We start from the raw sequence: 277,530 nt of genomic DNA on the forward strand, positions 1-277,530 counted from the left end.
GAAGGGGGATTACATTAACCCAGCAGTGGTCCAGTATGGAGAGAGTTCAGTCTTGCTTGTTGCTTTCCCCCCACCTGCACTTTACAGATTGTGGCAGGTGCTTTGAGTGTGCTCACCACTTCAAAGCACTGCGAGCAGTTGGAAGTAATTAGACATCAGGGAAAAAGAAAGTCAAGCTGCAAGACAATGGCAAGTGCCAGGAACACAGGGGTTCTCTAGGCACTTTGAAGTTAGACCAAAGTGCTGTTTGGTTTAGAAGAACATGTCAGGCATCAGTGAAAGGACCACACGAGTAGAGGGTGACGGAAGGAGTACATTTCCTAACACCAAGAGTGTCAAACCCTCTTTAAAAAGTGCTTATTATCTAAAGTATATACAAGGGTTCATATTCTGTAGACAAATACAATGACCCTCTTTGTACCAGTTGATTAAAGAGCTCATAGCATATGATTTCAATGTATATTTTTATTAGGAAAAGGATGAAAGTCTAATTTCAACCTTTGAACCTTCTTTACCAAACCTCTTTTCTCCTTTCATTAAGTTCCTTTCTTCCTGTTTTTGTGCAATCATTGACTGAGCGATTGAAGAGACCTTGGCATCTATGGTCAGAGAAACACACACATTCTATACATAACATAGATTATACTCAGACACAGAATGTAATACATGCTTTGTGTATATTACACACAGGCAATTTTAAGAGTGCAATCAAATCTGTAAAGTGATATGACATTTACATGACAATACAGCAAAACGTTCAGTTGATGTCGATTGACCTCTAACTAGTGAAGCTCTGAAAATAAAATCAATCCAAATGGCTTCCTCATACCTTGTGAAATTCAATCACATCACCAGCTTTAAATCAGTCACTACACATGTTTCCGCAATTTCACTTCTCCCGTCATGCCTTCCAGAATTTTCAGAACTATGTCGACTTCGAATACAGATATGATTTAGAAATGGGAAACAAAATTTATTTCAGGATGTGGTTTGATGTTTTTCTTTCTTCACTGCATCCACACAATTCTGAAACCAAGAATCAATCAAGACACAGAAACACTAACACAGTTTTAGACCACAGGGCTACATGTCACAGCAGAAGTAGACCATTCAGCCCATCAAGTCTGCACCACCATTCAATGAGGTCATGGCTGATCTGGTAATTTACAAGTCCACTTGCCTGCTTTTGCCCTGTAATTCGAGGTTCTCTCACTGATTAAAAATCTATCTTGATCTGGAACATACTTAATGACTTGGCAACAACAGCACTCTGCAATAAAGAATTCCATAGATTCTTGACTCTCTGAGAGAAGAAATCCCTCTCTTATATTGGTGACCTGTTATTTGAGAATTTAGATCAGAGTGGTGCTGAAAAAGCACAGCAGGTCAAGTAGCATCTGAGGAGCAGGGAAATCGACGTTTTGGGCAAAAGCCTTTCATTAGGAATAGCTTTTATCCGAAACATCGATTTTCCTGCTCCTCGGCTGCTGCCTGACCTGCTGTGCTTTTCCAGCACCACTCTGATCTAAACTCTGGTTTGCAGCATCTGCAGTCCTCGCTTTTTCCTTGTTATTTGAGAATACCTCCTCTGGTCCTAGACTCTCTCACAAGGGGAAGCCCTGTCAAAACTGAGGAAGTTAGAGAGCCACAAAGGAATCAGTTCCATGTTTTACTTCTCTTGCAAGGCTTACTGGGGACACAAGGGTTAAACATTCCACTACCAAAGAGACTCACTGCAGTATCAATTGCATATCTGCCCCCTTACAGAATAGACAGAATATCTCAGTAGGGAGGACGCTGACTGAATCTTAGAGAAGGAATCCAATGCAGCCACACATGTGGGTTCCTCTGCAGCCTCAGGCAAAGGTATTTGTCCTCCCCAGACAAGCCTGATAGTCTTGGCCACAATCCTATTAAACTGCCTCCTGTTCCCATTATCTTGCTTCCCCTCTGTATTAACATAGGTATGTGAATCCCCCATTGAGAACAGGCAAAACCCTTCTGTTTTAATCTCTTTCCGTCAATACATGCTCATGAAGAATATGATAATCAGTCCCTGTAATCTATTCACTCGTTATTACAGGACATCGACATTCTCCGGGCCTTGTAAGATTATCATTACCCATCTTAAACAATGTAACGACAATCAACCATGTGACTTATAGACCTTTTGTATTATTCCTACAAAAAGTACTGCCTTTCTGTGTAGAGCAGAGATTCATGGAGAAGTGTCACCACGTGTAGACACATGACTACTTTTGGGGACATTGAAAATCTCTCATCGGCTATCTGATAATAAAGCATCTACTGTTGTACTGAAACTTGTGTTGTCCGGATTTGTGGAACAAAATATACATCAACAGAATCACGTTTCAATAAGATTGTCTCTCATTCTTCTAAACTCTCATTAGTACAGGCACATCTACACAATCTCGTCTCAGAAGGAAACCTGTTCATACCCAGGATCAATCCAGTGATCCTTCCCTGGACTTCCTTCAATGCCAGTATATGCTTCTTCAGACAAGGGGACCAGAATTGTTCACAGTATTCTAGAAGGTACAGTTGGGAAAAAGAGCAATCAGGAACAAAGCAAAGTATGAAGTAGGACTGATGAATTATTTTATTTCAATGCAAAGGACCCAACAGAGAAGGCAGATGAACTCAGGGCATGGTTGGGAATATGGGACTGGGTTATCAAAGCAAATACAGAGACATGGCTCAGGGATGGACAGTACTGGCAGCTTAATGTTCCAGGGTGTAGATGCTATAGAAGGATAGAAATGAGGGCAAGAGAGATGGAGTGGCAGCATTTTTGATAACGGATAACATTACAGCTGTACTTAAGGATATTCCTACGAATATGTTCAGGGATGCTATTTGGGTGAAACTAAGAAATAACACCTTATTGGGGTTGTTCAACAGACCCTGACAGTAGTCAGTGGGAAATTAAGAAAAAAATTTGTAAGGAGATTGCAGTTACCTTAATAAAAATAGGGTGGTTATGGTAGGGGATTTTAACTTTCCAAACGTAGACTGGAACTGCTATAGTGGTAAGGCTTGGACGGAGAGGAATTTGTTAAGTGTGTACAAAAAAATTTTCTGATTCAGTATGTGGATGTATCTATTAGAGAAGGTGAAAAACTTGACCTACTCTTGGGAAATAAGGCAGGGCAGGTGACTGAGGTGTCAGTGGGGGAGCACTTTGGGGCCAGCGACCATAATCCTATTAGTTTTAAAATAGTGAAGGAAAATGATAGACCAGATCTAAAAGTTAAAGTATAAATTGGAGGAAGGCTAATTTTGATGGTATTAGGCAAGAACTTTCAAAAGCTGATTGGGGGGTAAATGTTTGCAGGGAAAGGGACAGCTGAAAAATGGGAAGCCTACAAAATTGAAATTACGAGAGTCTAAAGAGTATATTCCTGTCAGGGTGAAAGGCAAGGGTGGTAAGCATGAGAAAGCTAGATGACTAGAGAAGTAGAGGTTTTGGTCAAGGAAAGGAAGGAAGCATATGTCAGGTCTAGACAGCAGAGATTGAGAGAATATAAAGGCAGTAGGGGTATACTTCAGAGGGAAATCAGGAGGGCAAAAAGGAGACATGAGATAGCTTTAGCAAATAGGATTAAGGAAAATCCAAAGAGATTCTACAAATACATTAAGACAAAACGGTAACTAAGGATTGAATACGGCCCCTTTAAAGATCAGCAAGATATATGTGTGGAACCACAGGAAGTGGGGGAGATACTCAACGAGTATTTTGCATCAGTGTTTACTGAAGAAAAGAACATGGAAGATATAGAACATGGGGAAATAAATAGTGATATCTGGAAAATAACTCCAAATTACAAAGGTCTTGGTGCTGGATGGCTTAAAACACAAAGGTGAATAATCCCCAGGAACTGATCGGGGTATCCTAGAACTCTGTAGAAAGCGAGGGAAGTGATTGCTGGGTCCCTTGCTGAGATATCATTGATAGCTACAGGTGAGGTGCTGGAAGATTGGGGGTTCGCTAACATGGTGCCAATATTTAAGAAAGGTGGTGAGGAAAATTCAGGGAACTATAGACTAGTGAGCCTGACATTGTTGGTGGTCAACTTGCTGGAGGGAATCCTGAGGGACAGGATTTACATGTATTTAGAAAGGCAAGGACTAATTAGGGATAGTCAAGATGGCTTTGTCTGTGGGAAATCATGTCTCACAAACTTGAGTTTTCTGAAGAAGTGACTAAGAGGATTGATGAGGGTAGAGTGGTAGATATGATATATATGGACTTCAGTAAGGTGTTTGACAAGGTTCCTCATGGTAGACTGATTAGTAAAGTTATATCATATGGAATACAGGGAGAATTAGCCATTTGGATACAGAACTGGTTTGAAGGTAGAAGACAGAGGATCGTGGAGGAAGGTTGTTTTTCAGACTGGAGGCCTGTGACCAATGGTGTGCCACAAGGATCAGCGCTGGTTCCACTGCTTTTTGTCATTTATATAAATAATTTGGATGTGAACATTGGAGGTATGGTTAGTAAGTCTGTAGATGACACCAAAATAGGTGGTGTAGTGGACAGAAAAGAAGGCTGGCAGATGGAGTTTAATTTAGATTTGGATTTATTTAATATTGTCACTTGTACATGGGTGCAGTGAAAAGTATCTAATGTCGTTACGATCCAGTGCCATCTTGCATTGAAACATAAATTACTGAATAAATTGTACTAATAGTAAAATACGGAATAAACTCCTATTACCAAAACTGAAACAGCTTCAAAAGTTCATCTTTGCCTCTCCATAGCCTTCACCCTCTCTGCTCCTCCAGTTGCCACTGTCCAACATCATCCCCAGGGATCCTGACAACGTGTTCTCTTTCTGTTGCCAGAACTCGAAGGCATTGGTTTAAGGTGAAATATTTAAAAGGGATTGAAGGGGCAACTTTTTCACGCAGAGGGTGGTGCATGCGGAAGTGGGGGAGGCTGGTACAATTACAACATTTATAAAGCATCGGGATGGGTACATGAATAGGAAGGGTTTAGTAGTATCAAATGCTAGCAAATGGGATTGGATTTATTCAAGATATCTGGTCAGCATGGGTGAGTTGGACTGAAGGGTCTCTTTCTGTACTCTACATCTCAGTGACTGTATGTGCCTGGACTAATGCTCTGTGTAATTTTAGCAAGACTTTATGTTTTGAGATAAAGGCCAACATTTCATTTGCCTTTCCTACAGGATCTATTAGCTCAGTTTGCAACGCAGAGAGAAGCAAACAGCGTGGGTTCAATTCCTGCATTGGCTGAACTTACCAGGAAGAACTCTCAACTGCTCTTCTTGCCTGAGGGTGGTGACCTTTAGGTTCAACCAACACCATTCTCCTCTTTTTTTAATGAGAACACAGTCCTATTGTCTAGTTGGACCTGAAATATCAACCCCCCTTCTCCTCTGATATTGCTTGAGTCACTATGCTTTTTCCAGTTCAACTCTTTATCCATTCGAGTAGGATTTTATCAACTTTACTATTTACTACTTGCTGAACTTCAATACTGTTTGTGATTCGTGCACAAGGACTCCTCGTACTACAGCTTTCTGAAGTCTTTCTTCATTTAAAAATATTTAGCTTTCTCCACAGTGTATAAACTCTCATTTTACCATATTAAATTCATCTGCAAAGTTTTAATCCAGTCCCTTAACCAGTCCATTTCCCTCTGCAGACTCTGTGCCATTACTTGCCTTCTCACTTTTTTTTTGTCATGTGCAAACTTGGATATAACCATTCACTTTCCTAATTCAAGTCACTAATAACTATTGTATTCCTATCCTTAACATTGATCCATGTGATATTGCATCAGTTGTAAGTTGCCCATTTGAAAATGCCCCCCTCATCTCAACTTGTTTTCTATTAGTTGGCCAATCTTCTAATCCTCCTAATATACGATTCCTGACACCATGGGTTCGTATTTTACATAGTAGTCTAATGTGCTGTACATTACCAAACACCTTTTGGGAAATTGGAACATCTATTGGTTTCACCTCATCTATTCTGCTTGTTACCTCATCAATGAATTCTAATAAATTTACTCGGCATGATATCAGTTCATGAAGCCATTCTGGCTCTGCTTGATCATATTTTGTATTTCTTCACCCTGCCCTTACGTCCATTAGAATAGATTCTAATATTTCCTAACATTTAATGTCAAATATTAAGCTAACTGGCCTAAGGTTAGCTGTGCTTTTGTCTCTATTCCTTTTAAATGTATTACATTCACACAGTTTTCCAATCCTCTGGGACTTATCCAGAATCTAAGGAGTCTTGCAAGGTTACTACCAGCACATCCACTATCTATGTAACTACTGTCTCCAAAATCCTAGAGTGCAACCCATCACGATGAACAATCAATCAGTCTTTAGTCCCATTAGTTTCCCTAGGACTTATTCAGTAGTGAGTTTAAATTCCTGCCTTTGATTAGTGCCTTTGCCACTTGATTATTTAGAATTTGTGGAAGGCTGTTAGTATCTTCTATTTTGAAAACTGATTAAAATGACTTATTCAACTTCTGTACCATTTCCTAGTTTTCCCTATTTCTCCAGCCTCATCTTCTAAAGGACAAATATTCCATTTGGACTACTCTATTCCTTTCTATAGATTTAAAGAGGCTATTGCTGTCCATCTTGATATTACTTGCTTGTTTACCCTCAAAGCTTATTTTCTCCCCTTTTTTCTCTCATTTATTGATAATATTTTGATGGTTTTTAAAATGTCCTAATCCTCTGGTCTTACCTCTAATCCTCTTCCTAAATTCCCTTTTCCTCACTGGGATACATCTGTGATGAGAGTTGAGAACTATCTTCTTCAACATCCTCCATTGTTCTGCAACCATCTTTTCTTCTGAACTTATTTCTGAGTCCACTCCAGCCAGTTCTATCCCTAATCCTGTGTAATTATCCTATTTAAATAGAGCAGAGTTGTTTCTGATCCATGTTCCTCACTCTCAAGCTGAATGCTAAATTCTACCATGCTATGGTCACTGTTTTCTGGTAAATCATTTACTCTGAAATCATTTATTAAACAAGCCTTACACATTACAATCCCTGGTAGAATCCACAACATATTGTTCGAGGAAGCTATCCCAAATACTCAATGAATTCTTCCTCATGGCTACCTCTGCCACTCTGACTATCCAAATCTAGATGAATATTAAAGATACTCAATTAACATACTGCTTTTTAACAGCTTCCCCCATTATCTCAATTTATGTTCCATCCCTCTGTATAGCTACTGGTAGGGGACTGAAAGATTCTTTTCCTTGTTACCTGTTAACTCCATATAGATTCAATACCTTCCAATCCAAGGTCAATTCTTGCTGTCATACCTATTCTATCTCACATTAACAAAACAACACCTTCGTCCTACCATAGAGTCATACAACATGAAGCAGACACTTTGGTCCAACTCATCCTTTCTGATCTTCCAGCCTCCTACTTGTCAATCTGATATCCTAAACTGATCTAGTCCCATTTGCTACATATCTATCTAAACCTTTCCTATTCATATAGTCACCCAGATGCATTTTAAATGTTGTAATTGTACCTGCCTCCACCACTTCCTCTGTTCCTTTTGAAGTCATATACTCAAATTATTTAGTCCCTGGCTTTGTTCTTCTTGTAAGCATGCCATTGTCATAGATACATGTTCATACCCCGTTACCTCTATTTGTGCTGTTAATTCATTTATTTTCTGCTGGCAATGCAGAATTCTGGAATTTCTCATCACCTTTAGTTTTATTTTTATTCATAATTGCAGGCATTGCACTTATTACCTCTCCCTAACTGCCCTTCAGATGGTGGTGAGCTGCTTTTGGAAAGGCTGTAGCCTACGTGGAGTTAGATGTTTAGGAAGGGTAGTTCCAGGATTCTGATCCCAGGGAATGAGTGGTGAGTGAATTCCAAGACAGGATGAGTCGTAAATCAGAGTGCTGTTTCTATAGATTGGCTGCCCTTGATCTTCTAGGTGGAAGCAGAGCAAGAAACCATCTTCAGAAACTTGGCCAATATTTAATCTTCCATCAATGTCACAAAAACAAAATCAGATCCTCTTGGTATGGGTCTGAGAGAAATTTGGCTGCTCATTTCCAATGTTACAACAGTGATTATACTGCATTGGCTTTGAGGTGTTCTGTGGTTGTGAATGGTGCTAAAGAAATGCAAGGCTTTTGTTTTGTTTTGGTAGTGACAGAGTATGTAGAATTACCCTTCTTGTAACTTGCATTTACACATCACCTTCATAGTAACACATCCAAAGGCATTTCACAGAAACTTTACCAAAAGAAAACTGACACCGAGCCAAAGTTGGAGACATTTGAGAAGGGAAGTGGATATGAGAAATCAGAGTTGAAATAGCTAGTTTGCCCGTTATGCCATTTAACACAATCATGGCTGATTGACCTTCCCACAACATCCCCACATGTCTGTCATTCTCTTAGTACTAAAAGAGTTATCAACCTCTGCCTTCAAAACACTCAACAAGACAGAGTATCCACAGTTTCCTGGGTATAGAATTCCAAAGATTACAGGTTCCATGAAGGAGTCGGGTACGTTTTGGTGCCAATCATTTGGCCCCGCCGTTTTGGCGCTCATTACTTTGGCACTGAGCTGTTTTGGCGCCAATTCAGAATTTAAAAAAAAGTCTTGTTTGGTTAAAGAAAGGATGACTAACAGCCCGATTTAATTTTCACAACTAGCAAGAGTTGATAGTCAAAGCTGTAATGACCCGTTGTAGATTCAAATCTTGTTTTGTAATCATTTTCTCATTTAACAAATGTTAATAGTCATCTACTGCCTTGATGATACTTAAGCCCTTCTGTCTTCACATTGGAAAGCTGTAATACAATTCTCTTTCTATTTTCTTGTACAGCCCATACCAGAAATGGCTGAAAACATTCTAAGAGAGACAAACCAAAATTTTCACACAATGGTTATTGTGTTTGATAAACACACGATGATGTGTTTGATAAATGTAGCAAAATGTAGAAATTCGTTTTTTTAATGAATAGGTTAAAAATAATGAATAAAAAAGCATTAGATTTATTTCTTACAATGCAACAAAAACGAATTTTTTACGGGCTTTGCAAGACTTTTTTAAAATTCTGAATTGGCGCCAAAACAGCTCAGTGCCAAAGTAACGAGTGCCAAAACAGTGGGGCCAAATGATCAGTGCCAAATAGTCCCATTCTGCTGTGAAGAAACGTGTACTCAATGCTGAATGATAGACCTTTTATTCTCAGACTGAGACCCCCACAACGTGAAAAGAAAAAAAAATGTAGAGACAAGTCAAATATCCAACATCAGCAAAGTGGGCTCTATGGTCCCTATTCCACAGGTTTTGATGATCAGAACAGCAAAACTTGGTCAGTGTGGTGACTTTTAAAGGGAGTAGATTTGGAGAAATGTAGGGGTTGGGAATTGTAGGAATTAGACGGCTGAAGGAATAATAGCCAGTGGTAGCACTTAATGAGTAGAGAGGTCAAAAGGGCCAGAGTTGGACGAGTCAGAGTTCTGAGGAGTTGGCACCATGTGGGTTTGGTTTGGGGGTGTCAAGTCCAAATGGTTTAAATGGACAGACTTGATTCATGAAGGAATGTCCATGAGAGAATTTTTTAAAATTGGCATTTGTGAGCCAAATGGACAAGAACAAGGATGTTGACTGAAAGAAACAGTTCAAGAAATGGCAGAGTTTTGAAAGCCAAGTTTATATGAAGTAAAAGACCAGAGACGAAGGCAGCACTGGATTAGTCACTGACTGCTCACTGCACTTTGAATGTTTCGGAGATCAATACTTTGGAGCTTGGCCCTGCATAGTAGCACCTTCATTAACCAAACACTGCTAACAGCGTGTACATCATAGGAAGGAGTCAAAGTTCACATGGAACCAACGGAGGCTCTGCTATTTTCTTTCTCCTCCATATCCACCATAACCAGAGTACAATGTCATGGCCAAGTGGAGGCTTGGACTGAATCCTCCACAATTATAGTAGGTTCAGCAGTAGACAAACAGAAAATTGGTACACATCTGCACATGTTGGAATTATTGCATAAAAATGTTGTGAAATAGTTTTGCACCACGAAATATTATCTGCATTAATCAATGTCAGTGAAGCTCCTAGTCCTGGGAGGAAGAAACATAGGATCAAAGAGCAAGAGAGTTGATTATTATTACACAGTCCCCCTGTCTTCATGTGAAGCAGTAAAAAAAATCAAAGTGAAAAAATATTAGTTTAAGTGGAGAGAATCCGTTTCAATTAGAAAGATAAACAGTATGGGTGTGACAGCATATGTACATACCAAAAAGTGTTAAGAAGCTAACAACAATATTTATCTGGTAAGGAATTTGTGCTTCGAGAAACAGCAGTTGTCTCTTTCCCAGAACCTCTCAACTGTTAGGGTGCAGGAGGCTATTCAGCCCATTATGTTTGCATTGATTTGAGAATTTTGGCTTAATGTCAACCTCCTGTCATTTCACCATAACCTTGCAGATTGTTTATATGTAAGTAATCATCTAATGAACTCTTGAATGCCTCAATTGAAGCAAAAGTGAGGACTGCACATGCTGGAGATTAGAGTCGAGAGGGTGGTGCTGGAAAAACACAGCAGGTCAGGCAGCATCTGAGGAGCAGCAGAATTGATGCTTTGGGCAAAAGCTCTTCATCGGCAATGCCTCAAATGAACTTGCGTCCACCACATTTCCAGGCAGAGTGAAAACATTTTTAGCTTGTATTTGCTTCTTCCGCAAAGCACGAAAATCATGCTCCATGGTTCTCTACCGTCCCATGAATAGGAACAATTTCTCCCCCCTACTCTGTTCAGACTCCTCATAATTTTGAAAACTTCATTCAAGTCTCCTCTCCAACAAAAACACATTCACCCAGATCTCTCTGCACACTTTAGGATATTTCTTTTTATATTTAGTTATATTTTATCTCTAGTTTATACGGTCTTTCCACGTTCTTTCTACCAAAACGTATCACCTCACACTTGTCTGCACTGAACCTAATCTGTCCTCTAATTTCAATTTGTCAATGTCCTTTTGAAGTTATGCACTGTCCTCCTCACAATGCTCCCAAGTATCATCCAGAAACTTTGAAATTGTACCCTGCACACCAAGATTGAGATCCACAAAACTTCCTCCAGCTGGAAAAATGCCCAAAACTATGTCCCAGCTCCCAAATAACTTTAGATCCATATCACCACTATCGCTTTTACTCCATGACCTATAACTTCCCTCACAATTCTGTTGTAGGACTCTGTATCAAATACTTTTGAAAGTCTATGAACGCCACATGAACCATGTTTCCCTCACCAACCATCTGATATCTCTTCAAAAACTGCAGCAAATTAGAGGCACATGCTTTAGGGACTCCACGGTGATTCAATGGATACCACTGCCACCTCAGAGCGCTGGGACCAGAGTTACATTCCAGCCTCAGGCGACTGTCTGTGTGGCGTTTACACATTCTCCCAATGTCTGCGTGGGTTTCCTTCGGGTGCTCTAGTTTCCTCCCACAGTCCAGAGATGTGCAGGCTAGCTAAACTGGACATGCTAAATTGTCCATCGTGTTCAGGAATGTGTAGGTTAGGTGTATTAGTCAGTGGTAAAATGTAGAATAATAGGCTAAGGGAATGGGTCTAGTTGGGGTATTCTTAAGAGGTTCAGTGTGGACTTGCTAGGCCAAAGGGCCTGTTCCCACACTGCAGGGATTCTATGCTTCTTTCTCCTTGAGAAAAAAAACTTGCTGACTCTTCAAAATTAAGCCACATTTTTCCATGCAACCCAAATCTTGTCACAAATAACTGCTTCTTGAACAGTTTTCATTTGGTCATTCAGTTGCTCTGCTGGTCTTTGGCCTTAATTGTTGTACTGAAAATATTGTGACTAAAACCAAGGGCTGTATTGTAACGGATTCAAGAGAAAGAATATGATTTCAGTATTAGAGTAGCAAGTTTTTTCTGTCTTTTTAAATAGAAACATTGAACATTAAATCCATAACCAACAGCCTATCATACATTCATTTCATAGTGTGGATCACCAAGGTATTTCACTCCAATAAGTACAGCTATTCCTGAGAGATAACTGTATACCTCGTTGTTAGGACATCAGCAATTTTGGAACTGGCTCATTTCTTCGCAGTGTTAAATGATCCCTCCAAAAATACAACACAATCAAAGCTTGAGAGAAGATTTGTAGTCCAGGTGCTCGTTGTTGTGGTTCTGTTCGCCGAGCTGAGAATGTGTGTTGCAGATGTTTCGTCCCCTGTCTAGGGGACATCCTCAGTGCTTGGGAGCCTCCTGTGTAGAGCCTCACAGGAGGCTCACAAGCACTGAGGATGTCACCTAGACAGGGGACGAAACGTCTGCAACACAAATTCCCAGCTCGGCGAACAGAACCACATACAACACAACCAATTACCTGTGAGAAAACTGAGCAAGATCATCATGCAAACAGGTGCCAAGTTTACTGCAAACTGAAGTGAGCATAAATTATTTGTAAACCTCGACAGAAAAATACCAAATGTGGTCGAAAGCTGGCAAAATCATACATGATATTACATGAGATTTCTGAGAGATAATTTAACACCAAGGATAGGAAACTAAAGAAGAACAAAATACAGAACAGGGCCTTCATTGAGAGGATTTGAATAGAGCTGCTGGAATGCCTCGTTGTAATTGTACAAGGCCTTGGTGAGACCACCCCTGGAGTACTGCGTGCAGTTTTGGTCTCCTTATCTGAAAAAAGGACATTCTGGTTATGGAGGGAGTGCAACAAAGGTATCCCAGACTGATGTCTGGGATGTCAAGACTGATGCATTAAGTCAGACTGGACTGCTTAGGACTATATTCATCGGTGTTTAGAAGATTTTCACTTCAGGATAGTGTAGGTCAGATTTTAACTGTAAAAAGAATTTCATGCGAAGAGCCAACAATTTTCAGGCAGACAATTTTGCAACAGGTTGTTGATATTTGAATTGTTGTCTTTTGGAATCTGATCACAAAAACATGCATGTTGCAAAGCTTCATTTTCACTCTGGTCCTATAAAATTGGCAGGTGAAGCATAATGCAGGAAAGCAGTTTTATTCTTCAATTTTGTGCAGGATTTCTAATGAATTCATACCACAGTATTTGATGTGCAGCTACCAGACACCACAGCATAACCAGTGACCACTAAGAGACACACAGGCCTTTCATACTTACCAGGGTACCACATATTCTCCACCCCTTACTGTTCTCTCCTTCCTGGAACCAGGCACGGAAACATTCCAAATAATAACTGGAACATATACTTAACAACTTCCAATCCACTTTGAAACAGAATACTTGAAAAGTAAAAACATCAAAAGACTATTTTTCTTAAGGAACATTTTGATTTTGACTAATATTTGACTAAGTATTATTTTCTGGCATTACCTTTTTATTTTCCTTAGGTATGAGACCAAAATAACAGAAGCAAAACTAGACACATCTATGCTGAATCTCCATTTGTTTTATTGTAAAACTCGTACTAATCTGGAACTACTTTTTACACGATTAATAAATTCAGATCATTCAATACAATATTCCAAAACGAAAAGCAAAAAAAACCGCAATTCCGTGGATCAAAAAGTATGATTTTTGCTTCGCATTCTATGAAGTTATTGTGCGGCTTCTGCACTGATTATATCTTCCCATTTCTTAGCGTTTCCCTGTAATAGGAACAAACAAAACGGACAAAATTTGAATGTCATTCCAGCATTATGACCATTTTGTACACCTTGAAAATACTATGGATTTACAGAATTCAAATTTGGTAGTTCTAGTGATATAAAACTTTGACAAAGATAATTTTAAAGAAGGTAAAGATGTAACAGCTTTTTCACTCAAATAAATGTTCACATGCCAAGGGCAATTAGATAAATCCTGAACATCAGTGCTATCCAATTTCTTTTCAATGTCATGAATTTCTTAGAAAAGTCACTCAAATAATATTTTAACCCAGTTTCCTGTTTACTGATGGCTCAGCTGGCAAGGCCTATGAAAGTCCAAGTAAAGAAATGCATAGTAAGGGAACGCCAAGTTCTGCTCTTTACCGCCATTAATTGTACAAACACATAAAACATATTGCACTTGTAACATGAACCAAATTTCCCTGTTTTGAACCTGACGCTATTAAATTATAGCATGTGAATTACATCCAAATCTATCCACAGGAGTAGGACTTACGACAAACTTAGACCTAAAAGACAAAATTCAAATAGAGACGTTTTTGGTCAGTTTCATGGCTATTTCTTCTCTATCACCTTAGTCCACTAAGGTAGTGATTTTTCACTCTCATGCAGCTTATTCTCATGAATATCAGTGCCCGAGTTTTCAGTCAATTGACAATTTTTCAAAAATAAATGTGCAAAATGAGAGGTAGTGGTGTGCTACAACAGGGAAGTTGTCAGAGCACAATGAAGCTGAATTCTGCCCTCAATTGATATCCCCACACTTGCATGTGAAGGTCACTGTGCAGTAAGCAGAGACAAGGATATTGGAAACTGATTCCACTGTCCCCAAACCTACCTGAGCTAAGCAAAAAAAATGCAAAAACTGCAGATGTGGGAAATCAGAAACAAGAACAGAAATTGTTGAAAAGTCTCAGCAGGTCTGGCAGTACTTGTGCAGAGAAATCAGAGTTAACATTTCAGGCCCAGAGACCTTTCTTCAGAACTGAACTAAGGGCAAACTTACCAAAAATGGGATTAAACTACTTCTCTGATGGTTCTCCTGCAGAACTAATCTTTTACTTTTTCAGAAGAATCTAAAATAATCATTATTTTTCAGGAATGTAGCATAAGTGCAAACAGTATATTTTCTGCCATATTATTTTCTAAGCTGTTTAATATTCAAGAATCATATTGAAATGTCTTCCAGTAATGGAGACAATTAGCAAATGGTACATGGAAGTGCGGTCTCCTGTGCTCAGATGTGCAGAAACGAACACAGTTGAGAGCATTTAACCTGATACTCAAATTTGATTAATTCAAGGGTCAGAACCAAGAGAAATTGGGGATATCAAATTGGGTTAAATCATCCCAAGAACAGACGTCTGAGGGGAACAGCTGTTTAAAATGAGATCTGGAGACGTTGCTAAACACAGCTATGATGAATTATTTGACCTTTGCCAAAAACATTGCTCAAAAAACAATACACTGAGTAAGAGGAAGGTGAACACACTGTTCAGAGACTCTGAAGATGGATACTACCAGCAAATTCAAGGAGGGGTCGGACAGTCTTTTGACAAAGAACTGAAGAATGTGTTCTTCTTTCAATCTTTGCGACCAGTCAAATGGATGCACAATGTTTTAACAGTCCTGTCTGTGCCTGTCATGTCTGTTCTTGTGGTGTAATTGTATTTAAAGATAAAGGAAAGGAAACTTCACAGAAATGCATTTACCATTAATAGCCAGCAGTAAGTATGTGACATTTACATACAACCATATAAGTTAGGAGAAGTAGACCATTCAGCTCTGAAAGCCTGCTCTGCTATTCAACAAGCTCATTGCTGATCTGACAATAACTGCAACTCCACATTTTGACCAATCTTTGATAACATTTGACTCCCTTGTTAGTTTAAATTCGCAATAGATAGTTCATTCCCACCAGTACTTCAACAATACTTCAACTAATGTTGCTTACAACCTGCAAATGAACACTTCTGACCACATGATAGGTGAAAGCTGACAGGGTTCTGTATAGACTAGGTGTGGCTAGACTCTGGCAGACCTTACATTTGTGAAAAAGGGTACAGATGTTCAATAGCTGAAAATGTGTTGCTGGAAAAGTGCAGGTCAGGCAGCATCCATAGAGCAGGAGAATCGACGTTTCGGGCATGAGCCCTTCTTCAACAAGGGCTCATGTCCGAAACGTCGATTCTCCTGCTCTTTGGATGCTGTCTGACCTGCTGCGCTTTTCCAGCAACACATTTTCAGCTTTGATCTCCAGCATCTGCAGTCCTCACTTTCTCCTTACAGATCTTCAATACCATATCACTGGCACACAGCCCTTCCAAGCACACAAATGTGGGCTGAGCCAGAAGTGTTCCATCAAACCCAAACAACTAAAACTATTCCAGTTCAGAGACTGATGAATTGCCAAGATTCATTTGGAGCTAATTCCAAACCTCAAACCTTCAGCTATGGCTCCATTTTATCCAACTGTTCAGGTTAATAAGAGACCAGGCCTGGAACCTCTCTGACCCAACATTCATATCCACAATTTCCTTCAAGTATATTATTTTAAAACAAAGATGTTTCCGTGTGGATAAAGAGTGGAGTTGGAAAAAGCACAGCGGGTTAAGCAGCATCAGAGGACAAGGGAGTCGATGTTTCAGGTCGGAGCCTTTCATCAGGACAGCTTCTGACCTGAAATGTCGACTCCCCTTCCCCTGACACTGCTTGACCTGCTGTGTGTTTTCCAGCTCCACCCTTCATCCAGCATCGGCAGTTCTCACTATTTCAAAGATGTTTCCATCCCAACAAGTTGTATTGTGATGAAATGCTATTGGGATTAGGTTGTCAAACAACATTAATTATATCAAAAATTGTGGTAAAGATTATTGGGACTTCCAATAATGTTCAAAAAAAATGAAGAGATGGGCTCTTGTTTATCTAACTTCACTTAGTTGTCCAATACCAAGGGAACAAATAAGTGTAGCTTCAAAAGTCCACTTAATTGTTGCCCCAACTTCTTTTTCAGGTTAACTCACCTGTTAATGTAACCAGGCACCTAAAAATGTCCTTAAAATATATTATTTGACATGGTTTTAAAAGTGTGAACATAATTTTGAAGGGACAAAAAGTGATGTAGGACAGGAACTGTTATCCTGAGTTACGGATGGTAGTTACATATATAAAAAAAAATTAAGATCAATTATATACCAGTGTAAAAAAGATGATGCTACTGGGCTATTGATCCTAGTCTAGTAGTCTAGAGTAACAATCCAGTGAATGGAAATTCAATTCCTACTAACTGAAAATTGGAATTCAGCTTTGTTTTGCTCATTCAAGTTAACATGTCCAGTGAGATTACAGTAATGGACTGCTCATCCATTCTGGTCTGCCCACATGGGTTCACATCCCAAGCTTGTCGCTTTTTCAATAATTGTTAAAACTCTCCATGCCTATTACATGCTTCTCCCCTTCTTGTACGAGCTGGAAGCTGAAATCGGATCTGAAGAAGGGTCAATGGACTTGAAACATTAATTCTGCTTTCTCCTCCAGATGCTGCCAGAGCTGCTGAGATTCTCCAGCAATTTATATTTTTGTTTGATTTCCTTCCTTGCACTTCTCAACCAGCCTTCACCAACTGTTGACTATGTCATTCTCCTACTATATCTCTCCACTGCTGTCCAGCTGAATGAGATCGGTACTCAAACGTTCCCTTATCATCTATGTAGTCACAGGCAGGAAACTATTCCCACATCCCTCAAGGATCAATCCTTGATTCCTTCTTATTTCTCATGCTGCAAGTCAGCAGCATAACCTAAAATCAAAGTGGCAGCTTTCAAATTGTGAACTGATGAAATTCAGTTCAACTGAATGGTCTGTTTTGGTGCCATGTCCTATACAAAAAACTTCTCTCAAACTCACTCACTGCCTCCAAACTGACACTGAGTACTAGTGAACAGCTTTTCTTCCAAGTAAATACTGCGAGGACCGAAGCCATTCTTTTTGTCCCTAGTGCAAACTCAATTGCTCTCCTGTTAACCAACTGGTCTGAAAGACTATTTATAATTATAGTGTCATATTTAACCAACCCTTCTTATCCACAAGATAAACTTCAAATCACATTCATGTTTTATCACTAAGACTACTTATTTCCACTTCTGTAGCGTTGCCAGAATCACTCCATTTCAGCTCATTCACTGCTGACGTCATCATTCATGCCTTTTTTTAAATCTCTAGACCTGATTCTTTCAACACAATCTTTACACCCCACCGTCCCCCTCCCCCAAACTTGGGCAGCAGAGTTTGGATAGCCTCATATTCTACACTGCACCAAGTCCACTTATTCCTTTCTCACTCATCTACACTGGCTGCTGGTTATGTAATAACTCAATTTTAAAAGTCTCTTCTTAGTTTTCACAATCTTCCAACATCCTCTTGCCTCCACATTTCCCACAGCTCCACAATATTCTGACATATCAGTACTCCCCTAATTTTGGCCTCTCTTATTTGTTTTAACGGTTACGGGGACGGGCCACCAGATCTGAAATGTTAACGCTGATTTCTCTTCACAGACACTGCCAAACCTGCTGAGTTTTTCCAACAATTTCTGTTTTTGAACACGTTTCCATATCCAGCCCGGTCCATATGTGATTCCAATACCACACCCCTGATATTTAACTGGCAAACCACTCAATGCTACCAAATTGATATAAAATGTGCTTCAAGAAATGGCTCACCACCACACGCTATTTGACATTACAGGAGATAGTCAGTCATAGGAGCAGGAATAATCCATTCAGCCCTTTGAGCTTGTTCAACCATTCAATGAGATCATGGCCAATCTGTGCCTAACCTCATATACCTGCCTTCAGATTTAAAATTAACAACAGATCTAGCATCCACTGCCATTTGTGGAAGAGAGTACCAAACATCTATCACCCATTGTGTGCAGTCAGTATAAAGGTAAGCTGCTCGCAGTGCTTATTTTGAATATTTCTGTATTGATTTTAACACAATGGAAAATAATGTGTTTAAAACTAAGCACTGTTAGGAAGCCAAAGGCATTCAATTATGAATTGACAAGATATAAAAAAACAAGGAGGAACCAAATTTTACAGGCCATTCCCAACAGGCTAGTTCAGTTTTTAAAAAAAATGTGTATCATTGAGTTATAGGAACCAGGATCTTACATGCTCTGGCTCCTTATCTCAACGAGATGTACACGGGCAAGTGAGACCTGGAAATCAGTCAACTCTCCAGTGACAGAAAAGAAAAATCATAGTGACCGCTGACCATTCTCAAGTACCTCCTAGCAGACTGTAATCAACTAACATCAACAGACAGCTGGATTCAGGACTGCAGCACATTCATTGCTGGGACCACAGCAGTTTACAATATATATTGATGACTTGGAGGACAGAAGCAAATGTATTGTAGCCGAATTTGCAGATGACTCAAAAAGTGGAAAAGCAAGTAGCATTTTGCATCAGTATTTACTGAGGAAAAGGGACATGGATAGGATAAATAGACAAAGTCTTTTCCCTGGGGTCGGGGAGTCCAGAACTAGAGGTTTAGGGTGAGAGGGGAAAGCTATAAGACAGACCTAAAGGACAACTTTTCCACACAGAGGGTGGTACGCATATGGAATGAGCTGCCAGAGGAAATAGTGGAGGCTGGTACAATTGCAACATTCAAAGGCATTTGGATGGGTTTATGAATAGGAAGGGTTTGGAGGGATATGGGCCAGGTGCTGGCAGATGGGACTAGATTGGGTTGGGATATCTGGTCGGCATGGACGAGTTGGGCCAACGGGTCTGTTTCCATGCTGTACATCTCTATGACTCTAGTGAGAGGAATACAAATAGATATGTCAAGTTGGCAAATGGAGTATAATGTGGGGAAATATGAAATTGTTTATTTTAGAAGGGAGAACAAAATAACTGAATATTAAATGGGGAAACCTCCAGAAAGCTACAATATAGAGGGACTTACAAATGATTGTACACAAAACTCAGACAGCTAGTACACAGGTGCAGCAGGTAATCAGGAAGACTAATGGAATGTTGACCCTTATTTCAAGGGGGTTGGAGTGGTAAAGTTTTAGTGCAAATCTACAAGGTGCATGGTGAGACCACAGCTGCAGCACTGTAAGCAGTTTTGGTTGCCTTATTTAAGGAAATGTGTTATTTTATTGGAGGCAGTTCAGAGAAGGTTCACTAAGATGATCCCTGTTTTGGGAGGATGGTCTCACGAGCAAAGATTAAAAAATTGAATTTAGAACAATGAGAGGTGATCGCATTGAAATATTTAGGATGCTTAAGGAGCTTGACAGGATAAATACAGAGAGGTTGTTTCCCTTCAGATAAAGAGATTTTTGATTAGTCTGGGAGTGGAGGGTTAGGAGGAGAGGGCAGGAAAATGGGCGTGAGGAATGTTGGCTCAGCCATGATCCTATTGAATGGCACAGCAGGTTTGAGGGACCAAATGGTCTTATTCCCTCAACTGTGTAAGAAGCACAGATTTAAGAAAGAGGGGCAAGGAAGTAACCATCAGAAAAAAACACAAAACGAACAGATGAATAAGATTAAAGTGGTGCTGGAAAAGCACAGCAGGTCAGGGCAGCATCCAAGGAGCAAGAAATCGACATTTCAGGCAAAAGCCCTTTATCAGGATTGAGGCCTTTGCCCAAAATGTTGGTTTTCCTGCTCCTCGGATGCTGCCTGACCTACTATGCTTTTCCAGCACCACTTTAATCTTGACTCTGATTTCCAGCATCTGCAGTACCCACTCCCACTAACCAGATGAATAAGTCATGTATAATGTATCTGTAACAGAATGAACAAATGCATTACAGTGTTTGAAAGATACAAGTGCATTGCTCCAAATGTTTCCTGTGCTTTTGCATATTTTAATGAAAGAGAGTTTTGTAAGCTAACAATATTCTAATAAAACAAAGTTAAAAATCACACAACACCAGGTTATACTCAGTTTATTTGGAAGTACAAAATTTTGGAGCGCTTCTCCTTCATCAGGTAGGAGCAGCCCTCCAAAAGCTAGTCCTTCCAAATAAACCTGTTGGACTATAACTGGGTGTTGTGTGATTTTTAACTTTGTCCACCCCAGTCCACCTCTGCATCATGGCTAATAAAACAAGCTTACTTACCTGGCAGTTTGAACCATTTGGGCACTTTACTTGCGTCAGTTTGAATTTCCCTAGCACTTGCTGCATTTGTCTTAGGTTGCTTCCTCTCCTCATCCTCTTCTCCACTCTGAGCAGAGGATTGCACTGCTGTTTCACAGCTCAATGAACTAGTTGACGGGGTCACTTGTCTGGGAATACAGCTGAAGAGGAAGAAAAAGGAATCATTAGAAATTACAGAGATGTTGGACACTACTTGCAAGCTTAAAAATCCTTTCAGACCCAGGCAGGGTTCTGTCAGAACCCAACCATCATGAACAAAAGGGATTTTGTGACCCCAGAGGTAATTAGCTAATCAGAGTGTCTCAAAGCTGCAGGGGTTAAATCAAACAGACAAAAGCCAGTATGCTAATGTCAAACTGCTTCCAGCCTGCCTTCATTTCTTCAAGTTGCCCTGGTTTTTCTATCTGATCTGGCATGACATCACATGTTACCTGACTGGTGATGGTACTTGCTTCTCCCCAGCTAAAAGACTTCCTGAAAAATAGAGGCAGGAGATCCTTTTGAGCAGACAAAGAATTGTTCGCATTGCAATTTGTGCTAAAAGTATTTGCTACAGTCTTGTGCTGTGAAGAAGCAGAAATAACCTCTGATGCACTCATATTTCAAAGGTGTTTGATGCAGTTGTTATCCATGGTATATCAAGGAAAAATCTTTGATGTCAAAGGTGTCAGTAACAAAGCAGCAAGAAGCCAATTTCCACAATCTTAAGATGACACTGACTCTCCAACTCATTTGTTGTAAATGTGGATTCTGTTAATTCACAGCTGCCAACTGAAGTGTTCTATTGAGAAAGAAAGGCCAAGAGTGCAGCTCAATTGTCTTTGGTTTCAAGCAGATTAGCCTGCTGCTGCGAAGCAGGGCAGCACTGATATCAAAGAAACCGGAGTGGGGAGGAGAGAAGGAGGCGGCGGGAGAATGTCTTTCATGAAGTCTTCTAAATCCAGCCGAGGGCCACTGGCAACAAAATGGTCAGTGTGGAATTTAAAATAGAACAAGACAATGACACAGGTTCTCTTTCTGAGGGGCAAAACAAATCTTTCCTTGTTTTTCTTCAATTTTTTACCATCTCCAGCTGAGAGAATGAGTGAATAGCTTGTTCCATGCCTCTGGAAAATAGCTCTGAAATCATTTACTGGAAGTCACAGGAGGGGACTCCCTTTAATTTTGGTTGCACGTGGGGAATTGCTCAGCCTTTGCTGAGTGCCTCATGGAGACAGAATAGCTTCAATTGAGGTTTCCAAACTTATTACTCTGTCTCCATTCAATATTATTATCAATCTTAAAACAAACTAGAATTAATAGAAAGCAAAAACAAAGTGCTGGAGAAACTCAATAGTTCTGATTGCATCTGTAGAGAAATAGAGGTAATGCTTCAAGTCCAATATGATTCTTCTTCAGTACTCAGTTTTAGTGAACACTTCATTAAATATTAGGAGAGAGACAGAAAGCAATGAAGGTGAATTGCCCCTAAGATTAAAACAGAAATACTGTTGGACAGAACAGTAGAATTTCTTCAAGGTAGGCATATCTGGAAGAGAAGTGGCAATGAATTAAGCTTAAATAAAAGCAAAATACTGCACATACTGGAAATCAGAATTGAGGTCAGAAATTACTGAAGCAACTCAGCAAATCAGGCAGAATCTGTGGAGAGAGAAACAGAGTTAACGCTTTGAGTCCAATATGACTCTTCTTCAGAATGGAAATAATAGATGTTAACAAGAATATGTTTCTGCATGTATTTCAAAGTTACTCTGTGGACAGCATTACCAATAACTCAATGACAAATGCTGAAAGGTGTATGCCAAAGAAATGCAGATAACCATCCTGAATGTTGAGAACTTATTTCCTATTGTTTGTATCATTTGCATATAACACTTTCTTTCTTTGAGGAAACAGCCAGTTGTTTGCTGTGGTGATCTAGGAGAAGATGCAGTTATAACAGGAGGCACAAATTCAAACAAAGACAATTTTGCATAATTAGAGTTAGACAGGAAATACTCGTACATAAAATAAAGCAAAGAACTGTTGATGCTGGAAATCTGAAGCAGACAAATCTCTGGAGAAACTCGGCAGTGGCAGCAGCAGAGTTAATGTTTTGAGTCCAGGATCCTACTTCTGACCTGGCTCTTCTAGTCAAACCAGCCCTGAAGGATGAAATCATCAGGTGTCAACAAATGTTGAAGATACATAAAGTTTACAGATGCAACAACGATTAATAGGTATTACTAGGGCCAAGTGAGTAGGAATCACAGGAGCTCTTTTAATTCATTAGGTCATGCCAATTCTTTGAAAGTTGTAATCCCACGGCCTTGTTTTTTTTCTTCAACTCTGCAATTTTCTCTCTTTAATTATCCAAATTTATTTTAGAAAGTTGTTGTTGAAACTGTTACCGCTGTACTATCAGGCAAGCATCCCAAAGTTTAATGGTGCCCAATATTTAATAAACTGATCTCGTGGGAGAAGTGTCCATAATCATATTACTCAAATTTAAGGTAATTGGCAAAAGAACTAGTAGAATGCAAAGTGGGAATTTTGTATGTATATAGTATATAAAATACAGCCAGTTATAATGTGAAATTAACTAAAGCAAATTCAATGCTTTTCAGAAAGAACTGGCTTAATATTTCAAAGGAAAAAAATAAGATATCCAAGAGACAATTTATGGCATGCAACTTGCATTCATAAAGTGCATTTAACATAACAACACTCCCCAAATGGCTTATGAAGCACTATAGCAACAAAAACACTGAAGCACAGGAGAAATAAGGACGGAATATTAGAAGATGAATCAGAGAGATAGATTTTTTTTTAAGGAACATTGCAAATGAGACAGGTAGAGAGGTACAGTGGGGATATTTAATGGAATTAGGCTATAGCAAAGGTAGCTGAAAGCACGACTGCCAGTTGTGGAGCAATTAAAATCAGGAAAGCGCAAAAGGTCAGGCTTGGAGGAATATAGAGGTTCGCAAAACACTGCAGAACTGGAGGAGACTACTGAGGTAGGGCGAAGCAATAGCATGTAGTCATTCAGCATGGAAACAGACCCTTTGTCTAACTAGTCCATGCCAACCATGATTCCAAACCAAACTAGACCCACTTGCCTGCATTTAGCCTGTATCCCTCCAAACTTTCCCTATTCATGTATTTATCCAAATGTCTTTTAAATTGTGATTGTACCTTTATCCACCACTTCCTCAGGCAGCCCATTTCACACACAAACCCCTCTGTGTAAAAAAAAAGTTAACTTTTTAAAATCTTTCTCCTTCTCACCTTTAAGATATGCCAACTAGTTTGAACTCACTCATTTTAGGTAAAAGATTCTTACTATTCTACTTATCTCTGCTTCTCATAATTTTATAAACCTCTCAAACTCCTATACTCCAGTAAAACATTGTTCCAGCCTATCTTTATAACTCAAACCTTCCATTCCTGGTAAAATCTTGGTAAATCTTTTCTGTATCCTCTCCAATTTAATAATATCCTTCCTATAGCAGAGCAACCAGAATTCACCAATGTTCTGTACAACCTCAACATGATATCCCAACTCCAACACTCAAAGGTCTCAGCATGTGGAAACAAAGCTATACATTTTAAAAATGTTGTCCTTTGTACAGCTACTTACAGTCTGCAAGCACAGGAATATTAGGTGAATTGCGGTTTAGAACAAATTAAGATACTGACAGTTTTGCTAACACAAGTTTAATAGAATCCCTACAGTGTGGAAACAGACCTTTTGGCCCAACAGTCCACACTGACCCTCCGGAGAGTATCCAACCAAACCCATTCCCCAAGCCTACTGATCCACATTTACATCTGACTAATGCACCTAACCTACACATCCTTGAACACTATGGGCAATTTACCTAACTTGCACATCCTTGGATTGCGAGAGGAAACTGGAGCACCCAGAGGAAACCCAATCAGACATGGGGAGAATACGCAAACTCCACACAGATATTCGCCTGAGGCTGGAATCGAACCCGGGTCCCTGCCAACCACTGAGTCACTAAAGGTAGGAGGATGAAGGTAGAAGATCAGTTCACCCTAAGTCAAATCTAGTGGTAACAAAGACATAAGCAACACCTAATGCAGTTTTCCACAGTTAGTTCCTGAAAGTTAGTCCCAGGGGCGGCACGGTGGCTCAGTGGTTAGCACTGCTGCCTCACAGCGCCAGAAACCCAGGTTCACTTCCAGCCTCAGGCAACTTACTGTGTGGAATTTGCATGGGTTTGCATGGGTTTCCCCGGACGCTCCAGTTTCCTCCCACAGTCCAAAGATGTGCAGGTCAGGTGAATTGGCCATGCTAAATTGCCCGTAGTGTTAGGTGAAGGGGTAAATGTAAGGGAATAGGTCTGGGTAGGTTGCTCTTCAGAGGGTCGGTGTGGACTTGTTGGGCTGAAGGGCCAGTTTCCACACTGTAAGTAATCTAATCTAATTATTGAATTTAAGTTTGAAGATATGCTTGGAATTTCAGAAACAAATGCACGCTTTTTTGTAATAAACGCCTTCTAATATTGCAATTATTCTGCAGAAAATAAATTTCAATCTGTGCAGATGGAAAAGTTTATTCTCCCTAGTCTTTGATTGTAGCGGTGTATCATAGATAACCATATTTAAACAAAGATCTTTGCTTCTTTCACTTAAAAGATTAACTGACAACTGTAGAAAGGAAGATTACTTACAAAATTATCTCTGGTCATGAGTATTTGCTTTTAGAAGTATCACGCAGCTGGAAAGAATTGATTGTGCTTTTACCTTGAAATGATAAAACTGAACACCTAGACACTGCAAACCAACCACCTGCACTGTAATAATATACCTTTAACACCTTGCATGTTTGAGCATTAGCCTTACATCTAATCAACTTCAGTTTGTGCAAATTACAGATGCCAACCAGTGGGTATATCCTCTGCCCCATACGTAATAAGACGAAGAACAAAAATATTTAATGGTAAACAATAAAATTACTGGCATACTGTGGACCCAAATAATGAAATCAAAAGAAGTTACTATATGTATAGTATTAGGAATTTTAGACTTCTGATGATTTAATTATTCCAACAAAGTATTCCCCAATTAATGTCAATGAACATGCAAAGTTCTGGGATGTCACTGATGATCAATTAAATATTTCAGATGACAGATTCTGAGTATTCCTGCTGCAGGTACAATCTGCATGTTGAATATTTTACAAAGTACTTTTGGGATATGACACATAAAAATAGATGGGTTCCTAATGGTAGATCTGGAAATAACTATTATTGTTAAATCCATTTCAATTTACTCCTAAGGAAACATATGATAGTTCATCATTCAGTGTTTGTCAAAGCATCCACTTTGTCATAGGAATAATTCCTCATGTTTTATAACAGAATATTTAAGAAAGCTCTTATTTTATAAAAATAGTGGCTCAGAGAAAATATTTAATAACTTTTAAACCTTCTATTGCCATAATGTTCACCTACTGAGAGTAGTTAATAGTTAAATGATATTCACTTCACAACCAACAAAATCCACAGTTTCTTACAGTCTGATAGATGGTAACTTCTCATTACGTTGCGTTTAATAAATGGCTGATAATGGATGCATGAATTCATCCATTTCTACTATGTAGAAGAAATTAGGATACAGATGGAATATGGAAGATATGAGGAGGAGAGAAAGAGGAAAGAACAAGCAAACATTAGGAACAGTTTGTATTAAAAGTGTGTTAGAATAAGTGAGAAAGGAAAATGTGCATGGGCAAATTTGACTCAGTATATTCTCTAGTTTTATGATTAATTCAAATATTTTAAGAAACAGCAAGTTGACAACGAAGATAACTTGACAAGCATGACCAAAGCATGACCAAAACGTCTGATCAACCAAGTCCATAAAAAAAGGAACATTCAGTGAATTTTACTTTGCAAAGTACACAAATGTAAATATTTTGCGAATTATCCATGGGTTAGGATACAAGTCTAAGTTCAAATTTGGCAGTACAAAAGGTACAAACCTGGTAATGGTGAGGTCTGCCTGGGACATAGAGGTTGGAGACTTCAAGAACTCTTCACATATGTAGCAATCTAAGTGTTTATAAAAAGAAAAGCAAAAAACATGAAACAACTTAAAATTTTTGCAATATTAAAATATTGCTACTAGAACATAAATGGATACAGCTTATATAAATGGAGTCACAAGTACATTTAATTTATAATTATTTATTGGCATTTTAGCCAATAAATGTAGAGAAATGCAGAAATCCAACTTAGACATAACAAGGAACCACATGCAGCAACTGAATTTTTGAGAAGGTACTCAATGCTTGTGGGTATGGTTGAGTGTTAAATATTGAAGATAGTCATTGCCTGGCATTTATCTCTGACAAGAAAGAATGTAACCATCACTCCTTGACATCAATGGCATTACCATCAGTGAATCCCCCACTATCAACATCATGGCATTACTTCTGACCACAAACTGAACTGAACTAGCTATTTAAATATTGTGACTACAAGAACAGGTCAGAGATTAGGAATCCTGCAGTGAATAACTGACCACCTAATTCCTCAAAGCCGGTCTATCATATACAAGGTACAAGTCAAGGGTCTGATGGAATTCTCCCCATTTCCCTGATCTCCAGCAACACTCAAGGAGCTTGATACCATCCAAGACAAAGTGATTGGCAACACATCTGCAAATATTCAGTAACTCCACCACTCAGTAGCAACAGTGCGTACAATCTACAAGATTGCAAAAATACTCCATGGCTTCTTACAGCACCTTCAAAACCCACAGTCACTGCCATTTCAATGACAAAGTTGACAAGATACATGGGAAAACCACAGTTTCCAAGTTCCCTTTCAAGCCACTAACATCTCAACTTAGAAATAAATACATTGCCATTCTTTCAATGTCACCGGGTCAAATTCCTGAAACTCCCGCCTTACTAGCCCTTTGCCCTAAACCCTAGCTACATCAAATGGACTGCAGTGGTTCAAGAAAGCAGCTCACCAATATCTTCTCAAGGGCAACTAGGGACTGGCAATAAATGCTGGACTGTCCAGCAATATTCACATCGCAAGAATGAAGCTTTTAAAATTCCCAGGAGGCTCCCTGAATAATATCACAGAACCTTATGAAATCAATCCCAGTGTGAGCAATCTGAGCCAGTTTACTGTGTCATATTTGTAACATGGTACCTTTATCAATTCAAGTTCAGAACTGTGAGGTGTCAGTTCTACACATTGTGACAATGTTTGGCTCATATTAGGGCCTTCTAATTTGGGGGATTGCAGTCATAAACTCAGATCACAATTAAAGCAAATTACTTGCCACAGAAACCAAACATTGTGGGACAGTTGAGGGGAAGATTCATAATTCACTTAGATTACTTACAGTGTGGAAACAGACCCTTCGGCCCAACAAGTCCACACCAACCCGCTGAAGCGCAACCTATCCAGACCCATTCCCCTACATTTACCCCTTCACCTAACACTACGGACAATTAGCATCACTAACCTGCACATCTTTGGATTGTAGGAGGAAACCAGAGCACCCGGAGGAAACCCATGCAGACACGGGGAGAATGTGCAAACTCCACACAGGCAGTCGCCTGAGGCGGAAATTGAACCCGGGTCTCTGGCGCTGTGAGGCAGCAGTGCTAACCACTGTGCCGCCCAAAATTCACTGAAATAAATAAAATTTCTGTTTATAATGCCAATATTGAGGGGCACCAGAGGAATGAATCGTCTTTACAAGGCAGAATCACAGAAATTTGTAGGATTTAAATGTTATTGGACAGACATTCATTTGGGAATTGTCTTTAATGTGAATTGAACACATTATATCAAAAGCTCCTCCTAACTCTACAAACAAGGTAGTAGGAAACACGTAGGACTGGGTGTAGAAAATGATAGTTTCCACAGCCTGACTATTTTTTTAATGCTGTGCTGGAGGGAACAAAACTGCATTCTAAGGATTCCACAATTCTGTAACAATTCATTGGCTTTCATTGTAATCAGGCTTACACCTGCAATCCCGTAAACTGTATGATCCCAATATGAGCCATTGGTTTTAGAAACATGCAGAGCTGAAACCTGACATTTCACGCAGCAAATCAATGGGAGTAGCTGTGCCTGCAAACATTCTTGTAGCCTGCTTGACAGTTGGCATTAATACATGTCTGCTGGAAGACAAAAGTGTTCCCTCTTAACTGGAAATGGTGTCTAAGGTGAAGGAGAACAGAAAACCAGCAACTATACCCCCTTCTGTTTTGTAGAGGAATCTCAATTCTCCGGCATTTGATGATCCAAATTTCAGATTATCCGAACAAGATCACAAGGTCCCGATGTTTGGCTAAACTATGTTATCCGACATTCGATTTGCTACCAATCAATTAACCAAACGAAATATACCCCACCCATGTCGTTCGGATAATCGAGGGTCCTCTGTATCATCTCCTGGAAATTGATTGCACAGGTGTGATAGCTTTCTAGTACATGGTCATTTCCTATTAAAATTCCAGGGATGGTAATCTGTTTGATGGTGAGCAGAGTGGTGTCCAATCCATTCCAAAACCAGTGCTCCTTTGTCAGGTGGAGGGTCGAAGGAGCAGCGCTCTGAAAGCTTATGATTTCAAATAATCCTGTTGGACTGTAACCTGATGTTGTGTGATTTCTGACTTTGTTCACCCCAGTCCAAACCTGACACCTCGACATTATGTTTCGAATGACACATCAAGATCACTTGTTCATTATTAGTTGAATAAAAATCTAGCAACTTGCAGAGTTGAAGAGCTAGGCCATCAGTTCAGTTTCTCCATAAAGTACTGGATGTTTGTGTCACTCCCATGTTAGCCTTACTGGGGGTAAGAGACCTTTCTTGCTGTGAATTTTCTATTTCAAGATCAGTTATGAAATTGATGGAGTTAGGCCATGAATTCAAATTATTTCTGCTGTAACTACTTAGGTGTAATATTTAATGACGTAGAGGTTCTTGTTAATGATGTAATGATGTTTAACTGATGTTACAGAGCTCAATGAGACACTCAAAATTGGTTGCCTATAAAGAACAGGAGGTACCTGTGGAATCTCGCTCCAATTGGTATTGAATTGTTGATAAAGGTGCCTTTTAATTTTTTTATCTGAAACCATGTTTCCAACATGTGCTTTGAGCATCAAATAGAAACTAACCATTACATCGGAGTTGGTCAAACAGCACTTTAGGCCTATATTCATTAGAACTCAGAAGGATGAGAATGATCTGCTTAAAGTATAAAATTCTAACAGGGCTGGGCAGTCTAAATATAGGGAGGTTGTTTTCCGTGGCTGGGGAGTCCAGATCCAGGTGAGACAGTCTCAGGATACAAAGTCGACAATTTTGGATTGAGATAAGGAAATACTTCTTAAATGGTAATAAATTTGTGGAATTTTCTACCACAGAAGGCCATAGAGGCCAAGTCATTGGATATATTCAAGGAAGAAATAGGTGGAACAGGCTCCAAGGACTGCTGCTCCTAGTTTCTAAGTTTCTATAAAGACTGTTCAAAAGACATTGAAATCAAGAGCAGATTAAAAAGGCCAAGTTCAAAGTTTAGCTGGTAATGACAAACTTTAGTATTGTTAATCTATCGCTAGGAAATCATGAAAAGCAAGTTCACTAGTCCTTATCAAAGCAAAAGGAAACTTAATTATCCTCAAAGAGGATTGTTGAACAAAAATGTACTTACGGTAGTGAAATAAATAATAAGTGAAAATATTAGGGAAACTGGAGAATAAGATCAGAAATTGAAAATTCAAAAGTTGATTCTCCAGCCATAATAATACGAGACAAAGATTTAAACAGCATGATATTTAACCTTTCAAAAAACTCAAAGTGACGTACAAAGTCACCAAAGTCAAAGACTTATCACAAATTGATATTGGTTACCAATATCAACAGGCAAGGAAAAACATCTGTTGCTGTTGGTGATATTAATGCAGGGGATGTGTTACCTTCAAAACAACATGCTTACAGATTCAATCTAGATAAATTAGCTCTTGAGAGAAGAGATTAAATTCTTTATGGGTAATGACTATTGAACAGTCATAGTAGCTGGATTTCACTATCATGTCACTGGAACGGATTGGGCAGTAAAGATTTTGTTTAATTAATGCAGTAACAAAAGCAGACTCAAAACATTCCAAGTTTGCAGGACTGCATTACAAGAATTTGACGTGCATGATTCATCACCAAAACTGACTTGCTAAGAAGATATTGGCAAGTTCCATTGACTGATTGAGCCACAGGTGTATTAGAGCCCTAAACCTATCACAGGTTAGAGTTAGGGTGACTAACCACTATGTTAACTAAAATAACAGAAACATGTGACCAGGTTTCATTCTGTGACCTGATTTGTTCAGCAGTATCATCAGGTAGGATCATAGCAGAAAGAACAGATAAACATAAAAAATACAGTATTCTGTATGTAAACCTTTTGCTGGAACTAAAAATGGTAACAGGTAGAAGAACAATTGGGTTAAATCAAGAAGAAATGTTACATTATATGGAGGGGGCTGTAGAATTTCTGAAATGCTAAATAGAGCAAATAAAATATGTAGGATTATGTTACTCACCCATTCTGACTTCAGAGCCAAAGTGGACAAGGGCTGCAGGAAACAAGTTTGCCTGAAGCAAAAAGAACAAAGAAGAGTGATGAACCTCTACAGATGGCTGTCATTATGTTCTCACTGAAGTTAGCTAAAACCCAACAACTCAATGCATCAGCCATGAAGCAGCAAAATCAAATACTGAACAGACTTTCCCTTTCATGACCAAAGCCTGCCAGTCACACAACTACAGCAAACACAGTAAACAGATGCTGTGATTCCTTTGTTTGTCCATGGAAAGTGGGTGTCACTGGCCAGCATTCATTGCCTATCTGTAATTTCCCAAGAGAAGGTTGTGGCGAGTTGCTGTCTTGAGCTGTTGTAGTTCTTGGGTGTAAGGACACAGAGCTGTTTTAAAAGAGGGAAGTCCAAGATTTTAACATTAGGTAAAGCAACAGCGGTACAATTCCAACTCTGGACGGTGTGCTCCAATGCATCTGCTGTCTTTTCTTTATAGGAGGGCGAGTTTGTGGGTTTGGAAGGAGTCTGAGTGAGTTGCTGCAAAGCAATCTGTAGATGGTACACACTGCTATCGTTGTTTGTCAGTGGTGAGGAGAGCTGATGAGGTGTCAAGCAAGTACTCACCACTTCATCTAAACAAAGCCAAAACCAAACACAGAAACAAATATGTAGTGCAAAGGGAAAATCATTCAAATTTTACCTAAATCAGGAAAACCCAAAGAAACTTGCATCGAAATGGCACCTCATCAGAACATTCTAAATTTTACAATGAACAAAACATGCATCACATTGGCACATATGGGAAGCAAATTTGTACACAAGATCTGTCAAACAACAAATTAATAACTGTTATATTTATAATACTATTCGCCCAAGACATAGTGACAATAAATTGCTGCTCTTACTCAAATGCTGTCAGTAGATGAAGCACATCTACCTTAACAGGCAAGGCAGTGCTTTGGCTTGACATCACATCTGAAAGATAATTTCTCAAACAACGCAACATTCCCTCAACACTACCAATCCAGATTATGTGCCCAAATCACTGAAGTGGTCATAGGTACAATTCCAGCATAAAGACCGACGTTTTCTCAACACGGTACAAGTATAAAAGTGTAGAACCAAATCATTGGTCAATATCGTTATTCATTTCATAATCATTGTGTCAATCTGCTGTTAGAAAGCAGCTGCACAATGTGTTTATTGAAGTCGTTGATATTCTGTGTTTCCTGTAAAATAACCTGGAGGTATTTCAGTATGAAAAGTCAGTATATAAATGTGAGTATTGCTCAGGCTTTTTCAAATAAATGCTACCTACTCAACTAGTCTGATTATTTTAGATTTACAATCTCTATCTATATTACTTTAAAGGTGATATAACCAGGTGAGACTGAACAGACATGACCAAATATTGTGTTGGTTGCTCACATCTGGCCCATGTACCCTACACATAGCATCCAGGCATATGGATTTACTATAATATTTTGCATTTATCTATTAAATGTAAAATAAAGAATCACCAGAATGCCTATTTGCTGGTTCCTCTTCATGTTACTCAGCTCAAAATGTAATTATTTGCTTGGAACATAGGAAAAAGTAAGGAATAATACACAGCTATTAATATATCATTAATATCTCAGACTGTGCAGTGGAAGGAGGAATGGCAACAGCAGAAATTAAAACACAAATCTAGAGGGACCATGGAAAAGCTGTTCATTATAACCAGGTACTGAACATTGAGATTGTTCTACTGCTTTTCAAATCCAGAAACTAAATCCTGTTGCTATAGTCATCAGGGAAAAAAACAATCCCACGGCTTCAACTTTGTTACAGGTTATATCAAACTCACGACATTCTTACAGGCAACATTCCACAGAATTCTCACTACTGAATCACAAATTGTTCATTCGTGTCAGCACAGTTACATTAACTTCCTCCTTAAATATAACAAATTATTTAACTTCCTCTTGCCTTGCATGTTTAGATTATTATATGTTGGTTATTTTCACTACCAGAAGCTTTGGAATCTGAATCATAAGAACACAAGAATTAATGATTGGGGCCAGGGTTGCTCCGGGAGGAGGGAGTGGGGTGGTGATTGGCATTAGGAGAAGGAGAGGCTTTGTTTCTTTGCACGTTTCTTCAATGAGTCAAATACCACAATTAATTATAAATTAAATCATATCCTGCTATTACATTTTTAATAAACGTTTATCTTACACAGTCTGATTTTTGGATTTGGCAACTGTCCAAATCCTTCTCTCGTGCTAGTTTATAGCAATAAAACTTAATATGAAATTACAGTTATTCAGCAATATTTTATTATAAAGTACATTAAATGTCCCAATATAAATTTTGCTAATCAACAGGTAGCAATCAGAATCTTGATTGCTAACCGTCTCATCAAAGAGTATTTCCTGTCAATCCGTTCCCACGCATTTGTTTTCTGCCCATTTGGCACAATAAGCAGTACAGCATGAAACACTAAAAACAGCATAATTCTGGCACATCAGCTACTGTCCCAATCAATAACACAGCATTGTTTAGAGTCAGATGACAGAAGCAACTTGGCATTGCTTCTGTCACTGTAAATTTTAAGAATCACAATGACATGAACTTTATCCAAAAAACATGCTACAGTTTGTATATTAATTCCTCCTTAAACATTGTTTTATTTTGAAACCACATTTCTCAAAAAAAAGTTCACTTTACATCATCTCAACCTATCCCAATGACACTGCTGCTGACCAATCATTTTTATACACAACCAGAACATAAATCTATATTTTAAAGCAACTGTGTGCCTGATAAAAACTTAAACCAGGTCCTAGTAAAATTATGATTCTTGTACTGACCAAGAGCTTTAACAAAGATTTGAACTCCCAGTGATTAACTTCAAGGATCATAGAAGATATCATATTTTAAGATTTTTACTGTAATAACTAAAATTGACAAACATTACATAGTTGACAACAAAATACACTAAAACTAGATAAAAGATATCCCCCATCTCATCTTTCTAACTCAACCTAAAATCACATGGTGCATCCAGACATCACACCATACTTTCCGCAGCATGTAGTATTTACAAAGATGTATTCAGCTTCTAATAGGTTCACCTCTCGCCAATTGACTAGGCCATAACACCTGTTGTCCAGTGAAGGTTATTTCCCTCAGTCTTCAAGCAGCAAGATCCACTCCAATAACACTCTTGATCATGCCATGGTGAATCTTCAGTATTCTTAAATCTCTGTGTTCCATTGTCTTGACCAGAGAATAAGCCCTTCCATCCAACATTCTATCTGGTTCCTAACAGAGAACAGTCTTTGTCCTCTCTATTGCTTTTAGCAGCTGCTGTTTTTTTGTTCCTCCCTTTGGGCTTTTACTTTTGAGTTGGTCTGGCTCCATACACTGAAGTCACCTGCTCATTTCTTTATGTCCAGGTGTGGTACTGGTATTTGTGTTACAACAGGATTTGATGTACACTCTACGGAAACCAGACCAGATAGACTTATTATCAGACAGAATTTGAAATCATATGATCACCTCTATTGGTCCATTTTACCTTGAATTGAGAGATAGTATAAAACAAAACCATGTTATAAAACCTCTGATCAAAACATATATTCTTTACATCTTGACAAAGCTAAAGTAAGGACAACAATATTATTATGATCCAGGTATGAGAATATGAGATAAGCTGGTAATGGGTGCAATCTGATTCTACTAACCATAATTCTCTAAAGATTATAGTATGTAGGAGAACCAAGTGTAAGAAAACAAGTGGCAAGAGGCCAAAATTAACTTGAAACACCAAAAGAATTTTTACCAAAAAACTTGAGCAAAACAAAAATAGGCAATAATGACCAAACAGATAGACTGAACAAGACAGTCAAAACCATAAACACTAATACATGCAATTTAGACTCTAACATGCAGAATTAACATGAGGGAAACATGAGTAGAGACAAAAGAACTGCAGTTGCTGGAATCCAAAATAAACAGGCAAGAGGCTGGAAAAATACAGCAAGCCAGGCTGCATCAGGTGGTGGAGGAGTCGACATTTCAAATGTAACCCTTCTTGAGGATATGAGTAAGCAGACAGAGTACCCCACAGACAGCATTTTATTTTCATTTAATGATAACAAGTCATCAAATCACATGTAAGCCTCATCTCCTTCAGAAGGGATTATGTTTCTTCAATTTTGAAGATATCGCTTTGGAATGTCCTCAAAGCCTCGTTGACTTGGACTGACTCGTTGATTATATATTGGTAGTTCACCTTCTCCCAAGATTCCTTAGATTGCTCATGTCAAATTACCTGCACAGTTTCAGCTTTTGTTATAAGCTAGCTTCACCGAGCTGCTACTGTATGTCACAACTGCAAGAAACAAATATTATTACTTTGTTTCAATCATGCAAATATCAGAGTCACCATTCACTCGGAGTTCACCTGCATTTTAACTGCCTGGAATATGCTAATAGCAGTACTTATGCTACCTTGAGCCACCTCTTCTCTTTCAGCACTCTCTTGCCTCCAAAATGCAACTAATCTTCCCACAAACAAGCAAATACGTTGAAATCAGAGAACTTTAAGTTTCATGACAACATAGACTGCTCTGAGCTATCCTTAATCTGACTATTAGTGTAAGTATCCCTCATTTACAAGCTCTTCTTTGATCTGATGAAATAAACAAGTATTACAGTCTTCCAGAGTTCACTCAGTACTTTTAACTAACTTTAACTCTTAAAGGAATCTCTCTGGACTGTCATTACGGCAAGCAATGTAGACATCACGTCTCCAGTTTCCCTGCTGTTTCTGATCTTAACTTTCTAGCTGTTAACTTCTTCAAGCACCATAACCCAATGCAAGTGCAATAGATTTCCATGTACTGTACTTCAAACACATTTATGCTATTTTCTGTCAAACTTTAATTCATATAATTAAAAATTTTAGATAAAAACACATGAACCATGAACAAGATATTCACAATAGTACGAAGTAATTTTCTACTTTTCAGGTAAAGACATGAAAAATAATTGTTCACATATAAGATCCATTATCACCACAGTTCTAAGAAAGCCACAGATGTGATTTTAACTTATACCGTAACTAGAGTGGAAAACTGGGAGACAAGCCCTAGAGAAGTAAGTGCCCTTGCAGAGTCCTGAATAAATTATAATAACTACCATCGTAATGGTACATGAACGAGATTACATCCATTTCCAATCACAGGATCCTTGAATTTGTCAGTGTGGATAATATACATAGTTGGTATTATTTCAGTTGTGCTGTAATTTCTTGGTGGGTTCAGTGTCAGATATTTTAGAGGCCTCTATGTGGACAATCATTACAGAGTATTAAAGCTAACTCCACTGTCACTCAAATATCCTATATGGTCTAACTAACATCTCTTCATCCTGTTATAATGAAAATTTAACCAACAATCCAAGGCTAATAGAATATTAGCATTAACATATTACAACCATATAGTACCTGCATATAGTACCTAAAAAGTGACATCACCACTGGCAACTTCAAGAAATATGTGACAACGTTTACACAGTCTCTTGTAGAGTACCTCAGACTACGGGTACTTTCTGCATCAGTTCCCTTAGCCACCAGAGTAGATTTATTTACAATTGTGCTATAAAATCAATTGACTAGCCTGAACATCTATTATTCTCACCCAGTATACAATCCCAACTTTGAGAAGTGGATGCTCTCAATACTTCTAAATTCAGATAGTTCAGAATTCACAGTACTCTCTGGAGGTGGGGAAAATGTCTTCACTGTGATGGATAAATACTGCTGCAGGTCTTCAAGAAGAATAATGGGCAACATAATGCATTAAATTAGAAATGATCAACTACCAGATGTCACCTCTACTAGTTCTAGGTGCTCTGGATCCTTCCTTAAATTAGCACAAGAAACAAAGCAGAAAGAGGGTTATATCATGATAAACCCTCTCACCAGTCACTAATTGAAAGTATCATGTTTAGGTCACTTTTTGTCGCTTAACAAACAATGCTGTAATTTGTCCTACAAGACAGGTTTGGAAATTAAAATCATATTTGCACATATGAATTTATAATTATCCAGCTATGGCAAAATATTTAGTCTACTGTTTTTGTTTAAGATGGGGGCTATATTTGTGTGATAGGAAAATACCAAAAACAGAGCAGAATAATTCCAGTGATGTGGCTCACAAATGTTTCAAGTATTGCAATGGCTGGAAGAAGTGCATTATACAGTACAGAGTAGGCCATTACTCCATCTCAGGTCATGCCAATTAGTTTTACAATTGCATATCCAAGTAAGGGATTGAGATACTTTCTGAAGAACAACAATGTATCTACCAGATCTATGTCTAAGTCCAAACAACTGATGTTTTAAGTCATAAACTTTTGTTTTTCCATGCAGAAAGTATGAAAACTCTTAACTGCTGTGCTAAACGACAAGTGTTGCTTTATCTTCAAATCCTGTACAAAAAGGCACACAGAAAATTTTTGAATACAGGTGTATTAAAAACTTTTAATGTTGACTGTTTAGATTGTAATATTCATTTTCTTTTGTGATACTTCAAGAGGCAAAAGAGTGACAAATGAAAGGAGGATTTTACTTCGTGTGATGGTGCACTAAATGCCACAGAAACTCCCAGAGTTGTGGAGGTGCACTAATATACTTTGAACTGTTTTAGGTGTGACTGGTTAAGGTTTTTGTACTATTTGAAAAACTTGCTGTTTTTCAAATAGTACAAATGACTTGAAAACAATATAATAATTAGACAGAATGTTAATTTAACATCTTTTCTAAAAGACAGTACCTTGAACAATCAACAGTATGGCATCTTAGATAAGCAAGTTCAAATTCCCAACAGAGGAGTCAGAAACACTGTTCAAGAGCAGGTAAGGAATGCCCTATCAACTGTGCAAAATCAAACTGCACTGGAAAATTGATCCTAATGAGCAAATGATGAACATAATATGTATATATCACATGAAGCAGCAGTGAAGTCATGCTTCCCATGCTATCAAACCTTGCCAAGAAAATGTCAGAAAAATAACCCACAACTCAAATACAATTCAGAGTTTAGCAACAGCATCCTCCAAGGGCTTTAGAGGTTAATACGAATCAACTACAAATTGAGAATAATTTCATACAATAAACATGTCATTTGAGGAACACAGCATTCAATGTCAACTCAATTATATTCCTTATTAATAAGGATATCCGTTCAATTGACATCATGATCTTTTAAAGGTACAGAATAATGTCAACATATTTGCAAAGCCTGTACAAAAGAGCAACTTCTTATGTTCATGAGCTTATGAACCAAAACAAAGTTTTAGACATTCACCTCGTCATCAACACGCAGACATATTGTGCATTTACCAAAATCTTAAAAAACCTCACTCTTCAAAGACATCTGGAAATACGGGAGACAAATTCAGCAGAGGTAGCAGTGCACAAAGCCAGATTTTCACTGCACAAGATAATTGTTATCTCACTCAGTGAATTGGAATGATATTAATTGGTTTAAATTGAAGGAACAACAATTATTATGGATAATTGCACAGAAAATACATCAAAATACACAGAAACTAACAGCAATCTTCAAAACCAACAAAAATATCAAAATTATAAATTTTGTACAACTGTTAACATTCACTTCATCAACCTTATGCCATTGCCAAAGGATCAGGAGGCACTTGGAAAAGTAGAAACAGCACAAATATAATTGTAGTCACAAAGGAATTCCTGATGAAGAGCTTATGCTCGAAACATCAACTTTTCTGTTCCTCGGATGCTGCCTGACCGGCTGTGCTTTTCCAGTGTCACACTTTTGGACTCTGATCTCCAGCATCTGCAGTCCTCACTTTCTCCACAAATATAACTGCAGTTCGATATATTAAGAAAGTATGACAGAGTTAAAACCAACCCCAAATAACAGAAGGTGGTATTTAGGACAGGTGAATCTTCCAAATGTGCCACATTGTAACTTCTAATTTGCTTTTCCAAACAGCTGTTCCTTGCTCAACAGCTGTGTTTCTACCCAACGATGCTCTTTACAAATTTGAAATACTTAACATTTTACCATCACAAACCGTGAAACTTCTATTCCTGGAAATAGCATACAGTTGAAATAAAGGAAATGACACTGCCAAGGAATCTAATTTTACTTCAGAACGATAATGCTCGTGGTTCTAAAACAGTTAAGTTTGCATATGTCGCTTACCTTGATCGGCGGTTATAATTCATTTAATCAAACCAATTTTCAAATATCTAGTAAATCCTTCACTGCTGAATGAAAGATCTCTTGAAAAGGTAATGCTATGAATGTGGCAAAGGGTTTCTTCCTTTCTTCTGCATTTGATGCTTATAGATTTAGGCTGTTTGTAATTAAAACCAGTTGCATGAGCTATCTTTACTCATACCATGGCTCAAAGATCAAACAAAGCAGCAGTCGCTAGACACCAGGTTTTAAGAAAAAGCATTAAATGGTAAAGAATATTTCTAGCATGAATAAGATCCATTGATTTCATTTTAAATTAGCACACAAATATAATGACACCCATATATTCCATATCACTTACTTTATTCAGCATTATACCTTTGTTGTAAATAACTGCAGGGCCAAGTCATTCACACCTAAAGTATTTGCTTTTCATTGACTTGGTGAGCAGCAGACATCTTTCGCATATTACAAACCATGCATGTGTTTTCCATTAAACAACATCTGCAAAGAAATGTTTTTGTAAAATTTGTAAACTTAAGCAGAGAACCCAGTGCAATTGTCTCACTCAATATTATTTTTTTAAAAAAACTCAAGTATTAAAAAAAAGTCAGAACCCTCGATGGTTTATTTACCAGCCAGGTAGGCCAGTAAAACGAACAGAAAACTTAAACCAACAATAAAAAAAATGTAATTATTCATTCTATCCACTTTTTATCAACTTCTATGCCATTCCAATACAGGTCCTGGGCAGCACGGTGGCTCAGTGGTTATCACTGCTGCCTCACAGCGCCATGGTCCCTGGTTCAATTCCAGCCTCAGGCGACTGTCTGTGTGGAGTTTGCATATTCTCCCTGTGTCTGCGTGGGTTTCCTCAGGGTACTCCGGTTTCCTCCCACAGTCCAAAGATGTGCAGGTCAGGTGAATTGGCCATAGTGTTCAGGGATGTGTAGGTTAGGTGCATTAGTCAGAAGTAAATATAGGGTAGAGGAATGGGTCTGGGTGGGTTACTCTTCAGAGGGTTGGTGTGGACTTACTGGGCTGAAAGGGTCTGTTTCCACACTATAGGGATTCTAAGAACTTGGTATTGTAAAGTAACCCTATACATAAGTAGTGACATTGCTCAACCTTCAATTGATCTTAGTTTATTAACAAATCTGAGAAATTGGTCTAAGATTTTGCTTGAGCTAATAAGGAGGACAGCTCCCAACAACAGAAGAATCAGTAATGAACGAACATAGATTAAAGATCAATGGCAAAGAACCAATGGAAACATGAGAGACAAAAAAAATTACAATTATATTAATTAAGATGCTTTGAAGTGCATTACTTGAAAGTGTGGTGAAGGCTGATTCAATAGTAACGTTCAAAAAGGAACTGAATACATTTTTGAAAGAAAAAAACATCACAGATCTTTTGGGAAATGAGATGAGATAGGAACCCTCTGGATAGATTTTTCCAAGAATTGACATAATAGGCAGAATGGCACTTTCAAACTTCTATCATTCTGTGATTCTACTGGCAACCCTAATCACATCATGTCAAAGCTCAAAATGCCATTTTAAACACACATAGAACACGTCCCTGTAATGCAACTTGGAATCTCAGTTACATATTTAAGTTGAAAAATGTGGTGCTGGAAAAGCGCAGTAGGCCAGGCAGCATCCAAGGAGCAGGAGAATTAACGTTTCAGGCATAAGCCCTTCTTCAGGAATGAGGCTGGTGTGCCAAGCGAGCTGAGATAAAAGGTGGTTGGGGGGGTGGAAGCGCTAGGAATACGATAGGTGGAAGGCGGTGAGGGTGATAGGCTGGAGAGGGGGGGGGAGTGGGTCTCCGGCCTATCACCTTCACCTCCTTCCACCTATCGTATTCCCAGCGCCCCTTCCCCAAACAATCCCCCCCGCCCCCACCACCTTTTATCTCGGCCCGCTTGGCACACCAGCCTCATTCCTGAAGAAGGGCTTATGCCTGAAACGTTAATTCTCCTGCTCCTTGGATGCTGCCTGGCCTATTGCGCTTTTCCAGCACCACATTTTTCAACTCTGATCTCCAGCATCTGCAGTCCTCACTTTCTCCTACACATTTAAGTTGCAGATCACTGGCCGATGGATTATCTCTACCTTTCACCAATCCCAAGATTCATTCTATGATTCTAACATGATGCTTTGTCATATGTAGTTTCTTGTCAAATAGCAAGTTCTTATTGCCATAGTGCATTTAATCTAAGGCATCATATGTTTTTCTACTTTCAGTGAAAGGAATAAGATGAATAGAACACAAGAATATTTAGGAACAGAGATAAATTATTCGGCCCAAGGTATTTATAAAGGTGCTATTTCACTAGTTTAGAGTGAGATTAATAATGAATATGGGCATCCATACAGAAATTCCAGTGCATGGTTATTGTGCTACTGCAATTGTTCTGACATATATTCAGTGTTCAATGATGAGATTTTAGTTTGCAAAAATATACTTTATTCATAATATCGATAAATACATTATAAAACATGTCAAACTGGATATTACAGAAAATACAATAAATTATCACTTTTCTATACTGAGCATGTTGCACTCAATTCAGTTACTCTATATGTGATACTTACTGTATGCATTCAGTGGTAAGCATGCAGCATAAAGGGTTCAATAAATTATCAGTCCATATGTCAGAGTTTTGATGGATCAAGCTTAGACAATTAAGGGAAAAATTTCACAACTCCCTCTTGTTCAGGAAGCTTTACCTGGGACTGTTCACCCTAAAACTAAATGTGTGCAAAATAGATTCAATGGATTTTATTCTAAAATGTAGGTATTTATAAGAAAACAACCAAAAGACTGCATATAGAATTCTACATTCAGTTGGGATTCAGGGATAGAAGATTAATGTCATCATTGGCTATGAAGCATTTTGGAAAGTCCTGAAGATGTATCAGACATAGTTAAATGCAAAATCTTCCTTCTAGAATAAGAGTAGAAGAAATGAAATGGTTGAAGACGTTTCTTAAAGAGAACTAATAAGACAAGCAAAGAAGTATTCCCATTCAAATATTTCTTAGATTGTGGTCTCACAAAAACCACATACTTGAAAACAAAATGGGCACAGAAATAGTCAGCAACCAGCAAAGAAAGAATAGCATTGTACATCACTCACTTGAAAAATTCCAATTATCCATGGCTGGCAATTATACTGCTTGTTATAGGAACTGATGTTCATGTAGAAAATAAAACTAGCACATTCTTGTTTAAATGTATTCTATTTAACTTCAGTAGATTCCACAAAACATATCAAAGAGTTTGAACTTCTTCTGGAGACTCATACCAACATATTTCCAAAAAAAACTGAAATGTTATGAACAGAGTTTTTCACTTCATAGCACTTCTGTTGTTTTGTTATGCATTTATGTTCAACCTTTGTATCAAATAGGACTATAAAACCAAAAGAGTGAAAAACACATTCACAATCCATATTACTTATTCACAGGATGAGTGAGTCGCTGACTAGGGCAGCATTTATTGCTCATCCCTAATTGCCCAGAGGGCAGTTAAGAGTCAATCACATTGCTGTGGGTCTGGAGTCACATGTAAGCTAGACCAGATAAGGATGGCAGTTTCCTTCCCTGAAGGACATTAGCGAGCCATTACTTAATCAAAACAAATTGAGTGTAAATTTATACAAATGAAGGGCAAGGGAAAATGAGGGAATTCAGTATTTCATTTGACAAATTCAGACAAAAATATGTTTTTTTTAATAACTATGTCAAATTTTAAATATTAAAGAATTTGCATTTATATAGTGCTTTTCACAATCTCCATGCATTCCAAAAGGTCTTAAAGGCAATTAACTGCTTTTTAAATTGTTAATCTGACTGTGCTATTGCATTGACCCATAAAACAGCAATGAAATAAATGATCGCAGCATCTGTTTTAATGATAATGACCAAGAGATAAATGTTGACTCTGACAGTGGAAATCTTCGACAAGATAGCTGGAGACTTTTGACTTTGCAAAAGACAGCACTTCCACATTTTCATGACTGGACTGAAATGTCAATATGATATATATACACAACTTTCTGAAATGGGCATTGAAACCAAGATCTTCCGACTCAGAAATGCGAATACTACCACTTAGCCATGATTGACACCTAAATTAAGCAGCAGACACAAACATGGACCACAGGCAATTTTTCTTTAAGCTTCATAGAGTCATAGATGTACCGTACCGCACAGAAACAGACCCTTCGGACCAGCTCGTTCATTCTGACCAGTTATCCTAACCTAATATAGTCCCATTTGCCAGCAATTGGCCCAATATCCCTCTAAACTCTTCCTATTCATATACCCATCCAGATGCCTTTTAAATGCTGTAATTGTACCAGCTTCCACTACTTCCTCCAGCAGCTCATTCCATACATTTTTAAATTAACCACAGAGCACCTAGTACTTTTTTAAAACTATGAAAAACATCACAATAGCTTTAAACTCCACAACAAAATAAACTTGTTTATACAGTTAATTGGCATCTGTTCAGCGTGCATTGGTTCAGATTTAGTCTCCAAATTAGTTGCCTCCCTTGTTTACTAGAAATTTAAACTTAAATCTGAATTTAAGATGAATTGTATGGCCTTCTAACGGTCAGTCAGATCTCATGTGGACCACACTGAATGACTGACAATTGAAACCATGAAACTGGATTTCTTAAAACAGACTACATGCTTCTGGAAGCTACAACTGTTGCTTCACCTGTTTAAAACATTGGAAAACAGAATTGGACTGTCCTGCTAATTTTTTTTATTGCTGAGTTTTTAATTAGGAACAGCCATTAATATCACCAAGAGGAAATTATGACTGACAAGTAAATAGAAAAAATATGCAATACCTTTTCTTTGCATTGTCGCCTTTGCTCTATTTTCTCCACATATTTCAGTAAATCTAGTTCACAGAAGTTACTATGCACAACATGGATAACACATCAACCAAATATTGAAACTTTATCCTTTAGTAGGCTCTGTGAATACTAAAATTCAAACATGGATAGTGTGAAGCAAGTTTATAATTTAAAGATAGCAATCAACTAGACATCCAAATGCTAAATGAGATTTGTTGGTAGATATAATTTATAATATCTAAAACGCTGGATTTGGTAGAACATGCACCTGAATCTAAAAGGTCTAAACCACCCATAAGAAAAACTCAACATATACAACAATTTATTGGAACCAATCTAAGCAACTTCAGGAATTTATCTATACCTTGCTCTTTTTAAAAGAAAAGACAAGACACTTAAAGTGAGGCATCAGGTGAAGTTACAATTCAGCTGTGGGAGAATGAGTGGTGCAAGTAGCATAGCCATAAGTTTTCCAGACAGAAAGGATTTTACATGGAAGTAAAATCACAAGGCCTTCATTTAAGTACAATGAAAATAAATCCTGAAATTACCAGTCTCTTGTTGTAACATTTACTTATATTTATTCCAGAAGTTCCCTTCTAAATACTGGTGTAGCTCAAGGTTGGGCCAGATTACAATCCTTTTCCAGTCTCTATGATGGGTTTTGACTGTGTTCTTTTGCTTTCTGAAACAGAGATTGCAAATAGATCCATTTAAAGATGCTTTCCTAAGGTGAGAACCTTTTTTTTAAATCAATGCTCAACTATGTGGTCAACTGAAAATCTCCAATATTTTGGTGAAGGTTCTACAGAACTAACAATGGGATTTGAAGTCTGTAAGTGTGCGAACCTTCAGCATGACTGTGAGTTTGTTGATGGCGCATGGAAAGGTATCACAGAAGATGGGATCAGCAAAGACACCCACTGACAGGAATTCCATCATTCAAAATCAACTGAGGGTCTTAGTTAAAAGCAGTGTTCAATTACCAGCACACTTCTGAAAAGGGTTCACAAACAGGCAGCACACACCTACTTGCACGTGTGAACGACCTTATATCTGTTTCAGGTCCAGCATACAGACATGTCTAAAAGGAGTCTTTATTAATGCTGTAGACACTGGCAAGTTGCTCAACAGAGACATTAATCTTAATTTCCAGAGATAAGTAGATGTATTGAAGCCTGGAGAATGGGTTTGTAGATGAGAATTGATTCCAGTAATGGTACTCAGAGGCCTCTATCAAGAGCGTTTTCAAATGCAGTAAGAATGTCAATTTTCAACCAGCAGATCAAATAAAATGGCACTCATTGATGTTGCCAACTGCATGTTTCTAACTTTCAATATGCAGCACGATTTACTGAGGCAACATTTTATAGCCTAGACATGGTGTCACAGCAGCTTTCTGGATTTCTCAGAAGGAGAAGAATGAAGGAAAAGGAAATACCAGTTGTTGGGTCTTGATCAGCTTTTTGTGCTTTGAATCTATTTTCTCTGGTATGCATGTTAGCTCACTGCTGTTGGCTGCTGTTACCTTTTTCTTGAGACAGAGCAGATTAAGGCAAAAGGTTTGTTGCTAGAAAGCACTTTCTTCTGATACAGCAAATGTCAACACAAATCCAAACACAAAGTCTAGATGATGACCTACACTGAAGCGATAACCATTGTAAACATATAACAATCACACAAACAACAATGAAATGACAATAAGACCATAAGACCTAGGAAGAGAAGTAGCCCACTCTGTCCAAAGTCTGCTCCACCAATCAATGAAAGGATGATTGACCTGATAACCATCAACTCCACTTTTCTGCTATAACCCAAGATTCCCATACTGATTAAAAATCTGTCTACGTCAGCCTCTAATATATTTAATGACCCAGCCTCTACAACCCTCTGCTGTGTAGAATTTCACAGATTCACTACTTTCAGAGAAGAAGTTCCTCCTCAACTCAATCTTAAACCTTTATTCTGAGAGTGTGCCCTCTGGGACACAAGAGGGAAGGCAAACAAGGCAAGCAGCCTTTCTGCATGTACCCTAACAAGTCCCCTAAAGAGTTTGCACATTTCAATAAGATCTTTGTTCATTCTGCTCAAGTGCAATGTATACAGGCCAATCTCTTCTCATAAGAAAGTCCCTCCATACAAAGGATTAGCCTAGTGAACCTTCTCTGGACTGCCTTCAATACCAGTATATCTTTCCTTAGATAAGGATCTGAAAGCTACACACAGTATTCCACTTGCAGTTTGAATAATGTCTGTCATAGTTTAGCAAGACCTCCCGTATTTTGCACTGATTCGCTTTGAAATTAAGGCTATACATGCCATTTGTCTTCCTTATTACTTGAAGTTGTATGCTGGCATTTTTTGTCATACTTCATTTAAACAATATTTGGTTCTTCTATTTCTCCAGCTAAAGTGCATAACATCATATTATATTCTATTCATCAAGGTTCTCCCCAATCGCATAATCTGGATCCCTCAGTAGATTCTTTAAGCCATCCCCAACATGTCTTCCCACTTGTGACATCCACAAACTCTGTTACAGTACATTCACTTTCCTTAACAAAGTCATTAATATATATTGTAAATAATTGTGACCCTCAATACCAAGCCATGCAGTAATTCACTAATTACAGGTTGTCATTCTAAAATGCCACTCCACCTTATCCCAACTCTGTCTTCTGTTAGTTAACCAATCCTCTACCCATTCTAATACACTATCACCAACTCTATAGTTTGTTATGTTATTAAGTAGCCTAAAGTGTGCTACCTTGACAAATGCCTTTTGAAAATCCAAACAAATTACATCCATTGCTTCCCCTTTATCTGACTTAATTGTTACCTATGCAACAAATTCTAATAAATTTATGATGTCATGCTGACTCTGCTTGATCATATTATGTATTTCTAAACTCTGTTATTACAGCCTTTATAACAGAGTCTAACAATTTCTTAATAACAAAGTGACAATCATCTGTTTCTGACTGAGGAAACAATGTTGGAAATGACAGAGAGGGAGTTTGCAGTTTTAAATTTGCCATAATGGCTTTACCATTTTAAATTACTGGAATAAGCAAGTAAGGCCTCAGGTTAACATCAAAGGATGACACGTCTAACAAAGCAGGATTCTAACACGAATTGGCTTTAACGCAATTGAAGAACTTAGACGGTTATTTGCAGAACGCAAGCTTTCCTTACCTGTCTTGGATATAACGCAATTCCAGCCCTATTAGTTTAAATGGCGCAACTATTGCATGATTTTCTTATAACGCGAGATCACACAAGAACGGAACTATGGCGTTATATCAGAACTGACTGCAAAGCAATGGGAAATGGAGGAAGCAAATAAATACATTTCAAGGCAGTAATGAGCACCTTTTACAAGAACAAAATCAAGCAAAACTATAGTCAGACTGCTTGAAAGATAAAGGGAAAGCTTTAAAATGAGTCATCACAGAAATCCTAGATATTCTCATTTCAAGTAAATACTGTGCAATAGTCAAGGCGATCTTTCATTAAGTCTTATAAGATGCTATTGTGTTAGATTCCTTGTAGTATGGTCACTCGATATGACAATCAAACAAACAAGGATTATATTAAGCTACAGTCCAAAAACACCAGTCAGGGACCAAATGTTTTTCCAACCCAAATGCTGATCCTTCTCGAGCAGAGTAGGCCCACTTCTCAACAAAGCAACTATACAGAACTTTCCTTCTATTTAGCCGATGGACACATTTCATTCTGCAAATCAATTCATGCAGAGACCACATGATAAGGCCAGGCCAACCTTTCTAGTTCTCAGGTAGAAGTTGTTTAACCTTATGTGGTCAATATACTATCTGACCCCTGTTGAGCTTCAAATTGTATCCCAGACTCACCAACTTAAACCAAAGAAAATGACAGTAATAACAACCACCTAAAGAGTCAGGATTGCTAATGTTTATTTCACTTGAATACATGGACCACCCATTTTCTCTTGCACTTTTTGACACTATAATGAGCCTTTCAGCAATTTTAAACAAGCAGCCTGGCTTTAAAAAAACGGTTATTCTGTATAAAACGCAGTTCTTAAATAATTAAACTAATAGTAAAACTAAAGAATCCTCCTGAATGAAATTAAAATTTAACACACTAGAAATACTCAGTAGATCTGACAACATCAGTGACAAGACAGAGTTAACATTTTAGGACTGACTTTTTTTCTTCATTCATGGGAATAGAATCCTTTGCATAACAAGTATATGATCACCTTTTTGAAACTTTAAACCCAAATAGCATCACGAAAGGGTTCAAATCCCCACTCTTCAGTGTATTCCAATCTTGCCTCAAGATCCAGCTAAGCTTTCAGTAAATCACCAAGCAAGCAAACAACAAACTTTGTTCAGTAATTACTTTTGGGCACCAGATTACCTTATACTGTATCTGCATAACATCCCATGTTAAAGTAGTAGTTTCACAACAGGACTTAATTAAAATGTAAAGTATGATACACATTAGATGAACATACAAATAATTTTAACAATTGTACATTTACGAGAACTCAAATCAAAATATTAAAAATGTCACCACTCTAACTAATTAATCCAAGTTTTTGTAGAATTTTTCAAATTAACATTGTTATTGCCCAATATTTCGCAATCATTAACCAATTTAAATAACTGCTTTGAAATCTCAATTTATCCCCAGTAAAATTTACTGGGGTTCAAAGATTTCGAATAATTATTCACTCGTTTCAGTCAAAAAAATACAATGAACTTACGTACAAAGTATTGCGCATTATACTCTACCCTCTCAAGGTGACTGTAAACTGTAGCAGCAGAAGTAGGCCATTTGGCTGATCGAGTCTGGTCCACCAATTCAATGGCTGCTCTGATAATCCTCAACTCCACTTCCTTGCCTTTCCTGGGGGAGGTGGTAGTAGAGCTGTAATATCACTGGACTAGCAACCCAGAGCCCTAAGCTCATATTCTGGTGAACATGGGTTTGAATCCCAATAGAGTGGATGGTGAAATTTGAATTTTATTACCCAGAAAGAGAGATCATAGTTTTAGGATAAAGGGTAACAAAATTAAAACAGAGAGGAAAAATTACTTATGACAAAGTGTTGTGAATCTGTGAATTCAGTGAATGCTGGCATATTGAGTAAGTTTAAGGAGCAGAGAGGCAGATATTTAATTAGTAATGGATTGAAGGGTTATGGGGAGCAGGCAGAAAAGTGATGTTGAGGTGGAGATGATCAGCCATGATTGTATCAAATGGGGGAGCAAGCCCGAGGGGCTGAATTGGATACTTTCGCTCCTAGTTCTTATGTTCCTGTAGTCCTCGACTCCCACACTGATTAAAAATGCATCTATCTCAACCTGGAATACATTGAACGACCCAGCCTCTGCAAGCCTATATACAGTAAAGAATTCTACAGATTGACTACTCGGAGAAGAAATTCCTCCTCACCTCTGATTTAAATAGGCAACCACTTACTCTGCATACTTTTTGGTCCTCTGGGCTAAAGTCTCCTTTAAGGGGAAACAATCTTTATGCACCTACCCTGTCAAGCCCTCTTAGATTTTTTTTATGTTTTAACAGAAAACTTTGCATCAATGTGATCAGAAGTTGCTTGGTACAAATCATTATTGTTCTGGTCAGTACGTGTAAAGAATATTGAAGAGATTGCCCAACCAAACCTGGACAAAGAAGCACAAACGGGGCAAGACTGGTTCTTCTAGAATTTGCTGAAATTAATGCTTTAATAATTAATTCAGCATTTGAACACTTTGAAAGATTCCTGGTGATAGGCTTTCCTTTGTGGAAATCTCTACTCACCAGTACTAGAACATGCTATGGTGGCTTTAGAGAGCAGCAGCTTGATTTCTGCTTTCCTGGATTCATGGATGATCTTCTCCCCTATAGCACTTATCTCAAGACAATTTTTGCTCTGATTTTTGTGGTGATTAGCAGTATGCTTATTATTGTTTAATTGAGGAAGAACCCATGAATAACACAATTGATTAAGAAGATTTAAAAATATTCACTGGACTTGGATGAAAGTGAAACCCGGGTAAAAGTGTCTTTTTAACTTAAATTATATAATTGTTAAAATATGTCTGAATATTTCACTATACTTGGAATAATGTACAACCTTTACAAACTACATTAAATATTTTCAGATACTTAAGAGGCAGAACTATTCTAACTGCTTTATGATCAGTGCACAAAAGGTTCAAGATTAATTTATTTGCCTTTATATGCCAACTACTTAGCCTATTCGCAAGTTATTCTGCAGCACAGCCTCAAATTCCAGAAAATTCTCTCAATGCACAACTGCAGGTGGAATTTGTAAAGAACTTTGTTTGGCTAATAGATGATCAAAAGAAAGTGTGTGACAACTATTTCTGTAAAGCTGCCAGAGTTTTGTTCCAAGCTGACCAGCTTGCCTGGCCTACAGCCATAGTAATAATGTGCCTTCCTGCTTATACTTCCGTTTCCCCAATGTGCCCACTAAGCTGTGAACTCTGGCAGGAATTCATATCATTACTTATCAATGTAACACAGAAAACCAATACAAACCAGTACTGACTTAGCTCTTGCTGGAGAGGAGAAGGTGAGGTCTGCAGATGCTGGAGATCAGAGCTGAAAATGTGTTGCTGGAAAAGCACAGCAGGTCAGGCAGCATCCAAGGAACAGGAGATTCGACATTTCGGGCATAAGCCCTTCTTTTTCTGAAGAAGGGCTTATGCCCGAAACGTCGAATCTCCTGTTCCTTGGATGCTGCCTGACCTGCTGGGCTTTTCCAGTAATACATTTTCAGCTCTTGCTGGAGAGGCCTCACTCAACCAGCTGATACATGTAGCACACTTCAATTTATAGTTCTGAGGAATTAAAACTGAAGTATTTCTTCCACAGAGACATGTGTTCCAAAAATCAACTCCAAGAAGAATCATCATTTTGCACAGCCTTAAAACTCACTAAATGCTACGAAAATTATTTAAAACTTATAATTTTGATTATCTAATTAAAATTTTATTTCAGTGGTAATCGACATATTAAAGATTTAAATTAGACTGCAATGATGGGATTCAAACTCTTGAAAGAATACCGAGGTTTTCTTTGGATTTAGGACTGTGCAACTCCCAGATCTGGCTACGAACATGAGATCCATGCTCAAGCAGCTCAAAGATGTCTTCTGGTATAATTTGTTTAAATAAAACACTTTTAAAAATCCATTTCACTGGAACATCCTTTGTTTCTTGTTAAGTAAAGAAACACCTTTTCAATTCAATGTGTGACAACCTTCAAACCAGAAGCAGTATGTAAGAAAAAAAAAGTACTTTCTTTAAAATGTCAACGAAATCTGTAACTTCGAAACAAAATATCCAAAAGAAACTTTTAAGAGATTGCACCAGTTGCAAATGGACTAATTGCAATTTTCTTGCATAGAAAATACTAGTCTGGTGATCTACTGATCACTTGATCCAGAAGTACCACCAACCAACAAGGAAGAATTTAAGATAAAGAGGAAGAAGGAGGCAGATGTAAAGATAAGACGTGAAGGCTCCGTTAGGGTGCTTGAGTGCTACCCGTTAGCCAGGAAAGACCTAAAGAGAGAGCTAAGAGGAGCCAGGAGGAGATAGGGAGACGTCTTTGGCAGGTAGGATCAAGGAAAACCCTAAAGCTTTCTATAGATATGTCAGGAATAAAAGAATGACTAGAGTTTAGGGTCTATCAAGGACAGTAGTGGGAAGTTGTGTGTGGAATCTGAAGAGATAGGAAAGGTGGTAAATGAATATTTTTCGTGAGTATTCACACAGGAAAAAGACGATGTTGTCAAGGAGAATACTGAGATACAGGCTATTAGACTAGACAGGATTGGGATTCATAAGGTGGCGTTAGCAATTCTGGAAAGCATGAAAACAGATAAGTCCCCTGGGCCGGTACGGATTTATCCTAGGATTCATTGGGAGGCTGGGGAGGAGATTGAAGAGCCTTTGGCTTTGATCTTTATGTCGTCATTGTCTATAGGAATAGCACTAGAAGACTGGAGGATAGCAAATGTTGTCCCCTTGTTCAAAAGGGGGAGTAACCTTGAGACAACTCTGGTAACTATAGACCAATGAGCCTTACTTGAGTTGTGGGTAAAGTGTTGGAAAGGGTTAAAAGAGATAGAGATAAGATTTATAATTATCGAGAAAGGAATAAATTGATTAGGGATAGTCAACACAGTTTTCTGAAGGGGAGGTCCTGCCTCAAGTCTCATTGGATTGGTTGAAAAGGTGACCAAACAGCTGGATGAGGATAAAGCGGTTGATGTGGTGTATATGGATTTCAGTAAGGCGTTTGATAGGTTCCCCATGGGAGGCTATTGCACAAAATACAGAGGCATGGGATTGAGGGCGATTTAATGGTTTGGATCAGAAATTGGCTAGCTGAAAGAACACAGAGGGTGGTGGTTGATGGGAAGTGTTCATCCTGGAGTTCAGTTAGTAGTACCACAAGGATCTGTTCTGGGGCCACTGCTGTTTGCCATTTTTATAAATGACCTGGATGAGGGTGTAGAAGAATGGTTAGTAAATTTGCAGGTGACACTACAGTCAGTGGAGTTGTGGACAGTGTGGAAGGATGTTGCAGAAGTACTCAGATAAACTGCAAAGCTGGGCTGAGAGGTGGCAAATGGAATTTAATGTGGAAAAGTGAGAGGTGATTCACTTTGGAAGGAATAACAAGAATACAGAGTACTGGGCTAATGGTAAGATTCTTGGTGGTGCTGATAAGCAGAAAGATCTGTGTCCACATGCACAGATCACAGAAAGTTGACACCCAGGTTGATAAGGTTGTTAAGGCAGTGGATGGTGTGTTAGCTTTTATTGGTAGAGGGATTGAGTTTCAGAGCCATGAGGTCATGTTGCAACTGTACAAAATTTTGTTGTGGCCGCACTTGGAATACTGCGTACAGTTCTGGTTGCTGCATTATAGGAAGGGCGTGAATGCATTGGAAAGGGTGCACAGGATGTTGCCTGGTATGGAGGGAAGGTCTTAAAAGGAAAGGCTGAGGGACTTGAGGCTATTTTCATTATAGAGAAGAAGGTTAAGAAGTGACTTAATAGAAGCATACAAGATGATCAGAGGATTAGATAGGGTGGACAGTGAGAGCCTTTTTCCTTGGATGGTGATGGCTAGCATGGGGGGGACATAGCTTTAAACCGAGGGGTGATAGATATAGGACAGATGTCAGAGGTAGGTTCTTTACTCATTAGTAAGGGCGTGGAATGCCCTGCATGTTTAATTTGAGTTTGCTCTAATTCATCTTAAAGTGTAAAAGTCATAAATTGAATTTGTAATTTATGAGGCAGTGAGGATCAATTTGATAAATTTTGATCATTTTACAGTTACCACCAGGAATTGTAATATTTGCAACAATAACAGATCACCAAGTCTGTGAGAATCATTATTAATTCACCTGAAATTGGCATATTCCAGGCAAATGATCTGAAACATCGGTTCAGATGTCCACTGCGGTATAATTTTAAATATTTCATGCTCATCCAGAGAATTAAGAAGTCCACAAAGAGTTAGTTTTTGCAGAGTAAGGTCATGCCAAATGAACCAGTTAGAATTCTTTACAGGAGAAATGTTTTTCAATCGACATGGATATAAATTTTCACAAGTAACTTCATAAGAACATAAGAACTAGGAACAGGAGTAGGCCATTCCACACATTATGATTTCAATTTATTAACTCAATTAAAGATCATGTAACTAACTGGAAACTAAACAGCTGGATTTAAAATTGACTTTGTATAGAAAAGAGGATTTGGTTTACTTCAGTTGAGTTATGCATAATTATCGGTGAAACGTTTAGGCTCAGTGGGTCAATTTCTGTTAAGTTTATCTTCTGATTGTACATACATTTATTTTCAGTATACATGAAATGTGCTTCCTCCTTTTGTAAAATGAAGAATTTATACTGAGCTATTAAATTCTTTAAACTTAATCCAAACACAACAAATATAGAATTTTAGTTTTAACAGACACCACAGAAAATAGGAGCAAAAGGTTTAACCCTTTGAGCCTGCCTCTGCCATTCACCATGATCATGGTTTATCATCCAACTCAATGGCGTGTTTCCAATGAAATTTCTCATCTCAATACTAAACAGCTTATCCTGTAGCTTACACTGTGAGCCACTTCTAGACTCCCCCATCATCAGCAATGTCTTTCCTATGTTTACACTGTTTAGTCCTATTGGAATTTTATGTTTCTTCTGAACTCCAGCAAATGTAATTCCAAATGATTCAGCCTCTGCTCGTATTGTCAGTGCGGCCATCCTAGGAATCAGTCTGTAAAACTTCATCACACTCCTTATTCAGATAAGGAGACTAAAACTGCACATAATACTCCAGGCGTGGTCTCACCAAGGCCCTACATAATTATAGAAAGACATCCCAGCTCCTGTACTCAAACCATCTCCACATCATTTATCTTCTTCACCATCTGCTGATCCTGCACTCATGGCTGGTGTACAAGGACATTGAGATCTCGCTGCACAATTCCCTCTCAATTTAAAGCCACATACTAATCCACTTTCCTGCTTTTGCTCTCAAAGTAAATAACTGCACATTAACCCACATTATACTGCATGCCATGCATTTGCCCACTCACTTCACTTGTCCAAATCACAGTGAAGCATCTCTACATCCTCCACAACTCACCCGCCCACCCTATTTTGTGATACCTCCAAGTTGAGATCTATTACATTTATTTTGCTCAGCTAAATTATTCAACATATATTGTGAATAGTTGGAGTTCTAGCGCTCACCCATGTAGGAACCCACTAGTCACTGCCTGCCATTCAGAAAAAGACTCTGTGCTTTGATTCCTGGCTGCTAACTTGTTTTCTATTAATTTCAATACATTCTTCCAATCCCATGTGCTTTAATTTTACATACGAAGTCCCACATAAGAGATTAGTGAGAAGTGTTCTGGAAGTCCAAGTAATCCATTGTCACTCCCTCATCAACCCTGTGAGATACATCTTTGAAAAATTCCAGTAGATCTGTCAAGAATGACTTCCCTTTTGTAAATTTGTGATGGCTTTGCCCGATTTTGCCACTGTTTTCCAAGTGCTCAGCTCTTAAATCTATGGATTCTAGCATTTTCCTTATTATTGATGTCAAGCTGACTGGTCCATAATTGCATTTTCTCTCTGCTTTCCTTTTAAATAGAGGGGTTATATTAGTTATTCTCCAATCTGGGGGAACTGTTCCAGTGTCTCTAGAATCTTGGAAAATAACCAGCAACGCATTCACTAATTTTAGGGTCACTTCCTGAAGTACTCTGGATATTGATTTTCAGGCCCTGGGGACCTATCTTCAATCCCATCAATTTACCCAACACCATTTCCTTTCTAACACTGATTTCTTTCAGGTTCATCCTCTCTAAAATGTGTTCGCCAACATGCCGGTGTGTTATTTGTGTCCTCCTTTATAAACACTGAATCAAATTATGTATTTAGATGGTCAGCCATTTCTTTGTTCCCTTTATAAACTTCCGTTTCTGATTGCAAGGGACGTATACTCATCTTCACAATCACCTTCTCTTCACACACAGACAGAAACTTTTAGTCAGTAAGCTTGCTCTCATACTCTACTTTTCCTTTCTTAATCAATCCTTTGTCCTCCTTAGCTCAATTCCAAACTGCTCCCACTCCTCAAGCCTGTTTTTTTTTTAGTCAATTTGTATGCATCTTCCTTGGATCTAAATACTGTCTCTAATTTTCCTTGTAAGCCATGGTTTGACCACCTTCACCATTTTATTTTTGTGCCAGACAGGAATTAAGGATGGTTGAAGTTCACCCATGCGCTTTTTCTTAATCAATCCATTTGCTGCTGATCTACACTTATTTGCAAACAAAACAAAAAAAAAATCGCTGAAAATACACATTCCTGCAAAGAGATAGATAGGATACCTTAATCAAGAATTCAAATTTTAAAAAGATATTTTCAATAATATTATTTTTTATTAGTACTAAAGTACACCTTTATAAACATACACTTAATGAAGGTTCTATCCAATGAGATGTAGAGGAATTAAGTGGGTGGATTAAGGATTATTCATGAGACTTTAACATGGGCAAATACAAATTTCAGATCTCTAGAACATGAAACATGCGTGCACACAATGAATGGAACTTTCTTTGCAATGGACCACGCAGCTGTAGCGTGTTGACCCAGAAAGAACAATAATATATTTCCAAGAGGGTGAGAGAGACTTGGAAGGGAAAGTTTCAGCAAGCACCTACTGTTCTGGTGTTCTAGTTAACACAAATACCAGGTTTGAAAGGTACTCTCAAAAAGAGCCTTGGTGGATTGTTGTAGTGCATCTTGTAGATGACACATGCTGATGCCATGGTCCACAAGCAGTTGAGGGAGAAATGTTTATCTTAAGAGAGCTACCAGACTTAGCAAATCAGTAAGACATTTAAAAATTCTCTATGTGTGAGGTAAAATAGTTGGAATAAAATACTCAAAATGAGAGATGCTGTTGAAGCTTTTTTGTCTTACACTCATCAGAGCATAAGTCAAGAATACCAAATGTTAAGTGATCAACAATTCAGTCTGCATGACAAAAGGGTATAGAGTCTAGATTAGAGTGGTGCTGGAAAAGCACAACAGGTCAGGCAGCATCCGAGGAGCAGGAAAATTGACGTTTCATGCAAAAGCCCTTCATCAAGTTGACAAATGAACTCTGATTGGTTGAGCTATTACCATTGGGAAATACTGATCACACACTGTTGTTTGATTCTAAAATGGCAAAATGCTGGGAGATACCTGTATTTCATTTTCCCACAGAGGACAGGTCCCTATATATCAATATACATAGTTTCTAGCAAATGTAAATGAGCCATATTGGGAAACTTACTGATCATGTTAAATTGATAAAATTATCATTTGAGATAATTTGTCAATTAATATTTTCACGCCTTTGCACATAGTTATATCTTTGAACACAAGGAAAAGGCATCTATCAGACTGGAATACCCTTCAGGTAAATATCTAAGGTGACAAATCAGCTGTTTTGGTTATAGGTAAACAGGTGTACTTGACCAGCGTTTTCATTTCTGATAAGAACCCAACGTATAATTTAAAATAATGTAGAAATTCTTAAGTCAGAGGGCTTTAATGATGTGATGAGTTAATGTTAAGAGATGAAAAAACACCTTGCACCATTCACCCCAGCCCCATTGTTGAGTATGAAGAGAATTAAACATTATTTCAAACATTATTTGCTTTGCCTTGAACTAACTTCAAAACAATAGTTGTAACAATCAAAACTGATCATTAAAAATATCTTCAAGACCAACAAAATTTTTGTCATCAGGATTTCATCTTATTCAGTTACCAGAAGACTATTTTCAGCAATGCCTGGGAAGAATAATCATAACAGAGGACCTGTAATAACATGGTTGATTTAATAAGATTCAGCTGCATGTTAAAGTTTGAATCATTTATTAATTGGAAGACTGGAGAATGACGCTTCCAACTTTGTGGGAAGATAAATCTCAGTACAATCCTGGTGAGGGTGTCTGAGGCATGCAATCCATGGAGGTGCTGAGTCTACACTACAGTTCAACATTTCTATAGATGTTCATGACCTCAGGAAATCTTAATCAATTTCAGCTGTAAGGTCCGATACACCAAAGTATTGCAACGATTGCCTGAAAAGTGTTAAGTCCACGTGAAAAGCATGCATTTGTTCCAGTTGTTGTACTGGAAAGTCACAACTTACAGAAGTGTGAATGAAAAAATGAAGTGAGTTGAATAAATAGCAAGGAACAAGTAGAAACCCGTATAAATTTAAAGGGCTTGGAAATGCGAGATATTATCTAGATTAAAGCACACTGATATAATTGTTCAGCTGCACTTCATGTGGAAAACCTGGAAAAGCGGTTCTCCATCACACAATGATGGAAAACATCCAAGGTGCCAATCTTGGCTCAGTGGTCGTATTTTCCCGAGCATCAAAGGTTGAGAGTTTGAATACCAAGAGACCTGAGCATACAATACAGGTTGAAATGCCTGTACTGAATGAATGCTGCATTGTTAGTGTTGTTATCTTTCAGATGAAACATACCTAGGTTGCCTATTCAGTGGACAATAATTATTTCAATGGTAATATTGCAAAGAAATCCAGATCAATATTTATTGGTCATCTAACATGACTGAAAAAAAATTATTCGGTCATCATTTCATTGCTGTTTGTGGGTCACTGCTGTGTGTTAATTGGTTGCCATCTTTTCTACATTGCATCCTTCAGGTCAAGAGTAAACCAAATGTCAAACTTGCACTGCAAAGAGCAATGATTCAACAATCTGGTATGTTTGATCTTTTAACTTATTGTTGACAAAACCCAAATGAAGTGTCTGTACTTCAAAAGTACTCCGCAGGGTGTAAAAGTTGAGGTCAGAAAAGGCACTATATGATTGTATGTTCTTCTAATACAATTCACAGTTTTGAATCACGATTGGACATCAAATAAGATGCTTAACTAGGTTGTCGATATAGATTAGCAAAAATTGATAAAAGATTAAAGATTATTGGAATAATCCACATGATTTTGTTTTAAATTTTGTGTCAACAATGACCAGGCTTAAACATCAAGGCATACCAGACTGTTGAATCATTGCGGCACAAAGTTGGCATTTGGTTTACTCATCAAGATACAAGATAGAAACAACTCTAGTCTTCATGATAAATGCTGTCAGATGTTGCAGATGCACAATATATATACTTGGAACAAACACAGCCAAAGGCCAAGATGAAGATGTTAGACTCAGTATTAACATGCATGCCAATTCTAATGTCAAGACCAGCACAAAAATAGCTTAAACATAAAATGCTGCATTATTAACAATTTTTTTTAAAAAAACAATACTTTATAAAGTCAACTCCACATAATAAGTATCTACCCAAATCTTACATCAACATTTATCAGCTCTTATTCAAAGTTATTACTGGAATACCAACCCTCATTTAAAAATTCTTTTGTGATTAACAAAATCTTCATCATAGTCTACATATATACGCAATAATATGACAATGTTAGGATTTAACCAGGTAGTGAGATATACTGTATGTTTTAAAAACACAAAAAGGAATTGATTATATCTCTATATTTACCAGAAATAAGTTGTTCATTACATTATAATCAATTAATTTTCTGCACAAATGTTTTAAAGAAAAACAAATTGGCATATGTTTTGTCAGGTTTTTTTTGGTATTTAATATAATTTATGTTTATAATCCAAAAGTTAAAATCAACCACAAGGCTGTTTGCTGATTTGTATCCTGCTTGCCAAAAATTGATGCTTGGTCTAGGCTTTTGTTTTAAAAAGTGCAGTTAAGGTAGCTGTTTGGTAAATAAAGAAATGAGCCGAATTACATTCAGAAATTTAGTCTCAAATCAAATCATGAAAACATGTAACATCCATGTCGAAATGTCATCAAAACTCCTGAAACATTAATCTATCTTCTAATTGGCTGAAATTCCCACTATAATTATCAGTGTCAAATTGTTTATTCTGATTTCTATTGTTTAAAGCTTTATTTACATATACCATGGAGAACACTGACAGCAAGATCCAGGTGAAAACAATTAAACTCATAAGTGGTTTCCTCTAAATGAAATTTGGTCAATACTTAACTGTAGTTTGAAGGTAACTGGTTTCTTACAGAGATCTAGTATAAATATATCTACAGCCTGACGAGACAATGAGTGAACGTAAGTTGTTAAGTGTATTTTTAATTTCTCAAAATGTGATGACAAAGTGAGAAAATCAAGCAACTCATGGTGTGTTGTATAGTAAAATCTCAATGCCATTATGCTCACCTATTCTGTCCACTAAGTTAGCTTCATCAGTATGTTGTAAAGAAAATACTGGTCACTATTCGTCAATCTCTTAAATTTACTCATCTTTTCTCACCATAAACTCTGGTTCTTCTACAAAATAATTATTAGCTTTCTCTAACCATTTCACAATGCAAGCGTTCTAGAACTTTTAAAAAAATTCTTGAGTATTCTTGAATGACAAGATTTTTTTTCTTTTAAATTGCAGCACTCCAAGACAGACAAGTAAACAGTCTGGAGTTAGACCTCAACTGTCATTACCCTGGAACTATAAGAATTTCCACTAAAGGTAAAAGACATACAGGATGGAAATGGGTTCAGATTTGACCGTATATGCCACCTCACTGGCAGGTGGAGAATGAGCAATTATTAGTGCTCTTATACAGACTAAAAACCCAGGTTGGAACAGGAAGGCAGCAATGTGCCTCATCAGTTTTTCAGTCAATTCCATGATATCCTTGATTTCAGGCTGCTTTGTGGAGAAGAATCTAGCATATTATCTAAAGCATGTAATTTCAAGCCCTTAACCTTTTAACAGTCAGCAACAGAGTGAACATGCAGGACAGAACTCAGGACATACAGGACATTAAGAAATAAGTATCTAAAGTCCCCAAAAACGTTAAGCCCACTTGTCATCACAGTGTGACCCATTTGCTGAAAACTCCAAAACATTTACTCTCAAAGAAATGCCAGAAATGGATATATAACATTTGACTTTGCAAATGTCTGCAGAAATGTAATATTTCGTGTAGATTTATGATTGAAGATTATGGATAGCAGGCCTGAATACAGCCAATAATTGTTAATGATTTGTATTACTGCTTTTGAAGATTCCATTGCTGGTATGGTTGCTGTTTTCCATTAAATCTGCCCAAAGTTGCTGCAAAAGTAGGAAAATCGGAAACGCGGTACATGTCAATGGTGGAACATAATTTTGTCAAAATGTGGCATTACTTCATGTTACAACACTGTTCCAAATAACAAAACTGCTGTGTTTGCTTCTCCCCTATACTCACACTCATTTACCAGATGCTTCAGCAGAAGCTAGGTGATGATTGCCACTTTTGTTTGGAAGGTGGAAAATATACTCAAAGTTATCCAAATGTAAGATGTTGGATAATGTTTTACTTGATTTTTTATGTAGCCTTTACATGATATTGCATGGCAACACTTCCACAAATTTTTAACATTATTATAAAGTACCACAGTCAAGGTTCTCATTTCAAAAGCAATACCTATTTAATGCACTACTGCACATATAATCAGTGATAGGGAAATAAACGTTACATTTTTTCACTGTTTAAATTCCTACACATTGCAGTTACTACTATATACACGTTAGTAGTGTTTTAAGAATTTTGATAAATACAAAGCACTCCTCTTCCAATTATCGAGCAGAATAATTAACATTCTGAAAAATAATCAAGAACACAGCACTGAGTTCTTAACAGATTTTAGTTCAAAGTCCTCTGCTTTCTCATTCTCCTAATGTTGCAACTGAAAGTTGTCAATCACCATCTGGGCAAGTACATCAAAGGCTTGGGGACAGCCTGGAGGGGTCAGAGAAAATTCATGGCAGAACCTCAGACTCCCACAGAAGGAAGCCCTGAGAATAACAGTTGCCCTATATAGACAAAATTAACGATTGCACCCGTACACTTCAAAAGGTTCCTGCACTGGCAAATACATTCATTCACAGAGAAGATTGTACACAGTTGGGTCACTTTATTGGCAGACTATACACAGACATTAGTTGACTGCTCAATGCTCTGAATGGCACAAACAGCATTCCAATCAAACTTTTCCATTTGAAGACAAATTAAAGCTGTTAGGATGGGAAAATTCCTTCCATCTCATGGTCCAAAGTGATTAAGGCACCATAGGTCTGTTATGAATTTAATGAATAATCTAATGGATTCTTCAGTACAGCGAAATGTCTGAAGCTCGTTTCTCCATTGTGCTCTTTGTGATACTCTTGTGTACCAGGAGCTGAGCCTCAAAAATAAACCAATGGCATCATACATATTTATAATACTGGTTAAAAACAGCATCTGTTTAAAAAATATGGATGTTTAAAATGTTGAAGTACGTAATATTGGGAAACAAAAAAAAGTTTTGTTTATGTTGAAAGCAAAAGGAAGAACAAGTGTGTGGTCTAGAAGGCAAGAAATGCTGACCTTTCACATCTAGGATCAGATTTCAAATCCAGCCCTGGACCAGTGGATGAAAATCATCTCCATGATCACAAGTGGATCTCGAGACGCAAATGCCCTCAATTAAGAATGCAAAAATATCTCTGGGCTAGGAATAAGGCAAGCAGCGCATACAATAAATAACTGTTGCATTATTATAGCACCTTTAGTTTCCAAGACTTCAAATCCTTCCATGCCAAAGAAGTCACTCGCACAGGCATCATTTATTAGCATTCTTTATGCCATTCTTCAAAATTGCACTTTATATCAAACCTCTAATGATTGTAACAGATCATACTTTAAATCTTTCAGCATCTACAATAACTGCCCATCATAAAAAAAAGATCAAAGTGAGTTACACTATTTATCTAATATTAGTTCCTATGAAGTGGCCAACAAGCTTGAACAAGACAGAAAGTGGTGGAGAAACTGTTCTGACAATGGGTCATTGGACCCGAAGAATTAGTACTGTTTTTTTCTGTGTTTCAGATCACCAGATCCAGTATTTTGTTTTATGTAAGCACATAACCAGGAGCAGGAGTAGGCTGTCTGGCCCTTCAGGCCCCTGCTCCACTTACTCACCCTCTCACCTTAATGATTTAATTACTTTTCCCTTCAAAAAGTTATCTATCTTAACTTTAAAAACATTCAATGAGGAAGCCTCAACTACATCACTGGGCAGGTAAGTCCACAGACTTTCAATCCTCTGGGTGAAGAAGTTCCTTCTCAATTTGGGATTCCCTATCTGCTCGCCCTGATTTTGAGGCTATGCACTCTTGCTCTAGTTTCACCTGCCAGTGGAAATATCCTCTCTACTTCTATCCTGGCAATTCCCTTCATAATTTTATATTTTTTTTTATAAAATCGCCCCTCATTCTTTTAAATTCCTATGAATATAATCCCAGTCTACTCAGTCTCTCCTTATAAACCAACCCCCTAAATTCCAGAATCAACCTAATTAACCTCCTCTACACCCCCTCCAGTGCCAGTACTCAAGTATGAAAACCAAAAACTGCGTGTAGTACTCCAGGTGTGGCCTCACCAGCACCCTGTACAGTTGCAACATAACCTCCCTGCTTTTAAACTCAATCCCTTTAGCAATGATGGACAAAATTCCATTTCCCTCTTTAATTACCTCCTGCACCTGCATCCCAACCTCTTCTGTGATTCATGCACAAGGACACCCAGGTCCCTCTGCATAGCAGTGTGCTACAATTTTGCTTGAAGAAGCAATCACATGCTTGAGGCATGGACACGGCTTAGACTCAAATGTACCAGACTCATCAAATTTCTCCCCAGTTCAGTCATTACGATCCTTGGGTTTTTAAGGCCCAGGTGAGAAAGTAAAGCTAAACCCGGACCAGCAGCTGCTATCCCATGGAAGGAATTAGCCGTCTGTTCACCTGGTTTACAAACTGAAATGGGGCATAAAATCAACGAGTGAAGTAAAACTGGAGAAATCGAGAAATAAGTCTTAACCCAAACAAGACAAGTGTATGTATTTTCAGAATGTGTGTTAATAGAAGCTTTCAAATGATGATTATGGTACAAAATTACTAAAAAAAAATGTACATTTTTAAAATTCATTCATGAAAAGCTGCCTTCTATAACTACCATAGTCTACTTGTTGGAGATACACCACAGTGCTATTAGGAAAGGAGCTCCAGTGTTATAACCAAGAGACAGTGAAGGAATTGCAACATATAGTCAGTTCTGCTAATAACACTTTTACCATGACTAATCCAACTAACCTATACATCCCTGGGCATTATGGACAATTTAGCAGAGGCAATCTACCTAACCCGCACATCTTTGGAAGAAAACCAGAGCACCCAGAGGGTGCAAACTCCACGTAGAGTCACCAGATACTGAAATCAAACCCGAACCTCTAGCGCTGTGACGCAGCAGTGCTAACAACTTGAGCCACCAACTTCCATCAACTTCCTGACAATCATCATTAGACTGAAAGAGTGGTAATTGGCCAGGTTAGATTTATCCTGCTTTTTTTTTGCACAGGACTTATCTCGGCAATTTGCCTCATTGTTGGGTAGATGCTTATCATTTAGGTACATATTTTTCATTTGGAAGTTAAAACCAATAATAGTTGATATTATAAGCAATTCAAGAAAGCATCATTCCACCTGCTTTGATGCTAGATGACATTTTGAGAACAACTAAGCTAAAGGAAGAAATTTGCCTAATAAACTAGATGTAAAAAACTGGTCGTGAAAAATAGAAAAAAAGTGTCTCATCACAAGGCTTAGATTCAGTACAATCTTCCTCTTCCTTTAAAGAAACAAACACTGATACATAAGTATGCTAATTACAGCCAAAGTACTGCCTTGTAAAGCATGAATGAATACACACTCTCGCGCTTGTGTAGCACTCCATGCCTTTTACAAACAGTACAGCCACGTGTTTGTAAGTTTATTTTTGTTCCTTCCCAAGTAATCTGATGGATTAAATCAAGGTTTGAAATTACTATCATCTTGTTTGCCCAGAGCAAGCATACTTTTGGTATTGCTGAACATCAATGGAGATTTTTGCTCTGTAGCCAAATAAACAAACTGGTTTGAAGCATTTTAAACAGCTGAATGTGTAGGAAAAAAACCAAAAAAATTAACCCTAAAGTTATAAACAAAACAATGTGTTCTTCTCAAACCTTGTATATTTACATATACACATTCATCAATTTTAGACTTATTTTATATTTAGTAAATACAAATTAGAGTTGCTGATGATTTAGTACCAATAACACACAGATTTAAATACTACAAATAAGTTTTGACTTAATTTAATAGTTACTAAATCAAACAGATGCAAAATTGCCATAGATCAATAGCAGTGTGACGTTTCAAAGTGAGTGTCAACAACAAAGAGCCTGAGGGCAGCTTGATGTCAAAGCAAACAGAATAAAGAGCTACTCTGATGTCCATCATTCACATCCGTCAGCATCCTATTCCTGTCGCATTAAAAGATCTAGCCTTCTTCCTCCTAACCTGAAGCCATTAATTTATTTTTTACATCAAGGCAGCAGATTGCCCGACTGGGCCAGAAAACATCAAGCTACCATCAGATAAACAAGTCTATTATTGGCAGGAATGATCAAAGCACTGCATATCACTTAGTTTGCCAATTCTCTTTGGCTTTCTTGTTCAGAAAATCAAACACAGATGAAACCTCATAGATCCTCAAAGTGAAATTGGTATCAACTCCCTTTAAAAAAAATCCTATTGTTCTAGCAAATGGGAGCATGATGAAATATCATTAAACTTTTGGATCAACCTTAAAGAGAATAAAATCCAAATGCATCACAAAAATCACTTCATTTGGAATCTTTTCTTATTGGACCCAAACATCAATTGTCCTCCTTGCACTGCAGTGTCCTACTGCAACTGAGTAGTTAGAAATGACTGCCCACAATAAATACTTGGGACTTTAGCAAAGGATGTAAATAATTACCCTATAAAAGGTTATCCATTGGATCAAAAGTTTTTACACAAACGATCCAGTTTAATAATGCATTGTGTGACTGAAATTTTAAATGTTCACTCAATCTGCTTTGTTGGCTTCTACTGTAACATCATTTCATGTTCAGATTTAATAAACTTTTTGCAGCTTGCTTTAAAAACACTGAAAATGACAATGCCAGGCTAAGAACAGGATTTTTCATAGATCACTTCCCATTTACTTTTGCTCCTCTTCACAATATTTAATTTCCAAGATTTTACAATAATTGGCAAAGGAACCATTTTCATCATTCACAGTTTGTATAGTCCCCTAGACATTTTGTGGGCTCCTTAACAGTAGTTTCTGCTTCTTTGCAGTCCAAGTTAATGGACCGCCCTCTATCAGAAATCCACGTTGTTTGTGAACAGGAAGTGTGGTATGGAGGTGGCTTTTCACTAACTGAGCTTAAGTCTCACAACCACACAGACTAAATAGCAGCAGGGATGGAATGGGAAATATAAAGTACAAACAAATTACTGTACAGAAAGTGAAATACAGATTGGGGCACATAGATGGGATGATGTTAGAGAAAGACAGAAATGAAACACAAAATACAAAAAAAACTAGAACATTACTTTCTTTTCTTCACACTTAAACGTGTGGCAGAGGGCTCAGGGGTTAGCATTCTGCCTCTCAGTGTAAGGGACCCGGTTTTAATTCCAGCCTCAAGTGACAGTCTGTGTGGAGTTTGCAATTTCTCACTAAGTCTGTGTGGGTTTCCTCCCACAATCCAAAGATATGCAGGTTAGGTGAATTGGCCATGCTAAATTGCCCATAGTGTTCAGGGTTGTGTAGGTTTGGTACATTTCCCCTGACTAATAATAAGGTAGGGAGGTGGGTCTGGGTGGGATGCTCTTTGGAGGGTCTGTGTGGAGTTGGGCCAAAATGGCTTGCGTCCATACTGCAGGGATTCTATGATTCTTATAAAATTTTTCCCCCAAGAACCAAAGTTGTTCAGCAGAAATTACGCACTGCCTTGTTTAAAAACTTAGTTACTTATGATTATATCAGCCTCAACATTTTTATCTCTCTTTAGACCAAGAATAATGGTAATTAGCCTAAGCTCATGCCGTTAAATTAATTTCTTGAGATTTTATCAGTGCATTACAGCCAGTACCAAGCACTGCATGACTGATATATCTTTTGTATTTCTGCGTTCAACTGCATGTGTGCGCACCAGGTTAGTGTTAGCTTGTGACACTGCTGAGCACAAAAGCCTTGACATTTTTGTTAACAACAAATCCAAGTAATTATTTTTACAAAATTTTGCAACTTGAAATTATTTTATGTCCTTAAAAACAACAACCCTGTTGTACCACATGCAGATCAGATGAAAACAAATGGGAAACATGAAAACATTTAATTCCAAGTTGTGGATGATAAACCAATGAATAAGTCACTGTACTTCAAATGAGACACAACAGCCTTTTAGAATGCAAGCTCTTTGATTTGTTGGAGACAGAATTCTTTGTTAACAGCCAGCAGACAAAACTAATTCAGTAGATTTATAAAAAGCCTTCAATAAAATAGTAAATATTAGGGTCAGGCTAGCTAGGGTCAAGGGACCAGCATAATGGATGATGAGTTGCTTGGCTGCAAGACAAAAAGCAAACAGTAGGAGTGAAGGGAAGCTACTTGGAGTAGAAGTGGAGAGTGGAGCCCCATAAGGAGCAACGCTTGTCTACAACTTATATTAACAATTTAGAGCTTGGAGTCAAAAACACAACTTCCAAATTTTTGGAAAATGACAAATTGAGATATATTGGTTGACAAAGTAAACCATAAAAGACACAATACATTACAAAACAATGATAAAATTTGCAGAGTAGGCATATATTTTGCAAATATATTTCAATTAAGTAAGTGTTACGTATTATATTTTGGTCAGAAAAATCTGGTGGCCACATACTGGAAATAATTTAAATAAGGTAGAAGCAAAAAGGGATCTGGAGTGCAAATACACAAATCACTAAAAGTAACAATGCAGGTTAATAAGGCCATAAAATTTCAAAGCAGGCAATATGATTTCCTTATTTATTGTCATATGTATTTTGTTACAAAATACTATGAAAGGTGTTGCATAGTCTTGCCACTCTCTGGCACCATCTAAAACACAGAAAAACAAACCGAAGCATTGAAGGGCATAAAAGTGAAAAAAAAACGTGATTAATTTTACAGTCCTTGTTGTCAGGCCTGATGGCAAGGCACGAGTTCCCTTTGCCACGCTATCACCACTGAAACAAAGGTCACCATTCTTTGGCACCATCTCACCTCAACTGATGCCCTCACCACTGAGAGTCCTTGCTGGACTTCCCAATACAGATACTACCAGGTCCCACATGCCACTACGTGTTCACTTTGGGCCCACCTTGCCGATGCAGTCACTGCCATCAGGTGTCGTACTGGGCCCAAACTTGTCTCCACTGCAGCAGCCATGAGTCGGTGCGAGAAACTGCCGGGAACCCAAATGTCACCTCCGCAGCTGTCGCCATGTATCAGTGTCGGGTCCAAGTGAGTCCACACTGGGCTCACTCTCCATCACTGACACTGTCACCGTGACAGAGTAAACCAGAGGTACGTTAAATAAAGGAAAAATAATGAGAAAAGATAAAGAAATAAAAAACGAAGATGAAAAACAAACAGCAGGCTCAGAAGCTCTACTCCTCTGGCATCTTAATGGAAGGCCAATTAGATTTAGTTGTGGAGGAATAGAATTGAAAAGTCAACAAGTTACTCTAAATTTATGTCAAGCTTTTGGAATGTCAATACTAACGAGAGAAAATGCAAAGCTTTTCAGTTTGGCAGAATAAAAGAAGAATATTACTTAAATGAGAACGAATACAGAATTCCAAGGTGTAGAGGGTTTTAGGTATTTTGGTGCATGAGCCATAAAAGGTTAGTATGCAGCTACAGCAAGTAATTAAGGAGGCTAACTGGGTGCTATACTGCCACAAATTCAACATTAAAAATGTTATACATCAGTAACACAGGCACTACGGGGCCTCATTTTGAATACTATCTGCACTTTTGGTGTCCTTAAGGAAGAATATAAATGAGACTGCAGTCAGTTCAATGGAGGTTTAAACACTGATATTTGGAAATGAACTGATTGGCTTATGAGAAGTTGAACAGACTGTGCTTGTTTTCATTACAATATAGAAGGATGAGAGGTGACTTGATTGAAATAAAAGATCCTGAATGATCTTGACATGGTGAATGTGGAAAGAATGTTATCACTTGTTGATAAGTACAGAACTATGTGCAATGTTATGAAATGAGGGGTCACCCTTTCAGAACAGAGATGAGATTTTTCTTGCCTCTGAGAATTATCCTACTTTGAATATTTCTGCCTCAGTGAGGTCATTAAGACAGACAGAAATGGATAGATTCTTTTAAGAGAATCAAAGTTCATTGGGACTGATGGAATGTTGAATTTGAAACTGACAAATCAGTCATGATGTAATCAAATGGTGAAGCCTGCAGAAAGGGCCAAATGGTCTAAATCTGCTCCTATTTTGTATGTTCATATGTGTCCCTTCTACTTGTAAAAAGACTGAGGTCTATTGCTGATCACTGAAATTATAAAAGTCTTTCATCAAGTAGACAGAGTGTCTCCACTTTGGAAAGAGCAAAAATAGAAGCCATTGATAAATAAGCAAAAAATTAAATAAAGAATGGCTGTAAAGGACATTGGTGAGGCTACTTTTAGAATATTGCTTACAATTCTGGTCACTTTTCTATAGGAAGAATGCTGTTAAACTTGAGAGGTGCAGAAAAGAAAGATTTACAAGGATGTTGCTGGGACTGGAGGGTTAGAGTTTTCAGGAGAGGCTGAATAAGCTGAAACATTTTCTTTATCCCCTGCAGTGTTGGAGTCTGAGGGGTGACCTCATAGACATTTATAAAATCATAAGCAGCATGGATAGGGCAAATAACCAAGGTCTTTTCCCCTAGGATGGAAGTGTCCAAAACTTGTGGGCATATGTTTAAGGTGAAAGGGGAAAGATTCAAAAACGACCTGAACGGTAACTTTTTCTGCACAGACGGTGATGAGTGCATGGAATGAGCTGCCAAAGGAAGTGGAGACGATGAGTACAATTACAACATTTAAAAGGATGGGTGTATGAATAGGAAAGGTTCAGAGGGATATGGGCCAAATGCTGGCAAATGGGACTAGGTCAGATTGCAACATCTGGTCAGCATAGATGAGTTGGAATGAAGGATCTGTTTCTATACTATAGGACTCTATGAATTCAGTAGAAACACCTTTACTAAGCAGAACAGATTTAAGGTCCATAGGAAAATGAGCTACAAAAATAAACTGCAAAGCGAGATTCAATAGTCTCAGAATTAGGGTGCTTCATCTAGTGCGTAAGATGTTAAATGCTGTGGATAACATTAATTCAGAGAAAATGTAGTTGACAGGACCAAATGAACACAATAGTGACAAGTAAACATAAAAAGAATACAGAATTATTTCTTAGGTTTATTAATATTTCTAATAAAAAACAACTGACATGAAACATTTGGGAAGATCAAAATAAATCTAAATGCTAGGCTGAATTCAGATAACAAAAGGGCCAAACTTCTTAGGTTGAATGGCCTTTCCTTATCCTGGACTGTTCGTACATCCTGAAGGTACATTATAATGTGTTACTGGACCACAGGACAAGGATATCACGAGAAGCCGTCATCCCACTTTTTAAAATTAATCAACAATTTTTTTTATAAATTTGGTTGTTATTCTTGCATCAGAAGACTAAGTGGTGATTTTATTTTATCATGTCACTACAATGCTAATACCAAGATTTGAATGGATGGACGAATCATGTACAGTAGCTCTCCGATAATGCCCATTCCGGTAGCACAATCTGCTTATAACGTCGCTGAGGAATTAAGGAATGGGAGTTTCGAGAATGCTTACCTCTGTTTATGATAGCGCGATTCCAGTGGGGATCGCTTTGCACGCTTCGTTCTGCACGTGCTGATGCCAGTGTTGAAGTCTTTGCACCGTTCTGGTCATGCACCCATATCAGCTGCTGACATAGCAGCTGTGACAGGCGCTGTACAGAGAGCAGCTTTCTGTAAGAGGTATGTTGAGCAGCTTCCTGTGAAAGGTATACTACTCCTAGATTATCCACTCTTTTGGAAAATAAAAAGGAGCACACGGACATGAATGTTAGCAAGAAATGTCCTGGTGATAAAATAGCAGGTGGTGAATGCAAAAGAAAGGCTAAAACTCTGGAAGAGAAGCTAGATATTATAAAATGTTTTGAGGGTAAGGAGAGAACATGTGATATAGCTTGCTTAACAGGAACAGGGGAGTCTACCTGATGCACCAGGATGACCATCTGTCCCTGCATTAACAATATGTTTCAAATGTAACGTGTTAAACTTACTTTTGCGTTTGATAAATAGGATTTATACCTTCATTCATGCTGCGCTATATTCAGTGTCAGACGTCTGGGTGATTTTTGAGCGATTGAGAGTGTTTTTTTTTGCTGGTCTGCTCCAATCCCATTTTTCCCGTAGGCTCCATTATTTATATTAAGCGATTTTCTATTTGCGAGGTTTTACTGGAACGTAATCATGGTGTTATAGGTGAACTGCCTGTTCATGAACAGCAGTGTAAATCGTGCCCTAATGGCTGGCCCAGTTACAAGCCAATTAATCTAATTTTGTTGGGAATCAAATGTTCTAGAACTTATGTACAGAATAATGGATTTCTGTGGGGTGGGGTGAATAACATAAAGGTACAGTCCCGGAGAGAAATCAGATGACATTACAATTGAACAAGTTAAATCTCAAGTGGTTCATAATTCAGCTAAACCCAGATATACAATTACAGTCTCAAAAATACCCCAGAGTATCCCTTATGAATATACACCAAACTCAGGATAGGGTGGTTTAACTAACCTGTTCAGGTGTGTTATGACACACCTCTGGAACAGGTAGGACTTGAAATCAGGAATTTCAGTATGAGCTTCATCTATTTCCGTCTAATGATTGAAGCTCACATGAGAGATATCAACAGCTTTATAGGCCCATCATCTCTAAAGTGTGAGAATGCAGAAGTACTAAATTGTAACATAATCAATTAATTTGGAGTGATGATCAAGATTTGACTTTTAAAATTGTGGTAAATATGTTATTAGAAAGCAAGACTTTAAATCTGCAGAGTAAGCCAACCACAGTAATTTCAGACATATAATTCGTATTTTAAAATGAAATGCTTTTGAACTTTGCAAAAGATTTTCTGGTTGGGTTACACAGCACAGCATAAGTAAACAGAATAATGCCCAGTCACAAACAACTGGCCTCAAAGTGGAATGAGTCCATGAAATCAGCTTATGTGGTAAATGATTAACATGCATTTCTCTTCCTGCTGTCTCTGGGAAACAACAAGACCAAATACTAGTATTTACATGTTCAAATGGCTAAAAACAGCAGTGTAGCCTTCTTCCCCACCCTGGAACTGTTGCAATTTGTGAGTACACGTTCAGAATTTTTCATGATTGCTCATATCTGTTTTGATCACTCATTCTGTCTTAAGTGTTTTCGCATGTCAAATGACCATCTCAAAGTAAGTTCAGACACTAAAATATGCATACAAGATAAAACCAGCTTGTGATGTTAAAAACAATTCTTTAAAGTGCTGATTGCAGCTGGAAGAAAGAACAATCTGTTGTATTTATAAATTACACTCACATCAGAGGCAGGAAGCAGAAAACTGATGTTTGGTCCTCATTAAAAGGCATTTCAAAAGGAGGCTCTCTAGACAGCTAACAAGGCTATCAGGTAAAATGAAGTTCCCACTCTGAAATTTATGAAATAAGTGGTATGGATTAGTTTATCAGTTCGTCTTCTGTGTACTACTTGTAATACAAACATATGAATAAGCAATGATGAGAGGAATAGGCTTTCTGCATTGCGCTGTCTTCTCATACAATTGTAATACCATGCAATTCTCCACCTTATCAAAAATCAGATTGAGGGAGGAACCTGAAAGAGGTGTTAAAGATGATAAGGGGCATGAACAGGGTGGATAGAAAGTAGCTGTTCCTCTTAATTGAAGGATCAAGTACATGGGAGTAAAATCCCTTGTACAAGGGAGTTATCTTACAGTAAAAAGCAGGAGGTGGAGAGGGGATTTGAGGAAAAGATTTTTCATCCAGAGGATGGTGGGGTTTCTGGAATGCCTTTAAAAGAACACTGGGATTAACACTTGAAGTGTCATGACAATGAAGGCTGCACGTCTAGTGTGTGAGAAAGTGGAACTACAGTAGGTAGCAATGTATTTTTGGCAGTACAGATTTGATAGGTTGAAGGGCCTCTGCTGTATTGCATGATCCTATGATTATGTGGTCAACCTGGACCAAGCAAAAAAAGTCTGCTTAAGACTTAATCCAATGCAGATAGTGAAAGATCTGGAAAATTCCTCTGCACTCCATTCAGTTAGCTGCAATTAACTTAAATGTTCATTCAGAATTCCCTAAAGCAGATCTCTGCAAGAACTGGTGCTACCAGGAGTGATATTCACACCAAGCAGAAACAGGTCCTACTTTCAAGAGAAGGAATTTAGCAAATCCACGAGAGGATATGCAGTTCCAGAGGGCTATTATTTTCTGGGTAAAGTATTACATTCTGACATCTGACAAAGATCTGGTCTTGGGCAACTGTGGCTCTGCAATTAAGTAACTGAGCAGGAACTTTGGTTCCATCACCAATTACTGCAAAACATCACTTCCCAACTTTGCCGTTCTGAACAACTTTATTTAATCCTCTCTATTTTCTAGTTTGCAATCAGTTTGTTAATTTTCCTATTGGAGCGACCATAGCCACAAGTCTGTATATGCCTCAAAACACTCTGAGATGTCCTGAGGTCATGAAAAGTGCTTTTAAACAACTCTTTTTTTTAAGGGATGCTGCAAGATAATTCCTACTACTTACAACTTATTTCCAAAAATGACAAAACAACTGCTATTGGAAAGTCTTCATGATTACTGCACGGCAACTTCAGCACGATTCTCTCTTAGTATTTTTACATAACAGGATCAACACCAAACAAAAATGCCCCAATTACATAAAAATACAATAGATGCTGTTGTGATCCTAATTAGTGAAAGGATGAAAGCTATCTGAAACTCTACCCACATAATAAAGTATGTCTGACATCTTAATTCAACTGATGTGGGCAGACTGAAAACAGTAAATGGGTGGAAGCAAAAATCTAATGCATATCAGATGACACAGGGTGGATCTAAAAGTCCATGATAATTAATACACACCTTTGGAATAGGAAGAACTGACACTTTGTTACAAACACAACACCATTATTATCGGGTGCATCTGTAGAAAGTCTTCAAAATACATTCTCACACAGCTTTCATGGAATGTTGCAGCCATTCTTTTAAGTTCCAAGTAACCTTTGAATGATGCATATCCTTTTCTTTGCTTTTATTAATAGATAAAGCAAAAAGGAATACTCACTAGAAAAAAAAAGCTGCATTGCTTTTGACAGTGAATGCTTTGGCTTTATATCGCAGGTTACTATTTCCAACTTACCCAGGAACTGTATTGGTTGAAAATATGAAACTCCAGTGATTTACCAGTGCCCATAATGCATTTTAAAACTGCTGCGCTCTCAAATTTATTTGTGGAGTATGAAGTTGCGCATTAATGTCAATTTTGAAGACAACAATACAGTACGCTTACTCACAATAACGAATTAAATAGATAGAGAAAACATTCAGTGCACAGGAAAGTTTTGTACGCAGTTAAAATCTCCCTCCCTCCCAAATTAGCCCAGAAAAGATTCCAGAATAGCATTAATATTTCTGTGGGGAAAAGAACTTCCCCCCCTCCCACCCCACCGATTAACCTGCCTCGTTGGTTTAACAAATAATAATGACAATCATCTACAAAATGAAATGTTGCAGAGTTGATTTGTCAGCAACACATACTGATGTATAAAAATGTCAGGCAAAAACCAAGGTGGTAAATTCACCAAATCCAATTTGGATGCTGAACACAAAATCCATAAGAGCACTCTGGTTAAGAGATCTTCAGACATCACAGAACATGTATATAGGTATAGAACTTATAGATACTGTCAGCAAACAGTTTGAACTAAAAGCTTGAATATGACAAGATATGTTTTGAAATACATGCTTTACTCTGAAGTTAGCAGAAACTTTAGCTACACAATGATTTTGTAACAAGGAATAATTCTGTTGACAAGTGTAAGCCCCCAAACCAACCCCTCCTGATGCTTCCGGTGCATCCACGTATCCTTGTAAAGGTGTTAGTGCATGAAATGTCATGTATAATTGTGAAAAAGAATGTAATACATCATTTAAAAAGCTAGTCAATTTTTAAATGCTTCTTAAAATGTTTTAGCTTCATCCTTCAATTCACTAAAAGTTGAAGTGATTTTGTGCCAACTCCTACCCAACCAATTATCATATTTGATTTACATACCTACAAATGAAATTCAATATATAGAATTCTATTTCAGACAAACAAGTTTTATTTGCCTGTAAAAACATCACAGTTATTTCAAAAACTGAGTTATCAAAGTTCTAAATCTTGGTACACCCTTGGATATAAAAATGTCCAAGTGATGAAACTTTTAAGCATTGACCAATAATACAACAGTTGCTCCTTTTACTATATCACTGTAAATCTGTGGCCTCTCATTCTTAACCCTTTCGCAAGTGGCAACATTTTCTTCCTATTTACGTACACTTTTTGTGATTTTGAATGCGTCTCGGAGATCTCCTCTCAGTTTTTTCTTCTCTAAGGAAACTTGTCCAAACTTCTCCATTAATCATCATACCTGAAACTCCTCATCCTCAAAAATATTTCTGTAACCTCTTCTGCACTCTTTCCACAGCCTTTCCAACCTTCCTAAACTGGTCAGGATTGGTCACAGTAGTCCAGCTGAGGCTGAACTAGTGTCTTACTGAAGTTCAATATAACTTTGTTATTATGTTCCTCACCGATATTAATAAGGCCTACAATGCTGCAGATTTTATTAATTGCTTGCTCAAGCTGTCCTGTCACCTTAAGTGATTTATGTACAGATAACCATGGTCTCTCTATTCTGCACCCCTTTTAGATTTGTACCCTTTATTTGATGTTGTCGCTTCATGCTCTTCCTACAAAATTGCATCACTGTAAATGCCCTTTCGAAGTTCCACTCTTTGAACTTCCACATTGAAGTTCCTCCTTCCATGTTTTATATCAAATTTTGAAACTGTATCCTGTATACCAAGATTTAGATCATTGCTTTTGCTGAAATAACAAGCTCCCAACACTAACCCTTGAAGAATTTTGCTACATATTTTCCTCAGACCCAAAAGCATTAAATTAACTATTACTCCTCAATTCCTGTCACCTAACTAATTTTGTATCGATACTGCTAGTGTCCCTTTTATTCCTTGAGTTCTAACATTGACTTCCACAAGGCAAACACAATTTTATGGATCTCAGACCCTAGTCCAGATAGAGCCATACTATGGAAACAGGCCCTTTGGTACACTTGTCCATGCCAACCAACAAACACTAAAGCACACTAATCCCAGTTATCAACACTTGGTCCATAGCTGACTATCCCTTAGAATTTTAAGTACTCATCCATATATGCTCATTATTCACTCATGAACCTAAAAGAAAGACTATTTAACCACAGGTGGGTGTAGCGCAATCTTTCCTCAATTGAGGATACTAGGTAGTAAAAAGGAGTACACATCCCTTATAAAAGTGAAGTATTGCAGGTGCTGAAAATCTAAAACAGAGAGAAAATGTTGGAGAAACTCCATAGTTTTTACAGCATTTGTGGAGAAGGAAATGAATTTGAAGTTAGAGTATAATGTGACTCTACTTCAGATCACAGGACAGTGTAAACTCCAGCCCCCCCAATCAATTGTGATATACAGTTCAGTACTAATCCTTTTTACATATTAAGGTATTAAGGAAACAAATGAAGAGCAAATTTATAATGTATATTGTCTATCAATACAAGCAAATATATTCAAAGGTATGACAATATAATTTGGAGCTATTGTAATAAACTCAATCATTTATAAAGTTAACAAACATATTCATTAAAATTATCTTATACAAACGTTAAGACAAGCTATCAAAGCCAACAAAATTACAAACATATTGATCCACTAATCATCAATATTGCCATGATATGAGGTGCCAATGTTGGACTGGGGTGGACAAAATCAGAAATCACCTTACACCAGGTTTATTTGAAATCACAAGCTTTTGGAGGGCTACTCCTTCATCAGCTATTTCACCTGTCGAAGGAGCAGTGCTCCATAAGCTTGTGATTCCAAACAAACCTGGTGGGCTATTACCTGTTGTCGTGTGACTTTGAACTAAGCATCAATAGTCAGCAATCACAAGGTAGTCTTTTTTTGGCATATTGGGATTCTAGCATCACACAGCTGCTTAGCTTCTGATCATCCAGCAATACTTTTACACTCATGAAAATGACATGTTGGTAATTAAAAAAAACAGGTATGATTGTAGCCTTCTAAATCAAATTCTTTGGAGTTTGAGAAGTCAAAGCTAATACATAGCAATGTCAATAGAGAAAATCAAATATGCATTGTATGAGAGCCATCGCAGCCCAAAGGCCACAAAATCAAGCAAACCTGAACGTAGTAACCTATTAGACAAATTGTCTGTGGGCTGAAGGGAACAGTTATATTAAAAAACATGTAGGCATCCACAAACAATATACCCACCCTTATATATCTTGAGCTAATTAAGATATTCTGAATCATCTTTCAAATTGAAAACACAAGTATACATGGGATAACCACTTTAATTACAAATCTGTAATTAGATTTCTGTTATTAATTATGCATAATCTTTTATATAATACAACCATTAAAAGGGAACTTTAATTCTTTGAAGCAATGTCAACACAATAAGATTGCTCATCATTAGTAAGCACTCCAGCTGGTTTCCAGAAAATTAATTTAAAAAAAAGTTTCCAAACACATCATTCACAATGCTTAGTTTTTAGTTTCATGAACTCTGAATATGAAAGTTTGGGTTTTTGTAACAGCACAAAGAATTAAGAAAATGTTCTGTACAGTTTTGAATATTGTGCCTACAGTCATACCATGTCACAGAGACTACCTTCATCAGAACAGCAACAATGATGCTACACTCAAAAAGGAAGATGGAGAAAATGGTACTCACTTAAAAGCCATTACAACTCAACGTTTTCCAGTCCTGGAATGTCAGGACTGATGTGTGAGGAGATACTGGATCAGTTAGAACTATATTCACTGGAGTTTAGAAGAATGCAAGGTAGAATCTCATAGAGACCTACGAAATTATAACAGGACTAGACAGTGTAAAGACAGCAAGGATATTCCTGGCCAGGGAGTCCAGAATAAAGGGTCACAGTTAAAAGATATGGTTAAGTCATTTAGGACTGAGATAAGAGATTTCTTCATCCAGATAGTGGTGAGCTATTGAAATTTTCTACCACAAAAATGAGTTGAGGCCAAAACATTGAATGCTTTCAAAAAAGAGATATATACAGTTCTTAGGGCTAAAGGGGTCAAAGGGTGTGGAGCATAAATGGGAATGGGGTCCTGAGTTGGATGGATCAGCCAACATCATATTGAATAGTGGAGTAGCCCCAAAGGGGTTAATGGTCTACTTCTCTTCCTATTTCCTATGTTTCACTGCCATCAACATGAAATCTCAATGTTTCACTCTCCATATGTGTTACTAGACATCCTGACATTTCCGGCATTTGTTCCAGATTTCCAGCATCTGCAGTATGTCGCTTTTCTAATACACAGTTGTTCATCTGAGCAACTGTTAAATTTTAGACTACTTTCTTCTTGCACCATTCTCCAATCTTCAACAGTAAAAAAAACCTGAGATCTACTCAGAAATAGCAAGCATCAAGCACTTGGCTTTTCCCCAAAGTTCTAAACTGTTCATAGATCATGAATAAGGCCATAAAGCCAAGTGAAAAATGTTAACATATCATAAATAAGTAGTTATTCAGACAAGATGGCTTCCAATCAATCGCACATTAATGCGACAAATAATCAACATGAGTTAAATTCTGAAGAACAACCAATACAGATGTCGGCACTCTTACCTCGAAAAGTGTTGCAGTTGGTTTATCAAGAAGCACTTTAGGTGGTGTTTTAACTACAAAATAGAAACCATGATGATTATAAAGTAATCTCAATAGATTCATTTGCTGATCTGAGAAATAGTGATACAAGTACAATATAGAGTGAAAATGCCAATCTACAGTAGTGTACCAATCTTAACCTTGACACATTCATTAACATTTAAAGAGGAACTGTTACTACCACATCCTTTAAACCAAGTGAAAAAACAAACTGAGCTCCAGCACAGCTCCCTAAAGCCAAAATAGAAGTGCACATTTTATTTTGTGCCCTATCTGTTGCCAATTAGGCATCAAACACAATACATTGCTTAATTAATAATGTGCTTTTGGGAAGGAATTTTACAATGACTAAATGGCACAATGTCCCAAAAACTTGGGAATAGAATCACTGAATAGAAAACCGTCCTTACATAAATTCCCTCTAAGAGAAAGGGGGTTTGATCTGATTCTTTTACCTTTTTTTAATTTTTAAGTCTTGAAATGGTGGTATTAGACATAAGTTCTATGATTATTGTATCTTGTCAAAACTAACCACCATTTTGAAATTACACATCAGTGTAACATAATCAGAATTAAAATAATCAAGCTGCATTTAACAGAGGAGACAGATGAATGCCAAATCACAGGAAGAGATAATAACCTGTCCAAATGGCATCTATTGAAGGAGGAGCTGAAAATGTGTTGCTGGAAAAGCGCAACAGGTCAGGCAGCATCCAAGGAGCAGGAGAATCGATGTTTCGGGCATGAGCCCTTCTTCAGGAATCTGGGCTCATGCCCGAAACGTCGATTCTCCTGCTCCTTGGATGCTGCCTGACCTGCTGCGCTTTTCCAGCAACACATTTTCAGCTCTGATCTCCAGCATCTGCAGTCCTCACTTTCTTCTATTAAAGGAGGAGACAATCTTAGAGTGTGAGGCCAGGATGGGGTGAAACTATGCTTGCTAATGGTGAGGAGAAGAGAGCAGGGGACAAATAAGATAGTATGTCAGACAAGCATTATGATAGCAGACAGGCACTGGAGGGGTTGAGGAGGAGGGAGGCTGATGACTTGTAACTCTACATTCAACCTGGCTCCAGATCCGCAAATGAGGCTGCAAGAATGGATTCTTGTCATAGTCCCAGTCGAGAGATAGGAACAAAATCCATCAGTGAATATGTTCCAACTATGGTTTGACATGTCAAGGTCAGATCCAAGTGGGATCAGTCCAAACAAAATAATAACTGCTTGCTTTTAGATGGTTACTCATGACCATGAACAATAACTTTTGGTGAAGCAAAATAGTTACTTTGCTTATGCCAATTTTTTCACTTCTACAAGTCACCTTGAAGCTACAATCTGCATTTTTGTAGTGATCTAGTTTAGCAGTACAATTTAATTTTATATTTTTAAAGGTGCAGAATACAGGTTTTCCTCAGCATTGTACTGTGTTGCCAAGTCAGTTTGCTGCATCCTCACCTGATTTCTCTGTTGTGTTAATCAAAATTAGATTCCTTATTTGTGAAGTATACCAATTTTTATTTTCAATTAGCAATGAGATGATCTTAAAATGATGAAAAGTTGAGAATCTCTGCTGATGGCTCTAAAAAGTATCTTATCCTTGGAGAGGCTTTCTTATTTTGATCTTTAAAAACCACTACATTGTCATTATTTCAATCCCTTCTCAAGTTAAATTTGGTTCCAAAAGAGAATTGATTACTCAAATGTATTAGTTAGTTGTCATTTATTTCTTACTGCAAATATCCAAGGTTATCTATTCCCAAATAGTCAATGAGAAACTGAGCATTGAGTGTCTCCAGACCATCTCAACTTTTCACATATGTCGCACAAATGTGTTGTGTATTTTAAAAAAAGGTTCAGATGATGTTTTGGGATTTTGTGGTGAATGCATGATTTTATTGTGGGCCCATACACCACATTTGATATTCTTTAGTTTTGGGATATGGTTGATGGAGAAAGAAACAGATGGATACATAAATATAATTCTCAACTGAAATTAATGACAAGAAATGCTACACATTTTGAGACCACAACAAAGACCTGTCTTCAAACACTCCTAAAAAGGCGAGGAGCTAAAAACAGGTTAGACGTGAAATTCACCAAGTTCTGGTGAACCATTCTAACCAATAAAATGGGAATGATTATAAGAGGTAAAGGTATAAAGAATCTTACCAAAGACATTTATTCAGCTGGTTTGAAACTAAAGATGAATCTAACATTTTAGAATAAACTTTATGTTAATCAATTTTAAGTTAGATGGCAATGTAAACTAAATTAAAAAGATATCAGTCGAAAACAAATAATATCCTTCAATGACTGATGTTTTGATGTGTACTCAATAATTAATATAGCTAATTAGCTACCCAGTAGGGCATTTCTTAATAAGTGCTTCACTTTAGACCACATTAAAGGAATTATGCCCAGCTTAATATTTTGTTATAATGTATTTTAAGAATTGTTTTATTTTATAAATTGTAACATTTCAGAATTGATCATAACTATGAATGATTTCATTCAGGAAAGTATCATCATCCTTAGAAATCTAAAATAAAAAGGAACCTGAATTAGTAGTATGATGGTTGGTGAAGAATGCAAATTTGTGCAGTTTTGGTTTATTTATTTGAGTAAGGATGTTCTGGAGGGAGTGAAATGAAGACGTACCAGGCTAATTCCCCCAGACGGCAGGACTGATGTACTGAAAGAGACTAGACCAGTTAGACTATATCCACTGGAGATTAGACAAATCTATTTCATAGAAATCTATAAAATTTTAACAGGAACATAGGAGTTTGGAGTTGCCACTATCCAGGATATTGGCTCGGCTGCTTTTGGAATACTGTGTTCAATTCCGGTGTCCTTGTTATAGAGAAGATGCTGTAAAACTTGAAATGGTTCAGAAAATACTTTAAGGATACTGCCAGAGTTGGAGGCTTCAAGCTGTGGAAGAGGTTGTATAGGCTGGGGCTATTTTTACCTGGAGAGTCAGAGGCTGAGAGGTGACCTTTTGGAAATTTGTAAAATCATGAGGGGCTTGGATAGACTGAATAGCCAAGGTTTTTTCCCCAGAGCAGGGGAGTCCAAAACTAGAGAGCATAGGTTTAAATTGGGGTGGGGGAAGGGGGGAAAGAAGAGGAGCAGGAGGTTTACAAATGACCTGAGGGACAATATTTTTACACAGAGGGTTATGCTTGCATGGAATAACTCCCTGAGGTGGAGGTTGGTACTATTACAACATTTAAAAGGCATATGGATGAATATGAAGGGTATAAAGGGATATTGGCCAAATGCTGGGAAATGGGGCTAAGATTAATGTGGAATACCTGATTGGCATGGACGAGTTGGACCAAAAGGTCTGTTTCCATGCTGTACATCTCTATGACTAGACAGTGTAAACAGAAGAAGGATGTACTCAATGATTGGAGAGTCCAGTAGCAGGATTCACAGTCAAATGGTATGGGATTGGTCACTTAAGACTGAGACAAGGAGATTTGTTTTCACCCAGAGTGTGGTGTGCTTGTGGAATTCTCTGCCACGGAGATCAATCGATTCCAAAACAGTGAACATTTTCAAGGAGTTAAGGAAAACAAAAGATAGGGAGATAAAATGGGTGAAGGGTGCTGAGTTGGATGATCAGGCACTATAATATTGATTGGCAGAGCAGGCTTGAGAGACTAAATGGCCTACAAACAAGGCAAGGGATTATATGATGAACAGTAGAACCCTGGGAAGCAACCAGGATGAGAAGGTCCTTGGTGTGCATACCCACTGGTCTCTTCAGGTAGCGGGGCAGGTAGATACGGTGGTTAAGGAGGCATATGGAATACTTAACTTTACGACCTGCTGACAAAGGCAAGAGCAGGGAGGTTATGCTGGAAATGTATAAAATGCTGGTTAGGCCACAGCAAAGAGGATTATGTGCAATTCCAGAAACCACGTTAAAGGAGGGATGTGATTAGCACTGGAGAGGGTGCAGAGTAGATTTACCAGGATGTTGCCAGGGCTGGAAAGTTTAGTTATGAAAAGAAATTGAACAGTTTGAGACTGAAGTAGAGGCGACTGAGGGAGTACATGATTGAGATGTGCAAAATTATGAGGTATAATCAGGGAAGACAGGAAGGAACTTTAACCTTGATGAAGGGATCAATGATGGGGGGCATAGATTTAAGGTAAGGGGCACAGATTTTAGAGGGATGTAAGGATTCCTTTCCCCCCCCTCAGAGGGAGGTGGGAGTCTAGAACCCGCTGCCTGTAAGGGTGATAGAGGCAGAAATACTCAGAACATTCAACAAGTATTTAGACGTACACTTGAAATGCCAAGGCAGACAATGTTGTAAACCAAGTGCTGCAAAATGGAATTAAAATAGTTGGGAGACCGATTTTGGCACAGACCTGATGTGCCTTTTTACTTCTCTTATTTTCAACGTTTATATTGTATGTTTCTAACTTTCTGAAATACAACACAACAAATATTCATGTTCAAACTTTGCTTGTTCAAAAACAAGTGACAAATTTGACTACAAAATGTACACAGAAGTGGAGGTCTGAATTTTAAATGCTTTCTAGAGGGTGAGCTAACCAGTCTTGGTTGCATCATCTGAGAGTTGTACGAGCCTACACGTCTTCATGGCCATTTCACAAACTGAAAAGTCATCAGTGAAGAACGTCCAACCTCCAAAAGAAATCAATAACATGGAATATATCTTACTTTGCCCAATGATTGCATATTCAGCTATAGTGATCACTTTACTTACATAAATAAAATGAAATTGCTGGATCAACCAGATGCATTTTCACAAATTCAATCAGTGCTCCAACTGTTGGCGAAAAAAGAAACTCATTTACAAAACTTGGTCTCAGCACAAGTATCACTTGATGGTTTACAGTGTTATAATTCAAATGAATCCGTGATAACGACTTTCATAGAAACCTACATCACAAATAGAGGCCCTTCGGTTTACCAGGTATGCCAGCTCATGAAAGTTGTGCGTTGAATCCAAAATTCCCACATTTTGTCTGCAGCTCTGCAAATACCTTTCACAATTCCCCTTTAAAACAACTATGGAAACAACTTCCATTATCTATGCTGATAACAGCATTGCAGATCCTAAAAAACTCAAATGAAATAATTCTTAGCAACCATTTGGATCTCATGGTTTCTGGCTACTGACCTACTACAGAGGGAACAGTTTCTCCCTTAAAACTATAAATCATCATAAGAACCTCTATTAGGTCAACCTTTATCATCTTGTCTGATCTTACTCTTTCCATACTTCCTCTAACTGAATTGCCTCAATGCTGGTAACTTCCTGATCAAACTCCTCTCAAACTTCTTTAAGGTCTTTACATTTTTCTTGAATTGTGGTGCCCCAAATTGTGCACAATACTCCCAACTGAGGCCTTACCAGTAATTTACAGAGCATAATCTCTTTGCTGTCACATCCTGTTCTTGTATTTCTACACTGGTGGTCTTATGGTCACTATAAGATACATTGCAGTCATCATTTAAGCTCATCATTCCACATATAAATAATAAGCAAGCTTTTAATTTTCCAATAATTGCAAAGTAACTTGAACATGTTCTTACACACTTAGAAATGGGCTCAGCCATGGTAAATCAACGCATTCTACTTTTTACTTCAACTATGAGAATTAAGTACACAGCCTTATTTGTTTATGGTATTTCTTCAATGTATAGAATATAGATTTTTAGTAAGTGTGCAAGAGATACAGACAGGTACTAAAATGATATTTATCTGAAAACTTGAATGATTCAACTAAAAAGTTTATTATATATTGGAAGAAGATTAAGACTAATAAGATTTCTATATTAATAAAATTCACTTGCAAAGTACTGTAACCTCTCCAGTTAACAAATCTATTATTCAGAAACACTAGCTGCCTTGAAATGGTTTCAACAGAATCACCTGTTCCCTCACAGTCCCAACCTTATTTTATTATTGGGAGCAGAAAAATACTACTTGGATAGGTAAATCAATTTCCTGATGAAGGGCTTTTGCCCGCAGTGTTGGTTTTCCTGCGCCTCGTATGCTGCCTGACCTGCTGTGCTTTTCCAGCACAACACTCTCAACTCTAATCTCCAGCATCTGCAGTCCTCACTTCCACTAAAGCAATTTCTATAACTACTTTACAACATTTTATCACTTTTACTTTTGTCAGTTCACACATTTAAGATTGGACATTCCAACGTAACCCAGAAAATTCCAAAATATCTTCAAGCCCATTAGTTTGGAATGTGAATGTGAAATAGTTGAAAATTCAATTTTTTTCTCCATTTCGGACATGACAACCACATCATGAGCAGAATGCAGAACGTAACAAAGTCAATCGATTTTTATTTGGGATACATCAGCCTCAATTACGAACTCAATTTGGCGGGATTTCAGGCATCACATTATTTGGCTTTTGGCATAGCATTCACTTGAGTTGGTGAATCACCTGAAACACCAATTAAAGTGTAAAAGCTTAAATATTGAGTTAACCATCTGAATGACTGACTTAGTATGTCAGTCAATCAAACACTCACTTTTGACACTCAGGATATAATTGTCTGGTCCCAGAGGCAGCAGACTGGAAAGGGGGAAGTGAATTTATTTAGGTGGGATGTTGGAGGAGCAGAATTTCATCATTTTTTCTCTCCTTTGCCTGAATTAAGCTCTGGGCGGGAAGATGCAAGCTCCACCCTCCCTCCCTGCTGAAAACTGAGGCTGTTAAGTGGTCAAATAATCCTCATGCCGCCTGGACTGCAATTATTTCAATTCCAAGTGGGACAAGAAAGAGTTGGCCTGCACTAATCTGCCTGTATAATCATGAGACTAAACCTGGGTGTTTGTAGTGGGGACGATGTGTTGGCGCGCGCGCACGTGTGTGTGTGTGTGTGTTTCTGACATTCCTGCCCCTCACTCCCCACAGTCCCTGCTGGAGGGATCTCAAATAACACTGACCTTTCCTGTGGCGTCAGCTCAGTCTTCATGGCCCAGGGGCCAAAATCTGGCAGAAAGCCATCCAGCACGCCATCAGCTGCCTGATGTTTGGAAGGTCCTTCAGGCTCTCTCATCTTTGTAGACTATGGGATTCCCTCCAGCAAACTGTCCTGCTTTTGGACGCTGTCCAAAACCAGGAGGTTCTCAGCCCAGTCTGCTGCTTTTGCTGCATGCAAAAGGGAGTGGTAACAATGGGAACTGATCAAAATGTTTCAGAGCAATAAAAGATTTTACCCTATTGTTATAGCAGAGTAAAAACTTTATATCATGTCATTTCTTGGGAATGCAAAAATTGGGAAATGTACTAACTTCTCCAGTTCTCACATTTCAAATGAAATTCATGGTAAAACCTTGAATTTCCCTGTGAATACCATTCCCAACATGAAAAAGATGATAGTACTGTTCTTATAACCAGGTGAAAAGGGGTGATCAGCTCCCTCTTTAACCCTCACTCTCAGTTATAGAGTCAAAGAGACTCTACAGCATGGAAACAGACCCTTCGGTCCAACCCATCCATGCCGACCAGTTATCCCAACCCAATCTAGTCACACCTGCCAGCATCTGGCTCATATCCCTCCAAACCTTTCCTATTCATATACTCATCCAAATGCTTCTTAAATGTTGCAATTGTACCAGACTCCACCAATTCCTCTGGTACCACCCTCTGTGAGAAAAAGTTGCCCCTCAGGTCTCTTTTATAGTTTTCCCCCCCCTTACCCTTAAACCTATGCCCTCGAGTTCTGGACTCCCCGACCCCAGGGAAAAGACTTTGCTTATTTACCCTAGCCATGCCCCTCATAATTTTGTAAACCTCTATAAGGTCACCCCTCAGCCTCAGACGCTCCAGGGAAAACAGCCCCAGCCTGTTCAGCCTCTCCCTACAGCTTAAATGCAGCAATCCTGGCAACATCCTTGTAAATCTTTTCTGAACCCTTTCAAGTTTCACAATATCTTTCCAATATGATGGAGACCAGAATTGCACGCAATATTCCAACAGTGGCCTAACCAATATCCTGTACAGCCACATGACCTCCCAACTCCTGTACTCAATACTCTGACCCTTCTTCACTATCCTAGCTACCTGCGACTCCACCATCAAGTGTATAAGTCCTGCTAAGATTTGCTTTCCCAAAATGCAGCACCTCGCGTTTATCTGAATTAAACTCCATCTGCCACTTCTCAGCCAGCTATTATATTTTTGTTAAATCAAAATGCAGGAGCCAAATTACAAGGGCCATTTTTCAAGTGAAAGAGGAATTTTATTATGCATGAGTCCTGAAAAAATATTAGAAGTGTAACAAACACACATCACAGGTAATATGTTTAAAAGCTAAGTATCAGGAACAGCAGGAAGAATAGGCTACACAGTTGTTTGTAAAAAAAAAAGCCCTTAGTCTCGAGGTGTTCAACTTTAAACCTGAGGCCAATTATTTAAATGTTGATTGTTCTACAACAGTAGCAAAGTTTGTACACCGAGTTCTTGCTGAATGGCTATTATCGCAAGTTGCTTTTTCACCAGACATTGACTGATGAGTATGCTTGTGTTGCATACTTGCTTGCAGCCTTGCTGCTCTGAATTTTGTAACTCAGAACAGCCATTGATATAGGTCCATTTATACACTCTGGAGTCCACTACATTGTGCTTCCAAACGAGATTTTCTACAAATAATCATTAATTTCCCAATTTGAGAACTTAACATATATGAGAGATAAACAAGAAATGTAAATTTCTTCACATTGAATCAAACTGAAAGGATTCAGTCTTTAGAAAACCTAGTAATTTTAATGCAGCTGGCTTCATTTATTCTCTGTTCCTAACAAATGCTGCCATCTTCCCTGCACTGTGTCACACATGGTGACACTGTGGTGACTTTTTTCTGCTGAATGATTCAAATGTCTGTGGTATATGTTTAGCTACAATTGTCAGTAATTCAAGAATTGGAATGCTTCCAGAAGAGTGACACCATACTGGCCAAGTAGCACAGTAATAATGTCAAACCAGGGAAATGTAACAGCAGATACTAACGTATTTTGCATACCTTGCTTTTTATGCAAGGGGCTCTCTTGATACCTAGTGATCCTAATTGAGCATGTGTAATTGCTAAGGGTGCTGCTAAACCATTCAGGACCAATTGGTTTTCGATTAAAAGATACTTTAAGTTTTGAGATAATTACTGTACAGGTCTGTTCAGGCCTTTTGGAAAAAAAACTTTGTTTCTAGAAGCATTCAGGGACAATTGAGCCCTGATTGGATCTAAAAGCAAAGGAATTTTCAGCAAAAAAGAAGGAAAAAGAGAGCAGAGCCAGTTACAGTGTGCATACAATAGTATTACAATAGTTACTCGAATGCTACTGCTTTCTCAGAGCTCAATCTCATAATTTCTGCTCTCAAGCCCACATGGGATCACAACCCTGGCTTAGAAGATATACTACAAGATTTATGGATTGGAAAATTTAAACCCAGAGCAGTCTTACATAATAAATTCAATAAATTACAAGAGTAGAGAAAGAGATATTTCAAAGTAGCCAATGGTATGTTTAAAAGTGAAATTAAGACATTCTATTTCACACAAAGCTATAGCAACATGCAGAATATGGATTTCTAGGAAAGTGGAGGCAAAAATGTGAAATTATTTCATGTTAACTTTTATTAAATGGAGGCGAGGATGGAGTTAAGATGAGCTGTAATTATGCTGCAATTTCATTTTATAATCATCTCGTAGGTTATCATCTAATATTCTGTGTGCTTGTGTAAGATCAACTCATTCTATGCATTAACATGTTCACTGGTAATCTCAATCTTCAAGTTAAAGTATAAGACACCCTCTGCAGGTCTAATTAGATATGGCTAAGAACATTATCGGTTCCCACAACTAATACAAAGTAAAAAGTAATACAACTCAATTAGGTTAGTGAATGAGCAAGTTGCTGACCACCTCAGGGTAACAATATATGCAAAATGAAAATGGAGGTTGGTTAATCAGCATTTTATTCAATAATGCCATAGGATTTCATAAATTTGGTTAAGTGTATTCATAATTTTACTAAGATCTGAGATATAGCTATCACCTGTAAAGGGCATTATAAATTCACTATTTCTTATTGGACACAAATGCCACATCGAGGTATGAAAATAAACTGGCTTTATTCATTACACTGATATTATTTATCTAGCAGAGATTTAATTGAGTGGGTTGGCACTCAAGCTTTATGTCTACGATACAACCACATGAATGTTCCAACTTAAAGATTTTTAATTGGCTGGCAATACTTCTAAAGCAACTTTTTAAAAAATTAATGATAGTTAGGCATTTAAAATTGGTCCATCACCAAAAAGGCATATGTTTAGAAAAACCAAGCTTTCACAGAATCACAGAACCCCTACAGTGTTGAAGCAGGCCCATCGAGTCCATACTGACCTTCTGAAGAGCATCCCACGCAGGCCCAGCACCATACTCTATCCTTATAACCCCACAGTTCCCATGGCTAACCCATCTAGTCTGCACATCCCTGGATACTATGGGCAATTCAGCACGGCCAAACCACCTAGCTTTCAGCAGCAACATAAGAAAAAGAAGTAGGACAAACAGAACTGGTAAATGACACTTCAGATGATTATACTAGGACTTTAGGGATTAATATCATAACAATGAGATTACATCTGATGTTTGACTATTTGTGGCATATTTGTGAACATATATTATTGCTGCAACATGGATGAAAATTTAAGCTCTGGTTGGTATGTGGAAAACAGGAGTTTCCCTGCACCTGCTGAAAGATTAAAGTAACCTGATTTACAGGGCATCACTTGTTTATACAACCTGTACTAAGAATTTTAGATCTCACCCCACCACATTTGGAATGAAGCTTCGCACTTCAAAATGTTGCTGTATTGTTTATTACCTCCCCTGTGGTTCTGGATCAAGCAGTTCACTTTATGTGAATTTGAACAAAAATGTGATTCTAAGATTCCTTCCAAGTTGCCACATGGTTGAATTGGCAGTCTCTCTTATTGGGACAGACTGAATTTAATTCGAGCTGAGACCAAGTAGTGAAAGTCTCGGACTTATTATTTGCTTGCACTGTCAGGTCTTACAGAGTGAAGAATGGATGTCTGTACTCAGATTGAGGTGAATCTGAATCTGCTGATGAGAGATATGTGGCATCTTGAGCAAGGCACACATTTTTATCATTATGATACTGACACAGTTCGGAATTTTCAGGTATGAAATGAGAGAAAGCAAATATAAAACTCCCCTTCTATGTTTGGCCAGGAGTCTGCTCTTCACTGTATTTCCTTAAAAAAACTGTAAACATACAGAAAATTCACCTGTTTCAAGGGGTCTGAAGAAACCTTGCAAGACATATCTGTCAGGAAACTGCACTCTTAGAACAACCTAGTTAATCAAACAAAACAAGTAAAATTAAGTTAGAATTGTTTATTTGCAAGTTACATGAAAAGAATATTTGAATAACTCTGGAATACTTCTTTATAATACTGATATACTTCCTTATGTTGCTTAAATAGAAGTATATAGCAAATGGCTATTAAAAAAATTACTACTCTATTGTCACCTTTGACACACAAGAAGCTAAAATAGTTCAGTTCCAACAATCTGTTCAAATAAATTAATCATAACTTTCAAATAGGAAGGAGCTCAATTAATTCCCTTGGTCTGATTGTTCTGAACCACAATGGCAAAGAAGCAGCTCAAAGTTGCACAATACTTCGTCACAAACAAAAAATAAGTTGAAGCCAGAGTAACATCTGTACATATTTTTGACACAAAATATTCTGCTCTAAATTGCGCCTTTCAAGCCATCAAATGTGGCTGCAGAATATTATTGCATGAGAAAGAAAAAGCAAATGAAAGCTTAAACTCTTTAGTGTAGATGAAAACAAAGAAATTAGTAAACATTTGTGCCTGCCGATTTTTACGTTTGGATTGAGTTTTGGGAAAATATTTGAGAAGCATCAGAAAATATTGCAAGGGTTAAATCAATACTGCAGATGAGTTGCTCAGATATTTAAGATAAACCAGAGACTTCTCTCTCCCCTCTGTACGTTGATGACTTAAATTATGCACGCATATATACATATGCATACTTAATCATACAAAAACAATTCTTTTTGCAACATTTATTTCAAATGTCCCTGCAAAGTGTTTTAAATTAAAATTACAATATCCAATTTTATTTTGTTAGCTTGCGTTGACATCACTTTTTAAGTCTCTTTCAACTTCATTTTAAAATCTTTGCCTGAAATGAATTTGTTAAACAAGAGTGTTTTACAACACACATTTTTCCCTTAAAATCACAGACGATTGATGAATAAGATTTGTATCTGCTTTAAAATGCAATAGTCAACAGAGAACTTCAAGCAACTGAACAAAGGTTCTAGTACAGCTACAAGATACTGCAATCGATATCATCATTTCTAAAGAATTTCATGGCAAAGTTTCCACATCATGTCAAGCAGATTAGACCTAAATGATCCACTTTTATTCTTATAAACAACAGTTCAATTTTTAATCAGATATTTGGTGTAGCATCTTCTTAAATTTCAATATCTTATGTAGCCAAAGTATACACAATTTGGCAAAATGCAAGTAATTATTTTGATCACTAATATCATAATTCAGCTCTAGCAAGAACACAATTTAAATTCAAGATAGTGATCTTCTTTCAATAAAAATGTCAGCTATGTCTAAGAGAGGTGGTCAATGTAAGAGAAATAACAAACCCTTATGAGTGCTTGAAAGTGATGAGACAGAGGAGAATGGGACTACTCAGAGTTGAAGGAATTTATTTGGGTTTGGAAATGAAGAAATGCCTTATACATTTTGCTTCCTTCCTTTAAATTGAGGAGAGAAGAAAATGTGATGGGGGCGGCCTAAAGCAAGGTGAAATAGACATTACAACAATAAATTTTTAACTACATATTACATTGGGAAAGGAAATTAGACTGATACTTGAAATATTATCAGGCCGAGAAGGTACGCATCCCAGAAAGCTCAGGCAAGTGCATTAGTGGAATGATATGAAACTAGAGAAATTATGAAAATCATGATGCCTTAACTATGCCATAATTACATGCTTAAATTGAAGTTTTTTCTTTATAGGGTCTCAAGAATTCCAAAGCAGGGCTTTAAAAACAACACTGGAATGGAGAAAGGTGTAGAACATTGTTTCTACTGGTTGACAAACTACATACATACGCATAATGGCTAGAAGATTGAAAAGGGAGAAATAATGTTTCACATGGGAGGGTTGTTAGAATACTAATAACTTTAACACAAACAATATTCTACCAAATCTCTCAATGTAAAAATTTAACTCAATTCATGAAAGTTAATCAATGATGCATGATTTTACTGCTTTTCAGGAAATGGGACTTCGACTAACCTTAGGATAGCGCTCTGTCTTTTCTTTCATGTAAATTTCTCTCATCGATTTTGTCATCAACGGAGCCTCTTCAAGACGTCGCCTGAAAGAAAGTGTTTATTAAAATTTAGCAAATTTTCTTTCCTCGCATCCTAATCCTGATAGACCATAAGACAGTAAGTCACAGGAGCAGAAATCAGGCCATTCAGCCTATCAAGTCTGCTCCACCATTCAATCGTGGCTGATGTTTCTCAACCCCATTCACCTGCTTTGCCTCATAATTCTTGATCTCCTTCCTAATCAAGGACATATCTCTGTCTTAAAAACACTCAATGACCTGACCTCCACAGCCTTCTGCAGCAATACATTCATGCTTACCTCAGATCTAAAGGGCGGTCCCTTCATGCTGAGACTGTGGCCTTGGCTCCCAGTTTGGTGCGCTGACCTCTACACTGCTGAAGCCAGACGTCAACTCATGGACATCTCCTCCTACTGCCACCTCGACTATGACTTCACCTCCCAGACCATTCACAATCTCATCACCTCAGGGGATCTCCCAAACACAGCCTCCAACCTCAGTCCCGGAACTCCACACCACCCCATTCTATCTCTTACCCAAAATTCACAAACCTGACTGCCCCGGTCAACCTATCGTTTCCACCTGCTCCTGCCTCACCGAACTTATCTCCTCATATCTTGATACTGTCTTGTCCCCCTTGGTCCAGAAACTCCCCACATAGATTTGTGACACCACTCACATCCTCCACCTCCATGAATTTTGTTTCCCCTGCCCCCAACACCTCCTCTTCACCATGGACATCCAGCCCCTGTACATGTCCATCCGCCATTGAAAAGAGGTACAGTTAGTAAGTTTGCAGATGACCCCAAAATTGGAGGTGTAGTGGGCAGCGAAGAGGGTTACCTCAGATTACAACAGGATCTGGACCAGATGGGCCAATGGGCTGAGAAGTGGCAGATGGAGTTTAATTCAGATAAATGCGAAGTCCTGCATTTTGGGAAAGCAAATCTTAGCAGGACTTATACACTTAACGGTAAGGTCCTAGGGAGTGTTGCTGAACAAAGAGACCTTGGAGTGCAGGTTCATAGCTCCTTGAAAGTGGAGTCGCAGGTAGATAGGATAGTGAAGAAGGCATTTGGAATGCTTTCCTTTATTGGTCAGAGTATTGAGTACAGGAGTTGGGAGATCATGTTGCAGCTGTACAGGACATTGGTTAGGCCACCTTTGGAATACTGCGTGCAATTCTGGTCTCCTTCCTGTCGGAAAGATGTTGTGAAACTTGAAAGGGTTCAGAAACGATTTACAAGGATGTTGCCAGGGTTGGAGGATCTGAGCTACAGGGAGAGGCTGAACAGGCTGGGGCTGTTTTCCGTGGAGTGTCGGAGGCTGAGGGTTGACCTTTTTTAGAGGTTTACAAAATTATGAGGGGCATGGATAGGATAAATAGACAAAGTCTTTTCCCTGGGGTCGGGCAGTTCAGAACTAGAGGGCATAGGTTTAGGGTGAGAGGGGAAAGATATAAAAGAGACCTAAGGGGCAACTTTTTCACGCAGAGGGTAGTACGTGTATGGAATGACCTGCCAGAGGATGTGGTGGAAGCTGGTACAATTGCAACATTTAAGAGGCATTTTGATGGGTATATGAATAGGAAGGATTTGGAGGGACATGGGCCGGGTGCTGGCAGGTGGGACTAGATTGGGTTGGGATATCTGTTCGGCATGGACGGGTTGGACCGAAGGGTCTGTTTCCATGCTATACATCTCTATAACTCTAAGACATCCAAGCCCTCCATTTCTTTCTCTCCTGCCGACCCAATTAGTACCCCTCCACCAACACACTCCTTCGAGTGGCTGAACTGGTCCTCACCCTCAACAACTTCTCCTTTAAATCATCCCACATTCTTCAGACCAAAGGGGTAGCCATGGGCACCTGCATGAGCCCCAGGTATGCCTGCCTTTTCGTCGGATACATGGAACAGTCCATCTACCATAGTTACACTGGCACCATTCCCCACCTCTTCCTCCACTATATTGATGACTGTATCGGTGCCACCTCGTGCTCCCACGAGGAGGCTGAACAGTTCATCAACTTCACGAACACCTTCCACCCTGACCTCAGGTTCACCTGAACCATCTACGACATCTCCCTCCCTTTCCTAGACCCCTCAGTCTCCATACCCACCAACTCCCACAACTAGACTACAAACCTCCCCCACACCCTCCTCAACCCCCCTTCTATAAAAATGTTATCCCTTACCCCCAATTACTCCACAGTATCTGCTTCCAGGAGGAAAAATTCCACTCCAGAACATCCCAGGTTGCCTCCTACTTCAAGGACTGCAATTTCCCCTCTCATATTGTTAACAACGCCCTCCAGCACATATCCTTCACTTCTCACACCTCTCTCCTTGAACCTCACCCCTTTAACCACAACAAGGATAGAAATCCTTGGTCCTCACCTTCCACCCCACCAACCTCCAGATACAGCACATCCTCTGCCATTTCTACCACCTAAGTCAGATCCCATCAGCAGAGATATATTTCTTTCCCCACCCCTATCTGAATTCTGCAGAGACCATTCCCTTGTTAGGTCCACGCTCCCCACCAACCCACCTTCCACCTCCAGCACCTTCCCTTGCCATCACTAGAGGTGCATCCACACCTGGCCCCACACCTCCATTCAAGGCCCCAAAGGATCTTTCTATATCTGGCAGAGATCTTCCTGCACATCCAAATACCTCATCCAATGTGTCCGTTGATCTCGATGTGGCTTTCTCTACATTGGGGAGACAGGATGGCAACTCGCAGAATGTTTCAGAAAACATCCCTGAGACACATGCACCAAACAATCCCATCGCCCTGTGGCCAAACACTACAATGCCCCCTACCACTCTGTCAAGGGCATGCAAATCCTGGGCCTCCTCCACTGTGAAATCCTAGCCACCCAATCCCTGGAGGAAGAACGCTTCATCTTCTGCCTTGGGACCCTCCAACCACACGGCATCAACGTACATTTGGATCAGTGGTGCTGGAAGAGCACAGCAGTTCAGGCAGCATCCAACGAGCAGCGAAATCGACGTTTCGGGCAAAAGCCCTTCATCAGGAATAAAGGCAGAGGTTGAAGAGCTTCAGGGCAGAGGAAATGATCTGGGAGTTGCAGTGGGAGAGGGACTCCCTGAGATTCTTGTAGAGAGAGGAGGAAAACTTCTTCAAGGCAGGCTAAAATAGACTAACCAAGGAACTGATGGAGCTTTTGTTTTTACCAGAATATTTAGTTTTCCGAATCTTTGTAATATTAGAAAACTGAATGTTAAGACTAAATAAAATAAATCAGGTAACAACTTTTGTTCATCAATTGATTAAATTGCTCATACTAAAAAATCACGTACAAATCCAATAAGCATTCTAATAAAAAGTTAGCATGTACCACACATAATTACTATCTTCTGGTGCTACTATGCAATAAATATCCAGGAGAATTACAGTATGTAAATCATAAAGCTGCATTTCCTCTAAAATATGGTTAAAGACAAAAAAAACTGCTGATGCTGGAATCCAAAGTAGACAGGCAGGAGGGAGGAAGAACACAGCAAGCCAGGCAGCATCAGGAGGTAGAGAAGTCTACGTTTCTGGTGTAACCCTTCTTCCTGCCTGAGGGTGGGTGTAGGGGAAGCTGGAGCTTCCGCTACACCCACCACCCAGTGCTGAAAGGTTACAGCCAAAACGTCAACTTTCCTCTAAATTATGGCTTCCTTCCTATTTATTCTGCTCATATTGCACATTAACAGAGAATGGAGATCCCCTAATGTATAATAAGTGCAAAGTGATACTTGTAACTTCATTAGCCTGGCTGGGACAGTGTCTAATCTTGGGGAAAACATGCAATGTTAACACTAAATAGTGGAATGAGACTTGAGGCCAGCCTGGACATTGTTTATATTATCCACAAGTTGCTGTCACAGATTCCAAACAAAATATCCTCTCTAGACAAGCCTAATACTTTTCACTGGCACACACAGGTGATTGCTTTCAACGGTTTGTAGTAGTAAATGAACAATCCCACTGTTCTGTCTCCAGTGAGGAAAGTACCTGACAAAAACTAGTGGAGTCAAAGCCAGAAGTTGATACTGTTAAGTTCCATAGAGTTGTACACTCAATAACTACGAATTAGATCAAGAGATACTTGTACAATTGCTTGCCTTTAATAATACTGTGATAATGTACAGCAAAAGCATTACCTTTCACTTTTCAGTTGAGCAAAACGTTTTCTAACATCATCTATGGTAACTTCAAAGAATTCATCAGGAAGTTCCTCAAAACCACTTGATTCTTGAACAGGATTCTTTCCATCCAAATGGTAAACAAGTGGCTCTCTGTCAACGGGCTTGAATAGAAAACAATCAAATTGTATTCACATGAACAGTTTTATGCCACCAAATTCTTAGCAATAATGATACTGGGAGAAACATAGCTTGCCTCAACTCCCTTGGGGTAAACACAGGGAGAACACTTTGAAAAGTTTATTCTAAGTGAATAAAAATATCCACAATGATTAAGCTGACTGTGTTGTCATCAGAGTCAAATAATTTGCCAAATATCTTCCATCAACCCAAATTTTTCTGCTCAAACTGGTCATCTTATGCACATGGTATCCTATACTAAGTACATTTCAAGGGTTCATATGCTCAAAGAAATTGGCTGTATACACAAAAAATAAACTATGATGGTACACTGACCACCAACATTCTCTTCCCAGGTTTTTACTTGAACAAATGTCACAAACTCAGCTGCCATCCTTAGTTAAGTAGCAATTTTATGTTGAAGAGCCCAACTCCAGAGTACACAAGCTCGGTTGATGCTTTAATGCAGTAGTGTGTGTGTGTGTGTGTGTGTGTGTGTTGGAAGTACTGTCAATCCAACCTGACACTGAACTGATATCCTGTTTGCCCTTGGATGGAATCCAGAGATCCTATAGCACTATTGTGAGGAGGAACAGGGGAATTCTTTCAGTGTCCAGTCCATTAGCTACCCCCCCAATCATCAATAAAAGCAGACCATCTGGTCATCATTATGTTGCTGTTTATTCAAACTTGCACAGTGAAAGTTGCCCATTGTGTTTCCTACATTGCAACATGGCAAAGACAATTCAGGTAGTTTTAGATTAATCTGTGTTTGAATGAAGTATAGAAGTCATCCACAGCAATCAGATTGACTCTTTTAGAATTTTAGTCAATCACTTCAGCAATAACTTAGAGATTGTTCAAAGATCAGAATAGGCCTAAATGACAGGATCAGTTTTCATTGGAAATTTGTTACCCCCTTTTCATCCTTAAGTGAATTTCCTCCCAAACCTGAAATCTTGTCGTATATTCCTGTTTGTTCCTCTAACAGGTCACTGAGGTTTACACTGCTTCATCAGTTCTTCACACTTTTATTCTGCCTCCCTCTCTCTCGATCTTTAGCTTCACATATTCAGAGAATGGCTCAGAAATATCATGTATCTTTTGTGTTGTGCTGATATAATTTCTGGCATATGATCGTTTTCCAATCTCAATTTCAGCATTTTATTCGCCATCAATTTATTTTCCTGACAACGTGATACTGTTTTTCCTCATCCACCTTTCAGTTGGATTTCACAACCTGCATTCTGAAGTGGCCTTGCAAGCTCTTGTATTATTGTTATTCAGTTCTAAGGAAGTGCGCATGATTGAAATGCTATGCGCCTGCTTCATCCACAGATGCCTCACCTATGTGCTACTTTACTTTTGTTTCAGAATTCAATAACTGCATTATTTTACTCTTTTTCTTACTCTCCAAGTTACCCCATTTATATCCCTTGTTTAAAAAAAAGGATTCTTCAGGCAGAAAATTTAATTGGAACAAGATTTTCATTGCATTTACCACAACAAAGAGAAAAAAATGACAGAATATTTAGAAATAAATGTAATCTGATGAATTTGTCAACATTTGACTGTTTTGGGTTTGTGGTATTCTGGTTAAGCACTGGTAGTTTACCCGAATTGCATTTTGTATAATTAACAACTGGATTCTGAAAAAAGCGGGCTCCCCTGGGAACAAACATGCTGGCTTGCCTGCAGTTATCAATCATTTAAACTAACAAAACAAACCTTTGCGGGAACTTACAGAATGGAATGCTGAAAACAATATATCAAAATATCTGTCAATCCTTGTAATAAAACAAATATGGAGAAAATAAGCATGAAAAACAACATTTAGACAGATATTTAACTACCAAGGGAATCAAAGGCTATTGAGAGTAGGCAAGAAAGTAGAGTGATGGCCACTAACAGATCAGCCATGATCTTATAAAATGGCAGAACATGAAACCTTTAGATATACCCAGGGGAGGTAATGGCCAAGTATTTTTTTTTTGCTGGACATTTAATCCAGAGACCCAGGTTCAAATCCTGTCATGGCAAATGGCGGAATTTGAATCCAATGAAAATTTGGAATTAAGAGTCCAGTGACGACTATAACTCCATTGTCAACTGTTGGGGAAAAAAACCCAACTGGCTCACTAATGTCTTTTGAGGAAGGAAACTACCATCCTTACCTGGTCTGGCCTACATGTGATTCCAGGCCCACAGCAACTTAGTTGACTCTTAATTGCCCTCTGAGCAATTAGGGATTGCCAATAAATGCTGGTCTAGCCAGCAACACCCTCATCCCAATAATGGGTTAAAAAAAAGGAACGCCAACAATTTATATGAATTCATTTATTGCACTGAATTCCTGTTGAAACAGAAACTCCAAACAACAAGAATTCTATCTTTATCAAAGGGCCCAAGGGGCCAAATGGCAGACTCCTGCCCCAAATTCTTAAGTTGTGTGTATACCCATATATTACTGAGCAGAAAGGACCCACATTCATAATACTCTGTTCTTAGAAAGCTACTATAGTAGACAATTATCCTGTAACACTACCATTCTTTTTGTAGAAAGCATTGTTCCATATAGTAGTGCATCCAAACATTCAAAAATAAAATAACATTCAGGGAGGCAAACGTTGTTGGCAATACCAGTATTTATTTCACAACTGAATGGTCCTTGAAAAAGTAGTAACAAATCACCTCGTCAAATACAACTGAGAAACTTACAAAGCCATTTCAAAGGGCAATCAAAAGGGCATACTCTGGGTTTGGATTGACAAGCATAGGTCAAGTCTACGTAAGAATGGCATAATTAACTCAGATCCCTACAAAAGAGATGATAAATACCATGCAACCATACATCCAATACTGGCACCAAAGTAAATGGACAAATAGGATGTATGATGTTTTGAACGATAGAAGTGTTATAAATAAAGATGTTTAAAGAATTCAAAATAGAAAATTTATATCTAGTTTTCATTAGTCCTGATAAAGATGGCATTCTTGTTTTTTGGAGTTGCTATTCAGAGCAATAAATGAATTCAGTGCAATAAATGAATTTACAGAAGCTGTTGGGGAGTTCCCACATATCTAAAGGTTTCATAGTAAGGCTTACGTACTTATGAAATCAATTGTCAAAGAGGCACAGTAAAGCCTGGATTGATGAAATTGTCTTATTATGCAAGACCACAAACAATTCAACTGAACGATGATTCCAATTCATTGTGTGAGATGTGACCATTCAATAAAGTAACTATAAGGTCAAAAGAACAGCTTTCATGGATATTCTTAAATATCATAAAGCTGATGGTGGGTAAATATATTTTATTCTTAGCTTTAAAGCATGCATATTAATTCATATAAGCATACTCTAGTCCTGCTATATTAGTATGCATAAGTGCAGATCAATCCAACCAATAATCAATTACTTTTATCCATCCACTAAAGTGTTTTAAATGACCATAATTTTATGAAACAATGAACAAAAGCTATTCAATATAAAACTGTATAGTATGCCTGATTACACTTTGATTTGTCAAGCCTTTCTAAAAACATACTTTTCAAAGTTGATTGGTAGGATGTTTTTGTGGTGTTACATCATCTGTAAGTCAATGGCAACAAATATACCTCCAATGCTCCTTTTGGCGATATCAATAATGCAGAATCCTGGACCACAGAACAGTTATGTGGTGCTAAGTGGACATTTTCAGCTCTGAATCCAAGGATTTTAAATGATTCAGAGATCATATCCTCTGACAGCACCTTCCAAATCCACGACCTCTACCACCTTGAAGGACCAGGGCAGCAGACGCATGGGAACTGCAATATATGCAAGCACCCCTTCAAAACACACATCATCCTTAATTGGTACTATATCACTGCTCCTTCACTGTCATTAAGTCAAAATCCTGAAGCTCCATTCCTAATAACACTGCAGGCTTCCCTACATCCCAAGGACTTTTTTGCAGGGTTTGTAGCTCAAGTTGAGGTTTAGGGTGTGGGTTTGCTCGCTGAGCTGTAGGTTTGATATCCAGATATTTCATTACCTGGCTAGGTAACATCATCAGTGGCAACCTCCAAGTGAAACGAAGCTGTTGTCTCCTGCTTTCTATTTATATGTTTGTCTTGGATGGGGTTCCTGGGGTTTGTGGTGATGTCATTTCCTGTTCGTTTTCTGAGGGGTTGATAGATGGCATCTGGATCTATGTGCTTGTTTATGGCGTTGTGGTTGGAGTGCCATGCCTCTAGGAATTCTCTGGCATGTCTTTGCTTCGCCTGTCCCAGGATAGATGTGTTGTCCCAGTCGAAATGGTGGTTTTTTTTCATCTGTGTGTAGGGCTACGAGGGAGAGAGGGTCGTGTCTTTTTGTGACTAGCTGGTGTTCATGTATCCTGGTGGCTAACTTTCGTCCTGTTTGTCCTACATAGTGTTTGTGGCAGTCCTTGCATGGAATTTTGTTGATGATGTTGGTTTTGTCCATGGGTTGTACTGGGTCTTTTAAGTTTGTTAGTTTTTGTTTGAGAGTGTTGGTGGGTTTGTGTGCTACTAGGATTCCGAGGGGTCTTAGTAGTCTGGCTGTCATTTCTGAAACTTCTTTGATGAATGGTAAGGTGGTTAGGGTATCTGGCTGTGTCTGGTCTGCATGTCGTGCTTTGTTCTTGAGGAATCTGCACACTGTATTTTTTCAGTATCCGTTCTTCTTGAATACATTCTATCGGTGGTCCTCCTCTGTTTTCCAAAGTTTGTCTGTGCTGCAGTGTGTGGTGGCTCGTTGGAAAAAGACAGGACCTTCTCTCCCTCGAAGTCCTACACACAGATGAAAAAAACCCCACCATTTCGACTGGGACAACACATCTATCCTGGGACAAGCTAAGCAAAGACATGCCAGAGAATTCCTAGAGGCCTGGCACTCCAACCACAATGTCATAAACAAACACACAGATCTAGATGCCATCCATCAACCCCTCAGAAAACGAACAGGAAATGACATCACCACAAACCCCAGGAACCCCATCCAAGACAAACATATAAATAGAAAGCAGAAGACAACAGCTTCGTTTCACTTGGAGGTCGCCACTGATGATGTTACCTAGCCAGGTAATGAAACGTCTGGATATCAAACCTACAGCTCAGCGAGCAAACCTACACCCTAAACCTCAAGGACTGTAGCAGTTCACCATCATCTGCTTGTGGACAATTATGAATGAGAAATAAATGCTATTCGAGCTGGTGACAGTCACGTCTCCAGAACAAATAAAAATAATGGTCAGAAGCAAGCATCCACTACCACTCCCACCTCCTGAACTCATTTGAAGCATAATATCAAACTGAAATGTATCAGAGCTGGGCACATCCCTACCAAAGCTTAAGCAAACAAAACTCAACTAGTTTGGATCTCCCAGGAGAAAGTGAGGACTGCAGACACTGGAGATCAGAGTGAAAAAGTGTGGTGCTGGAAAAGCACAGCCAGGCAGGCAGCATCCGCGGAGCAGGAGAGTTGACGTTTCTTCATCAGGAATTCCTGACGAGCTATGCTCGAAATGTCAACTCTCCTGCTCCTCAGACGCTGCCTTACTGGCTATGCTTTTTCAGCACCTCACTTTTTGACTCAGTTTGGAACTCCCCCAGAGTATTCCCACACTTGGTACTGATAACTGCCAAATGGATTACCATTTCACTTAATACTTGTGATCAGTGAAGATGGAATGAAAGGTGTTCAAGAGTGATTGAGCAGTATGTACCTTCAAATATTCTTTACTGCTGGATGATTCTAGAGGCTCCAGCTTCAGAGGTTGAGTAGCATCTGAGCTCTACAAAAAAAAAGTTTACAGAATAATTTTCAAATAACGGACATTACCTTGACTGTAATTAGAAATTCAATTTGGAAAGACAAACGAGCTTGGGTGGTGCAACCTCTGGAGAAATGTCACACAGCAGATTATAGTTCAGTTGGTTAAAATCATCTTAATTACAGCCTTGTTTAAAAAAAAGAGTAAGGTGTGTCTCCTTACAGCAACTCACCAAAGAAATCTAAGTCGCAAACATTTTTGTACCTCAGAACAAACCAATGGCATCCCTCACAGAATATTTGGAAAACCACCATACAGTGTATATACAATTCTTTTTATAGACAAATGATTACTAGTGCTACTGCAACCACAAGTGTATTAACTCTTCTATTTATAACAATACCTTCAGTGAATCTTTGACTGTAAAACAAAAATGCTCGGTGTCAAACACTATTAACATAACATACTCAATGTTATGGATGTACTATTCACACAGAATCAAAACAGATGATGCAAGGGACTGACTTAATTGCAGCTAATGTTTCCTGAAATACGGGTAACATGAATTTAGAGAAATATCCTGAGTTGCAATTTCAGCATGGTCAACTCTTAAACCCCACAAGATCAGATTCTTCCTTTCTTAGCGAAAAGCCGAACCCCAATGAAATTCCATAAAGAAATTGTATTGTTTGAATGTGATTATAAGGAATCTTCTAGCGAGTAATACTGTAGATTACAACAGCATATGCAGAAACTTCGGGGGCACTTCTCTATTAAACAAAGATCCAACTGTTTTAATTTTCAAGTATTAAATTTATATCAGAGCAATTTGACATTTTAAAAGATGATTTGATATAAGGCAATGTACACATGAACTTGAGCTCACAAACTTTTGACCTTACCTTAAAAATAAGGTTTTACAATGGTGTTACAACTTGCTTATCAAAGGCAAGGTGAAAATTAAGTCATTTACATCAATTTCAGTGATCTAATCAGCTCCATTACCCTCCTGTGTTTTGTATCTGTAGCCCTGCAAGTTTACTTCCTTCAACTGCCTCTTGAAATCAATGACTGCCTTGGTTTCATCATGGACCATGTGTTCCAATGTCAATAAATCAATTAAGAAACAAAGAACAGTTGAAAGCAACAAAAAGTGAGATATAAGAAAGTTCACCATAATTCTACTAATTAAATTATTTTACATTTTTCAAATTTATATGCTTAGAAGCAACAAGTCAATTGTACAACTGAAGTTATATTGCCATCATGCTACTTACCCATAGAAGTGCTGTACCTCAATTTGATAGTTGCAATATTTTTTTCATGGGGAGTAAGGATTGCAATTAAGAATCTACAAATACTCTTACCATCAAAACAGAACCATCTAGACAGACTTTAAGAAAATGTTTGCTGTCATGGTTGCAATATCCTTCATCTTATTGAGGTGCACATTTGTGTAAGCCTTGAGGTCACAAATTTTACTATCAATTCCATTAAATTTTTATTACTGATTGCAGATTTTGCCATTTAAGGCCAACAAAAAAAAAACTTACCTCTAAGCCCTGTAGACTGTAATCACTCCCTTAAAGAAAATCCCTAAATTCCATCTAGGTGGTGAGTTTTTGGAGGTTTGTTTTTAAAGCATTTTGGAAAAACTTTGATTTCTTCTTGTCTTAACCTGTCAATATTCCTCTACAGACTCTTGGTGTCACCTACATTACTTGGCTTTACTGTGTATTTTGGTTTGTCCAAAAGCATGGCAGTAATACATTCACTTTCCTCAACCAAGACATTAATATATGTTGTAAATAACTGTGGCCCCAAAACTGATCCCTGTGGCACTCCACTAGTTACAATTTTCCATCCTGAAATGGCCACTTTATCCCAATTTTCCATCTTCTGTTAGTTAGCCAATCTTCAATCCATGTTAATATAACCGCCAACACATTGGGTTCATATCTTAATTAACCTAATGTTGTACCTTATCGAAGCCTTTTGGAAATCCAAATATATTACATCTCCTGGTTCCCTTTATGCATCCTTCTCATTACCTCCCTAAAGAATGTTAATAAATTTGTCAAGCATGATTTCCCATTCATGAAGCCATGCTGACTCTGCTTCTAAATTCTTTGCTCTTATACCTTTCATAACAGACTCCATATTTTCCATTGATTTAATTGCATCTAGGTCTTTGTGCATAGAGGGAGCGCAATTGAGGTTCACCAGACTTCTCATTGAAATGTTGGAATTGCCCTGAGGAGATTGGGTCTGTCTTCTCTAGAGTTTAGAAAAGGTGATCTCATTGCAACTTTAATAATTCCTAAAGGTATTTCCCAGTAGGATGGATGAAGAAAGGATGGCTCAAAGACATTCAAAATAAGTTTTCAAATATTTCGGACTGAAATTAATCATTCATAGGGAAAACCTCCAGTGGAAAGTGAAACTTTACCCCTCCTGCATCTCAAATTTTGATTCTTAAAAAACAATTTCATTTCTCTGGGCATTTTTTCTTCATCTCAATATGCAAAGTGTTGAAATAATTTAACCCCTCTATCAGTGGAACTCTGATGAAGCTGGGAGTGGTGACCTCTACTCCTCACACTGCTGGCATATCTAGAATCATAATGGCATCGCTTAATTTAAAAATCCACATCACTAACATGATTGCCTCTCTGGTTGTAGGAAGCAGTTTTCGCAATGAAGTCATTTTGAAGGTAGCTTTTCTTTTGGCTACAGCCCTCTTAAGAAGGGGCCATAAAAAAAACACAATCAGCAATTAAGGATATTTATCTCTTCAACAGTGTTACATAAATTCAAATTATTTAATCGGTGTCCTATTGAGGATAACAAAATTTTACTGCATCATTGGTCAGCCTGGTACACTCGGTTCAACCTGACATCCAGGCTGATCAGCTGTGATAAAGTCAGGAAGGAGTAAGTTCCTGCTGTGGGAGCTCTCTCCCCATAATTCTAGACCTTTCTACGTCAAAGGGTCAGGTCACCTTGCCCAGGTAAGTTCCCAGTTTTATGTTCTTTCTATTTTGGTTGTTCAACTGGAATGTTTAAGGATACAAGCTTTCCATTGGGGTTATAAAATAAAAAAAAATTCTTCACTTATTTGGCAGGTGAAATCTACAACGAGCAAAATTCCATTTTTAGACATTAGGAAACGGTTCAAAATCCCCTTAAAAGCTAAAGATTAGATATTGAGCAGTTGCTTTGATATAAACTCTGAATTTGTCCTGGTAGACTAGAAACAGCTACTGAAAAACTGAAATCACTTATGTAGATAAAATGTGTTGAAACATTATTAAGAATTTCAGGGCACCAAGACAAAATTACTTACAATGTGAAGGCATAAGCTATAAAATAAAAAGGACAGTAACAAGATAGCTACAAATTTGGATTACTAATAGAAAACGGAAAGGAATAGTTAATGGATATTTTCAGGCTGGAGAAAAGTTCGTAGAAGAGTTCCCTCAGGATTAGTATTGGGACCCTTCCTTATCTTGATATATATACATTAATGATCTAAATCATATCATGCATAGGACAATTTCAATTTTTGCAGATGGCACAAAACTTGGAAGAACTGTAAATGGTGAGGATGATAGATTGATCTCCAAAACAAAGTTGCAGGAATGGGCAAACTGGTAGAAGATGAAGTTCAATAGATAAGCTGTGAGGTGATATATTTGGTAGGAAAAGCACTGAAAGATAATATAAAGTGGAAGGTACAATTTTAAAGAAGGTGTAAAAACTGGTACAATCCATGTGGTGAAGGAACTCCAACAGCGATCACAGCAGCATGCTCCAATTGAGATGCTTGCTCAATTATTTCAGAGAGAAACAAAAAAACTCCACATACTGGAATTCAAGGTAGGCAAGCAGGGAAGAACACAACAAGCCAGGCAGCATCAGGAGGTCGAGAAGTCGACATTTCGGGTGTAACCCTTCTTTAGGGCTGGAGGTGGGAGTAAGGGGAGTTGCAGATAAAGGGGGGCATGGAGGAGGGTTTTGGGTGGGGAGAGGGGCAGGGTGGTGAGGTAGTGATAGATGAACACAGGTAGAGGGTACGGCCTGGTTGATCGATGGGAGGAATGAATCCAGTTGGTAGCTGGAAGGAAGGGTTGGTCTGAGGAATAGAAGGGGGAGAAGCTGGAAAGAGAGCCAGAAGATGTGAAGGGAGGTTACTTGAAATTGGAGAACTCAATGTTGAGTCCTCCAGGCTGAAGGCTGCTCAGGTGGAAGATGACGTGTTGTTCCTCCAATTTACGATCTGATCCTCTGTCGAAATGGAGGAAGCCAAGGATGGTCATGTTGGAGAGGGAATGGGAAGGGGAATTGAAACTGGCGGTGACTGGGAGGTCCTTGAGGGCCTGGCTGAGATGCTTGATGAAATGTGCCCTCAGTTTATGTTTGGTCTCCCCAATGTAGTGAAGACCACATTGGGAGCACCGGATACAGTAAACTAGGTTGGAGGGGAGGCAGGTGAACTTCTGTCTCACCTGGAAGGACTGGGTGGGGCTCTGGAGGGAGGTGAGGGGTGGTGGTGTTAATTAGTAACCACACTGCTGTGGTCCGTAATCAAGTATGTCAAAATTGTATCTATCTCCCAAGAGGATGGTCTGAAGGCTCTACACTTCTTCCTGAAAAAGAGGACTGAATAGTCTCAGCCACCCTTTCCTTTGCCTGGCTGAGCTCATTCTCACATTGAACAAATTTTTTCCTTTAAATTGTCTCACTTTCTCCAAGTTAACAGTATAGCTTTAGGTACATGTGTGGGTCCCAGTTAAGCCTATCTTTTTACGATGTGGAACATTCTTTGTTCCAGACTTATTCAAGGCCACACCCACAACATCACCATGTTGTTGGTGCTGGTGATTTACTTAATTAACTGAATTTAAATTATGCCAGCTCCCACAGTGAATTTGAATTCCCATCTCTGGTCATTAGTATGGCTTCTAGATTAATGGGCAAAAGTGAGGACTACAGATGCTGGAAACCTCCGTAACTACCCTGGTCAGGTCCATGCTCCCTAACAACCCACCGTCCCGTCCTGGCACCCTCCCCTGCCACTGCAGGAATTGCAAAACCTACGCCTACACCTTCTCTCTCACCTCTATCAAAGTTTCACCTGCCCATCCACCAATGTCATTTATTGTATCAGTTGCTCCCGATACGGTCTCCTCTACACTGGGGAGACTGGATCCTCCTCGCAGTGCGCTTCAGGGAACATCTCCAGGACCCTCACACCAATCAACCCCACTGCCCCGTGGCCCAACATTTCAACTTCCCCTCCCACTCTGCCAAGGACACGCAGGTCCTGGGCCATCTCCACCACCGGTCCCAAACCACCCGACGCCTGGAGGAAGAATGCCTCATCTTCCGCCTCGGAACACTTCAACCCCAGGGCATCAATGTGCACTTCACCAGTTTCCTTATTTCCTCTTTCCCCACCTTACCCCAGTTCCAACCTTCCAGCTCAGTTCCATCCCTACCCCCATTCACCTATTGTACTCTTTGCTACCTTCCCCCACCCTCCTCTCTAACCTATCACCTCCATCCCCACTCACCTATTGTACTCTTTGCTACCTTCTCCCCAGCCCCACCCTCCCATTTATCTCTCCACTCTGGAGGCTTTCTGCCTCTATTCCTGATGAAGGGCTTTTGCCTGAAACGTCAATTTTCCTGCTCCTCGGGAGCTGCTTGACTTGCTGTGCTTTTCCAGCACCACTTTGATCTAATCTCTACCCTACTGTTTGAGTAAGGTAACCACTATACCACCAATCCCAATATGCACCTACATGATGTCATTAATCTATGAAATGTAGCTACAGCTGCATGAAATCACATTCGACTATCTGCTTAAAATTACGCTAACTTGCGTAATTTAACAGGTTCAGCATTTATATCGTGCTAGATCAGAGTCACCTGAGTCACAAAGTAATCCGACACTGTTGATAGATCTTATTTTACAACGGACTTCTAATTTATTTGATATCTGACCTTTTAATCCACTTCAACATGATGACTGCCATGAATGTTGTATAGTAAATCACATGCATTATACATTATTAACTGATTCACTGATCTCAAGGTATGCAATATTGACACAGTATGGCTGTTTATAGTTTGAACATAAGGGTTCAAAGCATAATGCACTAATAAGTGAGAGGTGATGCACTTGGGCAGGACAAACAAAGCAAGGGAATACAAATGAATGGTAAGACCCTGGTAAGCACACAATGTCAGAGGGACCTTGCTGCATATGTTCATCGCTTATGTTCACCATAACATTTTATTAGTATTTAGATGTTCACTTGGCATGCCAAGGCATACATGTGCTGGACAATGGGATCAGAATAGTCAGGTGCTTGATTTTGATCAGCGCAAAGTCGATAGGTCTTTTACTGTGCTTTAAACCTCTATGACTCCGTAACACAAATTGAATAATTTTCCATGTTAAATATTAAATGCTTACTTCTAAAAAATGTTTTTAAAATGGATGGAGCTATATGCATATATTCAAGTATCAGCTTGTCACTGGTTTATCTTTTAAAGAAAAATTCCAGCTCTGATACTAATGGCCAGATTATTAGATTATATGACAGGAATCCCCTTTTTAACATAAGGAATGTTGAAGACAGGAAGTTTTAAACATGGAGAATGTTAAACTAAAAAGATGAATGCTTTAAACTGGAAAAAATGCTACCCTTAAATAACAGTCTTCTAAATAATGAAGATAGCAGCCCACTTATCCAGGATCTGCTGAAATGTCTGCATCTGGCTGCAGTAGTAAGTTATCGGTCTTTAAGGTGAGAAGTTAACTACAATGCAATTAACAACAAAGTAATCGCCTTCAATTACATTCACCAGGTCATTGACAAAGACAAGAAATATAAAGGGGTCAAGCATGCTTTACTGGGGCACCCTTGCTTAACTGCTCAAGAGGGCACTTTCATTTATCACGCGCTATGCTTGTGCCCTTTGAGCATGTGGCTTTGAAGTCCGAAATCAATAAATATATGTAATGGCAAAGCCCCCACTTAACTCTTGCCTTCACACTAAAAAGAGTTCTGTTCAGTTATGCAAAATATTTTCTTTCAAAAGCAAGAGCAGCAAGTCCTGCATTGATTAAAGGTTGATTTTTTAAAAAATGGTTACTTTTTGGTCAATTTTGCAAAGAGCTCAATGACTTGCTTACTTCATGAACTAGTACTCTGAAGTGGCTGCATATGTTAAGCATCAAATCTCTTTAATCTCTTCCCATGGCATTTCAACAGCACTCAAATAACTTTTATCTCATTTGCAATACATTTCACTTAACAGTATTGGATATGACCAACTTTATTCTGCTTATTTGCAAACTTTGCTTGGGTCCTTCTGCAATATTGTGCTGACCCATCACTGAATCTCCCTTCTAATGACCCAATTTTGTTTTTATAAAAATGGAATTGAAATAGATATGAGAATGTCAAGAATGATGGGAAGCCTGCAGATTGAAGGTAACTTGGGACCCAGTAAAATTTTTACTGAAAAAGTTTTAGTGAAGAATGGTAAATGTCACAGAAACAAAGTTTCTTTGCAAATATCTTCATGTCTCCTACACATAGTTGGATGCCACTTAGCCAAATACAAGTCACAGTTGCTAACCAGCTAGGATTTCATCGTTTCAATCAGCATCTCATGCCAGGGAGTGCCTAATGACATGGAATTTCCAAGGTGGGTAATTATATTAGCTAGTGCATAATTGCCACCAACAATGAATAGAAACAAAATGATTACAGCATAAAAGGAAACCATTCAGCCTGTCGTGTCTGTGCCAGCTCTCTGCAAGAGTAACTCACTTAGTTCCACTCTATGTCTTTTCCCCGTAGCCCTGTACTTTCTTTCTCTTCAAGCATCCAATTGATGTTTTAAAAGAACAATTGAATCTGTCTCTACCACACACTGAGGCACTGCATTCCAAATCCTAACCCATCATTTTGTAAAACTTTTTCTCTCATGTCAACATTAAATGAAGGGATTGAAGATATCACTGCCAAATTTCTTGATGTCACAAAGGCAGGTAGAAAACTAATTTTTGAAGAGGACACAATGAAGCTACAGAGGATTTTGGATAGGTTGAGTGAGTGGGCAAAGATCTGGAAAATGAAACTTAATGTGGGAAAATGTGAAATTGCCTATTTTCACATTGCACATGATCTAAATGGTGAAAAGCTGCACAGATCTGAAATGTGGAGGGATGTGGATGTTCTAGTCCATGAATCACAAAAGACGATAGGTGGAAAAAGTAATTGAGAAATCTAATAGAATGTTATTTTTATTGTGAAGGGAAATGAATACAAAAGTGGGGACATTATGCTTCACTTGTACAGGGTATTGCTGAGATTACACCTACAGCATTGTGCACAATGTTGGTGCCCTTATTTAAACAACAATGCAAATGCATTGGAAGCATTCCAGACAAGTTTACCAATCTAATACAGGCAGGCTGTCTTAGAAAAAAGACTGGGCAGTCTATATTTGTACCTAATGAACTTAAGGAGAGTAAAAGGTGATTTGACTTAACCATATATAATGCTGAGAGGCCTTGAACAGGTGGATATACTGAGAATGTTTTCTTTTATGGGAGAATTTAGTACTGGGGATTACCCGTTTAAAACAGAGATTAGGCAAAAACTTCTAAAGGACTAAAATTCTTTGGAACATTATTTCTGAAAAGGCGGTGGAAACAGTCATTAAATATTTCTAAGACAGAGGTAGATAGATTCTTGGTAAGCAAGTGGATGAAAGGTAATCTGGAGTAGGCAGAAACATAGAATTGAACCTACAATTAGATCAGCCATGATCTCATTGAAAGGTGGAGCAAACTCAAGGAATCAAATGACATATATTGCTCCTGGTTTGCACATCCTATTTGGCTTCTTTTGCCGATCATAAGTCAGTGGCCTCTAATTATTTCTGCAAATGGGAACAGTTTCTCCCTTCTACTCTGTCCAAACTTCACATGGCTTTGAACCCTTACCAAATCTCCCCTCAACGTGCTCAGCTCTATGAAGAACAGTTCCAGTTTCTCCAAACCATTGACACAACTGAAGTCCTTCGTCCCTGGAACCATCCTCGTGAATCTTTTCTGCATTTTGCCCAATGCCATCACATTGTCTCTAAAGTATGATATATTGTACTGGACAGAATACTCCTGTTGAGGCCAAACCAATGTTTTATACATGTTTATCATGATTTCCTTACTTTCATAATCTATATCCCCATCTATAAAGCTGAAGATTTCTAATGCCTGAAAAACCATGTTCTCAATCTGTCCTGTGGCTTTCAGTGATTTATGCAAATATATCCCCCAGTCCTTCTACTCCTGCTCTTGCTCCCTCTTTAGAATTGTATTCTTTGTTTCATATTGCCTTTCTTCATTCTTCCTGCAAAATAAATCACTTCATTGCATTCAATTTCATCTACCGCTTAGGCACCCATTCCACCAGCCTGTGACTAGGCCCTCTTAAAGTTTAACTATCCTTCTCACAGTTTGGAATATCTACAAGTAGCAATCCTCAAGCTGTTCTCTTGTTGATCAATTCCATTATTTTGCTAATAATCAATGAAAGGCCAAGAGACTTGGAAGTGAACTTGATTTATTTACACCTCTTTTCTGGGAAGGGGTACTACACTGGCTTATTTCCAATTCAGTCAGACTTCCCTGAATGTGTGTCTTGTTGGAAACTAGTTATGAACTTTTTGAAAATGTTTAGGAATGCAATTTAAATAACAAAATAATTAGATTCAGTTGATGACAATGCTAACTAAAAGTGCTTTCTCCCATGAACGTATCCAAGAAATAAAAATGCACTTTATGAACTACTTTTAGTTTTATTCTAATTGCTTGGAAAATAAGCAAATTTTCTTCATTTTCATAAACACTCATTCACAGGATGCAGGTGTTGCTGTTATTGCCCACCCCTAAGTAGTCAGAGGGCAGTTAAAAGAGACAACCACATTGCTGTGGGTCTGCAGTTATATGTAGGCCAGACTAGATGAGGACAGCAGTTTCCCTTCTAAAAGGACACTAGCGAATCAAATGGGTTTTCTGACAATTGACAACAGGTTCAAAGTCACCAGTAGACTCTTAATTCCATAGTTTTATTGAATTCATATTGCAGAATACTACCTGTGTCCCTAGATTAATATTTAATGACAATATTACTAAGCCAGTGGTTTAAATCTCTGTTCATAGAATCACAGAATCATAAATTCCCAGTGTAGATCAAGGTCCTCTGTTCAGGAGTTGCCTCTTTACTGTGATTACCCACAGTGAAAGTCTTGGCACAATGGGCCCTACTTGCCTTCAGGCGGGGAAGTAAAGTAGTTGATCATTTTTGACACCACAAACATCAGTTAAGGCAAAATCCAATCTTCAGATGAAGTTAGTTGGGGACTGATCCTAAGCACATTGACATACAGCAGTCCCCATTCTGAAGTCACAGATTATCCTTATGTTATATCTATGCAAATCTGTAGAACTACTAGAATCTACCAACAGAACCTTCTCATGCCATAATTACACCATCCTGCAAGTGGTGATACTGTGGCTCCTCCATTAGATGAAGGTGCAATTAGTGTGAGAAGTTTATACCTGGAGTTTCACTAAAATTGTGCACATCAGAATGTGTAATGGAAAACATTGCAAGGAAGTGCAATAAGATTTAACAGACCTTGTCTAGTGTTTTGTTTCTATAGTTATTTGTATTTCTATTTATTGTCTCTCCCCACCACTTGACTTGTCAAGTTTATGGAGACAACCGTATTTTTCAGGTTTTTTTTCTGCTTTACTCCAAGAAGCATGAAAGAATCTGGCTTCTTATTTACTTTGCACTGTACTTTTGTGTTAATACAGTGTTAATTTGTTTAGTCTGTGTGCGCATTTCTGCATGCTTAGCAGCATGTACCAAGTCGCAATCTTTCAAGATCTTTCTGCATTCCATTAATGTTGGCTTCTTTTAAAATACATTCCACATTGCTTACCTAACATAATGTAATTCAATATGATAGAGTGTGCCATCCTATGGTATTAAATCTTTTAAGATTATATCTATTATATCTACTGCTTACCATCATGTATTAAAGTTGTTAGCTCAGGTACCATTTTGTGGGGGCTCCCAGTTTGAATTAGTTAGATTAAAACACCTCAGCGATCTTTCTCTTCACTTCTATTTTCCTAATTACTTGGTTAACAAGCACATTATTCAAATTTTATATGGTGACGAGTAGCAAACACCAGGATGATCTTTTCTTATCAAACATTTCTGGGTTATTGTGATTACTTACAGGAAATGGGTCTATTCCTTTACTGCCCAACTGATATTTTAACTTACCTAATCTGTTCCCTTCCTAGTTTGATCTTCTTAAACCCTCAAAACCAATCCACAACTTCTCCACTTTACTCTTTGTGGGGAATACCGGCTCATCTTATTTTTCATAAGATTCTTTTGTACCAAATTATTTATGATTTGGAATGTAACACTCCAGGTAGGATTCCTGCACAGCTGCAAACCAGATTGCCCAACCTCCAGCATTAGATATTTTCTATCAACCTGCTCAAAGATGCTACATCACACCTCTGGGTCAAATGGGACTTGAACCTGGGACATAGAGTCTCGATTGTACAGCATGGAAACAGACCCTTTGGTCAAACTTGTTTATGTCAACCAGAATCTAGTCCCAGTTGCCAGAATTTTGTCCACATCTCTCTAAAACCTTCCTATTCAGACACCCATCCAGATGCCTTTTAAAATGTTGTAATTGTACCTACCACCACTTCCCCTGGCAGCTCATTCTATGCACGCACCATCTCAATTCACCCTATTCATGCCCTTCATGACTTTATAAACCTCTATTAGGTCTACCATCAATCTCTGATGCTCCAGTGAAAATTTCCCCAGCCTTTTCAGCCTCTGCCTCCAGCTCAAACCCTTCAACACTAGCAAAACATTGTAAATATTGTCTGCACCCTTTCAAGTTTCACAATGACTTTCCTATAGCAGGAAGACCAGAACTTATGTAGTATTCCAAAAGTGGCTTAACCAATATTCTGTACAGCCAGACATCCCAACTCCTATACTCAATGCACTGATTATTAAAGGCAGTATATCAAAAACCTTCTTTGCTATCCTGTGTACATGTGACTACTTTCAAGGAACTGTGAACCAACTTCCCTCCACCACCCCGGTCTCTTTGTTCAGCAACACTCCCCAGAACCTTACCTTCAGTGTACAAGTTCTGCCCTGATTTGCCTTACCAAAATGCCACTTCTGACATATATCTAAATTAAACTCCATCTGCCACTCCTCAGCCAATTTGAAGAAGGTCCCTTGTACTCTGAAGTACCCTTCTTGTCCGTCCACAGCATCATCAATTTTGCCGTCATCTGCATTCTTACTAACTACCATCCTATATTCAAATCCAAATCATTTATATAAATGACAAAGTGCTCTCCTGGTTCGAAGGTAAGAACACTACCACTGCACCGCAGGAGCCCTTCTAGCCTTCCACTCAACTGTGTGATAGAACCTATGTGCAGAGGTGTAATGTTAGCAGCCAGTGCTGGCAGGAAAAGTCTACTGCACCTGATATTCCCAGGCTGTTTCCATCCAAGTACCAAACAGGCTTGAGTCTGTTTAGCTCCAAGATCAGACAAGATAGGCCATTATCAGACTAGATGAAGTCAGTGGAATGGGATGAGTTGGGTTGTTCTAGCAGAGAACCTGCATGGCCTCACTGAGCCCATTGGCATTCTGTGAAATAATAATTCAATGGTTGATTCTAAAAATACATAGCATGGATGGGAGAGACGAATGGGGAGAAGAACTTGATTATTGAACTTCATTAGTTACCACAGATCCTTTTTAGCAGCAATTTGATCTAATTTCTTTCTAAATCATCAGCCACAACGCCAGTGACTCAGCTGCAGAATATTATTACAGAAAACTATAAAAACTATTTTACGATAGGTTCTAGATGACACGGGAAAATAGAAAATTCTTTTCTCTGCACTTAACTTCCTTATGTAAGGAGCTGTATCATGACTGAGATAAGGCATACAACGGGTTCAGTGTCAAATCACTACCTCTAATCACTCGGTATTTCAGAAGCACTTAAATGGAATACAGAAAGTATTACCTTTTGTAGTCTTCTATGCAATGGAGGCTTCCAAAGTACCAAACTGGCCACACTACAACTTCACCTTCAGGTGCCTTTTTTTAAAAAAAACATCATGATCATGGGTGTCCATCGTTTGGAGTCCTCAATAACAGTCAACATCTTGGCATTACTCACAAATTTTACATCTTCTTGCTCTGCTGCCACATGTTCAAAAGTTTCTTTCTCCTAAGGATGTGCAAGGAAGTGTAATTGTCTCTTGATGGTTGGTACAAAAGTTCTTGTGTGTTTGCCTGCTGTCCTCCAAACTTTTATTAGTTGTAGGCTAACTTTTCCTCAACATGCACCTCAGAAATCTTATTTCTGTTTTGTTTAATTTTCTTCAATTGTCTTGCCTACAAGCAAGGCTGGTGTGTGAAGCAGACATAGTCCTGCAGGTAGCTGCAACAAATGCTCTTCTGAAGCTGAAACTAAGGTAGACTGAGAAAGGATGGAAGGACCTTGTTTCAAAAATTGGACGGAAATTGTATAAAGATATAAGGGGAAAACCAGCAATATTCTTCACTACACTACTAAAACAATTAACAGTGGAACACAAATCTGTATGGGTTTTTACTTAAAAATTAGAACTCCAGGATTAGTATTTCTTTCGGTAAAAACTATTCTGATTCTTTTCTTCTGGTTTCCAGTAAATCTCTCTTACATCACAATCTCAATTACAGCGTTTCTACTGGAAGATCAAAGGAATAACTGGAATGCAGCCAAGAGTTATATTATAATCAAAGTAACATTTTAATGAACAATATACAAAGGGGTCACTGCAGATCTTCTGAGATCATTTCTTTTCCAAGCTCCTCCTCAAAACAATTTGTGCCCCATTTTGAGTACTTCGTGTCTCAGAGGAAAAGCAAATCATAATACGGTCACGTGATATAGTCTGTACAATTTAGTTAGGCAAACAAAGCTGGGATATTCACCAGTTTGCACTAACAAACAAAATGTTCCATAACTTCATCCTTCTCCTAGTATTTGGATGCGATTATAACAAATAGTTTGCGCAATTAACGGACTTACTAATCAAGATGGTCATTCTCACATGCCTATATATTATTTAAGGTTTTGCTTTGATTAAACAGTAATATCATTTGAGATGAATGTAATGCAGGACTCTGGACATTATCATTTATCATATTGGATTAAGTTATGCAGATCAGAAGGTCCGAAGCTGTGCTACATTAAATGACTTCAAACTCCCTAAGTCAAGAAAGGGCCTGGATTTTGGTTTCGAAAGGATTGTGAATTTAATGGTGATTATTAGCAATTATTAATCACCACTGACCCAAAGAAAGGCTGCCCTCATGGACAATGTATCAGAGATCACAGATGCTTTACAGTCATACTTCAAAAAGAAGCAGCTCTTTCAGGAAAGAAACTGGGAGAGGAAAATAAAACTCTCTCGAATAATACCTGTTGGAGCTGCAAGCAATCTGCAAATCCCCTCCAACCCAAATCATCCTGATTTGGCTAGACTATAGTTCATTCACAGTCACTGGGTCAAATTACTGTAAACTCTTTCCTAATGGCATTGTAGATGCAGCTTCCCAAACATGGACTGGAGTAATTCAAAAAAGAAGCTCATTGCCATTTTATCATGGCAAATTTGGCATGGACAATAAATGCTGGCCTAGTCAGAGATGCCTACACAATGCAAACAAATAAATGACCCAGAACAGCCACGACAAATTTCATAGTTATTGGGCAAATCCACCTTGTCCTTGTTGCTCATGTTTTAGACCCAGAAAACAGCTATAACAACATTAAGTTTAACCATCAAATTTAAAGCATTAAAATAGATTGATATTGATTTCCAGCTGAAATTGTTTTCTAAACTTAAAAGTTTAGATGAATTTATAATTAAAATGCAAACACAGCTTTTTTTTTGGCAAGAGGACACACATGTTACTCTCGTCCAATTAAGGATATCTACTCTTTATTCTCCCTCAGACCAAGCAACGTAGAGGTCAAAGAGGCAAAGGAGGGTCTGGCCCCAAGACCATCATCATTCCAGACTAACTATCACAGCCAATGGCCAAGGGAAACATCCCATATCATTTTCACTTTTTTCCAAGCCACATGGAGGAATATGCTCAGATATAAACTTTCCCAACATTATATCTCTCTCCACGGAGATACTGCAAACTGCTTCTCCAACACAGCATACAAGCATTGCTGGCATGGCTTTGTGACTAGATTTGTACCAGTGTACCATCCGTAATGATATTACCCGATGAGGTGGTATGAGTGGTGTTTTCCCTGGACTGGTAATCCACAGCCCACATAATGTTCTGGAGACCAGGGCTCAAATACCCCCCCACAACAGACGGTGGAGTTTGAATTCATTTAAAAATCTAGAAGTAAGAGTCTAGTAATGACAATGAATTAGTTGTCAATTATGAGACACTAATGTTCGTTAGGGAAAGAAAATGCCATCCTTACAAGGGCTGGTCTACAAAGGACTCTAGATCTGCAGCAATGCAGTTGACTACAGGATAAGGATAGGGATAGGAAATAAATGCTGGCCTAGCTACTGACGCCCTCACCCTGTGAATGAATTTTTAAAAAAGAGCCTAACCTAAGGCACCTTTATAATTGATCATTAGCGTGAGTTGTAACAGCAAGATAATGAAAGAATGAATTTTCAGCTACAACTCCCAAAGGCTACACATTGCAGTTTTCAATTTTCTGTTTTAATACTTTTGCTTATCCAAGAGAACAGATGAACACACTGAAAGGGGATCCGGAGAGCCGACATTTATTCTGGGTCAATTCAACGATCATGTTTTCCCACAGTTGTTGGCCTCTCCTTGGTTACCAGTCGCACATATCACAAATAGTGAAATTTCTAAGTGATGTACTGCCAAATAAGAGTAAATGGTACAATTTGCACTTTATTCAATCTAAAGAACTTTTGCTTCAATTGCTCATCAAAATCATTTTGTAGTAGACCATGTCAATAACAGCCTGTGTTTTAAACTAGCAATCGATTATAAATTCCACTATTGCATAATGCTAAGTACAAACATAATCTGGAGCTGAAAGCAGTTTTCTTGAAAATATGAAAGCTATCGTGGATTTTACTAAAGCTATAAATTGTTAGAATAGTTTTCCTTCATGTCTTAAAAGATTCTGAAGCTGAGTCCATCAGACTGATACTTTTAATTCTGTCTGAACTAGAGAGCTCCTCCATATTAAGCCTTACATCTGTATCTAAATAATAAAATCTTTGTCAACATTTTATTACCAAAAAGATAGAACTGTTAACATTCACCATTTTCAGTCTTGAAGAGCTGATGGGAAATATGAGAAACTGTGAGCTACAATGTACAGTCACTTTGTACTCGAATATTTAGTCTGATTCACTATATTTTACAACTTTTGATTTTACCGACAAATTAATTTAATTGTTTTAACTGGTCAGTTTCCTGATCTGTAAAGTGCTTGTTTATCCAAGCCGACAAAGGGAACAATGGTCATCCTACTAGATTCCAGACAAAAAAAGTACCATAATTAGGACAACTATTATACACATTAAGAGCACACGAGCTAAGGTTAGTATTTTAGAAAAGAAAGTGCACAAGCTGTTCACAGAAACTGCCAAGCTGATTGAAAAAAAGGCAAAATATCTTGAAACTTCAATCCCATAGCTCTAAAAGGAGAAACAAAAGTATTTGCTTTAAGTTCTTCAGTACTCTCATAATAATACTTGTAAAAGATTCATTAAGTGCTCGGAAAAAAAAAATTAGTTTTGAAAGCATTATGCTTTAAATGCAGTCATGGAGAGTATGTTTCAACCTTCAATATGGATTAAATATTGTCCTTCATTCAGTAATTATCTGAGTTGAAGAGACAAAATGCCAAAAACCCAGAGTGGGTAATGGAGGCGGTGGGTGGGTGGGGTGGAGGGGGCAGGCAGGGAGATAAAGCAGGGAAGTGGAGAGGATGGAGGAAGAGGAGGGAGGGTGACAGAGAGCGAGATATTCACACAGAGAGAAAAACAACAAAAAACAGACAGAAAGGCTCCTACACAAATAGAAACAGACAAATACAGAAAGTCAGGCAGAGTGATGAGACAGAGAGAGAGAGACAGCAAGATAGTTAGGGACAGATAGGGACACAGCGCAAGAGGAAGAAGAGAGAGACACAGAATAAGAAAGACAACAAGAAACAAACAGACAGACAGAAAGAGAAAGACACTGAACACATACATCCAATCTTTCTTCACAAATTTCACAGACTTGCATCATCTCTCAAGCTTCTAACAGCAATACACCATATGCTGATTTCCCCCTCCCTGAGCCTCATGGACTCATGGTAGATATCAAAGCGCTGTATTTACAGTTATCTAGTGCAGTGCAGGAAGTAATCAGTTCTGTTCGGGGTCGCTGCTTTGACCTGGGACAAAGAAGCAAAGCAACCAATGCCAACTTCAAAGTGAGGTGCACCTCACTGTTGTTGTAGCTCCGGACTACAAACACTATAATCAAGGAAATTTTAGCTCTGATCTGCAGTGAGTTCAGTGAAACTACCTTAGAATAATTAAAGTTAGACATCAAAGGCTTGTTGGTTCGGTCTGCTAAACATCCATGGCAGAAGAAAGCAGAGTACATATTTTATCCTGTTCAATTTTTGATTGCAAACCACACTTCATCAAAAGTGAGTGGAAAATGTACTGGTTTGCTTTTCTTTTTAATTAAAAAAGCAAACCTTTGAAGTACAACATTCTAGTCTAGCATAAACGGCAAAAACAAAAAAAAAAATGCAAACATTAGTACACGCAAGCGGACTTAAAGTTTTTGGACCTGCCAGCTGTGTCTGTGCTACCACAAACTATCTACAACATCAGCTACAAGCTCAACACAGATTTCAAACCTGGAATCCAAAATTTAAACAATTAGATTCAATATATTAAAAGTACTTGAAGCCACAATTTGTTCAGCAGCCTCTAGAGTAGCGCACAAACGTGATGCACCACTACATACAACAAACTCAATCTAATAATACAATTAATTATTGGCTAGGCATTATGACCTTTTAGTGGATTGCTACCTTGCGGTGGAGAGGTTTGAGTGTTCCACTGACCCTGAAAGTAATGCCATTAGGAGTCTCAAATGCTGGCAGCGCCACCACTGACGGTAAGATCAGAGTGGGGTAACCATACAAAGAACAGTCCAAAACAAGTCCTTAACTGCGATCCGGAGGAAGATATCCATGTGATATTAACGGCTGTGAGAGTGGATGAAAGTTGCAGCTGAAGGGAGGTCCACAGTTGTTGAGGTGTCTTGGCCATTGGATCTGGACTACTTTCTGTCAAGGACATGGTATCTGTTGATGTTTAACACTCCCATATTAATAGGTGTCTTGCACAAGGCATCTATCTAGAAAACCAATTCCATCTCACAGGAGATCATCAGCAATGCAAGGACCCTCAGAACCTATGATCAGTGACAGAGAATTTTCTAGGTGGACAATCATGCTCATTGGCAAGTGATTGCCAATGATACATTTTGAGCCTTTGATCTCATTGAAGGAAGCACAGAATTTCTGCAACTGCATCCTTCAAGGAAACTGTTTAATGGTCTGAACTAAGCAACCAAGTTTTCCTGGATCACAATGATAAACATCCTAATGTATAGTTGGATCAGTTTGTGTAGAAATCTATGGTGTATAATCTGAGGAGGCTATGGCATAGTGGTAATGTTACTAAACCATAACTCAGTGTTCCAGTTAATGATGTATGACTCTATGGAAAATATTGCAATTTGAATTTTTAAAAAATCTGAACTAAAACATCTAATGATGACTGTAAAACAGTTACTAACAAGCATAAAATCCTCTCCGGTTCAATGATGTCATACAAGGAAGAAAATCTCCAATCCTTACTTTTTCTGGCCAACATGTGATTTCAGACTCTCAGCAATGGTTGACTCTTAACTACTCATGAAAATAGCTAACCAAGCCACTCGGATATATCAAACTACTAAACATCTCAAAGGGATGAAACTGTACAGTCCAACAGGCTTGGCACTAGAACTAATAGCAGCAAATTCAGATCTGTCAACCCTGCAAAGTCCTCCTTACTATTATCAGGAGTCTAGGGTCAAAATTGGGAAATCTGTCTCAAAGACTAGTCAAGCAACAATCTGGCATGTTTGAGATAAATTTCCATTAGTATGTCGACTAGATTCCAAACACCACCTACTTGACTTCATCCTCATTAGTGCCCACCACAGATATATCTGTTCATGACAATATTGGGAGTACCACCACTGCACAATGCTTGTGGAGACAAAGTGCTATCTTCACTTTGACAATGCCCCTCCTTGTGCTGTGTAATACTACTACAACGCTGATGGGATAGATTTGCCACTCTAATACTAACATTAATAAGGGATCAATACTGGCACAGCATTAGGCATAACTAAAAATGAGGTATCAATCTTGTGAAGCTTTAGCAAGGGAGCTACTTGCATGCCAAACAGAACAAACAGCAAGTGATTCTGAACCAACAGATCAGATCTAAAATCCACATACATCAAGCAGCAGATGCCACATCGAGCTGTGAATGGAGCTGAACAATTAAATGATTACTACAGCAGGAGTTTCAACAAATTTTTCCATCCACAATAATGGGATCCAATACATCAGTGCAAGACAAATTGAAGCACTTGCAACAATGTTCAGTATCAAGTGCCGAATGGATAAGCCATTTTGGCCTCCACCAGGGGTCCCCAGCATCTCATATACCAGTTTTCAGCCAATTTGATTCATACCACATGATATCATGAAGCAAATGAAGGCACTGACAACAGTCCAGCATCTGCCCTGACAATTTGTGCTCCAGAACTTGCCGGACCCTAGCAGTACTGTTCAGATCAGCAACAACACCGGCATCTATCTGGCAATATGGAAATTTGCCTGAGTGCATCCTGCACACAGAAAGCAGGTCAAATCCAACTCAACCAATTACCACCCCATCATACTCTCATCAATGTTCATCTGTAAAGTGATAAAATAGCTTATCAACAGTGTTATCAAGAGACATGTGGTAAGCAATAGTGTGTCCTCTGATCCTCAGTTTGAGTTCCAACAAGGCCGCTCACTTTCTGACCTAGTTACAACCTTGATTCAAACATGGACAAAAGAGCTTAACTCCAGAGTTTTGTTAAGAGTGACTGTCCTTGATATCAAGATTTGTTTAAGCAGGTGTGGAACTGAGGAGCACAAGCCAAAAGAGTAAAAGGGAATTGAGAGTTAAATTCTCTATTGGTTGAAGTCATACTTGGAACAGGTTGCCATTGTTGGATATCAAGACATCTCAGCTCCAAACATCTCTGCAGGAGATCCTCAATGTAGCGTCTTGGGTTCAACCATCTTCAACTTCTTCATCAATGACTTTACCTCCATCATAAAATGAGAGGGGAGGATGCTCACTGGTGATTGCACAATATACAGCAACATCCACAACTCCAGAGATTTGTGTTCATGACCAGCAAGACATGGACAATATCCATGCCCAATTCATACCAAAAGCATCAGGCAAAGAGCATCTCCAACAGGAGAAAATCTAATATGCTCCATGACGTTTAATGGGATTACTATCAATGAATCCCCCAATACCAACCTCCCTAAGGATTATCAGTGACCAGAAACTAAACTATGCTAGCCAAATAAACACAATGGGTGTAAGCGCAGATCAGAAGCTAGGAATCTGATGGCAAGAAACTTACCTTCTCACACCCAAAAGGATGCCCAACTACGAGGCACAAGGTTGAACTATGAAAGATTAGCCCTCACTTGCCTGGATGATTGCAATGCCAACAACACTCAAGTTTAATACTGTAGGATGCTTTTTAAAAAATCAACAGTATTATTACATAAAGCTAACATGAATTTATAAAAAGGAAATCATGTTTTACAAACATACTGATTTTTTTTTGAGGATATAACTAATCAAATACATGAGGGAGAACCAAATGGACAGTGTTTTGGAATTTTTTAGAAAGCTTTTGATATAGTGCCACATAAGAGGTTTTAAGCATTCAGAACACATGGGAATGGTGGTAATATATTGGCATGAATTGAGAAGGTTAATAGATAGGAAATGAAGAGTACAAAGAAATTAGTGACTTTCAGGGTGGAAGGTGATGAAAAGTGGGGTATCACAGGGAATAGTGCTTGGTCTCCAGCTATTCACACTATATATCAACAATATCAGATGAGAAATATAAATGTAATATTTCCAAGTTTGCTGACAACACAAAACTAGGTGGGAATGTGAATGGTGAGGAGAATGGAAAAATACTTCAGGGTGATTTAGACAGGTTAAGTGTGGCAAATTAATCTAATAGGCTTAAGTGTAAAATTTTCCACTCAGTAGGAAAAATGGAATGGCAGAGTATTATTTAAATGGTGATAAGATTGGGAAAGTCTGAAGTACAAAGACATGGATGTTCCTGTACATTGGTCATTGAAAGCAAGTCAGGAATTTAAATGTTATCTTGGTCTTCATCGCAAGGGGCTTTGCACACAGAGACAAGGAAATCTTAGTGCAGTTGTACAGGGTCTTGGAGAGATCACACCTGGAGAACTATGTATAGTTTTGGTCTCCTTACCCAAGAAAAGCTATGCTTACCCTGAGAAGGAATACAGCAAAAGTTATTCAGACTGATTCCAGGGAATATCGGATTGTCTTATGAAAAGAGGTTGAGTCAACTGGTTTGTATTCACTGGAGTTTAGAACAGTGGGAGGGAATCTCATTAAAACAAAATTCTGACAGGGCTGGACAGACTTGGGATGATGTTTCCCTTGGCCAAGAAGGTCCAGAACAAGGGTCTCGGTCTCAGGGTATAAGAGCAGATATGAGGAGAAATTTCTTCTGTCAGAGTATGGCAAGCTTGTGGAATTCTCTACAGTGGAGGTCAAGTGACTGAATTTACTGAAGAAATAGATTTCTAGGAGCTAAAAATGTCAAAGATTATAGGGAGAAAGTGGAATTATGATATTGAGATAGAAGAGCAGACATGATCATTTTGAATAACACAGCGGGGTCGATGAACCAAATCACCTACTGCTGTTAATATTTTCTACATCTCTGTTTGCCATCCAAGACAGAGCAATCCACTTGATTGTCACCAAATCCACAAACATTCATTCTCTCCACTATGAATACAGAGCTGCAGTAGTCCGTATCAACTATGAACTACACTGCAGAAATTCACCAAGGCTCCTTAGACAACAAACTCCAAAGCCACAATGACTGCTATCTGAAAGGGTTGGGTTGGGGGCGGCAGCGGGGGGGGGGGGGGGGCCTTTACACATGATCAACAATTATTTTAAATTATATGGGTGCGTATTTGCTTAAATCCAAACTTCAACACGTTTACAATTCACTGTACACTGCTAGGTTTGCCTGAACAATTGCTTTGGTGATGTGTTTGACACTAAACATAACTATGAAGTTCATACACAAACAAGAAGCAGAAAAGCATTCAGTGCAGTAAGCTTCCACCACTATTCAATAAAATCATGCCTGATCTGATTGCAAATTTAAATCCACATCCCAGGTACCCTCTTACTTTCTCGCTTAACAAGATTCTAACTGCCTTAAAAATATTCAAGGACTCTGCTCCCACCACTAGTTTAGGAAAAGACTTCCAAAGACTTTCAACCCTAAGAGAAAAAAAACTTTGCCCCATCGTTGTTTTGAAACGGTGATGCTTGATTTTTAAAATGCACGAAGTGGTACACAGTCACAATAGAAGTACTGGAGATTTACTTAGTGCCATAAATTTTAGTAACGCTACATGCGAATACACCACAATTTAGACAACCCTCTCTCTTTTCCACAACCTTAAGAAGCAGGTGTTAGTTTGGACCCATAAACAGCAGATGAGAATTGAACCAATATTTTGATGAGAATTGACTACTCAATTATTCATTCATCATGCCAAACTTCCAAAATAGTGGAAGTGATACAGCGACCACGACAGCATATCAATCGATACCAGACATAAACTGTTACATTACTAAGTTGGTAATGAGACCATGCATAACCTCTAAACAATCAATTAAAGTCATTGTTCTGTGGTTAGCCATACATTGCAATAAAGAAATAAACAGTCCACCAAGTTACCACCCGGCAGACAGCCCACATCAAGGTCTGTACACTAATGGAAAGCATACTTAAATTTACAACAAAGTACACATACACAAGAATAAAACTCAATAGCAAATCAGTGCCAAACATCAATATTAACATTTTTCAATATCATTTTGAAATTTATAAAGCCCTAAACTATTTCTAACAATTACATACATTTAATCTACATTTTTACACAGTTTTGGTGAGAAATAAAACACAAACTTGACCCTTAAAGATTATATGTAAATACCTCAAACATCAACAGTATAATCTGGAACAGAAGACAGACTGTACCAAAGAAAATTGTTGCATGATTTCTTGTCCATAGTACTGGATGCTGCCATCACCTCTAGCATAACTAAGTAGAGAAAGGAAGCGCTTTGCCAGTTACAAAACATCAAATGTATTATCTATAAAATAGATTTTAATCTTAAAACTGTCTGACACCACAAGTAGCCTCATTTCATGATGTGTGTCTTGAGGAACTTATGCGGTAACATCTGAAGTCTTTATGCAAAAGTTAGCTCTAGAAAATGCAGACAACAGTTTATGAACTACATTTCCATATTCAAGCCATCCCTAGGTTACTAACAGGTTCAATTCCGGAGTACATTCATAAGTCGATTTGTGTGCAAATTGGGACACAATACAATATAGGATAAAATAGCCACTATAAGTATGAACAAATATTCGCATGTCGTATCCTTAACATTAATACTAACATGGGATCTCAATTGTAAGTATGAGTGTTGATTAGTCAGACGTTCATAAATAAGGGACTATCTATAGCAGCAAAATAAAAGCAGTGAAGTTAAACAAAAGAGTCACTACGATTGAAATGCATTAGCGGAATGGGATGCAATTATAACATTCAAAAGACATGAAGAGTGGCAAGGTAGTTGGTTTTTGGCAAAATAAACATGGGAGTGTTTATTGTACTTTCAAAGTGTCACTGCAGGCTCACGAGCCATTAGATTCGTACCACATTTTAGATTAGATTTTTAACAGAATAATCTGAGGGATTCAGCAGATGAGGGCAATGATGGCTCAACCAGCATTTATTGCCCATCCCTAATTGCCCAGATGGCAGTTAAAAGTCAACCACATTGTGGTGGGCTCGGAATCACATGTAGACTAGACTGGGTAAAGTTGGCAGTTTCCTTTCCTCAAGGACATTAGTCAACTAGATGAATTTTTCCAACAATCGTCAATGGTCATCATTTGACTCTTAATTCCAGATTTTTAAAAATTCTGCCATGGTGGGATTTCAAACCAGAGTCCCAGAACATTATCTGGGTCTCTGGATTAAAAATCCAGCTAAGCTGTCATCTTCCCCTATTACAATTCTATTGAATTGTTCACATTACTAATCACTCACTGTTACTTATATGACAATAATAAAAATTGGTAAATTTTGCAATTTTTGTGTTAATGTTACAATTCACTTCAGTTTTAGATTATCATTTTGCCAAACATTCTTGGCTTCATTGTTATTAGGATTTATTCTGGATACTGCATTACCCTGCTCAATTGGAACACATTGTCTTATATTTCTAAACAGCTAAGAGTAGTTAAGGAAATTGTTAAAATGAAATAGCAATAAGATACAAACTAAAATAATATCAAAAGACATGAGATTAGTTTCACAACTATGTTAATTCACACAAAAAAATTGATGTATTGTCTATCCAGAGATCTACCCTATACAAAACTAAGTCAGCTACAATGAATACAACTTTCAGAAGGATGCAAAACAAGGTGCCCGTGGATTATAGCAGTTGAAGAAGAGTATCAGTTGAACCGTTGCTGAAACTGTTTCTTAAAGACTCCTTTGGGGCAGGAAAAAATTGCTGATGAGATAATCAATAGCAACATTCTAAACTAGCAGCAATTACCATCAGGATTATTCCCTAGAAACTGTGACAACTCTGGGGTTTGGACATGAAAACTGAATTCTTTGACGTAAACTGAAGCCAGCCACACTGCTAAGTACACACTATGATTAATCTGAGGCTAAGTCACCATCCTGAACGTTTCAGACAATACTTGCACAGTGTTTGCAGATCAATGGGGCGCCAGCTCCATTGCAAGATTATAGCAATTCAGAAGGTGTCTAGTAGCTGTGGTCAAGGAGGCAATGTTGAACACTTCTGATTAGATTATTTTTTTACTTTTGAGAATTAAGCCGTAAAAACCAAATTGTAAGTACCAGGCAGAATAAAAAAAATCCTTGCTGATACATTGTATTGTTCAATTCACTCCTTACACTTTAAGCCAAAAGATCAGGTTCAGGATAACAGGAGAGAGATGTTGGTTTCATATTAACATATAAAACAATCACCTTCACTGTGCCGTGCTGTTACTAGTTCTGCTACTGGTTAAATATTGGTTTTTAGTATTGAATGAACAGTTCCACATAAAGATACATCCACAAATTGTTAAAAATCCAATAAGACCCTAAGTCAAATGTCACCCAAAAAAATTTCAACCGTTTTGCTGTGAACCAAGATATTGTGAAGTCAAGTGCATAATTTTCATTAAGCACATCATATCTCATACCATATGAATGGGAAGGTAGACTATGAAACTATCCAATCAGATATTCCTCAATTGGGAAGAAAATCTTACTGTAGAAACTTAACTTCAAAACTGAATCAAACATATCCTTGAAAAAGAAAACTTGCAGGACTACAGAAAGTAAGTGTGGGGGAGAGAGTCTAATCAGACAGCTCTTTAAGAACCAGCATGAATACAATAAATGAAATAATTGTCCATGTGTTATACAAATGTGCAAATCAAAATGCTGGTGCCTTGAAAACAATTTATGGAGGTAACCTTGTCTTCATGTTTCCTTTTTTTTAAGGCAGTGGTAAATTTAGCTTAGCAAATTGCTCAATCATTTAGAAAGTACTCACTGCACCCTAATTCACCAGTGGCTGACTTTAATTTCGATGGTACAGTTGCCACTCAGGTGAACTGCTTTTACATGGATAGCATCGAGCATTTCAAGCATTGCTGTGAATACATCAAATCAGGAGAGTAACAGATATTCAATCGCAATCCTTTTCCAAGCCCTTGGGATGGTAGTCAAGCTTTAACCACACATTGCAGCCCCTGCCTTCCTTTGTTACCCACATCTTGATATTGTTGGTGCAGTTCAACTTCTGATCAACGAAACAGTGTCATGTGCACGAATGAAGAGCTGACTTTGAACCTTTGGTTCACAGAGCTTTTTGGCCCTGGGGCTTTTCCTCACATCATGTCTGGGTCTATTACAGACTACTTAATCAAAAGCTATGGATAATCATAACACAACTGCTGTTCTATCATGAAATAAGGAGGATAAGAGAAGCCAAACTAGACGGACTGTGATCATTTTTCTTCTCAATTTCAGTGTGAGAATATTGCTGTTGAAAGTTAAAGTTACAGGTGTTTTTCATGCTGGAGATGGTCGTTCACAATACTTGCATGGTGTGAAGGTCATCTACTATGGTGTACTTAAAAACTTGCATGTTGGGCTGACATAATTTAATGAAGATGTTCAGCATCATGAGGGGGCCAGATGTGAAGTAACTGTTCCCATTACAGGAAGGGTTGAGAACCAGAAGACATGCGTTTAAAGTGATTGGCAAAAGAAACAAAGACAACATAATGAAACATTTTTACACAGCGACTGGCCACAATCTGAACGGCCTGAAAGGATGGTGGATGAAAATTCATGACTTTCAAACAGGAATTGCATTAACACCAGAAAGGAGAACATTTGCAGGGCCTCAGGATAAGGGTGGGTAATTAGGATTAACTAAATTGCTCTTGCACACAACCTGCACATGCTCAATGGGCTGAATAGTTATACCACAGGGAAAAACAATTCCGTGATGCGTGCTGTATTTCCAATAGATCAGAGTTTAACAGTTGCTTACAGCACAACTAATTCTTGAACACTGGCAAAAAAGACTACAAAGAAAATGCTGCTGTGGAAAATTCTAGTTTTCAGTTGTAATATCAAGGATAGTGGAGAAAACCCTTCTTTCCAACATCATTAAAGAAACAGAACAATAGTAGAAAAACATAGTATGCTACAAATCCTGCACTTGAAATCATAAATATTTATTAGACCATTCCCAAACGAAGAGAGTGATCCAAGGGCAGCACCTGAGAAAAAAGGCATTTAGTTATGGGGAGATCCCTTTTGCAAGAGCGACTGCAGCAGGATGAGCTCAGTTGTGATAGCCTTATGTTTAACAGCCTGCCAACATGTAATTAATTAATGGGACTGGCACCAAGATTTTAAATAGACCTGAAGGCTTTTGATTTTTTTTAGAAAATAAATTACTTGTATTTTGCAATGACGTTCTAATTAATTCCCAAAGTTGTTTTTTTAATTTGTCAGGTTGAAAGCTGACATATGAAGCCCATAAAAGTTATTGGCACAAGTCTTACAGGAGAGGTCAGCTTAATTTGAACTTCATTTAAAAAGAGCTGCCATCGGTTAAGAACCCACTTGAGAGCACTTAACAAGCAAAACAATAGTTGTGAAAATATTCAGTTATTTTAAGTACTTCTAATTCCTCTGAGTACCTTTCAACCTTTGAAATGTGCACTCACTCAATTAGCAACTAGAAACGTATTGCTCACAAAATTCCTCTATGGAAAGCTTACTCACAGAAAGACTTTGGAAATCACGCAGACAGCAACCCAAACAAAAAAATAAATTTAGATATTTATAGAGAATTTAAATTTTGTTCCAAATGTATTTTTTATTTTTGTATTTAGAACATACAATAAAATTTATATCTTGAATGTGAAATTAGAATGAACTTTCAAGCACTTGCTCTACTTTCCTCTGTTAGTATTATTATAATCTTGTTTTGTACATTTAGAAATGCTAACTACCTCACCATTTGAACTGAAGTATCTAGGTGATCAATACATATGGTACTGCTCATCAGTAAGATACTCTCATTTAAATATGCTACGCCAGGAAACAGTCGGTCAATCAATGGCTCCGGAACCACTTCTGCATGAAGACATTTCTTCATTCTCCAAAACAACACTACAAAAATTACCATTTGCAATCTAACCCTATTAACTCAAAAATAGTTCATTCAAATTGCATGATCACCGGCATCTAAATTATTAGATAATTCAAATTTTGAGGGGCAATGAGAAACTTTGAATGGTCAGAGATGGACTACAAACCAAAGCATATTTATTGCAGTTCAACTTTCTAAAAATCACATTTTTGAATCAACTCATCTTGAAAACTAGTCTACATTTGGATGATGAAGTCACATTATTTGTTCTTTAATCTCATGGTATTGGCTCTCATTTCATTCAAGTCAAATAAATGCACTAAAAAAATTGGCAATTTTGAATATTTTCATTACATAACTCTAAGTCTTAGGACCTTAAAAGGTCGAACCTTACCTTCCATAATCTAACTAATTGATCCACTTGCAGAAACTTTTGATTTTTCAACCAACAGAGCTCCAACTCAAATGGAGCAAGCAATCTAACACCTGTTGGTGTGAGAGTGGGGGCAAGGAAAGAAGAGAGAGACTGTGTTGAGGAAGAAATATTTGAGGAAAGATGAGAGTTTGAGGGACAGCAAGTGTGCAAAAGACACATGTTCATAATCTCTACCAATATTGTAAGTTTTCTGCATGCTTTATAATATTAACCGCCACCTAATGTTGCTATTAATACAAAAATCATCGCATTAACAGTCACCTGATCAATTTTCTGCACTGTTTTAATAAGCATTACTATTGCATAGAAAGTTTAGGGAGAGAGTTTGTTGAGATTATGCTGGCTAGAATGAGAAATACTACAAAGTCCCCACTTATTCCATTCCAGAAGGATAAAACTGCAGTCAAACCTTCATTTCCTTTATTAGCTGTTATCATAAGGGATACGCTTTATTAACATGTCCCCTTCATGAAGACAACTGAATACTCAACTACTGTACAATTTATACAACCTCCCAGCGCCTAGTCAATAAGCTCAAGTTTTGGCAATTTCAAGTATATACTGAGTTTCTATTTTAAATTGTAAGTTAGCTTAGTGCCTCAGTCATCTTTTTGGGGAATCATGTCCAAACCACAGCACCAACTGGGTGAATGATTCCACCTTGATTCATTATGTAAGAAAATATAAAATGTCGGTACAGTATAAGAAAGTGACTGATATGAAGTCTAGAAAAAGCATCCCTGAAACACTCATAATTCACTCTTGCAGGTAATGTTATATGAACTCTGGAATACATAAATAATGATTCATAGCATTGATCTTCCTTTGTATATTTTTCGTAAATTCACATTCTCAAGAAGCCAAAAAATCCATTTCAAATGACATTTACATGCTTTTTAAATAGTAAATTTAGCTTTTACCATCCTTTCAACTGAAAAGATAAAACAGATAAGACAGTCTCACAATACCACAGTTGAGTGTTATCATTACTTGTTGTTAGTATAAGTAAAGCTGCTGATCTGTCTCCTTTCAATGCAGTTGTGTATTATATCCAGCATTACTTATCCAATTCTCATTTTGACGTCCTTTCAGACCACAGTATATTTTCCAATTTGTCACACTATAAAATAATTTACAACTTCTAATCATTCTGTAGGAAATCAGATTTGATATAATATCCTCAGGAACATAATACATCAAAGTAACAGCAAATAAATTAGGTCTTTATCACGGTGTTGTGAAAACAATAATTAATTCAGATGTAAATGTGGCATATATAGAGCTAACCAATGATTTATAAACACTTCAAATTGTGGCTTCAATAAGACTGATGGATGATTATAAATGGATGATTCACAACAGCTTGATCTTTAAGTGAATTACAAAAGACAACACAACATCCAGAAAATTAAGAAAATAGCTTCTGAACACAAGGGGACCAATCATACATAAATGATGTGTCTTCATTTATCCTACACATTCTAGGATCCAATAGTTAACTATTTAGCTTAGCTTAACTTTATACAGCAATGTTCATTTATATATTTCTTAGATGCTGCAAATGTTATAAATATACTGTTATAAATGTTCTAAATATAATGTTATATTCTACTGGGGTTATCTTGCTATGCGAGATGATAACACAGGAGATATTATACCAACCAATAAGATATGCTTTGCTCTCTTTTCACCCACAGGTTTTTCTTAGAGTGGAAAGTTGAATTTATTTCCGGACACATTTTCCCAACTTCTAGAGTACAATAATATCCATTTCAGAAGTGAAGTTCCTTTTCATTGTTAAATGGATAGAAAAAGTGTTACATCTTTCTTGAAAGCCCTTAGATGGAGCATGGATGGTTAATTAAGTATGACTCTATGTTAATTGAAAAACTGTGTAAATTTTATTAGGACTGTATGCAGATAACTTGTTTTTCTTACAATTCAAAAATAGTCAAGTATTAGCAAATCAGTTGTAACGACTTAGAAAAAACTATGTTCCAATTCTGCTGACCTGAAATGTCCCACTCCAAATCAATACTTACAGACATATCCTCAAATTGGTTCATCAATGGTTTTCTGTTTGATTGTTCTTAATACTCAAATCTTTACTAAAAACTGCAGATGCTTCATGGTAAATGAAACTTCTCAATTAGATTTGGAAGGGGAATTTGCTTCTTTTTCTTCAAGTTGACTACCAACTTCTGCTTTATAATATTTGAGATGACATTTTATCAGCTTTTGATCATCCCAAATTGGATATAAAAGTGTGGTAGACATTCAAGCACATCACTATTCTCATTCTTGACTATTTAAATTCTGTACTCTCATGCTAGGCTTCTTTTTTTTACTATTTCAATTCTGTAAAAACACACAAAGTGTCTGTACTTAGATAGCCTATACCTGAGATGGTGCCAAACGGCAACATAAACTTTTCACTGCATTTATTTGACAATAAAGGTTATTCTATTTGTTATGAGGTGACAAATGTTTCAGAAATAGTTGAATATTAAGCTTATGAAGCACATAACTGATTCTTCTTTAATGGTGATATCCTTCCAACTGTAGAGAACATTCCATTTTGCTCTCATGCAAGGTTAAGTTTAATTGCTTTTTCCTGTCTACAGAAATGACTACTTTGAAATTACTCATGCAAGGGTCATAGAGTCATAGAGTCATAGAGATGTTCAGCATGGAAACAGACCCTTTGGTCTAACTTGTCCATGCTGACCAGATATCCCACCCCAATCTAGTCCCTCCTGCCAGCACCTCGCCCATATTCCTCCAAACCCTTCCTATTCATATACCCATCCAGATGCATTTTAAATGTTGCAATTGTACTAGCCTCCATAATTTCCTCTGGCAGCCCATTCCACACACGCACCACCCTCTGTGTGAAAATGTTGCCCCTTAGGTCTCTTTTACAACTTTCTCCTCTCACCCTAAACCTACGGCCTCTAGTTCTGGACTCCCCCATCCCAGGGAAAAGACCTTGTCTATTTATCTAAGCCCCTCATTATTTTATAAATTTCTATAAGGTCACCCCTCAGCCTCCGATGCTCCAGGAAAAACAGCCCCAGCCTGTTCAGCCTCTCCCTATAGCTCAAATCCTCCAACCCTGGCACCATCCTTGTAAATCTTTTCTGAACCCTTTCAAGTTTCACAACATCCTTCTGATAGAATGGAGACCAGAATGGCACGCAATATCCCAAAAATGGCCTAACCAATGTCCTGTACAGCCACAACATGACCTTCCAACTCCTGCATTCAATACGCTGACCAATAAAGGAAAGCATACCAAACGTCTTCTTCACTATCATATCCACTTGCGACTCTACGTTTAAGGAGCAATGAACCTGCACTCCAAGGTCTCTTTGTTCAGCAACACTCTTTAGGAACTTCGCATTAAGTGTATAAGTCCTACCCTGTTTTGCCTTTCCAAAATTTAGCACCTTGCAGTAATCTAAATTAAACTTCATCTCCCACTTCTCAAGATCCTGTTGTGATTTGAGGTAACCTTCTTCTCTATCAACTACAGCTCCAATTTTGATGTCATCTGCAAACTTAGTAACTGTACCTCTTATGCTCGTTTTCAGATTATTTATATAAATGATGAAAAGTAGCAACTCAGCACCGATCCTTGTGGCAACCCATTGGTCACAGGCCTCCAGTCTGAAAAACAACCCTCCACCACCACCCTCTGTCTTCTACTTTTGAGGCCATTCTGTATCCAAATGGCTAGTTCTCCCTGTACTCCATGAGATCTAACCTTGCTAACCAGGCTCCCATGGGGAACTTTGTCGAACGCCTTACTGAGATTCATATGAATCACATCTACAGCACTGCCCTCATCAATCCTCTTTGTTACTTCAAAAAACTCAATCAAGTTTGTGAGACATGATTTCCCATGCACAAAGCTATGTTGATTACCCCTAGTCAGTCCTTGCCTTTCCAAATACATGTACATTTAGTTCCTCCAACAATTTGTCCACCAACAAGATCAGGCTCACAGGTCTATAGTTCCCTGGCTTGTCCTTACCACCTTTCTTAAATAGTGGCGCCACATTAGCCAACCTCCAGCTTTCCGGCACCTCACCTGTAACTATCAATGATACAAATATCTCAGCAAGGGGCCCAGCAATCATGTCCGTAGCATCCCACAGAGTTCTAGGATACACCTGATCAGGTTGTGGGAGTTTATCCACTTTTGTGCATTTCAAGACGTCCAACATTTCCTCCTCTGTAACATGAACATTTTTCAAGATGTCACCATCTATTTCCCTACATTCCATATCTTCCATGTCCTTTTCCACAGTAAACCTGGATGCAAAATACTTGTTTAGTATCTCCCCATCTTCAGCGGCTCTACACAAAGGCAACCTTACTGATCTTTGCGAGGCCCTATTCTCTCCGTAGTTACCCTTTTGTCCTTAATGCATTTGTAAAAACCCTTTGGATTCCCCTTAACTCTATCTGCCAAAGCTATCTCATGTCCCCTTTTTGCCCTCCTGATTTCCCTCTTAAGTATACTCCTACTACCTTTATATTCTTTTAAGGATTCACTATCTGTTCTGTCTATACCTGACATATGCTTCCTTTTTCTGAACCAAACCCTCAATTTATTTAGTCATTCAGTGTTCCCTACACATACCAGCCTTTCCTTTCACCCTAATAGGAATATACTGTCTCTGAACTCTCGTTATCTTATTTCTGAAGGCTTCCCATTTTCCAGCTGCCCCTTTACCTGCGAACATCTGCCCCCAATCAGCTTTTGAAAGTTCTTGCCTGATACCGTCAAAGGTCTATCCTTTTCGATCACTATTTTAAAACTATTAGTATTATGGTAGTTGGCCCCAAAGTGCTCCACCACTGATACCTCAGTCACCTGCCCTGCCTTATTTCCCAAGAGTAAGTCAAGTTTTGCACCTTTTCTAGAAGGAATACCCACATACCGAATCAGAAAATGTTCTTGTACACACTTACATTTCTCTCCATCTAAACCCTTGACACTAAGGCAGTCCCAGTCTATGTTTGGTAAGCTAAAATTCCCATCATAACCACTCTATTATTCTTACAGATGACTGAGATCTACTTACAAATTTGTTTCTCAACTTCCCTCTGACTATTAGGGGGTCTTTAATACAATCCCAATAAGGTGACCATCGCTTTCTTATTTCTCAGTTCAACCCAAATAACTTCGTTGTATGTATTTCTGGGAATATCCTCCCTCAATTCAGCTGTAATGCTATGCCTTATCAAAAACGCAAATCCCCCTCCTCTGTTGCCTCCCTTTCTGTCCTTCCTGTAGCATTTGTATTCTGGAACATTAAGCTGCCAGTCCTGTCCATCCCTGAGCTATGTTTCTGTAATTGCTATGATATCCCAGTCCCATGTTCCTAATCATGCCCTGAGTTCACCTGCCTTCCCTGTTAGGCCTCTTGCATTGAAATAAATGCAGTTTAATTTATCAGTCCTACCTTGTTCTCTGCTTTGTCCCTGCCTGCCCTGACTGTTTGACTTGCTTTTTTTTCTTAACTGTACCAGTCTCAGATTGATCTCTTGACTCACCATCTCCCTGGGTCTCACCCCCACCCCAACCGTAGTAATTTAAATCCTCCTGAGCACCACTAGCAAATCTCCCTGCCAGTATATTGCCCTTCCAATCCATCTCTCATACACCAGCTCCTCAGCCATGCATTCATTTGCTCTCTCCTGCTATTCCTACTCTCACTAGCTCGTAGCACCTAGAGTAATCCAGATATCACCACTCTCGAGGACCTCCTTTTTAAATTCCTGCCTAACCCTTTATACTCTCCCTTCAGAATCTCATCCTTTTCCCTTCCAATATCCTTGGTTCTAACATGTACAATGACCTCCTGCTGGCCTCTATTCCTCTTTTAGTGAACATTCTGCACCCTCTCTGAGACATCCTTGATCCTGGCACCAGGAAGACAAAACACCATTCTGATTTTTCGCTGCTGGCCACAGAAACATTTGTCTGTGCCTCGGACTAGAGAGTCCCCAAACACAATCGGTCTCTTGGAACCCAACGTACCCCTCGTTGCATTAGAGCCAGTCTCAACACCAGAAACTCGGCTGTTCATGCTATTCCCCTGAGAATCCATTACCCCCTACATTTTCTAAAACAGCATACATGTTTGAAATAGAGGTAAACACAGAAGACTCCTGCACTACCTGCCTACCTCGCTTATCTTTCATGGAGTTAACCCATCTATGTGACTATATGCAACTTTTTTCCCTTCCTTTAACTGCCTTGCAACACATTGCCTTGGTCTTGTAAATTTCTCAAGGCCTCTAACTGTCACTCCAACCGATCCATTCAATCTGAAAGGATTTGCAACCAATGGCATTTATTACAGATATAATCCTCAGTAACATGTAAACTCTCCCTCAACTCCCACATCCAACAAGAAGAGCATATCACTTAACTAAGGGCCATTTTTGCTTCTTGGCAATTAACATTAAGCTTTAAGATAGACTACTGCACAAAAAACTGACAATGCCCAATTTCTACCCCAAGCTACTTACACATTGGAAGAATAGCGACCAAAATAAAAGAGGCAAGAGATTGGGTTAACAGAACTCACAGCTCCAAGTGAATGGTTCAGAAAAACATAGGCTGATACCTGGAATAGACTCTAACTCAACGTTATCTATAGCTCATGTGCCCAAGAAATGGTAAAACAAAATCAAAGACAGGATGGTTCTTCTTTCAACACCGAAATAAAGTGCGCCAAACTGACAATTACATTCTTTTCAGCAAATTTTGTGTTCAACAAGATGTAATATCAGTAAAGTGGAGGATGGAAAAATCTCATTTCACACAGGGGCAGCTGGAGGATGACTTTACTACTCTTCCAAGGTGAACCCTTCCACATCAAAGTAACATCCTTTATGGACATTGTGACACATCTACTTCCGAAGTTTTAATTGGGGCAGATTTATGCTTCTGCGCGTGATACAATAGATCAACATTCTCCAAGAAAGTCAGAGGTTTTATGAAGCCCAATTCATATTCCAGCAGCCATAGCTGATGGTAGCATTCTAACCAGTAAACATCATAGAATCACAGCAGTGCAGTTAGAGACTGGGGGATGTGGAATACATCATGATGGTCAGGAATGCTGGCCTGTTACAAACTCATTTTTCCAGGAGATTGTTTGTGTCTGCTCCGAACCAGCAATAAAGTGAAGTCAATGCAGATTCTTGCAAATAGCCAGCTCATAATTCATTTAAGAACTTTTACATTTAAGAGTGAAATGTTCTACCTTAGAAAATGGCAGTATTTGTTTGAGAAACTGGTAATAATCCTAAAGTAGTACAAAGCAAAAACTTTAAGTTGAGCTTATTAGAACTAAATGTTGGCACTGTGTTGGCTTAAGAAAGGTAACATAAAACAGCAGGTTTACCAAGCTAAAGAATAGGAGGCATGACCTCTGCACTAATTCTCGTAAAAGTTATTCATATGCTTTTCCAGAATTAAAGAAAGCTTTTGAATTAAAAAGTAGTTAATTTTCATTTCTACCTTGGAACAGGTCATGCGTGTCACCTTGTCAATGGAGATGTGTAGAGTCTCAGTGAAATTCTTTACTTTGAGTTATCTCTGCACATTCAATTGGAGCATGACCAGTAGGCAAGTCTGGATTGAGAGAAGCAGCTAAATGATACCAGTTTTCCAAGTCACACTTGCTCCAGTGGTGTGCCACAATGTCTCAACAAGTTGGTTCAAACATTTTTGACTTGTGCACCTTGAAGCTTCTTAGAAGTCAAGTATAAGAATCAGGTCCACACCTCAGGTAGAGTAGATGCTAGATTTATTGTCCAAAATGCAGTCCAAAACTGGGAACTAGAATTCAACAAAAAACAAAATTGGAAAAGAGATAATCTAATGGGAGATGTGTTTAGCTTGAAGCTAAAGGGAAAAGCCTACATTGGATGCCTTCCAGAAGATTGTACCAGAAACCCTGCAGCTGTGCTGTAAAAGACTGGTGACCAAAGGCAGACTTTTAAAGACTGCAGGAACAAAAGTGGGAAAGTTCAGATCCTAGTGTCAGAAATAAGCACTCTTCTGATAAGTGAAATTACCACTCCTTCCAAATCAAAATAATATGTTACATATCTGCTTCCCAAGTTTTAACTAGGACAGGTTTATGCCTGTGTCCATAAGACAACGGATCAACAGAGATTTTGTGAAGCCCAGCTCATATTCCAGCAGCCATGGTTGATGGTAGCATTCTAGTCAGTAAACATTATAGAATTGCTGCAAGCCAGATAGAGACCATTAGCCCATCAGGTCTGTGCCAAACCTCCAACAGCATCCCCTCCTATCCCCGAAATCCCACATTTACCATAGATAACCCACTTAATCTGCATACTACGGGGCAATTTAACATTGCCAATCTACAGCACCTTAAATATCAACAATCCTAATGACGCTACTTCAATCCAAATGCTGTGTAGTAATATTTCTTACATTTTACCTTCTGGCATGGATCAGGCCAACATCATCAAGTTCTGGGTTTGGGAGTACATGAAATTCAGAAGCAAAAGGTCTGATTTGCAGCTTGCCAGATAAAGGCTTGACATTCTATCAGTAGTCAGTATAGACTCCCAAAGGTGACAAACAGGCAAGTTTTAATTAAATATTCACACACTTCTAAGATGGTTTACAAGCCACCCCCAACATTTGTTTGCTATAGTATCAATACAATGTGATTACAAAGTTAAGGAAGTGAACATTCTAGTTTGTAACTGGAAGCTTATCAAATTCCTAAAGTACTGCCAGCCATTACATTAAGAGGTCTGAGTTTGGTTTGGAGTAAACATCGAAGGAAGAATATTTGACTTTCACCATGTAATTCAGCATCAAGAAGATTTAAAGTCAGACAAGGCGAGTCAAAAGGAAGTGACTAAGTAAAATGAAACAGGGATCTTAAAAGCCTAGGATTACTAGAGGAAGGAAAGGCTAGGAATGCCAAAAATAAAAAGAACTGTTTTAAATTGCTACATGACGATTATACCACAGTTATTACAACAGATTCTATCTGCAAAGAGGGGGAGAAAAAAAGTCACCGCGATTGGAATTAAAGACTTTCATATTTGTACGATAACATAAGATCCTGGCAGAAGTGCAAACACCTAAAGTATTGACATAACTGCGTGGCCTGTTACTACAAATTATGGAATAAATGCAAATTGAGCTTCCTTGCACTTGTTGCATCAGCAATGGACTTTCTTTTCTCCCAAACTAAACGAATCTCTAATTTCTTACCTTTAAAGGTGACTGCTGAGGAACAGTTTTTGATTTCTTTGGATGTGGTGGACCAGCTGAAGTAGAAGAGTGTGCTGTTGCCTTTGATGGTTCATCAAGGATAAATTGATTACGATCCATTCCCGAGTTGCTCAGATCTTGACTTCCTGTTGGAAAGGAGGAAAGTTCAGGACTTTCATTGTTTTTGGTGGATGAGGCAATACAGTCTGAAACATCAGAATATTCTGAGGGAGGACTTGAATCAGGAGCAACAAGCTGTGCTGAACCATCACATGGATTTTCTGATGATTCAGAGCTGATCTGTTCAGGTGACAATTTATCTTCATCTTTCTTCTGAAAAGGATCTGTACTGTCTTTGCTTCGTTCTTGTGTCAAGTCCATTGATGGTACTTTCTTCTGTGCAAACACCTCCACAGTTCTGTGCAAATTAATCTCTGTGCTCAACCCATTAGGACTAGAATCATCGACAGAACAAACAGAGCCTGGTTCAGTTGCAGAGCCATCAACAACCTCAATCAGCACAGTTTTTGATTCAGATTTGTTCACTGGCTGTTTGTCAGAAATTGAAGCCAAATCCATTGCTCCATTTTGTTCATCCACATTGGATCTCTTCAAAACATATCTGCGTGAAATAATGATACAGAATTATTAAATAAATAAATCACAGAACCATATGAACGGAGTAGTCAGGCAAAAGTCAGACAAGTTCTGGTTTAGCTATTGTCACAATGCAAACAATACCACTTTCAAAACATCAAGCATCAAGGTGTTTGAAACAGGACTGCTTAGCTGGGAATGCTAGCTAATCTAAAATAACAGTGGTGAATGAATATACAAAAGTTTACTATCTCTGGATGTATAAATGAAGTAAAGTTGCCATAGTACCAGAGGACCATAGGGCTGCTCTCTCATGAGATACACTTGGTAGAGGTTTAAGCTGAAAGTCACCATGCCGCCAGGAAGGGGAGTTTTGAGAAGGAGAGTCCATCCAGTCATGCTGTTCACAACACTCTGCATCACAAACCAGCCATGCAACCAACTGAACTAATAAACTTTCTTAAAATCCGCTTATACAAATGAGACCAGAAAATGGAGACCAACTCAAAAGTTTGGAAGCAATGTGTTTTTTGGAAGCAGAGTTATTTATTTCATTCAACCACGTCCTCAATCATACTGTATTGTTGGCATTATCAGTAGAAGAATCAAAAGATCAACTATTATTTAAATAGCGACTCAAAAAAAGTGCAATGCAGAGGGATCTGGGTGTTCTTGTGCATGAAACACTAAGGTTGCATGCAGGTGCAACAACTATTAAGAAAACAATCAAATTTTGGCCTTTATTGCTAGGTATTTAGAGTTTAAAGATATGAAAGTCTTGCTGCAACTATACCCAATGTTGGTAAGGCTACACCCAGAGTAGCGTGTATAATTTTTGGCTCATCTAAAGGTCACTCACCTAACACAGAGATGCAAAGGAACTTCTCCCAGACAGTGATGAATGTCTGGAATTCTCTATTCCAAAGAGTTGTGGAAGCAAGATAATTACAAGTATTTAAAGATGAGGCAGATAGATTTTTGAGATATTGGGGAGAGGACAGCTATTTGAGCTGACACAAACAAAAATTTGATGTCTGGGGCAGATCAACCGTGTTTTTGCTGAATGTCAGGGCAGGCTTGTCATGAATCCTTTTAAAGTTCAGCAATCAGCACTTCGTACAACTGTAGAGTAAGGCAGTACACCAATGCGCATTGCTGCAAATGGAACAAAGCAACTTTGGTAGAGCTGATTACACAACAAAATATATTGCTGTAACCATGTTCATTTTTTTTAAATTTAATTAATATAATGAATCATGTACATAAAAACAATGTTCGCAATTCATATTCCCAAATAATACACGAGGTTGAAGCATTAATGCACATATATGAAAGCTTCAATTTATTTCCAAAACATTTGTGATTCTTGGGTTTACTTTTCTTACCTGCCTCCCCAATGCCCTTTCATGCCTTGCTACTATCAAATCAATTTCATAGAGATTTGAAACCTTCAGCATGCTATAGGTTTAGCAACTTCAATTCTATAACACTCCTTCATATATTAACCTGTTATTGTGTAGCTTCTTCAATCATCTATACATCCATGTAGATGATACCATTTGTGATAAATACAGCAAAATTATTTCTTCCATATTATCCTTGAACTTGTACTCCTTTTCAAGGTGTGTACAAAATAAAGTATTTACACAGCACATTATAAAATTAATTATTTCACCACTCAACAAAATGCAAGAAATAAAGATGTTGGTGCATAATTTCTCTACTTACTGTATTTCATGTTTGTTTTATTCAGCCAACACTGACTTACATTAGTTAGCATTTAATGCCTTTTCTTTGAGATCTACAGTTACAATTGATCATTTTATCAGTCAAAGGAATGCCTGCTTTAGGAGGGGTTTATTTCTCTTCACCGCTCCTTTGAGGAATCATCAAGAAATGTTGGAGAGAAAGGTGAAGAAAAGCACAGCACTGAGCTGTCAATCCAAGTCTAGATCAGCATTGACTTAGTCTACATAACCATTGACTTTTGCCAAGACAGAAATATACTGACAAACTAGAATACAAAAAAGGAACACAATGTTAGGGCCATTAACTTCCTCAAAGTAAACAGGCAGATCAGGATTGCTACATTTGAAGGGCTGTCACAATGGGGCCCTGTAGTCTCAGGTTCCAACTGGTCTTCGTGAATTTGTAGATCAGCCATATTTTTGAGCAACATCAAGATCACGTAGAATGCCCTCCAAGAATTTTTTCCAAAACAAATCAATTCTTCATGTAAAAGGTAAAAGGGCAAAAACAATGTTTTTTGACACTATTCAATTACAAGGTTAAAAATTAAGTGCATATGCAACATGGGCTGTACAGTAACACAATTTAATGACATAATTACAAGTAAAAGCAGTCCGAAAGACAACATGAAGTGACAAATATTGCACAATAACCAAAATCCACCTTGATACAATTGAAAAGAAAAAATGCAGTAATATACAGAGAATGAATCACAGTATCAATTTGTGCAAAGAGGAGAGGAGATGTTGCATTATAAAGAAGATAAAACAACAGCTTGAGTCCTCCACAAAGACTGAATAAATACTATACCATTGCTTGTAGGCACTAGCACACTTCTGAAAGGAAAACAAAAGCATACAACAGGAGAGAAAGGAGGTGAGTAAATAAACATTCACCCACAACCAACATCAATTGAATATACATGTAAAGAGATAAAATGACAAAGGTAACTTTAAAAAATTATGTATCACCCCACTGGAGTGCAGGACAGAACCATCAACACCATACAAAAAAACTACGGATTTCAAGTTTAACCTTACTTCCAAAGCAAACAAATAGTTTGAAACAACTTATGTATTATGAGCGCATTGTGTTATTATATATGCAGTAAAATAATAAAAGGATCTGGTTTTAGAACTCGTGATTCTGAAGTTTAGTTCACCCAGATTATACGGTCTCGTTCTGCTTCTGAACATCAATTAGCAAAATCAAATTGATAGTGGTCATGTTTCAGGGTTATGGTAGTGGACTCTCAATCTAGCAGTCAAACCCTAATAATCTGAGTTATGAAAGTTAGTTCAATAGATCTGGTGATTTGCGGTTGTTGCTTAGAAAAACTGCATCAAGCCACCAGGTTTCTATGGAAATTTTAAATGGATACTATGCAGTCTCAGCAAATACGTGAACAGTTCACACCACGCTGATGACTTGATACTGTTTGAAGTGACTGGCAAGATATTTGGTTGTAAATAACTGCTGTGAAATATGAGCAGTTCAAGGAGGTGGCCTATCAACACTTTCTGGGTGCTACTAAGAATGGGTAATAAATACATTCATACCAGCTCACCTTGATTCCAAGAACAAATTTAAAAATGCAATGGCTCATTAATTGTGAAATTTGGTTCAACATATTAGAACTCAATAGAATTACAAAACCTAATTTTCAGAAATGGCATTCAACCATATAAAATACTATGCTTCACGGAATTTGTTCTGAACATTTAATTACATTCCACCTGCCCTCTGAAGTATACAATCCACGAAATAGCTGTCAGGTATCTGTTTTTTTAAAAAAACATATACCATATGAAGAAATGAAATTTAGATTACACAAAAACATATGCTGCCTATTTTCTAGAACAGATTAATTCAATTAAAAGAAAGTCATGTAAGAACAAATTTCATATAAGAGCAAGTTTTACAGCCCCACCCTGCCCCCATCCAATGTTACAGAACTGCATGCTGTTTCACTTAGAAGCATGCTTTTCTTTCAGCTTCACAATAACCTTCAGCAACGAAAGATTACCTTGCCTCATTTTGTCCTTTCGTGAGTGCCATTAATCACTCCAGCTATCCATGATTGCACAAAAACATGGACTGTAATAGCCAACTCTTCAAAAATATAATCTGAGTCATCGCATTTCAATAATTTAGGACTTGTCTAATTAGGTATCATAAGTGCCATCAATCAGGCAAGTTAATTGTTAACTATGTCACACAATTTAAATTTCTAAAAATAATCCTCCTCATAATATGTTAAAATCTCACAAAGAATAATTTTAATTATGAGCACATTTTTCTAGAAAACTCTGCTTGCATAATATGCCACATACAAACAGCAGAAAATGGGCCTTTTTTCATAACAGAAACTGTTATGAAAATAGAAGGTCAGTCTGAAAGAAAAAAGTACAAGCTAATGCCTCAGTTAAAGATCCTAAATCAAACTGGTATCTACTGAAATGTCTCCACCTGAAACATGAACTTGCCTGTTCTCTTTTTCAACCAAGTCTGCAGTATACTAGCAGCATTTTCTTTCAGATTAATGGTGCTCCTCTCTCCCACCCTAAACAGTTTTTAAGACTTGTTTGGCAAGGCCAAAAATCTTGTTACATTTAGACTACCAATGATGATTGCCATCTACTTAATATGATTATTCCTGCTAAATCACAGAACTGGAGATCATAGCTTTAACACCAACAATTTCTGCCAAAATATATCTGCTCAAATATGGTTGGCTTCTTACCTAATGATGGCACTACCATCAGTAAGTCCAAGTGATTTTAGAGTAGTTGCCTTTAGTGCAGATTCTCCAGCTATCTGAAACAGACCACAAAGTGAAAGAACATGCATCAAAAACTTAAAATTATCTCCATTAACTCAATATAAATTCTTGCAGATAAAACATGGATTCAACCAGATGCAGTTTAAAATCACAAGATAATTTTTTGTTTTAAATTCATAGAAAAGAGACTGCAGTGAGCAATAGACACACTCAACCTTACATGCTTTCATTACAAGAGTGACACAGTATTATAATTTAGATGGGGATGCATGATTACGAATCCAATTGAAAAGTGATACTGCAACCTAGATGGTTTGAAAAACGCTGCAGTAAAATAAAGAAGTATTTCCAAAGTACGTGCGTGCTTTGCTGAGTACTCAGATACTCATCCTAACAGTATAAGAATTTAATATAAAAGAGACAAAGCTTTTCTTATTACACTCTGCAGGACAGAATCACAAGAATTTCCAGGGCACGTCTGCTGTAGTCCACCTAACAACTCTTTTTCTCATGCAATATAAATTGTTGTTTCCTTTCAAATTTGGCATTCTTGTGATTCTGTCCTAACGAATGTAGGATAGCAATCTTTTGTCAGCAATACTCAAGTTGTGTCTACCAAATGGAGGTACAAATTAATCCAATCTGCATTTCCCAGCTACGAAAATGGAACAGATACTGTGCCATAAAGGCCAAAGTAAACAAGATTAAAGAATGCTATGTGAACTCCTACCATACTTTCCACCTTATTCACAGCCTTTGAAATGTATATTTTATTCCACTGTTCTAATATTTTTGTCCCTTTGCAACTTATCATTACAACATTTTCATGCCAGTTTAGTGCATAGCAATGGGAAATTCTAAACTTGGGCACAACTAGGTAATTACTTTCTATTTGGATTCCTTACAATCAGCTCATGAATCTCTGGCCTGGCACCAATCTTCATCTCAAAAACAAAAGTTCCAAGACTAGATCGCATACTCCTGAAATTTATAAACTTAAAAACTTCTGAATTCTGTTTTGAGTTTTTGGTATCAAAAGTTTTTACCAGATAGTATGCTGAATTGCTATAAAAACACTAAAAATGTTTATATTTTTAAAGATAATAAATCTGAATTAGGGTAATATGAAAGATTTGAATTTGCACTGTATGTTAATTGTGCCAACATTCAACTAGCCTACACGGAAAATTCCTCCCCTTCTAATTTAGCAGACGTGCTGGTCTGGTTACATTTTAAACTGGTTAAAATTAAAATAGCAAATATTTCATACTCAAGAAATGCTCAAATTTCTTGTTGTACAGCAGAATTGCATGCTTCTAATATTGCACTTTGTTGAAGCTCAACACTACATTCAAAGTGTCGATTGGCTATAAAATAATGTTGCATTCAGGACTTCGTATCAACAATGCCTTTTGTTACTTATTGACAAAATTCTTTTGTAAGCTAAGAAGCCCTTTTACGAATATTTCATGTCTAGGATTCACCTGTAGGCCAAACATTCATGACTTGCAGCTACATAAAATCTTAATGCAGTTAAGTCATCCCAAGGTGCTTCTCACAGGAATTATCAGAAAAAAATTAACTCTGAGCCGCATGAAAGGTTTGGACATTGAGGTAGGTTTTAAGGAGCAACTTAGGAGAAGAAACAAAAAGATTGAAAGGGTTTAAAAAGGGATTTCCAGAGTTTAGGAACCCGTTGAAGGCACTGCAATCAATATGGGACAAACAAAATTGGGGATACACAAATGACCAAATGGAGGCATGTTAGTGCTTAGAGATTTAGAAGAGGGAATGGAAGGATCTTAACACAAGAAAAAGAATTTTAAATTCTAAACTCTGCTTAACCTGGAGTCAACAGAAGTCAATGAGCAAAACGAAGGTAATCAGTGAACAGAACTTGCTGTGAATTAAGGTATAGGCAATAGAGTTTTAGTTGACCTCACATTTACAAAGAAATGAAGATGGAATGGTGGCCAGGATAGCAATGGAATTGTTCAGGCTTGAGATAACAGAAACACAGATGACGGCTTCAGCAGATGGAAACAGAGGCACAGATAGGTCTTATTAGAGGTGCAAGTAGGTGGTCTAGGTGAAGAACAGGGCTTGAGGTCTGAGTCAAAAAGGACACTAAGTTTGCAAACGGTATAGCTCAGCTGGAATTGGTTTAATCAAGTTTAATGTAAAAGAAATTTTATTTCAACTTCCATACTTTAAAACCAAACTTACAACATTTACCACTAATGTTTAAATAATAGCAGGCATATTTCGATGTAACTATACAATTATTTCAAGTACACCAATTAGTTTTACAGTGCTGTCTCAGAGGTCTCAGAAAGAATCTAACTATCCAATCTGCAAACCAAAGCTTCGCAATGCAGCATGACCCATTCCTGTACATTATTTTACTATTAAAGCCAGAGTTATATCTTCTGCATGCGCAGTGTTTCGAATTTATCACTTTTTCAATCATTACTTTTGTTATGTCATTAACATAAGCTCTTTTAAACCTTCCAAACTGGCAACCAGCTACAACTTTGGAAACTGGAACCTCCAGGGATGTCAAACAAAATAAATCTTAGCCAATTATTACAGTTAACATACACTTTGGATAAAGACAGACAAATTATCCTTATGTCTAAACAAATTAAATATCACCAGCACAATCCAGTCATTCAAAGTAACATATTACAGAAATGGAGAATAATGCCAAAGCATTTAAACTGCTTACTGTTTTAAGTTGGTTGATTATTCTTCCATGTCTAAATTACTTCTGCACTTCTTAAACAGTATTTGCTTACAGAATAACTGAAGTGGACCTTTTAAGTGCAAAAAAAAACACTTCTCAAATAGTTCAAAGCATCAATTCATAGAAAATACCTTTAAAAGATCATGAGCAACAAAGATGTTAGAATTAAACCAATGCTAGAAAAATGTTTTACTTGGCAAACAGATCTTTTCTAAACTTACCTATATTAGCTTCTGGCTTGCCAAAGATTATGCCTTGAACTTTTAATCAGAACTTTAATGCGGTTAAAAAGATTCAAGGAGTTGAAACTAATTGGTTAAAGTTAACCAGTCACATATATACTGGGGCTGCAAGAGGTCAGAGGCTGGGTATTCTGTGACAAGTGCCTCACCTCCTGACTCTTAAAAGTCTTTCTATCATCTGTGTAACACTATGATGGAATACACTCCAAGTGCTTGGAAAACTGCAACTCCAGAAGCTTGAACCCCATCCAGAAGAAAACAGCCCACTTGATCGGTATCTCATCTGCAACCTTAAACCTTCTTAACCATCAGTGCAGTGCCACGCCTGATTCACAAGATGCACTGCGACAACCTAATCAAAGCTTCTTCTGAATCATCTCTCAAACCTCAGTCAATTAGAGAGAAAAGGATAAGGACAGCAGGCTTATAGCAACATCATGACCTCCATGTTATACATCATCCTGGACTACAAATTCTAGGCAATCCTGGAGTTAAAAGCATTCCATGTCTTAAATTGGGCTGTTCTTTCTCAAAATATATATTTCTATTTTAGGCTTCTGGGATTAACTTTCTACCAACAAGATTATCTTATCTCTTAATAACTGAAATAATTGCAAAATCAAATGATTAATGTACATTAATGCTATTCTACCAACTGGAGGCGTATGGTAGTGGTGCCGCCAAAACTAAACTGTAGTTGAACTTTCCAGGATCAGGGGGAATAAAAATAGGAAAATGTTAAATCTTAAAACAATCAATCCTCTATATTACACAAGAAAGAATTTCTTGGTGCCACTGAGTAATTTAAAAATAAACCATTGGATTGCTGAAATCCAGGACTGGACAACATTGGCTGTTACCAACTTATGCCATACATTTTCAGGAGCAAGTGTAAGATTCTGAAAACTGCAGCTTCACTGAAGCTAAGCATAACATGGATATAGTAGTGGTACACGCTGCCTACTCCTGTAACAAGGTTTCTTGAACAATAGTTTCAGGTTGCTAGACTGGCGTCAGCTCCAGCAGTTTTGAACTGAATAGTGGTGAGCGCTACTTTTAATTCCTCAAACAATTTCCATTAAAGCTAAGTGTTCTCAGTGTCTGACTTAAATGGTCAATCATGACTGTGCTTTACACAGTTCTTGAAGTTGCTATCAGACACATGGTGAGAAAACAAACCACAGAAAATCATTTTACATAACTGGCAATTCAATGTCATGGATGTGAAAAGATCTTGGAAATTTAATTACCCTTCACGGTATGTTATTTCCTCCTGGTGAACACAGCTAACCTGGGATCACTCCTGCAGTACAGGATACCAAGAAGCAAGGTGCTTTGAGAGATATATATATATACTGATAAAGACAGATTAAGGCTAACAGAATACACTGTACAATTATCTTAAAAGTTAACAACCAATGTCTTCCATAACTAGACATATGTTAATGCCTTTACACACTCAAGGCACTCTGCATGCATGCAGTATCAACTGGGAAGACAGTCAGGGAAGTAAAATTGCTGTTCTGACTCAGTGTCCGGTATCCGGCTTGATGCCACTGCACCTGCAAGATTTAACTGCTACAGATCAAATCAAACTGCTGCAAAAACATAAAATATTTTTATAACACTGATTTTATTCCAACATTTTTACAGCAAGTGTCACATCTATGAAAGTAGTTTTCCGCTACCGTACGCTTTGAACCATTTGAGAGCTGTAGCAGCATTCTTTTACACCACTGGAAAAGACTAGATTACAGTTATTTGAACCACACTATGTCGGCAAAGCACAATCACATATTTATTGTACTAGAACAGGCTCAGAAAAATTCACGGCAGTAGATCAGGTATTCTGAGTTTCTTTCCTCAATCTTCACATTTTTGATATATGAATATTCAGAAAGAATTTCAGTTCAACTATTCATCTGTATGGATCCTCCCAGCTAATTTTGACTTTCAAATAGAATGGCAGCTCTATGTTTGCCAATGTAGGCTAATACATTCCAAAATATGAATCCTAGGATTTACAGACACTAGAGTTCCAAAATATAATGGATATATTAATAAATTCTTTTGTCTACAATCACATTACATTTCCAGCTTTTTCCATCAAGAAAATTACAATTGTTGATAGTGCACAGGATAGGAATTTGTTGTGTGTCACAATTGGGCCCAGTTATAAAGAAAGGGTCTAGACGCACAAAATAAATCACTTAATACTTTAGGGCATGATGGTAATTTGCTGCAACAGCATCTATTCATAAAAATCTTTGAAGAAAACATGGCGGGAATTTTTTTTTAAACTTACCTCATCTCTCATATAAACACAGACTGGAATAGCTTCCAACAGCTGTTCTTCAGAAATCCTAGCAAAACAGGAAAAAACTGTCAACATTTGATCTTGTACAGAGCAAAAATATTTATCACCTAGGTAGCAGGGGACACTTATGATCAAAATGTTAAGTAAGGGCAATAAAAATATCATGAACTGCTCAGTTTTTGACTGCTTTCTTCAGAGGTCAATACCATACAGATTTTAATTTGATCCACGAAGGAATACCTTGAGTAACCCAGTTGCAACTGCTACCATTTAACTATAAACAGCTGTCGACATCCCCATACTCAAGGCACACTCCAGATGCTTACCCATCTGCTACAACCCAAAAGGTGTTGACAGTAAATATAGAAGCTGCACTCCATGGTATGACGCACCGTACTGACAAGAAAATGAATCCAGCTCACTTGGCTTTCAGTAAGGTGCTTCTTTTGATCATTTTAAAACTGCGGCTGAAGAATCTAGTTCAAAATTACTGACGATACATATTTTAATTAAGTACTCTGAGTTCAGCAAGTTTTTAAATGTGGACAATTCAGTGACTTTCACCATCACTTTTTTAAAATTTCTGTATCAATTCCAGTCAGATCCAAAGCAGCAATCAAGTTCAACTACATTGCAAGTTGCATTGGTGAGGCCTCTTCTGGAATACTGCGTCCAGTTCTGGCTGCACAGTTATAGGAAGGATATTATTAAGCTAGAGAGGGTTCCGAAGAGATTCACCAGGATATTGCCAGGCATGGAAGTTTTGAGTTATAAAGAAAGACTGGACAAGCTGGGACTTTCTTCATTCGAGCATAGGAGGATGAGAGGCAACCTGATGGAAGTTTATAAAATAATGATGGGTATAGATTGAGTTAATCGTAGTTATCTTTTTCTAAGGATGGGGAATTTCAAAACTAGAGGGCACATTTTTAAGATGACAGGAGAGCGATTTTAAAAAGATCTAAGGGACAGTTTATTACACAATGGGTGGCTCATGTGTGGAATGAACTTCCTGAGGAAATTGTGGATATGGTACAGTTACAATGTTTAAAATAAATTTGGATAACTATGTGAATAGGAAAAGTTTGGAGGGATATGGGCCAGGAACAGGCAGGTTGGACCAGTTTAGTTTGGGATTATGTTCAACACAGACTGGTTGGATCGAAGGGTCTGTTTCCGTGCTGTATAACTCTAAAGGTATTGATTGTTTATCAATTTAGTTATTGTATGTGGTTACAGGTAGTAACTCATCACCTTAGTGGGTTGTGTATAAATTGCATGCAAAGGTTTGAATAAGAAAGTTTCAAGAACATTTATTGACAAGAGAAAATTCAAAAGTAGATAAAATATTCTCTCAAAATAAAAATGACTTGTCACTAAGAAACTGAGGAAGAATACAAATGTACATTGCTTTTACTGTAATATACTTGTTATAAATGAAAATGGTACAAATAATAACATATCATTATCAACATTATACACACATATCTTCCACCTTTCGGTGAAGTGATTGTATCTGACAGAGTATTCTCTTGAGTTTGTTCTGGCCAATGGACACTCCAATCACCATAAACCAACACCCCATTTACAAAGGTTACTCAATTGAAAATAAGACCACAGGTTAACTTGCAGTGTCTCAAAAGTTGTGAATGTAATCCTTGCCGATTGCAACTACCACAGACATACCAGTCGCTATGCTATAACATACATTTCGTCCATGCGAATTTGCTATAACATGACTGACAATTGGGGACACTGTTTCTAAAGCGCAAACATTTAAAGCATGTATTGGTTATAATGCAATTAGTTTAAATGGTGCTGCTATTACTCAATTTTCTTATAACACAGGATGTCATGAGAACAGAACTACCACTTTGCAGCTGTACTAACTGTACTGCACTCAATATCATCAGCCTCTTTGTAGTGTTGATAGAGACAGGTATACTGAGGACCTCTTTCTGAAAGTTCATATAACCTCTATTACATCAGCCACCTCTGAAAGGGATAAAGGTAATTTAAGCAGGAACATGACCACCGTTACTTCTATCCATGGCTCTCATGCAACAAACAATTTCTGGTAAGCAATATATAAAAAAGTGCATCTTCAAAACTTGGTAAAAATTACCCAATGTAAAGTGCTCCTATTTGCTTTGCAAAATTAGGATCATGATATGATCAATACTGGATATTGCAGAACCTCCACTTGTACTTTAACCTTGTAAACTAAAACATTACCAACGCAGCACAAACAAGAGGTTCTTAAAAGAGTTTTTCCTTGGGGTAACACAATCCAAAAAAAAGTATCTAAAGTGTATCACAATATAATGCTCCAGACAAGTAGATAGGTCATCACTTTGCAAAGGAAACCAAACCTTTGCCCAAGTAAAATAGATTTTTTGCGAAATGATGATATGCGTTTGGAACAATCTATAGGAAAGATATACCCATACTGAAAAGATTAACTACAGTTCTTTATAGATATAGGTGGGTATATCAGTTTTAATATAATTAGCATTGTTTCATCAGTCAGCATACATTGATTGTAGGATGGTGAACTTAGATTTTGGCTACCAAATGCTCTTACATTCTAAATAGACACATTTTAAAATAAGGATGAAATGAAAAGCACTGGACCTGAAGCTGCATCAGAAAATTACAAAGAATGTTCAATCTTGAGTGATACGAAAAAAAAATTTTTGTAATATAGATACGGAAAGTTAAATCATCTTAAAATGTCTGGGATTTAATTAGTTACTCTGAAAGTGGTCACTAGTCACTCATTCTTGGCTATCTAAATTACAGTTAATGATCATTTCTCAAGTAATAGATTTTGATTGGGTTTAGCCCATAAGCCTGCTTCACTTGATACAAAGTAAGTTGTTTTTACTGTGCATCCTAGAGGCGAGAATGTAAAAAAATGTCTTATGAATAAATTAGAGAAAATGCTCCCAGAAAATATATGTTCTGCATCTAAATATACTTAATTTTTTGTAAAAATTGCAAACTTAAGAGTTCCTGTTTTTGATTGTTTTATACTAATTATTGTTACCAGTTTAAAGTGATTAAGGGGAAATCATGCCTGACAAATTTATATGAATTCACTGAGGGTGTAACAAGTAGAATAATGGGGAATCAGTAAATGTAATATATTTGGATTTCCAAAACGTGTTCAATGAGGAACCACACATAAAGCTACTCGATAAGAGCCCATGTTGTTAGGGGCAGAATATTAGCATGAGTAGAGAACCAGCTAATCGATAACCCATACCTATGCTTTGATTTTGTGAACAACCTTTAATCTCCCTTTGTGCACGTGGACATGTTATTGTCCCAAGATTTGCATCAATATCATTCACATCTTGATGGTTTAATTCCTCCAATTAGTTTTCCACCTCTCAACCACACCTAGATAAAGTCAGGGATGACATTCTTATCACTATGGTACATTATTTAATTTTGTCTTCTGCAGTCTTTAACACTGTTCACAAAGACTAAAGTCACCATAGTCCTACCAGACCATACAGTTACATAGGTTGGGACATTTTTCCCTAGAGCATAGGAGACTATGGTGTGACCTTATAGAGGTTCAGAAAATCATGAGGGGCATAGATAAGGTGAATAGTCAAGGCTTTTCCCCGGGATAGAGTTGTTAAAAACTGGAAGGCAAGGGTTTAAGGTGAGAAGGGAAATATTTAAAAGGGACCTGAGGGGGAACTTTTTCACTCAGAGTTTAATGCATGTATGGAACCAGCTGTCAGAGGAAGTAGGAGATGGGGACAATTAATAGAAACATGGATAGGAAAGGTTGAGGGGGATATGGGCCAAATGCAGGCAAACAGTACCAGTTCATTTTTGGAAACCTGATCAGCTAACGGGTTTGTATATGTAATATAAGATTATGACTCTAAGGCAGAGAATTGGGATAAAGGGGGAAATTTCACATGGCAATCCGCAACTAGAGGATTGCACAGGGATCACTGCTAGGGCCACAATTATTTATAATGTACAGGGACATACTAACTATTTGGAGGAGGAAAGTGAGCGTGCTATGATCAAGTTTGCAGATGACACAAACATGGGTGCAAATGCAGGTCAACGAGATGTCAGAGTCTACAGAGGGATATAGACAGATTAAGTGAGCGGACAGAAATTTGCAGATGACATAATATAGGAATGGTACCGTTTGTATTTTGGCAGGAAGAATAAAGGGAACTAAAATGTCTAAGTGGGAGAAAACTGCAGAAAGCTGCACCAAAGTGATTCGGGGATCCTTGTGGATGAATCTCATAAATGTTAGAAATCACGACACCCGGTTATAGTCTAACAGGTTTATTTGAAATTACAGGCTTTTGGAGAGTAGGTCTTCATCAGGTGTAGAGAGAGAGAAGCACCCTGAACACAGAATTTATGGGCGGAAAGGTCAAAAGATCATACAAATGGTGTATGTGGAGTGTCAAATAATAAGTCCCTGCAAGTGACCAAGGGTGTTAGACGGTGTGAGTAAAGTATCAATAGCTGAATAACAAGCGAAGGGATTACCTATAAATCCAGTTAAAAGAGGCAAGAAGATAATTACAAAAAATTAAAAATAAGGTGGTACTGGAGACAAATCAGATGATTGGAATAACATGGATCAAAAACAGAAGTCACTGGAAAAGCCCAGCAGGTCCGGCAGCATCTGTGAAGAAAAACCAGAGGAAGGGTCACTAAACTCGATCAGATTTTTCTTCAGAGATGGCGCCAGAGCCACTGAGCATCACACACCCTCCCCCAACCCCCAGCAACCCCAAAGGCCTGTCCACCATCAACAAGACACAATGCATGAGTGTAATGAATACTCTCCACATGCAGCTCCAATAATAAGAAACCTGACACCATTCAGGATGGAGCAGACCACATGATTGTTTGTGGATGTGGTGACATTGAGCCCCTCAACGACAAAGCTCAGTAACAGCAGTGATTACTATCTACAAGATGCACTGCAGAAACTTTCCATAGATCTTTCAAAAGCCCCTTCTAATTTCATGACCACTAGAAGGACAAGAGCAGCAAATATATGAGAACAGCACACACAGAGGTCCCCCTCCAAGTCACTTACTAACCTGAGTTAGAAATGCATCACTATTCAGTGTCCTTGGTCAATGTCCCGAAATTCCCTTCCTAATGGCATTGTGGTACTACCTACAGCATATGGGCTGCAACAGTTCAAGAAGGCAGCTCGCCACCACTTTCTCATGGGCAACTAAGGACAGGCAATAAAGTGCTGGCCCAGCCAGAGATGCCCACGTCTCATGAGTGAATAAAGAAAAATGCATACAGCTCCTTTACTAAGAAACCATAGAAGCCATCATAACAGGGACATGTTCTGACACACCATCTGACGTACAAACTAAAATATTCTGTGTCAAGGAAAAGGAAAACAGGAGCAATCTTTGTGTCTGGTCACCTATTTTAACTTCAAGGCATCGCATATGAATTAATCCCAACAGACAGCCTTGTCAGCATGCAGATTTAATCAAAACTTTTGATTACCAGAAACTAAAATTCAATTTATGGTGAACTTTCTTTTTAATAAAAGAAATATAACATACATTAAAATGTAAAATTAAATCAATGTAAATTTCTCTCACTTTGAATGAAAATATATAGTATGGAGTTAATTTGACAAACAGTACCACACCTTCAAATGGACAGCCCTGTGCATTTGGGAATAGATCATTTCAGAAGAGTTTCATTAAGACAGAACACTGCATCTGGTTAAACCTTGGAGCAAGCCAAAAAAAAGTGTCATACAGTGCTCCAGCAACTTATTAACCAACATGCACACAAGATCAAACAACCTGAAACATGACACATTCTGCAACAGCACCTAACAATGTGTCAAAATAAGTTATATAAATACTACAATCTCAGGGTCAATTTTGAAAACATTCATTTCACCTGTACAAATATTGGAATCTTCACAAGTTCCTAAATAAACAGGAAAACTGCAGGCAAAGGATAGAATGTTATAAATACCCAATTTTGAATAAAATAAAAAAAACACAAATGTATACATTTTTGAATAATTTGAACTTCAGAACAATCCTAATGTAAGTCAATATTCTTGTTGCTGTTTCAAACTTACGCTGCAGTCAACTGTTCAGTAATTAGATTGCAAATGATTTTTGCTCTGAACACCAATGATCTACAACAATAGCAAAAAACTTGCAAATTCTTGAGTCTTTCCCCTCTAGTACAAAGTAGAAAATCACACAACACCAGTATATATGTGTGTGCGTATGCTTGGTTGAGAGAGAGAGAGAGAAGAAAGAAAGGGAGAAAACGAGAGAGTGAGTGAGTGAGAAATGGGGTATGTGCGAGAGAGTAAGTTTGGGGTGAACTTGTCAGTCTGAATACAGACCGACTTCACACCTATTGTTTAAAAAACTGAGCTATCTTGAGAATGTAACAGAAGCCAGCATATCCCATTATAAAAGGTGAAAGTTTTAATCTAAGATTGCTTATCATGACACCGGACACTGGACTCCTTTGGCTATAAATTCTATGAAAAGCGCAGCAGGGTCAGGCAGCATCCAAGGAGCAGGAGAATCGGTGTTTCGGGCATGAGCCCTTCTTCAGGAAAGAAGGGCTGAATAAGGGCTCATGCCTGAAACGTCGATTCTCCTGCTCCTTGGATGCTGCCTGACCTGCTGCGCTTTTCCAGCAACACATTTTCAGCTCTGGTCTCCAGCATCTGCAGTCCTCACTTTCTCCTATAAATTCCATGAGCATGATCTTAACCTCCACAACCAACTGATGAAGGAATGGCGCTCCGAAACCCAGTGCTTTCAAATGAACCTGTTGGGACTATAACCTCGTGTTGTGATTTTTAACTTTGTCTACCCCAATCCAACACCTGCACTTCCAAGCCAATACAAAGTAGGGCTGCATAGTAGCATTCTGCATTAAAAATTCATATGGTAATGGGTTGATTATGTCAACATATTTCTGCTCAAAAGTGAACTAAAGCTCTTATCAAGAAGTGTTAGCATGGTTTATGATGAGCAATATTTCTCTGCCGCAGAAAATTCAGACCTAAACCACAAAATATTTTGCAGAATGAAATATTGATAAAATCTACTAATTAGGTATGAGCAGTAGTGCAGGAGGTCATGCCCCACTTCATAATTTGAATAGATAACCTGGGTTGCCATTTCAGTGCACTGTCTTTTACAAGTTTTTAAGTGGAGGCCTTAACTGCTTACTTGGGTGAATGCAAAAAATTACTACTCGTTACTCCAAGAGATTCTCTGACTTTCATCAACTTCCACACAAGATCTTGAAAGTGGAAGCAAACTTGCTTTTACAACATGAAAATGGTTGCTACATAACTACAGACAAAAAACGACAAGCGGGCTTGAACCTTCTGAATAATGGGTAAGTGTTGAATTTTTTAGATTATATTAAAGCGTTCAATTTGTAGGTTTGACTATTACACGGGCACTAGTTTAAAGGGGGTGAAATTCACACTGCAGTTCAAAATACCATATTATTAGCAGACGTTGATTTGATCGCTCAACTAATCCAGGGTAAAGAAGAAAAGCACAATGAATTACAGTAAAGGTAATTACTGGATAAAAGCAAGAGAAACAAGAATGAATTTCTGGTAGTAAATTTTATTTATACACAGCGGTACGAAAATCTAACATGTCAAGATTCATTGGAATCCTGCAAAATCACACCGTTCATGGCCTGGTATAAAGACACACTTAAAATGAAACGTTCCTTAAATTCTGAATATATAAGCGTCTTGAACCTTTCCGCCAAAGTCTTCCATTTCCAAAGTTTGTGAGAAGATTTGTAGCTCGGGTGCTCGTTGTTGTGGTTCTGTTCGCCGAGCTGGGAGTTTTTCTTCAAACGTTTCGTCCCCTTTCTAGGTGACATCTTCAGTGCTTGGAGCCTTCTGTGAAGTGCTTCTGTGCTGATTCCTCCGGCATTTGTACTGGTTTGAATCTGCCGCTTCCGGTTGTCAGTAGCTGTCCACTGCAGTGGCCGGTATATAGGGTCTATGTCGATGTGTCTGTTGATCGAATTCGTGGATGAGTGCCATGCTTCTAGGAATTCCCTGGCTGTTCTCTGTTTGGCCTATCCTATAATGGTGGTGTTGTCCCAATCGAATTCATGTTGTTTGTCATCTGAGTGTATGGCTACTAGGGATAGCTGGTCGTGTCGTTTCGTGGCCAGTTGGTGTTCATGGATGCGGGTTGTTAGCTGTCTTCCTGTTTGTCCTATGTAGTGTTTTGTGCAGTCCTTGCATGGGATTTTGTAAACTACGTTGGTTTTGCTCATGCTGGGAATTGGGTCCTTTGTCCTGATGAGTTGTTGTCTGAGAGTGGCTGTTGGTTTGTGTGCTGTTATGAGTCCTAGTGGTCGCAGCAGTCTGGCTGTCAGTTCAGAAATGCTCCTGATATATGGGAGTGTGGCCAGTCCTTTGGGTTCTGGTATAAGCTCATTTCGTTGTCTTTCCCTGAGGCATCTGTTAATGAAATTGCGTGGGTATCCGTTTTTGTTGAATGCCTTGTATAGGTTTCCCTCCCATTTACTCTCGTATGTAATGAATCTCAGCAACATTAACAGATTTATCAAATAATTAAAGATTATGTAGCTAATATATCCACTTTTATTCAGATATAATGGCACAATTAAAATGATTAACTTTTCAATGATATTAACTTTTAGATGTATAGTGAACAAAGTGTCATAAGTACCGACAGACTTAGTACCGGCCTGAATGAACGAATGAATCAAAATGTGCTGCAGTAAATGAAGTGGGCTAAGTAGTGTTATGAATGAATGAATGAATGGAGACGCAATATAGTAAACAAAGAGCAATGAGTAGAGTTACCGGTATGAATGAATATATGCGATTTTGTTTAAGTGGGTTAATGGGAAAATGCAGTTTCCTTTGCAAGAGGTTTATAATGCAATATAGTAGGGCCTAATTTTACATGAGATATATGGAAAATACAAGACTTTTTGGCCAAAACTAAGGGGTCGACTTTTACACAAAATTGACGTTTACTTGGGTATATACAGTAATTAGACAGCAAACTCTATTAGTGCCACTAAAATCTACCCAATAGAGTGATGGTCACACTGTTAATCTTACTGTATGTAATCTTAATATGATTGAACCAAAATTGGCCATGCAAGGGGTCCAATGAAAGATGATGCATGTTAAACATTGTTTTTCTCTCTCTACAGAAATGCTTAACCTGAATTTTGAGAATACATTCATTCATTAGCTCAAAAATCTCCATTTCAGCAAACAAAACTAAATTATTCTGTTCCCAGGGATTTTGTAGAGAATAAATCAAACAAAACAAATGCTTCCTTACTGGACATCTATATGCTTAATTAAACACACATGAACTATAAAGATTCTTCTCACTCAATACTAGCGCTTTAAACATGGGGTATAGCAATGCCTGAGCTTCAAAGTTTAATATCTTCCACCTGGTTCGGATACTAAAACAATCCAGCTTTGAAGCCTGTCCCACTTGACTTTCCAGTCTCTTAGCAATAATCTTGCATCTACTCACCACAGTTTTATTTCTTCCAAGTCCACCATCACATTTCCAACTTCCTCCACCTAATTTTGCATTTTACCATCTTAACTTAGTAAATAACCAATTCAGCACCTACTCATTACTCAAAGTAAAACTGACAAACAAGGTATTCTTCTAGAATCTCTGCCAAGTTAAACTTCCTTCTACTCTGTATTGCAATTCAGCAAAAATCTTGGGTTATACTTGACTGAAACTGTAGCTACACAATCTCAACTGAGTTGGTGGATTACATCAGGAAATGCACAGACACAGATGCAGTATTGTCCGCACCTCAGCATGTCAATATCATTCTACTACACTTGGAATTTAATTCTCTAAGTTCAGCAGATACAGATCCAAAAAAGATTTGCATAACTTGGTGAATTTTCTGCATAAGAGTTTTGGTGACAAATTGGTCACAGTTCAATATTTACTCAAGAAAACAGATATCAAGTGTTAACAACAAAAATTATGTGGCAACCATAAACTTCAAGTGTTAGAGACCATGAGGCTTTAATGTAGCTGGAAGTAAATTTCACAAAATCTAATTCATTCTTCTCTAACTGCCATTTTGTAAGCAGCTGTAGCCATTTTATATGGTGAAAGACTGTCATCCTAGTTTCAAGCTCTACTCCCCAGCAATCTTCATCCTGGCTTCTGCCTGAAAATGATCTGAACTATCTGCGAACCTTGGTATCCTGCTCAACTCAAAGTAAGCTTCTATAATATTCACTCCAACATCCAAAGTTGCCACTTGTACATCAATAACTCTGCCCTTACATCAGCTCACTTGCTGCTGAAGAAGTTCAGTAATACCATTAATGATTATCAGTTTGACTATTTCCATGTTTGCCTGGCTACTGTCCACTGCAAACCCCGTGCAAACTTTAGATTATCCAAATCTCTGATTCAAATGTGAAACAAGTCTCATTCACTCACTATGTGTTCTCTGACCTATATAGGCTCCTGGCCCAGTAACACTGCAATTTTAAATTTTCATCCTCAAGTTCAAATCTCTTCACAGTCTCCCCCACCCTAATTCAAAACTCTTCTTTCCCTATAACCTTCTGAAATCTTTATACTCTTAATTCTGGTACATTGCACATCATATTTAGATGTCCTGCCACTGGTAGTGATATCTTCAATTGCCAGCCACCTAACTTTGAATATCTTCCCTTGACCCCCCACTGTTCATACTCACTCTCCCTTTTGAAAGGCAATCCTTAAAACACACTTCTTTGTCTAAGGCTTTGGCCATCTGTCCTAACACTTCACAAAGCTTAATATCAAACTCTGAAGAACTCTGTGGAATGCTTTAGAATGTTTTACTCCATTAAAAACACTTTGTAATTACTATATAGCACTGGAAATCATTTGAAGCAAAATGTTGACAATAGTAATATTCATCTTGCAGGATCGAAAACATATTAAACTATCAGCTTAGTGATTAATAGTCAGTAATTGGCTTACTTCTATTTACATACAAAATATTAATACTAAAATAGCAAGTTTGACTTGAAAACAAGTTTCTTTTTGAAATTTAGGATGGTAAGCATAAGATGATGTAGTGGATTCGAACGTGATTTGCAATGTTTAGTTTTTCACAAATGCTACACAAGATGAGAGTCTACTCATTTATCTGGCAATCAGAGTCCCAAATGGAATTTTTAAAAAGTCAGTGCCAACAAAATATCCAGGATATTACAGCTCACAACTCATAATAAATTAATATGCCAAGAATCGCATCAGGTTTAACATAAGCAGATTAAGTTTGTGACTGGCAGCTTTCAATGAAGTAGATTGAAAACTTATGAAGCACAGAGAAAGTACAGAACTAGATTTCTACACACGAAATATTTTGTGATTCAATGGAACTTCCCATGTGCTACATATTATCATAAACAGAGATCAAAGAAAATAACTAATTCATGATAAAATGCTTGTGTTGTGCTACATAAAAATTATGCACTGTCTTGTGCGTGCTCAAAACTAACTCAGCTGCAAGGTTTGTGAAGGTTTATAGCTCAGGTTGAGGTTTAGGGTGTAGGTTTGCTCACTGAGCTGTAGGTTTGATATCCAGACGTTTCATTACCTGGCTAGGTAACATCATCAGTGGCGACCTCCAAGTGAAGCGAAGCTGTTGTCTCCTGCTTTCTATTTATATTTTCTCCTGGATGGGGTTCCTGGGTTTGTGGTGATGTAATTTCCTGTTCGTTTTCTGAGGGGTTGATAGATGGCATCTAGATCTATGTGTTTGTTTATGGCGTTGTGGTTGGAGTACCAGCCCTCTAGGAATTCTCTGGCATGTCTTTGCTTAGCCTGTACCAGGATGTGTTGTCCCAGTCGAAACGGTGTATTTTTTTCATCTGTGTGTAGGGCTACGAGGAAGAGAGGGTCGTGTCTTTTTGTGGCTAGCTGGTGTTTGTGTATCCTGGTGGCTAATTTTCTTTGTGTTTGTCCTACGTAGTGTTTGTGGCACTCCTTGCATGGAATTTTATAGATGATGTTGGTTTTGTCCATGGGTTGTACTGGATCTTTTAAGTTTGTTAGTTTTTGTTTGAGAGTGTTGGTCGGTATGTGTGCTACTAGGATTCCGAAGGGTCTTAGTAGTCTGGCTGTCATTTCTGAAATTTCTTTGATGTATGGTAAGGTGGTTAGGGTTTCAGGCTGTGTCTGGTCAGCTTGTCATGCCTTGTTCTTGAGGAATCTGTGCACTGTATTTTTTCAGTATCCGTTCTTCTTGAATACGTTCTATCGGTGGTTCTCCTCTGTTTTCCGAAATTCGTCTGTGCTGCAGTGTGTGGTAGCTCGTTGGAAAAAGACACGACCCTCTCTCCCTCGTAGCCCTACACACAGATGAAAAAAACCCACCATTTTGACTGGGACAACACATCTATCCTGGGACAGGCGAAGCAAAGACATGCCAGAGAATTCCTAGAGGCCTGGCACTCCAACCACAACGCCATAAACAAACACACAGATCGAGACGCCATCTCAGAAAATGAACAGGAAATGACATCACCACAAACCCCAGGAACCCCATCCAGAAGAAATAAATAAATAGAAAGCAGGAGACAACAGCTTCGCTTCACTTGGAAGTCGCCACTGATGATGTTACCTAGCCAGGTAATGAAACATCTGGATATCAAACCTACAGCTCAGCGAGCAAACCTCCACACTAACTCAGCTCCTCAATGTGGACTTTCAAATCTTTTAGCATAATTGAGGGCAAAACTATCACTTTGAAAGCTCATATGTTCTATTTAAATGTGCAAAACTAAAATACTACAGATTAAGAAAGTCTGAAGTGAAATTTCTTTTCACTTATTGGAGATAGAAAGCAATATTAGCAATTCTAACAAGGTGCATCCACCTCTGCCAGTAAGGTGATCAATTGGTTAAAAAAAACTGTACCAGCTATAAACTGATCACAACTTTTGCAATTTAAGACCAAAGAAAGATTCAAGCTTACGGAAACCAACCTTATTTTGTCAAGTCTTATGACAAACTTGAACCATATTATATACAATCAAGCCCCTGACATTTAGAGCATTATCTATCAGGTCCTGCATTAAATTCCACCTTATTGCTTTTTTTGAAAAAGATCAATTTTTCAAGTTTTTTTTTCATGAAGTACATTTGTCTCATGAAGAAATTGGCTGCTGAGTTATGCTCAGTGGGAGAGATGCAACAATAGAATGATAGAAAAGTTCAGCTTATAAGAGATAATGGACCGTAAGGACATTAAAGAGTTTGCTAAAGCAAGTAATGTTAGCTAAGGGAGATGCAAAAGAATCTGTGCGGTCAAGGGTAGATGCCAACATAGAATGGAGATGTCGAGGAATTCAGCAGCAAGTGAATAATTCCAAATGTAGTCAAAGAGCTACATTAGAAATATGAAGATTAAGTAAACATTGTGATGTTTGTATTACAAAAGGAAATTTAAAAGGTGTGCAGGTAGATAAAATGATTACGTTAGGAAATAGGCTGTTCATGTTTTCCACAAAGTATTCAACACTGGTTAATTTTTAACAGCTAACTTTTAACAGCTAATTTATTACCCAAACATATACTGTCCTACATTTCATTCAATGTTTCAGACTGCTCCATAAACGCAGAAAGGTGAAGCTATTTAAATAGTTTTCTCATAACTATTCATGTGAAACAAAGTCAAATAAAAATAGGATTAAATTAACATTGATCCTGATGTGATATAATTAACCAATATTTTGCCTCAACAGTTATGGCCACACAATTCCTAAGATTTTTCCCCCTCATCTAACAAGCTTTGGTTATCATTAAGATCTGTAGCACTTGTGCATCCTTATTACTAGAGAAACAAACTCCAAAAAATTTGGATATGTTATAAAGGATAGCTACTTGATACTGAACAGCAGATTTCATTCACTCTGTCTTTTAAATGACAGGTTATGGCATTCCATTGTTTTAATGTTCTTGCAACTTTGTTGAAGAAAATTCAAGAAATAATTCAGTCTAGACTAAGTTGAACTTGCTGAATACTTTTAACTGCACTTTGAAGAGAGAAGCAGAGCTCGTAGGTAGAAAGAAAGTCACCAGTTTGTCTACTCTCACACTTGACAAATTGAGTATAATTAAAAGCAGATACATTTGTGAAGGTTTAAACAGTATCAGGTATCTGAAGGAAATGAAGTACAGATCAATGTTATAGAAAAAAACTACAAATTAAAGAATCTTAAAATGACAGTAGATACTAATTAAGTGCAATATACATCTTTCATAAATGTTTCTATAACCAAAAAACACAAATACTTGTCTTACATGTTACATTACGAATGGATTAAAATCATATTTTTAGCTAAATAACAGTTTAAACTTCAGTTCTACTACATTGATTATGGTTATTAGGCTGTGCGTTTCTTCATAAAGAGAAGGTGGATAAATAAAAAAAAATGAAAAACATCAAAAAGTGGAATGTCTTTGATGTCTCCACAACATGGTGGGCATTAGCACTGGATATTCTGATCACATACTACATTTTGTTCATTTACAATTCTGAAATCAAATTGATTGACTACCATGGTAAAACTTATAAACACATTAAAAGGGTCATGCTACATTAAGGGAAATGCAGGGAAAAAAAATCTTTTCAATTCTCTGATTTTTTTTTAAAGCTAAAGTTATCCTTGTAATTGAAAAGTTCACAGCTTTAACAAAGAGTCATAAAGATGTACAGCATGGAAACAGATCCTTCGGTCCAACCCATCCACGCCGACCAGACATCCCAACCCAATCTAGTCCCATCTACCAGCACCCAGCCCATATCCTTCCAAACCCTTCCTATTCATAAACCCACCCAAATGCCTCTTAAATGGTGCAATTGTACCAGACTCCACCACATCCTCTGGCAGCTCACTCCATACACGTACCACACTCTGCGTGAAAAAGTTGCCCCTTAGGTCTCTTTTATATCTTTCCCCTCTCACCCTAAACCTATGCCCTCTAGTTCTGGACTCCCCGACACCAGGGAAAAGACTTTGTCTATTTATCCTATCTATGCCCCTCATAATTTTGTAAACCTCTATAAGGTCACCCCTCAGCCTCCAACGCTCCAGGGAAAACAGCCCCAGCCTGTTCAGCCTCTCCCTGTAGCTCAGATCCTACAATCCTGGCAACATCCTTGTAAATCTTTTCTGAACCCTTTCAAGTTTCACAACATCTTTCCGATAGGAAGGAGACCAGAATTGCATGCAATATTCCAACAGTGGCCTAACCAATGTCCTGTACAGCCGCAACATGACCTCCCAACTCCTGTACTCAATACTCTGACCAATAAAGGAAAGCATTCCAAATGCCTTCTTCACTATCCTATCTACCTGCGATTCCACTTTCAAGGAGTTATGAGCCTGCACTCCAAGGTCTCTTTGTTCAGCAACACTCCCTAGGACCTTACCATTAAGTGTATAAGTCCTGCTAAGATTTGCTTTCCCAAAATGCAGCACCTCGCATTTATCTGAATTAAACTCCATTTGCCAGTTCTCAGCCCATTGGCCCATCTGGTCCAGATCCTGTTGTAATCTGAGGTAACCCTCTTTGCTGTCCACTAGACCTCCAATTTTGGGGTCATCTGCAAACTTACTAACTGTACCTCTTATACACACATCCAGGGGGTGCAATAATTTAGTTAAAATGCACAAATAGAACAAATGCTAAAAATTAAATCATCCAATAATATTTACTGCCCCATAATCAAAGGTAAAACCACATTAGAGAATTTTATCACTGGTTTTACAGGGATTCTTCACATTACTACCAATCTGATCTACAGTGCAATCATGAGTTAGATCCTTTATAGGACATTCCATCTATATCACAGAGTGCATCTACTCTTTACATTTACTGTTAATTCCACATAAAGTGTCAATAAGGCAAGTGGTGACAGAAGCACTGTACTGAGTTAAACAGATGCATTCTTAATATATGTTCAGATCTCTAAAGCCCTATGACCCTTCCCTAACATATTCATCCAGTCTTATAAAAGCCAAAATAACTGCAGATGCTGTACATGAAGGACAAACACAGCTCAGCAGTTCTGAAAGCATCTGTGCAGAGAAATCAGTTAACGTTTCAGGTCCAGTGACCCATGGACCCAAAACGTTAACTCTGATTTCTCTCCGCAGATGCTACCAGAACTGAATTTTTCCCGCAATTTCCATCCATCCTTATATCTTGCTTTCATAGCCTAAGCAGTAACAATTATGATCACTACGCTCAGGAGTTCCTGAAACCATTGGTGATGGACAAACATGATTCACAACACACATAGATATAGCACAGAAGGCAATCAATCACATCTGTTGGAGCTTTTTTGGCAGATCTATACAAAGTAATCCTGTTCCACTGACCTTTCTCCACAGCCCTGTAAATTATTTCCCATAAGATGTGGGAACAGATGTTGTCCATTCAGCCCATTGAGTCTGCTCTGTTATTAAATGAGAGCATAGCTGATTGGACAACCCTCAGCTCTACTTTCCTGCCTTATTCTCATAATCCTTGATTCCTTTAACTGATTTAAAAAATCCATCTCAGCTCTGAATGTACTTAACAACCCAGCCTTCACAACCCTCTGCAGTGAGTTTATTATTTAAAGTCTCCTATGAAAGTTACTCTTGAATCTGCTTCCAGCACCCTTTCAGGCAAACACCTGTTGAAAAAAGGTTTCTTCACGCATGGCAATGGGAATAATCCACAGATTCCTTATTTTTGAAGGCCTATCTTTTAGCTTCTTCCTAGTTGCTGAAACTGATTGGAGAATCCCAACCTTTTCGTTCTATGTTACTAGCCCTTATATAAACCAGAACTACTGGCTGCTTCCTCTTCTTCCCCAAATTATTCTATAACCATATTGGTGATATCCTTTACCTTGGCACCATGGAGGGACACAGCAAACATGACTCTCACCTTTGTGTTCTTTATTCCCCTTTGGTAGTTGCTACCTGTCTAATTTTAAAACTACAACAGAACCAAGTTGTCAAATTTGAGAATTTCAGAAGACAGTCCACATTGTAGTCTCAACTATCTATTTGTCCAAATGAATGCAAACTGAGTGCAAATCACAACCAATTTCAATATCATATCAGCTGCAAGTTGCTTAATTTGGAGCATGCTGTTTCAAGGTATAATCTGAGTTCTTCCGAATGCTAGTTCTAACTGCATTTCCTCATATGGAGGAGCAAACCAGGGGTCAGTCCAGCGTTTCCATGTCCATTCATCTTGTCAAAGCATTGGTATTCAATGCAAATTAACCCATTTGTTGGTGAAAGACAAAAATGCATATGGCACTTCAACAATCTGATTTTATTGGTTATTACAAAGTTATCTGCCTTTTATTTAGATCTCCATAAATGTTTTGAAGCTCACAGATACTTGAATCCTTAATACTTTGCACAACTCATTATATTGAGTCAAAATAATTTTGATTCCAAACTTCCTCAATAAAATGCATTAAATAAAAAACAGGTGCAAACTGTAACATTTTTGCTATTCATCATCCTTTACTCAATGTGAAAATAAGTACAGTACATTTAACAGCAGAATGCAAATCATGACAAGAAATTTAGTTTCATAGTGTTATCAATTCATAAATTTCTTCCAAAATGACACAAAGATGAGTTCTTCTTTAAGATGTTTATCATCCTTTTGACCTATCTAGAGCAATTCAAATTCAAAAATCAGATCTTTTGAATATACATTAAACAAATTCCTTTAGCTATGACACAAAACAAAGCTAGCTAACTCACGTCACAAATGTCACAATTGTAACAAGCAACTTCTGATTGTCTAACAATTTCAGAACAATTAACTAATATCAATTTCAGATCACATATGCTTAGGCATTAAATCCAAGTTATTACTTTTGTTTTATGCCCAAAATATAATCTAATAATTCAATATTTCCCTGCACTACTCAAAGTGCCACTATACAAAACACATCCAATTTTAAAATCATGAATTTTGGAGAGGGAAAATGCCAGTATTCAGGAAATAAAAAACTTCTCTTGCATTCAGCATCCATATTCTGGCATATCTCATACAGCAAAAAAAATTCTTCTCTCAATTCCAATAACATTCTTTAACCTCCAGCTCAGAGATGGAAACCCTTGAGGAAGCAATACTTTCTATTTGACCACACTAATCATGCCATTGGCACATTTGATGAAAAAGACCATTTAATCAGTTGGTACAAAGGAGAAATCTTGAAAACATAAGTTGCCACTTGCTTTACAAGCTAGAGTCATAATTGGACAAGACAGTTGTTTTGAAAAGAAAAATTCAAACAAAAGTAGCTTGGAACAATTATATTCCCACGTAGACATCATGCAACATTTAGGTATTTTCAAACCAAAACCGACAGATCAAAAACAACAGAAATTAGAATAACTTTGGTCACTTAAACTCATAGGACCATTTTATGACACATTTCATTAAATTCAGCAGTTACTAAAAGAACTGCAGCATTACCAAGCAAGTTGTTCGTATTTCACTAGATGCTAGGGTTGAACACAAAGAGACAGGACTAGCACCATAAAAATCAGTAGTCTGGTACCTAACCTTTCAGAAGGTTAAAAATCACACAACACCAGGTTATAGTCCAACAGGTTTATTTGAAAGTATAATCTTTTGCAGTGTTGCTCCTTCATTAGGTAGTCAGTGGCATAGAATTTATAGTAAAAGATCAAAGTGTCATTCAACTGATGCAATATATTGAACAAACCTAGACTGGTGATAAACCTTTAAGAATTAGAATAGGGATGCAAGTTTTGATTGATTAATATCAAGTCCCAGAATTTCTTTCAAGTCACAGCCCTGAGGTAATTTAAGGTTTCATCATATTAAAATAAAGGTCAAATCTCAACAACCTGGTGAAGTACGACTTTTAACTTTGTCCACGCCAGTCGAACACCGGCACCTTCACTCCCAGGAAAAGCACATAGTAAGAATGTTTGCTGCACCACTTTCATATTCCCTGAACCATACTAAGTCACCTTGCAGTTAATGGTAAGGTTGATTATGTATCAAAATGCTTTGTGAGCTTCGTTTTCTGAAAACTTTCAAATAAAGACGTGAAGATCTGTCTGCAACTGTTTCGCTTTTACAACTGTTTCATTTAGCAAACATTGTATATGTAAATAAAAATACCCCAGATAAGGTGCAAAGACGTGTACATCACCTGTAGTTTGCAGGTGATTCGATTATCCAACTTTTCTATTGTACCGATGAGACTCCTCAAGGTCCCAGTGCTTTGCATTTCACATTCCAAAATGACTCTGAATTGAGATTACACTGACCATATTTTGATTTTTAAAATTCTGAGCAATATCACGAACAGAAGCATTAGAATCCACACACATAGCATCCCTCTTCACCCCACCTCTCTCGAATCCCTTAAGTACCAACACAGATTGATTCCTTAATTTTAGCCAATTCTGTTTTGGTGGTTACAATGTCCAGAACAGGGTTATGCCACTTTCACTGTGGTTTCACTAGCATTGCAAAGATTATGATCTGACTAGCTGGCCATCAACGTGAATGTCTTCTTTACCTCAACAATTTCTGTTTCACTGTCAATGACACTACATCATTAATACTAAGGCTTTGGATTAAGGTCTTATATAAATTGCTATTTCCACAGCTATGCTCTCTCACTTGGTTTCTCTATTTATCAGTCTTACTTTTGAACAGTATTTAATAGGATTCATCCCAACTACATCTGTTAAGACATGAAGGTAAAATGCCCACAGTCTAAGAGGACCAGTCTAAGCTGCTCCTTCATTACAGGGAGAGGGGAATGACTGGTAGTAGTTTAACCTGAGGATCAGCTCACCTCAGGTGAGGGTACAAGGGGCGAGGCTGAGGAGGCAGGACCAACCCAGTGACCCCAAGGAATTAAACCACTGCTGTTGGTGTCATGTTGCATCACAAACCAGCTATGGAACATGAAAACAAAAGAAACAGGAATAGTCATTTGACCCATTGAAACTCATTTGACCCATTTGATAAGGTCATTGCTGACCTAATTGTGAGCTTAACTCCACTTTCCTGTCTCTCCCAAAACCGTGGACTCACTCAATAATCAAAAATCTAACAGTCTTAAATACATTTACTGATCCAGCTTTCAACACTCTGTAGAAAAGAAGTCAGAAACCAAGAGAAGAAAAATCTCTTCATCTTTTCACAGTTTCCAAACTGTGTCCCCCCTGTTCTATATACCCCCATGAGAGAAAACAGGGTCATAGAGATGTACAACACAAAAACAGACCCTTCAGCCGATGAAGGAAAGTGTGCTATATGCCTTTCTGACCACCTTACCCACCTGTGCTGCCACTTCTAGGAATCTGTGGACATGCACGTCCAGATCTCTCTGTATGTCAATGCTCTGTCAAGGGTTCTGTCATTTATTGTATAATTTGCACCTGAATTTGATCTTTCAAAATGTATCACACCTTACGTTTGTCCAGATTAAACTCCATCTGCCACTTCTCTGCCCAAATATACCTGAAACGTTGACTCTGCTGCTCCTCGGATGCTGCCTGACCTGGCGTACTTTTTTTGCACCATACTTTTCCACCCTGTTGTAGGAAGACTATTATTAAACTGGAGAGAGTTCAGAAAAGATTTACCAGGAAGTTGCTGGGAATGGTGTGCTTGTGATACAAAAATGGACTGGGAAGGCTGGGAATTTTTCACTGCAGCGTAGCAGGTTGAGGGGTGACCTTAATGAGGTTTATGAAATCATGAGGGGCATGGATAAGATGAATGACAAGGGTATTTTTCCTAGAGTTCAAAACTAGGGGACTTTTTTTTAAGTGAGAGGAGGAAGATTTAAAAAGGAAATGAATGTTAACTTTATCACACAGAGTGGTTTGTGTGCGCACTGACTGCCAGAGGAAGTGGAGGATGCAGGTACAGTTATAATATTTGAAAGGCATTTGGACAGGTGCACAAATACAAAAGGTTTAGAGGGATATGGGCTAAACACAGGCTGGTGGGACTAGTTCAGTTTGGGAACATGGTCAGCATGGAGTAGTTGGACTGAAGCGTCTATTTCCATGTTGTATGACTATGACTATAAATCTGCAATCTATATCCCATTGTATCCTTTGACAATCTTCCTCACTATCTACAACTCTACCATTTTGGTAAAGTATTCATTAAGGTTCTCACCCATTTCCTCTGGCTCCACACATTATCCTTTATCCTTGAGTAGGCCTACTTTTTCCATAGCTATCTTCTTGCTTCTAATATATGTATAAATCTTGCTAGCCAAAGACATTTCATAACCCCTGCTAACCCTCTGAACACCCCGCTTGAGCTCCTTCTTAGTTTCTCTACATTCTTCACGGATTTAGTCTGTTTTTAGTTGCCAAGACCTTAGGTATGCTTTCCTTTTAAGCAGACAATTCCCCCTGTCAACCAAGGTTCCCGATTCCTGCCATTTCTGTCCTTCATTTGCACAGGTACATGCCTGTTTTTAAAATACTCATGTATGTTTAGTTTAGATTCCTTTCAGTGTGGAAACAGGCTCAACAAGTCTACACTGTCCCTCCCAAGAGTAACCACCCAGACCCATTTCCCTCTGATTAATGTACCTAACACCATGAACAATTTAGAATGGCCAATTCACCTGATCTGCATATCTTTGGACTGTGGGAGGAAATCGGGGCACCCGGAGGAAACCCACACAGACATGGGAAGAATGTGCAAACTCCTCACAGACAGTTGCCCAAGGCTATAATCAAACCTGGGTCCCTGGTGCTGTGAGGCAGCAGTGCTAACCACTGAGCCACCTTGCCACCCATGTTAAATGTGGATTTACCCTCAAACATCTACTCCCAATCCACATTCTCTAATTCTTGCCTAATTCGGTCATAGTTGGTCTTGCCCAATTTAACACATTCATCTGAGGTCCACTTTCGAACCGATCCATCAGTATCCGAAAATTTACAGAATTATGGTCACTATTCCAAAAATACTCTTCTACTGAAACTTTGATCACCTGGCTGGGCTCATTTCCCAATACCAGGTCCATTATGTTCCCCTCCCACGTTGGACTATCCACATACTGTTTCAAAAGATCCTCCTGATCACACCTGATACCACTTATACTCAACTAATAGTCGATCTCATATAAACGTTGACCCTCTATTTCTGGCTAAATAATCTGGAACTTTCCACAGATCTCATGTAAAAGTCGATCCTAGTTCTTCACAGATAACAGATCAACAGTTATGAGTCAGTGTGCCAGCTGTCACGCCCCGCTCCAGCTTTCCAGTCTCCCAGTTGTTCCACTCTGCTCCCAGTATTCCAATCTGATGACTGTTGTGTCCCACTCTGGATTTTCAGAATTACTGTAATTCATTTAGAGATCAATTGGGCTTCTGTTAATAATACATATGAATTTTGACAGGCAGGAATTTCAGCCCCTCAAAAGTATTTATGTAGTAGTTAACCCCATAAATTTAACGTTACAAAGTAGTCAAAAAATTTGACTATAATTCGAATGTATAAAGTAAATCCCTCCCCATCCAAGCCCCTAGCATTAAGGGAGTATTGGTCAAGATGGGGGAAGTTAAAATCACCCACCACCAACAACCCCACTATTTTCACATTTTTCCAGAATATGACTACACATCTCTTCCTCTGTCTCCCAGTAGCAGCTGGGAGGTCTGTCGTTTAATCCCAGCATTGAGATTCTATTCCCAAGCTTTACACATAATGTCTCATTGCAAGATCCCTCCAGGGTGTCCTCCCTCAACATGGTTGTGATATGCTCCCTAATCAGTAATGCAATTCCCCCTTCTCTTTTGTTTCCTCCTCTGTCTCATCTAAAATATTGATATCCAGGGACATTAGGCTGCAGATCCTGTCCCTCTTTCAAACATGTCTCTGTGACAGCAACATCATAATTGCATGCATTAATCCAGGCTCGAAGTTCATCCCCCAGCCACACGAATGTAAATCCTCCCAATGGCACTATCAAAACTCCCTGCCAGGATACTTATCCCCCTCTAGTTTACATGCAACTCATCATTATTATACAGATCCAACCATCCTTGGAAGACATTCCAGTACTCCACATATCTAAGGCCTTCCCCCTAAACCAGCTCCTTAGCCACGTGTTCAATTGTATTTAGTCTCTGTTCCTAGTCTCAGCAGCACATGGCATGGGGCATAATCTTGAGATTACTACTATGAGGTCCTTTATTCTAATTTACCACCTAACTGACTCAATTGTTGCAGGACCTTGTCACTCTTGCTACCTATGTCATTGGTGCCAATATGGACAATGACCTGTGTATGTTTACCCTCTCATTTCAGGATGCCCTGTACCCCCTCACAGACATAGTTATAGTGTCATAAAGCTATACAGGATGGAAAAAGATACTTCGATCCACAACTCGCCCATGCTGACCAGATAGCCCACATACATCTAGCCCCAACTATCAGCATTTGGCCCAAATCCCTCTAAACCCTTTCTGTACCCATCAGATGCCTTTTAATGCTGTAATTGTACCAGCCTCCACCACTTCTACTGACAGTTCATCCCATACACACATCACCCTCTGCGTGAAACACTTGCCCCTTAGGTCCCTTATATATCTTTCCCCTTTCACCTTAAATCTACGTTCTCTAGTTCTGGACTCCCTGGGGTAAAGACCTTGGTTATTCACCCTATCCATAACCCCTCATGATTTTATAAACTTTTAGAAGGTCACCCCACGGTCTCTGACACTCCAGGGAAATTAACCCCAGCCTATTCAGCTTCTCCCTATAGCTCAAACCCTTCAAACCTGGCAACATCCTTATAGATCTTTTCTGAACCCTTTCAAGTTTCAAACCAACCCTCCTGTAGCAAGATCAGAACTGAACACAAAAATGGCCTAGCATCCTGTACAGCCACAACATGATCTCCCAATTCCGATACTCAATGCATTGACCAATAAAGGAAAGCATACCAAACATTTTCTTCACTATCCTATTTACCTGCGACTCTATTCTCAAGGGAGTACGAACCTGCACTCCCAAGGTGATTTGTTCAGTAATATTCCCTATGACCTTACCATCAAGTATATAAGTCTTGCCATGATTTGCGTTTCCAAAATGCAGCACCTCACATTTATCTAAATTAAACTCTTTCTGCCATTCTGCAGCCCATTGACCCATCTGATCAAGATCCCATTGCACTCTAGAACAAAGAAAATTTACAGCCCAGGAACAGGCCCTTCGGCCCTTCGAGTCTGAGCCGATCCAAATGTACTGTCTAAACCGGTCGGTCAATTCCTAAGCATTTCGAGTCATAGAGATGTACAGCATGGAAATAGACCCTTCGGTCCAACCCGTCCATGCCGACCAGATATCCCAACCCAATCTAGTCCCACCTGCCAGCACCCGGCCCATATCCCTCCAAATTCTTCCTATTCATATACCCATCCAAATGCCTCTTAAATGGTGCAATTGTACCAGCCTCCACCACATCCTCTGGCAGCTCATTCCATACACATACCACCCTCTGCATGAAAAAGTTGCCCCTTAGGTCTCTTTTATATCTTTCCCCTCTCATCCTAAACCTATGCCCTCTAGTTCTGGACTCCCCGACACCAGGGAAAAGACTGTCTATTTATCCTATCCATGCCCCTCATAATTTTGTAAACCTGTATAAAAGGCCACCTCTCAGTCTCCAACGCTCCAGGGAAAACAGCCCCAGCCTGTTCAGCCTCTCCCTGTAGCTCAGATCCTACAACCCTGGCAACATCCTTGTAAATCTTTTCTGAACCCTTTCAAGTTTCACAACATCTTTCCGATAGGAAGGAGACCAGAATTGCATGCAATATTTCAACAGTGGCCTAACCAAGGTCCTGTACAGCCGCAACATGGCCTCCCAACTCCTGTACTCAATACTCTGACCAATAAAGGAAAGCATACCAAATGCCTTCTTCACTATCCTATCTACCTGCGATTCCACTTTCAAGGAGCTATGAACCTGCACTCCAAGGTCTCTTTGTTCAGCAACATTCCCTAGGACCTTACCATTAAGTGTATAAGTTCTGCTAAGGTTTGCTTTCCCAAAATGCAGCACCTCGCATTTATCTGAATTAAACTCCATCTGCCACTTCTCAGCCCATTAGCCCATCTGGTCAAGATCCTGTTGTAATCTGAGGTAACCTTCTTCGCTGTCCACTAGACCTCCAATTTTGGTGTCATCTGCAAACTTACTAACTGTACTTCTTACGCACGCATCCAAATCATTTATGTAAATGGCAAAAAGTAGAGGGCCCAGCACCGATCCTTGTGACACTCCACTGGTCACAGGCCTCCAGTTTGAAAAACGACCCTCCACCACCACCCTCTGTCTTCTACCTTTGAGCTGGTTCTGTATCCAAATGACTTCTCCCTATATTCCATGAGATCTAACCTTGCTAATCAGTCTCCCATAGGGAACTTGTCAAAAACCTTACTGAAGTCCATATAGATCACATCTACTGCTCTGCCCACATCAATCCTCCTTATTACTTCTTCAAAAAAACTCAATCAAGTTTGTGAGACATGATTTCCCATGCACAAAGCCATGTTGACTATCCCGAATTAGTCCGTGCCTTTCCAAATACATGTACATCCTGTCCCTCAGGATTCCCTCCAACAACTTGCCCACCACCGGGCTCACCGGTCTATAGTTCGCTGGCTTGTCTTTACTGCCCTTCTTAAACAGTGGCACCAGGTTTGCCAACCTCCAGTCTTCCGACACCTCACCTGTGACTATCGATGATACAAATATCTCAGCAAGAGGCCCAGCAATCACTTCTCTAGCTTCCCACAGAGCTCTCTGGTACACCTGATCAGGTCCTGTTGTATCCCTCTGCTCCCCACCTACTCATGCATCTGTCCAGACACATCTTAAATGAATCTACCGTGCCTGCCTCTATCACCTTTGCTTGCAACGCGTTCCAAATGCCCACCACCCTCTGTGTGAAGTACTTGCTGCGTGTATCCCTCTTGAACATTCCACCTTGAAAGTATGACCTCTGGTTATTGAATCCTTCACCCCGGGAAAAAGCTTGTCTCTATCCACCCTGTCTATACCCTTCATGATTTTGTAAACTTCAATCAGGTCCCCTCTCAATCTCCTTTTTTCTAGTGAAAATAAACCAACCTATTCAATCTCTCTTCATAGCTAGCACCTTCCATACCAGGCAACATCCTCGTAAACCTTCTCTGCACCCTCTCCAAAGTGTCCACATCCTCTTGGTAATGTGGCGACCAGAACTGTACACAGTATTCTAAATGAGGCCGAACCAATGTCTTGTACAATTTTAACATGACTTGCCAGCTCTTATACTCAATACCACATCCAATGAAGGCAAGTATACTATATGCCTTCTTGACCACTCTATCCACCTATGCACCTACACTCCCAGATCTCTCTGCCCATCAACTTTTCCCAAGGCTCTTCCGCTCATTGTAGAATACGCTCTAGAATTAGACCTGCCTAAATGCATCACCACACATTTGTCTGGATTGAAAGCCATCTGCCACTTTTCCACGCAAAGCTCCAGTCTATCTTCATCCTCCTGTATTCTCTGACAGTCCCTTATGCTTTCTATTACTCCACCAATCTTTGTGTCATCTGCAAACTTGTTGATCATACCAACAGTGCCCTCTTCTAGATCATTTACAAACAACAGTGGCCCCTAATACAGATTCCTGTGGAACACCATTGGTCACCTTTTTCCATTTCGAGAAACTCCCTTCAACTACTACTCTCTATCTCCTGTTGCTCAACCAGTTCTTTATCCACCTAGATAGAACATGCTGCACACCATGTGACTTCACTTTCTCCATCAGTCTACAATGGGGAACCTTATCAAATACCTTACTAAAGTCTATGTATATGACATCAACAGCACTTCCTTCATCTCACAAATTGGTCACTTCCTCAAAGAACTCTATTAAGTTGGTAAGGCATGATCTCTCCCGCACAAAACCTTCTTCACTGTCCAATTTTGGTGTCATCTGCAAACTTGCTAACCATACCTTGTTTGTTCATATCCAAATCATTTATATAAATGACAAAAAGCAGTGGAATTAACACCAATCCTTGCCACACATCGCTGGTCACAAACCTCCAGTCTGAAAAACAACCCTCTACCACCACTCCCCATACCACTTTGAGCCAGTTCTGTATCAGTGCGATCTAACCTTGTTAACCAGTCTACCATGCAGAACCTTGTCAAATGCCTTACTTAAGTCCACAAAGATCACCACCTTGTTACTTCTTCAAAAAAATCTATGATTCTGCCACTAGGAAGGCAACACATCATCCTGGATTTGGAGACTCCAATGTTGGACTGGGGTGTACAAAGTTAAAAATCACACAATACCAGATTATAGTCCAACAGATTTATTTGGAAGCACTAGCTTTCAGAGCACTGCTCCTCCATCAAGTGGTTGTGGAGAATAAGATTGTAAGACACAGAATTTATAGCAGAAGTTTACAGTGTGATTTAATTGACCCTCTACTGGTTGTTGCTTTACATGTTAAATTTTAGTTATCTACCTAAAAATTACAATTATTACTTTCTAACAAGTAGTCCCCCCAATTTACTCACTATCTGAATTCTGTCCTAACCAGAAGAATGAACTACCTGTATTAACCCTTTAGAAAGACAGAGACACACTTACTCTGAGATTCCTTCACGTCTACCTTGTCAAGCCCCCTCAGAATCTTATGTTTCAGTAAAATCACCTCTTATTCTTCAAAATTCCAATGAACATAGGCTCAAATTGCTCAATCTTTCATGGAATCCGACTAGGGAAAATTGGCCATTCAGCCCATCGAGTTCACACCAATTCTTTGAAGAGCATCCCCACCCAGACCCATCCCCTAACGCTATTCCTGGAACCATGCATTTCCAAGGCTAACCCACCTAGCCTGGACATCCCTGGATATTACTGGGCAATTTGAACTGTATATCTTTGGACTGTGGGAGGAAACCGGAGCACCCAGAGGAAGCCCACGGAGATTATGCAAACTCAGAACAGTAGCCCAAGCGTAGAATTGAACCCAGGAGCCTGACACTGTGAGGCAGCAATGCTAACCATTGAGCCACCTTGCTGCCCTCCTCAGATGAAAACATGTTCACCTGAGGAATCAGAATCAAAAGGTATGGTGCTGGAGAAGCACAGCAGGTCAGGCAACATCCAAGGAGTAGTTTCATAAGCCCTTCATCAAGAACATAGAGGAGTAAGATGGCTGAGAGATAAATAGGGTAGGGTGGGGCTGGGGGAAGGTAGCTGAGAAGGCAATGGGTTGATTGTGATACATTGGCGGGGAGGGTGGACAGAATAGGTGGAAAGGAAGATGGACAGGTCAAGAGGGCAGTATTGAGTTGACATTTCAGCAATAAGCCCTTCATGGCACCCCTTGTGGGCGGCACGGTGGCACAGTGGTTAGCACTGCTGCCTCACAGCGCCTGACACCCGGGTTCAATTCCCGACTCAGGCGACAGACTGTGTGGAGTTTGCACGTTCTCCCCGTGTCTGCGTGGGTTTTCTCCGGGTGCTCCGGTTTCCTCCCACAGTCCAAAGATGTGCGGGTCAGGTGAATTGGCCATGCTAAATTGCCCGTAGTGTTAGGTAAGGGGTAAATGTAGGGGTATGGGTGGGTTGCGCTTCGGCGGGTCGGTGTGGACTTGTTGGGCCGAAGGGCCTGTTTCCACACTGTAAGTAATCTAATTAGGAATGTGGTGGGGTGGTCAGAGATAAATAGGAGGGCGGAGGTGGGATGCTGGGGGGAAGGTAACTGGGAAGCCATTACGTCGATGCAGGTGGGGGGGTTAATTGTGATGGTCTGGTGGGAAAGGTGGAGCAGATTGGAGGGGGGGGGGGTGGGAGGGAGAAAGATGGACGGTGAGAGAGGTCAAGAAGATGGTGCTGACTTGGAGGGCTGGATCTTGGATGAGGTGGGGGAGGAGAGATTTGGAAACTAATGAAGTTGATGATTATGCCACGTGGTTAAAGGATCCCAATGCGGAAGATGAAGCAATCTTCTTCCAGGTGTAGGGTGGCTCAGATTTGGTGGAGGCTACGCAGGACTTACATGTCCTTAATGGAGTGGGTGGGGATTTGAAGCGGTCGGCCACAGGGCGGTGAACATGTTGGGTGCATGTGTCCCAGAGACGTTGGCATTCTGTCACCCTGATGTACAGGAGACCACAATGAAAGGTGGGAGGGGACAGGTTTTACACCTGCTGCAGCAAGGTAAGGTGCCAGGTGTGGAGGTTGTATTGGTGGCGCCCTTCAATCACACAGCATCAACATTGACTTCACAAAATATCTATAAAAAAAAATCTATAAAAAAAAAAATCTATATAAAAAAAACATTGACTTCACTAGTTTCCAAATTTCCCCTCCCCCACCTCACCCCAGATCCAAACCTCCAACTCAACATTGCCCTCTTGACCTGTCCATCTTCCTTTCCACCTATCCGCTCCACCGCCAATGTATCACAATCACACCCTACCTGTATTCACCCATCACCTTCTCAGCTACCTTTCCCCAGTCCCAACCCCACCCTCCTATTTGTCTCTCAGCCACCTTCCTCCTCTACATTCTTGATGAAGAGCTTATTTCTGAAACATTAACTTTCCTGCTCCTCGGATGCTGCCTGACTTGCTGTACTTTTCCAGCGTCACACTTTTTGACTCACCATCCAGCATCTGCAGTCCTCACTTTCTTCCACTTGAGAAATCAGTCCAGTAAACGTTCTCTGAAATATTGTCAATGACAGTGTATCCCTCCTGAAGTAACAAGACCGGAACAATACAATATTCCAGGTATTTTGTCATCAATGTCCTGTACAGGTGTAACAAGACTTTCCTACATAATGACTTTGAAATACCATTTCAACTCTCAAAACACCCCTCAGTGAATTCATTTAAGGGATAACTGCTTGAGCACAGAATGAGTGTCAAACTGCTGGCAATAATCTGAAAAGGGTTTACACAATGGGAAGAGCTCCTAATTCATGTTAGATAGCAGCTCTCAACTTTCTTTCAAACACATCACTGACATTTCCCCCTGCTTGAATTTGGATATATTAATGGTGTCAGTGTTGGGTATCCTTGGTGAGCACAATAGGATTCCTGGCCGACTTGAAAGAATGACCACAATAATGCGAGGAAATGGCACTATATTGTTCTCCAAATAAAGTCAAGGAGCTGAATATGATGGCTTAGGAGCTAACTGTAAAAACCAGCATCAGCAAGCAAACAGCCAAAGTTCTTACGCAAAACTTTCAAGAGGCAGAAGGCATGACCCCAACTCATCAGCAACATCACATTCACTGTGGAAAGAGATTATTCATCAGACGAAAAGCTGATATCCATCCAGTCCCAAAATATGGCCATCCAGCATGGTATACAGCAAGTCAACCATGGAGTAAGAGGCAAGCAAACAATGAAACGACGCACTCTCTTGCACAATCTGCTCAAACTGGCCGTTGTACCTACCACATAAAAGTGATGTGTGCAAACCTTGAGTTAGATAAATATCAAATTTATGCAGTTTTTAATTTTTTTTAATATAAAGCAAAGTGAAGACAATGATCAGATCTTTTAGTTACTCGGCTCAAGCACTGGAACACAATGTGCATTGATAATACCCAAATGTAAATAACAATGCTATCTGGGATTAATTTTTCAGAAATATTTTCACAATGCACTCTTCAATGCTGCAAAAGATTTACACAGCAATAAGCTAAACCTCACTCCCAAAGCATTCTGAAGTTAATTGTCAGCAAGTGCTCAGTTAGCTCACTACAGGAGAAATACTGCAACAGGTTTCAGTCTTCCTGCATTGGCCAGAGAGAAGATTGGCCAGGTTCCTGCCCTCAACTGAAAGGCAGTGGCCTCTTCTAAAAATATATACAAATGGACATCAAGACATGACAGTATCCAATTCAGTTACAATGGCCAAAATGTGAACACCTTGACACAAATCATTTTCAATATTTATCACAAATAATGCCCATTTGGAAGTAGTACAGAAATGAACCATTGGAACACATGCAGAACAAAGAATCAATGATTTCAGGTAACAGGACCCAGAAATGCACATGTTAAGAATAAAAGAGCTTTTTTTTTCCTGACCAGTACATTCTGCTGCTGCAGAGGAGGAATAATTAGGTCATTTTAATGTTGGCAGGATGTCTCGAGTGGTGTAACACAGGGGTGAGTGCTGGGGCTTCAAGTCTTTACAATTTATATGAATGATTTGGATGAAGGGACAAAAGATATAGTAGCTAACTTTGCAGATGTCACAAAGACAGGCAAGTGAGTTGTGAAGAGGATATAAGAAGCCTACAAAGATTGCACATATAGATTAAGTGAGTGGGCGAAGGTCTGGCAATGGAATACAACGTGGGAAAGTGTGTGAAATTGTCTGTTTTGGCAGAAAGAATAAAAAAGTATGCAATATAAATAGTGAGAGGTTGAGGAGCTCTGAGATGCACATATAGCCTGGTGCATCAAGTTCAACATACAAGAATACAAGAAATCAGGAAAGCTAATAGAACGTTATGCTTCATTGCATGGGGAATTGAATGCAAGTGAAATTTTGTGAAACCCTGGTGAAAAACATCAATGGAGCATTGTGCACAGTGTTAGTCACTATACTTATGAAAAGATGCTACTGTGTTGAAAGTAGCTCAGACGGTTAACTAGACTAGTACCCAGAATGAGTGGACTGCATTAGGAGAAAAGACTCATAAGAGTCTTTGGAAAGAGTCAGAGGTGACTTCACTAAAACAGATAAGATCCTGAGGGGACATAACTGGGTGGATGTCGAAAGAATGTTTTATCTTGTGGAAGAATCTAGAACTGGGGTCAACAGTTTAAAAGTGAAAGGTTGCCCATTGAAGACAAAAATGATAAAACTTCATTTTCTCTCTAAGGGTTTCAGAAATTCTACAAATTTGTTTTTCCCTGTGGAGATCCAGCCAGATTTGCTACATTTATCTTCAGTATCTTTGATTAAAATAAAGATGGAACAATTGAATTCTCTTTCCTCAAAAGGCAATGGATGTAGAATCCTTAAATCTTTTCATGGCAGAGGTAGATAGATTACCAAAGTATTGAAAGATTGTCAGGATATGCAGGAATGTAGAGCTGAGGTTAAAAACAGATCAGCCGTGATCTTATTAAATGGCAAAGCAGGCTCAAGGACTGAGTGGCCTACTCGCGTTTCCTGTTCCAATGTTACCATTTGACATAGATTCTAAATATTTACTTCCATCTTTCTTTACCGATAGACAATTACAGAAGTGCAAATATTTATGAAGGTCTGTAATCGAGTAAAGGCGGAAAAACATTGCATTGAACTGAATATTTGCCACACCTGCAATATATTCTCTATAAGCAGATGAAAATTTGTAAAGTCTATTGAATGTGGCATTGAAGAATAGCATCACATTCAGTACATGAATAATGATCTGAATTAACAAATAATTTCAATTATGAGATTCAACACCATGAGGAAACCACGATAAACTGAGTCTTGCTATATGTTGTATCGTTTTATTTATCCGCATTTTTGATCATTGTCAGAAATGGGAAAAACAATGTTTTGTAAAGAAAGGATTGTGGAAAAGATTACTGCTTTTAAAAAGCTAGTTGCCTGACACTCATTGTAAGGGCTGTTAACACTGCTGTTTGTTCAAGCGGTGGGTGAGAGATGTTTTGTCGTACACAACTGAACCAGGGAGCAGACAACAAATAGCTGACTGGTTTGTGAACTGGTGATTAGTTGCTGGTGACAAAGGCCTTCGGACTTCCAACAATAATGAAATTGGGTTACGGAAAGCTAAACAGCTTGTAGGTGTGAATGACTAGACAGCAGTCAATGGATTTCCAGAAAGGAAAGAAACGTCCTTTCTCTGCAGTAAGAAATAACTCTTACTCTTTACCTACAATCAATTTATTTGAAAGAAGCTATAATTCTTGTTAAGTACAGAAACATGGTCTGTGCTTTCTGTCAACCTGGGTCTAACAAACAGATAAATTGGGAAATTATGTATACTTTTGTGACAAATCCAGAAATAACAGGACATGATTTCCAGCATGCTAGCCCAGTGAAGGATAGCAATATGTTGAGGAGTAGGAAAACTCTGTTCTGCCAAAAACCGAATGAAGACCAAAATAGTGGCATGCCTCACCTGGTCTCAGGAAAGTGATCAAGAAGATCCCAGAGAGTCAAACCAGACTGAAAAAAGTGTTGAAGTCTGGATCCATCTTCAAGTTGTAGAGCAATCCGAACCTAAAGAATCAGTACAAAACATTTCAGATATTTGCAACTTACACTGATCATCCAAAGCAGAGAGAACACAATCATAAGAACCTTTTGTTAAATAACACCTTTATGTGAATTTAGTGAGTATTCTTTCCTTCTCAGTTAAGGCCACAGATCAGTAGAAGTCCCATCTTAGAATGGCAACCTTTCAAAATGGGCGTGGGCTCTTCTCACTTCTTCTCAAAAACAGAAGGGTCCACTATACTGTCAATAGTTAGCCTATCAACTCTTTACCAATTAGCCAGAAATCTAAACTCTAAATCTGGAAAAAGAAATAAACTCCACTAAACATTCACAGCAGTACAATGTCATTGATCAAAGTGTATACCACAGAAGATTTTCAATAAACCTGCTTGCATTTGCAGCACAACCTGGAACTAATCCTACTTGCCATCATCATCGCCATAGAATCCCTTATGCTGAAATAGGTCAATCGGCCCATCAAAGAGCATTCTACCCAGACCTCACCCCTTACCCATGTAAACCATCATTTTCCATGGCAAATTCAGCTAGCCTGCACATCTCTAGACACTATGGACAATTTAGCATGGTCAAGTCACATAACCTGCACACCTTTGGACTGTGGAAGGAAACCGGAACACCCGGAAGAAACCCACACAAACACGGGGAGAATGTCTATGTGACGTTTGCACAAGCTCTTGCACATCCACCATTCCACATCCTACTTGCTCCATTCATTCATTTGCCCTGTCTGCCATGGATGTTTTATTCTCCGATATTGTCTCTATAAACTCCTTTGCCTCACCTGCTTGCCTCTTTTCAAGCCCAACTTCAAAATCCACCTCTGATCATCTTTTAGTTACCTTCTTTAGCTCACTGTCCACTTTCTCCAGTGGTTTAAGTACCTAGGGACACCTTTCTTCATTGTGGGTACTACTTGAAAAAGTTATCAAAGATATATTAACAAAAATAAAACAGTTAATAAAAATGTTATGAGATGCTTCCACGGAAAATGAGATTTCAACCTGAACATCTTTGCCCAACAGTAGGAACAATACTACTGTCATAAACCTCTCTTGTGGATACTGTAATAGGTATCATTAATTTCTTCAAACATCAAGATTTATCCCACGTATAAAAATGGTTGCATTGTGATCATTTTACTGGACTAGTAATTCAAAAGGTATAGGGTACTGCACAAGAGAAAAGAGTCCAAAGACCACCACAACAACTGGTGGAATTTTTTTCCATTCACACATGGGACATGGGCGTCACTGGCTTGTCAACATTTATTGCCCAACCCTAGTTGCCTCTGAACTGAGTGGCTTGCTCGTCCTTTTCAAAAGGTAATTGAGTCAACCACATTGCTTTGGGTCTGTAGTGACATGTAGGCCAGGCAAGGATGATAGTTTCCTCCCCTAAAGGGCATTTAGTGAACCAGATGGGGTTTTCTAACAATCAATAATAGTCTCCCAGTCATCAGTAAATTATTAATTCCAGATTACTATCAAATTCAAATTTCACCATCTACTGTGGAGTCACCAGAATATTAGCCGAGTTACTGAATTAATAAGTCTAGCAATACTACCACTCGGCCTTCGCTTCCCCTAACTAATAAATCTGGAATAAAAGTCTAATGACCACCATGAAACTACGTCCTGAATTCATGAACGAAATGGATTTTATAGTAATATCCTTCAGGGTTAGAAAGATGCCAATCTTACTGAGTTTTGCCCATGTGACTCCACTAGGAATTAGCATGCATTACTTAATGTTATTTAGTAAGCATGGAGCACAGAAGTCACTACAATAATCTTAACAGAACGTAAAAGTGGTTTGTGTTTCACTCAAAAACAGCGTTATTGTAGGAATAACCACCATCACTTGCAACGCAAAGGGCTAAGAAAACAAATAATACACACCCCTAAGTTGTTTCCTAGAAAAACAATCAGGTCAAGTTCTTCTGTGCTATCTCCAGGAGTAAAAACACAATGCGTGCTAAAGTGTACTTTTACATTGGTAAGTATTACAATCCATTTGGCTCCCTGATAACCCAAGTACTTTAGTTAGAGACTATAGACTCAATTCCTGGACAGTGGTCAATCAATCTCAGATAGAGTAACTGTATTTGAGCTCCCAGATTTTGATTCAGTTATACACTTCCATATTGGAAGGACCCAGGTCAAAGGCTTACTGCAGTAACCTGAGCAAGTAATCTAGATTGAGATTTTAATTGCAGGACTGACGGAATGTCCCAAATGCTTCCTCAGTTCACACAATTCAGAGAGAGGTTGAGATGTTCACTCAATATTTGATGAATATTTATCTCTCAATTAGTGCCATTGCAACAAATATATCTGGTCAAAAGTACGTCAGAAGCTGTGACATGTTTTCGAATTACGCAAAATATAACAAAAATGCAAGTTATTTACCTAGCTCACAGCCATTAATGATGACCACACTGTATACAAGTCAACTACAACAGTTTCCCACATTACTTTCAAATAAGCACTTCATTGACACTGAAAGATTTCGTCGTGTTTTAAGGGTATCCTTTGCTTATAATGCTTTCTTTCATTCACAGGATGAGAATGTCACTGGCCAAGTCAATATTTAATGCCAATCCCTAATTGCCCAGAGGGCAGTTTAAAAAAATCAACCAGCTATTGCTGTGGGTCTAAGTTACAAGTAGACCAGTAAGGATATCAGTTTCTTTCTCTAAAGGACATAAGTGAATCAAACGTTTTTTCTGGCAATTGACAATCACGTCATGGTCATCATTAGACCCTGAAGTCCAGCAATCGGGTGATTTAGGAATGGGGGATGACAAACATGAACTTCAGGATGTTAAATTTAGAATTCTCCATTTCTTTCCCTAAGTTTCTAGTGTCTGTTGCTGAAAATGCTTGTTAATGAGAACAAATGTTTTTAGACAACTCAATTCCAGAGAATCTACACCTGAGCCCAAAGTTTGCAAGTGTCTTTTGATCATTCTGTACATGTTACTAATTTAATTTCTGCTTACTGGAGATCTGCTAAAATGATGTGCAACATGGACAGACACGGTGGACAGACCTCAGCATCTTAGAACCCCAGCAACACTGCAGAAGGGCAGCTAGCATCATGTTCAGCTCAGCAAACTGGAACAATTGCTCCTGTATTACATAACAAAGGCTAGAAGCTCAACAAAGAAGGCACAGTGTTAACATGCATGGTCCAATGTGACTTATTAGATATGACAGCCATCTCAACAGCTACTCAAACATAGAGCACTGCTCGTAACTGTTTGACAAAAACCCAAAACACTACATAAATTTCAGAGTATGTTTTAATTTCAAAAATATACTTAATTCACAAAAGCATTTAAAAGTATATACAAAGATTCTAAAGATTGTAGTGTCTGCAATGAAAAAGATAAAACATTGGATTTTTTTTGACATTTCTTAGAGCTTTGCTACAGTTGCGCAAAACAAAGGCATTTCCCAATTATGCAGGAAATTATTTACATTCATTTGGAGGCACCAAGTGGGTCTGACAACTGATTATGCTTTGGCAGAAAGACCCTTGATGGGCTTTGGCAACAGCTGCCCCAAGCTTCAGTGTGTCCCTCAGTGTGTAGTCCTGGACCTTGGAATGTGCCAGTCTGCAATAGTCAGTCAAGGACAACTCTTTACACTGGAAGACAAAAATGTTTAGGGCAGACAAATAATCATCTTTCACCAGTTTGATAGTTCTACAGGCGCAGTTGATGTTTGCCTGTGTATGCGTCCTGGGGGACAGCCCGTAGAACACATGGTCCTGCATAATGGAGCTGCTCAGGATGAACCTTGACAAAAAAATCACTGCATCTCTCTCCAGACCTCCTTTAATGGCACATTCTAGGAGGAGATGTGTGACAGTTTCTTCAAGTTAGGAGCTGTGCCTGGTGAATTCATTCAGGAGTTCCAAAGTTTTTAATTAAAGAGAACAACAGCAAAGGTTAATCACCTGCAGTGTGTCATTTTTTAAATAAACTTAGTCAGATGCAGCTAAAACTATAGTGTTGTAGCCAAACCTGTGCCTAGTCAGCAACTGCAATAGGACAAGAGTGACCTTGGACATTTTACTTCAGAAATTGTACTCTACATATTCATATCCAAAATAACATATCCTAGCACATTACGTTTTTGTGTTCTTTTCAGAGAGGTTCTAAAAGGGATTCATTTTGTACACATTTTCAACATTAGCTTTCATTGCTTTTTCAAATTTCCAGCAGATTCTCTTTTATGTTGCAGTACGGATTGTCAACCTGGGAAATTAAAATGTCACACCAAAGCTGCAAGTTGTACTCTGCCCAGTTTGGAATCACCAGGTTTCTGGAGCAGTTTTACTCTTTACATGTCACACTCATACCTCATCTGGAAACATTCATCGTTAATAATGAATGCTTAAAATGCCTCTGTTTTTTCCCCTCACTCTAATATTATCAAAAATTGCTTCCTTGAATCAGGAACAGAACTCATTTTAATGCAGAAAAGTATATTAAGTGCTCTTGCTCTCTTCATTTTCAACTGAGATTTGGTATAGTTGAGGGATTCTACACTGAACATGTCAATAGCAAAGGGGATTCAGGTTTTGTTGATAGAGTTACTGTCAAATTTATTGCACAACCTTAATGCTCTTAGGAAGGTGGTGGTGAATATCTATCTTGAACTACACACAAAAGAAGAAAGTTTCAGGTTTTAACATGAGAATTAAGAGTAGGAGTAGACAATCCAGCCCCTTGAGCCTGCTCCATTACAGCATGATCATGGATGATCTCATCTCAGCCTCAACTCCACTTTTCTGCCAGCTCCCCATAACCCTTCATAAGCCTACTAGTAATGAAAAATGTATCTATCGCCTCAAACATACAGTGTCCAGGCATCCACTGCACTTTAGCATAGCAAATTCCACAAATTCAAGACTCTTTGAGAGAAGCAATTTCTCCTCATTTCTGGTTTAAATCTGCTAATATTTTGATCTAAAGCGCCCACAAGAGGAAGCACCCTCGCCACATCTACACCGTCTATCTCCTTCTGCATCTTATTCACCTCAATTTGATCTCCTCTCATTTTCTAAACTTTAGAGAATAAGCCTAAACTGGCCAATTTTGGCTCACAAGACAAATGTCTCACCTCTGGAATCTCTGGTGAGTCTCCTTTGAACTGTCTCCTATCTAACCATATTCTTCCTCAATTAAGGTGTTCACCTTCCCTGGTCAAAATTCTGGAAATTATCAAATGGGAAAATCCCAAGAGTCAACAACATGTATGCCACAGCACATCAAAGTACCAGCACCAACGTCACCAATAGAATTTCAGCAAAGTTCAATGGGAGGATAATATTTTCACTTTGGTGACAGGAAAGATTTAAAAGCAACCCGGGGGGCAACTTTTTTTTTACACAGAGTGTGATGCATATATGGAATAAACTGCCAGAAGAAATGGTAGAGGCAGGTAAAATTACAACATTTAAAAGACATGTAGATAGGGACAAGGATAGGAAAGGTTTAAAGGGATAAGGGCCAATAACAGGCAAATAGGACTAGATTAATTTAGGAACCATTTCCAAATGTTGGTCAGCATAGATGAGTTGGACTGAAGGGCCTGTTTCCATGTTGCATACTCGTTTGACTCTAAGGGCACTTTTCTGGAAACCAGAAATTAGTTTGTCCTGAACTACTAATAGCAAACTGGTTTTGAAAATAAAGGATGCTCTTCATTAGTCTCTTTCAAAAAGTCCATGACATATCAAAATACACTGGGCCTAGAACTCCTTTTACTTAGTTCTTTCATGGGATGATAACAAAAGTCCAAAGCTCATCTTACTCCTTACAGGTTTAAGGTCTGAAGTTATATTTAAAGACCAATTTCAGACCCTGTATCAATTTTACTCCAGCAGCCATATCCTCTTGGTTATTAAAATTTGATTCAAACATTTTACATTGCTTCACAACAGCAATGCATTGTCATGCTCATTTCTATTCAACATTTAAGGCAGCAAAATGTATTTGGTGCATTCTACACTTATGTTCTTGTCATCTACCAATCTTCCCTTTGTTATAAAGCCCACAATTCTAAGGTGGATTTCCTTTCTGCTTTTCAGAAACATTTGTATTTTCTACCTGTTGGAAACACACCAAGTTCTAGTCCTCTGATGTCAAGGAGGAGTCTACTTGCAACTTTATCTGAATTGGCAAAGAAAATATACTTTAGAAACTTGCTAAAAGATGACTACCAAAAATCTATCACAGCTCCCATATTAGAACACTTGAATTTATCTGTCTTCTAATTTATCATTCAGCTGCAGAATGACTTCTTAGTTCTGACAAAATAGAAGGATTCAAAATGCAACTTTTCCTCCCTCCATAAATGCAGAAAAGTAACTGGACATCTATTAATCAGCTCATATTTTGCTTCAAACATGCATACCTTGCAGAATACTGTGTCCAATTTATTATTAAACCTACCATTTACACTAATAATTGTCCAACTGATTCAGGACATTTATCAGGTAAATAACCTCACTACTGTATTTCAAAGTTTCTTCAGCTGTGCCAACATTTTTCAAAACCAGATTTCCAATTGTTAAAATCCAAAGTCCATCCAAGACATGGAATGCAGCATAACTCACATGTACAGGAACAATTAGTAATATTTCATCATTTTCCCTTAATGCTAGTCTACAACATACTTTTCAACTACAAGTTACTAATTGAGTCACTGCACAAGCAAGTGAGATTTCTCAAATAAATAAGCTAGAATTTAAAGTCATAAATATTTCAAAGGTTAGCAAGTTGCATTGGTGAGAAAAGCCAAATGATGTTGCCTCCACTTCCCTTCAACTTATAGCTCAAGGATGGAAAGTAAAATTGCTCTCGTGCTTGTATCAATGTGCAAGATGGCTTGGAAAAAAAACCACCCATCCCACATGGGGGCAGTGGTTGAGGAAAGAGAAAAGCCTCGTGAACATCTTTTAAAAGTATGACTGAGACGTGGAAAATGACAAAACAATCCAAGTTCAGTGGGTAATCAGGAAGGCAAACGGAATGTCATCTTTATTTCAAAAGGAATGGAGTATAAAAAGTTGGGAGATTTTGTTAAAACAATACCATGCACTAGTCAGACTATCGGTGAAATACTGTGAACAGTTTTGGACACCCTATCTAAAGAAAGGTGTACTGGCAGTCCAGATATGGTTCACTAGGCTGCTACAGCAAACTTATTTCTAACTGGCACCAATGGGAGTAGGACTGTACCAGTTAATTAAATATTCCAGTTGATCAAGAGGTCCACATAATCTATAGGAAAAACACACACTAAGTAATAGAAACGGAATGTGGGGGGTATACACATCAGTGTGATATTTCATTTGGAGTAAATCTCTTAAATAATAATGCAACTTAAATAAAACTTACCGGTAAAGAGCTTTCTAACACACACCCTCAACTAACTACTTTGACATTGCAGAGATTTTAATAAAACAGTAAACTTCTGGTATTGAGGTATGTAATTTTTGCCAATTTCTTCAGTGTGCCAGTTCAAATAAAGTCTGGTGTACTACGTCTTATGAGAAGAGCTTGAGCAATTTAAGCTGGCATTCATTGGAATATAGAAGAATGAGAGGTGCCCTTACTGAAACATACAAGCTTCTGACAGGACAGGGTAGATGAGGAAAGATTGTTTTCCCCTTGTGGAAGAGTCTAGGACCAGATAGCATAATTTCAGAAAAAACAGAACCCACATTTCAGATAGAAATGATGAGAAATTTATTCTCTGAATTCTTTACCACTGAGGGTTGTCAAAGCTGGGTCATTGAATATATTTAAGGATGAGATAGATTGTTAGCTCGTAAGGAAATTAAGTGTTTCAGAGAAAAGAAAGAAAAGTGGAATAGAGGAATCAGCCATTATCTCATTGAACGATAGGGCGAACCTGAACTAAATAGCCTACTTCTGCTTTACATTTTATGGTCTTAAACCATAGGTATTACTTCAGTGTGGCAACCCTTTGGAATCCCATCATGCTATGACACCACATTGTGCTACCCATATGATACAAATACCCATTAGTCGCTGAAGAAAACTGAAAAGTATCTCTAGTATATATTCAATGAATCATTTCTCTTGAATAACTTTAAAGTTAGACATAGATATTCAAGCATTCCTCATTCAAGTGTACAGTTTCCAAACAATTACAAGGTTCCTGTCTGAAAGCAATTTTACCCCACTCTAGGAAGGGAAACGTGTTGTGCAGATGTCCTGCATTATTATCCTTTCCCTGAGAAAGTAAATATATGATATGCTCTTCTTGACATATTCCAGGCAGAATGATATTTACAAAATCTTTTCATTTAATAATATGAAAACCATATGGAATGAGGTTTTACACCATAAAACAATTGCCAATGGTTACATTTAATATCACAGACAAGTTGCAAGTTGTGGTTAAATTGATGTAAATATGAAGACCTCTAACCAAAGGTTTATGTTGTTTTAACCGTCTTTGTATCAAGGATAGGCATTACTTCATGAGTCCACACCTCCTCGCCTAGAAATGAAGGTTTTTAGATCTTCCAGTGTAAAATCAATTGGATTCAGAAAAATATTTTTAATTATCATGTTCAATGTTAAAAATACAGAGAGGACAATTTTACAGACAATAAATTAAATTTGAATAGCAAGTAGCATAAAAGGAAATCCAGTAAGAACTTGAATAATAGTTGCAAGAGTACACTAGAAATCCCATCAAGCCCACCTCACCGTTCAGAATAATTAGGGCTGACCCTATGTTTCAATTCCATTTATCTACACACTCCCCAGTTCCTCTGGTTCCCAGAGACACCAAAATCCAGCGATCTTAATCATGAATATGATTTTGAACAGAACGGCGAGGAGAGAGGGTGGAGAGAAATGAGACTGCCGGGAAGTTTTTGAGTGGGTGAGATGTAAACCAGAGACCCTACGTAGTAGCGTTTCCCTCCCACCCATCCCCTCGAACCTCATTAAGAGTCTATAAACTCGGTAAGTTTTCAGGTTTTCTCATTTTCTTTCCGTTTCTTCTCATCCTTGTTTAGTCCAGTGTGGGCTTTCAGATTAGCAGGGTATGGCTGATAAGGAACTTGCATGCTCCTCCTGCAGAATGTGGCAGCTGAGAGACACGACACATCTCTGCTGACCACATCTGCGGGAAGTGCACCCAACTCCAGCTCCTCGAAAACCGAGTTAGGGAACTGGAGCTGGATGAACTGCAGATCATCCGGGAGGCTGAGAGAGAAATTGAGACAATGTACAAGGAAGTGGTCACTCCTCAGACACAGGATAAGGATAGCTGGGTTACAGTCAGGGGGAGGAAAGGGAACCAACAGATAGAACAGGGATCCCCTGTGGCCACTCCCCTCAGCACTCCCCTTTTGGATACTGCTGGTGCGGATGGCCTACCAGGGGAAAGCCATAGTTGTCAGGTCTCTGGCACTGGGCCTGGCATTGAGGCTCAGAAGGGAAGGTGGGAGAATAGAAAAGCACTAGAGGTAGAGGACTCAATAAACGGATTGACAGAAGATTTTATGGTCAAGAACAGGACTTCTGGAAGGTATGTTGCCTCCATGGTGCCAGAATCTGGGAGGTCGCTGATCAGGTTTACAAGATTCTGAAAGTGGAGGGGACTCAATAGATGGATTGACAGAAGATTTTGTGGTCAGAACTGAGCAGCGAGAAATCATGGTACATATTGTCACCAATGATATAGCCAGGAAAGGGATTGAGGATCTGAAAGGTGACTACAGAGAGCTAGGTTGGAAGCTGAAGAGCAGGACAAGTAGAGTAGTGATCTCAGGTTAGCTACCGGTGCCACGAGACAGTGAGGTGAGGAACAGGCAGAGACTGCAGCTTAACACATGGTTGCAAGGCTGGTGCAGGAGGGAGGGCTTCAGATACTTAGACCATTGGGATGCCTCCTGGGGAAGGGGGACCTGGACATGAAGGACGGGTCACAGCTGAACTGGAGGAGCACAAACATCCTGGGTGGGAGATTTGTTTGTGTGATTCGGGAGGGTTTATGCTAATTTGGCAGGGGGGTGGGAACCAGAGCTATATATCTGAGGCGGAGGTGGGGGGGAGGTGGTAGTTGTAGACGGGGCAGTGACAGGATGCAATGAATCTATCGGGAAGGTTTTAACATGATGAAACAAAGGGATCGGTTAAAGTGTGTCTGCTTTAATGCAAGGAGTGTCAGAAATAAGAGTGATGAACTTAGAGCATGGATCAATGCTTGGGACTATGATCTAGCAACTACATCTAGCAACCATTCTGCCCCTGTGAAACCCGTGTCTCTGTTATGGCCAATGTTCCAGGGTTTAGAACATTTAAAAAGAACAGGGAGGGTGGAAAAAGAGGAGTGGGGTGTAGCATTGCTAATCAGACAGTGCATCACAGTTATAGAAACAAAGTTGTTGAGGAAGGTTTATCTACTGAGTCAGTATGGGTGGAAGTTAGGAACTGCAAGGGAGCAGCCACCTCATTGGGGGTTTTCTACAGACCCCCTGATAGCAGTAGGGAGACTGAAGAACTCATAGGTTGGCAGATTTTGGAAAAATGCGGATGTAGCAGGGTTGTTATTATGGGTGACTTCAACTTTCACAATATTGACTGGAACCTCCTAATGCAGTTGATTTGGATGGAGCAGTTTTTGTCAGGTATGTTCAGGAGGGTTTCCTTACTCAGTATGTAGACAGGCCAAAGAGTGAAAGGCCATTTTGGATTTGGTGTTCAGCAATAAGCCAGGACAGGTATCAGATCCCGTGGTGGGAGAACACTTCGGTGACAGCGACCACAACTGCCTCACATCTACCATAGCTAGGGAGAGGGTTGTCAGCAAGGCTTTGTAAACAATTCTGAAGGATAGGATTTATGACTATTTGGAAAAGTATGGCGTGATTAAAGGCAGTCAGCATGACTTTATGAGGGGAAGGTCATGCCTCACAAATCTTATTGAGTTCTTTGAGGAGGTGACGAGACAGGTCAACGAAGGCCAAGCAGTGGATATGGAGGATATGGACCTCAGCAAGGCAATTGATAACATTCCCCATGGTAGGCTCATTCATAAAGCCAGGAGGTATGGGACACAGGGAAAGTTGGCTATCTGGATTCAGAATTGATTGACTGACAGAAGGCAGAGACTGGTTGTAGATGCATTCTGCCTGAAGGTCAGTGGTGAGTAGTGTCCCACAGGGCTCTGTTCTTGGGCCTCTGCTCTTTGTAGTTTTTATAAATGACTTGGATGAGGAGGTTGAGGGGTGGGTTAGTAAATTTGTTGATGACACAAAGGTTGGACGTGCCATTGGTAGTTAGAGGGCTATTGCAGGCTGCAGCGCAACAGACAGGATGCAGAGTTGGGTTGAGAAATGGGAAATGGAGTTCAATCTGGATAAATGCAAAGTGATGTATTTTGGACGATCGACCTTGAATGCTGAATATAGGATTAGAGACAGGATTCTTGGTAGTGTGGAAGAACAGAGGGATCTTGGTGTTCGAGTGCATAGATCCCTCAAAGTTGCCACCTAAGTGGATAGGGTTATTAAAAAAGCACATGGTGTTTTGGCTTTCATTAGCAGTGGGATCAAGTTTAAGAGCGGCAAGGTTTTGCTGCAGCTCTACAAGACCCTGGTCAGACCACACTTGGAATATTGTGTCGAGTTCTGGTCACCCTATTATAGGAAAGATACGGAGGCTTTGGAGAGGATGTAAAGAAGGTTTACAAGGATGATGCTTGGACTGGAGGGCTTGTCTTATGAAGAGAGGTTGACTAAGCTCAGATGTCTCTCTCTGGAGAGGAGGAGGAAGAGGTGACCTGATTGAGGTATACAAGGCAATGAGAGGCATGGGTAGAGTCAATAGCCAGAGACTTTTTCCCAGGGCAGGAGTGACTGGCAGGAGGTGTCATAGTTTTAAGATATTAGGAGGAAAGTAGAGATGAGACATCAGAGGTAGGTTCTTTATGCAGAGAGCTGTGAATGCATGGAATGCGTTGCCAGTGGTGGTGGTGGAAGCAGAGTCATTAGGGACATGTAAGTGACTGCTGCGCATGCACATGGACAGCAGTGAATTGTGGGGTGCTTAGGTTAGGTTATTTTATTTTAGATTAGGAATAATCCTCGCCACAACATCATGGGCCGAAAGGCCTGCTCTGTGCTGTAGCTTTCTATGTTCTACGAATATGTTCATTGAAAGACCATCTCCACAACCTTCCAAGTTAGAGAATTCCAAAGAGTCCTAAACATACAAGTGAAGAAATTCCTCATCTGATTTCTTCATTCGTGGGAATTGTCTTTATTTAATAAATTGGGATTTAAAGACCAATTTCAATAATGGTGATAATGAAACCATGATTGTCATAAAAATCTCACTAAAGCTCTTTAGAAAAGGAAAACTGCCATTTTATATAGTCTAACTGACATGTGACTCCAGACACATAAAAATACGACAGACTCTTAAATGCTATCTGAAATGGTCTAGCAAACCTCTCACATGTATCAAACTACAGAAATATCAATAAAAATGAAGATAGATGGACCTCCCAGCACTGACCTAGGCATGGGAAACAACAATAGCAAACCTAGCCATGTAAACCCTGCAAAGTTAACTAACACCTGGGAGGCTTGTGCCATAGTTGGAGAACTGTCCCACAAATTAGTTAAACAACAGCCTGACAAAGACTCATGAGATCATACCTTGAGTAATCACTGCACAGTTTTGTGGAGATGAAGACACAAAGTTTTGAGGACAACCTACATGTAGTGTGACACTGCCACCGATCTAACTGGGTTGATTTCAAACATATCTAGTAACGGAGTTGAGCAATCATGAGCCATTGTGGAATGCCAGAGGAGCAGAACTGTACATAAACACAATATGAAACCTCATAAGCTGGCATATCCCAAATTCTTGCATTAACACTAAGCTTGGAAGCCTGATTCAATAAAGAGTGTAGGAGGACATGCCAGTAGCAGTACCAGACATGAATGAGAAGTCAACCTAGTAAAGCTGCAACACACAACTACTTCCATGCAAAACTACAGAAGCAGAATGCAACAGACAGAGATAAACACCCCAACAATCAACAGATTTAATCTAAGTTCTCCTGTTCTGCCACATCCAGTTCTAAATGGTGGTGGGCACTTAAACAACTGACATGAGAAGGCTACACAAATATCCCCAATACATCTGTGCAAAAGTCAAGACTGAAGTATCTACACCTATCACTGTCAAAACTGTCAAGTGGATGATACATCTCAACTTTCACCTGAGTTCCCCATCATCATAAATGTCAATCTTCTGCCAATTCAATTCACTCCATATGATACCAAGAAAAGTCTAAAGGAACTGGAATTTGAAAATATTATAGGCCCTAACAACATTCTACTAATGATATCACAAAAAAGCTATGACAAAGAAAGAGATTATTCGACCCATCGTATCTTTTCCAGTGAAAACAAAAATTAAAAATTGCAATAATCCTAGTTGATGTTACTACTGGACAAGTTAGATCCCAGATTGAAAGCTATCTTGATGGATCATTATTTGTTTTGTTTCAGTTTTAACAAGGTGATCTCTCACTGAAACATAAGCATGCAACATTATAAATTTGGTTTTAACAGAAAAACAGAGTTCATTTCATAAAAGAAATGAAGATAAAATAGGATAAACTGACACCATTTACACATTACACAAATTTAGAGATTTTGAAACACATAGCTTTTTAAAAAATTCATTCATGGGATCTGAACATCATTTGCTAAAACAGCATTTGTTGCCCTTCATTAATCATCCAGAGGTAATTAAGAGTCAAACAGATTGCTGTGGGTCTGAAGTCACACGTAGGCAAGACCAAGTAAGGATGGCAGATTTCCTTCCTTAAAGGACATTACAGACGAGACAGGCTTTGACAATAATCAACAGTGGTTACATGGTCATTAATTAACTTTGCGTGTTTATTCCAGATCTTTTATTTTTGTACTCAAATTTCACCATTCAAACTCACATCTCCAAATATTTAAGACTTTTAGGCATAAGATGCTGTGGAAATATGAAAAAAAATTAACACATAAAGGAGTAATGACTTTGATCTCACTATCCAAGAGAGTGAGAGAAGAGACAAATATGGAGGCAATGGCCTAGCTCTTTTACTACTATACAATTAATCTGGAAACCTGGTAATCCTCTGGGTTTGAATCCCACTACAGCAGATGTTGAAATTTAATTCAATTCAATTCTGGAATTAAGTGTCTACTGATGTCTGAGAAACCATTATCAGTTGTCAGAAAAACCCATCCCATTCACTCATATCCTTTAGGGAAGGGAACTGCAAGGTCTGCTCTACATGTAATTCTAAACACAGCAACATGGTGGACTCTTAACTGTATTCTGGGCAATTAGGAATGGGCAGTAAGTGTTGGCCAAGCCAGCAATGCCCTGTTCTGTGAATGAATAAAAAACACATTGATTTCAAAAGAAAATTGAAAAGATATTTGAGACAATACAGAGATCAAGCCAGAAAGTATGACTACGGTTACTCAACACAGAACTTGCATGGACTCTAAATATTAAATTCTCACTCCCTGTTTTTAATAATTTTTCAAATCTAGTTTTGGGACTCGCCCCAAGTGATCAAAAACTCACTGATAAGTATTAGTCACAACAGAACTTCAACAAATATTTTGCTCATTTGCCATTTAAGAACGTACAGAACCAACTTCCACTACGTTCCATATATGGCATCTGGACAAGATTCTACAAATCAACATGAGCTTTGCAAACAAGGAAACTAAAGTTTTATAGCTATATAGTTTCCAAAAAAGCTCAATTTTGTTTAGACAACATACAATGTGTTTCATTTGGATTAATACAAACATTCAATGTACTACAAAGGATTAGATTCATCTGTTTGAGTGCTAATTAATGAAAGGTTCCTTTTTACTCCTCAATGACCAAGATATGCCAAGATTATGAATAGAATTTATTCATCTTCATTCAGACTAATAAAAAAAACAAACATTTGTGTACAAGTACTTTCAAATTCTATTATCTACTAAAATAGTGCATCAGTAGAACAATAACCAAAGAGAGTCGCACAGACAAATTATTTGCAAAAAGTCAAAACGTTATACTGTACATATCTATCTCCTGTGAACAGGAAGTATACTGCAGTCTAATGCCTTATTTTAAAAAACAAATCTAAACTAACAATTTTAAATGAATTATATATGTACAATCTTCTTTTCTAAAGAAGTATTTGATGACTATTTTTAGATGCTAGAAGAAATGCCAGGCGAGCTTCAGGTATTTTCATGATAATGGCCTGGATTATGCTGTAGTAATGACTATGAACTTGTCAGCATCACTGTCATTACTTCACTAAAACTGACAGCAACTTTGGAAGTCGCCACATGTTCAGAATGCCATGGAAATCCAGAAGTTATTGTCAGTTTTTATTCTAGACTTGTATATAAGGTAAACTATGGAGGTATCCATCAACTGTATTCTCCATTGCAATTATGATGAAAACTTCCACCTCTATATTACTAATCTCATTTTAAAAATCCCTGGAAGAGTGTTGCATCTTGTTCAACATGGTGTAACTAGGCTTTTCACTTCATGCTGTCTTCGGAATTATTGCCAAACCCCTTTACTGACACTGAAAAGGCAACAGGACATCAATGGAATGTCAAAGTTTGCCATAATCTCAGTTTCCACTTCCTTTTACTTGGGAATGACAGGAATGCTGTTTGACCTTCTTTCTCAGTCACCTATTTATCGTATGATTCAAGTCTCTCGGCATCCCTTCCCATCTAGCCTATCTGCTTTTCTTTGTGGCAGTCCAATATGCATCATCACCTCATCACAGATTGCCCCTCTCCCTTTATCATTGCAAAGGATGACCATTCTCAAGTTTCATTTTCTCAAGTACCTTCTTCAATGCTTTCTCAATGTTCCCTGTCTGTACTGGTCCCTGTCGCTCCAATTTCTACATAAGGATTTTTTTTAAAAATCCACATTAATTATATTTTTCTTTTCTTTGACATCTATCTTAATCCATACATAGTGGTTTATTTTGCCTTATGAAATTTTAAAAGTGAAGGAATTCCATGGATTTAAAATTCTGGTTTGCTATCCCTGAGAACACTTAGACCTGCTATCAGATTTAAGCTTCCAGCAAGGAAGGGAAAATTCCTGCTAAATATTTATGGATAGTTTTTATTAACATCAGTGGCAAGTTCCTTTGTCTTCTTATTGACTGCAAAACTCTGATCATTATACAGAATATAACTGAACAACTGGCATTACAGCATGATGCAGCACAAATCAGGCCATTCAGTCCTTCAAGTTCTGCAGGGTATTCATTTTCCATGTTAATCACTGAAACTAATTTAATTTCTTTGGCGCCTCTCCACATTCTTTTAACTATATACTGATTGACATTATTTGTTTTTTTTAATGGACTACTTCAACAATAATCTCAGCATTCCATATTTTAACCATTTCCTGCACAAAAAATCTTTCTCACTTTCCCCCATTAAGTCTATTTCTGGACTTTCTTAAACTTGCCTAAACAAAGGAAACCAACTTTTTTTTTATGTGAACAGTTGCATTTTGTAAGTTTGAGATACCCTCTTCTCATTCTTCTAAACTCCAGTCAATATAGCCCTAACTGATCCAGTATCTCTTCATATGCCAATCCTGACACCCCAGGAATCAGCCTGGTAAACCTTTATTGCACTCCTCTCTCAGATAAGGATACTAAAACTGCACACAATATTCCAGGTTGGAGGATGAAGAAGCGCTTATGCCTGAAACGTTCACTCTTTTTCCATCACCGCACTCTTCAACAATACTCCAGGTGTGGCCTCACTAAGGCCAGGGCCAATTGCAGCAAGACATCCCAACTTATGTATTTGAATCCTCTTGCTTTGAAGACCAATATATCATTTGTCGCCTTCAACGAGCTGCGTGTTTACTTTCAGTGACTGGTATAGAAGGACACCTAGACCTTGTTGAATCTCCCCCTTTCCTATTCAGATAATAGTCTGCCTTTCTCTTTATCCTACCAAAGTGGATGACCTCATATTTATTCACATTATACTTCACATATCATGCACTTATGCATTCACTCAACTTGTCCAAATCACATAAATCAGAAGCATCTTTGATTTATCCTCACAGTTCACTCTCCACTTAGCTTTGTATCATCTGCAGATTTGGAGATACAGTAGGTCCCCTCCCCAAACCCATACCCATGACAGATATGTTTCAAAGCCTACTTCGGAAGCCTGAAACCACAGATAGGAGTGAACCTATTCTTTTCAACGGGAAATTTACCTTCCCAGGAGCCCCAGGCACTGGATGATTCCAATAACATGGTCGGGCCTCAGTAAACCACGGGTAACTGAAACCACGGAAAATGATTCCAAGGATACAGGAACCACCCTATATTACATTTTGTTCGCTCAACCAAATCAATACATATTCCACATGTCTGTGGTCTAAGCACAGATTTCTGCAGTATCCATTCGTCACTGGTTGCCAGTAGGAAAATGACCCATTTATTTTAACTCTTAGCTTCCTGCGTGCCAGCCAGTTATCTATCCATGTCAGTACACAACACCAAATCCTACGCACTCTAATTTTACATGCTAATATTGCTAGATATTAGACACCAAACATTGGTGTAATTGTATGTGTCAACAGGTTAATTCAGCCTCAATATCAAGCACACAGTTCCTTCATAACTTGCCCCAAATCTTCACAAAGTTTCAGTACTGAAATGATTGCCGAGTACGGAGGAATATTAGCTATAAACTGTTAGAGTATGAGATTGTTCCATTCCGTCAGTTGTTTGCAAACCCCGTGTTTTGATGTTTCACAATAATGAAAATAAAATTATATACTTGGAAAGTATAATAGCATGGAGACAATGAAATAATGGAAATTGTGAGACGAGCAAGAAGGAAAGCTCCAAATCAACAACCAGTAATCTGTCCAAGCCAACTGCGTTTTCCTTCACAAAATACTGACACCATTAAAGCTGCAGGATCCTTCACAACTACTGCCAGCTACAACTATCAAAAAAAAGTTTAAATATAACTTTAATACTCACAAAATTAACTATTACCGCATGATCACACTACTGCACTACATAGATGGTATGACACATTATGTCTAATAGACCTGCGTACATCTTTGGGTCAATTATGTCAACCTTCAGAGCTCTAGTCCATCCATTAACTGAAAAACAATTGATTTTGGAGAAAGGCTTGTATGCACAAAGCTTATACTTCCAAAACACAATTTAAGATCCCAAGAAAACAAATGCGTAAAATAACTTTAAACTAAGAGAGAATAGGGAAAGTAAAGTAAGTGCAGGAAGGCTATTATGGCACCACTCTGATTTTGACTGGATTTATTATTATAATACTGGCTGATTGTCCTCGTACACAAACTCATGAACAAAGGCCCCAGTTAAGTCTTCATTTAAATGAAGTTACAGTGCAGGAGATAACAAAAAGAGCATAGATGGAAATTCAATCTTCATTTTTCAGTCATATATTGTCACTATTTGTGTATGCAACTGCTACAAGTTCCTATGTCTGCATTTATAGTAAAAACTACATAAATGTGCAAACATTAATTCCAACCTTTTGCCAACGGTGACAACAAATTCCCACATGGTGAAATGCTTCGTTTCCAGAATTGCAAACTTACATTATTAATATGGAAATAAGAATTTAAAAGTTATCAGCAAGTGTCCACAGGTAAAATATGTTTAATATTAAATAAAATTAAGATTTGTTTTAGAATCAAAACATGTGATTTGAGTAAGTTTAAGCATTGCATTATCAATCTCATACTCTAGCAATAAAACAAGACCAAAGATCTTGAAATGTTATATCATAACTTGTATCTTAAGGTCAGTTCAGGAAAGAATCTACCACAACTACCCAATTTGGTCTATACAGAGCTTTGATTGCACAATGTTTTGGTGATTGCTAATACCCTCAAGACAAGAAGTGTTGCCTTGCTGATGCCCCAATCAAAATAAAAACCAAAACACTTAGAGGGACTACAGTGTTACAATGCGCCTTGGGCTCCAATTGGTTCATAGAGTTCCACAGATGTCATTCAGACTGCAGTGATAGCAAGTTGTTGGCCTTCACTAATTGTCACTGTATTCATATTCTGGGCTGCAATATACAATTTCACAATACCGTCCCAAAGATATTTTGCGTGCTTATTTGACATGATTCTTTAAATATTTTGCAATTAAAACCCTGACATCCCAAGAATCACTATTATAATTTTGCAGGATTATGTAAATTCTCACAAATGTTCACTTTGGAAGCTACAAGGAACATAAGTAGTCAAAATGATAGAATTTAACTAATATCAATCCCTCCCACACTTAGAATGAAATTGACTAATTGTATTAATAGCCTTTGGCTTCACTGCATTGTCGGAAAAAATATGTAGGGTATGATACAACTTCCAAACTCATTACCTAAGTTTTTTTTAAAAAGCAGAAGGTGCCCAATCTGAATGGATTTTATAGGTTTCTGGCACAAGTACACAGCAATTACAGACTTCAAAGTCAACATCACTAGATTATCAATAGCATGTTCTAAGTGTATACAAAGCCAATGATAAATGTTTCAACTTTTAAGCAGATATAAGTTGAGCTAAGCGTAACGTAAAGTTCCCTCTATATTGCTACTGTTCCTCAACCACAATTCTAACTTAAGAAAAAAATCATATACAGCCATGAGTCATTTCCTGAAATTAAACTGCAAGAGGTATTGAAAATATCAGTAAATAATGGAGAATTCTACACTGTAGTCATCGGTCAAATTCTCGTTTAGAAACCCACAACAGAAATTGTTGCTGAAAGTCAGCAGGTCTGGCAGCATCTGTGGGAAGAATACAAGAGTTAACGTCCAAGTTCGGTAACTCTTCATCAGGAAGAATGCTGTAAAATCACACCTTGTACAATTTGTAATCTGATGAAGAGTCACCAGACTCGAAATGTTAACTCTGCTTTCTTCCTACAGATGCTGCCAGACCTGCTGAATTTCAGCAACAATTTTTGTTTTAGCTTCAGAATCTCCAGCATCCGGAGTTCTTTGTTTCATGTCATTTCGGAAACATAAGATATAGCAAACTTTGTTTTATTCAACACTTTATGAACCAGCACTCTCAAAAACAGGAAAAGTTAAATACCATGCAGTTTATGGTATTATTCCATCCAAATTTTACCTCAGTGTAAATATAATTTTTTTCAAGCAACCCACCCAGACCCATTCCCCTACTCTATTATTCTATATTTAGCCCTGCACCTAATCTACACATCCAGGAACACTATAGGCAATTTAGGATGGCCAATTCACCTAACCTGCACATCTTTGGACTGTGGGAAAAAAACAGAGCACCCAGAGGAAACCGATGCAGACACGGGGAGAATGTGCAAACGCCACACAGACAGGTGCTCGAGGTTGGAATTGAACCTGGGTACCTGACGCTTTGAGGCAGTTGTGCTAACCATTGAGCCACCGTGTATGCTTATTCTTGCCATTGTTTCAAATTTTGGCATTATCTGTACCCTGTTCACCTCCGGTATTGAAGTCAAGGATTATATAATTATGGACCACTCTCCAGGACACTGGTGCGACTAACTCCATTTTCTGTTCACCAGTGGCAATCCTGCAGACCCAAGTAAACTACAGATACATACTGGATTTAGTATCATGTATGTCAGAAGCAAGTTTCCAGCCTTCTGGAATCCAAACTAAATGACTAATACTACAGTGACCACAGAGAGACATGTCTCTCATTGTCGTGGCTATATTTACACCATGATATTTTTTATTGAGTATGTGAATGTTACAAATCATATTGTTAAACCTACTTACACAGATTGTTTGCAGAAATGGTTGTTCAAGCAGATCAAATATATTACTAAATTTTACACCTCTTGATTGGCAGTACACACAGATTTTGTTCAATTCTGTTTTATCTTTCAATTCAAATCCGGACAAGCACAATTCTTTTGAAACTCAAACTCAATAACTACATTGTTTTGTAAAGGTTCAAAATCTTTCATCCAAACTTATGACTAAATGAAACGACAAACTTCAGTAGAGAAATCAAGAGTTACCAGGAAAGGGTAGGAAAACGGACATGAGGAATGTCAGGTCAACCATGATTCCAATGAATGGCTCAAGGGGCCGAATGGCTTTCTCCAGTTCCTATTTCTTATGTCAAAGTTGACAGTTCTTAAAAATGTTTAAATTTTATATTTCAGTGATAGAATTGACGTACTCTCATTCACAGGCACAATTCTACTTAAAATAAACTAATTCTGAGTAAAATGGTGGCATAGTTGCAATATGACTGGACTAGTAATCTAGAGACTCAGGCTAATGCTTTGTGAATGTGGGTTCATTGGTGACCATGAAAGTATCTGGTTCACTAATATCCTTTAAGAAAACTGCCACCTTTATCTGGTCTAGTCTACATGTGGCTCCAGGGCTACTCTTAATTGTCCTCTGAAATGTCCTAGCAAGCTATTCAGTTCAAAAACAATTTAGGTTTTGCCAGTAACACCATCATGCCATGCAAGATCAACAAAAATTCTGAAAATTTATCATAATGTACTGTAAAAACCATGATGAAAATACTTGAGTTTTACAAATCCAAATAACACTGAAACACAATCTTTGGGCACTGTGAATTTAGAACAGTCTTTTATATGGAACTTTTTCCATCCACCAGATGCCTCAAAGAATTTAACAGACAACAAACTGCATTTGAAACAAAAAAGAAATTGCTGGAGAAACTCAGCAAGTCTGATAGCATCAGAAGAGAAAAAGTAGAGTTAACATTTTGGTCCAGTGTTAAGTGAAATCACTATTGCAATGCTGGAAATTGGCAGCCAACTCACACATTATAAAATCCCACTTACAACAATGTGATAATAACCTCACTGCCTGTCTCTTTGATGTTGATAAGTATTGGCCAGCACACTTGGGACAACTCCCCTTCTTTTCTCTGAAATAGTGCCATGGGAGTGGGCCATCCATTTCAGGTCTTAACCAAAAGATCACTCCTGCAATAATACAGCACTACTTTATGACTGTCTTGGACTATTAGCCTTGATTTGTATGCTTACACCCTAGAACATCTCAACTCAAGTTAAGCAACTCCAGAAGTTGGGGTTTAAGAGTTATGCATTCAACTGTAACACAAGTAAGAACTTTTTCAATCCATCCAAACTCTTTTATTAACACAGATTACAGCAAACCACACATCAAGTACACAACTTTAAATGATTATATTGGATGTCATAACTTGAAGGTGCCAGTGTTAGACTGGAGTGGACAAAGTTAAAAATCATATAACACCAGGTTATAGTCTAACAGGTTTATCTGGAAGCACTAGCTTTTGGAGCACTGCTCCTTCATGAGGAGCACAAACACCCACTTATCACATTGTTACCTTGGCATTAAATTAATAATTGTGTTAGTAGGCACAGTTCCCACCTTCCAAACACTGCAGGCTCACCAAGAGGCTGGAACTCCACTAGACTCTTTTTTTAGACACTTATGACTGCTTGCCTTTGAACAATTTCCGGTTTGGGATGGCTGTTCCTAATTATACACAAAATCAACTTTGCTGAGCTGCCAGAAGAAGATGCCAATGAATCCCTGGAACTTACTAATCCCCTTGTCTCTGAAAATCAGTTTTGGATTGGCTAGTGAAGGAAATTGCATCATCATTGAAACACTCAATTCTGAACAGTTGAAGCAAAAGTCGTATTTTGAACTGTCTCTAAATTCTAGAATACAGGATGGGTTTAGAGTTCATTTCTCCCAACTGTTTTAGAATATAGCTGCTGTTGCTGTTCAAAACTGGGGACATTCATATATTTAAATTAAAATAATTATCGCTTCCACAAATGAAACACTTGATTGCACCTACAATTCACAGTTTAACCATTGTAGTTTTCTCATACCCATGTTTCACTGTGTAAACGGTGCTCTTCTTGAAATTTCTGTTAACATTACTTATCTCACTTAGCTTCAGTGACTTATGGCTAACATGGTATCCTTGGAAACATTTTAATGTAATTATGCAGCGGGTTGTGGTTGTGATGGCCTGGAATGTGATGGAAGCAGATTTAGAAGTAATTTCTAAAAGATGCTTGGATGAACACTTGATGGAGACAAAGTAGAACAATGGGAAAAAATAAAGGAAGACTGACTTTATCATCCTGAAGCTCAGCTGAACGCGGAAAATCAAAAAGATGATGAGTCACCCGAAGGATATTCCATCAACCTGTCAAGCTCCACACCGTCCTCAGTCAATAATGGCCAATTTGGTGATCCCTTTCCAACTCATATAATTTATTAAGCTTGATACAGTTTGAGATACTAGAGTCCACAGAATGCAATGAATGATTAGGTACCACTTCAGCACAAACTTGTATTAATTGGCACCCATGTTACAATAATACAAATGGAAGATTCAATGGCCTCATCTGTCACACTGGCAATGCCTGCACCAGAGAAAGAAAAAGCAAATTGTCTCTCACAACCTTGCAGAAGTTCAGATCTTTTTATAAACTATAGGAAGTTACAAAAATTAAAATGTTCTCTTGCCTTCGTGCCAGTTGTCAGCCAAGTAAACTTATCATATTTACTTGTATATAGATCGATCTCACATATAAGTCAACCCATTATTTTTGCCCCAAAGATCTGGTATCTTTGATATATCTCATGTATAAGTCAATCCTAGTTTTTCAGGGGTCTCTTCCTGACTGCATATGCAGCTTTAAATGACATGATTTGCATATTTTTGATTCAAATGCAATATCTACATCATGAAATGTTGCAAGCACCAGTATACAATTGCACAACGTGATTTTCAACCAGTTAAATTGAATGTTGATAACTATATGTTTATGTAATATGTACATACATATATTTGACTTGTACATGCAAATATCTATGGTACCTTATGGCAGTCCTTGACCTTGTCTTCCCTCAATTTCTTAGAAGTAGGTGTCACATACAGTTTGTGCTGTACTTATTGTAAAACTCCCCCAAATTTTTTCTGATAAAATGGCATCATGAAGAAACAAGCACACAGCACAGTTTAAACTAAAAGTTATTGAAGTTGCAGAGAAGAACAATAATAGCGCAGCTGCAAGGAAGTTCTGTGTTTGAAAAATTTGTTCGAGGTCGGAGGAAAAAAGCCACACAGTTGAAGGCTATGCCAAATCGAAGTACTCTGAAGCTCTTCAACCATGTCACAGCACTGTGCCTATGACTTGTCCAGATTTGTACTATCTGCCTATCTCCTTTTCCACCTAGCCACTCCACCCTCCCCTCCCTGACTGATCACCTTCATCCCCTCCCCCACTCACCCATTGTACTCTATGCTACTTTCTCCCCAACCGCACCCTCCTGTAGCTTCTCTCTCCACGCTTCATGCTCACTGGCTTTATTCCTGATGAAGGGCTTTTGCCTGAAACGTCGATTTCGTTGCTCCTTGGATGCTGCCTGAACTATGCTCTTCCAGCACTATTAATCCAGAATCTGGTTTCCAGCATCTGCAGTCATTGTTTTTACCTCGTTGATTTTAACCCTACTGCAAATCCTCTTGCAAGGATGCCTGCCTTGAAGAAATTTTCCTCCTCTCTCTACAAGAATCTCAGGGAGTCCCTCTCCCACTGCAACTCCCAGGTCATTTCTTCTGACCTGAAGCTCTTCAACCATGTCTCAGCACTGTCCCCATGACTTGTCCAGACTTGTCCTACCTGCCTATCTCCTTTTCCACCTATTCACTCCACCCTCTCCTCCCTGACCTATCACCTTCAGCCCCTCCCCCACTCACCCATTGTGCTCTATGCTACGCTTCAGGCTCACTGCCTTTATTCCTGATGAAGGGCTTTTGTCCGAAACGTCGATTACGCTGCTCCTTGGATGCTGCCTGAACTGCTGTGCTCTTCCAGCACCACTAATCCAGAAACAGAAGCCCAACCAAAGAAATCGGAACAAGTGGCCACAACTAGAAGAAAAGATTGCTCACTGGGTAATTCAGTGTCATCAGACGGAAGCACAGTGACTCGACAATGTATAAGAATACGCGCCAAAAACGAAACAAAAATAGATGGATTCAGTGATTTCAAAGTTAGTCCTGGATGGTGCAGTAGGTTTATGAAAAGGTATGATTTAGTGCTTAGACAGAAAACCAACACTGCCCAAAGTCTACCAGCAGAATTTAATGACAAGTTAATTGGATTCCATCGCTTTGCAAGAAGTTGGAAGAAAATTGGGTACAGGCTCTCATGTATCAGCAATGTTGATGAAACCCCAATGAAGTTTGATATACCAGAGAATAGATCTGTGGACAAGATCGGAGCAAAATTGTTTTGGTTAAGACTGCTGGCCATGAAAGGAGTAAATTCACTGTTGTACATGATTGTATGGCAGATGGAACAAAGTTAAAGCCGATGGTGATCTTTAAGCAGATAACTCTGCCCAGACAGAAACTTCCAAAAGACATTGTTGTCCTCATCCATGACAAAGGGTGGATGGATGAAGGTGGCTGCAAGACCTGGATTAGGGAGGTTTGGAATATGCGACCAGGATGGACTTAGAAAGGGAAAAAAGCTCACTGGTTTTGGATATGTTCAGATCACAGAGTGAAAAGTGTTGTCAGTGAACTTCAAGCTAACAATACTGGCATTGCAATGAAACTTGGAGGCCTTACGAGCATGGAGCAGTCACTGGATGTTAGCATCAATAAACCTTTTAAAGACTTAGTACAGAAGAAATGGATGATTGGATGCAAGAAGGAGAAAAAAGCTTCACAAAGGGTAGCACCGTGTATGCTCTATTACTTGCAACTGTATGTGAGTGGATTGGTGAGCCCTGGAAGGGAGATGAAAACTGAAATTATTGTGAAAGCCTTCAAAACATCTGGAATTTCTAATGCTTTAGATGGTGCGGAGCATGACTATATATGGTCAGATGGAAGTGATGACAAATCAGTTGGTAATCTCCTCGAGAGTGCAGATGAAGATGATCCATATGACGATTTGCTTGACGCAGATGATTGGCATAGGTTATTCAGTGGTGCAACTGATGACAGTGAACTTGAAGGATTCTAGTGGACTTGTGCATGTACTGGTAACTTTTGTTTTAAGCAGTTATCCCATTATATTTGTGATACTCACTGAGAAGAGATTTTTGCTGTGAATATCAGTTTTTTGATGTAAAGTGTATATCGTATATTATTAACAGTTTCATGCAGTTATTTCTTAATAAAATATTATCAGTCTTTGTTCTTATTTTTACTGCTTCTCTGTTTTTATTTCATGATTTGGGTGTTTATAGATACCCACGGTAGATGGACTGACCACCTGTTGATATACCTATTAACTTTTGTACATATGTGTTGACCTACATCCACTTTATGTTACTGGTAACTGGAAAACGGTATGATATTGCCATTCTACTGTAGCAGGCAGAATGGAGACAGTTATTTTGAAGATCAGTGTTCAATAACGTCCACAATTCTTTTTCCTTTTATTGTTTATTATTTTATACAGAGATCTGGCTCTTGTTTGTCCACTTCTTTGACTCATGCCAAACATGCATTTCATCCCCTCGAAAACAATATTTTGTGTATAAGTTGACCCCCTAATTTCAGCTAAAACAATGGTCTTTAAAACATAACCTATACAGGAGTACATATGGTATTTGCTAGAAGGAAAAAGGAACGAAACCATGGAGACATAAAACAAAAATTCGTTCTGGGGTGCATCACCCTAAGCAGTTGAATTCATCTTACTTTGGATCATATTCAACATCCAGAATCCTAGTACTGATGTGGTGGCAACCGCAACTTTCCTTTTGTCTAGTTCTTCTGCAGTCATTTTGTCATTTTATGACAAGGTGTGAAAATTAAATCCACATTATTACTCTCCAGAAACTCCACAGCAGCTAAATTTCTATCATTCTTTACAAAGTTGTTAACACGCCTTTTATCGAGTTCTAACAAAAGGTTGTTCATTTGAAAAGTTATTGTTACTTTTCTCTTCAAAGGTTCTGTCTGATCTGAATATTTCCATCATTTATTTTGCATTTGCACTTCAGACTTTCAGCATCTGCTTTTGTATTTCAAAAATCCATCTCTCAGCAATTAGTAGTTCATTGTTACAACTGAATGGGCAGAAACTACACAAATGCACACAAATTTCAATTGATTCATAGATACCTAATGGGTAAATCTACATCAGTCTTGAATTAGAAGCATGTGCAAAGGAATGGGAACCAATTTTAAAGCTCAAGTCACGAAGTTTATTAATTTATTAGAAATTCAGAAACTTTCTTTTTCGTCATTAGGTGTAAAAACTATTTTATATCTAAATTTTTAAAACTGCTCCAGAAGATAATAGTTTTCTGGAATACTTTGGCTTATGCCTCCTTTAGTCAAATACTTACATAAGTTCATCCTAGTTCAGTGGCAACTTTCTGGGGTCTATGTACATGGACAGAGATCTCTGTGCTCATCTACACTATCAAGAATCTTAGCATTCACCCAGTACTCTTTATTCCTGTTGCTCCTTCCAAAGTGAATCACCTCACATTTTTCTATATTAAACTCCAATTACCACCTCTCAGCTCTGCAGCTTATCTATGTCCCTCTGTAATCTACAACATCCTTCAGCACAATCCACAACTCCACCAACCTTAATGCCATCTGCAATTTACTAACTGGCCCATGCCCTCATCTAAGTCATTTATAAAAATGATAAACAGCAGTGTCCCCAAAACAGATCCTTATGGTATACCACTAGTAACTGAACTCCAGGATGAACATTTCCCATCAACCATCACCTTCTGTCTTTTTTCAGCTAGCCAATTTCTGACCCAAACTGCTAAATCACCCTCAATCCCATCCCTCTGTTTTCTGCAACAGTCTAGCATGGGGAACCTTACTGAAATCCATATACACCCCATCAACTGCTTTACCCTCATCCACCTGCTTGGTCACCTTCTCAAAGAACTCAATAAGGTTTGTGAGGCACAACCTACCCTTCACAAACTGTGCTGCCTATCTTAATCAACTTATTCCTCTCTAGATGATTAAAAATCGGACCTCTTATAACCTTTTCCAACACTTTACCCACAAATGAAGAAAGGCTCACTGATCTGTAATGACCAGGGTCATCTCTACTCACCTTCTTGAACAAGGGGATAACATTTGCTATCCTCCAATCTTCTGGCACTATTCCTGTAGACAATGATGACATAAAGATCAAAGCCAAAGGCTCTGCAATCTCCTCTCTGGCTTCCCAGAAAATCCTAGGATAAATCCCATCTAGCCCAGGGGAATTGCCTAAATTCACACTTTCCCGAATTGCTAACACCTCCTCCTTGTGAACCTCAATCCCACCTAGTCTAGTAGCCTGTATCTCAGTGCTCTCTTTGACAACACTGTCTTTTTCCAGTGTGATTATTGACGGAAAATATTCATTTAGCGCTTCCCCATCTCCTCTAACTCCACACACAATTTCCCACTACTATCCTTGAATCACCCTAATCTTTCTTAGTCATTCTTTTATTCTTGATACCTATAAAACTTCAGGGTTTTCCTTGATCCTACCTGCCAACGACTTCTCATGTCCATCCTGGCTCTTCTTAGCTCTCTCTTTAGGTCTTATCTGGCTAACTTGTAACTCTCAAGCACCCTAACTAAGCCTTCATGTCTCATCCTTACATAAGCCTTCTTCTTCCTCTTGACAAGAGATCCAATTTCTTTAGTAAACCATGGCTCTCTTGCTCAACCACTTCCTCCCTGCCTGACAGATACATACTTATCAAGGACACACAGTGGCTGTTCCTTGAATAAGCTCCACATTTCAAGTGTGCCCATTCCCTGCAATTTTCTTCCCATCATATGCATCTAAATCTTGCCTAATGGCATCAAAATTGCCTTTCCCACAACAATAGCTCTTGCCCGGCGGTATATATCTATCCCTTTCCATCGCTAAAGTAAACATAACTGAATTGTGGTCACTATCACCAAAGTGCTCACATACCACCAAAACTAACACCTGGCCAGGTTCATTACCCAGTACCAAATCTAATGTGACCTCACGCCTTGTTGACCTGTCTACATTCTGTGTCAGGAAACTATCCTGCACACACCGGACAAAAACTGACCCATCTAAAGTACTTGAACTATAGTATTCCCAGCCAATATTTGGAAAGTCAAAATTTCCCAAAACAACTACTCTGTTATTCTCACTCCTATCCAGAATTATCTTTGCTATCCTTTCCTCTACATCTCTGGAAGTATTCGGAGGCCTATAGAAAACTTCCTATAGGGTGACCTCTCCTTTCCTGTTCCTAACCTCAGCCCATCCTACCTCAGTAGATGAGTACTCAAACGTCTTTTCTGCTACCATAATACTTTCCTTGACTAATAATGTCACACCTCTCCCTCTTTTACCACCTTTTCTGATTTTACTCAAACATCTATATCCCAGAGCCTGCAACAACCATTCCTGTCCCTGCTCTATCCATATCTCCAAAATGGCCATAACATCAAAGTCCCAGGTACCAACCCATGCTGCACATTCACACACCTTATTCCAAATGTTCCTGGCATTGAAGTGGACACACTTCAAACCACCTTCCTGCTTATCGGTGAACTCTTGCAATCTTCAAACCATATTTCTGACCTCATTACTCTAAATCTCCTGGACACTGGAACTACAATTTAAGATCCCACCCCCCATGCTGAATTAGTTTAAAATCTCCTGAATAGTATTAGCAAATATTGCCCCCCAGGATATTGGTATGCCTCTGGTTCAGATGAACAAAAACAAAATGAAGAGTTTTTTTTCAAATTGTTCAATCTAAAAAGTTAAACCTTTAAAAATTAGTAATAACTATTCAACATGCAACATATAAAATACTTCACCAAAAAGACATAGCTCAATGGATGAAAAGAAAATATTTCAAAAACTTAATTAAAAAGGAACCTATTGCAATTTGTAGGTGGTACATTCTTGAAAGCCTGGCCATGAATGTTATTCAATTAATAAATAACATTATCAAATTGACCTGCAAATTTACCTTGCTCTCTGCTCCAGCATGCTGACGTGCAGCTGCAACCATCTCCAACTTGGCATTGTTAGGGACATTGGCAAACCGCCACTGCTGTGACAAATCCAAAACTGTTCTCTGGAACCTAGAATAAACCAACATATCATCAACATTCTACTTTTATTACATATCAGTGTGGTTAACATTCATCCCTTCCAACCACTGAAGAATTAAAGAGAACATTTTTAAGATTTCCATTTCACTTTACTGTCTTAGTTGTGTGATTTGATTTATTTATTGCCACATATACCTAAATACAGTGAAAAGCTTTGTTTACGAGCAGTACAGGCAGACCTTAGTAAACAAGAACAAACTGATCATAAGGTGAAAGAAAAACCTAGAGGCATACAGGTTACATTGCACAAAGCATGCACTAAGCAAGATCAACATTAGCAAGATCAGCTTTATTTGAAGTTAGAGAGTCCCTTCAACAATTTAGTAATGGCCAGGAAGAAGCTGTTCCTGAATCTGCTGGTGTGAGAGTTCAAGCTTTTTTATCTTCTGCATGATGGAAGAGGTTGTAGGAGAGCATTACTTTCTAATATTTATCTTAAGAATCTACATGTGACCGTTATTTACTAGAATGTTAAGGTTACATTTGGAAGAATAATTTGTAGCAAGTAATATATTTGTAGCAAGTAATAAAGGATGACACATACTGACCTGACCTTTAAAGCTACCACCTTAATCTATCTGAAAGGGAATGTTACTACAATCAGAATACTGGAAGGAGAGTGTATTGTCATCATTTCTTTATGTAACTCGAGAACTGTTTTGAGCAATATATGAAGAGTTCTGAGGTAGATAAAAGCATATGTATGTGGATGTATGTGGTTTCAGGTGAAATGGTGAGTGTACTTATTGTTTTGTGAAAGATACCACAATTGCTTGAGACAAGCTGAATGGACCAAACGGACTAGTTCGATGTAGCACTGCTCATTTATGCAGAGACAGTTCATGAAACAAGGAATGTTCTGCTGAGATTAAGCATGGCTCCTTGTAGTCTGCCAGGATTGAAGTCACACAGATTTTTAACAGGGCATCAATCAGATTGTTGCCACAGCAAAATAATTTGGACCAAGTTTTGCACTGCTCTAAAACAAAACACTACATCAAAAAGAAAGCTCATCATCCAATTAATACTGCTGGACCAACCACAAACAGAAAGTACTCCTTTGGGTACAAAAATGCGACAATAAGCATAAAAGGTAAATGAGGATTGTCTGTTTTTTGATGAATCTTTCTTTGCTGTCCTGAAATCTTTTTCCATGTCTACTACAGATGAACAAATTGAAGAAATCCGTTTGCTGTCTCTGTGTGTCAGCACCAGTTTAATTTATGTATACTTTTACATAGTTTAATCCACATCAAAAAAGATGATGTTCAGTGAAGAATTCCACCAGTAAACCACATCAATTTGCAAGAAGGACTTCATCAATCTGCTTACAATTCTAGTAAAGCCAGAAACAAAAATGCTACTATCTAAATTTTTTCTCAGAGCAAAGTAAAAGTTGAGCAACAGAAAATAGTTGAAAGCAGACCTTACACAATAACACTACAAAATCTGGTCTAACCCCAATTCAGCCAGCTAAATCCTGGTCTCTAATGGGCATTACAACTTACATCTTCATAACACATCAGGCAGCATGGTGGCACAATGGTTAGCACTGCTGCCTCACAGCACCAGAGACCTGGGTTCAATTCCCGCCTCAGGGAATTGTGTGTGTGTGTGGAGTTTGCACATTCTCCCAATGTTTTCGTGGGTTTCCTCCGGGTGCTTGTTTCCACCCACAGTCCAAATATGTGCAGGTTAGGTGAAGCAGCCATGCTAAATTGCCCGTAGTGTTAGGTGAAGGGGAATGGGTAGGGTGGGTCGGTGTCGACGTGTTGGGCCGAAAGGCCTTTTTCCACACTAAGTAATCTAATCTAATATAGCAGACTATCCCAAGGTATCTTACAAAGGCAAGCGATAAAGATACCTAAAGAGACTGGGAGGGTCATTCACCTTAGCTAATTACTCTACCATTCAAAGGGTGGGTGAATGCATGATTGTGGAGCATCAAAGGAAGAGGGATGCAGAAATTAAAGCACATGGAAGGCTATGGAAAATCAAAGCATCAGAATCAGCTTCAAACAAGCAACCTGAAAATTGTTACATGGAAGATCAACAAACTCTTAAGTCTATTTGGTGTGATTAAGCACAAGCATGAAATCGATTTGATTCATTCAATTTATGTTACCACGGAAGTTGCCAGATTGATCTGGTGCCACACATTGACAAGTACATCACAGTCTGCAAAGTTCCCTCACCTACAGCAAGTGAGCTAAATTGCTCAAGCATGTATTGATTTGCAGTAACTAAGCTTTATGGTCTTAGAAAGGAACAAGCCAAATTCAACTCTGCAGCACATACCCCATTATAAAGCAGCATGTCTGACTGACTCTAAGTATTGTTACACCAAAGGATAGAGACTTAGCTGCAATTATTTCACAAATACAAAGCATTATGACAAAATTATTCAACAATTTTTTAAAAGAGTGATAAACAGGATAACAATTTGCCTTAGATGCCAGGGTATTAACAATCCACTGTTTCGATTTTTTTTCCCCCACAGATTTAACTATGACTATCACAAAATTGAGGTTAATCTGAAATCTTTGGGATGTTATACATGAAAATTAACTATTTCAACAAAAAAAACAATAAAATAAATTTATAATCGCAGAGAAGTAGGTTGGCAGCATCTCTTCCAGCACATTTATATTCAGAGATAAAAAAAATCAGCCAATATTAGAAGTTCACTAGCTTTAAAGATTCTTACTTCAGACCATATTCCTCGGGATCCAATTTCTGTTTTCTACACACCTCTTCTAAAACCTAATGAACAGAAAAATATAATGACAAATAACAATCATTTTGCATCAGAAAAACAAATCATATCTGGCTGTAGCATAAAGTTGGGAATTATAATAGTTATCTTGAGCGGCAAAATCAGATGAAAATCAAAACAAAAAAATGTTCCCTTTCCTTATTTTACTTGACTGGTTATATGTTGACAGGGGTTCAAACCAAAGTTCAGTGCAGGAGTATCTATCCAACATTGCCTAACTCTAACCAAACCACAACTCTTCAGTTATCTACAAATAAATTCCACAAGATTCCTATAACCTCAAATGTATATCTAGCTGGGTTTAGAAATAATGGGTGCTGCTTCCACATCATTTTGAAAATTAAACATTCAATATCTTTTGCTATACTTGCCAATTAGTAGCATATTATTTTCATCATCATACATTCTTAAAACAGTTTTCTGCAAAAACAATTTTCCTTTGGGAGACTGAAGGGTGATCTTATACAGGTTTATAAAATCATGAGTGGCATGGATAGGGTAAATAGACAAGGTTTTGTCTTTGCGATGGGGGAGTTCAGAACTAAAGGGCATAGGTTTAGGGTTGAGAGGGGAAAGATATAAAAGGGACCTAAGGGGCAACTTTTTCAGGCAAAGGTTGATGGATGTATAGATTGAGCTACCAGAGGAAGTGGTGGAGGCTGGTATAATTACAACATTTAAAAGGCATTTGGATGGGTATATGAATAGGATGGGTTTAGGGCAATGAATTCTTCCAAGGGGCCACATGAGAAACCTGAGTTGTGTTGGAGGGCCAAACCAACAGTAAGTTGAACATAATTCTGCTCTGTATTAATTTTCTCCCATTGTAAAAGTACTAAATTATATAGTTTTGCACTGAAACTATAATCAAAAGAATGAGGATATTCTTTTACAATAAAGATATGAAATTGTGGAGTAGGTCAAATACAGAAGAAATAAAACAATAATTTCAGTACTTCATTTTATTTTTAATATGTTAATCTCACAAACCAATAATGAAAAGTTGTTTCATTATTGTTCAGTATTACAAACAACTCTATACAAAAAGGAATAAGTGCTTTTGATGTTTCTCAGTTCATTTTACTTGTTTAGTGAGAAAAAATCCAGTCTGTTTTGGGCTTGAACAAGTGCACTGAAATCTGGTTGAATGTCTGAGGTGGATATGTGAAGGACAGCTGAGAGGAGATCATCAGTGATAGAGGATCCGTATTTGGATTTGTTGAACTTCATCACTGAGAATGTCTGTTCGCATATATAGGTAGATCCAAAGAGGACTAGAATCTTCTCAGCATGCCTCTTTATGTGTAGAAAGTTCTCCTCTTTGAGGGAAGAGTAAAAATCAAGCAGTGAGACTAACCTAAAGTACTCTGCCAGAAGTGTGTCAGACTGCAGGTCAATGAGTTCAAGCTGAACATCACTAAATACATTCTCCACATTGCATGTAAATGGGGAAAAAAATCATGTGCATTTCATTCTCAACCATTTTCAAGTCTTGAAATCGCCTTGAAAATTCACCATGCAATGCTTCTAACATAAATGAGTACCTGTGGAGGTGATCAGTTGAATATGTGCCTTCATTCGGTATTGGCAAGTGGGTGAGAATGTTGCCCTCCATTTGGCTTGAGAGAAGCTGCAACTTTTATAAAAGCCTTCACCAAGTTGTACATTTCATGCACAAAAAGACCCTTGCACTGCAGTTTCACATTTAGTTCATTCATAAGTGCAGTCACATCAACAGCAAAACCAAGGTCTGCAATCCAGTCTGCATCTGAAAGCTGTGGAATACCATTCCTTTTCTTCACACAGAAATCTTGAATATCTTCTCTCAAGTCCCGTACACTTTTCAGCATTTTGCCCAGGCTGAGCCACCTGACAGCTGTGTGTAGCCTATGTCACGATGTTCAGTCTCATTTTCCTCCAAAAGTGCAACAAACTGCCTGTGATTCAAAGCTCTTGCCCTGATGAAGTTAACTATTTTAGTTACAACATCAACCACATGGTTAATTTTTAACAGTGACTTACACAACATTCCTGATGTATAATACAAGGCAAAAATACCAATTTCTGTTCAGGGTCAATTTCTGTCACTTTATCCTGCATTCTCTTTAAGAGTCCAACATTTTTTCCTGTTAGATTTGGACAACCATCCGTTGTCACACCCGCCAGCTTGTCCCATTTTAGTCTCAACGTGTCCTAACAGGCATTTACCTCCGTGAATAAATCATTACGAGTTGTTGTTCCTTTCACTGACTGCATTGCTGCCAGCTCCTCCGTGATTTTAAAGTCCATAGTTATCCCACGTACGAAGATGAGTAGCTGGGCTGTATACGTACGTCGCAGCTCTCATCCAAAGCCAAGGAAAAAAAGTCAAAGTTGACCGCTCTGTGATGCAGCTGAAGCTCCAGAGTTCTCACGATGTTCCCAATCCTTCTCGCTACAGTGCATTGGGAGAGGGGCACATTCTCAAATGCCTTTTTCTCTGGGCATATTAGTTCTGCAGAGTCCAACAAGCACTCCTTAATAAACTCTTCATCAGAAAACGGTTTACTGTTTCTGCAATTTTGTGGGAGAGACATAACTTGTCTTGGTGTGAGCTGACATTTTGAGGGCTAGCCAGCAAGCATCACTTTTAGCTGTTCACGCACATACACGCACGCGCATGTGCTTCCATACGTAAATTTTAAAAAGCATCCTTTTCAAAACAAAAGCAACACAGTTGCATTGCGTGCATGGCATAAATATTTTTTCATTTATGTTCTAATTTAAGATTGACCTCATGCAGGCGGACAGGAATGACCAAAGGGCCAGATATGGCCCATGGACATAAAATGCCCAGGTCTGGTTTAGAGGGACATGGGCCAAGTGCTGGCAAATGGGACTAAATTAGTTTTAGATATCTGGTCAGTTGGACCAAAGGGTCTGCTTCCATGCTGTACATCTCTACGATTCTATTGTATTTCAACAATTGAAGAAGAGGTTTCCACTAGAGGTAGGTCAATTTTTATCACAGATCATTGGAATAGGAATATTTGACAACTCTGTTTTAAAATATCCAGTATGATAATAGAAGCATAAGAGTATTATTTAGCTTTTCCTTGTTTTGTTTTTGGAGTCCGATTTCCAAATACTCCTTAAGTACTTGTGTCAAACTGATTTACATTATGAACAAATAACAGAGCAGTTACTTCTGATCACCTAGGGATAGTGATTATGTTTTCACATTCTTAACCAAACAGCAATTTTAGGATTAGGCATATCAGATTTTTCAATGGGCTAAGCAGAAATAAGCTAAACAATAAACTGGCTGTGAAGTCAAATATATTTTGTTGCAATTTTTGTATAATAGATTTAGTTCTCTCTTGACACCTAGTTAAAATTCTTTCTATCTCCAATAGTTATGCAGTGGTAGAGTTCATTACAGATTTGATATTTTAAATTTTTGTCATAATTTATTAAATGTAAACAGATAGAATTACTAACATTTTTAGAATCTAAAATGTGACAAATGTCTGCATTATTGTGAAATAATGTTGGCCTGTGTTCTTGGTTCATATAAATGTATCAGCACAGAGTCGATAAGGTAGTTATAAATGCACTTATTCTGATCAAAAGGTTTAGAACAAGGAGGTAGAACCCCAATTTTAAAGTTCAGCTACGCAAAAACAATCTCAGAAGTACTTCTTCACACAAAAGGTGATGAATATTTGAAATTCCCACCCCAAGAGGCAGGTGACGCTGGGGCTCAATCAAAAAATTTTGAATAGCTATTAGTTGGCTTTGTTAGATAAGTACCTTATGGACTTCAGAAAAAAGATAGATGGATTTAAGATAAATTCAGCTACAATTTATTGAGTAGGACAGGTTCAAACAGTTAAATAAACTTCTGTCTCGATGTTTCTAACCTATAGAAAATAGACAAAACTTTCAACTTAGGCCCATCTGTTTGCTTTGATTTTTTTAAAATCCTAAACACTTCTTCCAAAAGAGCAGGGAGTTCTCTGTGGGCTAACCAACATTCCTCCCTCAACCAACAACACAAAAAGATTTAACTGGTCAATCCTTTCATGGTGTTTGTGGTACCATGCTGCGTGCAAATTGGCTGTCGTGTTTGTCTACAAAAGGAACTACACTTCAAAGAGCAATTCATTGGTCATGAAGTACTTGGGGATGTTTTGAACACATAAAAGGCACTATAAATAGAAGCTTTTTCTTCCCTCTTTTAGATTTTTTCTGCCAAAGAAAATGTATTTAAAACTGGTAACCACATCATCTGCACATCATGAGCATGAAGCAGGCAAAGAATTCTACCTTCCCTATGAACACAAGCAACTTTCAAGGAAGTCCCATCCAAAACCAGATGGTAGAACTGAAACTTTGAAGTTTATACACCATGTAAAGAGAAGCTGCAAATGGGGATTTTGCAAGTTTGCAAACTGTGCATTTGAGAAGGGGGTTACTCAACTCAACCCAAAAGTAGGGCAGCTGGCAAACCAATTTGATGTGAACTAAGGAGTATCTTTTATGAAAAGAGTTTCATTATTTTAAAAGGAGTTGACATATGAATGCAAGGGTATGTAAAGTTTGAAAATAGTTGTAATTTAACAGTTAACACAAGGAAAAAAAAATTCCATCCCATGAGCAACATATTGTGAAGGTAAATAACTAATACAGAATAACTCAAGAAACATATTGTTATATTTGGTCCCCTCCTTCTCCACTCCCAACACCTCCACAGCAGCTTCTCAAGCAATCACAGAAGGTGCAACACTTGCCCGTTTACTTCCTCCCTCTTCACTATCCAAAATTTCAGGCACAAATTGCAGGTGAATCAACAATTTACCTACACCCATATTCATTGCTCACAACGTGGACTCCTCTACAATGGCGAAATGAAATGCAGAGTGGGTGACCACATTTGGAATATTGTGAACTGGTTTGGGGCCCGTGTCTAAAGAAGGATGCAGTGGCCTTGGAAAGGGCCCAGAAGAGAGTTACAGGAACAATTCCCAGGGAGAGTTGAGGACTGTGAATCTGTACTCAATGGAGTTTAGAAGGATGAGGGGAGGGAATCTGTACTCAATAGAGTTTAGAAGGATGAGAAGAAGGATGACTAATAAGTCTGGATAGAGTGGACCTGAGGGCATAGCCTCAGAGTGAACAGATGACACTTTAGAACTGAGGTTAGGAGGAATTTCATCAGCGAGTGGGTGATTAATCTGTGGAACTCATTGCCACATAGGCTGTGGAGGTGAAGTCATTGAGTGCACTTAAAATAGAGATAGATAGGTTCTTGATTTTTAAGAGGATCGAGGGTTATGTCAAGAAGGCAGGAGAATGGAGTAGAGAAACATATCAGCCATTGCCAAATGATGGAGCAGATTTGATCAGTCAAATAGTCTAATTCTGCTCCTGTATTTTATGCTCTTTGCAGAATATCCACATATTGTCCATAATAATTACTCAGCTTCCAGTTGCCTGCCACTTCAACCCACCGTTGTGCTCCCTGACCAACATTTTATCTCAGGCCTGCTGCAATGTTCCAGTGAGGCTTAGCATAACCTAGAAGAACTGTATTTCATTTTCCATTTTGGAAACCTACAACCTTCAGGAATCAATGTCAAGTTCAATAATTTTAGACCCGGATTACCTCCTTCCATGTCCTTTATCCTCACTTTCCAGGGCCCATCATGATATGGTCTCCTTTCAGCACAGCCACCACAATTTAACCTATTCATTGTCCCCATCATCAGCTTTTCTCCTTCACTGGCTTACAACAACTATCTTTTGTCTGGCTAATTTCCTTTCTCTCTCGGTTCTCTGCTTCCACCCATCTGGTTACTCCTTTTTCCTCCCAACCTTTGTCATCAGCATAAATATCATATTTTTCTAGTTACTATCAGTTGTGAGGAAAGGCCACTGGGCTCAAAATGTAAGAGCATAAAGACGTGCAACATGGAAGCAGACCTTAGGGCCAATTCATCCATGCTGACCAGATATCCTAAATTAATCTAGTCCCATTTGGCAGCATTTGGCCTATATCCTCCCAAACCCTTCCTATTCATATTCCCATTCCGATGTCTTTTAAATGTTATAACTGTACCAGCCTTCACCACTTCCTCTGGCAGTTCATTCCACACACATACCATCCTCCACATGAAAAAGTTGCTCCTAAGTCCCTCCTAAATCTTTCCCCTGTCACCTTAAACCAATGCCTTCTAGTTTTGGAATCCCATGCCCTGAGCAAAAGACCTTGAATATTCACCTATCTACACCCCTCATGGTTTTATAAACTTCTATAAGATAACCCCTTAGCCTCTGATGCTCCAGGGAAAATAGCCTCAACCTATTTAGTGTCTCCCTATAGCTCAAACCCTCCAAAACCTAGTAACAGTGGAATTGGGCCATTTGGCCCATCAAGGCTGCTCCACCATTCACAATCATGGCTGATTTCAACCCATTCTCCTGCCTTTTCTCCATCAGTGAATTTGAAAATTGGGGCAGCACAGTGACTAGCACTGCTGCCTTGCAGCGTCAGGGTCCCAGGTTCAATTCCCACCTCAGGTGACTGTCTGTGTGGAATTTGCACATTCTTCCAGTGTCTGCGTACACAAAGATGTGCAGGTGAATTGCCCATAGTGTTAGGTGCATCAGTTAGGGGAATGGGTCTGGGTGGATTACTCTTTGGAAGAGTCAGTGTGGACTTGTTGGGCTGAAGTGCCTATTTCCATACTGTAGGGAATCTAATCTAAACTCTTGATAACTTTACTAATTAAGAACCTATCTCAGTCCTAAATACACTCAATGACTTGAGTTCCACAGGTTAACCACACTTTGGCTGAAAAACAATCCTCATTTCAGTTCTGAAGAGTTATCCTGACACTCAGAAACTGTGGCCTTGGAGCCATCCTAGTCTTTCCTTCTAGTGGCAACATCCATTCGATCCAAGCCTCATAGTATTTTGTAAGTTTCAATCAGATTCCCCATATTTTCATAAACTCCAGTACAGACCCAGAGTCCTCAACTGCTTTCATACAACAAGCCCTTCAGCCCCAGGATCATTCTTGTGAATATCCTCCAGACCCCCTCAAACACTAACACATCTTAGTTACAGGTCCCCAACACTGCTGACAACATTCAAAATGTAATCTGAGCAGAGTCTCTCTCAGTCTCAGCAGTACATCTCTGCTTTTGTGGAAATGAATGCTTACATTATCACTTGCCTTCCTAACTGCCAACTGAACGTGCATGTTAACTCTGCTCTCTCTCTCCTCAGATACTGATGAAGGGGTTTTGCCCGAAACGTTGATTTCACTGCTCCTTGGATGCTACCTGAACCGCTGTGCTCTTCCAGCACCACTCTAATCTAGAACCTGGTTTCCAGCATCTGCTGTCATTGTTTTTACCTCCTCAGATACTGACAGCTCTGCTGATTTTCTCCAGCAATTTGTTTTGCTTTCAGCTTGTCATATGTAGTATGAATGTAAATTAAATAATGAATAAAATGTGTAACCCAGAGCAATATAATATTTTATACATATACACACACATATTTATTTGTATATGTATATAAAAATAATGTAGGTGATTGACAAAATGAAGAGATATGTAACCCATAATCAGCATATTGCTGAGATAGAGTATGAAGCTACAACATTAATACAGAATAAATGTGGACACCCCCCGCCTCCTGTTTTGTATATACTGTAGTATGAAGGTAAATCAGAGTAGGATTTATGGTCAATAAAGATTTGCATTCCTAATGTTGCTGTTGCCTGTCTGAGGCGGAGGTCTGACTCAGCTCCAAACGCCAAGGCCCGGTTTTACCAGGGGGGCACAGAAAGGAATCCTCCCCCGGAAAGGCGGTTGTCAGGAGCAGGGATTCCGGGCCGTCTCTCACCTGTAGCAGCGGTGTACTCGCCGCCACTTTCACCTGCTGCCGCCTGCCATTCGGCGCCAGCACCGTAACCGCCGCCGCCTTCGCCGCCATCGCCGTCCCCCTTCAAGCGCAGCTGGGAACTGGCGCAACGCGCACGCGCCGAACATGAAGGCGAGCGCCGGGGGGGGGGGGGGGGCGCTGACCCCGCTCTCTGGCAGTCACCGCGCCCGCGCGTGTTCCAAAGGGAGGAAACCGCCGCGCGCGTGCGCCGTCGCTGAGGGTGGTCAGCCCTCCCCCAGCATGCCGGTCCACTCTGTCCAACACATCAAGAATCGACCAATCAAAGGATCCCCAGTACAGCCAATCAGTGCAGCCAGTCCACTCTGTCCAATCACATCAGGAATCGACCAATCAAAGGATCCCCAGTCCAGCCAATCAGTGCAGCCAGTCCACTCTGTCCAATCACATCAGGAATCGACCAAAGGATCCCCAGTCCAGCCAATCAGTGCAGCCAGTCCACTCTGTCCAATCACATCAGGAATCGACCAATCAAAGGATCCCCAGTCCAGCCAATCAGTGCAGCCAGTCCACTCTGTCCAATCACATCAGGAATCGACCAATCAAAGGATCCCCAGTCCAGCCAATCAGTGCAGCCAGTCCACTTTGTCCAATCACATCAGGAATCGACCAATCAAAGGATCCCCAGTCCAGCCAATCAGTGCAGCCAGTCCACTCTGTCCAATCACATCAGGAATCAACCAATCAAAGGATCCCCAGTCCAGCCAATCAGTGCAGCCACTCCACTTTGTCCAATCACATCAAGAATCAACCAATCAAAGGATCCCCAGTCCAGCCAATCAGTGCAGCCAGTCCACTGTGTCCAATCACATCAGGAATCAACCAATCAAAGGATCTCTAGTCTAGATTCTGGATTAGTGGTGCTGGAAGAGCACAGCAGTTCAGCAGCATCCAAGGAGCAGTGAACTTGACATTTCGGGCAAAAGCCCTTCAGGAATAAAGGCAGTGAGCCTGAGGCGTGGAGAGATAAGCTAGAGGAGGGTGGAGGGAAAGTAGCATAGACTACAATGGGTGAGCGGGGGAGGGGATGAAGGTGATAGGTCAGGGAGGAGAGGGTGGAGTGGATAGGGGGAAAAGAAGATAGGCAGGTAAGACAAGTCATGGGGACAGTGCTGAGCTGGAAGTTTGGAACTAGGGTGAGGTGGGGGAAGGGGAAATGAGGAAACTGTTGAAGTCCACATTGATGCCCTGGGGTTGAAGTGGTCCTAGGTGGAAGATGAGGTGTTCTTCCTCCAGGTGTCTGGTGGTGAGGGAGTGGCAGTGAAGGAGGCCCAGGACCTCCATGTCCTCAGCAGAGTGGGAGGGGGAGTTGAAATGTTGGCCACGGGGTGGTGTGGTTGACTGGTGCGGGTGTCCCGGAGATGTTCCCTAAAGCGCTCTGCATCGGGAGTAATGGATACAATAAATGATATTAGTGGATGTGCAGGTAAAACTTTGATGGATGTGGAAGGCTTCTTTAGGTCCTTGGATAAAGGTGAGGGAGGAGGTGTGGGCACAGTTTTACAGTTCCTGCGGTGGCAGGGGAAAGAGCCAGGATGGGAGGGTGGGTTGTCGGGGTCATGGACCTGTCCAGGTAGTTATGGAGTGAATGGTCTTTGTGGAAGGCAGAAAGGGGTGGGGAGGGAAATATATCCCTGGTGGTGGGGTCTCTTTGGAGGTGGCGGAAATGTCGGCGGATGATTTGGATTATGCAAAGGTTTGTATGGTGGAAGGTGAGCACCAGGGGCGTTCTGTCCTTGTTGCGGTTGGAGGGGTGGGGTCTGAGGGTGGAGGTGCGGGATGTGGACGAGGTGCGTTGGAGGGTATTTTTAACCACGTGGGAAGGGAAATTGCTGTCTCAAAAGAAGGAGGCCATCTGGTGTGTTCTATGGTGGAACTGGTCCTCCTGAGAGCAGATACGGCAGAGGCGGAGGAGTTGGGAATACGGGATGGAATTTTTGCAAGAGGTAGGGTGGGAAGAGGTGTAATCCAGGTAGCTATGGGAGTCGGTGGGTTTGTAAAAAATGTCAGTGTCAAGTCAGTCGTCTTTAATGGAGATGGAGAGGCCCAGGAAGGGGAGGGAGGTGTCAGAGATGGTCCAGGTAAATTTTAAGGTCAGGGTGGAATGTGTTGGTGAAGTTGATGAATTGCTCAACCACCTCGGGAGCAGGAGGTGGTGCCAATGCAGTCATCAATGCAGCGGAAAAAGAGGTGGGGAGTGGTGCGGGTGTAATTACGGAAGATCAACTGTTCTACGTAGCCAACAAAGAGACGGGCATAGCTGGGGCGCCCATGGCTACCCCTTTGGCCTGGAGGAAGTGGGAGGATTCGAAAGAGAAATTACGGGTGAGGACCAGTTCAGCCAAATGAACGAGAGTGTCGGTGGAAGGGTACTGTTGGGGACAACTGGAGAGGGAAAAAACGGAGGGCTTGGAGGCCACAGCTACACCTATTGTCCTTCACTGTGTCTCACACCTGCACACACACAACTTGGGTCCTGGGGAAGATATAAGCATACTGCTGTTAGGTGGTAGTATGGGGGAAGAGGAAAAAATGTATAACGAGGAGATAAACAATCCAATCACATCAAAATTTAACTAGTCAAAGGTTCACCAGCCAATCACTGTACCAGTCCATTACATCAAATCACACGAAGAATTAACCAGTCCAGGGATCCCCAGCCCAACTAATCTTTGGAACCAGTACAACAAATCCAATCACATCAAGAATCAACCAGTCAAATGATCCTCAGCCCAGCCAATCACTGCTCCAGCCCAATGTAGTCATTTATATAAATGATTTGGATGTGAACATAGGAGGTATAGTTAGTACGTTTGCAGATGACACCAAAATTGGAGGTGTAGTGGACAGCGAAGAGGGTTACCTCAGATTATAATGGGATCTTGATCAGATGGGCAGATCAGCCAAGTGGCAGGTGGAGTTTAATTTAGATAAATGTGTAGCATTGCATTTTTGAAAAGCAAATCAGGGCAGGACTTATTAGCTTAAATAAGGTCCTGGGAATGTTACTAAACAAAGAGACCTTGGAGTGCAGATTCATAGTTAGAGTCTCAGGTAGATAGGCATTTGGTATGCTTTCCTTTTATTGGTCAGAGTATTGAGTATAGGAGTTAGGAATTCCTGTTGCAGTTGCACAGGACATTGGTTCGGCCACTTTTAGAATATTGCATGCAAATTTGGTCTCCTTCCTATCGGAAGGATGTTGTGAAACTTGAAAGGGTTCAGAAAAGATTTACAAGGATGTGTCCAGAGGATGTAAACTATAGGAAGAGGTTGAATAGGCTGGACCTATTTTCCCTGAGTGTTGGAGGCTGAGGGATGATCTTATAGAGATGTATAAAATCATAAGTGGCATGGATAGGATAAATAGATGGGGAGGGGGAGTCCCGAACTAGAGGGCATAGGTTTAGGATGAGAGGGGAAAGATATAAAAGGGACCTAAGGGACAACTTCTTCACACAGAAGGTGGTGTGTATATGGAATGAGCTGGCAAAGGAAGTAGTGGAGGCTGGTACAATTGCAACATTTAAAAAGTATCTGGATGGGTATATGAATAGGAAGGGTTTCAAGGGATATGGGCCAAGAGCTGGCAAATGGGTCTAGATCAGGTTAGGATATCTGGTCGGCATGGACAAGTTGGACCGAAGGGTCTATTTCCATGCTTACATCTCTATGACTCTGTCAAATTACAACAAAAATCAGCCAGTCAAAGGGTCCCTATCCCAGCCAATCACTGCAGTCTTCAAAGCAAATCTAATCATGTCAAGAGTCAACCACACAAAGGATTCCAACTCTATTCAATCGTTGCAGTCAGTCCAATATGTCAACTCACATCAAGAATCAACCAGTCAAAGGATATCCCAGCCTAGCCAATCCTATCAAGTCAATTGGTGCATGAGACTTCACACCACCGCCCCTGCCCCAGCTCAATGTATTGAACATAAGTTTGATACTAAACTCAGTCGTAAACTGTGAGGAGGACTATGGAGATTTCCAAAAGAATATTAACAAGTTGGTGGGGTGGATGGAGAGATGACAATACAGAGAAGTATGAGGGGATGTTCAGAAAAACATTGAAAGACAATATAAAATAAAAGGTACAATTCTAAAGGAGTTGCAAGAGTAGAGGGACTTGGATGTATATTTGCACAAATCAATGAGGGTGGCAGGACAAGTGAAGACAACATAGTATCCTCAGCTTAACTACTCGGGGCATAGTGTGCAAGAGCAAGGAGGTGATGTTCAACCTGTACCAGAGCTTGTCAACTTCAAGTATATCCAAGTTTATTCAAGACTTCCTCCTTATTAATTTTGAACTCTTCTAGTGACAGAGTAACCTCTTCTGTCACCATGTCTAGACAGGACCCTTCTCATTTGTAGAGACAAATGCAAATTATTCATTGAACACCTCTGCCATGCCCCCAACTTCCATCTATGAATTCCCTTTTTGGTCTCTAATTGGCCCTCCACATCCTTATTTTATCTAATCTTTTATTATTTGTATGTCTATAGAAGGCTTTAGAATTCCCCTTTATGTTAGTTGCTAGACTTTTCTCAAAAGTCCTCTTTACTTCTCTTATTTACTTTTTCATCTTTTCTTGTTGGATTACACATACACTGCTATAGAAAACTGGATCTAGGTTTGTTCACTGAGCTGGAAGGTTTGTTTTCAGACATTTCATTACCATACTAGGTAACATCATCAGTGAGCCTCAAGATGAAGCACTGGTGGTATCCTTGAGTTGGTGATGTAATTTCCTGTGGTGATGTCATTTCCTGTTCTTTTTCTCAGTAAAGAAAACTCTGAGTGCAATCTTGGAACACTGTTGCCCCTTACACAATCAATATCCTAGTTTATTCTGAGTAATTCAAAACTCTCTTTGTTACCACTCTGTAACGTTGGCATTTCTTTAGAATTTCCCTGAAGATTTGTTTCTCCATACCTTTCCCACTGGTTGGTGATCTATAAACTACATCAAACAATATTGTTGTATCCTTTTTATGCTTTATTTTTAATCAAATTGAGTATGTCCTTGAACCTTCTGAGACATTCTGTGACTCCAGCACAGTAATGCTCTCCTTAACCTGTGAGTGGGACCCCAGATTCCCCAGCAGGAGTCTAGCACTATCTTAAGGTTTTCCTCGGACTGTCTGGATGTTACACTTGCCCTTTCTTCCCCCAGTCCCTTAAACTGCAGTATAACCACCCTGTAAACATGCCATCGACATAACTCACTCTTCCAAATATGCCACAGTGTCTCTTGCTCCCGCTCAATCAGTAGATCAGGTAAATAAACTTCATTAGATTCTTTGAGGATGTTTTTACAAAATATCATATCTCAATGTGATGAACAGAAAGTGATTGACTCCACTAAGCATCTCGCTGCTAAAACTTTGACGTTTTCTATATCCACAGATTAACTGCTGGGGGTTCAATTGCCACCCACATTAAGTAACAGAATGCAAAAAGTAAGTTTAATCAAAAAATGATGATTTGCAAATTTAGTGGCCAGCAACCATACATCAGAAAAGGTAGGTGTCACTCATTTCACATGGAAAAATGTCTATTTCACATACAACAATAACAACTTACATTGTTACAATGACATCATAGAGACATAAAATCATAGAGATGTACAACACGCACAGACCCTTCGGTCATGCCGACCAGATATCCCAACCCAATCTAGTCCCACTTGCCAGCACCTGGCCCATATCCCTCTAAACCCATCCTATTCATATACCCATCCAGATGCCTTTTAAATGTTGCAATTGTACCAGCCTCCGCCACTTCCTCTGGCAGCTCATTCCATACACACGTATTTCTTTCCCCTCTCACCCTAAACCTATGCCCTCTAGTTCTGGACTCTCCCACTCCAGGGAAGAGACTTTGTCTATTTATCCTATCCATGCCCCTCATGATTTTATAAACCTCTATAAGGTCACCCTTCAGCTTCTGACACTTCAGAGAAAACAGCCACAGCCTATTCAACCTCTCCCTGTAGCTCAAATCCTCAAACCCTGGCAACATCCTTGTAAACCTTTTTTGAACCCTTCCAAGTTTCATAACATCCTTCCAATAGGAAGGAGACCAGAATTGCATGCAATATTCCAAAAATGGCCTAACCAGTGTCCTGTACAACTACAACATGATCTCCCAACTCCTGTACTCAATACTCTGACCAATAAAGGAAAGCATACCAAACACTTCTCCACTATCCTATCTACCTGCAAGTCTACCTTCAAGGAGCTGTGAATCTACACTCCAAGGTCTCTTTGTTCAGCAACACTCCCTAGGACCTTACCATTTAGCGTATAAGTCCTGCCAAGATTTGCTTTCCCAAAATGCAGCACCTCGCATTTATCTAAATTAAACTCCATCTGCCACTTCTCAGCCCATTGGCCCATCTGATCACGATCACATTGTAATGTGAGATAACCTTCTACACCTCCAATTTTGGTGTCATCTGCAAAATTACTAACTGTAACTCTTCTGCTCACATCCAAATCATTTACATAAATGATGAAAAGTAGTGGACCCAGCACCGCTTCTTGTGGCACTCCATTGGTCACAAAAATGGTCTAAGGTTATATGGTTATATAATGTCAAAGACGTTGGGATGACAGATCAAAAACCTGATCAGAAGTAGATTTTAAGGCAATCTTAAAGGAGAAAATGGAAGTGGTGAGGCAAAGACATTGGATGAAGAAATTTCAGAGCAGTAGGAACAAAAATAGAAATCACTGGTAAAACGCAGCAGGTCTGGCAGCATCTGTGGAGAGTTATCATGTTAATGTTTTGATCCAGTGACTGTTCTTCAGAACTGATGGTAGCTAGGTAAATGTTGGTCTTTATGCAGAAGACAGGGTCTGGGCTGGGGGTAAGCCAATAGAGAGAGTAAATCAGCTGGACAGACAGACAGACAAACAAACAGGGGATAATGGTCAGTCTGGGAGAATGAATGCTGCAAATGGGGACTGGTAATGGTGAACAATGGGTTGTGTGTAATAGCAGACCATGTGAAAATGTGTGGGGGTGGGGGAAAGCTTAGGGAAAGCCCTAAAATTGTTGAACTCAATATTGAGTCCAGAAATCTGTTCCCAAGCAAAAAATGAGTTGCTGGTCTTCCAGCTTGCGTTGACCTTTGCTGGGGTATTCAGGAAGTTTGAGATAGAGATGTTGGCCAGAAAACGTGGTGGCGTGTTGAAGTGGCAGGCAACTGAAAGCACTGGATCTTTTGGCATTAGGCCTAGACTTGTGAAGACATATGACTGCCTAAGTTGGAGCCAAGGGAGAGGAGGAGGCACAAGAGTGCAGAGTTGGAGAAACATCAAGTTCAGGGAGGCTGCAGGGTTGGAAGTGGTGACAGATTTGGGGGAAGAGGGTACTAGATCATGAGAAGATTTAAACCTGAAAATGAGAATTATCAATCAAAGTAGCTGGAAGACCAGGAACTAACATGTGTCAGTAAGGATGTGGGTTATGGGTGAATAGGAATTAGATTTGTCAAAATTGATCAAGAGTGCAGAATAGGTGACCAGCCAGGAAAGCATGTCTGGAGGTGACAAAGGAAAAGATGAGGCTTTCAGTAGGTCTGAAGCAGGATGGGAGGTGGGTGTTATTGTAAAGGTGGAAATAACTTGTGTTTGTGACACAGCAAAACATGGCATAAGATATTCAGTCTGCAGACAAACAAGACTCAAAGGTTATAATTGATTTATTTTAACCTGATTGATAAAACTTGTGTCACTAATCAATATCCTTTCTGTTTTTGTGCATTCTTTGGAATCTGCCATTTCCATCTTGCGTTGATTGCTGATTTGAGAGCATTTAAAAGTAGTTTTGGTTCAGCATTTTGATTTTTACATCTGCTCAAGATAGACCATCCCTAATTATTAATAATCAGAAATGGGAATTCTAATCATTTCTCCCCCTTGTTGCTCAATAATCAGAGAAGACTGTTGTATACATCCACTGTTTAGCTAATTCCAGTGATCAAATTTGCAAACCATCACAGTGATATGGTTTACTTCATTTAGATATTTTATTGAAAAGCTTTTTAAAATCTTTTACAAGACATTTATATATAAAGAAAAAATAAATAATACCATCAAAACAGAAAAAGAAGTACAAAACACAAGGCCATAACATAGTACCATTGTTACTAAACAACCCATTATTCTACCAAAACAAACCTATCTACTTAATTAAAACTAAATGACAAACATATTGAATAAATACTAGCTTAAATTACATTCAAGTTACTTGAATTAAATAAAATCTTACTACTTTATTCTATCATACTCATCACGCCTCCACTGAGGCTCCCATCCCTGGGAGTAGCCCCTACAGTACCCATATTTTTTTCCTTTCAGTCTCCTCCTCCTGGGGCCCCACAGGCACCCATAAAGATCCCACGGCTACACCACAGCCCTGACTAATATTGCCGACAAGTCAGTTTCAATATAATTTAGAAAGGACCGCCACGTCCTATAAAACTGTTCTATTTTATGATGCACCACATTTGTGAGGCAATCTTGGGGCAGATGCTTCATTACCAGCTTATGGGATCCCATAAGCTGGTGGTTTTTCTGACGCCCAATTTAGTAGAATGTTCTTCCTCGCACAATGGGCAAGGATATTACATAGTCTCTTCCCATGTTCCCCCAGAGAGGGCAAATTTGGCAGCCCCAAAAAAAGAATGATTTGGAGATGCTGGTGTTGGACTGGGGTGTACAAAGTTAAAAATCACACAACACCAGGTTATAGTCCAACAGGTTTAATTGGGAGCACACTAGCTTTTGGAGCGACGCTCCTTCATCAGGTGATAGTGGAGGGCTCAATCCTAACACAGAATTTATAGCAAAAATTTACAGTGTGATGTAACTGAAATTATACATTGAAAAATTGATTGTCTGTAAAGCCTTTCATCTGTTAGAATACAGTGATAGTTTCACTTCTTTCATGTGTAAATCACAAAACCTTTTTTTATAAAAAGTTGCATTCTCGTGTGAGCTGTTAACAATGGTGATAGCTGGCAATCTAGCTATCACCATTGTTAACAACTAGCCTGAGAATGCAACTTTTTATTAAAAAGGTTTTAAGTGAAAGACTTAACAGACAATCAATTTTTCAATGTTTAATTTCAGTTACATCGCACTTAAATTTTTGCTATAAATTCTGTGTTAGGATTGAGCCCTCCACTATCACCTGATGAAGGAGCGTCGCTCTGAAAGCTAGTGTGCTCCCAATTAAACCTGTTGGTCTATAACCTGGTGTTGTGTGATTTTTAACCAAAAAAAGAATTGCTGGATCCTTGTTAATTTCAATCCCCAGAATGTCCTTTAACTCCCTTACTATAGCACTCCAATATCTGTGGATCTTGCAACATGACCAATAACAATGTGTGAGAATACCAACACTTCTGACTTAACTGACTGAATGACATCAGGACCTCTCCCTCGAATAAATTTCCCAACAATACAGTGATACGGTTTAAATGCATAGTGTGGTGCATTAACTCACAGAGGCAATCAGTTTTCCTCAGCAAATACAATTTATGTAGATATTTCCCAATAATCCTCATAAAATGATTATCAAAATAGCAAGCATTCTTGTGAAAGGTTTGCAACATAATAAGGAGTATTGGATTATTATATGCATATAGAAAATACATTATACATTGAACAGAAATAACATTTTAAAAATGTGGCATTTATGTCAGAAGCCCAAGGGCATTTAGTAGGGTAATCAACACAAAAAGGTTTTCAGTGACATAATGGTTGCAAAATATTTAAACAAATTTTAGTGACAGATGTAAAGAACATGAAATAAAATTACTTTTAGCTTTGATTTATCCAGCAAGAAATCAGTGTTGTTATTCAACCTGCAGATTAAGATTAGCTAAAGTTTATGAAACAGTACTCAGGAGTGAAACAGTTTAAATCATCTTTTATTAGTTTGGTTTAGGAGTGATAATATATACATAGATTAGATCAATGTTAATTTTGACAGTGGTTTATAACCACGATAGAAGTAATGTAGCTGAAACTAGCTGGATAACATGAGGTGAAAAAGCCAGCAGGATTGTCACATTTAATTGTTTATTTCCGAAAAATAAAATTTGCTTCAATCACAGTTTGCATTGGATATTGCAAAAAGTACAACACAGTCCATGTTATTTCAATATCACATGTGTCGCACTGAGGTGCCTCAATACAATTGCCATTACACATGATATTTACAATATATATTCCATGACAAAGTTACTGCCTAAAGGAGTTATGCAGTTTCCAGCTGCTTGGTATACTATGGCAGGTGAACCTGAGACAGAAAAAGGACAGCATTCCTTTTTCCCCAGTACATCTTTGTAGCAGCTGTCCCGCGCTTCAGTGCATCCCTCAGTGCATTGTCACGGACCTTGAAACGTGCAGTCTGTAACACTCGCTTGTGGAAAACTCTCTGTCCTGGAAGACCAACAGGTTCAGAGAGCCAAGAGAGTGTCTTTCACCAAGCTTATATTCATCTTGAAGGGTGTCTGTGGGAATACCTCATTTAGTACAAAATTCTATGTGCGAAAGCTGTTCAGGATGAACCTCAGCATTTACCAGGGCATCTCTTTACTGGCCTGTTCACAAAGGCACATACCAGAACAAGGTACACTCCCATTCCTCCCCCACCACAGACACTTCAAGGACGACATTTGGGTGGAAGGGAGGGGTGGTGAGTCTGTGGGCATGCAGGATGGATCTGACAGGAATGTTATTCTCAGCACCAGCCAAACTACATTTATGGAAGTTCTTTCAAGGAGGCACTCTGCCACCTCCAAACGGACCCCACCACCAGGGATATATTTCCCTCCCCTCCCCTATCAGCGTTCCGAAAAGACCACTCCCTCCATGACTCCCTCGTCAGGTCCACACCCCCCACCAACCCAACCTTCACTCCCAGCACCTTCCCCTGCAACCGCAAGAAATGCAAAACTTGCGCCCACACCTTACCTCTCTCCAAGGCCCCAAGGGATCCTTCCATATCCGCCACAAATTCACCTGCACCTCCACACACATCATCTATTGCATCCGCTGCACCCGATGTGGCCTCCTCTATATCGGGGAGACAGGCCACCTACTTGCAGAACATTTCAGAGAACACCTCTTGGACACCTGGACCAACCAACCCAACCACCCCGTGGCTCAACACTTTGACTCCCCCTCCCTCTCCACCAAGGACATGCAGGTCCTTGGACTCCTCCATCGCCAGACCATAACAACACGACGATTGGAGGAAGAGCGCCTTATCTTCCGCCTGGGAACCCTCCAACCACAAGGGATGAACTCAGATTTCTCCAGTTTCCTCATTTCCCCTCCCCCCACCTTGTCTCAGTCGAATCCCTCGAACTCAGCACCGCCTTCCTAACCTACAATCTTCTTCCTGACCTCTCCGCCCCCACCCCACTCTGGCCTATCACCCTCACCTTGACCTCCTTCCACCTATCACATCTCCATCGCCCCTCCCCCAAGTCCCTCCTCCCTACCTTTTATCTTAGCCTGCTGGACACACTTTTCTCATTCCTGATGAAGGGCTTGTGCCCGAAACATCGAAATTCCTGTTCCTTGGATGCTGCCTAACCTGCTGCGCTTTTCCAGCAACACATTTTCAGCTCATTCTCAGCACCAGCCAAACTACATTTATGAAAGTTCTTACAAAGAGGCACTCTGCTAAATTACTTTGACAGCCTGCTCTGTGAACGATCTGAGAGGATCCGCCATCTCCTTTGTCTACAGGGATTCAAGAATGTCATGCGTGGACCACAGCCTGATGGGCTTGTAGTCAAAAGTGTTCTTTTGCATTAATCTCTTCAGGTGATATGGCACAGTCCAACTGCACAGAGTATTCTACTTCAACATGGCCAGTTCCATCCTGCACAACACCAGAGGCATATAGAACCTCAATCCAGAGTGACACTTGGCAGTTGGCAACCTGAGGGTCTCAGGATGCAGCCACACACAGAAGTGGCCAATCTTTCTGTTTGTCGAAAATCTCAAGCATTTGGACTTTGAACGAGGGTAGGGTTTGGCTCAGCTGTAATGATGTCTATTGTCAAAGAACTTGCTGCCACTCCCTGTCCTGTCACATGTGGGAGGAGTAACTCCTACTAGATAACTGAGGAAGGGTATTTGTGAATTCAGAATTATTCTGCTTCAACAACACCGAGAGAATCATTCAAATTTTTACCTTTGTAAAAAGTTATTAAAATGGCAGGAAATAGCAACAACATATAAAAATGTGGTCAATGCAATCTCCTGGTGAAAGAAAATAGGCTATCTAGGATGCTCAGAGGAAAACTTTTCAAATGTGTTTTCCCTAATTACCCTTTGGAATATTGTTTTTACCTCTGCAAGCAGATCAAATGACCTGTGGTTAGTTGGTATTTCCAATTATGCTGCTCCATGCGTTCCAACAAAGTTGGGTGAGCTTGGTACACCCAATGGCCTTTTTCCTGTCCACCCATTTTTACTTGTTTGGTGATTGCATTCTGCAGCAAATTACCAAACAGAGACAAAATGAAATCACAAAATGCTGGAAAAACTCGGCAGGTCAGACAGCTGCTTTGGAGAGAGAAATCAAGTTAATATTTCTGGGTCGTTGACCCTTCATCAGAACTGAGAAAAGGTTATAGATGAAACAAGTTCCAGGCACTACAGAGACAAGAAAAGGCAGAGAGAGACACTAACGAAAAGGAAGATTTGTGATAAGATGGATGGCAGGAGAGATCAGATGGCAAAAGGGACGATGGTGATAGAACATTGATTCATCGAACTGTATAACACAGCATGAAGCCATTGAGTCCATTTTGCCTCCTGGGCAGCCTCTAGAAGAGCTATCCTCTTACTCTCATTTATCTTCCCTTCCCCCATATGAAATTTTATTTTGTTTTTTCCTTTTCAACTATTTAACCACTTAACTTTTTAAAACTAATTGCAAATCGTCTTCCCTGCACTGTAAGACATTGCATGTATGAGCTGGTCATGGAATCACCTCCACTATTTAGAGAGTATATTAAAAATTCTGTTTTCTGTAGCATTTAATTCAGTGGGAAATAAAGCTTTTATCATTTCAATGGGAAAGGAGTTTTGTGGACCACTCTCATTAATGATACCACATTTTAGTTAACTATCGTGTATGATGGCTTCCGGCTGGTCAGTGTTTTTTTGTAAAGCAAGCGCCTATTCACTTAATTCTAACGGTATTAAAGCTGTATTGTGTGCCTTTGTGCAATGGGTTTGGAAGCTAGCCAGTGGCACTCTGCACCTGTTTCTGATGATGCGCCCGTCTGTGTCTAATGACTGCATTTCTTGTCTATTCTCTTTGATGTAACCCGATCCATACATTTCCATATTGTGGGATTTGAGGATCATAAAACCACATTTGAAGCACGTGCAAATCAAAAATAACCAGAGAAGGAGGTCGCTGGAAGGAGAAAGGTCACATTTCAAATTGCATATGCAAAATATGTACAGTAATAAGTAGATTGAAACCACAACAATGCAAGCGTTGAAAGATTGAAGTGTGGAAAATGATTACCATTCAGCACCATGCATTGGTTGCAATCCTATTTAACTGAAATACAAGGAACAAACTTTAAACCTAAGGAGAATAAACATTGTTCCCAATTGTAATCTATCTGTTAGATTAAATTGATACAGATCTACCTAGGAGACATTAACATTTGTATTCTGACATACTACAGCTCAACTTTGCATCATTAATTTGTATGTCAGCTCCGTTTCAGAAACAATTGAATTTTATGCCTATTGGGTGTAATTATCCCTTTATGCTGGAATTCAATAATGCTTGGATAGACATGACACAAACCTCTTGCCAATATTTTTCGCTGAAGCCAATTCAGAAAGTTAGCACAACATCACACAGCTTAAATAATATCCAAAACCAAAATAATGCAGGAACTTGACATTTGAAACAAACTACTGGAGAAAGACAGCAGGTTTGGCAGCATCTGTGGAAAAAGAACCAAAGTTAGCGTTTCAGGTCTTAGATCTTTTATTAGATGGTGGCTCCATGGTTAGCATTGCTGCCTCACAGCGCCAGGGACCCAGGTTCGATTCCAACCTCGGGCAACTGTCTGTGTAGAGTTTGCACATTCTCCCCGTGTCTGCGTGGGTTTCCTCCCACAGTACAAAGATATGCAGGTTAGGTGAATTGGCCGTGCTAAATTGTCCATAGCGTTCAGGGGTGTGTATGTTAGGTGCATTAGTCAGGGGTAAATGTGGGATAATAGGGTGGGGGTATGGGTTTGGGTGGGTTACTCTTAGGAGGGTCAGCGTAGACTTGTTGGGCCAAAGGCCCTGTCTTCACACTGTAGGAATTCTAAATAAATAAAATAAGCACGCTGATACCAAAATGCATTTATTAACAATGTCACTTTGCAGTTGCAGATAGTTGTGCCAGCATCCTTTACTGTAACTATTGCACAGTGACACCATCCAAATCGCTGCAAGGCTATGATAACAAACTTAACACAGAGAGATTGTTTGGCTCTGTACAGCCAAATACTTAGTATGGTTCCAGTTCGCAAGCTCAAATAATACTAAAGTAAAAACAGAAATTAATAAAAATATTCATCACATGTGGAACTCTTTCAACAGAGAAATAGAATGAACCTTTCAGGACTGAACCTTTCATGAGAACTGAATAAAGCTAGAACTGGGACATGCTTTAAACAAGTATTCTACAGAAACAAGAAAAGGGTGGGCCGCTGGGGGAGTCCGGTAGAGGAGCAACAAAAGAGAAAGTTTGCAGTAAGGTGTAAATCAGGAAAGATTAAATGACAAAATTAGTACAAGGCAAAATGGATGGTAATGATTTGAGTAAAGTGTACTTTTCCAGGGGGAAAACCAGGGCAAAATGTCTGGAGAGTATTGAGATCCTAAATGTCAGGATTCCCCTCTTGACCTCCAAGGTTAAGTTCAAAGGAATTCACTGCCCAATAATTGGCATTGGCTTGATTGCAGGGAAAGATGACAGATTTAGACATAAGTCTGTCTTTTGTCTCCACTCCAGTATTTGTGTTTGGGTTTACACCCTTAGCCTTCAACTCTCCTGATGTATCCAGAAAACTGGGGAGTTATTTAGCCATAGTTAGGAGTTTTGTTCCTGAGTTCACAGTGATGCCACAGGATTTGCGCACTGCATATCTTGAGAGCAAACCTCCTCTGCATCCCTCTGAAAATTTAGCTCGGGGCTGCAAGGTACCAAGTTTCTGACTGTTACCACGAGGAAGCACAGCTGAGAACTGACCAATAGAGAGGCTTTTTACTGACATCATGTGTTGAAAATGAAAAGTAAACTGGCAAACAAAATCAGAAAGCATACTAACACTCTTCACCCATAGACCAGATCACATCAACAACTGGGACACACAGTCGGCCTTCAAGTCCTCTTCAGAGAGAGTGTGTGTGTCCACTTACATACCAGAGCTGACAGGCAACTGCAACTGTTCTGCCTTGCTCACCTGAGATTCAAGGAGAAACTGAAGACAGCAGATGTTGGAGAGTCAGAGTCAAACGTGTGGGGCTGGAAAAGCACAGCAGATCAGGCAGCAGTCGAGGAGCAGGAGAGTCGACATTTTGGGTGTAAGTCCTTCGTCAGGAATGTGGAGGGAGAAGGGGTCTGAGAGATAACTAGGAGGGTGGGGCTGGGCGAAGGTAAGTGCAAAGGCAATAGCTAGATGCAGATGGGAGGGAATTGTGATAGGTCAGGGGAGGATGGAGCAGATAGGTGAGAAGCAAGATAGACAGGTAGGACAGGCCAAGGGAGCGATGACGAGTTGGGGGGTTGGATCTGAGATGAGGTTGAGGGTGTGGGGAGATTTGGAAATTGGTGAAATCACTGTTGATGCCATGTGGTTGTAAAATCACCTGAGATTCAAGACAAAAGTGCATTAAATTATCAGCAGAAAGTTGCTCCACGTTGTCAAGGCGCACTAATATTCTATACAGAAAAACACATTCAGTCGCTAATGAACTTTTTCACATTTATAAAGAATTTGGTTTGACCATCAATGTCAGGAAGACAAGTGTCTTGCTCCAAAGTGTGGACTTATCAAGAGGGGCAATTGGCAGGTGAACCCTGAGGAAGCAATTTTGAAAGAAACAGTGAACATTGCCATCACTGGAAAGCTATAAGGTGATTGTTTGGGAAAGGAGTGGACATGGATGGTCCTATGAGAGATACACAGGATTGGTTGGGAGGAGGATAAATCTACAGGATTTGGGAAAAAGTGATGCCACAGGAATGTTATGAGTTAGTGAGTAACTGCTGTTTGGGACTGAGTGTAAAGTGTTGAAATCAAGAAAAAGTAATTATTTTTAACAATGTGCAATTACCTGCATTTTAACTATTTAAAATATTCTAGCATAAAGGGAAGCAAGAAATTAATTATTCATTATTTATCTTATTCTTAGGTTCATTGGAGCTTAAGTAGTGAAAAGAGATGTTAACTTATTTAATAATTAATTAATCGTACAATATAATCATGTGTTGCAATTGCAGAATGTGAGCATGTCTGGACCTTGGTGTGATTCAAAGCAACTAAGTCTGCAGTGAGTAGCCACACCCCAAATAGCTTCAGCTCAGAGTTAGGCCAATCTACAGTCACTGCAGCAGATCAGGGAGGGAACCATCTTCTGGACATTTTCTCCCAGAAGCGGTCACACCCTTTAGGATAGAATCTTCTGAGTTGATCGCTTTCAGGGAAAGGATGATCTGGCTATGAATTAGACAAACACAGGGATCTGGTAGGCAAGAATCTAATAGCAAATCAAATGGTGAGATGAGAAGTTGCAAAATAATAAAATGGCTGGATTATGGGCTTTGTATCTGAATGCATGTAGCATTTGAAACAAAAGAGATGAACCAACAGTTAAAGTAGAAATAAGGAAACACAATATGATGGATATTACTGAGACATGGCCAATGGATTTTACGGACTGCGTATCAAAAGGGTAAATGCAATTTAGGAAAGACAAGAGACTAGGGAAAGGTGGAGCAGTCGCTCAGTTAATTAATCATGGTCCCAGCCCAAACTATAAGGCTGATCTAAGTTCAGGAAGGCCAGATGTAAAAGTGGTACGAATTGACAAAGGCAAGAGCTCACTTATGGGAGTGGTGTTTAGGTTTCATAGCAGTATTCACCTAGTAGGATAAAATATAAAAGAAGATATATGGGAGTTCATCAGACAGAGTTGGTGATAATCATGGGTATTTTAATCCACATATAGACTGGAAAAAATCAGATGGGCAAAAATGACCTGGATGAGAATCTTGTAGAATGTTTTCAGGATAGTTTCTTAGAATAATGCCTTCTGGAGCCAACTAGAGAAGAGGCTATACTAGATCTAGCGTTGTGTAACAAGATGGGATTAATCAATGACCTCATGGTGAAGTTGTCCCCAGCTGGCAGCAACCAACTATGATTAAATTTTACGTTTAATTTGAGAGAGACAAAAGTGAGTCTGAGAAAAATGATTTAACCTTAAAACAAGGAAATTATGAGGACACAGAAGCAAAATTAGTTAAAGTGAACTGACAAATTAATTAAAAGGTTAGGGCAATAGAGATGCAGTAATAGACATTTCAGGTGATATTTCAGATTTTCTTATGCAAAAAACTGCTACTGAAGAGGGAAAAGTTAGAGTACAAGAGATAGCTAGAAATATGAAAAGAGGTAGTAAGATTTTCTGTGGATATTTAAAAAGAAATGAGTTAACAAAGCGAGTGTTGAGAATGAAAGTCCTTTTGAAAGTGAGTCTAATGAATTAACAATGGGAAATAAGGAAACAACATGGTATTCCGTATCAGCCTTCAATGTAAAGGATACAAATAACATCTCAGAAATTGTGATTTTTGGAGAAGATTTGTAGCTCAGGTTGTGAATCAGGTTGTAAGTTTGCTAGCTGAGTTGGTAGATTTGTTCTCAGATGTTTCGTCACCATGCTAGATAACATCATCAGTGAGTCTCCGACGAAGCGTTGGTGTTCTATACTGTTTGCTATTTACCTGTCTTGGTCTGTTGTGGTGGGTGATATCACTTCCAGTTCTTTTTCTGAGAGGTTGGTAAATGGGATCCAAATCGATGTATTTGTTAATGGAGTTTCAGTTCGAATGCCATGCCCTTAGGATTCCCATGTTTGCCTTTGTTTAGCCTGTCCCAGGATGGATATATTGTCCCAGTTAAACTGCTGTCCTTCATTTGTGTGTATGGATAATACTGATAGCTGGTCATGTCTTTTGGTGGCTACTTTCCTGCCCGTCTGCCAATGTAATGCAGTCCTAGTTGCAGTCCTAGTAAACCTTTGCCTCACAACCCACTTCACCTTCAACGACAATATCTACAAACAAATCAATGAGACACCTATGGAATCACCAAGATCAGGACTCTTAGCAGAAGCAGGTATGCAGGGGTTAGAACAAACAGTCCTTCTCGTGATCCAGCCCAAGCTTTGGGTCCACTATGTAGATGAAACCTTTGTCATGACAAAACACAACAAATTAGAAGTAACCCACAAACACATAAACAACATCCTTACTGGTATAAAGTTCATCAAAGAGGAAGAGAACAACAACAGTCTCTCCTTCCTAGGTGTCACAGTAGAACGAAAAGCCAGTGGACAGCTGCAGACCAGCATCTACAGGAAAGCCACACACACTGACCAAATACTCACGACAGGAACAATCATCCCAACACCTACAAATGGAGCTGCATCAGGGCATTAGTTAAATGAGCCACAACACACTGCAGCACCCAGGAACTATGAGAACCTGAGGAAGAACACTTATACAACATACTCAGGAACAAAGGGTACCTGATAAGCGCAGTCCGTCGATTCCTACATAACAGACCTAAACAAGACGTCACAACACGCCCATAGACTCTAGCCACCCAGCCATACATTAATGACATCTTAGAAATGATGACCCAACTACTCCAAACCGTAGGCATCATGGTAGCTCACAAACCTACCACCACACTGAAATAGCTCCAGATGAATTTAAAGGATCCCGTACCAACAATCAGTAGAGCGGACGTCATATGCACAATATTGTACAAAAACTGCAACAAACGTTACTTTGGACTGACAGGCAAGAAAATAGCCATCAGCACCAATAAACCACCAAAAGACATGACCAACTATCACTAGTATCTATACACGTAGACGAAGAGGGACACCAGTTCAGCTGGGACAATACATCCATCCTGGGACAGGCTAAACAAAGACACCCATGGGAATTCCTAGAGGCCTGATATTCAAACTGGAACTCCATTAACAAACAGATTGATTTGGACCCCATTTACCAATCTCCTAGAAAAAGAACCAGAAGTGATATCACCCACAACAGACAAGACACATAAATAACAAGCAGGACAGAATACCAAAACTGCATTGGAGGCTCACTGATGATGTTATCTAGCATGGTGATGAAACATCTGAGAACAAATCTACCAGCTCAGTGAGCAAACTTACAGCCTGATCTCAGAAATTTCTGTAAATCAGGAAATGGAAGGGAGCGATGAACTCAAGAAACCACCAGAAAGTGGTACTGAGCACATTGTCAAAATTGTAGCTGACAAGTGCTCAGGTCCTGATGGAACTTCATGCTAGGGTCTTGATACAAATGGTTAATGAGAGCTGACGCATTGATCATAATTTCTCCAAATTTCCCTAGATTTATAGATGGATCCATTAGATCAATAAACTCGGACTTTTTTTCAAAAAGGGAGAAACTTAGAAAACAGGAAACTACAGGTCAGTTAATTGTTATAAGGAAAATGTTACAAGCCATAATGAAAGAGCTTATAGCAGAACAGATGACAGTCAGCTGCATATCCAAGGACTTTTTATATGTAAAATTGGCCACTGGGTCACAACCTCCTGAACATCTATTTCTCTGATATAAGAACACCTGCAAGCCGGATTTGAAGATATTGGATATTGACACTGACAATTGGCATCAGCTACTGATGGCTGTAATCTCTGGAGGTTGACTGTATGGAGGGATGCTGAGAGGGGTGAGCAGGAAGAGGAAAACCCATCCAGCTGAGAAGAGAGGCCAAAGAAAACAGAGGCTAACAAATCATGCTCCTTCTCAGCTTTGCAGGAAATGTAGCAAGGAGCTCCATGCCTGAGCACTGAGTAAAGTTTGACACAGAGTTAGCAATCTGCAGACAACAGCGCAACGTCCAGAGCTTTGGCTCAGTCAGCAGTCCCCTTGCCTCCAAGTCAGAAGGTTGGGGGTTTAATGACCACGCGAGAAAACTGAGTAGAAAATTCAAGAGAACCCACTCCTCACCCCCGTCCTCACCTTTCACCCAATCAACATCCATATACATTGCATCATCCTCCGCCACTTCCACCAGCTATAAACAGCCCCCACACTAGGGATATATTTCCCTCCCCACCCCATCAGCATTTCGGAGAGACTCCATTCCCTCTGCAACTCCCTTGTCAGATCCATGACCCCACCAGCCCTCATTCCACTCCCGGCACCCTTCCCTGCCACCACAGAAAGTGCAAAACTTGTGCCCACACACCTACCCTCCCCTCACCTTCATCCAAAGAATCCTTTCACATTCAACAAAAATTTACCTGTACCTCCACTAATGTCATCTAATGTATTTGTCGCATCTGATGTGGTCTCCTCCACGTTGGGGAGACAGGACTCCAATGTGTGGATCATTTCGGAGAACATCTCTGGGACACCCGTACCAACCAGCCTGACCACCCTATGGCTGAACACTTCAACTCCCCCTTCCATTCCATCAAGAACATGCAGGTTCTGGGCCTCCTCCATCGCCAAACGCTAACCACTTGAAGCCTGGAGGAGGAACGCCTCAGATTCCGCCTTGGGACCCTGCATCCACATGGAATCAATGTGGATTTCAACAGTTGCCTCGTTCCTCCCCATTCCCAGTCTCAAGCCTCCAACTCTACACCACTCTCTTGAGCTGTCCATCATCTTTCCCATCTATCCCCTCCAGCCCTTCTCCAACCTATCACCTTCTTCCTCACCTTCATCTACTTATTGCATTCTCAGCTACCTTCCCTCCAGCGCCACCCTCTCCCATTTATCTCTCAGCACCCACCTCCTACCCCAACCCACAAGCCTCATTCTTGATGAAGGGCTTATGCCCGAAACATCAATTCTCCTGCTTTTCGGATGCTGCCTGATCTGCTGTGCTTTCCCAGCATCACACTCTTGACTGGAATATTGTGTGCAGTTTTGGGCCCCATATCTCAGGAAGGGTGTATTGGCCCCAGAGCGGGTTCAGAGGAAGTTCACGAGAATATTGCCAGGAATGAAAAGCTTAACATATGAGGAATGTTTGAAAACTCTGGGTTTATACTCGACGGAGTTTAGAGGATAATTGAAACATACAGAATACTGAATGGCCTGGACAGAGTGGATGTGGGGAAGATGTTTTCATTGGTAGAAGAGTCTAGGACCGAGGGTATAGCTTTAGAGTAAAGGTAAGGCCTTTTAGAATGGAGATAAAGAGAAACATCTTCAGCCAGAGAGTGGTGAATCTATGGAATACACTGCCACAGAAGGCTGTGGAGAACAGGTCATTGAGTGTATTTAACACTGGGTATCAAGATGATCAAGAGTTACAGAAAGAAAGCAGGAGAAAGGGGTTGAGAAACTGATCAGCCATGATTGAATGGCACAGCAGACTCAATGGGTCAAATGGTCTAATTTCTGCTCCTGTGTCTTATGGTCATAAGGACACTTCAGTGATATTCCTGAGAGAGTGCTGTATTGTTGGAAGTGTCACTTTTTTGACAACAGCAAACCAAAGACCCTGTCTCGTTTTGCAGGTTGTCAGAAAGGATCCAGTGGAACTTTTCTGAAGAAAAGCAATGGTGTTCTCCTAGATTTGCTGGAGTATTCGGCCACTATCTGCAATTTTGGCTTTGCGTGATGTGTAATTGGCTGCCGTGTACGCTACATTACAAGAGTTACATGTGAAAAGGACTTCATACGCCACTTTGGAACATCCTGGGAGTATAAGATGCACTATTTAAATGAAATCAATTCTTTATTTTGTTTAACCCATTGTCGGCAAAACCTGCAAGGGTGGATGAAAAATGAAGGAACTTCTGACACTAACTGTGCTGTGTTTCACGACAATGCTTCTATCCGGAATATATTTTGTATATAACAGAATGTGTCATGTTCTCAGCATTTCCATTTCTATTGTGTTTCCATCTGAGAGTAATTTAGACTTTGGGATGGTTTCTTCTGCTGATGAAACAGAAGCAGAGTTGGAGGAGATAATGAGTGACAGTACTCAGCTCCTTGGGCTACCACGTGTCAAAATCCATTGAAACATCTGTTTGAAGTTTCCAATTAATAATTCAACATTTGAAGACACTTCAAATCACTTTCCAGGATTTACAGATAGAACAACCCCTGTCCTCACAGTTTCAGATCAAAAATATTTCTGAATAGGAGTATTGTATTAACAGTGTTATCGGCACCACACTGTGTGGATGCAGCCACTTTTAAAAATCCATCTGTAATATATATTCCACTTTGTGGGCATGAATCTTTGCTAATTTCCTGTAATGTCAATATTTAAAATTTATGGTTTGCAAAGAACTAAATGTATTTCTGAAAACAGAAACTGAAAGCTGTCCTTTCTAAAATGGTAGGATTTACTTTATATATGCATATGAAAACAATAATATCTTCACAGCTTACTAAAAGACCATAAATGTCCTGGCTAACACACCGTAAGCCATATTTGGGTAAGAGGAATATTTAAAAATGTCAAACATATTTATCTGATGAATTGTTGAATCATTCTGTTTAAATCCTCCTTATAATTGGACCACTTTGATCTAATATAATGGATCCCCTTTAAGATAGACTCTGACAAGATCAAATACATGTTAAATAAACTTCCCGTGAAAAAATGAGGTTGGTCTTATCAGGGCTCCACTGTGCCACTTTGAGGTTGGTTTTGCTGTAGACAGGCTCAGTCGGGTGGCTTTTGAAGTGGCTATTGTAGTCTAATAGTATTTTCCAACAGCTGTGTTTTACGTTCTCGAACCTTCTGTCTAATCCTTGATCTGACCTGCAACACATAGCTACCAGCTTTAATTTGGAATCTGCAATGCTGCAATATTACTCCTGAAATAGGACTGCTTAATGATGTTTACTCTGGGGACGCAGGGAGCAAGCAAGCCTGAAAAACACACAAGCAGGCGGTGAGCTTCCCTAATTTGTCCCTTCCTCTTCTGAAGCCGTCAGTGCCTTTTATGCCTGCAGTTCTCCGGTGGCTCACATAATGGGTTATGTTTCATGTGTGAAGCTGCACAACATTTAACAGCTTTCTTTCCAACCACACGCACTATCACAACCCGATTAAACAATTTTGTCACCAGTTTTTATACAATGCATCTCAATAAGAGTGATCAGGTATGTAAATCTCAGCTGACTGTCCCCTTGTAGAGAGGCCAATAGATGCATCTCTACCACTACCCCTGCAAACAAACTTCCAAGCCAGAGATCAGACAAGCAAACTTTGATTCTAACTCTGACAATGATTCAACTCAATGTTGAATCATTATTCACTGGCTTTTTCCTTTCAGTTTGAATTGTGTAAATGGTGACCTGTTGTAGTCTGGATCTACTTACTAGGATCTGGCTCATCTGTCTATACATGAAGTAACCTTACAGCTAGTAATGAAGCTGAACTTAATTGGCTGGGATGGGGAAGGAGCAGGGATTTTGGGGGTGAGAGCACGTAATGGGGTTTGAAATTTGACCGATATGAACATTGAACATAGCAAAATACAGGCCCTTTAACCCACAATGTTGTGCCGAGGATTAATCCTAATGTAAAAGAAAATAACTTAACGTACGCACCCCTCAATTCACTGCTATCCATGTGCATGCCCAGCAGTCACTTAAATGTCCCTAATGACTCTGCTTCCACCACCCTTGATGGCAATGCATTCCATGCATTCACAACTCTCTTTGTAAAGAATCTACCTCTGACGTTCCCTCTATACACTTTCTCCTAATATCTTAAATCTATGATCCATCATGCCAGTCAATCCTGCCCTGGGGAAAATTCTCTGGCTATTGACTCTATCCATTCCTCTCATTATCTTGTACACCTCTGCTATGCTAGAAGAGCTGAAATGCTGAGTATGGTAGCCCAGCAGTCTTGTGTGTCAATGAGGAGACTGAAGACAGGTAAGAGAGGGAAAATCCAGAGGCAAATTTCCCAAACCAGTTTGGTCCATCTCAGAATGACTTGTGGTGTTTGGTGAGTGAATGAATGAGTGATTTTATCGTCACGTGTATTTTACTGTGAAAAATACACTAAAATACAGTTTATGTCCCCATGGTCCAGCAAATAGTTTAAGAATAATAAAATAAAAAGATACAACTTGAAGAGAGTCCATAACTGTTCTGCCACTGCTTTGCCTCGCCAGCGCCAAACCCAACCAACAGTAAAGTCACCGCTCCTCAGGCACCATTTGGGCGTACCTTGCCAATGTTGCCTACACCAGCTAATGCCTTTTAACTCAGTGGTTTTTGAACAACGGTTCACATGCTACAGGCATTTAGTGGGCATTTTCTGGGGAGATTGCAAAAGGACTGAACGTGTTTAGCGGTACTCTGGAGGAGGGAGCAAAGTGCAGAGGTCAAAGGTCTGGCTGAATCTGACCTGCAGCGGAGAATGAACATGGACATGGACGTGAGCTGAGAACAGTATCAAAATAACCAAGATCCTAAATAATCAAGTTTAGCTGAACCTCGTTCAAGGGATGGGAGCCCTTGAAAGCATTTTAGCACTGCACACTGTGCAGCAAGAAGCAGACATACCCATCTCTCTGATGTAAGAGCAGAAGACGTTCAGGGCAGGAAGAGACCATTTACAAAAGACCATGCAAATCAGGAGCAGAAGTAGGCCATTCAGCTCCTCAAGTCTGCTCTGCCACTCAATCTGATCATAACTGATCAGGTTACAGCTTCAGATCCATATTCCTGCCTGCCCCTTTTAACCTCTTACTCGCTAACAATCTATCTATTTCTGCCTTAGAGATACTCAAAGACTCTGTTTCCAACAGAGAAGATAGTTTGAAAAACTCACAACCCACTGAGAGAAAAGCATGATCTTACCTCTGTTTTAAATGTGTGACTCCTTATTTTTAATTAGTGACCCTTTGTTCTAGATTCTCCCACTAAAGGAAACATTCTCTTCACATAACCCTCTCAAGATCTCTCAAGTCACCTCTGAATCTTCTAAACTTTACCAGATACAAATTTAGCCTGTTCAACCTTTCTTCCTAAGACAATATGTCTTTTCCAGGTATTTGTGATGTAAACACTTTCTGACCTGCCTCCAAAGCATTTACATCCTTCCTTCAATAAAGCAGCCAATTCTGTGCACCAAAAGGAGTGCTGAAGCATTACCTCCCTACTTTGGTCTTCAATTCCACTTGCTATAAATGATAATATTCTATTTGCTTTCCTAATTATTTACTATACCTGCATCCTAACCTTTTGTGATTCATGAACTAGGACATACACATCTTTCTGCATCTCAGATCTCTTAAATCTTCATTGTTTACACATTACGCTGCTCTTGTATCCTAGCTCTCTTGAAATGATTGCTAACATTGCATTTGCCTTCCTAACAGCTACATGAACCTGCATGATTCTTCCATTTACAGAACCCTGGGACTAGGGCTTCAAAGTCCCTTTGTGTTTCAGATTTCCAAAGACTTTCCTTGTTCACAAAATAGTCTATGCTTCTATTCTTCATACCAAAATGCATAACCTCACACCTCCCACATAGCATTCTGTTGGAGAAATTCTCCGGACCCAGACCTTGAACAATGACAAACTTTATTGCATGACATCATGGGGAGCACACCATTCCTTAGTAGCATCTGGTGCATCTTCAAAGTTCTTCCTGATTGTCACAAATTTATATAGCAGAGCAAATGTTGAGCTGACAGTTTCTCAATCAGACCAGAATCACAAGACAGTCACTTGATGGTCTACATGAGTATACATCAGGCAGAGTCCGAGACTATACATAACAAGCTATTGTTCTCAGACTTTGAGCCAATGCACACTCCAGATACTACTTTCACCCGTTAATAACATTTGGCTGAGTTGCACTTTCTGCAGAAAAACAGTTCATGAGTTATGTGGGAAAAGCAGAAGTTATATGGTTCTTAGAGAATGTTCCAGCAGGCTAGGGCCACCCAGGGCAAGGGGCCAAGCCAGGCAAGTGCAACACCATGATTGACCAAAACCTCTGCAAACGAACACTCCAGCAAAAACAGCTTCCACACTTTCCATCTGCCAATTCTTTGCCCACTCTCCTAGCCTGTCCAAGTTCTTCTGCAGCCTCCTCACTTTCTCAACACTACCTGTCCCTCCACCTTTGTATCATCTGCAAACTTAGCAACAATGCCCTCAGTTCTCTCATCCAGATTGTTAATATATAAGATGAATGGCTGTGGTCCCAATACTGACTTCTGAGGAACTCCAGTCGTCACAAATTGCTATCAAAAAGGATCCCTGTTTCCCTACTCACTGCCTCTGTCAGTCAGTCAATCCTCTATCTATGCCAGCACCTTGTCCCTAACACCATGGACTCTCATCTTATGTAGCACTTTCCTGTGCAGAACCCTGTCAAAGGCCTCTGGAAATTCAAATAGATCACATTCACTGGGTCTCCATTGTCTAACTTGCTCATTGCCTCCTCAAAGAATTCTAAGACATTTATCAGGTATGACCTCTCCTTGTCAAAGCCAGGTTTACTCAGCCTGCTTTACCATACACTTCCAAGTACTCCACAATCTTATCCTTAATTATCCAATTCAACCCAATCCAACCCTACTGGAGTCCAACTGCCTCCCAATAAAGAGGTCACTCTCCCCTCCCTGATGGGTCGCAGTGTCTGTGGATCAAGCTCCAGCTCATTAACTCTGAGCTGAAGCTGTTTGAACCTCAGACATTTGCTGCAAACCTGTTTGCTCTGGGTCAAACCAGCATCCAGGAACTCCCACATACTCCAGCTATGATGCATCACTTGTCCTACCACCTTTAATCGGTTCTAAGAAACAGCTTAAATATAGTATTCAGCTTTATCTTTTCTTATGTTTCCTATATTTTATCAACTTTACTATCAGTTGGTATGCCATTCAGAGTAGCATAAACCTAAATCACTTCCAGATACAAACCAATACTAATGAACTTCTCAAATAACAGAGTAAGAATTGATTCCTGCAGACTGAAAATGTTTAGGAAAAGGCAAAAGCAAAAGTAAAAAAAATCCTTTTTCCCTTCCGGCCATTAACTGCCTACTCAGTCATTCAACAAGATATGATTGCAGCTTTAAATCCACTTCCAATAACCTTTGATTCCCCTGTGGATTAAAAATCTGTCTGATTGAGCCTTGAATATATTCTAATAAATCAGATTCCAATGCTGTCTAGCATAAAGATTCCAAACGTTAATGACTCTCTAACAGAAACATTCCTCCTTATCTAAGTCTTTAAATGGGAGACTCCTTACTTTGAAACAACACACCCTAGTACTAGCTTTCACACAAGGAGAAACACCTTCTCAGCATCTACCCTGTCAAGACCCCTCATAATCTTATGTGTTTCAAAAAGATAATATTTCACTTTTCTAAACTCCAATGAATATACCACCCCACCTGCCAAACCTTTTCTTATAAAATAACAGCTTCATCCCAGGAATCCAGTCAGTAAGTATTCCGTGAGCTGCCTCCAATGCAAACATATTCCAATAAGTGGACAAAACAATTCTCAATATTCCAGGTGTGGTCTTAAATGTACAGGTGAAGTACGACATCCCTTCTTTCATATTCTATTCCTCTTGCAAAAAAATCCAACATTCCATTTGCCTTTCTAGTCTCTTGTTGTCCTTGTGTTCCGGTATTTTTAATTGACATGAAAGGATCCCTTGATCCCTCTGTATTGCAGAATTCCTCAGTCTATCTCCTTTTAGATAACATTCTATTTTTCTATTCTCCACAGCAAAGTGGACAACCTTACAACTTCCCACATTATACTCAACATGGCATATGTTTTACCTACACACTCAACCTGTTTCTATGTCCTTTTGTTGCCTTTTTGGCCTCCTCACGAGAAACATTGGTTACAATAATCTACGTCCCTTCATCCAGTTCATTAATATATTGCTGTAAATAGTTAAGGCCCCGACACTGGGGTTAGATGCACCTCCACTAGTTTCAGATTGCAAACATGAAAATATCCCATTTAGCCCAACCCTCTGTTTCCCAATGACTAGCCAATCCTCTAACAATGCGAACGTATTTCCACCAACAGTTTGCCAATGATACCAAGTTAGGTGGACAGGCAGGTAGTACTGAGGAAGTGGGGAGGCTGCAGAAGGATCTAACAGTTTGGGAGAGTGGTCCTGGAAATGGCTGATGGAATTCAACGTGAGCAAATGCGAGGTCTTGCACTTTGGCAAAAAGAATAAAAGCATAGACTACTTTCTAAACGGTGAGAAAATTCGTAAAGCCAAAGTACAAAGGGATCTAGGAGTGCTAGTCGAGGATTGTCTAAAGGTAAACATGCAGGTTGAGACCGTGATTAAGAAAGTGAATGCAATGTTGCCACTCATCTCAAGAGGGTTGGAATATAAAAGCACCGTTGTGCTATTGAGACTTTATAAAGCTCTGGTTAGACCCCATTTGGAGTACTGTGTCCAGTTTTGGTCCCCACACCTCAGGGAGGACATACTGGCACTGGAACGTGTCCAGCGGAGATTCACACAGATGATTCCTGGAATGGTTGGTCTAACATATGAGGAACGGCTGAGGATCCTGGGATTGTATTCATTGGAGTTTAGAAGATTAAGGGGAGACTTAATAGAAACTTACAAGATAATACATGGCTTGGAAAGGGTGGACACGAGGAAATTATTTCCATTAGGTGGGGAGACTAAGACCCATGGACACAGCCTTAAAATTAGAGGGGGTCAATTCAGAACAGAAATGCGGAGACATTTCTTCAGTCAGAGAGTGGTGGGCCTGTGGAATTCATTGCCGCAGAGTGCAGTGGAGGCCGGGATGCTAAATGTCTTCAAGGCAGAGATTGCTAGATTCTTGATGTCTCGAGGAATTAAGGGCTACGGGGAGAATGCGGGTGAGTGGAGTTGAAATGCCCATCAGCCATGATTGAATGGCGGGGTGGACTCGATGGGCCGAATGGCCTTACTTCCACTCCTATGTCTTATGGTCTTATGGTCTTAACACCATGAACTGTATCTCTAAGTAAATAACAGTTTTCTTAAAAACATTAATCAAATACTTTTTGCATATAGCACATTCATATTGTGAGTATCATAAAGCAGTGATTACTAATTACTGTGAAAAGGAAACATCATCCAAATATGCTGGAGAATTGATGTTTCCATCCATCACATTAACTAGACTGCCCTGGATTTCATTTACTGGCTTTGGTCAAGTAGAACAGCTTGAATCCTCTGACAATTTAGTAAAGAGATTTTTCAGGAAAAGTTTGCTATTTTAGACTATTGTTTCTCATGATGATGGAATTTTTCTCTTTCTTGAACATCACCTTTTTAAAAAAAAATTTCACTCTTTAGAAACCCCATTCCCTTCTTCCAAAGGGGAAAATGTTTTGTTTATAGATGCATTCTAACTGTACACTTGTCTAAAAGTGGGTGAGAAAAATGTCTAAATGCAAATATTTAAAACGTCAATGGATGAAAAGAAAAAGATAAGAAATTATAATAGAGACAGTTGCATTTGTTTTGAAGTCATCTTGATATTTAGAACCTTCCTTTAAGAAGACGTAAAACAAAACACTTCAAACTGCTAATAATGTCGGAGACAGGGGCGTGCTTTCTGATTTAGCCTATCTTAATAATGTGTGAATCTCACAGAAGGAATGAAATCCAAAATGAGGGAGGGAAATGATGTTGAAAACATATTGATACCACTGCCTTTATGTCATAAAGCCAAAACTTGCCACAAGATCAAACAACTATCTGAATGCTTAGAGAAATTAGCACAAGAGGTCCAAATATATCAGTTTCACAGCCAGATATAAAAACATCCTCAGCTGTAGAGAGGCGCCAATACTTAAAACTTTCTCTGATGTGTTGTGTACCAAGAGAATGATCTAAAACATTTCTAAGGTATTTTCAGCAAGTTACCAACATGTAAACAAAATCCACCCTTCCAGTTAAGTACCATGAGACACTCCCAGTCATCACTTACATTACTAAATCCCTCAGCATTAACAATGACAGTTTCCTCACTGACAGTTCTGGTTCATTCATTGAAACTATATTGTTGAAGCTATCAGTTCCATTCTGAGTACCATTTAAAGTGGAAGTGATGGATTGTTAAATCAGACACATAAAGCACAATCTTTTACAGTGACTAACGTGATACCTTGTACCGGTTACGACAGCGGTTAGGCAATTTTGTCCAGGAATTAACATAAAAGCATCTTTCGTTGCACGGAGGTGCATGGCAGATTCACAATTAAGTTCGCTCATAGAAATCATATCATGGCCTAATTTGATATTTTTCAAAAGAATTAGACTGTTTATTTAATAATCTTGAATTCAGGAGAGGCCCAAGCCACATAGTCCTGACACAACATTCTGCTGATTTGCTCAAATATATGTTTAAATAGTAACCTTTTTTAATTTAACAATTATTCACATTCTGCTGTGTCCCAGATGCCATTTCACAGGTAATTAAGGGTTAGAGGAAAAAGTTGGGTAGACAGAAATAAGATACAGATCAGCCATAATCAAAGTCAATGAGGAGCAAGCTCAAAGTGCAGAATAACCAACTCTAGTTCCTATCTCTTGACCTGTCTTTTTCAAAATTGTGAGTTTGTATGGTCAAGGTTCTGTAAAGAAAAGTGCACCATATGTAAGAAAATGGTTTCAGTTTTTTTCTAATGCACAAGGAGTGAGCAAAGCTTAATAACATCAGTTCAAATTAGGGTCATTTACAGATTCTGTTTGATTGTTGTTGAAAGAATTAGTGCATATAGTTTCAAACTAGTTTAAGATCATTGTAAGGATGATGTCAGGAAAGTTTTATTCACACAGAGGGATATGGCATAAACTCGCGGGTAGTGCAATGGGTGCACCAAAAACTGGATTCATTTTATCAACAATTAGATTCTGCATCAGATCAGGCACATTAAGATGAGATGAATAACCTTTCCATCTATAAGTATCTTGTTGAAGAAAATGATAGAGCATCACAAACACATATAAAGACTAGTTTGTTTGTTTGTTTGGTGGCATCAAATGAGTTTTAGCCTCAATTATATTTCCCTAAGCCATGAACACGAATAATGAAATATCAAGATACCAGTGCTGTAGTGTGATCCTGCACTAAATCTTTCATGGGCTCTTTAACTTTGGGTTTAGATGCAGACTGGGTTTTACTGACACTCAGGATAAAGTCTTACACTGCTAACTGTATTGTCAAAGTGATCCTGTTGGATTCACTGCGATCAATTACCAGGCAGACTCCATAAAAATGAAGATTTCCTTTGGGGCTGCTAGTGATTGCATGAGACATGTGCATTCAGAGCTACTGACACTACCACAGCGAAATACTATTGCAAAACCAACTGGTCAAATTTGTAATAGATGATCTATGACAACACCAGCAATAACTTTCATTTATACAGCACAAAACTTCCCAAAGTTGTTAATGGTTCAGTAAGTTTGCTCAGTACCCAGCTGAGCTGGACAGATGAAGAGGTTTACAGGTTTTTGCCCTCTCTATGTTGTAAGGTAATCTCAGCATTAACAACAGGAGTAGAATTAGGTTTGTCCTCCTATGCAAAAACCAAATGCTGCAGATTTTGAAATAAGAACAAACAAAAGCTGAGAAAACTTATTAGGTCAGGCAGCATCCGTTGACAGAGGCACCAACTTTGTCTTTATCCACAGATGCGCCCTGACTTGCCAAGACTATTTGACCATTTTTAAAATCTTATTACAATTGCACTCAGTGGCCCAGGGTGAAGGCTGGAAAAAAAGCAGTTTGAGTTGTTTCTACTGTTTCCTTTTTTTTGTGTGTGTGTGTGTTTGTGTGTGGACAGGATTGGAGCTGGTTGTGACAGGTCCACAGTTGGGTGATGGTGACTGACAAAGCTCACATGGATACAGTCATCACTTTGCCAACAAGACAGGACCTGGTGTCTATGCAATTGTACTTTAGCAAGATGTCAACGTGTCTGGCAGAGAAAATTCGTGAGATAAAATAGACTGCTTTTGGGCAAGCTTAGTGTCGTGGAATGCAACTTGACGTGCAAACGAACATCTTTAATTTTATGCGCAACCACATCATTCTCTGTATATCATTCAATCATGTTTTGAACTCTCTACAAATAACATTCAATCATGTTTCAAACTCTTTCTATATAACATTCATCATGTCTTGAAGAACTGTCTATATAATATTCAATCATGTTTTGAACCCTTATTATATAACATTCAATTATGCGTTGAATATCCCTCTCTATATAAAGCCCAACCACATATGAACATCCTTTGCTATGTAATGTCTGCATGGACTTTGAACATCTCTACTGCTTTTGTCTCCCCTATCATGCCGGAAATATCAAACTAAGTATTGTGAGTAAAAATGTTCTTCCTAATATCTAAATTGTTTTTCAGCAACTTAAACATTTTATTTTTATTCTGATACTAGTTACCTGATTTAACTGGAACAAGTTCATATTCTATATGGCTTGATGAAGTCCTCTTTTAACCATTTTCTTCCAAAACTGTACTATATTTGCTATCTACAATAAGCCAGGAATGCCTTTCTGGCATGGCTGAGATTTTGACTGAATGTGATACAGTGAAATTCATGGACAACAACAATCTCATAAATATACTTGCTCCAATAAACTGCTCGTTTTGATTGCACTTACTTATGAGCCAAATTTCCTGGCATTTATTGTAGCTGAAGCCAAGGGAATGCAACCAAGCAGTGGGATACATGCACTACAGATATTGTAAACAGTGACTATTCTATATTGTGCTGTGATAATATAGTTAGGGGTTTATTCTGCACTATTGCTTTCAGCAATGTGTATTCTGATATGTGAGTGATGCTGGGATATTTAATAACAAATTTAGAGCAAATTTTGTTATCCCTTTCGAATGGGAAAATTTGGATATCCACATTAATTAAAGCATTGACATGCCAGTATATTAATGCAGTGTATTAATGTTTATTTAGTTTCTGGGCTAATATTCTTCAGCCTGAGCTATAAATCTGAATGATCTAAAGAAAGCAATAAAAAAAATTAAATGTATGTGCCAAAGCTGCCACATACCTAACTATATAGGAACCTGCAAAAAAGAGTAGGCCACTTAGCCCCTTGAGTCTGTTCCATCATTCATCGAGATTCAGGCTGATCCGTGACTTCACTCTGTGTACGTGCATTTGGCCTATAATTCCTGAGAGTTTTGGTTAACCAAAAATATCAAGCAATCAATGTTTGATTTTCATTCATGGGATGTAGGCACTACTAGCCAGACCAGCATTTATTACCCAATCCTAACTGCCAGAGAGCAATTAAGAGCTAATCACATTACCAAGGGTCTGGATTCAATTTTGGGCAAGACTGGGTAAGGATAGCAGAGTTCCTTCCCTAAAGGACATTAGTGAACCAAGTCATTTTTTAAGAAAAAAACTATTGACAGTGGTTACAGCTTTTAATCAAACTCAGATTTCACCATCTACAATCTTGGAATTCACAGCCATGTTAGTCTGGGTTCCTAGGAGGAGAAAGTGAGGTCTGCAGATGCTGGAGATCAGAGCTGAAAATGTGTTGCTGGAAAAGTGCAGCAGGTCTGGCAGCATCCAAGGAACAGGAAATTCGCCCTTCATCAGGAAGACTGGGTTCCTAGTCCAGCCACTTCACTATGACACACTAGCTCCCTATTTAATGATAGATATAGTATTAATTGCCACTTGCAAAAGAATGTGCCAAACTTCTGCCACCCTTTGCATGTAGAAATGATTACTCATTTTACTTTTCAAAGTTCTGGTTCTAATTTCTGGACCATGCCCTCCAGTCTTAGATTCCCCATCATGATGATCAAATAGAATACTTTTACTCTATCTATTCCATCTATTTCCTTTAATATTTTGAAACCTTTAACCAAATTACCACTTAACCTTGTAACTCCTCAGGATTATAACTCTGGTTTCTGTAATCTTTCTCCATAATGTAACACTTTGTGTCCGTTCTGGTATATTTAAGCTGTCTCCCTTCAAAGTCAAAATTTCCTTCCTAAGGTAGGATAGCCAGAACTGTCAAGGTGACCCAGGAATAAGTAGAACTTTGTATTGATTTGTAGAAGTTTGTTTTCAATTCCTGTTCGTTAGGCTGGTTTCTATATGTTTAGGTTTTAAAATGCTTTGCATAGTTGCTAGAATTGTCAGGATCTTGGTGAACAACTGGATAAATATTTAACCAAAGGTTTGAGAAATAAACGAAGGAAGAATTAAGAACTAGGGTAAACTCAAGCAGATGAAATAAATGTTAAATCAGAGAATCAAAGAGATGACAAAATATTGTTTGAAGAGTATAAGAAAAATAATGACGGGAGAAGAGACAAAAATTTCCATTTCAATTTGAAATTTTAAAAATTCCTAAGACAGTTCACAACATGATGGAACAAGACACCACAATGATGATTTCCTATCATCACATCAAAAAATTGATTGATATTAATTAATGATCACTTCTCATAATTGAACATTTGACTAAATTTAACATTGTGAGTTTCATAGGCAATAAATGGGTAAATACACCAACATCGTAAATATCACAGGGTACCTAAGGACGAGATATAATTTGTTGCAAAGCTACACATATTGAACAGCAACACACGGTGGTTTGCATTTCACAGGGCATCTTGTTCTGTTACCTTTTATTTTCACACAGAAAAATTGAGAAAAGAACCATTTGCATTTAACAGGTTAACGCCTTCAAGCTGCTGATGAAATGTCTTGCCTGAAATAATCATTGATTGTAAAACTAGCAGGGGCAAAGTGAGAGCAGTAAGTCAGCATGGAATTTGGGAAGATGGGAAAATGGAAAAATATTCTGAAGTTTGCTTGCATATCTTAGGACCATTTATCAAGAAGTGTTCTTTTGCAGAGTCCACACATGGGAGCTCACAGTTGGGTAAACTCAGTATGAAATCAGAAAGCTAAATGAGCTAAACAGCTTTTCTTTACTCATTGATCTCTTACATTTCCCATTGCTTCCTTCACAGTGCTGCTCATTTGGACAATCTGGCAGAGTGGAAATAAATCAAAAGAGTTTTGACATACAGGATTGGAATTTTATCTTCTTAATTCTGTGTAAAGTGTTAGGGCTCCGCACTGCAGTAAAGTGTAAGATTGTATTCCTGTAACCCTAATGCTGGGATGCAGTAGGTATGAACTTCCACAGGGATGCTGATTCCCACTCCCATCTAAACTGTGTAGATCAGAAGATTTCAGTTTGTGCTCACTCAGCTAATCTTATACCAGGCTGGGATTTTGGGCACTAAAATTGGCACCAATGTGTTTGGACTGGGACGTACATTCAGCCAGCATATCTTTCCCTGTTTTTCAAGCACGCACAACTGAGTGACCTTCCCACCAACAAAATCATCGTGACTTTTGTTTTGCACTTTGTAAAATTACTATCCACCTCTTGTGTATCCAACTGAGTATTTAAAAGCAAAGCCCATAAGGGTAATGCAAACCATCAAAGGTGAGGTTGGGATAGGGAAAGAGGGCAGGAGCTACATCAAAATGGATTTGGAAGAGGAAGTAAAGCGCTGTATTGACCACAATGCCATTGCTCCGTAAAGGCATCAAGAGTTTTGTTGGACACTGTGTCAATGCAGATTTATTTTTATTTAACCAATTTTTCTAATCAGCCTCTTCAGAGATATTATTACTCATTATAGAATACGTGGGACTTGAACCCAGGTCTCTTAGTCCAGGGATAGGGCTGTTATCACTGTGCCACAGGAGGGCCCCTCAATGTATAATTCTTCTTTATTTTAACTTGTTTTTTTGGAAGAAGAGGAATGTTTACAGATGTGATTCTAGCATCAGTCTTGACTGTATTCAATAACCTACCGATACTAACTGTCCACTTTGTGATATGAACACAGTGCCAAAGAGTTACCCTAGCTCATGGAACTGTTCCACACACAAAAGATAGGGCTGAGGAGAACATTTATTTTCCCTCATCAACCTGATCAAGGATTTTATTACACACCTCTGGAATAAGTGGGATTTGACCCTGGATGTCCTGGTCTAGAGGTAGGGATATTAAAACTGGACCACAAGAGCCCCTCTTCAGAGCAGATGGGACTTGACCTGAACCTCTTGGTCCAAGGATAGGGACTCTACCACTACACCACAAGAGGGCAATTCAATGTGGAACATTGGAATAACAATAAACTCAATTTCACTTGCACCTGGGACCAGGTTAATAAATTATATGATTAGCAAGTCAGATCAGTGGGAGAGGTCAGCAGGCAAGAGAATGAAGATAGCTTCCTACTGAAATCAGAAAGAGTGTTTATATCCTGCTTCATAGTCTTCGTTTCTTTGAATTTAATCCAGAAACATAATTAAACAAATGTGGACAATGCTCATCAATAGCCTTTAGTTTTTGCTTGTAAATAATCTTTAAGTTTGGGGAGGTAACAGAAGATACTGGTAGGGTGCAGCAGTGACTTAATTCTTGATTTCTCGTCTTACATTTCACTTTTGTGATCCCACAGCAACAGCTTATGACTTCAGTCTTCAAAAGCAGAATAATGCCCATGTTTTAATGATTGGGTATATAACTCGAAAATGCTCAACAGACTTGCATAGACAGGTTAAAGGCCTTTGTGTAAATTTAACTGATGGCCTCTTAATTACAGTATACAAATGGTACAAATAGGGTAATCTCATCATACATTAATTGTGAACCAAATTTTACAGCAATAGAAGATAATTTGACTTCAACTTGTCCAGTGGGAAGCTGACGCTATCAGAATAACCTGCCATTCAGGATGTGGTAATGGATGGCTGAGGGTAAGGAAGGAGGAAGAGTTGATAAAATCAGATCAGATTTCTGACAAATAAATACTTTAAGATGACGTCTTACATTTATTAATTTTGTTTTCACGGGTTTACATGGTAAAAGCACATATGTAACTGTTAACGTGGAATTTTTTTCATTGCAGAAACACGCTGTTCAATGTGATGTTGAGTTACACAGTTCAGGATGGTCAGTTCTCAATAGCTGTTTAGCTGAGCTCAACTGCAGCAATGGTAAAGGCATCATAATTAGCCTTAGTGCTCATGAAAAAGTGTAAATTCTGAAAAGCACACTAAATAACATATGTGCACATTTTTAGATTGAGACTTGGCATTCCAAACCAAGGCACTTAAACAAAGGGATTGTGGATTAAAATGTCTTTGCAGACTGCAGAGGATTCATCCCACTGCTTCCCACCTTTAACACATATCAATTTGTAGCCATTTGAGTGTACACACTGGGCATTGGTGCCCTTGCTTAATGCTCAAATAGCTCATGGAGATGATCAAGGGCCAAACATGCAGAATGATGGGTGAGGTGCTTCACCTCAGGAAGAAATTGACACCTTCACAGGGGCAGGTAATCGAAGAATAGATTTTTGTCTTTGACCGGGAATTTTGGAAAATGCCAAGTGTTGATGGAAATGTGTTGATGAAGGACTGTCAATCATGATGTGACTGAAGACTACCATTGTGGAGAGTTGTTGCAGTATCTTGTACTGCTTTAGGAGATGACAACAGATAATTTATCATTGTTAAAGTTAGCAACATGTATAAACTGGTCTAATTGGATAACATTCAATAATATGGGCATATATTTAGGGAAATATACCTTGTTTTATCATAGGAATAAGGAACCCTAAGTTAATGAATTGTTATTGGTCAGATACCCAGGTTTTTACACAAAATTGTTATAGTCGGGCAGCAATTATTAAAAATAGGTAAATATTGAAATTTGTGGTCTGTGTTGAGGGAAGTCATGAGCCACCAAATCACTTGAGGTAACTGAAGGCTGAGGAAGTCACTCATTAATTGTGATTATGTTGCCTGTGTAGTTTACACTCACTCACTGGGTACTGTTCTTAAACAAGCTAGAAAGTGATTTATTTTGACAACTATGAAACACGTTACAATAATCTTCATTCCAAGCAGGCAACCCATCCAAATGGGATGATTTTCATCTTAGCATCAAATCTTTCAGATTCATTTCAGTTGCAAATTACATTTATTTAATCTGAGTTCTACAGATGCAGGGAAGTTCATTCTGTGACTTATCACAAGGAGAGAACATGCTGCAAATTGACCATGAGTTGTTATACAGAGAATCTTTTCTCATCCCTTCAGTAAGTCGGTACTACTGTAAAATGTCTGACTGTTGAAGACATAAGGCATAAGTTAGAGAAACTGAAAAAGTAATTCAAATCATAAGTTATCATATTGCATGAAATTTCATGTGTGGACATTTTTTTTTGCGGAGTAATAGAATTTTACAGCGTAGAATGGCAAATTGCTCCCGCAGCAGTTTTCTGAAAAATGTATCCACTTAATTCAATCCTCCATAAGGTTTTAATTTTTATTGTGATTTTTCAAAATATTTTTCTTTTAAAAACTGTTATTGATCCTTTTGTGGTAAAGGTGTCCACAACCTCTGTGTAAAAAAAATCACCCAACTTTTAATTGTTTTGGTGATCACCTTAACTTTTTGTTCACTTTAATCATATCCAAAAGTAATCTACTAAATATAAAATAGCTTGTGCCTATTTATTTTACATTGAACTGAATCATAATTTCTCCAATAAAATTGATTAAAATGCATGGCTTAAAACATATACAGTCATAGAGTCATAGCAATGTACAGCACAGAAACAGACCCTTTGGTCCAATTCGGTCATGCCAACCAGATATCCCAACCTAATCTAATCCCAGTGGCCGGACCAAATTCCTACAAATCCTTCCTATTCAGATACCCATCCAAATGTCTTTTAAATGTTGCAATTGTACTAGCGTCCACCACTTCCTCTGGCAGCTCATTCCGTATATGTACTACCGTCTGTGTGAAAATGTTGCCCCTTATGTCTCGTTTATATCTTTCCCCTCTCACCCTAAACCTATGCCCTCTAATTCTGGACTCCACTACCCCAAGGAAAAGATTTTGTCTGTTTATCCTATCCATGCCCCTCATGATTTTATAAACCTCGCTAAGGTTAACCCCTCAGCCTCCTTCACGCCAAAGAAAACAGCCCTGGCCTATTCAGCCTCTCCTATATCTCAAATCCTCCAATCCTGGCAACACCCTAGTAAATCTTTTCTGAGTCCTTTCAAGTTTTGCATTATCCTTCTGATAGGAAGGACACCAGAATTGCATGGAATATTCCAAAAGTGGCCTAACCAATGTCCTGTACAGCTGCAACATTACTTCCCAACTCCTATACTCAATACTCTGACCAATAAAGGAAAGCATACCAACCACCTTCTTCGCTATCCTATCTATCTGCAATTCTACTTTCAAGGAATTATGACCCTGCACTCCAAAGTCTCTTTGTTCAGCAACATTCCCCAGGACCTTACAATTAAGTATATAAGTCCTGCTAAGATTTGCTTTCCCAAAATGTAGCATGTCGCATTGATCTAAATTAAACTCAATGATGAAAGGTTATGGATTCAGGATCGATCCTTGTGGCACTCCACTGGTCGCAGGCCTCCAGTCTGAAAAACAACTCTTCACCAACACCCTCTGTCTTCTACCTTTGAGCCAGTTCTGTATCCAAATGGCTAGTTCTCTCTGTATTCCATGAGATCTAACCTTGCTAACCAGTCTCCCAGGTGGAACCTTGTCGAAAGCCTTACTGAATTCCATATAGATCACATCCACCGCTCTGCCCACATCAATCCTCTTTGTTACTGCTTCAAAAAACTCAATTAAGTTTGTGGGACATGATTTCCTGCGCGCAAAGCCATGTTGACTATCCCTAATCAGTCCTTGTCTTTCCAAATACATGTACATCCTGTCCCTCAGGATTCCCTCCAACAACTTGCCCACCACTGAGGTCAAGCTCACTGGTCTATAGTTCTCTGGCTTGTCCTTACCACCCTTCTTAAATAATGGCACCAATTAGCCAAGCTCCAGTCTTCCGGCACCTCACCTGTGATTATCAATGATAGAAGTATCTCAGCAAGGGGCCCAGCAATCACTTCTCTAGCTTCCCACAGAGTTCTAGAGTACACCCGATCAGGTCATGGGGATTTATCCACTTTTATGCATTTCAAGACATCCACCATTTCCTCCTCTGTAATTTGAACATTTTGCAAGATATCACCATCTATTTCCATACATGCTATATTTTCCATATCCTTTTCCACAGTAAATACTGATGCAAAATATTTGTTTAGTATCTCCCCCCATCTCATGCGGCTTCACACAAAGGCAGCCTTGTTGATCTTTGAGGGACCCTGTTCTTTCCCTAGTTATCCTTTTGTCCTAAATGTATTTGTAAAAGCCCTTTGGATTCTCCTTAATTCTATTTGCCAAAGCTGTCTCATGTCCCCTTTTTTGCCCTCCTGATTTCTGTTTTAATTATATTCCTATGCCTTAATACTCTTGTAAGGATTCTCTCAATCTATCCTGTCTATATCTTACATACGCTTCCTTTTTCTTAAATAAGCCCTCAATTTCTTTAGTCATCCAGCATTCCATATACCTACCAGCCTTTTCTATCAACCTAACAGGAATATACTGTCTCTGGATTCTTGTTACCTCATTTCTGAAGGCTTCCTATTTTCCAGCCATCCATTTACCTTGGAACATCTGCCCTCAATCAGCTTTTGAAAGTTCTTCCCTAATACCGTCAAAATTAGCCTTCTTCCAATTTAGAACTTCAACTTTTAGATCTAGTCTATACTTTTCCATCACTATTTTAAAACTAATAGAATTATGGTCACTGGCCCCAAAGTGCTCCCCCACTGATACCTCAAGCACCTGCCCTGCCTTATTTCCCAAGAGTAGGTCAGGTTTTGCACCTTCTCTAGTAGGTACATCCACATACTGAATCAGAAAATACTTTTGTACATAATCAACAAATTCTTCTACATCTATACCCTTAACACTATGGCAACCCAAGTCTATGTTTGGAAAGTTAAAATCCCCTACCATAACCACCCTATTATTCTTGCAGATAACGGAATTTGTTTCTTAATTTCCTGCTGACGATTAGGGGAGGACAATCCCAACAAGGTGATCACCCCTTTCTCATTTCTCAGTTCAACCTAAATAACTTCCCTGGATGCATTACTGGGAATATCCTCTCTCAGTACAGATGTAATGCTATCCCTTATCAAAAGCACCACTCCCCCTCCTCTCTTGCTTCCCTTTCCGTCCTTTCTGTAGCATTTGTATTCTGGAACATTAAGCTACCGGTCCTGTCCATCCCTGAGCCACATTTCTGTAATTGCTATGATATCCCAGTCCCATATTCCTACCCATGCCCTGAGTTCATCTGCCTTCCCTGTTCGGCCTCTTGCATTGAAATAAATGCAGTTTAATTTATCGGTCCTACCTTGTTCTCTGCTTTGTCCCTGCCTGCCCTGACTCACTTCTTTTCTCAACTGTACCAGTCTCAGATTGATCTCTTTGCTCACTACTTCCCTGTGTCCCATCCCACCAACCCTCCCATCACCCACCCTACTTCCCCCAGCCCACCCCACCCCCACCTTACTAGTTTAAATCCTCCCAAGCAGCTCTACCAAATCTCCCTGCCAGTATATTAGCTCCCTTCCAATTTTGGTGCAATTCGTTCTTCTTGTACAGGTCACTTCTACCTAAAAGAGATTCTAATGATCCAAAAATGTGAATCCTTCTCCTATACACTAGCTCCTCAGCCATGCATTCATCTGCTCTCTCCTCCTATTCCTCCCCTCACTAGCTTGTAGCACCGGGAGTCATCCAGGTCTTCCTACTTTTGAGGACCTCCTATTTAAATTCTTGCCTAACTCTCTGTAATTTCCCTTCAGAATCTCATCCTTTTCCCTTCCTATGTCGTTGATTCCAATGTTGACAATGACCTCCTGCTGGCCCCTCTTCCCCTTGAGAACATTCTGCACCCTCTCTGAGACATCCTTGATCCTTGGCACCAGGGAGACAAAACATCATTCGGATCTTTTGCTACCGACCACAGAACCGTCTGTCTGTGCCTCGGACTAGAGTGCCCCCTAAAACAATTGATCTCTTGGAACCCAACATACTCTTCATTGCATTAGAGCCAGTCTTGATACCAGAAACTTGGCTGTTTGTGCTACATTCCACTGAGAATCCATCACCCCTGACATTTTCCAAAACAGCATACTTGTTTGAAACTGGGCTAGCTACTGAAGACTCCTGTACTACCTGCCCATCTCTCTTACCTTTCCTGGAGTTTATCCATCCATGTGATTGTATCTGTGACTTTTCCTCCTTCCTATAACTGCCATCCATCACATCCCCTCGCTCTTGTAAATTCCTCATGGCCTCTAACTGTCTCTCCAACCGATCCAATCGATCTGATAGGATTCACAACCGACAGCATTTATTGCAGATATAATCCTCAGTAACACGTAATTTCTCTTTCAACTCCCACCTCCAACAAGAAGAGCATATCACTCTACTAAAGAGCATTTTTTTTGCTTTTTTCAATCTACAGACTCAGAAAATAACACAGTCTTATTCCTATACAAAACACTGCTCCAGGTTAAATTAATATATATGGCATATACTTTAAGTTTAATCATGAGTCATATCTCAATAAAACAAATAATCAAGAAAGAATCCACTCCGCTCTCTACTGCAGACTTACTGTAAGGCCACACTTAAATCTATTCACTTATCTGTTTCTGTGCTGTGATCTCTCCCAAACAGGTTCCTCCAAGGTCCGTTGTAAATTTCAATGTTTGTTAATTATGTTGCGTTCCATTCACCTTGGGATTAATCACATTGGTTTACGATTTCCTTCTTCAGGTCCATGCCCTTCATAGACTCAATGGTTCCACCAAGTTGCTGCCTAACCCACCAACCTACTGTCAGAATCAGAGTCACCATCCGAAAGAGGTTAACTGTGTTTTTCCTGACAATGAAAAGCAAAACACTAAAGCATTAATTCAGCCTTGGAGATGGTGCATTGAGGCAATGCCTCTGGACTCGTAGCCCAAAGCCTCAGCCTTCATTGAAATGTGCATTCCATAACAATTCAGAGTAAACAGATTAGCCTAATGATGGCCATGTATCATTGCCACTTTGTTTCACTAAAGTGCTTCAGAGAAGGAAATGTGCCATCCTTTCCTGTTCTGCCCAATGTTTGACTCCAAAATTCTTAACTGGGGATGACCAGTTCCATGATCAAATAAATTGAAACAAACTTTGCAATTAAACTCTGGACAGTCACAGCTGACATGTATTGGGTTGTTATTTGCAAGTTGAGTATGATTCAGCTTTTTTCCATTGACAATCTGGTTACTAACATCAGGGAGAGAAACAAAATTAACACTTTGGATAATATGACTCTTTCCCCCTCCCAACCCCTGTCATTAGCATAAATACAACCTTTCCTTAGATGTTATCAGTTCTGAAGAACTCAAAACGTTCACTCTGTTTCTCTCTCCATAGGTGCTGCCAGGCCTGCTGAGTTTCTCCAGTCATTTTCTGTTTATATTTCAGATTCCCAGTATGTTGCTTTTATTTGATTATATTGTTTGAGGAAGAAATACCAGGATCCTCAGGAAAAATTCCTTCATTTATTCTAATAGTGCTACTCGATGTTTTATATTGAATTGATCCAAAATAAATCACCTCTAATAATACAATATTTCTTTCATACTGCTTTATTTAATGTCAAAAGTGCAACTTGCCTGTACAACAGCTTGACAAACTGCTTTAGGGTTTGAAGGGAACAGTACTTCCAGTAGAATAAAACTAGAAGCAAGGAAGTATTATTGATATTCAAAGTCTGGGAGAAGATTTGTAGCTCGGGTGCTCGTTGTTGTGGTTCTGTTCGCCAAGCTGGGAATTTGTGTTGGAGACGTTTCGTCCCCTTTCTAGGTGACATCCTCAGTGCTTGGGAGCCTCCTGTGAAGCGCTTCTGTGATGTTTCCTCTGGCATTTATAGTGGTTTGTCAGTTCCAGCTGTCTGCTGCAGTGTTCAGTATATTGGGTCCAGGTCGATGTGTTTGTTGATAGAATCTGTGTATGAGTGCCATGTCTCTAGGAATTCCCTGGCTGTTCTCTGTTTGGCTTGTCCTATAATAGTAGTGTTGTCCCAGTCGAATTCATGTTGCTCGTCATCTGTGTGTGTGGCTACTAAGGATAGCTGGTTGTGTCGTTGCGTGACTAGTTGGTGTTCAAGAATGCAGATCATTAGTTGTCTTCCTGTTTGTCCTGTGTAGTGTTTTGTGCAGTCATTGCATGGGATTTTGTACACTACTTTGGTTTTGCTCATGCTGGGTATCAGGTCCTTTGTCCTGGTGAGTTGTTGTCTGAGAGTAGCTGTTGGTTTGCGTGCTGTTATGAGTCCTAGTGGTCGTAGTTCGGCTGTCAGTTCAGAAATGTTCTTTATGTATGGTAACATGGCTAGTCCTTTGGGTTGTGGCATGTCCTCATTCCGTTGACTTTCCCTTAGGCATCTGTTGATGAAATTGCGGGGGTATCCGTTTTTGACGAATACATTGTAGAGGTGTTCTTCTTCCTCTTTTTGCAGTTCTGGTGTACTGCAGTGTATTGTGGTCCTTTTGAACAGTGTCTTGATGCAACGGATTCTATCAACAAACACATCGACCTGGACCCAATATACTGGCCACTGCGGCGGACAGCTGGAACTGACAACTGGAAGCGGTAGAGACAAACCACTATAAATGTCAAAGGAAACATCTCAGAAGCGCTTCACAGGAGGCTCCCAAGCACTGAGGATGTCACCTAGACAGGGGACGAAACGTCTACAACACATACTATTGATATTACTGGGAAAAAAAGACATGCTGTTGAAGTTTTTGGTTTTGCATTTATCAGGACAGAATCCAAGTCAAAAGACTCAAAATCTATTTGCTGACCAATTAGCATCCTCTTCCCATGCAGTATAAGTTGATGTTCCCTCTGAAATTTGGTATTCTTGCATTACTGTCCTGATGAATACATGGAGAAAACATCAACAACATACCCGTTTTTTTCAGCAATACTCAAGTACTATTCTTCCAAGAGACTATTAACTATGTAAGAGGTTACAAATTATGCAATGATCATAACTTAGAGGACAATTATAAATGGTAAGTAGGGATTATTCTATCAGCACAGGCTAAACGGATTGGGGTTCGACTCACTGGACTTTAGAAGACTGAGAGATGATCAAATTGAAGCATACAGATTCTTCAGTAACTTGACAGGGTCAATAAGAGGATGTTTCCCCTTCATGGGAGAGTCTAGGACCAGAGAGGACAATCTCAGAACAAGGTGGTGCCAATTTCAGACTGAGATTAGAAGGAATTTAGTATCTAAAGGGGATGTGAGCCTTTGAAAGTGCTAGCGACAGAGAGCTGAGGGGGTATAGTCCTTGAGATTACTTTAAGGCTGAGATGGATAGATTCTTGATCAGGAGGGGAATCAAACGTTATAGTTAAAGGCAGGAAAGTGGATGTGAGCAAAGTCGGATCAGCCATGATGCTACTGAATAGTGGATCAGGCTCGAGGGGCTGAATGGCCTACACTTGTTCCTAATTTGTATGGTGTATGGACTCCCTGACCGCTGATTCCAGAGACCAATTCCAACTCTGACTGATGAGATGAGAAGTTATTCACAAATGGGTCTGTCTGTCTTACATGACCTGAATCTGGCGAACCAGCCACAATCACATGATGACACAAATTCAGATGACAGTTCCCAGAGGATCTGAAAATGTGTTGCTGGAAAAGCGCAGCAGGTCAGGCAGCATCCAAGGAACAGGAGAATCGACATTTCAGGGCTGAAGAAGGGCTTATGCCTGAAACGTCGATTCTCCTGTTCCTTGGATGCTGCCTGACCTGCTGCACTTTTCCAGCAACACATTTTCAGCTCTGATCTCCAGCATCTGCAGTCCTCACTTTCTCCTCCCAGTTCCCAGAGGATGGCCAGATAACCGATAGGAATATCACACCAGTATCTTGGCAGTTGCTCCATTTAGGGGCCATTTGGCCCTTCCAGCCTGCTCCACCATTCAATCAGAACCATGGCTACTCTGATTTTAGACTCACCTCTACATTTGTGCAGCGCCCAGTTGGGAGGGGCTGGGGAGAGGTAGTAGGTAGGCAGGGGTCAGCAGGAACTGTGCTGTCAATGCTGGGAAACTCTGGATTCTCAGGAACTGTTTGCATTCCGAGCTCTGGTCATTTGTACATTTCCAAAAAGGTTCTTTGCTGTTTTTCATTCGGAACCCTATAAGCTGCTTTTGTTAGGTTAAGTTTTTTTTAATAAATCATTCCATTTAGGAGGAAAGCCTTCACACGTCTCCCGAGAATGGCGTTTTACAGCCAACACACTGAACTCTCCCACGTCGCTTCTGAGCACCAGCTTTACTGTTTCGGTTTTTTCATTTATTTTCAATGTTCAGTTTAAAGGTGCCCCGTTTCTACCCTCTCTCCCTCTCTGTTCTCTTTGCCTCTCTCTGCTCACTCTTTCTCTCTCTCTCTCTCTGCCCTTTGCCTCTCTCTCTCTGCCCTTTCCCTCTCTCTCTCTGCCCTTTCCCTCTCTCTCTCTGCCCTTTCTCTCTCTCTCTCTGCCCTTTCCCTCTCTCTCTGCCCTTTCCCTCTCTCTCTCTGCCCTTTCCCTCTCTCTCTCTGCCCTTTGCCTCTCTCTCTGCCCTTTCCCCCTCTCTCTCTGCCCTTTCCCTCTCTCTCTCTGCCCTTTCCCTCTCTCTCTCTGCCCTTTCTCTCTCTCTCTCTGCCCTTTCTCTCTCTCTCTCTGCCCTTTCCCTCTCTCTCTCTGCCCTTTCCCTCTCTCTCTGCCCTTTCTCTCTCTCTCTCTGCCCTTTGCCTCTCTCTCTCTGCCCTTTCCCTCTCTCTCTGCCCTTTCCCTCTCTCTCTGCCCTTTCCCTCTCTCTCTCTGCCCTTTCTCTCTCTCTCTCTGCCCTTTCCCTCTCTCTCTGCCCTTTCCCTCTCTCTCTGCCCTTTCTCTCTCTCTCTCTGCCCTTTCCCTCTCTCTCTCTGCCCTTTCTCTCTCTCTCTCTGCCCTTTCTCTCTCTCTCTCTGCCCTTTCCCTCTCTCTCTCTGCCCTTTCTCTCTCTCTCTCTGCCCTTTCCCTCTCTCTCTGCCCTTTCCCTCTCTCTCTGCCCTTTCCTTCTCTCTCTCTGCCCTTTCCCTCTCTCTCTCTGCCCTTTCTCTCTCTCTCTCTGCCCTTTCTCTCTCTCTCTCTGCCCTTTCCCTCTCTCTCTCTGCCCTTTCTCTCTCTCTCTCTGCCCTTTCCCTCTCTCTCTCTGCCCTTTCTCTCTCTCTCTCTGCCCTTTCCCTCTCTCTCTCTGCCCTTTCCCTCTCTCTCTGCCCTTTCCCTCTCTCTCTGCCCTTTCTCTCTCTCTCTCTGCCCTTTCTCTCTCTCTCTCTGCCCTTTCCCTCTCTCTCTCTGCCCTTTCCCTCTCTCTCTCTGCCCTTTCCCTCTCTCTCTGCCCTTTCCCTCTCTCTCTCTGCCCTTTCTCTCTCTCTCTCTGCCCTTTCCCTCTCTCTCTCTGCCCTTTCTCTCTCTCTCTCTGCCCTTTCCCTCTCTCTCTGCCCTTTCTCTCTCTCTCTCTGCCCTTTCCCTCTCTCTCTGCCCTTTCCCTCTCTCTCTCTGCCCTTTCCCTCTCTCTCTCTGCCCTTTCCCTCTCTCTCTCTGCCCTTTCTCCCTCTCTCTCTGCCCTTTGCTCCTCTCTCTGCCCTTTCTCTCTCTCTCTCTGCCCTTTCCCTCTCTCTCTCTGCCCTTTCTCTCTCTCTCTCTGCCCTTTCCCTCTCTCTCTGCCCTTTCCCTCTCTCTCTCTGCCCTTTCTCTCTCTCTCTCTGCCCTTTCCCTCTCTCTCTCTGCCCTTTCTCTCTCTCTCTCTGCCCTTTCCCTCTCTCTCTGCCCTTTCTCTCTCTCTCTCTGCCCTTTCCCTCTCTCTCTCTGCCCTTTCCCTCTCTCTCTCTGCCCTTTCTCTCTCTCTCTCTGCCCTTTCCCTCTCTCTCTGCCCTTTCCCTCTCTCTCTCTGCCCTTTCCCTCTCTCTCTCTGCCCTTTCTCTCTCTCTCTCTGCCCTTTCTCTCTCTCTCTCTGCCCTTTCCCTCTCTCTCTCTGCCCTTTCCCTCTCTCTCTCTGCCCTTTGCCTCTCTCTCTCTCTGCCCTTTGCCTCCCTCTCTCTCTCTGCCCTTTCCCTCTCTCTCTGCCCTTTCCCTCTCTCTCTGCCCTTTCCCTCTCTCTCTGCCCTTTCCCTCTCTCTCTCTGCCCTTTCCCTCTCTCTCTCTGCCCTTTCCCTCTCTCTCTCTGCCCTTTGCCTCTCTCTCTCTCTGCCCTTTGCCTCTCTCTCTCTCTCTGCCCTTTCTCTCTCTCTCTCTGCCCTTTCCCTCTCTCTCTGCCCTTTCCCTCTCTCTCTCTGCCCTTTCTCTCTCTCTCTCTGCCCTTTCTCTCTCTCTCTCTGCCCTTTCCCTCTCTCTCTCTGCCCTTTCCCTCTCTCTCTCTGCCCTTTGCCTCTCTCTCTCTCTGCCCTTTGCCTCTCTCTCTCTCTCTGCCCTTTCCCTCTCTCTCTGCCCTTTCCCTCTCTCTCTGCCCTTTGCCTCTCTCTCTGCCCTTTCTCTCTCTCTCTCTGCCTTTTGCCTCTCTCTCTGCCCTTTCCCTCTCTCTCTCTGCCCTTTCCCTCTCTCTCTCTGCCCTTTCTCTCTCTCTCTCTGCCCTTTCTCTCTCTCTCTCTGCCCTTTCCCTCTCTCTCTCTGCCCTTTCGCTCTCTCTCTCTGCCATTTCCCTCTCTCTCTCTGCCCTTTCCCTCTCTCTCTCTGCCCTTTCTCTCTCTCTCTCTGCCCTTTCCCTCTCTCTCTCTGCCCTTTCCCTCTCTCTCTGCCCTTTCTCTCTCTCTCTCTGCCCTTTCTCTCTCTCTCTCTGCCCTTTCCTTCTCTCTCTCTGCCCTTTCCCTCTCTCTCTCTGCCCTTTCTCTCTCTCTCTCTGCCCTTTCTCTCTCTCTCTCTGCCCTTTCTCTCTCTCTCTCTGCCCTTTCCCTCTCTCTCTCTGCCCTTTGCCTCTCTCTCTCTGCCCTTTCCCTCTCTCTCTCTGCCCTTTCCCTCTCTCTCTCTGCCCTTTCTCTCTCTCTCTCTGCCCTTTCCCTCTCTCTCTCTGCCCTTTCCCTCTCTCTCTCTGCCCTTTCTCTCTCTCTCTCTGCCCTTTCTCTCTCTCTCTCTGCCCTTTCTCTCTCTCTCTCTGCCCTTTCCCTCTCTCTCTCTGCCCTTTGCCTCTCTCTCTGCCCTTTCTCTCTCTCTCTCTGCCCTTTCTCTCTCTCTCTCTGCCCTTTCCCTCTCTCTCTCTGCCCTTTCTCTCTCTCTCTCTGCCCTTTCTCTCTCTCTCTCTGCCCTTTGCTCCTCTCTCTGCCCTTTCTCTCTCTCTCTCTGCCCTTTCCCTCTCTCTCTCTGCCCTTTCCCTCTCTCTCTCTGCCCTTTCCCTCTCTCTCTCTGCCCTTTCTCTCTCTCTCTCTGCCCTTTCCCTCTCTCACTCTGCTATTTGCCCCTCACTCTGCTATTTGCCCCTCACTCTGCTATTTGCCCCTCTCTACCCGCTAGTAGAGCGAGTAGTCAAAGAATAATCTGCTTGAAGTCGGGAATTTGCGGGTTTGCCCCAGTGCTTTCCGATGTAATTCACGTAAATTTGCTGAATTTAAAATAAGAAACATTTTATTTCATCCCAGCTCCCGGGCGGAGAGAAAGAACACCATCATCCAACTGTAACCCTGACTGAGAGAACCAGGGCAAAGCAATCCATCGGAACCTACCATTGGGTCACTCCCTCCCTCCCTCACACACACATCCCCTCCCTCACTCACACATTCCTTCCCTCACTCACTCACACATCCCCTCTTCCCCTCCCTCCCTCACTCACACATTCCTTCCCTCACTCACACATTCCTTCCCTCACTCACTCACACATCCCCTCTTCTCCTCCCTCCCTCCCTCACACACACATTTCTTCCCTCACTCACACATTCCTTCCCTCACTCACACATTCCTTCCCTCACTCACTCACACATCCCCTCTTCTCCTCCCTCCCTCCCTCACACACACATTTCTTCCCTCCCTCACTCACACACATCCTCTCTCTCCCTCCTTCACACACATCCCCTCCCTCCCTCACACATTCCTTCCCTCACTCACACATTCCTTCCCTCACTCACACATTCCTTCCCTCACTCACTCACACATCCCCTCTTCCCCTCCCTCCCTCACACACACATTTCTTCCCTCCCTCCCTCACACACATCCCCTCCCTCGCTCACACACATCCTCTCCCTCCCTCCCTCACACACATCCCCTCCCTCCCTCACACACATCCCCTCCCTCCCTCACACATTCCTTCCCTCACTCACACACATCCTCTCCCTCCCTCCCTCACACACATCCCCTCCCTCCCTCACACACATCCCCTCCCTCCCTCACACATCCCCTCCCTCCCTCACACACATCCCCTCCCTCCCTCACACACATCCCCTCCCTCCCTCACACACATCCCCTCCCTCGCTCACACACATCCTCTCCCTCCCTCCTTCACACACATCCCCTCCCTCACTCATTCACACATTCCTTCCCTCCGTCCCTCACACACGTTCCCTCCCTCATTCACTCACACATTCCTCCCCTCCCTCCCACACATTCCATCCTTCCCTCACTCACATTCCCTCATTTCTTCCCTCTTTCACTCCCTCTCTCTGTCCCTCGGTCAGGAACAGCCCGTTCCCCCTTCAATCCGGTGCCGCTGCGGCTGGGGGCGAGTTCGGGTCTGACCTGGGGGTCTCTCTCTCTCTCTCCGTGTCCCGGACCCTGGGTAGAGCCCGCCGGAGCTGAGAGAATGGAGCAGTTTCTGGGTGAACGGCGCCTGTGTTCCCGGGGCGGGGGGACTGAGCGATGGAAGGAACTGAATTGGAATTGGCTCTCTATTCCCTCCTTCCTGTCTCTCCCTGCACCGGCCCAGTCCTTATACTCTCTCTCTCTCACACCCTCCGGCTCTTCTTCCTCATGCACCTCTCTCCCTCCCCA

General features: G+C 39.3%; 1 protein-coding gene across 3 annotated transcripts; it reads right to left on the reverse strand.

Moving 5' to 3' along the window:
- Positions 1–13,500: 13,500 nt before the first annotated feature.
- On the reverse strand, positions 13,501–226,160 carry aspscr1 (ASPSCR1 tether for SLC2A4, UBX domain containing). 3 transcript variants are annotated; one of them, XM_060844789.1, is made up of 17 exons: positions 226,026–226,160; positions 218,060–218,115; positions 215,208–215,322; positions 184,897–184,997; positions 151,549–151,606; positions 146,217–146,290; positions 141,128–141,749; positions 102,947–103,015; positions 97,053–97,198; positions 92,818–92,899; positions 90,743–90,809; positions 84,163–84,225; positions 79,376–79,428; positions 31,518–31,569; positions 26,918–26,987; positions 20,884–21,062; positions 13,501–13,715 (listed from the first exon to the last, which is right to left on the reverse strand). In XM_060844789.1, the coding sequence occupies exons 1-17, from the start codon at positions 226,113–226,115 to the stop codon at positions 13,705–13,707; spliced, it is 1,908 nt and encodes a 635-aa protein (XP_060700772.1). In that variant the 5' UTR covers positions 226,116–226,160; the 3' UTR covers positions 13,501–13,704. The 3 variants fall into 3 exon arrangements, with proteins under 3 accessions (XP_060700772.1, XP_060700774.1, XP_060700773.1); XM_060844791.1 differs by lacking the exon at positions 102,947–103,015; XM_060844790.1 differs by lacking the exon at positions 13,501–13,715 and having other exon boundaries at positions 20,876–21,062.
- Positions 226,161–277,530: the final 51,370 nt, after the last annotated feature.

This window comes from Hemiscyllium ocellatum, chromosome 25, assembly GCF_020745735.1.
Source record: "Hemiscyllium ocellatum isolate sHemOce1 chromosome 25, sHemOce1.pat.X.cur, whole genome shotgun sequence".
NCBI classification, from domain to species: domain Eukaryota; kingdom Metazoa; phylum Chordata; class Chondrichthyes; order Orectolobiformes; family Hemiscylliidae; genus Hemiscyllium; species Hemiscyllium ocellatum.

What these genes read in the sequence shown, in the direction of transcription:
- aspscr1 (XM_060844789.1), bottom strand. Translation starts at nt 226,115, where the DNA reads ATGGCGGCGAAGGCGGCGGCGGTTACGGTGCTGGCGCCGAATGGCAGG. An exon ending in GATCACTTTCCTGAGACCAG is followed by an intron (nt 151,607 to 184,896) that starts GTGAGGCATGCC and finishes CTGTTTTGCTAG; the next exon opens with GATTTCTGAAGAACAGCTGT. An exon ending in CAACTGCAACACTTTTCGAG is followed by an intron (nt 31,570 to 79,375) that starts GTAAGAGTGCCG and finishes TTTTTGCTTCAG; the next exon opens with GCAAACTTGTTTCCTGCAGC.